The sequence below is a fragment of the Callorhinus ursinus genome, unplaced genomic scaffold, assembly GCF_003265705.2.
Source record: "Callorhinus ursinus isolate GAN/ISIS: 27379988/994484 unplaced genomic scaffold, GSC_fseal_2.0 scaffold34, whole genome shotgun sequence".
NCBI classification, from domain to species: domain Eukaryota; kingdom Metazoa; phylum Chordata; class Mammalia; order Carnivora; family Otariidae; genus Callorhinus; species Callorhinus ursinus.
In genome coordinates, this window is record NW_027397096.1 from 1967916 (window position 1) to 2233839 (window position 265924).

The 265924-nt window shown below is 48.0% G+C and overlaps 8 protein-coding genes, 2 long non-coding RNA genes and 1 other non-coding gene across 24 annotated transcripts in view; 6 read left to right on the forward strand and 5 right to left on the reverse strand.

The window, feature by feature from the left end:
* VPS53 (VPS53 subunit of GARP complex) overlaps positions 1-1611 on the reverse strand; it is a 138398-nt gene extending 136787 nt beyond the window's left edge. For 2 of the 3 annotated variants that reach the window (XM_025851566.2, XM_025851565.2), the window contains exon 1: positions 1388-1611. In XM_025851566.2, coding sequence (XP_025707351.1) covers positions 1388-1474 — 87 coding nt within the window. In that variant the 5' untranslated portion in view covers positions 1475-1611. Of the gene's footprint in view, positions 1-1287; positions 1362-1387 lie in introns of those variants that run through there. The other variant, XM_073879314.1, reaches the window with a different exon arrangement.
* Positions 1612-17663: 16052 nt separating this feature from the next.
* On the forward strand, positions 17664-27325 carry TLCD3A (TLC domain containing 3A). Of its 2 annotated transcripts, XM_073879315.1 has the most exons (6): positions 17675-19524; positions 19951-20034; positions 23726-23930; positions 25086-25181; positions 25687-26439; positions 26901-27325. In XM_073879315.1, the coding sequence occupies exons 1-5, from the start codon at positions 19403-19405 to the stop codon at positions 25954-25956; spliced, it is 777 nt and encodes a 258-aa protein (XP_073735416.1). In that variant the 5' UTR covers positions 17675-19402; the 3' UTR covers positions 25957-26439; positions 26901-27325. The 2 variants fall into 2 exon arrangements, with proteins under 2 accessions (XP_073735418.1, XP_073735416.1); XM_073879317.1 differs by lacking the exon at positions 19951-20034 and having other exon boundaries at positions 17664-19524.
* Positions 27326-28337: 1012 nt separating this feature from the next.
* GEMIN4 (gem nuclear organelle associated protein 4) lies at positions 28338-34604 on the reverse strand. Of its 2 annotated transcripts, XM_073879319.1 has the most exons (3): positions 34521-34580; positions 32239-32449; positions 28338-31690 (listed from the first exon to the last, which is right to left on the reverse strand). In XM_073879319.1, the coding sequence occupies exons 2-3, from the start codon at positions 32246-32248 to the stop codon at positions 28527-28529; spliced, it is 3174 nt and encodes a 1057-aa protein (XP_073735420.1). In that variant the 5' UTR covers positions 32249-32449; positions 34521-34580; the 3' UTR covers positions 28338-28526. The 2 variants fall into 2 exon arrangements, with proteins under 2 accessions (XP_073735420.1, XP_025707348.1); XM_025851563.2 differs by lacking the exon at positions 32239-32449 and having other exon boundaries at positions 34521-34604.
* A 56-nt stretch (positions 34605-34660) lies between these two features.
* Positions 34661-37136, forward strand: LOC112808440 (uncharacterized). Its single transcript, XR_012374398.1, has 3 exons — positions 34661-34801; positions 35405-35889; positions 36856-37136. It is a non-coding gene; the product is annotated as an uncharacterized protein (transcript).
* Positions 37137-40072: 2936 nt separating this feature from the next.
* Positions 40073-58678, reverse strand: GLOD4 (glyoxalase domain containing 4). The gene is made up of 9 exons (XM_025851247.2): positions 58511-58678; positions 56465-56514; positions 55575-55695; positions 51104-51248; positions 46595-46731; positions 45724-45810; positions 45355-45468; positions 45179-45265; positions 40073-40599 (listed from the first exon to the last, which is right to left on the reverse strand). Exons 1-9 carry the CDS (start codon positions 58598-58600, stop codon positions 40534-40536), a joined length of 897 nt encoding a protein of 298 aa, XP_025707032.1. The 5' UTR covers positions 58601-58678; the 3' UTR covers positions 40073-40533.
* On the forward strand, positions 44250-56518 carry LOC141370393 (uncharacterized). The gene is made up of 3 exons (XR_012374399.1): positions 44250-44356; positions 48455-48603; positions 56419-56518. It is a non-coding gene; the product is annotated as an uncharacterized lncRNA (long non-coding RNA).
* A 28-nt stretch (positions 58679-58706) lies between the features above and the next one.
* MRM3 (mitochondrial rRNA methyltransferase 3) lies at positions 58707-65481 on the forward strand. Of its 4 annotated transcripts, none has more exons than XM_025851244.2 (4): positions 58707-59035; positions 59288-59532; positions 61489-61656; positions 64169-65481. In XM_025851244.2, exons 1-4 carry the CDS (start codon positions 58722-58724, stop codon positions 64705-64707), a joined length of 1266 nt encoding a protein of 421 aa, XP_025707029.1. In that variant the 5' UTR covers positions 58707-58721; the 3' UTR covers positions 64708-65481. The 4 variants fall into 4 exon arrangements, with proteins under 4 accessions (XP_025707029.1, XP_073735423.1, XP_025707031.1 ...); XM_073879322.1 differs by having other exon boundaries at positions 59291-59532; XM_025851246.2 differs by lacking the exon at positions 59288-59532 and having other exon boundaries at positions 58897-59035.
* A 2433-nt stretch (positions 65482-67914) lies between these two features.
* On the reverse strand, positions 67915-217455 carry NXN (nucleoredoxin). Of its 3 annotated transcripts, XM_073879320.1 has the most exons (9): positions 216973-217455; positions 98360-98477; positions 96605-96738; positions 96021-96121; positions 94778-94884; positions 76276-76455; positions 74445-74569; positions 73886-73927; positions 71493-73235 (listed from the first exon to the last, which is right to left on the reverse strand). In XM_073879320.1, the coding sequence occupies exons 1-9, from the start codon at positions 217342-217344 to the stop codon at positions 73008-73010; spliced, it is 1407 nt and encodes a 468-aa protein (XP_073735421.1). In that variant the 5' UTR covers positions 217345-217455; the 3' UTR covers positions 71493-73007. The 3 variants fall into 3 exon arrangements, with proteins under 3 accessions (XP_025707239.1, XP_073735421.1, XP_073735422.1); XM_025851454.2 differs by lacking the exons at positions 71493-73235; positions 73886-73927 and adding an exon at positions 67915-71409; XM_073879321.1 differs by lacking the exon at positions 73886-73927.
* On the forward strand, positions 205684-208141 carry LOC141370381 (uncharacterized). Its single transcript, XR_012374375.1, has 2 exons — positions 205684-206027; positions 207780-208141. It is a non-coding gene; the product is annotated as an uncharacterized lncRNA (long non-coding RNA).
* A 16689-nt stretch (positions 217456-234144) lies between the features above and the next one.
* TIMM22 (translocase of inner mitochondrial membrane 22) lies at positions 234145-241412 on the forward strand. The gene is made up of 4 exons (XM_025851263.2): positions 234145-234645; positions 236696-236892; positions 238765-238837; positions 240693-241412. The coding sequence occupies exons 1-4, from the start codon at positions 234408-234410 to the stop codon at positions 240767-240769; spliced, it is 585 nt and encodes a 194-aa protein (XP_025707048.1). The 5' UTR covers positions 234145-234407; the 3' UTR covers positions 240770-241412.
* Positions 241413-245977: 4565 nt separating this feature from the next.
* Positions 245978-265924, reverse strand: part of ABR (ABR activator of RhoGEF and GTPase) — a 172003-nt gene continuing 152056 nt past the window's right edge. For 4 of the 5 annotated variants that reach the window (XM_025851259.2, XM_025851261.2, XM_025851262.2 and 1 more), the window contains 7 exons: positions 252668-252727; positions 252276-252385; positions 251559-251698; positions 250415-250549; positions 249327-249432; positions 246886-247033; positions 245978-246207 (listed from right to left, as the gene is read on the reverse strand). In XM_025851259.2, the coding sequence (XP_025707044.1) occupies positions 246118-246207; positions 246886-247033; positions 249327-249432; positions 250415-250549; positions 251559-251698; positions 252276-252385; positions 252668-252727 (789 nt within the window). In that variant the 3' untranslated portion in view covers positions 245978-246117. Of the gene's footprint in view, positions 246208-246885; positions 247034-249326; positions 249433-250414; positions 250550-251558; positions 251699-252275; positions 252386-252667; positions 252728-261002; positions 261366-265924 lie in introns of those variants that run through there. The other variant, XM_025851260.2, reaches the window with a different exon arrangement.

A 265924-nucleotide genomic window follows, 5' to 3' on the forward strand; every position in this document is an offset into this window, starting at 1 on the left:
GGTGGCTCAGGCAGTTAAGCGTCTGCCTTTGGCTCAGGTCATGATCCCAAGGTCCTGGGAGCCTGCTTCTCCCTCTGCCTGCCGCTCCCCCTGCTTGTGCTTGCTCTCTCTCTCTCTCTCTCTCTCTCTCGGACAAATAAATAAAAGGTAAAAAATTAAAAAAAAAAAGCAGTCACGTGATCCCGAGCACTGACTTTCACCAGCTCAAAATAGTCATTCTGAAAGCCAATTCTTTTCTGATGTCTGCTTATTAGATAAACTTATGCTAGAACTGTCTTATTAAGAATAGAGCAAAAATGTGCTCTTCTAAAATCCTTGCCAAACGGTAATTGACTGCATTGTTTGTTTCTTCTATTACAGCGCACTAGATCCAAAGAGAAAATGAAATACATGTCTTCTTTTGTCCGATGCAGGTGGGTGGGGAGCTGTGGCCTGAACAACTAAACCTTTGCCCAACAGTCTGGCATCTCAGGATGTACCAAATGTGCTTTGTATGGGTAATCCAACCACTGGTAGAAAAACACACATCCAAAAATCTATAAATGGCACAACACAAATAAATTAGTACAATGACAGACCTAGAGTGTTAATGCTCAATAAATATTAACGATTAGCAATGACAGTAGCAATGCTTTACTTCAAAAAACTTCCCGGTGGTCCCTAAATGTGGCATAACCCTCCTTTTCTTCAATCTTATTCCCTACACCAATTCCTTTAAGGGAAATCCTCTCCCTTTATCAAGAGCAATACCCTGCACAAGGGTCTAAATGACTCTTTCTAATATCATTACTCTTAAAAACTCAATAAACTTGAAAAGAGAATTTAGTCAACCAAAGAGTCCTTGAAGGGACGAAGGCCTCCGGGGAATATTCTTCAATCTAATCCCAACTAATCAATAGCAGGAATTCTCAACCATTTAAGTACAGTAAAGGGGTCCTTTTTCAACCTTGTCCCCTCTGCTCAGCGATCCGCTTCAGGTATTAAAGTTGCTCCTCCTCTCAATTCCGAGTCCCTCACAAAGGACTAGATTGAGAATCGGGAGCAGCGGCACACCAGCCTGGTAAATAACCCCCCAAATCTGAGGTTGGTGTCCATGAACTCCCTTCTTCCAGGTTCATGCTTTCCAGGGGCTTTCACGGTTCCTTTGCCCAAACCCACCAGGACGCCTTACCCTCCAAAGACAATCAAGGCCTAAAAAGGGCTCTCTCCCTCCCTTAGATTCAGAAACTCCTTCCCACCACCACCTCCCCCCAAACCTTTCCTTTCCCTTCAGCGCCTAGTTCCCACCTCTCCGTCCAAAGAGCGCTTCCTCCGGGTCCCACCCCGGGTCCCACCCCCAGACTTCCCCAGCCTCCGCTCTCCTCCCCTCAGGGGGCGGAACGCTCACCTGCTCGATGGCGAGCTGCACGTCAGGCGTGAGCTGCAGCACGGCTTCCAGCTCCTCTACGAACTCCAGTTCCTCCTCTTCCATCATCCCGCCGCCCGGCTCTCTCCTGAAGCCCACCTCAACCCCGAGTCGCTCCTGCAGCCGTCACCCAAAGCTCCAGAACCACAACCCTCTCCTTGCCGCGTTCTGGCAAAGCCCTTCTCTGTCAGCGAGCGGGCACTTCCGGAAAGCCGGGCACTTCCGGGATCCGGGGCACTCTGGGATAGCGGAGGACTGACCTCTGGTCGCCCCCAGGAGGCATTCCCGTCACGTTCCGGGAGTCTCCCGGGGCAGCCCTGTGGTCCGGCGGCTCCTGCCTGCCCTCAGCTCTCCTTAACATGATGGGGTCCCGCTTCGCCTCGCCGAGGGCGCGCCCCCCACTGAAGGCGCCGGTGTTGGGGCGGGCCTGACCGCCCTGGCAGGACCCCCAAGTGAGGGTAAGCCCCGACAGCGCCGCGACCGACTGACAGCAACCCTCACAGGCCGCGAAGCCGGCGATCCTACGGCTCCCAGGGCCCCCTTGGTCAGTGGCAGTAGGTGTCCCCCCTGCCACCGGTGGGAGGAATGACCCCAGCTGGTAAGTGGCGATGTTGCCAAGGACAGTTGGTCGGAGGGACAGCGTTCACTTGACAGTTAAGTGCCCCATGTGCCAAGCCTCTAGGCAGAGTTTTCTGGGGGTGTCTGCAGCTTCTCCTTGGGGCGGGGGGGGGGATTGGTGGGCGTGAAGAGCCAGATTAGACAGTGCTCCGCCGCTGGGGAATGTTTACTTTCTGAGACTCAATATCTGGAGTCTAAGTCCCATTCCAAGACTGATAGATAGGCTGTGGGTTCTTGAGCAAATCACTCCATCTGCCCTGCGTAAGCTGCAAGGATAAAAAGCGCTATGCAAATTTAAGCTAGTAATACAGGCAATATTAGGGTGCCTAGCTCTCATGCACCGCAAAGGAAAGAGAGGCCAGATCACCCTGTGGAACCACTTTTCCTCCAGACACTTAAAGCAATGAGGCGAAGGCAGCCAAGGAAGGGTTGTTTTACTTGTTAAACATTGTGAAATTGCGAAATGGAAGAGTCCCTGGCCCCACTCAGCTTTTCTTTTTTTAATTTTATCGAAGTTGTTTGTAGTAAAAACGTGGAAGCAATTTCTAACAATAAGGGAAGCCTTAAAAATATAAGTGGGCTATACAATAAAATGGTACTGACTATAAAATCATGGTTTTGAAAGTTACTTAATGACATGGAAAAATGTGCTTAATATATACCAGAAAGTAAAATGTACATTTGAGAAAGCAAAAATGTACAGCGTGGTCCCAGTTTATGTGTATTTTGCACGGATGAAAATGATAGAAAAGAAATAGTACTGTTCTGTGGGTGATGGAATGTACCCTTTTTGTACAATTTCCAAAAATGTCTACAAATAGCCTGTAGTACTTTTATAATAGTTTTTTTTAAAGGAAAAGGTAATTTTATCCACCTGTTTTGGATCTTTATCTTTTATATCAGGGCATATAAAATTGACCTTTCAGCTTATAATGCCATGAGTTTTTATAAATGCATATAGTCATGTCACTACCATCCAGTCAAGTCCTAGGACAGTTCTGTTCATTCCTCCAAATTCCCTCGTGCTCCACCCCATTGCCTGGCAACCACTGACCTGATTTCTGTCCCTACAGTTTGGCTTTTTTAGAACATCATATAAATGGAATGATAGAACATGTCGCCTTTTGAGTCTGGCTTCTTTCACCTAGCATGAAGCTGTTGCGTTTCAACCATGTTGTGCATGTATCAGTAGTTCATTCCTTCTTCCTGAGTGGCATTGTATGTGGCTATACCACAATTTATTTATCCATTCCTTGTTTGAAGAACATTTGGGTTGTTTCCAGTTTTTGACAGTGGTGAATAAAGCTGATATAAACATTCGTGAGCAGGTTTTGTGTGAACAAAAGTTTTCATTTTATTTGGGTAAATACCCAGAAGTGGGATTGCTGGATTGTATGGAAAATCCGTGTTAAACTCTGTAAGAAACTGGTAAACTGTTTTTCCAAAGTGGCTGTATAATTTTTGCATTCCTACCGGTGCTGTATGAGAGTTCTGGTTGCTCATAGAGCTTATTGTTTTTTAAAAGATTTTATTTATTTATTCATGAAAGACAGAGAGAGAGAGAGAGAGAAGCAGAGGGAGAAGCAGGCTCCCAAGGAGCAGGGAGCCCAGTGCGGGACTCGATCCCAGGACCCTGGGATCATGACCTGAGCCGAAAGCAGACGCTTAACCATCTGAGCCACCCAGGCACCCCATAGAGCTTATTTTTAATGATGATAAGAACTAACATTTCCTAGCCCCCACTATAATGCCAGAAACCATGGTAGGCAGGCATTGTCTCTTTTAATCCACACGGCAATCCTGAGGTTAAAAATTAGTATCATTGCCCCATTTAGCAGATGAGAAAATGGAGGTGTAATTACAATAAAAAACTTTTCTAAAGTCCCATAGCTAACTTCCGAACATTCATTCACTCATTCAGTAAACTCAATAAATGTATTGAATGAGTGAACGAATAGTTCTGCTGTTCCTGTTGGTGATAGGCACTAGGCTAGATGCTGGGAATTTAGCAGTCAACAAAGTAGACCAAGTGCTTGCCTCCACAGAGCTATTTCCATGCCTGAAAAGGTATTCATACAAATGAACATAAGGTCTAATGAAAGACAAATAAAGCATATGTCGAAAGACTATTTTGATAGAGTGCCCTGATTGGATTTGGGGGTCAGGAAAGGCTTCTCTGAGGAAGTGATTTTTAAGCTGAAGCAATGGGTGGGGGATGGGAAGAATTGGAGGTGACAGATGAAAGGAATGGTATGTGCAAAAAGCCTTTAGGATGGAAGAAATTGGCCTGGGGGGGGTCCGGGGGGGGGGGGCTTTGAAAGCCAAAGGGGGAATGGTACAAGAAGACGCTAGAGAAATATGTCCTTCTGTCAGACTGATTTCTCATGATCGTATTGTTATTAAAGGGGAGCTTTTGAAGGATTGTAAGCCGAGAAGTGATATGATCAAGTTTAGCATGCCTGCCATCAGCCCTAGTCCTCTCATTTTTTTTTTTCTCTGCTTCTGAGCAGCTCGATTTATTGTGGCCAGTCAAGAAACAAGGGTGACCATCTCCAGTCCAAATTCATGCTGTCCAATTTTCACTGATTGTCCTTTTATGCATCCATTGTCAACTCTCAATTGCATTCTCCCTGCTTCCCTATTCCAAAGCTCCCAACTCAGTGATTTCCTTTCTCCCTCTTTGCAGATACGATACTAGTAATGAATATAAGCTTGAGTTTAAGAGAGTTGCACAGTAGAAAAAGTATAGGAAGATAAAAGAGCAGAGATACAGGTGGACACTAGGTTTTAAAGGCATTAAGAGGGCGCCTGGTGGTTCAGTCGATTAAGCGTCCGACTCTTGATTTTAGCACGGATCATGATCTCAGGGTCGTGGGATCAAGTCCCGCTCTGAGCTCCAGGCTGGGCAAGGAGTCTACTTAGGATTCTCTCTCTCCTGGGCGCCTCGGTGGCCCAATCAGTTAAACGTCTGCCTTTGGCGCAGGTCATGGTCCCAGGGTCCTGGGATCGAGCCCCACATCGGGCTCCCTGCTCCACGGGAAGCCTGCTTCTCCCTCCCCCACTTCCCCTGCTTGTGTTCCTGCTCTCGCTGTGTCTCTCTCTGTCAAATAAATAAATAAAATCTTTAAAAAAAAATTTAAAAAAAAGGATTCTTTCTCTTCCTCTCCCCCTCCCCCTCTAAGAAAATGGGCATTAAGTAATAACAGGCTAGACTGATTTATTAATGATAAGCAGAACAGGGAAATGGAAGAAGTCTGGAAAGACAGATTATACGGTCTTAAGATAAAATATGGAAGTTTATATATATATGAGAAGTTTGGATATGAAAATAAGGAGCTTGTGATATTCTCACAAATGAGCTGAGCTTTAAAAACATTTTTTTTCTTGTTATACAGTGGGGTGGGGTATAGCTGATGACAGAGTATTACAGAAAACATATTTTCACACTTGAGATTTTACTTTTACATAAATTTATTTATTTATTTATTTTTTTAATTTTTTTTTAAAGATTTATTTATTTATTTTGAGAGAGTGAGAATGAGAGAGAGAGAGAGTACATGAGAGGGGGGAGGGTTAGAGGGAGAAGCAGGCTCCTCGCCAAGCAGGGAGCCCGATGTGGGACTCGATCCTGGGACTCCAGGATCATGACCTGAGCCGAAGGCAGTCGCTTAACCAACTGAGCCACCCAGGCGCCCTATTTATTTATTTTAAAGATTTTATTTATTTGAGAGAGAATGAGATAGAGAGCATGAGAGGGGAGAGGGTCAGAGGGAGAAGCAGACTCCCCGCTGAGCGGGGAGCGCGATGTGGGACTCAATCCCTGGACTCCAGGATCATGACCTGAGCCGAAGGCAGTCGCTTAACCAACTGAGCCACCCAGGAGCCCACCTTTACATAGATTTAGTCTCTAATACTTAAAACACACTTGGAGACCCTATCTTTTAATGGGCAATGGAAAAAGGGTGGATTGGCAAAGGAGGATAGGCTGCAGGGGATTTGTGGGGTGCATGTCTGAGGACAGCATGAAAATAAAATGGAAAAAACCAGTAATCCCCTTATGCCAAAAAAAAAATTTAAGTCTGTAGGATGGAAGTATTAGTTTTAGTTTTAAAATAGCCTTTGTTAATGAAATCCAGTGAGATCTCTAAATTTCATGTGCCTGTCAATTTAGCATTTCTTTCTAACTAGGTTAAAAGGCGTCTCCAATATCCTGTTGTATTTGCAGCTGGTTTCATTGTTTTTGAAGTAGTTGTACTACATTAACTAGACATCGTGCAGAGTATGTTATTTTATAAGATCAAGACAGTATCAGTCTTCATTTAAGCTTCCCCTCCATAATGACCTTCCCCTAAACACCTGAGCTTTTTGTGAAATTCCTTGTAAAAAAAAACCCTGCAAGATGTCTGAATTACCTGATCCTTACCCACTAAGCCAGTAGCATAGCCCCTTCCCAACATTGTGCTAACCAAAATACTCCCTACAAATTTCCAAAATGCCCCCTAGGACTCTCAAACCCGATCACACACAGATCCTATTATCACTATGGGTGGCAAAGTTCCCACGGCAACTTGTAATGGAAGAATCTAGTTTGATTTCTGCAAGAAATCTTGTTCAAAAAATGTTTTCTTGGCACTCCTTTAAGGACTATTTTTAGTACATGGCTTTACATGATACAGTCTTTTGCCAACCAATCCTCAAATTTTTGAATATCCTGGACACCACCACTTGTTCTTGATTGGCGTTCAGGTGTTCTGCTCATTCCCATAGGCTGGACACCCAGTTTTGTTTTGATTGGTACTCTGGTTCTCTGTGCATGCCCATTCTTGCTAAGCAGATCATAATCTCCAGCTAGCTTCAGCAGCTCCCCTGTTCCCACGATCATAGCTCAGGCATTCAGTCATGCATACAAGCTAGCTCCCAGATGTTTTTAGAACCCTTCCACACTGGCTACATTGGGTTCACATTCAGTAATTCCTTCACCTTCTCAACAAGGTGATAATTATATAGGCCAAAATGACAAACCCCTTTGTGTAAGTCTTACACTTTACAACAAAAATAACACTTGTTTTATAAAATTGACATTAACTAACTAGTACAGTCATTATAATGTAGCTACCATTAATTCCCTGTTATCTAATACCCTTAAGTGTCCAGTATCTTTTCATCTTTCTTGAGTCTGGATCCGTTGGAGGACATGAAAAACTCTATGTAGATCCTTTCCCCCAGAAAAATATACACTTGCACATTTTGCATGCAATTTTAAGGGAAGGGGGATTCCACTGAATATTTATTAAACTTAAAAAAAATAAAAAATACTTCTTTTTTAAACCCATGCCTCCTTCTGCTAAACAAAAAATCTTTTGAACAACCCTCCCACACATAAGATTCTCCAGTTTCACAATCACTGATAACACGGTTGATATCGCTTCTCCACCAGCCAAGAATATTTTGCCCAGCTATATTTTAGGTCTGCATCAGAAAACCAGTTAAAAGTTTTATTTCCTAAAAAAAATTTTTTTATTTCCTAAATATAATATTGTTCAAGATCCTGATGGCTTCCTCCACCACAGTCCCCCATTGAGAGTCACTCTGTGAGACCACTCCTGCGGCCATCATTAGTCTGCAAATCTTTTATATCCACACTCAGCTTTCTCTCCTTAATGTCAGTCACATAGTTAGCAACTGCCTGTGAAAACCTTCACTTTGCTTATTCTCAGTTGCTCTTTTTCTTTGCCCTCACGGCCCTTGCCTAAACACAGTTCTCTGTTGGGTGTAGAGTTTAGCATTTTATGGGCAGATATAATTCACTACACTAAATAATAGTGAATGGTTTTAGGGACTAATACAATAAAGTGCATTTGTATAGTATTTTATACACAGCTTAAATATCTTCTCATATATATGTGTATACATATGTGTGTGTGTGTGTATATATGAGAAGATATATATATGTGTATATACATATACAGTGGGGGAAAATCTTTGAAAAATCAAAGCCATTGTCTTCCAAGAGCTTACATGACACTTCAACACTTTAAAAAATGATGACCCTGGGGCACCTGGGTTGCTCAGTCCGTTAAGTGTCTGCCTTCAGTTCAGGTCATGATCCTGGGGACCTGGGATCAAACCCACATCGGGCTCCTTGCTCAACAGTGAGCCTGCTTCTCCCTTTCCTGCTCCCCCCACTTGTGCTCTCTCTTTCTCTGTCAAAATAAATAAAATCTTAAAAAAAAATAAAAAAATGATGCCCCTAAAAGCATGTTATACATAGGTCATATTTTTAAAAATATTACCTTTCATGTATTTTGGGGGGCACAATTTTTTTCATCAAATTTCTGACTGTATTTCAAGATACTCGCATGTACTGAATGATGTTCCATGGAAAGCCAAGCATGTTTAATAATTAGAGCCATTACTTTCTAGGTGCTTATTATGACTTTCCTTTTTTTGATATTTGTGTAATAAATAACCATTTTTATTAGAGAAACTCATACAACACAGGAAAATGTAAAAGTCACTCTTAATTCGCCTTACTGCATATACACACAAAACCAACACATGCACATACACACTTCTCTCTCCAGAGGTTAGCAAACTGTTTGCAGTTTGGTGTTTTTTCCTTCCAAACCTTTCTTTGCATGATTATATAGCAGTATATGTACCAATCATACTTACAGTTTTTTTTTAAATTATAAGTTATATCTCACTGTACTTATTGTTCAGTGATTTGTTTTCTTCCCTTTAACAGTATGTTCTGGAAATCTCTGTATTTTGGTCTGTCTCCTTTTAATGGCTATATAGTATTCTATAGCTTGACCATACCATAAAATACTTTATTATTTTTTTACTATTTTGATTTTTGCTATTGCTATTGCAAAAAATATTGTATCCTTGTAATACATATTTATACTTCTGGTTTTTTTAAATATTTGTTTATTGATTTGACAGAGAGAGAGAGAGAGAACACAAGCAGGGGGAGCAGGAGAGGGAGAAACAGGCTCCCTACTGAGCAGGGAGCCTGATGTGGGGTTTGATCCCAGGACTCCGAGATCATGACCTGAGCTGAAGGCAGATGCGTAACTGACTGAGGCCCCCAGGCGCCCCACATATTTATACCTCTACCAGCATTGAGAAAAGTGCCAAATAGCCTTGTATCTTTATGTACACTAGATATTATCAGCTTTTAAAATATTTACTTATAAAGCTTTTATTGGCCTTTTTGTATTTCTTCTGTTTATTTCCAGTTTCTATTATTTGAATAATTCTCTTGGGTCATTTGTGTTTCTTCATGATTTGTAGGATTTCTTTGCCTATTCTGGATATTAACTCTTAGTTTTCTAATATACTACAAATAATTTTTTCTAAACTATTACTTGTCTTTAACTTGTTAATAGTGCCCTTTGATGTACAATTTTGTTTTTAGCATACACAAATCTGTCTTTTCTATATGACATCTGGGTTTTATGCCTTGTTTGGGAAGGCTTTCTCTAGCCTGTGAATTATAAAAATATTTTTCAAATTTTTCTTCTAATACATCTATAATGTTGCTTTTCTTTTTTTGTATTTATTTTTTTTTTTAAGATTTTATTTTATTTATTTGACAGAGAGAGACAGCGAGAGAGGGAACACAAGCAGGGGGAGTGGGAGAGGGAGAAGCAGGCTTCCCGCGGAGCGGGGAGCCCGATGCGGGGCTCAATCCCAGGACCCTGGGATCATGACTTGAGCCAAGGGCAGACGCTTAACGACTGAGCCACCCAGGCGCCCCTATAATGTTGCTTTTCATGTAAAATCTTTTATATATCTGGAATTTATGTTTGTGTTTGGTGTGTGACATTGTATTAGTTTTTTAGGACTGCCGTAACAAATTACCAAAGGCTGAGTGCATTATGACAACAGAAATTAATTTTCTCAGTTCCGGAGGCAAGAAGTCTGAAATCAAGGTGTTGGTAGGACTGATTCCTTTTGGGGGGCTCTGAGAGAGGAACTGTTCCAAGGCTGTCTCCCCTAGCTTCCGGTGGGTGCCAGCAGTCCTTGGCATCCCTTGGCTTATAGATCCATCGTTCCAATCTCTTACTCCATCTTCACATCACTTTCTTTTCTGTGTCTGTGTCCTTTTCTCTCTCTTTTTTTAAATTTTTTATTGTTATGTTAATCACCATATATTACATCATTAGTTTTTGATGCAGTGTTCCATGATTCATTGTTTGTTCATAACACCCAGTGCTCCATGCAGAACGTGCCCTCCTCAATACCCATCACCAGGCTAACCCATCCCCCTCCCCCCTTCCCCTCTAGAACCCTCAGTTTGTTTTTCAGAGTCCATCATCTCTCATGGTTCGTCTCCCCCTCTGACATACTCCCCTTTTCTTCCTCTCCTGTTATCTTCTTCTTTTTTTTTCTTAAAATATGTTGCGTTATTTGTTTCAGAAGTACAGATCTGTGATTCAGCAGTCTTGCACAATTTACAGCGCTCACCGTAGCACATACCCTCCCCAATGTCTATCACCCAGCCACCCCATCCCTCCCACCCCCAACCACTCCAGTAACACTCAGTGTGTCCTTTTCTCTTATAAGGATATTCTCATTGGATTCAGGGCCTACCCTAATCCAGTATAGTCTCATTTCAGTCCTTACTGTAATTAGATCTGCAAGGACCCCATTTCCAAATAAGGTCACGAGGTTCTGGGAGGACATGAATTCTGCAGGGACAGTATTCAACTAATTTTATTTTTTCCAAAGGAAGGCTAATGGTTTCTGTGGTTTTCTTAGTCCTTCCTTTCCTCACAAGTATGATGTGTTTGCCACAGATTAAATTTAGTGGGTCTGGTTCAGGACTGTGTTTTATTCCATTGATCTGTTTGTTTCTTCTACACTGTTTCAATTATAATTTTTTTAAAAGATTTTTATTTTTTTTTTTAATAGAGATAGAGAGCACAAGTAGGCAGAGCGGCTGGCAGACGGAGAGGGAGAAGCAAGCTCTCCACCGAGCAGGGAGCCCGATGTAGGGCTCGATCCCAGGACCCTGGGGTCATGACCTGAGCTGAAGGCAGCTGCTTAATCGACTGAGCCACCTAGGTGCCCCTCAATTATGATAATTTGAGGGTGTTTTGATATATTGTAAATTCCTCCCTTCCCCCAGTGTTCTTTATTTAAATATTTCTTGGCCATTCTTGCACATTTCCTCTAATTCAAATAAGCTTTAGAAAGGGCTTATTGAGTCTATGAAAATCATGTTAGGAATTTGATTGGAATTGTATGGAATTTATTAGAGTAATTTGAGGAAAATTGACATGTTTACAGTATTGAATCTTCCCTTTAGGACCATGCTCTCCCTTTGTTTAGGCTTTTATACCTTTCAGTAAAGGTTTGTAGCTTTCTCTATATAGGTCTTACATATTTCTTGTTAGGTCTAAAACTAACAGATTTTATTTATTTATTTATTTATTTATTTTAAGATTTTATTTATTTACTTGACAGCGAGAGAGAGCACCAAGCAGGAGGAGCAGCAGAGGGAAAAGGAGAAGCAGGCTCCCCGCTGAGCAGGAGCCCGATGCGGGGCTCAGTCCCAGGATCCTGGGACCATGACCCAAGCCGAAAGCAGATGCTTAACCAACTGAGCCATTCAGGTGCCTCACTAACAGATTTTATAAATTAAAAAAATATATCATACCTGAAACTAATATAACACTGTATATTACCTGTACTGGAATTAAAAGTTAAAAAATACTGTGAATGGTCCTCCTTTTCTATTACATTTTCTAATTGATATTTGCTGGCTTATAGAAAAGCCATTCAATTTTGTATATTGATCCTGTATCCAGCCACTTTACCTCGGTTCTTTTATTCTATATTTCAGTTGATTTTATTAGTTTTTCTTGATAAATTACTATATTCTCTTTCTTTTCAATGTTAAATTCTTTTTTTGAAGGTTTATGTGTGCACTTCTATATTGGCCAGGATCCCAGTAGTAGAGTGTTCAACAGCGGCAGATTGAATGAACATGGTACTTAAAATTGAAATAGAGGGGCGCCTGGGTGGCTCAGTCGTTAAGCGTCTGCCTTCGGCTCAGGTCACAATCCCAGGGTCCTGGGATCGAGCCCCGCATCGGGCTCCCTGCTCGGTGGGGAGCCTGCTTCTCCCTCTCCCAGTCCCCCTGCTTGTGTTCCCTCTCTTGCTGTGTCTCTCTCTGTCAGATAAATAAAATCTTTAAAAATAAATAAATAAATAAAATTGAAATAGAAGAAAACATATAAACAGGAGGGGCACCTGGGTGGCTCAGTCAGTTAAGCGGCCGCCTTTGGCTCAGGTCATGGTCCCAGGCTCCTGGGATCAAGCCCCGCATCGGGCTTCCTGCTCGGCGGGAAGCCTGCTTCTGCCTCTCCCACTCCACCTGCTTTTGTTCCCTCTCTCGCTGTGTCTCTGTCAAATAAATAAATAAAATCTTAAAAAAAAAATAAAGATGAACTAATCAAGCCACAGATGCTGCATAAGGAAACAATGGACTTAAAACACGTAAAAAAAGCAAAGTGGCAGAATCTTGACTAGCAAGTGCTTCCTGTCCTTCACATTGCGGTAGTATTTAAAACTTTCCAAATCCTTCTCAGACCTCTGCTGGGCAGCTCCATCATGTTACCTGACAACATGGGAATTTGCTCTGCCTCCAGGGCAAATGTATTTCAGTCTGGCTCATAACTCAACAGTTTATTCAGCCTTTCGACTCACAACTAATAGTTTGCAAGGTCGGTCACAGACAGGTGGTGACCCTCAGTTGCTACATAAGCATGTGCTAGTGTGCTTGAGGCCGAGGTTCTTGTTGCTGTGTATAAGGAAGATCCCTTCCCAAATAAGAACTTTAAGTCCTTGTAACTAATTAACTTTCTCTGCGTTGTTTTTAGTTTTCAGCCATAATCTTGTCGAGAAGTAATTAACTCTCGAGGTGGAAATTGCCTGTGTATGGTAAAAGACACTACAAACTTAGCTTCACAAAGAATGGTTTTCCTTCATTGCTTAAACAGGCACCAAGGGCCTACGTAATTACAGTTTACTAAATAGGTTAATAGAGCTCAGCCTATAAAAAGCAAAAACTAGATACTTAAGTAGCAGCTTGAGTTTCTATAGATATTATGATGCCCACTTTAAAGACAGAAACTGAATGCTAATAAGGATGGGACTCTTACTGTCTTTAAGTTTAAAGTTACCACAACAGGGGCGCCTGGGTGGCTCAGCCTTTAAGCGGCTGCCTTTGACTCAGGTCATGATCCCAGGGTCCTGGGAACGAGCCCCACATCGGGCTCCCTGCTCCGCGGGAAGCCTGCTTCTCCCTCTCCCACTCCCCCTGCTTGTGTTCCCTCTCTTACTGTCTCTCTCTGTCAAATAAATAAATAAAATCTTAATGAATAAATAAATAAATAAAAATAAAGTTACCAGAACAGACGAGGACCTTGTCTATGTTTTTGTGCCAAAGTGTGCATCTATAGACAAACCCAGTCTCCCCCAGTTAAGAATTCCTTTCAAGGGATGCCTGGGTGGCTCAGTCAGTTAAGCGTCTGCCTTCAGCTCAGGTCATGATCCCAGGGTCCTGGGATCGAGTTCCGCATCGGGCTCCTTGCTCAGCAGGGAGCCTGCTTCTCCCTCTGCTGCTCTTCCTGCTTGTGCTGTCTCTCACTATGTCAAATAAATAAATAAAATCTAAAAAAAAAAAAAGAATTCCTTTCAAAACAAGTCATAACCCACTTTTTTTTTTTTTTTAAAGATTTTATGTATTTGAGAGAGAGAGCACATGAGAGGGGGGAGGGTCAGAGGGAGAAGCAGGGTCCCTGCCGAGCAGGGAGCCCGATGTGGAACTCGATCCCGGGACTCCAGGATCATGACCTGAGCCGAAGGCAGTCGCCCAACCAACTGAGCCACCCAGGCGCCCAAGTCATAACCCACCTTGAAAGATAATCTATAATAATGAAAAATCAAATTACTTCTAATGTATTAAAAAATAGGTTTGCAAAGGTTTTAGTAACATTGAAAATACTTATAAGTGAAATACTATTAAAGATTAATTTAAAGCATGACCTCAACCAAAAATATAATAATGCATTTAAAGAGGACTGGGAAGAATTTTACCAAAACGTTAACACCTGAGAGTAATATCTCTCAGTGATGGCATTATTTGTGATTATTTTCCATAGTGGGTATGTTTTACTTTCTAACATATCTTTTAAAAGAACTTATTTAGAGTGTACGAGAGCAGGGAGGGGGATAGAGGGGGAGAGAGAATCTCAAGCAGACTCTGTACTGAGTGCGGAGCCTGATGCTGGGGCTCGATCTCATGACCCGAGATCATGACTTGAGCCGCAATCAAGAGTCGGTTGTTTAACCGACTGAGCCACCCAGGCGCCCCTAACATATTTTTTCATCAAAAACCTAATAGTACCATCAGAGTTTAGTTGAGCAAGCCAAACAAACCTGTGACGGGATTATTTATGAGACATGAAGACACTAAAAATTATTAATCTGATGATTTAGGAAGGCAGCTGAATTTGTTCACAGCAATTTGCTGGTTCTAACTCATTTCAGTGGTTCAGTGCCCTTGAATATTTTTTTTAAACTTGAATTTAGAACTCCCACTACTTTTAGTTAGGTGTGACTCTCTGCAAACAAGCCCATTTTTGCACTTACAGCAAAAGAAATATGTGAGAGTGTCTTAAAAATATAAAGCAATACACAGAGGCAAGTACTATATAATCAGTTCTTTGTATAAATTATGGTCTTTATTGACAGGGATCATTATCACTGTGTACAGAGCAAAGACTTCCCTGTGGTGCACAGCTGTGGTCACTGTTTGTAGAAACCATGTGCTTGGGGTGTGACTCTGCCTCTTAGACTGAGAGTTTGCTTTTGCAAATAGTCCAGGATAAAACGGAGGAAGCTGCATCCTGGAAGCTGGCTAAGGCCAGGCCTAGATCATCGTCAATCCAGTCGCTGTTTACCGAGAAGTTTCACAGCAAGTAACGTGCTGCGGGATACCAAGATGGAGAAGAGTCCCTTCCCCCTGCCCGGCACATAGTTTACGTGTATTTCTGAAAAATCTCTCATCTAATTCTCACAACCACACTGTGAGGTAGGTAGAGGAAGCCATATTTTACAGAGAGGTTAAGTCGTTTTCCCCATGTCACACAGCTTACGGGTAGCTGAGCCATCACTGGAACTCAGGCCCTCTAACGCTAACCCTTGCGCTCTGTGTCATGGCTGCCTTCTGGACTGACAGGCCCTGCCTGCCCATCAGAGGCCTTCAGTCTAAAGGGGAAATAAATATACAAGTATCAGTGCAAGGCCGTATTGACTAGGTATTCTTGTGGAGTGCAAACAGAGTACGAGAGAAAGAGGAGGAAGGCAATTGATTAACCTCCTTCTGGCCTGAGAACAAGGCGCCTCCTCACTTGTGCCATAGATCTTCAAATGCAATATAGCCAGCCTAAAGGGAATGCTATTCCATAAAAGGCTGTCAACTTTCTTTCTCTTTGTATACCTTCTTTTACATTTCCCTGTGTCTCACAGCTCCTTCGTCTTGTTCACTTGTGAATTCCAGTCTCTGGATCTGGATCTCTGTTTCTTTTCCTGAGTCAAAGGAAATGTATCTTGGCATTTTTATTCCCCTTAACTGTACCGATCTCAGCCTTCTGATAGATCTTCCTGTGCTGTATCTTTCTCTCCATGTCTCCCGTCATTTTATTTCTTCCCTTGTTCTTCTTGCTCTGTCTCTGCTTCCAAAGCCCATAATACAGAAATGAAGTGCAGTTCTAAGCAAAATAACTCATTTCAGAGTAGAGTTTCATTTTCTCTGTTACGATTTTTTTTTAAGTAGATGGGTGGATAGAGACCTCCAAGGTCTCTCAGTTCTGGAGCTTGAAATGAAGATGTTTCATGTGTGAATCTCAGTTGTTTTTCCTTGATGCATTTTTCTGGATAGGAAGAAAATGCCCTTGATCAAGGGTAGCGGCCCGCACATGGCACATCTTCATGACATTCACCTGAGTGTTCTCAGAGTCTCTTACTAGTAAATACTGTATTTTCAGTTTAAGGCTAGCGAAACCAGGGAGCAGAATGGGGAGAGTTCTGCTATTCTATCCCTTAATGGTATCCAGACTGGGGTTTAAAGGAATGGGAGAGAGAGGGTAGAAACCAGAGAAATCCCACCATGGCCCTCCCTAACTGGGAGCTTTAGCAATTCCCATTCAAGGGAATTTTGTAAATGAGTTCTCATTTTGTAAACAAGTCTTCTCTTGACATCTGGTAACCCAAACCTCACTCTCAAAACCCACCTAAGAGGCATAACTAAAAACTCCTTAAATCCCAACTCTACAAGATGAAATCACCCTGAACACGAATCAGGAGCCCTGGGTTCTAACTTGAGCCTTGCCACGTCATAGAGTAGCCTGTCAGTTTACCATTCTGCACCTCAGTTTCTTCATCTATAAAATGAAGTAATATGATCACCGACCTCACCAGGTCATTTTGAGAACCAAGTGAGATTAATATATGTGAGAGTGATTTGAAAAATTGTAAAGGCATATACAAATATGAAATAATATATAGCAGCATCAGAGCTCATAAACTACACTCCACACATTTAAATTTGTGAGGAAACAATTAGGAACAGTGGTTATTAATCAGAAACTATATTGTGAAAAACAACTACTCTTCCCTTGTTTATCAAGTTTGAAGGCAGCGCAGTCGTTAGGCACACTGACCTTGAAGGCAGAAGGTAATGAGTTCAAATCCCAACTCTGCCACCAGCCGTGTGAACTTGGGCCAGTTTGCTTTCTTTGCTCTGGGTCTTATTTTGCACACACACACACACACACACACACACACACACACACATAGAGGATGATAGATTCTTTGTGAGGAATCCAATGAGATAAGCTTGTAAAACATTTGATACAGTGCCTGGCACATAGTAAATATTCAATAAATATTAGCTTTAAAAAGTATCAAATGTTAAGCGCTGGCAATGTGCCAGGCCCACCTTGGGAAACAAAATGAAAAGACACAGTCCCGTTTCAAAGAGCTAACAGTTTGTGGGGAAACATACGGACAAATAAAAACCAACATGTTCACTACTCAAATGCAAAAGTGATCTAGAAGGAGATTTATAAATGTGCCTAGAAGAAACAGATAGATAGAAACCTTCCTGGAGAAGGAAACAAAACTCAAAACCTTTGAAGGGTGAGTAGAAGTTTGTGTTAAAAAGGCTTTATTATTTGCCTAAGGGGTTGAAAAGCCAAGGCTCATGTTTATGCTTGTTGGCTTTCTGGTGATTCAAGCTTAACATTCTGGTGACTTCGTGAGCCTGGTGTTGGAAACTGATTTCACTTGCTATCTTCTGTATGTGAAACATGTTTTGTTTTTGTTTCATAGACTCCAAGAGCTGTACAGACAACTTCTTGCATAGGGACTAGATTGGTTCCCACCACTTAAAAGTGTTAGCATCCTTGGTGCATGCTGCTAATTCCTTTAAGGAGAGAAGGCAGGGAAGACTGGTAACCACTTGTCCCTCTCTGGAAAAGAGGTGGAGGTGACTGGGATAAACAGGTAGGGAATAGAAAGTGGAATGCAGAAGCATTTGTTCTGGAGACAGTGAAGAGTTTACACATAGCTGTCCTTTGTCTGCATGCAAATGTGAAAATACAGAAAGCTTTGTATATGCCAGATACCTTGCTACCAACTTGAAGTGTGTTTTTCAGTTCACCAAGTATGTTAGCAGTGAATTTGGGAGTTAGAGATGTTACTCTCATTGGAAGAAATTTCAGACTTTCCTTTGGGTATTCTGTTTCCTTGATGTTGGTTAAATCCCTCAACTTGACAATATATGTTAAAAGCTGTGTTGATATCTGCTTCTACATCAGTAACTGCCATGTTAGAGAAATTTAATTGGCATCTGAGATCATCTGTTATCTTATAAAAGTCATAGAATCATAAGAATTTAGAACTGGAAGAACCTTAAAGAGCTTGGAGTTCAGCATCTTCATTTCACAAATTTCGAGGAAACAGTGGCCCAGAGGGGCTGAGCCCCACTGTTTCAGACAGCGTCAGTCCTGTTACGGGGCCTTCCTTGCATGGTGATGATGGGAAGAGACCCACAGAGCCTTTCAATCGCAATAGGCATAAATGAATTGTCTTTCCCCCCACGTTAGCTGTGGAAGAGAGAGACCAAAGCAAAGGAAAACGTTGGGAAGTCCCAAGAGGGAGAGAAGCCAGTAATGTTGAAGCTACTGTATTGGCCCACGTGACTGGTGCTGAGTGAAAAAGAATCGTTTCCAACCCATTCAAATTTAGGGCACCTGGATGGAGAACTTTAAAAGAAAACGTTGTCAACAGTCCCCGAGACTGCCTAGTATCTTGCCCCGGCGGCGAGAGGCAGTACCGCGGGTGCCGCAGAGAGTCTGCGTACCTGGTGTTTCACCTCGCTAGACAGACTGAGAGAGGGACTTGCTGGATTCTGTAGCAGGATTTAATGCTTTTAGGAGTGACCCCCGACCCCTCTGGAGGAACTGCAGCAGTTGGCTGGACGTGGAAAAGCCATCTTTGGCCTACAGAGGGATCGTTTCCTTGAGACTCCTACTTAGACGCAAGAGTGCTTGGTAGATCAGCCAGGCGGGCAGATGGCCACAAGCCCACCCGTCCTCTCTTTCCTTCTGCCGAAGAGAGATGCCCGGGCCCAGCCCGGAGGGCTCGCCCAGCCTCGTGGTGGGGGGGTCTTGACCGAAGGCATCTTTCTACGGGGCTTTCTCGGGGCCTCCAACACCCCGCCCCCTTCGCCTGGGGCTGCGGAGCGGAGGAGGGCAGTGGGCAGGTGCGGGGCCTTTCGTCGGTCGCGCCGGTCCGGCAGGGGGGGGGACGCGTCCGCGGTGACGGAACAGAAGCCCCGAGAGCCTCGGCCCTTCCCACCAATGCCTCGGCCCCGCGGCCGCTCGGAAGGCGGCGGCGACCGCTCCACGCCGCTCGTGCTGGGCGCAGTGCGCGCCCTCGGAACCTCCCGGGCCGCAGCTCGCCGCCGCCGCCCACTCGCCGGCCGGCCGGGGGAACCCGGGGAAGCCTCGGGGCCTAGGGGCGGCGGCGGCGGCGGCGGCGAGACCCCGCCCCGCCCGGCCGGCCCGCGCCTATCGCGGCCGCCGGCCTAGTCACGCGGGGAGTGGCGCTGCGGGCTCGGGGCCAGCGCCCGGCGGCTGCCGGAGTCGCGGCGAGGCCGGGGCCGGGGCGAGGGCGGAGGGCGGAGGGTAGAAATAGGGGCGGGCGGGCCGCGCCAGTCGGGAATCGCGCGGAGCCGATCGGAGCCACGCCGCGGGCGCCGAGCGCGGTGACCGACCCTCCCCCCCCCGAGCACCCATGCTGCTAACGCTGGCCTTGGGCTCGCTCTTCTTCCCGGGGCTCTTCGCACTCTGCACCTGGGGGCTGCGGCGCGCGCGGCCCGCATGGAGCGACTCCGACTGCGTGATGATCAGCACCAGGTACGCGCGAGGCCGGGCGCCGTCCGCCCCGCCCGGCCGCGCGCCGGCTGCCCCGCGACCGGACCCGCCTGCGCCCGGCCCTGCGGCGCGCCGAGGGCGGAAAAGGGGGGCGACAGGAAGCGAGGGGGCTGCCTCCCTGGTGCCTTGCCCCTCCGGGGCGCCGGCCGGAGCTCTCCGCAGACCCCGGCGTCCCCCCGGGGAGGGAGAGGGAGAGGGAGGAGGATGGAGGGCGCCCGCGCGGGGCACGACCGGGCGGGAAGCTGCTGGTCGGTCTGCCGGCTGCCTTGGGGTCGGGAGCGCGGCGGCCGCGTACCCTCTCCCTCCCCGCACTGGCAGCCCAGGGGAGAGGCAGGTTGAAGGCTCTGGGCTTCACGCTGTCCACTGGACTGGATTTTTTTTTTTTTTTTCTTTTCTGCCGCACGTTAGGCTGGTTTCTTCAGTGCAGGCTGTGTTGGCCACCGGGTCAGGGATCGTCATCATCCGCTCCTGTAGCGACGTGATCACCGACAGGTAACATCCAGTGCCAGGTGAAAGCAGCACCGACGATGGCGCTGAGCTTTGTTGGAGTTTCCACATTTGAGCGGCTCCCAAGCGCTAGTTCTTTTACCAGCACATGCGGTTAGGTAGCTGATGGGAGAACTTGGGCACCATAATTAGTCCCTCCTCCTCTCCTTACCGCTTTCAGCGTCGCCCACTTAGGAGACTGAAGTAAACTGAAGACATACTAGAGAATGACAGGGTCTAAGTCTGATTTAAGGTGGCCCATTGATTCAAGTTCTTTATGAGATATGTAAGTGGGAGAATTATTTGGAAGTGGGAGTCTGTCTGGCTTTTAGGTCTTTTAAATGATTTCACTGGAGTCCTGCCCTGGAGCATTCTTTGGCCGACATATGTCCGGTGTGGTTAGCAGAGACCCTCTGTGGAAAGGAACAAATCCGCCATCCTTTCTTTACAAGTGCTGCTCCCCTGTTTCCTCTGGATTTGCTAAAGGCAATGAAAAGGTTTCTAGTGCTTTCAGGAAACTGACCTGTACGGGAGTTAAGAGCTCAGTCCAGAGGCAGGTCAAGAAATGTGCATCTAGTGAAACAAATCATAAAGACCAGGGCGATCTACTTGGTATAGTGTTTAGACCTGGGCAGTTGTGGACTCCCCCCCCTTTTTTAAAAAGCCATTATTTTCACCCGTCTTCCTAGAACCACTTTTAACTTTCTTCTTGTTAAAGAGTGATAGTCCAATGTTCAGAGAAAGTCTCACAGCCTTTCCTAGTCCCTTTCGCATGTTGACTCTGCAAAGTGTCCTGCTTTTTGCGAGTTGAGACTGGAATGGGATGGGAGCAGGAGTTGGGGTATCCATTTCCCTGTGGCCTGCAAATTTAGTGTCTGGATCTTACTTGGGATTAGTCCTGCCATTGTGACTTTTGTGCTTTTCTTCCTATGCCTCTTTTTAGACAAAACCAGCTATCAGCAATGAATTACAGATGCTGAGACAAGATAGGTCAAGTGACCTTGACTGCATACACCAAAGGCTAACAGCATTTGCTTGGCTGGGTTCAGTTTTTTATTTTCATTGAGCATTTTCTGATCAGGCAACAAGTTCCCTCACTGCCCCGTTTGTCACATCAAACTTGAAACCAGCCTCCTTTGCAAAGATTAAAGTGACAAATGTGACTTCGCAGCATTTTTTTGAGCTGATACGAGGGCAAGCAGCAGGCAACCACTATACATTTCAGAAGATATTTGCACACCATTAGTTCTGTAGCACCACTGTTGTGTTTTTTCCCCTTAGAAGCTCTGTGTTTTTAGTGGCTGGATCATGGTAGCACACCTGAGTTTGGTTTTCAGGTTCCTCCTTTTGTGTATCTTTATGCCTTAGATTCTCTGGGCACAGAATGGAGATAGACACATTTCTGTGCCCTCTGCCTTTGCATGTATGCATAAGGATGTTCTAAAGGCACCTAGGGCATCTTAAAAAAAAAAAAAAGGCCTTTTGGGGCTCATATGCTATACATTCAAATATTTTTCTATCATATGCTTTTTCTTTTTTTTTTAAGATTTTATTTATTTGAGAGAGAAGTGTGACTGCGCTTAAGTGGGGGAAGGGCAGAGGGCGAAGCAGGCTCTCCACTGAGCAGGGAGCCGGACACGGGGCTCGACCCCAGGACCCTGGGATCATGACCTGAGCTGAAGGCAGATGCTTAACCGACTGAGCCACCCAGGCGCCCCTATTATATGCCTTTTCATCTTATGCCTTCATAGAGAATATGTATCTATAAATCCCCCTGAATTATATGCATAATGTGGTGGTGGACCAAAGATTTCAGGAGTCCACATCCCTAAACGGGCTAAGAGTCATAGTCCTAGGCAATTTTACCAGTTTAAGCACTTATATTTGGATAGTACTTTTTAATTTAAAAGGACTTTAACACTTCTACTAGTTTTTTTAATCCACACAAGAACTTTGTCAGGGAAGGAAAACAAGAATTATCCTGATACTATAAAGAAAGTTAAGTCCCAGGCTGGTGGTAGTCAAGATTATAATCCAAACCTCTTGGGGCGCCTGGGTGGCTCAGTCGTTAAGCGTCTGCCTTCGGCTCAGGTCATGATCCCAGGGTCCTGGGATCGAGCCCCGCATTGGGGTTCCTGGTCGGCCGGGAGGCCTGCTTCTCCCTCTCCCACTCCCCCTGCTTGTGTTCCCTCTCTCGCTGTGTCTCTCTCTCTCAAATAAATAAATAAAATCTTAAGAAAAAAAAGATTATAATCCAAACCTCTTGTTAATAAGTCTTCAGAGAATTCTACACAATTTCAGATCTCACAGAATTGGTACAGTGTGCAAAATATTAAAATCCTAGGCCCCACTCAAGGGGAGGGGCCGGTTATATTTCAGTTAAGCTTTTAGTAGTTCTTCATAGTTATTTTACTTGGAATTGCTTCAAGAAAGCAATTGGAGACCATAGATGGGCAGTAGAATAAATATCACACCTTTTTACCTAAATGGAACCTGGCTAATGAATTCACATACACATCTAGTATATTTGCCATTACTTACTTGTTTGCCTGTTTCGTTGCTTCTGAATGATCCAGTCATGCCATGATAAGTGTGGACTCGTTCAGGAACAGAAATTTGAATGGCACCCTCGCTAGAGTATATTGCCAGTGTTGCAGTTCAGTGGACTGGCTTCTTAGGGAATCACCTGAGACAAAGTTAAAAATACAGCTTTAGGCTCCCGAGGCCTAGCATGTAGAGTCTCTGGAGAGTAGAGTCCTTACCAAGCACCGCAGGTGATGCTGGGGCTCAGGTAGTTTGGGAACACCAAACCATGAAACTAAACGGTTTCTTCTATCTGACACATGAGTGCTCAGTAAAAATGTGCTGAGTGAAGCTAATCCTCCTCAGTGGAGTATATGATTTCTATTTTGATTTTTCCCACATTTTCTGTAGAATGATTATTTCTCAATTGGGAACAAAACTGTAGAAATTAGAGACTTTCCTTCTAACCTGCTCTGGGACCGTGATAAGCAGTCATTTAGACTCAGCAAATATGGATCTAACCCCTTTGGGCAAGTAAATGGGAAAACTGTCTTTGGTCCCAGCTTCTCTTCTGGTATCTGATTGCTGTAAGGTAGTCCTTGAACTCCGGGTTCCTTTCCAGATGTATTTTTCTTAATGAGTGGAATTGGGATTAGCCATAGAGTTGTAAAGAGCTTCTCAGAAACTCCCTAAAGTGGGGTTGCAAGCAGATACGTGAGGAAACTCCCAACTCTTGAGCAACTAAGTGGAGCTAAACTGGAAATATTGGATTGGGCATTTGGGACACCTTCAAACAAGTTTCTTGGTGGGGCTAATGAATCATTTATAGAGATATCTATATCAAAGTTAGCTTATATCACAAAATGCCAGAAAAATCCATTAGAAAGGAGTAGCTACATCAGGGAAATGGTGAAGCTAGTTACTGAAACACATGGTGCTGAGTGAGTCCCCTGCTTTCTGCCCCTGACACTTACTAACTGGCCTCGCAATTGAGAGAAAACTCTTCACTCACCTTATTTATTACTGTCAGCATCTTCCTCGTAAAGCGTTTGGAGTAAGAATAGCTGATTAGGGTACAAAGCTGAAGGGGATGTGTTTGAGAAGCGGTTGACGTTGAGCCTTCATAGTTGACGTCCATCATCCTCTCAGGGACTGTTCATATGCTTTCTTTTAGGCACTGGCTTGCCCGAGAGTATGTCTGGTTCTTGATTCCATACATGATCTACGACTCCTACGCCATGTACCTCTGTGAGTGGTACCGAACCAGAGACCAGAACCACAGACACTCCCTCACCACTTTTCGGAACTTCCTAAGTAAAAACCGCCTCATGATCGCGCACCACGCGGTCATTCTGTTTGCCCTTGTGCCAGTTGCCCAGGTATGGCCTTCCAGAACAGCCACCAGCAGACTTGGTCCCTCGTTTCCTCCTGTTAAACTGGGCATCTTGACCATTACTTACGAGCCTGGACTGTCCCTCTTTCCTTTCCGCTTCCTCCGGTGCCAGTTGCTTCCACAGTAAAACCTCCCCGGCACATCCCCCAGGACAGAAGTGCAGTCTGCAGTGTTGCTGGTCCTCCTTGCCAGCATCATCCTCTGTGCAGTCCCCCAGCCCTCTGTGATTCCCTAGGCTCTGTCAGAGGCTCTGTCTTCCGTTTACACGATATAAAAACAGTATCCAGTACAACACAAAACAACATAAAAATTGTTAAAAAAATGAGAGTGGCTCAGTCACCTGGTGATGTGCTCCAGCAGTGCCAGAGAGTAATGTCTGTGCTATACGGATGTCACAAAAGCTCGCTCTCAAAGCAGACAGCCGTATAATTTCTCCTCAGGTCCATTTCCCCATAAGCCCCCTCCCCCGCCCCCAACGAGGAGGAGAGACGGGAAGGCAGAAAGGAATTCCTGAGTGACAGGTGCTGGGCTGCAAAGCTCATTGCTTTCTACTAATAATTAGACGTTATTAGAAGTGACAATTAGATATTATTCACCCTGTACCAGAGATGAAGAAACGGGGGGCTCTAAGAGTTTACTTACTGTACTCAGTGGTAGTCAGTGACAGAGCTGCTCTTCTGTGCTAGTCTCTTTTTTTGACAAGATAAAAGGAGTGGGGAGGACATTACATTCTTAAAGAAGTCTCTCCTGATTGCTTTGGGACCCTGACATCTAGCACGGGGCCTGGCACATATTTTGTTGAATTAAACTGGCCAAGTGCCCTCGGCATGACTAAGTTAGGTATCCAAGAGTAGGCTACAGGGTTCCTTCGGGCTGACATTGAAATTCAGAAAAAGCCTGGGGTGTGATGCGATCAGCTGATCTCTGCAGTTGTCTCTGGATCCTAGGGGATTTGCCCCTCCAAGTGCTATTGCTGTGGAAGCAGCAGAGTATTAACCAGGTCTGTACTCACTTAGCATTTCCCTTTCCCTTCACGGTCTCTCATGGTTACCCTTTCCAGTAGCCCTCCAGTAGAATTTTCCTTCCAGTGGTTCTTTAACCTCTAGTTCTTATTTCCCATTTCTTCCCTTTTCCTCTGCAGAGGCTCCGGGGAGACCTCGGGGACTTCTTTGTCGGCTGCATCTTCATGGCAGAACTGAGCACTCCGTTCGTGTCCCTGGGCCGAGTTCTGATTCAGGTACAGATGCCATGGCCGTATGGCAGGAGGAAGCAGGCGCCGCTCTCCCTGGTGGACTGGGGGGGCTTGTGGAAACCCCTTAGTGCTAGGAATGGTGGGGCAGGAGACCCTTTAACAGATGCCAAGGTCAGTTGGTCTTCTGAGCCTGTGTGTGTGTGTTTGTGGGGGGGTGAAATTGTACTTTTGATTCAAATTTGATAGTTTTTTAGGTATTTTTTCCTGGCTGCAGATTTTTTTTTTTTTTTGGTGTTTTTGTTTTGTTTTGTTGTTGTTGTTAAACGCGCTTGTCCTGTGTGCCTGTCGGCTGCGGGGCTTAGGCCAAACTCAGTATCACTGTTGGAGACACCGCGCGCCTGCGTGCACCCATAAAGCGGGCGGCACTCGGCCAGCTCTGCCACGCGTGTCAGGCGACCCGACGCTTGGCTTTCCGGCTGCGGGCCCCCGGCGGGTGGTTCCCGGCAGGCGCAGCCTCGCCGACGGCCTTCCCCTCCCCGTTCTCCTGCAGCTGAAGCAGCAGCACACCCTCCTGTACAAAGTGAACGGAATCCTCACGCTGACCACCTTCCTTTCCTGCCGGATCCTTCTTTTCCCGTTCATGTACTGGTCGTACGGCCAGCAGCGGGGACTAAGCCTGCTCCAAGTGCCGTCCCGTATCCCCTTCTACTGCAACGTGGCCAATGCCGTCCTCGTCGCCCCCCAGATCTACTGGTTCTCTCTGCTCTGCAAGAAGGCAGCCCGGCTCTTTGACCCCCCCCCGGACAACAAGGACGGCTAAGCGCTCCCGGGAGTCGGGCAGTGCAGGTGCCTCCTCCACTCGGTAGTCCCACGGACCAGACTGTGCCCTGGGTGGCTCCAGCCCTTTGGGTGTATTGATAAGCAGATGGGTTTGAGTTTTTCTAAAGAATCTTCACATGACCTCCCTCTTCTAACCTGCCCCTTTTGCAAAAGCACTTTTTTCCTAAGGAACAGCGATTGGATCCTGTCAGACCCCCCGCTGGCAGCAAGGTGGTTTTAACGCAAGCCCCAGGATCCTTCCTTGAGTCTCACCTCAAGGGTTCTGGGAGGCAGAAGCATGGGGTGTGGAGACGGGTGGACTAGGGTGAAGCGTCTGGGCACCCGCCTGGCCCGAATATGGGCGGCTACCCGCCTTTCCGACCACTCAGGGCAGTATCTACACTTACTGGGCCAGTGGCAGCAAGTGGTGAGCCTGGTTCTCGAAATACGTTCTCGTGATGTTGGCCTGGGCAAACTGTCGTGGGTACTGGTCCCATGCCTCATCCCGTCATCCACGTGCCAACACGGAATTCCCATGTCCCCTGACTTCATTCAGAAGTGTCCCCGGCAGGGGGGTGAGAGGCAGGGAGGGGAACCTGAAGCACTTGAGTAGTTAGGGAGGCCCACAGGTCAGCGCCATTGCAGGCCGACTTGGGAAGACCAGTGTCGAACTTCTGAGCTCGTTGTAAAGTCACAAATACTATTCCTTTCTTAGCATGTCCCCTCAAACCCAGCTTTCCCCATGTCCACACGCACAGGATGCTGTTGTTAAAACTGTAGGGGTAAAGCAACATGGTGCCTGTTGAGCTCTTTCCTGGGGAACCCCCCTCTTCGACATTGTCCTTTCCATAGGACGTGGAAACGGGCTTCTGTATTTCAAACCGTGAGAGGTCTCATCCGGGCTCCCCCCCCCCCCCCCCGTAAGCCAGGGCTTGTGTTCCAAAGCCTGTTCCCACAGGAGCGGACTGCCACTTTGCTCCCGAAGGCTGGAGAACGAAGAGTGCAAGACAGCCCTGGCCGAACTCCGTCCTGGGGACTGACCCAACTACCGTTTGCAGATAGGACCCTCTGGTGCCGACACTAATTCTTCCTTACCCACTAGGATGGGTTTTAGAAACTGCTACCATGAAGTTTTTTTTCAAATGGTAGTAAAAATCTAGAAGTTTTAAAGTGCCTTTTAATTCATTGTTGTCCATGAACTTGTAAAGTACTCAATATGTAACAGTGTCTCAAATTCTATTTGTCTTTAATGGGTGCCATTTAAAAAATGTCAAATGCTGTAATTTTTTTTTTTTTTACCATTTTTGTTTACTGTCAGTATATCTTTATAAATCACCCCTGTGGTGATTAAAGTGCACTAATATTTCCCAGCTTCTTCTCATTTGTGAAATACATCAATACCCACTTCTTTCCAGACCCATCCTGTGACCGGAGTGGCCTCCCCGCTGTGTGCTGCTGTTCTGGGTCTGTGCTCGCATCCACCACGCAACTGGCAGGAGCGGGGTGTGGAGGGGTGTGGTCACGCTTTCAGCCTTCAGGGGGGCCCGGCTCAGACCTTACTCCCACATGTGTCTGGGGGTTCCGCGAGTCCGAGCCCCGTGGGCGGGCAACTTCGGGCGCAATCTTACCTTCCTACGTGAACCCCAATTAGGAGCTGGGAGCGGACCAGAGTAACACCTCATTTTGAGTGAGGGTAAGCATATGAAGGTGATGGGGCATATCCTTTTTCCCTCCTTGCCTCTCAAATTAAACACCTCCCCAACCAGTTCTCCTCGTCCTGTGACAGACACTGGACGTGGGAAGGTCACATTTTTAAGCTTCTGTGTACGCCACTGCTCCCACTCACCCCTGAAAACCAGGCCAGCCCACCCAGGCAGAAGATAATGGTACCCACCCTTTAAACCCACCTCTGGTGTCCACCAGACTGTTTCACACAGCCCCTCCTGGATCCACTAAATGGGGTTCAGCCTATATGGCTGAAGTCCTCCATTCAGAACACACCCATTTTCTTGGGGTTATTAGTCCACTCCCTGACATTTAATTTTCTTGGGCCAGTGTTCTCCTTTTACAGTGGGGCAGGCCGCTTGGGTTCACAAATACATGGCCAATTGGTGGCAGAAGAGAGTTTTTCCCCCTGGCTGCCCTTTCCAAGACACCACGAAATGACTCTTGAAGAGGGCTGCAGTGCAGAAGAACAGAATACCTGTAATTTTTCCACTTGGGTGGTTTCACCTTTGGACTTCTTTGCCAGATTCTAGGGTGGATAAATCCAGTTGTGAACATGTTCCTCCCAGCTTGCTTTGTTCTTTAAGGCTAGCTGAGCCCAATTGCAGAGCATATCTAAGCCTATTCTATTGACGAGAAAGACTCAAAGAGAGACGATGAAACTCAAACGAGAATTTTATAATTTGTATGTTACAAACACCTAAGAAACTATTTTCTTTACAGTTATTGCCATATACTTTTTTAGCTTGTGTACAATTTCACATAACCGAAAAGCTCGTGTTTCTCAGCTTAAGCCCCTGTAGACCCCACCGAGTCGGGGCCCAGCCGTTCTCCGAAGTACAAAGATCAGAAGTTGCTGATCTTCTGCAGCAGGGTTTGGCGCCGTTCCTCAGGGCTAATGTTCTCAGCGATGGACTTCAGGAAGCGCTGCTCATTTACCTTCTGGAGCAAGGAGCTACCAGAAGGGTTGGCCTTGCTCAGGGTTTCGTAGCAAGTGAGGATTTCCAAGGCCAAAACGTAGAGCGGTTCACACACCTCTTGGTGGAGCATGGCCATGATGTGCAGAACATGGCAGAATACCTGGGTATAAAAAAACAGGGTCTCCTGGGTCAGGTCCTGTTCTTGAGCCCAAGGGCCAACTGACTGTATCGACCTAACGGAGTCCAGAAGATTGGTCAGACTGTTACAGAGAAGTCTGACTACATGGCTCCAGCCTTCCATAGGAAGCCAATTACAACAACTCTGGCTGCAGAGAAACTGGAAAGCTCTCAGGAACAGTACGGAGAGCTGGAGCTCCTGGGCAAAGGGCTTCAGGTTGAGCAGAGGAACAAACTGAATATATTCCAGGCTATATGGGACGTGCAGGAGTTGTTTCTCCAACAGTCTCCTGGTCAACTGGTAAAGGTACTGCCACTCTTGGGGGCTGCACCAAGGCATGACTTGTACCAGGACCACCAGAAAGCCCTTGCTGAACAATCTGACCTCCTCAGGGTTGCCCACATCTACCACCAAGAGGGACAGCATCTGCTCAGAGATGCTGCTGGAGATGTAGCAGCACTCCATCCAGGCAAGAAGCCCTGTGCCCGGACCGTACCCAGGGTGGGCTTGGGAGGTCCACTCGTCCTCAGAAAGCTTACAGATCTCAAAAAGCGTGGCGGGCACCTCACACTTGAAGTGGCCCTCAAAGAGGTTCTTCATTCTCAGGCGCACTGTCCAGTCAAGCTGCTCCAGCTTCCGATGGAGCCAAGACAGGGACTTGATCCAGGTGTCTGGGGAGAAGGTCTCAGCATTAGCCAATATAATCTCACAGAGTATCTCCAGGACACGGGTCACCAGATCCTTCCCATCCAAAGAGAGGCACCGTTTCTCCTTGGGGAGCTGCCAGTATTTGCTGAAGCAATCCAGCAGCTGGCACAAGCTGAAGATGAGGGGGAACGGAGAGCAGGCCTGGAGCCAGTACTCCTCCAAACACGCATTTGCTTCAAGAGTCTGGATGAAGATCTTCAAACTGAGATCCACCTCTTTGACGTCTAGCATCAAGAAAGGCAGGACGAACTCCTTTAGCACCTCATCTGGCTCAAGAAGAGCAGCAACCGGGATACCCTGGGGCTTCACAGGATTCATTAGGCAGCCCAGGAGCTCCAAAAATTGCTTTTCTTCCTTGGGTGTAGAGAACTTTGTCCAGACGGTTTCTTTGAGGCATGACACCACAAAAGTAGCGGATGGATCGGGACCCTGCTCTTCCGTGAACCTAAGGGCGGGGAAGGCAGTGAGAATCTGGGCCAGGAACTTGTGGGTGCCAAGATTGACCACAGCCATGCTGCACATTTTCTTCACGGTGATCTCCGGGTGCAGTATTACCAGGCGGGCCACAGACGCTACAGCTTTAGCTAAGCCCTGTTCAGAGGCACTCTGTGCGAGCTGGTTAAAAGTTGTATTGAGGTCCTCCTGAAACCTGTCCAAGTAAGCCAACAACTTCTCAGAGAGACCCTTCCGCCCCCAGGAGAGCAGGGTGCCCGAGAGGACTTTGTTTTTATCTGGCAGAGAGAGGTCTGCATAGCATTCTAGAATCAAGCTGATCACTTGTCTGATCTGAGATTCAGGGACGGCTCTGTCTGTCATGGTAACTTCCATCACTGTTTCCAGCAGCTTTAACACCAAGTCTGGCTCTCGGAAGAGGGCCCGGTTATTAACCAGGCAGGCTAGCCATTCGTCTGAGAAGGCCCACTTCTTCTCAGAAGCAAAAATGTAGCACATTTCCATGTGTCGGTCCATCTTCTGCTCAATAATGGCCATGGCAATCGAGGCGGTGATGTCCTTCTCAAAGCCCTTGTTCTTCAGCACCCTGGTGGTCTTCCTCAGGAAGTCCCCAACACACTCTGCCAGCTCTGAGACCACCTGCCTTTCCTCCTTGGACAAGCTGGTAGAATCCAGGTAGAGCTTCAAGTTCTGGCTGAAGGACATCAGGCTGTCACACAGCCGGAAGCTGTCGTAATTTGTCCCCTGGCTGCTGGTGAGCATGGCCTGCAGCTCCTCCCCCCACTCCCGCAGCAGGGTGCACATGAACTCAAACCCGATGAAAATCGTCTCGCTTGGAAGCTTGGCCACGGAGGTCAGGCTGATGTCCCGTTCGGCCTCCTTTACCTTCTCTGCCAGTGCCTGTTGGTGATACGGGTTCTGGGTGTCCGAATTCCACACAGAGATCACCGTGGCCAGTTTGTCCAGATACACGGTTGCAGATACTTCCTGGGGGTCGTCCTCCATCAGGGCAAACACCGTCAGCATGTCTGCCAAGTTGGCTAACGCACAGCACTTCATCCCTGGGCATAGGATTCTATTTTGGATTTGCTTCAGCCCAGTGAGCAGCATGGCCAACAGGGGCATAGTGGGACACACATCTGGGTCTGACTTAAACCTCTTTGGAGGGTGGCAGAACTCATCTGAAGAGGACAAATACTTATGGGCCATGGTTCTAAACTGGGAGAGCAGGGGGTCCTGCTGATTGCCTTTGTGCTTCATCATTTCCCACCAGACACTGAGGAAAAAGGCCACATCCTTTGAAGACGTGTCAACAGACATGTGCTCCAAAAAGCGCTCTAGTTCTGCACGGCAGATAGTGGTGGGCAGGGCCATCAGGAGCTGGATAAAGAGTCCAGAAGCTTCCAGCGACTTGAGCAGCTCAAAAAGGACCGTGTGGTTGATGGTAGGGATCATGTTGCCTACTGAGAAGAACACATCTTCCTGCCACCGAGTGTCAGCATCTGAAGGGGTGACAGGGCAGGGCTGAAGAACCTTGGCCCAGATAATGATCAGAGCTTTCTTCTTCCAGGCAAAGGGCTGGGAGCATGCTGTGGCGGAGGAGATCTCCCTTAGGGCCTCCACAATAGGCTGCCCAACGCGTTCCCAGTCAGACTTTTTCAATTCCGTCAGCGCTTTGGGGTGGAACAACTGTTCAGCGAGCAAAAAGCCCCCATGCAGAATAGTCATTTCCTCACAGATATTCACGGGTCCTGCACAGAGAGAAGCCGCACAAGACAGAGTGTGGTGAAAAATCTTGAGAATCATTAGCAGAGGTTAGACGGAGAGACAGGAGCTGGTGGGCCGGCGGTCATCATCGGGGTTAGAGATGATAAGGGCTCGAACGGGGAAGGAGGGTTGGTTCTAAGAGCCGCTGTAGAGCTGGAATCAAAAGCACTTAGCTAAGGGATAAAGAAAGACTCCCAGACTCTAGCCTGGATTGGGAAGACAACGGGCATCACTGGAAGAACAGAGAATCAGAACAGCTCTGGAGGGAACACTGTTCAGTTTTGGTTATTTGGAGTTTGAGATAGAACATTAAGCTAGAGACGTCCTCCAGCAATGGAAATGTGGCTCAGGGAGGTGTCTGCTCAGAGGGGATCAATGGAATGAAAAAGTGAATGAGATCCTGCAGGAAAAGCATGTGTAAAGGAAAGGGCTAGGCCCTCCGACAAAGGATGGGCTGGCAGAGGATGTGGGGAGGAAGGGCTGAGAGAGAGAGCAGGGCAGTACCAAGCAACAGGGGCGACCAAGTACATACCGTGGAACATGACAGTTGAGCTTCTGAGTAATGATACAGCCTAAGGGGGGCAGGGGCCAGGGCTGTGGGCACAGAAGCAATCAGACAAGCCCTGCCTTCCCTCTTTTCTCTTACAGCCTTGTCTTGCAAACAAATTTCCGGTGTTCTTGCAAGGAAACAGTTTACCCCACAGCTCTGTCAAACAAAAGAAGCTACCAAAGGCTCTGCTTCTCTAGTAAAAACCAAGAGGTAGATACAAAAAAGTACTTCAGTAGATTAGGAATGAAAAGTCCTCTGTCCAGGGAGCCATGAATCAACAGACTTATCAAGGAAGGCATTTGGGGATGTTTAATTAGACACTGCTTTAAATCCTAGCTCAACCATCTAGAACAAGCTAAAGCTTCTCTGAGCTTCCCTTCTGTGTATGTGGGAAAAATACAGACTTTGTGTTAGACTGGGAGGATCGAATGACATATACTAGTCAAGCCCTCAACACTGAGCTGGTAGTTCGGCTCCCAATTCCATCTCCCAGAGCTGCTGAGCATTACGCAAGATACAGCTACTGTAAGCCTCTGGCTACAAAGAGCCTGATAAGCGCTCAGAAGTGTTGATTCCCCGCAGATCTTTCCATTGTTGGCTGGACTGGAACCTTGTCGCTATTCTTTGCCTTCCCTAGCTCAGTAATAGGAAAGGACATAGGTCTTCCTCAGGTAAGCTGCTTCTGGCCCAGAAACAAAATCGGAGTACAAACGCTACTCACTGTTCAGTATCCCAACTTCTCCCCCCTTTCCCAGGGCCCGGAGATGCTACCCCTTCCTCATTCCCTCATGCCCCCAAAGAACACATCTTTCCCAATTTCACAGGCCAGGAGCCAGCAAGAGAATCTTGATTCAGGAGACTAAAAACGATCCTGCCTCTCGACTTTTAAGGGAGCAGCAAAAGGCCAAAGGATCAACACTCCTATGCAACCAACTGGTGAAGGCAGTCCACCTTGGCTCCCAGTGGCCGAGGCTGACTGCCAGGAGGATTAGGGTGCTGAGAGGTCTCACTGGGGATTTTGCCCGCCCCCTTTTTGGCTCAGGCTGCTCTCCTAGGCTCCCCAACTATGTCCCCTTATGACTCTGTAAATTTAAATTTATTGCACAGTCAGCTGAGATGTTTGTCCCCCAATACCAATATTCCAGAGACATTATGTTCATTGTGCAACCTGAAGGAGTAAGTCCCAGGACCTACTGGTTAATAGCTGGGCAAATCCCAAGTGTTTTTATCACTACTGGTTAACTGGTGTTTGTAAGTGCCCACTCTGTATGTTTATTAAGTGCTTACTCCGTGCCAGGCACTGTGCAAGATCTCTTTTAATCTTCAAATCAACCATTCTTGTTTTAGAGAGAGAAACACTGAGATTCAGAAACAATTTGCTCAGGATGTCCCAACTACAGGGTGGTGGGGCTGCGAGAGAAATCACCACAGCTGCAGGGCTCCAAGCTTAGAGCTCTACTGTTCCACCACTGAAGACCTGGCTGGCGACAGGACTACACCGTTTCTCCACAGCCTGTTCCTGGCACATCTTGGGGTGCCTTACCCCAGCTCTCTCACAACAGCCTCCTGGTCTCATCTCTTTAAGAGCATGTCCAGCAGGGTGGGAGGCTGGACAAGGAGCCACCGATTTATACTAGCTCCCCCTCCCCTCTCCCAGACCCCGCCTGTGAGTACTCTGATTCAAAAGTGCACAAAGGTTCCAAAGTGGCACCTCGGCTGCCGGCTGCCGCGGCGCTCCCCACAGCTGCTGCTCGGATGAACTAGCTGTGCTCAAGGCGCCGTACCAGACACCGTATACACGTGCTCTCAATCACAACGCCCCAAAACTCTGTGTGGTGGATACGTTATCATCCCCGTTTTATCGAGGAGGGCCTCATGGGCGTAAGACGCTTGCTCAAGAACTCAGCAGCCGTCCAACAAATGAAACCGTCCGGGTATCCGGATTCCCCGAGGGCGTCTTCCGAGCCCGGCATTTTCCAAAAAGCACGTGCACGAACCCTGTCCACTTTCAGGAAATCTAACTTCACATCCGCTCGGCCCTTCACGTGGAAAGGCGCCCCGAGGGGACAAGATGCAGGCTTAGGAGCCGCGGGGCCGGGGCTGGAGCCAGGCCTCCCGACCCCCGGCCCCGAGGACACGCCCGCCCTCCCAAGCCCTCCCCGACCCCGAGGTCTCCCTTAGCCCGGGCCCATTCAGCACTGCCCTGGTCGCGGGTTTCGGGACGCAGACCACGAGGGCCGAGAACGGGTAGTCGGGACACCCACCTAGGTCCATGGCGGCGACGCTGGCGGCCGCAGCGGCCGCCCCTCCCCCGCGACGCCCCGAGTGCCGCGCAGGCGCCACGGCACAATGGGTGGTTGGGGGGGCGGGACAATGGCCGCACCTCAGCCCCGCCCACCACCTCAGCTCGGGCTCCGCGCCGCCGGCCGCAGTCCTCCCGCCGCTCCCCGCGCACGCGCAGTCCTCACCAACAGCTCCGCGGCGCCCAAGCAGCCCGGCCCACAGCGCCCCCCCTACCAGCCCGAGGCCTCCAACCAGCCAACAGGCAAGTACCGGCACTTCCCTACCGCCGAGCGTGCTCCGCCCCGCCCGTTCCCTTCGCTCGGGCCGCTCGGCCACGCCTCTGCCCAGCCCCTGCCCAGCCCCTGCCCAGCCTAGCTTTCTGAGTCCCAGTGGAGCCCACCCACCAGCTCCGTCCCAGGCTCCGGTTCGCTCCCATCCAGCCACCCCCGGGATCCCCCGCTTACAGTTCACCCGCACTGAACGCCTTCCCCAGGCTGCCCACTCACCAGCACAGATGTGCCATTCTGAGAGGCTTCCTCCCCTGAAGCGGGTCGGCCCCACAGACGCACAATTCCTCCCACCCCACCGCCCCCCAGCGCACTTCCTTCTCCCTGCAGCACGGTATCCTTAATTCTCTGGCATCATAGGCGCCTTTGAAGTGTTACTGGTTGTCCTCCCCAGAAAATGCACTTTGCTAGCCAGAGCATCGGTGGGGGAGATCTAATCCAATGGGCCCCAGGTCTGAGAAACACACACACGAATATCCTATCTTCTTCTCACACATTACCCTGTCTCCTTTGCTCCCTTTCCCCTCTTCCCTGACCTAATCACCAGCCTCCAGGGTTTCTAACTCTCCATCCTCCAGCCTGCAGCACCAGCTATCACCTAGAGAGGACACAGGGGCCACGCCTCAGCTCCCCCAATGTGCCAAGTGGAGTTTGAGATGGCCTGTGCTGCTGTCAAGCAGCTGAAGGGACCTGTGAGTGATCAGGAGAAACTGTTGGTGTACAGCTTCTACAAACAGGCCACCCAGGGTGATTGCAACATCCCCGCCCCACCTGCTACAGATGTGAAAGCCAAGGCCAAGTGGGAGGCATGGAACGAGAACAAAGGGATGTCCAAGATGGATGCCATGAGGATCTATGTTGCCAAAGTGGAAGAACTGAAGAAAAATGATACTGGTTAAGGAGGACTGAGTGTCAAACAGAATGAAGTAGCAGGGCTCCTCCGGTAGGGAAAAGGGCTTCTTAAAAGACATGGTTGAAACATCCTGAAACCATAACCACCATAGCTGAGAGACATCAATAAATCACTTAAACTGCATGAGAGTGAGTGACTGTTGTTGGAAAGGTGATTAAACTCAAAGTGACTGTCCGAGTCCTGGGGAGGTGTCCAAAATATATAAAAAGCAGCTCTCCTCAAGGGAAAGTTCCATCACACCTGGCTTTATGATTTTGAGTAAGAGTTCCCAGCCTTCCTACTCCCAGAGTATATGCAGTTGCTTGGCAGGAGTAGAGGGGTCGGGGGAAAAATCATGCTATGAAAATGCCTCCAGATTTGAGGTGAATAGACCATTCTCCAGAGGCTCGGCCTCTTGGGAAAGGGGAAAGAAGGGGAGGCTAAGGTCCCCTATCTCTTTAGGGGTTGTCCGTTCAGTACTAACCCAACATTACTGAGAGGAAAGGGGCTTTGTCTTCCAAAAAGCTAAAGTCAAGTGCTACTCCAAAAGCCCCTACTAGAACACAGGCCTGATGAAGTTAATATTTTGAGGGAAGTCGACTTTTAGTGAAGTAATGGATGCCTGACAACACAGCAGAGAAACACTGGAGAAGATGGTTTCAAAATCCCAGTCTCTGAAAGCCTCATTAGAGGCCATGCAACCAAAGTTTTCTTGGGATTAGTTCATAGTTAACCCTGGTTTCTGCTTGGGGATGTCTGTAGGACAATGTGTATGTACATATGAGTTTGTTTTACAAGCACAACACACCCTTTGACCCATGCAAGGCCCAAAGTGCCTGTGCTCAGCTTCCACTCCTTAGTGCCGATTATCATGAAGGCATCAATACACAGTAAGTGCCCTGGGATATGGAGTGCTAAATGCTACTATTAAAGAAATTTCAGAGAAAAAGCTCTGCTATGGCATGGGTCTTCCCAATACTTTTCCTCAAGAACTATTTTCATAGATCATAACATCGGGTCAGCTCCAGTTCATGCAGGGCCTTTAAACAATAGAAGCAACAACATGAAGACTTCAGAAGACAAAGGAAACCAAATCTCACCAGGTATCTTCAGTATCTTCTGTTCATGTCTTTGCAGGAAGTTGCTATAGACTAAATACAGGACTTGAGAATATCCGCAGGATGCCACAGTGACTAAAGAACTATTGTAAGTTGGACAAGAGCCACACTGTAGGGGCACCTAGGTGGCTCAGTCAGTTGGGCATCTGCTTTCGGCCCAGGTTGTGGTCCCAGGTGCTGGGATCGAGCCCCACATCAGGCTCCCTGCTCTGAGGAGGGCCTGCTTCTCCCTCTCCCTCTGCCTGCCCCTCGCCCTGCTTGTGCTCGCTCTGTGTCAGATAAATAAAGTCTTAAGAAAAAAAAAAAGCCACATTGTACAATAGTTGTGTTGTCCTCTCTTCTTTGGAGGATATTACAAGCACATTTTGATGCTTTTAGGGCCCTGACTCACATTAAATGTGAATTACTAGTAAAAATAATAACGGAACATCTTGCTCCAAAATATAATGTCAACTTCGGCACTGTAGGTATAGTCATTTCTGTAAATCATTATAAAACCTGATAAAGTAAAAATGCACCATAGTTAGGACTGCAGAAGGCAACTATAGGATACATTATTAAAAAAATATATAGTGTATACAGTATGTTGAATTTTGTGGGGCAGGGGGAAGAATAATAAGTAGGAGGCAAGGGGAATGGGATTGGTAGGAGCAAGACTTTTCAGAGTGTACCTTTTTAATATTGTTCTGATTTTTGTATCATTGACTCTGTTACCTTATAGAAATCTGAGGCAAGAGTATTTCTTGGGGCGCCTGGATGGCTCAGTAGGTTAAGCAACTGACTCTTGGTTTTGGCTCAGGTCATGATCTCAGGGTTGTGAGATCGAGCCCCATGTTGGGCTCCATGATCAGCGTGGAGTCTGCTTAAGTTTCTCTCTCCCTCTGTCTCTGCCCTGCCCCTGCTCACATGCACTCTCTTTTTAAAATAAATAAAATCTAAAAAAACAAAAAACAAAAAAACCAAGAGCATTTGTTGATCATTAAGGCCAGAGTAAAGTTCCTATGATAGACTTCCCAAGGGAAAGGTAAGAAGTCTTAGACCAAACTGAAACTTACCATTAACTCTCACCATAAATTTCAGTGGACAAATTGGAGCCCTCCTAAAAACTCTGCTAAACACAATGGCAACTGACAGGCGAGATAGGCAGAAAGTCACACAAAGGAGCTGTGAATGTCCACAGCTTTGCTAATTCTACCAAGATGTCAAGCAAATATGGATTTCATACTAACTCCCCGGGCTAAGCTAGGGGAGCTCTTGCAACATAGTCATTCTAAATCTCTCTGGATTTAAACCCAAGGGAAGTTTGAATTTAAACTTAATATGCTATAACTCCTCAACCCTTCAATGCAAAAAACCAAATGACTGCTCTGAAAACACAACTCTGGAGAAGCCAAAGGACGTTCCAACTTCATCTGTTTTAAAACACCAGCTTGGGCAAAACCATCTTATAACCTTGTTTTCTAACGGATCATATCATCCTCAGAGGTGGGAAAGTAATCGATTGTACCTGTGGTTTAAAATCATTAGCTACACCAGGGGGCGCCTGAGTGGCTCCGTCGGTTAAGCGTCCGACTCCTGGTTTCAGCTCAGGTCATGATCTCAGGGTTGTGAGATCTAGCCCCGTGTCGAGCCCCATGTTGCTGAGCATGGAGCCTGTTTAAGATTCTCTCTCCCCCTCTGCCCTTCCCCTCCCCTTAAAAAAATAAATAAAATCACTAGCTACACCGTGCAGAGGTAGATTTTTGGATTCCTTGATAAAAGGCCAAAATTGTACACTAAATGGTTTTAGGGTGAATACAATGTTAAGGAATGAAACAAAAGAAAAATGGTTGGCAGTGAGACAAAAGGGGGCTTATATCATAAAGTCAAAATGTCCCAGGGAGATAAATAGCATTAACTTCTGTCATGCATAGCTGTAATTTAAGAAAGAAAAATTTTGGTAATGTTAATATGTAAGCAGATAAAATGAAATCTAGTATGTGTTTGGTCATTAAGTACTTACATAAACCATTTATTTTACTATGACAAACTTAGAAGGCCTAAGCCTAATACACTGGGAAAAGCATAATTTCTTTGCACAAGAACAGTGTTACTGGAAATAAACATCAAGAATTACTTAATAATAGGAAATCTGAAAATTAACAAATCATAGTCTAAAGAAACACAGAGAAGTTATTCAAAATCCATACAATAATTTCCCCGTATATAGGAAAAAAGTGAACCAATGGTCTAGAGAAGGAACATATAACTTGGTTTTCTTTGAAACTCATGATTGCTTCCCTAAGACAGAGAATTTAAGTTGAATGAAAAGTGCCGTGGAGCTGGAAAAGGATTTTTTTCTCTTGGTGAAGGTAAGATTATTCTAATTTCATATATATTAATCTGGAACTGGTAACCTCTGAGTCAATCCTTTTCAATCTCCTCGGTTTCTTCCCTAAAATTTGAACCTGGCCACTGCCATTTTATTTTTTATTTTATTTTTTTTAGATTTTATTTATTTGACAGAGAGAGACACAGCAAGAGAGGAACACAAGCAGGGGGAGTGGGAGAGGGAGAAGCAGGCCTCCTGCCAAGCAGGGAGCCCGATGTGGGGCTTGATCCCAGGACCCTGGGATCATGACCTGAGCTGAAGGCAGACGCCTAACGACTAAGCCACCCAGGCACCCCAGGCCACCGCCATTTTAAATAGAGTCTTAGAGGCTTGCATAACAACTTGATTTCAGAAGTATACTTTCAAAAACCATTTATAATAAATATGGCCAAATTTTGCTTCCAGTGATTAAAATTTATTTGTTCTGTGGAACCAAAGAGAAAACTACAAGAAATCATTAAAAAAATTTTTTTTAGGCTGAAGAAATAATCTAATCCATATTTAAGAAATCTAACCCATATTTAAGAAATTGAAATTCTTGTGAAGATTTTATTTTTTTAAAGATTTTATTTATTTATTCGTGAGAGACAGAGAGAGAGAGGCAGAGGGAGAAGCAGGCTCCCAAGGAGCAGGGAGCCCGATGCAGGACCCAATCCCAGGACCCTGGGATCATGACCCGAGCTGAAGGCAGACACCTAGCCATCTGAGCCACCCAGGCACCCTCTTGTGAAGATTTTTAAAAATTATATAAAGAAAATAGCATGAAGCCAGGCATGTAGCAACATAGCACATTAGATCCTTTCATCTGTTTACTCTGGCTGCTCAAAATTTCAAAGCAAGGAATGTGGGGGCTGTTAGTCAAATCTTTTGATTCAAGGAAAAAATTTATTTAACATTTTTCAATGTCAAGCCCTGCCAGAGGAAGGCATTTAGAACAGCATACTATCATGGTGCTGGAAGTAGTCCTGCTATAAGCTTATCAAAATTCCCTCCATCTTCAACCAAAGGTAATGTCCCACATAGTTGCCCAAGCTAAAAACAATTTATGACTAATCTAATAGAGTTACACATAGAATCTGCCATTCCAGTGACAGTGCAGATTACAGCAAGAGTTCTCCTCTAATTGGACTGATAATCATAGAATTTTATTTCTAAAATATATCTTAGAGCTTTCAAAGATTAAAACACACAGATCTTCACCACCCCAGCCTCCTTGCCTGTACAGGAAACAACCAAGTTGTGAGAGCATTTATCATGCATGGACACATCAGGCCTTGCAGGTGCTAGACAGGAATCACAAATGCTTGTTCCACATCATGTCTTCTGTTACCCCGAAGCCTTTGATTTATTTTGTCTAGCAAACCACTCATCACTTTTATCTGCCGCCATTGCCTACAGAAAGAGAATTGGAATATATATTTAAGTCTATAAAACAAAACATACAGCCCACTTTGTACCTCACTGCACTGTCTGCAGTCATTAACAATTAAAAAGTGTTCATTCAGGGGGCACCTGGGTGGCCCAGTCAGTTTAGCGTCTGACTCTTGGTTTCGGCTCAGGTCATGATCTTCCAGTTATGGGATCGAGCCCCACATCAGGCTCTGCACTCAGCACAGAGTCTGCTTTAGTTCTTTCTCCTTCTCCCTTCCAGCTCACATTCTCGTGCTCTCTCTCTCAGGTAAATAAATAAAATCTTTAAAAAAGTATTCATTCGGCATAGAGTATTGTTTAACTTGACAGGATGCTGATAAGTATTGAGCAACCGTTTGCAGATTTTTTTTTAAGATTTTATTTTTTTTCACGAGAGAGCACACGAGTGGGAGGGAGGGGCAGAGGGAGAAGCAGACTCCCCGCTGAGCAGGGAGCCCGATGGGGGACTCCTTCCCAGGACCCTGGGATCATGACCTGAGCCAAAGGCAGACACTTAGCTGACTGAGCCACCCAGGTGTCCCCAAAAGACTCTGTTAAGAAAATAAACTGGCAAGCCATAGACTGGGAAAAGTACTTGCATTTGTAGATATTTAAAAAATGACTCACATCCAGAACTCCAACCAATCAACAAGATAAATAACCAATTTTTTTTAAGTGGATTTAAATGGGCCTTAATAAATAAGCAAATATTTAAATAAGGGACATTCCAGGAGAATAAAATCATGTGAGCAAAGTCATGTAGTGTGAAAATACATTCGTAGAGAATATAGACTAGAATGGCTAAAATGTAAAACACATCAGAGCTGTGTCTTCCAACTAGTTTGTCAGGAATCTCAATGGATCATATAAATTGTTCTGTACTGATACAGTCCAATTATATTAAAGCTACTTAAAAAATACATAGAAAAAACCAACTATATAAGGTCATTTTTAATTAATCAGGGAAATTTTAATAAAACTGGATTTTAAGTGACATTAAAGATATATTGGTGATTTTTTTAAGTGTGCTAATATCAATATGGTACATAAGAAAATTCCTTGATTTTTCTTTTAAATAATTTTAAAATGTATAAAATAACTGGAGTGCCTGGGTGGCTCAGTCAGTTAAGCGTCTGCCTTCGTCTGCCGTCCCTCCTGCCAGCATCAGCATAAATCCAGTCATTTCAAAAACTGTTTAATCTTCTCAGAGTCCTGGGATTGAGCCCCACATCAGGCTCCCTGCTTGGTGGGGAGTCTCCTTCTCCCTCTCCCTCTACCCCTCCCCGAGCTTGTGTGTGCACGCAAGCGTGCACTCTCTAATAAATTAATAAAATCTTAAAAAAAAACTAAAATGTATAAAATACTTAAGTATTTAAGGTTGAAATAACACAGTGTCTAAGATTTGCCTTAGAATTCCCTAGCAAAAAAGGGGCCCCTGGGTGGCTCAGTTGGTTAAGCATCGCTTTCAACTCAGGTCATGATCCCAAAGTCTTGAGATTGAGCCCCCACATGGCTCAGCAGGGAGTCTGCTTCTCCCTCTTCCTCTGCCTCTGCCCATTGCTCATGCTCTTGCTCTCTCAAATGAATAAATTAAAAAACTTAAAAAAAAAAGAAATCCCCAGCCAAAAAAAAAAAAAGGCGGGGTGGGAATGATGAAAAATTATGGAGGCGTTGATTAGTGACAGTCACATAGAGATTTGTTGTACTCACCTGTGTATTTTTGGAATATTTAATCACCAAATGTTAAAAATAAAATCTATTATGGAAAGAAATGGACAAAAGACTTGAACATACAATTCACAAAGGAAGGTATGCAGATAACCAATAAGCATACACAAAGGTACTAAACATCAGTAGTTATCAGGGAAATGCAAATGAAAACCACAATGAGAAACCATGTCCCATGTTCTAGCATAGCTAAAACAAAAACCTGGCAAAACACAAAAGCTGACGAGGATATGGAACAGCTGGGACTCTCAGACACATCCATGGCCGACAGGAGAGTAAAGTGGTTCAATCACTTTGGACAACTTTTTAGCAGTTTTTCATAAAGTAAAAGCAATTCCACTCCTAGTTATTACCCGAGAGAAATGAAACATGTCTGTAAGATTTACGCAACAATGTTCATAGCAGTCTTCCTTCTTGTGGATAAAAATCTGGAAACAACTCAAGTATCTACCATTGGAAGAACGGATAAGCAAACAGTTTTATTTATAAAATTGAATACCACTCAGCAATAAAAAAGGAAAAAAAGAACAAACTCCGATATGTACAATTACGTGGAAGAATCTCAAAAATATTATGTTGGGTGACAGAAGCCAGGCACAAAAGAATACCTACAGAATGATCTCATTTATATGAAGTCCAAGGGCAAACAAAAATAATGTGACAAATCAGTACAATACTTGCCTCTGGGAGGCAGGGGTGGGAATTAGCTGGAAATGGGCATGAGAGAACTTTCTACAATGATGAAAATGCTCTATATTTTGAACAGTGGTTGTATGAGAATATTTAACTGTCAAAACTCATCAAATGGAACACTAAATTTCTGTTCATTTATATATACATATAAATTTTTTTAAGGTTTTATTTATTTCACAGAGACACCGTGAGAGACGGAACACAAGCAGGGGGAGTGGGAGAGGGTGAAGAAGGCCTCCCGCGGAGCAGGGAGCCCGATGTGGGGCTCGATCCCATGACCTGGGCCAAAGGCAGACGCTTAACGACTGAGTCACCCAGGCACGCTGTTCATTTATATTTCACATACACTTTACCTCAGTAACAACAAAAAATACTTGTTTGGAGCTTAGGGAGGAGTAAGAACTAGAAATTAGGAAGTCAGACTATGGTTGCAGCTCAGAGGAGAAGTAACCAGAGTAGTAGGTAACCTCTACTCAGAGAAGAGGAAAAATGTGGAATGAGAATAAAAGACAGCTGGAGTGGGACTGTGGGTAAATCGTTTTGGAATGAGACAGAAAAAGGTTCTCGTGTCTGACGAGAAGCTGTCAGAGAGAGATGAAGATGGCAGGATCTCTAAGACCAAAGGAGAAGAGAGCTTGAAAGAGGAGGAAGTTGGTGATATGAAAAAGCAAGGAGGAAAAAGTCTAACAAATGTGCCAACTGGGAGGTTGTCTGAGATTCTATTTTCCTTTATGATAAAAGTTATTAATGCTCTATTTTCTGTTTCCTGCTTTAATTAAACTGAATGTCTGTTGTTATGTCAGCAGTTTGCCACACTCTGTAAACCCTACAACCATCCTATGAGGTGGATAATCTTACTTTCTCAATTTTTCTGGTAAGAAAACTAAAGCTTAAGGGCCCCTGGCTGGCTCAGTTGGTAGAGTATGTGACTCTTGATCTTGGGGTCATGAGTTCAAGCCCCATCTTGGGCAAAGAGATTACTTAAAACAAAACAAAACAAACAAAACTGAAATTCAGAGAATTTAAGGAAATTACTTACAGTCAGTAAGTTCACTTACAGATAGTAAGTGAAGAACCAGGACAGATTGATTCATTCCTTTAATCATCAACAGAGCATTCACTAAGTTCCTACTACACACCAGGTATGTGCTAGAAGCTGGAGGACAATGGTGGCTTTGGATGCTGATGAAAGACTGAATTTGATGAGGATAGAAAAGTAGTTGCTGGACTTGGCAAGAGAAGTCACTGATGATATCAACAGGAGCATTTCCCTGAGTGAAAGGAGCCAGTGCAGAACAGACTCAAGTGTGAATGGGAGGTAAGAAGTAGAAACAGGGTGTAGGCAGATTTTTTTAAAAAGAACTATGGAGAAGGGATATGGGGCAAAAGATTTTTAAAAGATGGGAGACATGAAACCTTGTTTGCATGCTGATGAGAACGATTCATTAGAAAGGAAGGGAATGCCACTGTAGAGTGGAAATGAAAGGACCAAAAGAGCTGAAGAAGCCAGGGGGTGTATCCGGGCCTTTCCCCTCACTGAGCAGAATCACGATACACAGAGCAGGAGTGGTTCCCCAGTCAGCGTGAGCAAGTGCGAAGGCATAAATGCTGCACCCAGTTAAGAGTCATACGGCCACTGGGCTGCCTGGCTGGCTCAGTTGGCAGAGTGTGCAACTCCTGATCTCAGGGTTGTGGGTTCGACCCCCATGTTGAGGGTAGAAGTAACTGATAAATAAAATCTTTTTTTTGAAGATTTTATTTATTTGACACAGAGAGAGCGCACAAGCAGGGCGAGAGGGAGAAGCAGGCTCCCCACTGAGCAGGGAGCCCCACGCCGGGCTCCATCCCAGTACCCTGGGATCATGACCTGAGCTGAAGGCAGACGCTTAACCGACTGAGCCACTCAGGTACCCCACTTATAAATAAAATCTTTAAAAATAAATAAATAAATAAATAAAATCTTGACTAGGGAAAAAAAAAAAGTCATATGGGTGGCAATGAAGACACATGTTCCTGGCTCAAAAGTCACCCTATGAGCAAAAGGACACAGCACTGGATCCTCTTGCTTTAGCCCTTCCCCACACACTTAACATCATCCCCTGTGGGCCTATGGGGATACAAAGTCAGAAATGAGACTCACGTCATCCAACAATTTGTTTCCCTCAGGATCCATCTTAGAAAGTTCTCGAAATGCTTCATCCCCCACAAAGCAAATTTCATGTCCATCCTACACCAATAAAGAGAAAAGAAATTTGGCAAAAAGACACCTTGAAGAAACCTCTCGTGCAGCCCATTCCTTTCCTGAGTAATACTTACAGGGTCAGCCAGAATGACCACCTGTACTGTTGCTTTCCCTGGAGTATCCAGACTCACCAGGGGAGTCAGAATCTTCTGGTTCTCCCTTTTCATTAAGTCTTCTAAGTCCAGTAACTTGAGGAAAACAAAGAGGCAAAGTGAGCAAGGGGTCACGTACCACTCCCACACTGTGGTCCACATCAGCCCTAGGGGAGTATCACCTAGGCACCACTTGTTTGATTTTATTATCTCAGCCGTTCTTGAGACAACTGTTGAACTTGATACCAAGCCACAATCGGAACGAACCAAAAGAAGGGAGGGCTGAGGTTCTTAGCTGGTTCAACTAGCTAGTCCCAGAGCTTACACAAAAGATCCAAGAACAAACATTACCTCTTTTTGGGGACAAGAAAAGGCAATTCTTCCAAAAGCTGCTGCATGATCAACTGTACCCTTGATACCCTGTAGCTCCAGCTTACACTGAAAAGAAATAAGAAAGTGGGTCTATTTTTTTGGAACAGGTTATGTGGTTAAAAAAAAAAATCAAACAGTACTAAAGGAATAAAGTAAAAACTATTTCTCCCTTCTATTCTCTCCCAGAGGCTTCCTGTGTGTCCTGCTAGACACATGGCATGCACAGATTTTTTTTTTTATATAAACAGTAGCATAATCTACACATTATTCTGTCCCTTGTTTTTATCCAATGTTACTCTACTGGCACATAACGATTCACCCCATTCTTTCTGATAGTTACACAGTAATCCATTCTATGGATAAACCATAAATTACTGAACTATTCCTCTAACGCACAGGACATTGAGGTTATTTCTTATCTTTTGCTATCACAATGCTGCAACAGATAACCTTGAACACATTTCCTTGCGCACACGAAGAGTGAGTACATCTGTGAAATAAAATTCCTAGGAGTAGACCTGCTGGGTCAGAGTGCAAGGACTAAATCATGTTCAAATGCTAGGTTATTTAAAAAAAAAAAAAAGATGAAAATAGATTATCATTATAGTACTAGCTCTTATCTCCATCTCTTCTGACTCAGCAATTCCACTTCTGAAAGGATATCCTTTCAGGATATAAACAAAGGTAATACTGGGTGATGAGGTTATCAGCAATTTTTATTTTCTTATTTCTGTTTATCTGTGTAAATACTGAATCACAGTGAAAAAAAACTCTGAGAATAACCTTCATGTTAACCTCATTTATAAGCCAAATTCAAAGTAACAGATTACTTCTCTCCAAGATCACTCACCTGGTTATCAGCATAGCCCAGCAAAGCCCTTTGCTTCTCTTCATCTTTTTCATAAATTTTCATTCCCAGTAGATTAGACCAGTAGTTCAAGGACTTCTGAAGATCAGACACTGCTAGAGTTACTTTTAATACAGGATCTGAAGAGTAATAAAACAGTAGGAATGGACAGATCAGGGCAATGGAATAGAACAGAAAGACTAAATCAGGCTTGAGTATGTATAAGAACTTAGTTTATTTTTTTTAAGATTTTATTTATTTAACAGAGAGAGAGAGAGAGAGCACAAGCAGGGGGGGCGGCAGGCAGAGTCAGAGGGAGAAGCAGGCTCCCCACAGAGCACGGAGCCTGACGTGGGGCTCGATCCCAGGACCCTGGGATCGTGGCCTGAGCCGAAGGCAGACGCTTAACTGAGTGAGCCACCCAGGTGCCCCAAGAACTTAGTTTATGATAAGAAAGGGATTTTAGGTAGTATGAAAGGGCATATTATTCAATAAATGGCACAAAGATAACTGGCTTGTCATTTGGTGGGAAAAATTACACCTTTAAACTAAATGGCAAAATACATTCAATCTGATGGGTTAAAGGATTAAGTTTAAAGAATGAAACCATGAAAATACTAAAAACAGGTCATCACTGCTGCAATTTTGGGGTGGAAAAAGATTTTTTTAAAAACCTGACACCAGTGGGGCGCCTGGGTGGCTCAGTTGGTTAGGCGACTGCCTCCGGCTCGGGTCATGATCCTGGAGTCCCGGGATTGAGTCCCGCGTCGGGCTCCCGGCTCAGCAGGGAGTCTGCTTCTCCCTCTGACCCTCCCCCTCTCATGCTCTCTCTCTATCTCATTCTCTCTCTCAAATAAATAAATAAAATCTAAAAAAAAACAACAAAAAAAAAACCTGACACCAGAGATAGAAAAACCATGAAGGAAAAAATTTACTAGGTTAATTACATGAAATGGAAAATTCCTAGACAACAACCAAAAGAAAGAAAAAGAAAAAAAATTACAATCAAAGACTAAATGACAAAGTAGGAAACATTTTTGCAACATAGATGACAAAAATTCCTTAATATTTAAATCACTTTTAAACATTAGTAGGAAAAAGATGAACATCCTAGAAAAATTAGGTAAAAAGTGGTATTCCACAAAGAATGAACTGGAATGGTCAACGAACATACAAAAAAAACATTCAACCTCACAAATAATCAAAGAAATTAGAATTAAAACAAAACATTTTATTTCATTGGCAAATAATTTTAAAAGTCACTGTGTTAACTGTGATAGGGCAGGGGAAAAAATTCACAATCATATAATACTGACAGAGTGCAAATTAGTATACTTCTGGGCAACAATTTGACAGATGTACCCAAAGCCTAAAAAAATGTAAACTGCTTTTCAAAGAGCAATCCTATTATCACCAATTAAAGAAGTAACTGTAGATGTATGAAGGGCTTTCAGCACAAAGACATTCTTTACAGTGTTGCTCGTAACAATGAAACACTAGGGACAACATAAATATCCAACAACAGACAACTGTTTAATCTTCCCACGATGTAATACAATGGAATTGTTACAATGGAACATATGATATATAGATAGATAGTTGTTTTTGGTTTTTTTTTGATAAATGATTGGAAAGATACACTCTAAAATGTTAACAGTGATTATCTGGCTAGGTGGGTACTGTTTTCTTCTTTCTGCTTCTATGCTTATCTGTCTAGGAAAAAAAAATCTATTTTTTTTGCAAAAAGGATAAAAGTTATACTAAAACATGTAACATTATTGGAAATTTTTATACTCTAAGGTGACCTTCTGAAGCGCTGCTCTACTGTGATAAGTTCAGTACATTTTTCTTTGGTTTTCACAGCCTCAGCCCCATTTGCTAGAACTGAAATACCATGATGAAGGCAAAGTGTTTCTCACAGGTGCCTCTGCCTGGCAGACTGTTTTCCCCGTTCATTGAGAAATCAACAAATTCCAGCCAACTGGATCCCTGAAGGATGCAGGACAGGAATGGTAACAAATCGGTGAGACTACCCAGGACCCAGTGATTCAAAGGAAGGCTGGACACCAGCCAGACTGATAGATTTGACTCTATTACCAATTGGAAATTAATGCCCCAAAGGTATTATCATTCCAAAGGACAAAAACATCTTAGGATTGTAGGGCTCTCCATTTTTTATATATCTTTTTAATAAAGATTTTTATTTATTTATTTGACAGAGATAGACACAGTGAGAGCAGGAACACAAGCAGGGGGAGTGGGAGAGGGAGAAGCAACCTTCCTGCGGAGCAGGGAGCCCGATGCGGGGCTTGATGCCAGGACCCTGGGATCAAGACCTGAGCCGAAGGCAGACACTTTATATAATCTTTTTTAAAAGAGACTCTTTTTAATATTTTAATTTTTTTAAAGATTTTCTTTATTTGACAGAGAGAGACACAGCGAGAGAAGGAACACAAGCAGAGGGAGTGGGAGAGGGAGAAGCAGGCTTCCCGCGGAGCAGGGAGCCCGATGCGGGGCTCAGTCCGGGACCCTGAGATCATGACCTGAGCTGACACTGAGTCAGACGCTTAACCAACTCAGCTACCCAGGCGCCCCTCCATTTTTTATGTATTGAAACATCATTAGAACTAGGAAAGAAAAAATGCATAGCAGAATTAGTGGCAGGAGTTAAGCTTTAAAGTTTTAAATTCTTGCTTTATATGCAAGAATCACCCATCAATAAAAATAAAAATCCCTTAAATCACCAGTGAAGTACAGAAATACCATCTGGCAGTAAGTTCTACAGCACCAGTCTAACCTCCCACACTGGAATACATCATTCTTTCCTTTGCTGAGCTCCAGATGAAAAGCAAGTAGCATTATACACACAATCAGACTCAGTACAAGAGGCATTTGGGCACTGAGGCAGACCAGGGGAAGAAAGAGAATCCATGTCTCCCATCTCAGGTCCGCTTAAGGAAGTGTGCACACAGACTGAAATGGCAGGTAGAACGGCCTTTGCTATTCACTAGTGTTTTTTTCTGCTATTGTTCTTCTTTCGGCTGAGCAGATAGCACAACATGCAGGGATTACACATACGATGAGGATGCTTCTGCAGTAAATGAAACAGGTCGTGCAAGGTTTCTATCTGCAGTCACTGTGTTGGGCTCCTCACTTCTCTTCCACCCTCACTCACCTAGTACCAGCACTATAGTTTGTGAAACTGACCTCAGCTGGAGAGGTAAGATCAACTAGTCTAAGGATAATCCTACTTCCCTTAGCGGTGATTCATGGTGATTCATTCAGGAGTGTGAATCAAGTCTGACCAAGAAGAAGTCTGCAGGAAGCTTCCAGAAGAGTTTTGCTCTGCTCTTAATAAAAAGCACCAGAAGTCAGTCTTTCCTTCCCCTGCCAGATGGGAATGTGGAAGCAGGTAGCCCCAGTGCTACTGGTAGCCACCCAACAACCACAAGGGAACCGGCTCCGGAAATAGACCCCTGTGGACAAGACGATGGAGAGCGAGAGAAAAGCTGGATTCTTGATGCCACTGCTGAGCTGCTCAATCAACTAACCTACAGACTACCTACTCTGTGAGCTAAAACATTTTCTTATCGTTCATGCTAGTTTGAGATTGGTTTTCTATTACAGCTGAAAGTAACCGAAACAGATATATTAACAGCAGGATAGAACCAGAACCAGTGACATCCCTTAGAATTATGCACTAAAGTTCAAATATGAAAATATGATTTCTCCAGGTCCCTGGGTGGCTCAGTCGTTTAAGTGTCAGATTTTTTATCTCAGCTTAGGTCATGATCTCAGGGTTGTAAGATCGAGCCCCACATTGGGCTCCACAATGGGTGTGGAGCCTGCTTAAGATTCTCTCTCCAGGGAAACCTGGGTGGCTCAGTCGGTTAAGCGTCTGCCTTCAGCTCAGGTCATGATCCCGGGGTCCTGGGGTCGAGCCCCGCATCGGGCTCCCTGCTCAGTGGGGAGTCTGCTTCTCCCTCTCCTGCTCCCCCTGCTTGTGTTCCCTCTCTCGCTGTCTCTCTCTCTCTGCCAAATAAATAAAATCTTTAAAAAAAAACAACAAAAAAACCCCAGATCTATATGAAATATGGAAAGATGGCTAAGAGACATTAATAACTGCAAAGAGCACAAGATAGTATGAACAGTATATATAGAAATATTTAGGGGCGCCTGGGTGGCTCAGTCGTTAAGCGTCTGCCTTCGGCTCAGGTCATGATCCCGGGGTCCTGGGGTCGAGCCCCGCATCGGGGCTCCCTGCTCCACAGGAAGCCTAAAAAATGATTTCTCACCCCCCCTCTTCCTCCTCTCTGTTTTTCTAAGAAAAAAAAAAAAAAAAAAAAAAAAAGGAAAAAGAAAAAATATGATTTCTCAAAGAATAAGAAACACTGGCTTGGGAAAGATATGTCAATATAGAAAGACTCTACGGGAGAAAGAAATCCACTTCCTCTCTCCTTTCATCAAAGATGCTGTTAGACAGAGGGCTTTTGTTAGTACCAGTATAATTACCTGACTGAGGTGGACTGCGATTCTGCAAATAGAACTTATACCCTCCTGGGGCCTCGGTTTCAAAAACACCTTCTGTAACTTCACTGAGTGGCCACTCCAGCTTCCTGGCATTGCTGACAGCCTGGTTAGAAGCGAGTGTGATACCCTATGACAAAAAACAATATCACCAAGTGTATAACCACAGATCTTTTCTAGAGCAAGATAATGAGGCAAAATCCCACTGCCTTTACATCATGCTACCTAAGATTTAATTGGCATTCAAAATTTTCTCGTGATTTTTTTAAAATATTTTATTTATTTGAGAGAGATCGAGCAGAGGGAGAGATAAAGCAAGGAAGCACAAGCAGGGGGAGCAGCAGAGGGAGAGGAAGAAGCGGGCTTCCTGACCTGGGGCTCGATCCCAGGACCCTAGGATCATGACCTGAGGTGAAGGCAGATGCTTAACCGACTGAGCCACCCAGGTGCCCCTCTTCTAGTGATTTTAAAGTAGGTTTTGGACATACCTCTCCCACAAAGATCCCAAATGTGAACTGTAGGACAGAAGTTCAAAGGCTAGAGAAATTTGATCATTTTATTTTTTAAAAGATTTTATTTATTTCACAGAGAGAGAGGGCAAGAGCGCGGGCACAAGCAGGGGTAGCGGCAGAGGGAGAGGGAGAAGCAGACTCCCTGCTCAGCAGGCAGCCCGGATGTGGGGCTTGATCCCAGGACCCTGAGATTGTGACCTGAGCCGAAGGCAGCCAGTTAACCAACTGAGCCACCCTGAGAAGTTTGATCATTTTTATACCAAAGATAATCTCTTTTAATTTTAAAGATCTAATCAGAGAAATCTTGATCTTACCTTGGCTTGCCAGCTACCTACTTAGGATGTTTTATTTTTATTTTTGCTTTTTAAACAAAAAAATGTGGGCTTCTTGGTGGCTCAGTCAGTTGTGTCTGCCTTCGGCTCAGGTCATGATCCCAGGGTCCTGGGATCAAGTCCCACGTCGGGCTCCCTGCTCCTCTGCAGGGAGTCTGCTTCTCCCTCTGCCCCTGCCCCACTCATTCTCTCAATCTCTTTCTAATAAATAAAATCTTTAAAAAGAAATAAAAAAATTTAAACCAACTATCAAGGTATTACTTAAATTTAATCAAAATACCTAAAAATGTAAACTATGTCTTCTGATAAGACCAGCTGCAGTTCTAATTGGGATTATCATAACACCCCCTCTTTCCGAGTCTTGTCAATCCATCACCCACTCTGTAGCCAAAGTAAATTTTTCTGAAACATATTCTACCCTCAAGACAGCAACCCTATGTTGTTTCTCCCCTGCTTAAAACCCTTGATAGCTCATCGTTTCACTCAGGGATGGCATCTAATGGCCTGAAAGGCCCAACACAACCTTATCCCATGTCGTTTCTGACCCCATCTTCTCCCACTTTCCCCCTTGTTCCATCTATTTCAGCCAGACTGGCCTCCCTGCATTTTCTGGAACATGCCAGGTGCTGTTTGAGGGCTTTTGTACAGGCTCTTCTAACTGGTTTGCTCTTCCCTGTGATATTCACATGGCTAATTCTCTTCTCTCCTGTGAGACTTTACGCAAATGTCCCCTCCTCCCTGATACCTACCCTCAACACCCTCCTTAAAATTAAAACCAGTCATCTGTCCCATACTCCCCATCCCCCTTCCTCTGCTCTGTTCTTTTCCAATAACAACGATCACCTTTAAAACAACATATTATATGATTTATTTATTCTATTTATTATATGTTGTCTGTCAGGCCCTGATTCCCTCCCCTGCCAGGCACAGATTTTTGCCCGTTTTGTTCACTGGTTATCCAAAGTTCCTGGAGCCATGCCTGGCACATAGCAGGCACTCAATAAATATTTGTTGTATGAATAAATACCACAATAAATACTTTAATACATAGTTCATTTCACATATTCGTTAACATACATGTAAACTAAATTCCTAGGTGTGAAACTGCAAGGTCCAAGGCCAAATGCATTATTTTGATACTGCCAAACTGAAGTTGTAGTAATTTACACTCTTATAAAAGTGATGTATTAGAGTGGCAGTTGTCTAACACCCTTTGTAACACAGTGTGTTCTGACACTTCTTGATTTTTGTCAGTCTGATAGGTGACAAATGGCAGCTTGGCAGTTGAACATCTTTTTCAATGTTTGAGAGACATTTCTGATTTATTTTCTATGGCTGTCTGTTCACAGTTTTTGCCCCTTAAAAAAAAATTGAGTTGTTGATCCTCTTTTTTTTTTAAGATTTATTTATTTGAGAGAGAGACAGAGAGACAGAGAGGGAGGAAGGGCAGAAGGAGAGGGAGAGAATCTCAAGCAGCCTCCTGGCTGAGTGTGGAGCTGGATGTAGGGCTCGATCTCACGACCCCAAGATCACGACCTGAGCCAAAATCAGGAGTTGGACACTAACCGACTGGGCTACCCAGGAGCCCCTGGATCCTCTTCTTTTTAATGTATGGGAACTCTTTATATAAACTGGAGGTCTACGTAACCTGTCTTTCTTTTTGTTCCATGAACTGAGGAGCCCAGAAGGTTCCTTTCATTAGGGATATTTTACTACCAGAGTCTCTCAGGAAGACCCACAGTGGAGCAGCCCCGGGGTTCTCCACCTACATGACCTCTAACCCCTGCAGCACCATCAATCAACATCTGACTTGAGCCGGTGAAATGTTGATGGTGCCAAGATGGTTTTGTTCTTTTTTCTCTCCCTGATTTAAATTTGGAGAGTAAGGAAAAGATAAGGAGAAACACAAAGAAATTTTCATTTACATTCAATCACCAAATCCTATTAACTCTACCTCCTAAACATCTCTCACATCCACCCACTTCTCTCCATCTCCCACTACTACCACATGAGTTAAGGAGCTTCCAGTCACTTGCTCTACTACCCTCTGAGCTAGTTTCCTCGCGTCCAGTTTTGCTTCCTTCCAACCCAATCTCCATGCTCCAGCCAGGTGGATTCTTGCACACCACATATACTGTGTCATTTAAAATTGGCTTCATTCCGTTTTTAGAATAAAGTGTAAACACCCCAGTATGATGTGGCCCCAGCTTATTTCTCCAGCCTCCTCTCTGCTCACTTCCTCTTCACACACTTAGCTCAAGGCAGACTGTGCTAGTCCCAGCTCCCTGACAGCCAAGCTCCCTCTCACCTCCAGGCCTGTGCACATGTTGAGGACACTCACCTCACCGTCCCACCTCCACCCCACTCACCTGGCTCAGGTGTCACTTCTGGGAAGCTTTTTCTGAACTCTCACCTCTTGGGGAATTCCTCCTAGGTGTTCCCACATCCGCCTATTCTTATTCCAATCTTAGCACTAATCACACTGTATTCTTCCATCTCTTTACTTGATTCCCTCACCAGACAGGAAGCTCCTTAGGCCAGGGAACATGCTTCACTATACTGTATCTCCAGGACCTAACCAGGTACATGGAGGATAGGAAGTCACAATAAATATCTGTCAAATGAATAAATTAGGGCTACCTGGGTGGCTCAGTCAGTTAAGCATCTGACTCTTGATTTCGACTCAGGTCAGGATCTCACAGTTGTGAGATCAAGCCCCTCATGAGGCTCTGAGCTGGGCGTGGAGCCTGCTTAAGATTCTCTCTCTCCCTCTCTAATAAAAATAAATAAATGAATGAATGAATGAATAAATTAGTGAGAGACATGAAGAATGAGAAAAACAGACACTAATACGTTAAATTTGAACCATCCTTTTCATTTACAAAATACTTTGATAGATATTTGATTCTCATAAAAATTCCATTTAAATGTCATTATTATTTTAACATGCGTTAAGAGTAATAGCAGGATTAAATGACCAAAATAACATCTAGCATGAGGTAGATCTGCTCAGTAGATCCTGAGAGAAAACTAGTTACTCCTATCTTGCTGTGTATTTGGGCCCAGTGACATTCTATCTAGCACATAGTAGCTGCTCAATAAGAGGCAGATACCGTAACTATCAGATGCACACTGACTTGAACTCTTGCATGAATGAAGGAATGAATGCAGTATATGCAATGCTTCCTTCGCTTTCTCCTTAAAAGCTTCTTATGTTTTTCAATGACTAGCACTGGCCATAATAGCACAGCCTGATTCTAACGCGTCATTAGAGAGAAAATATTTCTCTGGTTGGTGATTAGGACCTGCCTGACCAATGACTCTGGCCCTTCTATCTCTCAAGGTTCAGTCATTTTGTCTCTGTCAAAGCTGTCTCTAAGTCTCGAGTTTGACTTCTATACACTGGAAGAACACATTTCATCCCGAAGCCAGCTCTGAGACAGGTGCACAAGCAATTACCTTCTTAATAGAAAATATAACACTAATCACCAACCAATAAAAAACATAAAACTAACCAAAAGCCACCAACTGGGCCATCATCATACCTAAGGTTGTATCAGGGACCTCAATAAAAGGCACAGCCAAAATCTGCTCAAACAAAATGACACTTACCATGAAGTCATTGCCAAGCTTGTAGTGTCCGATGCCATAATTGTAAGTCAGTTCTGCGACAAAATGATCATCCTCAGGTCCAAATCCCACCATTGTCTTACTCCATTTCCCATCATAAGGCCTAGAAAATGAAAGTAAATGAACCCAGTGAATACAGACAAAATCTGCCTGAGGCCTCCCCTGGGGAACTCTTGGGACAGAACAGTGGGCAGTCTCCTCTGGTCCTCTGAGTATCTGTAAGGATGAGATGATCTCTCAGCTGGTGCTAAAAGCAGCTATGGACAGTGCTCGTGGGCCTCACCACCAGGGACTCCAAAGATCACCTGTCTCACACTTACTTGAGGGAAAGATTTGTTTACCTTTTCTTTAAAGTAGGGGACATACTCCTCTAAAGATACTTCTCCAGTCTTTATTTTTTTGCACATCTCTCAACAAGCATGCAATTCTCTTTAGGCCTTGGAATTTTCCAGCTTGCTATGGCTACTAGGCTAAGACGCTCAATAAGACATTGCTTCATTTAGGGCCACCTGGGTGGCTCAGTCGATTAAGTGTCTGCCTTTGGCTCAGGTCATGATCCCAGGGTGCTGGGCTTCAGCCCCAAGTTGGGCTCTCTGCTCAGTGGGAGCCTGCTTCTCCCTCTCCCTGCCGCTCCCCCTGCTTGTATCGGTATCTGCCTCTCTCTGTGTCAAATAAGTAAATAAATATCCTAAAAAAAAAAAAAGACATTGGTTCATTTAGAGTATATACTTATTTGTGTTTTTGAAGCTGCCACCCTAATTTATTGATTCCTGAATTTATTCCACCGCCTTATACTCACTTCGAGAAACTGTCTTCTGTTCTCCAGGGGTATTCAGAGCCTAAAGGAGATTTTAAAAAACAAGGTGTCATACCCATTACAGGAAGCTTTGCAGCCTTCTTCAAATTCCTCATGCCGCAGAATCTGGTAAGGGAATTAGAATACGTTTTAAAGTGTTACCAGTACTGTACACAGCATATTTAGCACAAGCTAAAATGTTAAAACACAGACATTTATAATTTGTAAGCTTTACTTCTAAAACAAACAAAAGACAATGAGCTTTGTATCTTTCCCAGACTGGAAGTAGTAGAAGTGAGGAAGAACAGTTTGACACCAAGGGTCAGGCAACCAAGGCTGTGAAATCTACTTGGATTGGGAAGCAGCGCTGTGGAATTAAAATCACCCCACCACCCAGAAAACCAAAGTATGGCCTTCAGCATTAAAGAATTCCGATTTGGAATCCTGGCTGTCACTCAATAGTTGTCTGAGATTGAAAACGTTGTCTGAGAATGTTGCTTAGGGCCTGAGTCTCCCAATGTGTTCTGAAAATAGATAATTTATTAAACTATTTGACACAGAACCCCACACACAGTAGCCTCTCAACGTCTTAAGTTTCTATTCTCCTTTTTGATTCCCATTGCTACTGCTCCAGCTCAAGTTCCCATCAGTTCTCTCCCAGACTATTAAAAATCATCCTTATTGATCTTTCCTTAATACCACCATAAAATTATGTCCCTCACGCACAGCTCTGATCACATCATTACCCTGTTCTAAAATGTAAGAGCGCTCCCTACTTACTGAGCCTTAACATCCAAATTCCACAGTATTCAAGATACTATCAGAAGTAATCCCAGTCTATTTGTCCTGATACCCCATCTCAACTTCAACTACGTCATCTAAGCTAAAGACACAGAAAACTAGTGGTGTTTCCCAAACATACCTTATCTTTGCATTGGCTCTTTCGGTTTTTCCAGTAGACTCCTCCCTCTAATCTTTGTTTGTGGAAATCCTGCCTGTCTTTATAGATCAACTCAAATGCAAGATCTCCGTGAATTATTTCCTGATGATCCAGGCTGAAGTTAAATCTTTCCTATAGTATTTTTTCATAATAGTGGTAGCTACCACCTATATAATACATATGATGTATCAAATACTACACATATAACAGTGTTTAATCTTCAAAACAACGCTTCAATCATCGACGAAACACATTAAGGGAGAGTTTTGTGGGTTTTCATCACTTATCAAGTTTTGACTTCCATTACCATTAGCTATGTACAAATCAAATTCTCATCTCCACCCACATCCTAGGCTGGCCAGAAGCTTTAGTTGAGGACAGACACCAAGGTCATTTTCATCTTTGTCACCAAAGCTGTCACCAACACAGGACCGTGAAGCACAAACGATATATTTTAAATGATGAATTCAGGTAACTCGCTTGCACGCCACATCTTCTGCACTCTCTACATTAAATTGCACTCTTGCACCTCTAAAGCCCTTGCTTATCGGGAGCTCCCCAATAGCTTCCACCTGCATTTGCCACCCAGGTGATCCCTGCAGAATCGCAACTGCTCAGGGCTGGAGAGGCGGCTTCCGGGTGTTGGAGACAATGGGTTCCGACTTCACACTTAGATCTGGACTGTTGAGAGGAAGTCCGGAGCATTCACCCGGAGATTGAATATACATAAGATACCATTCAAAGCAGGCCTGAGAGAAGCAGAGGTCTAAATAGGCTGATTATCTAAACCGAAAGGCCCCAAACCGGAAGAGATTGGGTTATTGTTCATGGGGAGAGTATTATATTACTTTTTGTTTACGGTCTTTCCCACTAGACTGGAAGCTCCGCAAGGGCTCAGGCTCAGTGTTTGTGAAGGAACTTAAGTGAAAGAAACGTGTGTGGGCACACAGTCGGCGACTAATAAAGACCCCTTTCAAAGGCCACCAACCCAACCAGCGACATGCAACGCTTCCTGAAGCTGAAAACCCGACAGGGCTAATGGGGAGTCCAGGGCTAAGGTCGGACACCGGGGCACGGGCGGAGATTCACGACACACCCAGCTGTCCCCTTCTTGGGCCAGTGGGGTTGAACGGCCCCGGCCACCCACCCTCGCACGCCAGCCCCTCTCGGCCCCGTCTGCACCTTCATTCCCAGGACATCGCGGAAGAAACACGCCGTCCGGAAGCGGTTTCCCACTTTGAATACGAAGTGCAAAGCTCGACGAGGAGCCATAGCCACCGGCTCCACACAGTCAGGGGTGTGAGCCTGTCAGCCCGCAGATGCGCAGACAGGTCGTGACGTCACTGGCCGCCGCCGGCGCGCTTCCGTGACGCAACCCACGGCGCGGGGGAAGATGGCGGCGCGGGTAAATGGCTTGGGCTGGGCCACGCGGCCGCTGCTGCGGGTGGTCCAAACTTGGTGCCTTGACGGGCGGCGCTGGGTCCGGGCGCTGCGGCGGAACCCCGTGAGGGTGGTGTTTCCATCCGGACAGGTAGTGGAACGGAAGCCCGGTCCTGGAAAGCAGCCCCGGAGGGCTGCGGCTGAGGCCAGTCCCTCCGAGCAGCGACCAAAGCAGCCGCTTCAGGTGTCACCATCCCAGACGCCCTGCACCTGGGAAGAGTCGGGGCTTCGCTATGATAAGGCTTTACCCGGGGACAGAAGGCTGAGGTGATGTGTTCCTGAGACTTGTCTTGTATTTCCGTTTCTCTTCCCACCTGTCAGCGGGAGCTTAACCTCTTTCCTCCTATTGGAGGACTTCTCCCGGTACAACCCTCTGGTTTTTATTACGCATGGAGGGCAGAATAAGTGTTTTCTTTGGGATTAGTTTATGTCTGTGAAGCTCTTTATATCTGTTAGAACTAGGTGTGACTCCGTAACAAGGATGTTGGTAATTACCCGTCTTTTTGTTTCCACCCACAGCAGTGTAATGACGATAGTTAAGTCCAGGCCATTTCGGGAAAAGCAAGGAAAGATCCTGCTGGAAGGTCGCAGGCTGATTGCAGATGCTCTCAAGGCTGGTGCTGTGCCCAAAGTTTTCTTCTTTAGCCGTCTGGAATACATAAAGGAGCTACCCATTGATAAGCTGAAAGGTGTCAGCCTCATTAAGGTGAAATTTGAGGATATCAAGGATTGGTCCGACCTAGTAACACCACAAGGAATAATGGGTCAGTGGTTATACTATGTGTCACTAGAAGTAGAGATCTAGGATTACTTATTCATAATTGTGTTAGGGCAACGAATTTTATTTGAACCAAATTCAAAATGTTTTCTTAAGACCCCCAGAAAAATACCGTTCTCAAGTCTGTGCATCTTACAGTATTTTCAGTGGAAACTGTATTATGGCTCTTCATAGTCTTTAGGAATAACCACTGTTGTTTGAACATTATATTTTTTAGGTCACTTCTTCAAACTTTAATGTCCAACTAAAGTTTAAGAAAATGTTTACTAAAATATTTCGCCCTCCATTTGCACAAGACTTCTGCCAGTGTGGTGATACCCCTCTGGCGTTGACCCCCTTATTCTAGAAGCATGTCTGAGCAGTAAGTTGCCCATTGAACAGGAAACCGTGTCTTTATTTGGTTGAATCTAACAAGATTTTAATAGACTGTGATGTCTGTTAGCACTTAGGTATTCTTTTCTAAATACGGAAAGACTAAATTCTTTCTACTTTTTGACACTGGAATTATATCTTAGATCTGAGAATTGAATGGCAGTAAGTGTAGAAGTTTCTCTTGGATAGTAAGGGACAGTTAGGGCAGGGGGAGTTATCTTCAAGATTTAAATGTTTGAGCCAGGATCTCTCATACCAATTGTGCATGTGTTTCCTTGTGGTAAAGTTCAGTGATTAGTTGGGAGAGGATATTCTGGGGACCATCTCTTGTTCTGTAACCTAGCAAGTCAGGGATCTGTGACCCTGTGCTTAGAACTCTTCCCCTAGGATGGGGATTTGGGACTGCTAGAGTCCTTCCCTTACTCTAAGTATTTGTGCTCTTATTAGCTACACCTCTTAATTCCCTACTTAATGCTACAGTGCAAGTATCACTCATTTTCACCACTTTGGGCATGTGTGCTAACAGTAGCCAGCCCACCCAGGACTTGTGTAGCCCTCCTTATTGTTGTGATGGCTTTCATCATTTCATGCCTCTGAAAAATACATATTATTTAGCTTATCTTTATGTTTTATTTAATATTGGAGGGGTGGTATAAAGGGAGAAAGAGGTAAGACCTCCTGTCAGACTTGCAGCATATCTTTAAAATCCAGTAATGTAAGTAGGGCTTGTAGTAGAGAGCTTTCATCACTACAGCTGATCAGGTAGAAGTTAAAGGAAAGGCCCCTGCCCTGCTGATTGGTCTTACGGCTATCTGTGGCTCCTAAGTGCAGGACATTTTTACAGCACGCAGATGCCTAATATTCTAGTGCCTTCATTGATGGATTAGGTATAGGTATTTATGTGTTCTTGGTGTGAATAAATTGGCCTAGCCTGTGGGGAGGGCAGTTTAGAAGTACCTATTAACATTAGGGGTGCACACACAGCATATAGCGATTTCACTTGCAGGTGTTTTTCACAGGAAATGTTTGGACACGTGCATAGAGATACAGGGATGTTCATAGAGATACAGGGATGTTCATTGCAGGGTTGTTTATAATAGGGAAAAATGGAAAATAAGCTAAACGTCAGTCAGTTGGGGAAGAGCTAAATAAACCTGGTATGTTCATGTTACAAAATAACGTGAAGCAGTTAAAATAAGGTAGCTCCGAATGGATTGATGTGGGAAGTTCTCTAAGACATCTCATGTTAGAGAATTGAATAAGGTTACAGAATAACACATAAGGGTGTGACTCTTTCACGGAAAAGAAGATAGTACCTCTATGTGGGTAGATGTATATATACGTAGGCAGATGGATGGAACAGGTTCTGAGGGGATACACCCTCACATCGAAATCAGTTATGGGGGCTGGGTATCACTGGTAGGACTTTATGTATGAATTTTTTCAATCAGAATGCATTCCTGCATTACTTATGTAACTAAGAATATAGAAAGATGGGTAAATAAATGAAAAGCCAAATTATTCCCCGTGGTTACATCAGACAAGTGAACTGCCTGTTTTGTTTCCTCAGGGATTTTTGCCAAACCTGACCATGTTAAGATGACATACCCAGAGACTCAACTTCGCCATTTGCTGCCCTTATTGTTGATTTGTGACAATCTCCGTGACCCCGGGAACCTGGGGACGATTCTGAGATCTGCCACTGGGGCTGGCTGCAGCAAAGTATTACTCACCAAAGGTCAGAGCACTGGATACTGGGTGGATCGGGTGGCCATTTGTAAGTGAGCTGGCTCTGAGGGTAGACACACGTGGTTTTGAGTCTTGGATCTGCCCCTTATTAGCTGTATGTCCGTGAGCAATATTGTGAGTGTTGGTTTCCTCATCTGTAATGTGGGCATAACAGAACCTACCTGGTAATGCTGTTTTGGCGATTGCAGTGCACGTGAAGTACTCAAGGCTCTCCTTGGCTCACATTAAGTACTTCAGGAAATGTGGATTATCTTTTAAAATTATTTTGACACCTGCTAGGTTATTAAAGAACTTAAAATCAGTTGGGAAGAAACAGATGCCAGTTTTAACACTTCGTTTCAAGTCTTTTGTGTAATGATCTTGAGTTCCCAAAATGTTGGGCATATGACACCTTTCTAACTCTTGACATTCTGAATCTTGTGGAAGGAATGATACCGACAGAGTGTGATTATGAAATTGGGATGCATTTGTCTGAGCCTTGGGATGGGTCAAACACCCCCACACAAGCTAGCCTCATGACATTTCTCTCCTGTCATCAGAAATAGGATGAGTAGGGAGTGCCTGGGTGGCTCAGTCGGTTAGCATCTGCCTTCGGCTCAGGTCATGATCCCAGGGTCCTGGGATCCAGCCCTGTGTCAGGGCTCCCTGCTCCGCGGGGAGCCTGCGTCTTCCTCTCCCTCTGCCCCGTCATGCTCTTTCACTCTCTCTCAAATAAATAAAATCTTAAAAAAAAGAAGTAATGGGATGAGTAGGCTTGGTTCTAAAGAGACTTGCCTAACATCTGGGACATACCTAAAAAAATGCCTCTTACAACTTGTGGGGACGGTGGGAGGGAGAGGATCATTCACTGTAAACTAGTAATGGCTCCCACTGCTGAGACTTGCCTCGGTTGCTCCTTTCAACCCTTCGCCCCCGTCCCACCTTGTTGGAATAGATGGAGTAGATGGAGAGATACCAGCATGAGACCGAGGTGCTGGGGTTCCATCATCAGGACCCCACTTAGCCACCCCGTCATTGAGCGCTCTGAGAGCCGGTGTGGTTTTGGAAGCACACCTATATATTGCAGGTGGTATGGTTTCCACGTTGATGGTGGTGGCGTTGGTGGTAGCGGCTATAGAGGAGGTGGGGAGGGAGTAGGGAACACTTGTCGTGGTGCCCAGGATGGAGGGCATGAGGGTGAGGGGGGACATCTTTTGTCCCTTACTCTCCACCAGGGAGAGGGGTCAGACTGGATGGCTCCCTCCATGAGTCTTGGCCTCTCCTCTGTCCCTCCTTTGCCCCCAGCTTCTGGGTCCCTGCGGTGATTGGGAAAGCCCACCGTTGGCCCAATGTGTGGGCAGCGTTCCATTCTCTGTGTCTTATTTTCCATTTCAAATCTGGTTCGCCTCCTTACTGTCCTGAAGTTAGGTTAATTTTTGCAGTAACTTAGAATGCAGAGAGTTGTGCTAACGAGTTAGGGGCGGGTAGCAGGTAGGTGGTGGCCTGGCCCTGCTGCCTCCCCGTCCTGAGGTCCTGGGAAAGAGCGCGTGCGAGTGGCTGGGCTGAGCAGTCCTAAGAAGAGTTCTTTTAGGCTTCTTACTGTGCTGGGGGGGGGGGGGGGGGGGGGTGGGGGGGGGTGTGTGTGTGTGTGTGGGAGAGAGGGGGGGAGGGGGGGGGGGAGGGAAGGCTGTTGCCTTGGCTCTCCCTGGATTACTGTTAATTGCCCCATCTACTTCCCCCTCTCTAGCAGCTTCCCTGCTCCAGTGCAGATTCAACATTGAAGCCAAATGGGCCTTTCCAAAGCATAAACCAAATTCTGTCACCACTTGGCTTAAAATCCTTCGACTAATGGATATCCTGTTGTCTAACGGATAAAGTCCCAAACTTCCTCAGCTTGGCTACCCACCCTCCTTTAAATTGGTCCTTGCCTGCCTCCTGTCTCATCTCCCACCGCGCCCCATCCATTGTCGGCCAGATCACTTTCCTTACAGGGTTTGGGCTGTGGTGTTCTTCCCCACTTTGTAACTCCCCTGGCCTTTCTTTGACAGCTTCCTCCTGTCCTCCCAGATCCAGCTCAGGGTCATGTTCTGTGGGGTGTTTTTCCTGGGAGGTCCGCTTTGTTACAAGCGTTTTCTGTCACCCTGTTCATGCTGCTTTTACGTCAGTTACTGTAGTCATGTGTTTGGATATTGTCCCAACACCATCACCCACTCTGCCATGAGCCCCTCGAGACTGGGGACTTTAATGCTCTTTGCATCTCCTGTACAGTGTCTGGCCCAGATGGATGGTCATGTTGAAGGGATGAAAAAAGTCTGTGTCAGCACTAGCAGGAATTCATCCTGCGGTCCCTTGGCGGGCTGGACACTGCGGTAATTGGGGAGGCAGAGGTCCCAGCTCTCAAGAAGGCTACAGTAGGACATTTTTTGCTTTCTTTCCTGATCCAGAATTAATCTGATTTACTCCACAGCCGCCTTGTCTGGGAAGGTTTATAATCCTAATTGGATCCTGTCTCTATTTTCTAGGCTGTGTGGATGCCTGGGAGCCCAAAGTGCTACGGGCAGCAATGGGTGCACATTTCCAGGTGCCCATCGTCAATAATCTGGACTGGGAAACCTTGCCCAACTACCTGCCCACCGACACGCGGGTCTACGTGGCTGACAACTGCGGCCTTTATGCCCAGGCCCAGAGGTCTGATAAAGCCAGTGACCACGGTTGGGTATGTGAGCGACGACTCTCGAAGTTACACAAGTATGAGGAAGAAGATGATGATCTAGAACCTGGAGCCAGTAGAGCCTGGCTCCCTGAACTTGAGGTCCAGAGTTATGACTTGGACTGGACAGAGGCACCAGCAGCTGTGGTGATAGGTGGAGAGACCCACGGCGTGAGCCTCGAGTCCCTGCAGTTGGCCGAGAGCACTGGGGGCAAGAGGCTGCTGATCCCCGTCGTGCCTGGTGTGGACAGCCTAAACTCGGCCATGGCTGCGAGCATCCTGCTTTTTGAAGGGAAAAGACAACTGCGTGTGAGGGCAGAACACTCGAGCAGGGACAGGAGTTACCACTGAGACGGAACATGGAAGTCAGTCCTTGGTTTGAGGGGGTCCCCGCCCCTCCTGCATTGTTAGGAGATAGGCAGAGTGGGTAACTGTGGCTTCCTAGGCCATATCCAGGGGGCAAGAGGTGGGCAAGACGCTATTACATGGTTATTGGAAAAATAAGAATTTCCATGAATCTCTGCTTATCCTCAAAAATAACAAGGGTGAGAATGCTTTTGAGATTTCCCCCTGCTCCCAAAACTTCTTCTTGAGAGAACCCAAAGATCAAGCATGACTTGTGCCCCAAGTGGTGGCAGAGTGGGATTGCTTTGATATGTTAGAGGGGAGAGGTTTTGGCAGGAACAGTCCCTTGGGTTGGCTGTGTTCTCCCTGGCGGACAGCCTGGAATCGCCACTCTGGTGCCCCACTGTAGTCTGGGCCTGCCCGGGGCTTCACACAAATGTCTGATGCAAGTGGCCCACACTTTGTTCTTGATACCCTCCAGGCCCTGTCAGCTTTTAGAAGGTAGGAGAGCCCACGAAGGCCGGGGCCTGGCCCTCTTGCTTCACAGAGCTGTAATGCCTGTCCCACCAGCGGGCTAAGTCTGGGAGGCAGCTCAGGGACCTGTACCACTGAAGTCTGTTGGCATTTGTCCTCAACACCTTGGAAAAGTACTAAGAAAGCAGAGGTCACTAACGGGAAGTTCATGCCTTTCCAGCATGAAACGAGTCTCCTGCAGCTTTGTCCTGGATTATCGTTCCTGCTGATCCTCGTTACAAAATAAAGATCAATGAAAGCAACAAACCCTGTGCCTTGTTCCTGTTAAAACTGTAAAAAAATGTATATCTGGGCACGTAATTCAGAGCCTATTTTATCATACTGGGTGAAAGAAATTTACATCCCATTCACTTTCTAGTCAGTGGCTTATGTACGGTGTCTCAGGAGTTCTTTCTGTATATTTGTGATGATAATTTAGCAAGAGAGGAGAGCAAGCTTTCCTTTCTTTAAAAAGACTAGAGGGGAAGCAGGTGGTGGCGAAGTTCTTATTGAGTGATAATGGAAAATTGCTCTCTTGAATTCTTTTCCATCTTAAGGCCAACATTTGTTTTTTCACCACAGCCCCAGGAAATCAGAATAATAAAATGAGCAGTACATGACCAGCAATGGGCTCAGGGAAGCTGTGGGATTGTTGGCCCAGGGGCGCCTCACCTTCATGTGGCGCAAGCGCTGGGGGTGATTTCTGCCACGAGGTGGCAGCCGTGCTTCAAAACCACTCCCAGCCCCGAAGGGAGGGGTCGGGTTTTCCCGGACTCAAGTTGTTGGAAAGGAGTCCAGTGTCTCTCCACAGAGGGCATTCTGCAGGCCACTCATGTTCGGAGGGGCTGAGGGTAAAAGAGACCCATCCAGCTTCTCATTCTCAGCAGGATCTGAAGCCTAGATAGACGTCGGACCAAAAAACTAAGGAGGAATTGGACAGAGGGGAATTGGCTTGCAGCAAGAAAAAGTGGCCCACCTTCTTCCCGTGAGTGGAACGTCTGGGAAAGCGCTGGGCAAATGCTGCTGTCCCTGGACACCTGCAACTCCGCCTGGGGACCCTCACCCCGGTTTGGAGCTTCGGGGCAGGGAGAGCTGCAGAGTCCTTTCCTGGCCCCCGGCCCCAGCGGTCAGCTCGCCAGGAGAATCCTGTCGTTAAGATCCAGAGGGTGAGCCAGACCACACCTCCAGGGACGGGTCTCGTTTCACCTGGGACCTCCTACCCCTCGCCCCATGGTTGATAGGAACACCCGATGTCCCCTTCCAAGCTGAGTTGCCTTTCGCTCCACTTTTGTCATCTTGCCCCACGAAGACCCCAGCAGCAGCACCTCACCCAGGGTCCTGTGACCAGTGCTGAAAGCCACCAGCTGGGCTGCAGGGCCAGGGTGCCCCCCCACCTGGGGCCCAGCCCCTCAGCCCACCCCTCACCGGGAGCAGATCTGGCTGGCTCACTTAAACAATTTTAGGAAACACTCACGTAGACATCTTTAAAGTCCAAGAACTTACATTCTGTCTTCATCAGTGAACACACAAAGCTAACAAGCTAGAAGCCAAATGAACGGATGAGCTCTTCATTGCTGTGGGCGACTGAAAGTCTAAACTAGGTTGCCACGTTACATCGGTGCAGCTAAGACGGAGCCCACAAGCCGGGCCGCCCTGGCTGGACTCGAGAAGCCGCAGCCAAGGCCAATGCTCAGAGGCCAAGCGTGACCGAGTCTGAATCCGTTAGAGATGGCATCAGTTCTCTTCCTCCGTTTGTATTGTAGGGAAGCTACCTTCTTCAGTCGAAGCTGCCTGTTTGGAGGGCCCTCCTCAAAGCTGTTGCTACTTCAGAACACAAGAAAGGAACAAGGGTTGGGGGCGCAGGGTGGACAGGGCCACAGCAGGCTCTGGCCTCCCAGCCTCCCTCACCTCTGCAATGGCGGGGCGGCGGGGGGGGGGGTGCATACTGACTGCAGACCGGCAGAGTGGCTCCTGATTGGTTGGGGACTTCCTTCCACATCCTGTGATGTCCAAAGGAGATCTCGTTTTTTAGCCCTGGGTCCCAAGATCATGCCTCCTACTGTATCCTAGTTCTAGCCCCTGTGGCTGACTGGCTTGAGTGAGGCATGAGCACCCAGGAATCCAGACTTGGGGCTGCCTGCCTCCTTTGGGCTGCACACTGGCCAACAGGCTTGGGGACAGGCTTCCATGAGTTGGTGGTACATTATTTAATAGAAATTCAACAGTCCTTCAGAACAAGTCCTACCCAACTGCCAGTAACAGACTTCGTGGCTTGGGAAGTATTCCAAACCCCCAAGGGGCTGGGACACATGCCTTAAACAAAGATTTTTTTCATGCTTTCATGTTTGAGGCATGCCTAGGACATCCTAATGTCCTATTTCCCCCACTAGAAGGAGAAATCCCAGCCATAAGTAGATGCAATATGAAATTTACCTACAAAGCGCCTCCCGTTTCCTGGAAAATATTTCCCGTGCACCATTTACTAACACTGAATAATCAAAAATGACGCTAACAGGGAACAGCCATTTGTCAACAAAGAATTTTCCCTTGGGCGGCCTGCTTTGGATGTAAGTCGTGGGGTGGGCAAAGAGGGATGCAGGTGAAGTGCTTACTTCTACACAGCTGCTTCAGGGAACTTGAAAGACCCCAAGCTCTGGGCCTCCGGGTCAGTCCTCTGTTTACATAGCACCACCCAAAAGAGCCACAGAGGGCCAGTGCGGAAGCTTCCCATGGTCCACATGAGGCCGAGTTCCAGTCCTATGGGGCAAGCATGGGCCTCCCCAGCTTGGCCTGGGGAAATGACTTACGATTAGGCTGTGCCTGCACCTGTGTACCCGGAGGGGGCTGGGCCAGGTGCCTGCTCAGATCTCTCCCAGAGCTACAATCCAAGTGTACAGGCGCATGTGCACACACACACACACACACACACACACACACACGGTATTCTCCCTAAGCTGACACACACACACACACAAACACACAGAGAAACACACACACGGTGTTCTCCCTAAGCTGATACCTGATTGGGTCCTGCTGATCTGATCTTGGACCATGGTTCTGTCTCTAGATCACTGCAGAACTCCACTGGCTACCCTGGAACGAGGCTACCCTGGAAAAAGGCGGCAGGAGGACAGAACAGCTTTTTTGTGTCTTTAATTAGGCAAGAGGCAAAAACAAAGTCTGGCTGAAAACTACCACTTGAAGCTTGGCTGATGCCAAAACAGTACTGGCTCCCTGTGCTTGGAGAAGTGAGAGCCACTGAATTTGAGGACACACTTAGAGATGGTGGGTGGGTGGGTGGGTGGAGGCAGGCAGCCACCTCACTCCTGGAAAGGAAGCTTTGGTTGCGCCCTGGCATTCAGCACTGCCCACTGTACATACCAATTCCAAACACATACCCTTTTTTTCTTAACCAGATCTTTATTGTTAGGGACAGGTAAAAAAAAATCTCATCTCTGTTGTGAAAATGGGTAGAATCAGATCTGGAGGTCATTGTGGCAAGCACAAGATCTGGAACCCCAGGATGGCATTTTTACAGCCCACCTTCCTGCCTCAACCTGCTGGGGCGCGGGTTTCCCTTGTTGCTGACGGAAGCCCTTGAAGAGATCACAGCCGGGGTTTTAACCTGCTTCCAATTAGTGACAAGAATTAAGGTATTTTGTAGCTGCTTAGTGGGAATTAGGAAGCCACCCACTTCGTCTGCATCAAGAACTTTTAGGATCTCTGGCACCATTGAGACAGGATTTTGCTGGCATTGGTAAAGTGGTCCTCCCCCAGCGTTTCCCCTCAAAGCCGCCATATAAACCTACAGCTTTTTTGTAGTAAACCTTCCCCTGATCCTAACCTACACACTCACTCTAAGAGGGGAATTCTGGTGGCAGGGAGCCGTAGTTCAGTCAGCGCCGTAAGGCCAGAGGACAATCACAGATGACCTAATTTTTCTGCTGCAGGGACTTACAGGGACCCCTCACTGGACTCTGTTCCTTATGCACCAAAAGAGAAGTAGTTGCTGAGAGAGACCACTTTTCCTCCAAGGCTGTCATGATATGGGACACAGGCAGAAATCCAAAGAAACCCATCTTCCAAGTGAGGTGGAGCTCACCTTGTCCCTGCATCCACCGCACACCCAGAGGAGACACAGGCAGGGTTTCCAGAGAAACCCCTAGCCCAGGCTAGAGCTAGGGCTGAGGGTCTCCAGCTATTGCCCGTTCTTCACAGGGAGACCTGCGTGGGATTCCTCGTTTCTGCAACTGGCCTCCTTGGGCTTCAGAGCACTTGCTCCCCCTATGGGGAGAGAATGAGCGCCAGTGTCCACAAGGAGGCCTGTGACCGGAGAATCCACCCTCCGCCAGCACAAGTGGAACCAGGAGAGATGGCAGCCAGAGCTCCGGCAGGGATCTGCCTCTGGTGCTCTAAGCCAAAGGAACTCCTCAGCTTCAGGCGACCAGTTCTCGGTAATTCTGGAACACAGCTACTAAGGTAGCCAAAGAAAGTCAAGAGGATCTTGTATGCTCCCCCCCAACCCCCTCCCCAGAGCCCAGCACTACAAGCAAAAAGATCTATCATTAAGCACAGGAAAGGCCAAGTCGTTGATAATGTCCAGAGATGCCTGCTTTATTTCTTACTAGGTAGTTGCATTTCAGGCTTACGCCATCAAGTAACTAATTACCAACTTAACTTTGTGCCTCTGAACTACTCATCAACAATCCAATTCAGCAAGGAGCAGTGGTGTCAACAGCTGGTGGGGGGCCGGGTTTTCCAAATCGGTGGTCTTGGCTGACAAGTGGAGCCAAGGGTAAGGCCTGTGATTGTATGAAAGACCCTAACACCTGGTTGAGAGAGGCCCAAACCCTGTGAACCCCAGGCAAAGCCCTCCACCCCAAGTGCCAAGGACACAACTGTTATTTTCCTTCTGTGGGAGCCAAGCTACTGGAGCCTAGCCGAGTGGATCCAAGGCCTACTTTTAGTGGACACGTCCTCTGCTCCCACTGCCACCCTACGACACAGCTCCTTGTGCTGGTTCTTAGGGAAAAGCTAGGCTTCTGGCAATTTCTTGTCTCTTTTTAGTTCTGCTTTGAAAAGAAAAGAGGGATGACGGGTAACCAAAGGCGGACACAGGCACCTGGGCAAAGCCGCAGTGGCCCCAGGCCCCGAGCCAGAGGTCTGCGCTCTCCTCTAAGGACACAGGGCTGGGTGCCTCTCGGGAAGCTGTCCAAGGGGGAAGAATTCATCAACAAAATTCCAAGACAGTAGAGGCTGTTCGTACGAGAAGGCAGAAACTTGGAGAAGGTAAGATCCAGGAAGAAAGACGTAAGGAAAACACGAGAAGCTCTTTCTTATCACGTGGTAGGAGCTCAGAGGAAGCAGTTACTACATGAATCATTACCAGAGCTACTCTGTTTCTCCCAAGAAGGAACACGAGCTTCCTTTGCGATCTTGCGATCCCCTGGCCCGAGAACTGACTGCCAAGCTGGTATTTTTCCCTCACACCGGGATAGACGGACTCACTTAGGAGGAAGGCCGTTCCCGCCAGCAGCTCCGAGCCGAGGCCCCGCGAGCCCGAGGCCCTTTCCCTGCTCCACCCGCACGTACCGACGTGCGTCACTGCGCCGGGCCGGGCCCTGCGTGCCGTGCGGACGTCGGGGGCGGGGCCAGAGCGCCGGGGCGCTGTCCCTTCACGCTCGCTCGGCACAGGACCAGCGGGTACGTACTGCACCGAGAGCCAGCGACCGGGAGCGCGCTGCAGTCCTGGTTCTGGCCGGGTTCTGCCAGCCCCGTGGGTCCCAAGCAGAGCCTCCAGACACGGTGGGTTCTTGTGCTGCGGAGAGGCTGTGCACCTTAGGGTGCTGGCTGAGGAGTTAATGCAGAAAACAAGGCACCACAGAGAGGTTGGACACTTGGGTTGTGTGATTCGGGACACGCTGGAAAAGTCCAAGGGTGGAGGGAAGGAAGGGGAGGAGGAAGAGGAGAAGACCGAGTTTTAAATAACGTCTCCTGAGGCTGGAGCCCCCCCTAGATGGGCTCTGGTTTGAGCTTTTCTGCTAGGAAGTCATTCACAAAGGCCTCCACAATGGCGGGGGTGATCTCCTCCACGTCCATCACGTACTTGGCCCGGGCCGACATGTCCAGAATGGTGAGCAAAGGGGCAGCCTCGGGCAGGTTGGTGTAATCGCGCAGGGAGTCAGTCATGTCATCCTGGAAGTCACCAGAGGGAGAGAAAACGAGTAAGTCTTCCAGAAAGAGGGTAGAGAGTCCCCCCACCCCCACCCCCGTCCCCTCCGACGGCATGGAAAGCCGCCACTCCAGTGCCCCGAAGAGTGGGTGGCCCTCCGGGAAAGATGGACTCTCAGAACAGGGAGCAGTGGACTCGACCCTGCCTTGGAGAATTCTCTCTGCATCTCCCCAGACCACCAGACAAGTCCTCTTTCTTCATTAGCACAAAAGCAACTTCAACGTGTCCTCTGCTTGCTAACAGTGTGTTGTCCTTTAATGACTTCCTTTTGCCATTACCTCTCAATTATTTGCAGCCCCACTGTGGATGTCTGAGGCCAGTCTGGACTTCCAGCTCTGGAATGATGTGAACAGAAACGGCTCACTGTCCCCACCCCACCCCTGAGGTTCAGGGCGGCAGGAGGTGCACAGTCAGTTCAGAAGACAGGGCTCCTGAAGCTGCCACAGGTGCCTGTACTGATCATACATTCCCACGGACTGTCCAGTGAATTTCCTTTATTAAGGATAAAAGCAAACCCAGAAATCCAAAGACTAGTGGAAGAGTTTGTAAGGGAGCAACGATCTGAGATTACCTCTCAGGCTACCGTCCCCCCCATTTGGTAGAGAGCAGGTGACGGACTCCATACACCCACCCAGAGGCTAGGTCACTATAAAACACACGCAGCCTTCTGAACTGGATGAAGACCCAAGTGCCTCTGCACAGGAAGGGCTTGGGGCATCCTGGCCTTAAATGCTGGCGAGCAAGAGGCACGAAATCTACCACTCACTGGTTTCTCAGACAAAAAAAAAACAAACCAAAAACCATTCCTTTCTCAAAGGGCAGATCTTTAGGCAGATGATTAGAAACGGCATACACTTCCGGCAATGATGGGTGATTCAGCATCTCTGGCACTGCTGACCCCACCCAGGCCCTCCGTGTGGGTTAATAAAAGATCTTCATGATAAATCAGAGGGGAGGCACCTGGACGACGACGGCTGTACATCGAATTCCCATTAGGAGGCCTGGGCCAAGCTGAGCACAGTGCTGGGCCCCTCCCCTCTCCCTCGGAGCAAACCACAGGGAGATGAATTTTAACGGCTACTAAGGCTTCAGATGGGATGACTTCTGCCTGTCTGAGCAGGGGGGATCACGACAAACACCCATAGCCCTGGGAGGAGTGGGAGAGGGCCAGAGTCCTGGCTCAGAGGTGCCCCGTCGGTGCTCGATGACCCAGCACCCCATGCCCATCCCCTTCCATGCCACCTGGCTTCTGAGCCTGAGGCCAGAGAATTGGACCAAGATAGCTGCCGAGGTCAGGAGCCCAGGTGAAGTGCACAGGAAGGACACGACAGCCAGGCGAGGAGCTGGACAGTGGATGACTCTGTCAGACCCTCCTCTGTCCTGGTGCAGGCATCCTGCCCCCCGGGGCCTGGCCACCTGCCAGACCACGTGGACAGAGGAGTGAGAACACTACTTATGGAGTCCTACTGACCTCACGTTCAGTCTTCTGCACCCCCTACTAAACGTGTGGCTTTGATAAGTCACTTCTGTGAGCCCAGGCCTTGTCCCCTGTAAAATGGATTCAAGAACGGCTCACATGGGGCAGGTGCAAGCCAGCAGGTGAGTCGGCAAGGATGCACAGCCCGGCCGGCCGACCAGACCTGGGAGCAGACCTGAGAGCTGTCTGGCTCTCTCCAAGCCTCTCTTTCCTCATCTGTGAAACAGAATGACGCCATTCCCAGTCCGAGAGGTGAGGAGCAAATGGGAGGGTGCCGGTGATGCTCGGCTTGCTGCCTGGTGCATAGAAGACCTGCAAATGCGCCTTTTCAGCCATGTTCCTAATGCACTTACTGGAGCTCCCCAGCCCCACCCCTGCCCCTGGCTTGGCCCCTTCTGTTCCACACCCATCTTTTCTCTCACAGCCATTTGAAAGGGGTTAGAGTTTAATATATTCAGAGCGGCTTCCATTTGTGCTTTGTGTGGAACGGGCTTGTATAGCCCCAAGGCAGGGCCCTGTGAACCTGCTTTGTTCCCTCCACCCCACAGCAGAGCAGGGTAACTTCAGCTGCCTGCGAGGGGGCCCGAGGGGCCCGGCAGGGCTTAGCAGGGGTGGCTATTGAAGAGGTGATGAATGGGTGGTCATTCAGGGTGTCTGGCTGCGCTGCCTCTCGGGGGAACCAAATAGCACAGCATGAAATGAGTGCAGGACTCTGACCAACTGGGGATGCAGATGGGTGGAAACAGGGCAGGGGGCTTCCAAAAGCGTGTCTGTCAATAACCAGCTTCTGGCCAGCACCCGGCGGTGGGGGGGGGGGTGGCGGAGCATGCGTGGACGGGCTTCCTGGGGGTGGGGACTGAGTCAGAGCGGCAACAGCCATCTTGCAGGGATCCCCGCGTCAGCAGAATAGAGGCTCCTGCACCTGTGGGAGGTGGCCCCAGCTGAGCGCCCGGCCTTCTCACCCTGTGAGAATTCCTCTGTGCATGTCCATCCCAGCTGGAGGCCTGCAAGGGACAGGCCTGGGGTGAAAAGAGATTGGGACAGCAGCAGTGTCCAACCTCAGCACCCTCTCCCGGGCTGGCTGGAGACATGCTGGTCTGAGCTGTGGATGCCTGCCATGGGAAGAGCCCACTTTGCAGGCCAGGGCCAAAGGACTAGCCAAGCAGACGCTTTGTAAAGCGTCCAGGGCCTGGTCCGGACCCAGCCAGGAGGGAGGGAGTGCTGATGACCATCTCTGTGGCTGCCACTCTTCCTAGCAGCCTGGGCGGGTAGAGGTGCAAGAGGCAGCCCCTCCCTGAGAGGGCACCCTGCGGCTCTGAGTGGCAAACAAGGGAGGAATGTACAGCAGCGACACGAAATGGTTTTCTGTGCGGGATGACACACCTTTTCATGCCACACCTGTCTGTGGGTTCTCCACCCCAGATCCCGGGGCTCCTTCAAACATCCCCTAGAGCCGCATCACTCCTGTCCCAAAAGTTGGCCCGCTGAGCAGCCAGCGGGCCAGGTCCCAGCGGCACTCACCTCCCCCGCCACAAAGAACAGAAGTGGCGCCTCCTCCTCTTTGGCTTTGTACTTGGCAATGATCTTCTCGGCTATTGGCTGGATCAGCTGCTTGGCTGCCTCAGACTCCCCATCATCCTCAGAATCTGTAATGGAGAGAGAGAGACACAAGAGGCACTGGTCTGTGGAGCAGATGGAGTGGCGCCCCCTGAGGGAGCTGGGTCCTGGGCCTGAAATGCCCATCTGGGCAGCCCCTGAATGGAAACCAGATTTCCCCTGGGACACAGGCCTCGCCTCCGGGGTACGGGAGGGTGTGTCTGTGGCGCATGGGCACCACCGCACTGGGCTCCTCCCCGAGTGTCACTAATACTCCAGGCGCCACGATTCTTTCCACCGAATTCTGCACAAACTGGCCTTGGAAGCTGAGCTTCCCCAAGGCCAGGACCTGAGGCCCTTGTAGTTTTTCTCTCAATCACAGAGCCAAAGAACGACCTCGGATCTGACTTCCTGCTGAAAATGGCAGAAGGGGTGGTGGCGGGGGGTCAGGACTGCAGTCCTGTCAGCAGCTTTGTGGCAGTGGGGTGACACTGGGACCCCTGGAAAGCCAACTTCACGGCTGGCCGGACTCGCCTGGGAGGGGATGGACTGCCTGCCCAGGTGCCCCAGAGCCCCCTTTAGTCATTTCTTGCCTCCAGTGAAAGAGCAGCGTGGGGGCAGTCACACTCCGGGGCCCTGGGGCTCACTCCTGCAGGACCCTGTAACCCAGAACGAGAGCAACTGCCCGGGCGGCAAAGCGGGGAAGGGGAGGCAGGCAGCAGGATTTTCGCCCAGCAATGCCCCACTGCCCCCCGCAGCGTGCAGACGCAGCAGGACGTATTCCTGATCCACATCTAACCCACTCTGCGATGCTGGGAACTCGCTTTGCCTCTCTGGGACCTCCTTACCAACATCTACAGAGGCCCAGTGAGATGCAACTGTCCCCCAGTTCGGGACTGTTTCCCAGAGGCCCCAGGGTGTGGGTGTGTGAGCCAGGGGCCAGCAGCAAAGCCCCGAGGACAAGGACTCCCCAAGGCCATCTTTCCCCAGGAGACCTCTGTTCTCCGAGTACAGGGGCCAGTCTGCAAGTCAGTTTGTGTAAGAATTCCCGTGAGTCTGCATATTGGCGCCCCTTGTGGGGGCCCCCACACCAGACTTCCAGAGCACCTCCCTTACCAACCCCATCAGTCTAAGTGGGTATGGCAGCATCTCAGCCTTGGTCCTAGGACCCCAAACTATTCTGAGCTGGAGCTGAGTAACACGTCCCAAGGCAGAAGGTGAGGTGGCCCTTGGCCAGCAGTCGCTCCGTTTGCAAAAGGAACAGGGGTCATCCCACAGGGCTGCAGAGAGCCTGAAGTGGACGTTCTGGAGTCTTCTACCCCGCAGAGCAGTCACCCACTGAGCAGAGAGCGAGCCGACTGAGAGGGGCACCCGGCCACAGAGATGCTGCCCTGAGGCTGGGGGCGGGGGGCCTTCGCCCAAGGGGGCCTGGCCCCTGCAGCTGCTGTGCTCGCTGCCCGCCTCCTTCCAACAATGGGTCTGGTCGTGGGGGCCGGGCTCCCGCCTGACCTATTCTTCTCAGCTGGCAGTCCAGGAAGGCAAGCACAGCGGCAGCTCCCAGAACCCCTCCCGCAGGGGCAGAGCCATGAATAAATCATTGGGGTCAGAAGCAAGACTGCTGGGGGAGACAAAGGCCCAGGCTTGGCATTGTTGGTGACAGAAAGAAGCTGCAGGGACGGACATCCCCCCCCCCCCACACACACACAAGAGGTCCGTGGTGTCCAGCCCACCCTGGGGCTCCTGCCGGGCTTCCTACCTACAAACAGGACGAGGCAGGGGCCCTCGTTGAGCTGCACGGCGTTGGAGTCGGAGAGCTCCAGCACGGGCTTGGGGTGCCACGGGAACTCCCTGCAGTCCTCATCGTTCAGCACCTCCACACGCCCCTGCCGCGTGATCACCTCGCCCTGGGGGTCCAGCACGATGAGGGTGGGGATGCCTGCAAGGGAAAGAGAGCTCACTTGAGAGTCCGGAAGTGCCGGGGGTGCTGGGCGGGATTCCAGGCTCAGCCACTGAACAGCCACAGGACTCCCTTGCGACTTCTGACTTCTACGGGGAAGCCGGCAACTCACTTCCCCTCTCCAGGCCTCAGCATCCTGCAATGTGGTGAATGTGCGACAGTTCCCTCCTCCCACTTTGTAAAGATCAACGAGGGGGTGCATTTAAAGAACTTGGCATGGGGTCTTGGCACACAGAAGCACTCAATAAATCCTCAAGAGATCTCAAGCAGAAGACACCCCTGCCACCTGCAGGGGACCTAAAACCTAACCGATGTGGTGTGAAAACACCCTCCCAAGCCAGCACAGATCAACCTGGGCAGTGGGTGTCCGCACACAGGCAGGCCACCCCGCCAGTGGGAGCAAAGGGGCCAGAGGAGGGGAGGAGGCTGGGGCAGGGGCTGCACACAACAGGGGACAGCTGGCTGCCGGTGAGCCCACGACCCCACCCCCATCTCCAGCCCTGCTGCCTGGGGAGGTTCTAGTACCCGCTCTCAGGGGGACAGTCCCTGGAGGGAGCGTGCTGACTTTATAGAGTCTGGGGCTGGAGTAAGAAGTGCGACACACAACTCTGGGCAACCCACACACATCCCCAACCATAAAGCCCCAAGTGAAAAAACAGAGAACACCCCATCCTGGGTTACAGTGGCATTTGGGATTTCTACCTCCTTGCTCTTTGTACCCCATTGCCCACTGTCTCTCCCCCAGCCAGGGTCCCCCCTACCAACCACAGCCCTCAGCCACGGCTCTGCCCTTTTGGAGACACTTATCTCTCCACTGGCAGCAGCTCCCCTCCCCCAACCCCCCCACCCCACCCCCAACCAGCCACCTCTCCTCTGGAGCTGACCAGAGCTTTAATTTTATATGGGCCAGTGAAAGCCACAGCAATTTAATATTTATAGATTCCAAAGTATTCAGTGATAATTTGCTCCACTGACATTTCACTTCTCTGTGGGGGGGTGGGGGAGGGGACAGGTATTGAGGGACCAGGAAAATGGCCCTAGTGTTTTGTAACCTGGTGCGGCTGCTGGCGCAGCAGGCATGCAGTGGTGGGCCTGTCTTCAGAAGGATTTAAACAAGTCCATTATGTTCACACCTATTAGAAGGAAGTGGCTTGGCGTGTCGGAGAACAGGTCCAGAGAGAAAAGGGCTCTGGAGAACTGTCATTCCCACCGCATCATGTACAGACGCGGGCAGCCGGGGCTCCTGGGGGCTTTTAGGACATTCTCAGGGCCGGCCAGGCCTCCTGAGTTGTGTGTCACACAGAGCACAAGAGACTTGGGGCCTTTCCAGCCTCATCCTTAGAGCTGCATGCCAGCCTCCAGAGTCTGCGCTCCCCATCCCCGAGGATGCAGCTGGGCGCCGCAACAGGCCAGCCGGCTGTGGGCCAGTGCCTCCCATCGCCGCGCCCCATCTCAAATTTGCTTTGGCGAAGTCCTTTCATCAGAGGTGCTGTGCTTCCGACTGGGCAAATCCAAGCGTGGGGTTAAAGCGGGGCCTGCCCACGGCTACGGTTAGAGCAGTGGGCCTGTTTGTAGCCCAGACATGGGATGCTGAGTTGGTCTGTGGAAGACAAGCAGGCCGAGGACAGAGAAGGGAAGAAAAGTAAAACCTGCAGGCAAAGAAACCCACTTGGTTTCTGGCTTGGTGCCTCAGTTTCTCCAAGGGACTCCTTTCTAAGGGGCCTTCTCGCTTACCATGGCTGCGGCCTCTCTGAAGTCCTTGCTGGTGGGGACCGGCAGGACATGAAGCGCCCAGCTGGCTGCTGAGGGGGCCTCGGGGCCTCAGCTGATTCCACCAAGGAACAGCATCCCTGGGCCTTGGCTTTCCCCAGCCCTTCCCCGCAGCTGTACAAAAGCAAAGTCCCCACCCGTATCTGTGCTCTGAGCACCAAAGGCCACGTCGAAGAGCCCAAGAGAACAAGGTGTGTGTGCCTGTGGTACAGGAACAGAAAGCAAGTGGGTACAATAAGCCCAGTCAGGTATCAGCCCGGAGAGGCCCCTCTCAGGCACGTGCCCTGGGCCAGGCCCCCTTGCCAGCACCCAATCTTGGCTTGGCTTGGCCCTAGAGCCCTAAGTGTGTGTGCTTTCGTCCAGGGATGAGCCGCAGGAAGAACAGGAGCGCCGTGTCTCCGCACATCTGCCCGGTGCTGGCACGGCCACGCTACTTCCTTACTCCCCATAACAGACGGCCCCGGATGGCCAAGTCACCCACCTAAGGTCATCGGGCCGCAAGTGGCCATGCTGAGACAGGAGCCCTGGTCTGCCTGTTGTTTTTTGACCCGGCCAATGCGGATGGGGGCTCTCGCAAGTAGGGCAAGTAGGCGAGGGAAGGCCCCCCGCATCCACAGCTTTCTGCACTTCCTCCTCTTCCTCCTCAAGGCCACGTGGAGGGAGGCTAGGGCTGCCACCCCTCTTCCCTCTCCTCCCCGCAGCAAGCATTCCCCGCTCCCCTCCCTTGAAGCAGGTTCCCCAAAGCAGAGCCTTCTGAGGAGAAAATAGGGCAAAGCCTCTAATGGGAAACTGAAAGGGAATGGAAAATTTCTAATCGATGCCATTGTACAAAATAACTTCCACGCTGGCGAGGGGCTTCTCTGAAGGGAATGCAAAGGGAGGATCTCATCTCTGCCTGAGCTTGTTGGCTCCCAGCTGGGATGGCCGGGATGGCTGAGGCAAAGTACAGGGAGAATTCTAAGGAAGACCCAGGCCCCCCCCCCGCCCCCACTTAACTTCTTAGAGCCTCATTTCCACAGCTGTCACAGGGGGGTGGAGACAGTCTCCTTCTCTTACTGAGTGTTGTGAGGAATGAACAAGATGACAAGTACAAAATGCTGAAAGCAGAGTATCTGGTGTACGATGAGTACTCCATCAATACTAGCTCTTCTTTTAAAGAAGTTCATTATTATTAGCTTTGGTCATCCCTGGGTTATTTGGCTCATGGGAAGGCAGAGGTATAGAAGACTGGTGCCTTGGTCTAGTGAGATAAACAGCAACCTCCGTGCTGGCTGGAGGAAGTTAGCTAAGGAAACAGAACGCAGAGACAATGTCCACGCTGCAGCGAGCGTTCCAGGAACGGCGTGATGTCTACCACGCGTGGGGTTGGCGTTCTTTCACTCACACCATCCCAAGCTTAACGCTCGGGGGAAGAACATAACACGCCCCCGCTCCTCGAGGGAGCTTCTACCTCAAGCCCCCTGCCCTGGGGAGCTGGGCTGGACCACAAGCAGTGCCTAAGAGTCCCCTTCATGGTCTCCCTCGAAACCTGCAGAAGAAAGAGCAAGGCCGAAAAGCCTGCTCCCAACGGTTTCCTCCTGGGAGGAGCCTGGGAGTCTTTAAAAGAGTCTCAAAGCCATGTGTCCTGAGCCCGTCCTACAGGCAGTGTGGGGCTTTTCAGCTGCCGGGAAGGAGGTTTCGAAGGAGGTGGCAGTGGTGGGGCCTGCGGCCGGGAAGCGCCGTCATACAGCACTCTGGGCCGCCGGACAGCAGCTGGGCAGGGCTGTCACCCCAAGGGCTTTCTTCCTCTGCTTCTAGACAGCCACAGGATCTGAGGGGGCTGGCAGTTGTCATGCAAAGACTGCTGGGAGCTGGAAGAGAAATGGAGGAAAAGCAGCCCCTCATCAGGAAGAGCAGGTGAGGGTGCACGGCAGGGCAACATGCGTGATCCCAGCATGGAGACTAGAGCAAGGTGGAAACGGTTTGTAATATATCGTTAGGTAGGAAGTAGAGAATACCCAGCACTGTGTGTACGATTACAGCTCTGGGTAAGTATGTATGCTTGTGGACAGAGACCAAAAGGGACTCAGAACAGGAAAAACAAGAGTGGAGTAAGGCAGGAATGTGGGTGAAGAGACACAGATTTGAGTTGTCTTAGGCAGTGTTACGATAAATGTGTACTAGCTTAAACAGAAGTGGAGGGCAGTCGGGCGGGGACGCATACACAGGCCACGCCTTGGCCACACCGCTTGCCACTTTCCCTCTGCACTGCCTGCTGACTGCCCCAAACCAGCCCTTGCCTGGAGAGCTCAGGGAGGGAGAGGGCGGCTGGTCTGGGTGGCAAAACTCGGGAGAATCGCAAGGCAAGGTGCAGGGATGGCTCTGGCCTACTTGAACTTGGCCCACAAGCCCGCAAGCTGCTTGGACATGTGTCTGCGTCGGGAGGCACAAAGACATTTATGGCACTGTTCTTGTGATACAGAGAAACCAGACACAACCGAGTGTCCATCGACAGGGTAACAGCTACGTAAACTATGGTCCAGTCGCGCAGTGAAATTCTTTTCGGCACTGAAGAGAAATGAACCAGAGATCAGTATCAACAAGGAGAAACCTTGAATGTACAATGTTTAGTGAGAAAAGCAAGCTATAGAATGATATTACAGCATGTCAGCACTTAAGTATGCTTCTAAAAAACACACCCGGCACAACTATATATTATTCATGGATTCATACATATGCAGCAAAAATTTGAAAACCAATTATGAAGATACACATGAAACGGATGGTAGCATCTCCCCTGGGGCAAGGAGCAAAGCACTGTGGATGGGAAGCTCACCTTTGTCTGTGTTCACGCTCCCATCTGTTTAGATTTTAAACACCTGAGGCAAAATGGTCACTTCTAGGTGGTGGCCACAAGGGAGCTTGTTCTTATCCTTTGTCTTTTCTTATTTTTTCTTTTTTATGTTCTCCCAGTTAAACGAGACACCCAGAATGGGACACGGAGACAGTGCCCAGCCTGCCATCCCCAGGCCCACGGGGCCAGCCCTTCAAACACTGAGCTCAATCTATGAAACACACCATCACTGGCCCCTCACCCTCCACAGATGGAAAAACACGATCTCCAGATGCTTTGTTTCTGTGGAAAATCAATAGGTTCTGCCTCAAATTCATTTTGTGACGGAGGCGGGAAAGAGGGTCAAGTTTGGGAAAGACAGAAGAGGATGGCCGGAGTCGGAAAAGGAAGGAGGGAAAGGGAAGAAGAGAAGGAGAAAGATAAGGAGCAGGGAAAGAGGGCGACAGAGAAGCCGGAGAAGGAGATCCTGCAGCCCAGGGCCCTCATGCTGCCGCCCCCCCGGGGCAGCCAGGCTGGAGGCACCCTCCTGTTCCAGGGCTGTTCTCCTGGAGGTGGGGCCTGCATCTGTCCCCTACACAGCCCTTAGGCTGTCTGCCTTCCCCAAAGGTCGGGGTCAGCAGAGGGGAGGGGATGAACAAAACACTAGGGTCCCCAACCCAGGAGAGAAGGGGTGCTAAGCCTCCCTGCAAAGAATACGGTGTTCTCTGACAGCCAGGATTAGACAATTGCTAATGGGATTTGCCTTTTGCCAAGTGTGTCTAAACCCTTTTCTTAGAAAGGCATTTTTAAACAGCTTATAGGACTGCAAACTCCCCAGTCTGCGTAAAGCTATGGGAGTAGGGAGGCCAGGGGCTCTGAGTAAAAGGGCCGCTCCCGTGGGACGAAGTAAGGTCAGGGCCTCGGTGAGCCCAGGTGGCCGGGCGAAGCTGCTGGATGGGCACCTCAACAAAGCATCTTATGCAGGGCGTCCTTCAGGATGCTGGGTGGTGCTCGGAATCCAGCGATGCTCTGGGTCCAGCTTCCAGGATGCTCAGAGGATCCCGGGTCCCTTCCGCATTACCCATTTTCATTGGAGTTTGTCGGGATAACACAGGGAAGCTCTGTCCTCAGGTGCCTCAGTACACAAAGTGACCACGAGGTCAGGTTACTTGCTCGCTGTAAGGCACGGGCCAGGTGGAGGTGGCTCAGCTCGGGTGTGGGCAGGGGAATGTACCTAGTGTGGCTTTGTGAAAGCACCTTCATCAGAAGACTTCAGGAGGAATCACGGAGCCTGGGGCACACAGGGAGCCAACCAGGGAGCGTGAGCTCTCCCAGACACAGCCCAGCAGGATTTGCTGAAGACTGGATCCTCAAAACAGCAAGAACCCTCTACTGACCCTGCATACGTGTGGAGTGTGTATACACTGTGATATTGTAATATAATAAATACACAACTGGTCTTCATCCCCAGTTCCTGGCTCCAAGCTCCCAAAACCCTTGTAATTTCCTGAGAGGGAGGGGTGAGAGGTACCTCCTGTTACAATATTTGATCTTTCAACATTTGATCTCAGATCCTGACACAAGAGCTTCTAAGACCCTTGGAATCTGGGAGTGATAGGTGTCTTTGTATGTTAGTGAGATGACCGGTGGCTGGGGGGCCCCTAAATAGCTTCAGAAGGTGGGGGCTGGTGGCCAGAAAGGCCTGATTAGAAGGTTGGAACTTCCAGCCGGCCCCCCTGACCTCTGCCCTCTGGGGAAGGGAGAGAAGGACTGGAGGTTGAACTAATCCACAATGGCCAGTGATTTAATCAATTCTATCTTTGTAATGGAATCTCCAGAAAGACCCCTAACTGGTGGGGGCAGAGAGCTTCAGGGTGGTGAACATGTGGAGATGCTGGGAGGGTGGCGTGCCCAGAGGACATGGGGGCTCTGTGCCCCTTCCCACACACCTCGGCATCAGCTCCATCTGGCTCTTCCTGGCTTGTAGCCTTTACGATAAACTGATAATAGTAAATAAACTGCTTTCCTGAGTTCTGTGGGCCATTCCAGCAAAGTACTGAACCCAAGGAGGGGGTCATGGGAACCCCTGATTTATGGCCAGTTGGTCAGAAGCATGTGAGGCCTGGACTTATGATTAATGTCTAAAGTATGGGGGTTCTGGTGGGACTGAGTGCTAGATCTGTGGGATCCAACACTCACTCCATGTAGATGGTATCAGAATTCAGTTGACCTGTAGGACACCCAGGTGGTGTCAGAGAACCCGGGAGGTGAGTGTCGGGGGGAGAAACCCTCACACACATTTGGTATCAGAAGTGTTGTGAGTAGGGGCACCTGGCTGGCTCGGTTGGTGGAGGGTGCAACTCTTTTTATTTCAATATAGATTTTTTAAAAATTTTATTTATTAGAGGGAGTGAGAATGAGAGAGAGTGAACGAGTGGGGGGAGCGACAGAGGGAGAGGGAGAGACTCCCAAGCAGACTCTGCGCTGAGCACGGAGCCCGATGCAGGGCTCAATCTCATGACCCTGAGATCAAGACCTGAGCCATAATCAAGAGTTAGATTGCTTAACTAACTGAGCCACCCAGGTGCTCTGTGTGCAACTCTTGATCTCAGGGTTGTAAGTTTGAGTCCCACATCTCCCCCATGGAGATTACTTAAAAATAAAATCTTAAAAAAAAAAAAAAAAGAAGTGCTGTGAATAAAAAACAGCCCAGAATATCCAGACATACATATAAACACATCTGCTGAATGACTTCGGAAGTTGTAACCACAGAGTCACACAGAACTCAGAAATACTCTGAATTCAATCAAAAATAATTTTCAGAGTTCCATGATGCTATGATGAGTGTAGAAGAATAGACAATTCCATCAAGGTCAAAGGTATCAGAGCTGGACTGGAGGCATTTAAATATCCTCAGATGCAAACAAAAGCAAAATCCAACCAAGGGAAGGTACAGCCTGGCAAGGAGTGACCTGCTTCCAAGACTTGAGAGAAGCATTCAGAAATGATACCACACCAGGGACGTGAACTACAAGGGCTCCAAAGGCGAAGATTGTCCTAGGTGGAGGGCGAGGAGCCCGGATGCTGGACCCATGCAACCTCAGTGAGCCAGGAAGAGACTTCCAAAAACAAAAGCAAATGAAGCAAGAGGAGGCTACGGAGGTCACTGACTGCCAGTATCCCTACTCATTCCCATGAGACCTCATCCACTTTTAGACTTGATCTACGGGATGACTGGAGAATGCCAGATTTGTATCTCAAGGCCCATCTCCCTCCCAGTTCCAGACCACTAAATCCACACCACCACTTGAGTGTCTAATGGGCATCTCAGACACAACGTGGTCAGAATTAAGCTACCGTTCAACTGAATTCCGTACGGCTCCTGCCCACATGCCCCCCATCCAGTGCACACAGCTCTCCCAGCTCTGCTGATGGGGACTGCCTCCTTCCAGCTGCTTGGGCAGGAAGCCGTGGAGCCGTCTCTGACTCTTCCTTTACTCTACATCCCACATCGGATCTGTCAAACTCTAAGACTTGACCCCCAATTCTGTCAAGAACCAGCCACATCGGGCGCCTGGGTGGCTCAGTTGGTTCAGCGACTGCCTTCGGCTCAGGTCATGATCCTGGAGTCCCGGGATCGAGTCCCGCATCGGGCTCCCTGCTCGGCAGGGAGTCTGCTTCTCCCTCTGACCCTCTTCCCTCTGGTGCTCTCTATCTCCCATTCTCTCTCTCAAATAAATAAATAAATAAAATCTTAAAAAAAAAAACAAAAAACAAAACCCAGCCACATCTTGCCACCCCCACTGCCGCTCTCCCTCCCCGAGCACCGCCATCTTGTCCCCTGGATGCCTACAACCACGTCCCAATGCCTCTCCCTGCTTCTCAGCATGGCAACCAGTGGGACCCTGCCATTCGCTTACGGGACTCCTCTGCCCAAAGCCCCCAGTGCTGGCCCACTTCACTCAGTGGGCAAGCTGAAGTTTTATTAACAAAGGCCCTTAGGGGGACCTTCTCTGGTCTTAACCCCCCCAAACTCCCCCCTTGCTCATTCTGCTCCAGGTACACGGTTCCATACACATGTCAGGCATATTTCCGCCCCAGAGCCTTCTCGCTGGCTGTTTGCTCTGCCTGGTACACTCTTCTCTCCCAGAGAACCACCAGGTGCAATCTCTCATCTTCTCCATGGAGCCGGCCCTGGCCACCCTATTTAAAACTGTGATCCATACCTTGTCCTCCCAATGCCTTTACCTTGCTCTGTTTTTTAACCCACAGCACTCATAACTCAATACACCATGCACTTCATTTTTAAAAATTGTCTTTACTGCCTGTCTCTGCAAGAATGTAAGCTCCATGAGGTCAGGAGCCTTTGCTTTTTTCACGAGTTCACGAATGGATAAGCATCTGGCATCTTATATGCACATCACCACATTTTGTTAAGTTAAACACGAACAGGAGGTGCCAGCTGATGTTTGGGAAAAAGAGAGAGGAATGGTAGCTGTTAGGGATGGAATGTGGTACCCCCAAATTCACATTTGAAGCCCTAACTCCCAATGTATTTGGGGATGGACCTGTGAGGAGGTGGTAAAGGTTAAGGAGGTCATAAGGATGGGGCCCCTAACTGGACAGGGCTAGTGTCCTTATAACAAGAGGAAGAGACACCAGAGCGCTCTCTCCACCATGTGAGGACACAGCAAGCAGGTGGCCATCTCCGAACCAGAAAGCGAGCCCTCACTAGGAATTGAATCAGTCAGCACCTTGATTTTGGACGTCCCATCCTTATTTCTCTATGAGAAATCAGTTTCAACTATTTAAAAGCCATGGTGTCTGTTATGGCGGCCCAAGCAAACTGAGACAGTAGCTTTTATGGCTAAGAGAGTCCTGAGCATTCCACGGAGGACACGGAACTAAGAGAGAAAGAGAGACAGGGAGGCAAAAATGGGAAGGAAAAATGGAAGAGGCAAAAGCAAGACTCTAGAAGAACAAAGGCAGGATCTCAGAAAGCCTGGATATTTCTTCTAACAAGAAAGAAGAAAGGGGATGGGGGAGGGGCGCCTGGGTGGCTCAGTCAGTTAAGAGTCTGCCTTCAGCTCAGGTCATGATCCCAGGGTTCTGGGATCGAGCCCCGCAGTGGGCTCCCTGCTCATGGGAGAGCCTGCTTCTCCCTCTCCCTCCCACTCTGCCTACTTGTGCTTTCTATCTCTCTGTCAAATAAATAAGTAAAATCTTAAAAAAACAAAAAAGAAAGAAAAAAGAAAAGGGATGGGGGAGTCATCCAGACATTCGGAGTTATGAACTTGACGGTGCTGCAGAGATGCTCCCTGGCAGAAAGGAGGGAAATGGGGAATTCAAGAGAGACTGCACCATGGGAGACACCAGCAGGGAGGAGGGGGACTGCCACGGAGCTCAGCCTGGGGTCCCTGGGTGAGCCCCGGCCGGCCCCTGCTCCACACCCTCATTGCTCTGCTCCGGCCCCGTCCGTGCAAGGCTGCAAAGGCACGTCCTCAGCACCACCACCCCTGCAACAGGCTGTGCATCTTCTCTACCTGCTGTTTGGGTAGTCGGAGGCAGCGGGATGTTTTATCGCACACCTTGTTTTATGGCACTTCGCTTTACTGCGCTTCAGAGATAATGCGTTTTTTACAAAGTGAAGGTTAGTGGCAATCCTGCTCAAGCACGTCTGTCGGCGCCATTTTTCTAACAGTGTTCGCCCGTTTCACGTCTCTCTGTCAACACTTCAGTAATTCTTGTGATATTTTAAGCTTTCTCATCAGCATTATATTTGTCACGGTGATCTGTGATTGGTGATCAGTAACTTGCTGAAAGCTCGCCTGACAGGTTAGTATTTTCTGGCAATAAACTATTTTTTAATTAAAGCATGTACGTTGTTTTTTAGACATAATGCTGTTGCACACTTACTAGACTACAGGATAGAACAACGATTTTATCGCATGGTGTTGATCACATGGGGAGGATTAACTGACTTAAGACATATGAAAACGGAACCGCATTTGGCACATAATAAACACTCAATAAAAAAAAGAAGAACCACACTATAGTGTAAACATAACTTTTATATGCACTGAAAAACCCCCAAATTAATCTGACTGGCTTTACTGAGGTATCGCTTTACTACGGGGGTGTAGACGCGAACCTGCGCCATCTCCGAGGAGAGTCTGTGCTTGTAAGAACTTGGACTTGCAGCTGGCTGGTAAGATCAGTATACACTGCTGCACGGGAGCTTACCAACAACATGCACTTACAATAGAAACCAGACCCCCCCCCCCCGCCACCTCGGGACGCCTGGGTGGCTCAGTTGGTTAAGCGACTGCCTTCGGCTCAGGTCATGATCCTGGAGTCCTGGGATCGAGTCCCGCATCGGGCTCTCTGCTCAGCAGGGAGTCTGCTTCTCCCTCTGACCCTCCCCCCTCTCATGTGCGCGCTCTCTCTCTCTCATTCTCTCTCTCAAATAAATAAATAAAAAATCTTAAAAAAAAAAAAGAAAGAAACCAGACCCCTGATGCACATGGACCCCGCAGGATGCCATGAAGCAGAAGATCGTAAGTGACCCTATGAGGCTGGAGGGAGGCAGAGGCAGGGAGATGGGCCCCGGGCTGCAGAAGCCACATGGGCCAGTTGTCCCTCTCCCCACAGGTAGGCCCGTCACGAACCCCGGTGTGAGGCCTGGTCACAGTGGGTGCTCAGTGTCCATCCGAAGTATCAGCAGACAGTCTGCCTCTGGGATTTCTCTTCCAGTCTAGATTAAGTGTCACTATGGCACTGGTCACAACTTTAATCAAAAATTTCAAAAGGCTGCAAAGTGCAAAGGGTCAAGTTCGAGGAGACATGGGGCATGGTGCTAGAGGCTCGCTAAGAGGTGGCATCATTGACCTCACTGCCCACTCTGCCCTACGCTACACCACAGGCGTCCTCTTCTGACCTTTGCCCTAGACCCTCCCTATCTAAATCCCATCCACTTGGTAAGGCTCTGCTCCAGAGCCACCTCTTCTAGGAAGCCTTCCTGGTTCTACAGCTCCAAGCCAGAGTCTCATCAGAACTCAGATTATTCCACTGCACCGCCCTTCATTAGGTGCTGCCTTGAGAAGGATCCCGTGCTTCTCTCTACACTCTCACTTCACTGTGCTTAGTGCATCTCTGGCTTGATGGGGCCAGAGGCAGGCAGATCAAGGTCAGCATGCAATGCCTGCCAAGCTGCCTGCAGGAATGAGTCCTAAGGCTTAGCTCAAGAGGTCAGCGATCAAGGAAGCGGTCAGCACAAACACTGTGCCAGGGAGACTAAACCTGAGAGCCAGGCAGCGGGAGCTGGGGGCTAGGAGAGCGGACAGGCCCGCCCTGATGAGGGACTAGCGCAGATGGCAGGGGCTGTGTGCCATGAAGCCAGCAAACCAGCCGCAGCGGGGCTGGCCTGAGGCAGAGGATGCTCGCTGGTGGGAGCTGGGTTCGCCCGAACCGCACGTTCTTTCACTGCGCCCGGCTGGTTGCTGCTTGCCTGCACACAGGGCCTCTCCAGGGCAGCTTGCTGATCCTCAACTGAGGGCCCCTTGCAGTCGCGACCACACGCGTCCTTCTCATCCCCACACCGCCAGGGCCTTGAGGGATGGTGCCAAGTCAACGTGTCTCTGAGAACTCCCCATTCTCCTCCTCCTCAGGGGTGGTCAGCCACTTTCCGGCTGCCTGGGCCACACTTAACAACCGTGGCGACTCCGTCCAGAATGTTTTATAGGCTGGCAGCTGGGGAATCTGAGAGTTCCCTTCTCTGCTGGCTGAAGGCAGGCAGAATATGATCCATTTAATTTTTCTGTGCCCTGCCCAACAGTTTACAGGGCACCCTCCAGGCCTAGCAGTGTATCCACAACTTGTGCTGAATCTTACAGAGCTTGTGATCCCTCTTTCTGAGACTGCTTTTCTGTGTCATACCTGCATCACGCTGGTATCGTGCCATCCAGGAAAGGGCTCTACCTCGGGGAGGAAAGATTCTGCTCATTGATGGCACGGGCTCAGAAAGAATGTGCCTCTGCCTGGAGTGGCCTTGTGGTGGGGCAGGGTGGCCGCGTAAGGCCCAGCACTTGCTCCGCCCTCTGGGACAAGTGGCAGTCTTCTAAGCCCTCATACAAAATGGCACCTGTTGGACCAACGCTTTCTAGATCCTCAAGACATTGTCATACTCTGTTCTTGAGATATCTGCCAATGTAAATCTCCTCCTGTCCACTCAAGGGCTGCACCGGGCTACTCTTCTGGTTTCTTATTTCCCACAGAGCTCAGTGCATGCGCTTGGTGGTTAGTGGGAGCTCAAGAAATAAGATTCCTATGCATTTAAATCTACTCTACTTTTTTCCAAAAAGGGCTGGAGGCTGCTTAAAAAGTGTGTGATATAATCCAATAAAAACAGATGAAAATATCCTCCTGAAGGGAAAACAGAGAAGAGTAAATGAAGCTAAGTTCAAGGGCATGCAACAGAAAAGGTGAGTTTTGCAAAGTCCTAAACATGGTTACAAATTCAGCTCTGGGTTTTCTAGGGGCTAAAGGGGGAAAAAAAATGTGGTCCATAACGGAAGTCAACACATACAAAAGATGAAAGAAAAAAACCAAAAACAAAACTCTACCACTGGCTTAAGAGAAGTTCAGCTTCTGCTGGGCACTATAGGATAATGTCCGGAGCATAAATTCCAGTAAGTGGGATTTCTAAAAGGTTCTGTAGATTTTTAAAGGCCTTTGATGTATATTGCCAATTGCTCTACTGACAGGTTGTCCTGATTTACATTTTTACTAGTAGTCTGCTCTCTTCCCTACACTGGGGATTATCTTTTAGGGGGGATGTTGGGGGTGGTGGGCATTCTTTGCAAATAAGATAGATACAAATTCAGTGTTTTCATCTGTAAATCATGGAAGTAAATTATGCTGAATATTTTTCACATCATATCAATGCACTGGATGAATTGCCTACCTCATATCCTATACATACTTTTTACTAAATTATCTCTCTCTCTCTTTTTTTAAAGATTTTATTTTTTATTCAACAGAGAGAGACACAGCAAGAGAGGGAACACAAGCAGGGGGAATGGAAGAGGGAGAAGCAGGTTTCCCGCCGAGCAGAGAGCCCGATGCGGGGCTCGATCCCAGCACCCTGGGATCATGACCTGAACCGAAGGCAGACGCTTAACGACTGAGCCACCCACGCGCCCCTAAATTATCTTTTTTTTAAAGATTTTATTTATTCATTTGACACAGAGAGAGAGAGCACAAGCAGGGGGAGTGGCAAAGGGAGAGGGGAAAAGCAGACTCCCTGCTGAGCAGGGAGCCTGATGCAGGGCTCAATCCCAGGACTCTGGGATCACGACCTGAGCCAAAGGCAGATACTTAACCAACTGAGCCACCCAGGTGCCCAATTCTCTCTCTCTCTCTTTTTAAAGATTTTATTTATTTATTTTGACAGAGAGAGAGAGACACAAAGCGAGAGAGGGAACACAAGCAAGGGAGGTGGGAGAGGGAAAAGCAGGCTTCCCACCGAGCAGGGAGCCCAGACGTGGGGCTTGATCCCAGGACCCTGGGATCATGACCTGAGCTGAAGGCAGACACTTAACAACTGAGCCCCCCAGGCGCCCCTCTTTTTTTTTCCCCCCCAGGGAGATCTCTTTCTCTATGAAAGATATTGATTATTAGCCATACATGTTATTAATATTGTTGGTTGCCTTTGTTTAAGCTTTTTGACATCCAAGTTATTTTTATTGTAAAATGAAATTTCCTCCCTTTTCCCCCCAAGTTAATCAGTTAAATATTTATTAAGGCCCAACACTGAAGCCTCTCAATTTTACTGAGAAAAGAGAGGATAAGTTCAAGGTCACTCAGCCGGAGGTAGGGACAGAACTGAGTTGTTGGTAGCCTGGACTAGAGAGGTGGTATCAATGAGGGTGGAGAAAAACAAGAAACAGGCAACAATGTCCCAGGCTTGGTAGAGGTAGGACAGTTGACGTTCTTCTTGGATCGTACCTCTAAGATGCCTCCCCAGTCATCTGTGAGGGTATGCTCCAAGGCCCAAGCATGTCTCAGAGTCACATTTTGTGCACATTTGTGTGTGAATATGCGCATGCCCACAGACATGTACAGAAGCTGGTAGAGGGGGGCAGGAGAAGCCAGAACATAATTGAAGGGCCTTTGTTAGGGGTGTCAGAGGAAGACACACATCAAAGACACCTACTGGTGTGTATGGTGAAAATAGGGAATAGAGAAAACTCAGGAATGTCTCTGTATTGCTGCAAGGACCAAGATGAGAAATCTATGGTCCTCAGAAGAAGCAGGGCACAGCCGTGTGTAAACATGGACACTGTTGGGCGCAAAATCTAGGTAATGCTAAGGCAAGATCTGGAACTAGCCAGCCTACCAGTGGGTCTCACCTCGAGCCCCTCCAAGAACTTCTAGTCACAACCCAGGGACTGAGGCTGAGGGACATTCACACTGGCTGGCTGCACCCCTTTTCCACTATGCAGTTACAATAAGCTTGTCACGGGGCACCTTGGTGGCTGAGTCAGTTAAGCGTCTGCCTTCGGCTAAGGTCATGATCCCAGGGTCCTGGGATCGAATCCCACACTGGGCTCCCTGCTCAGTGGGAGCCTGCTTCTCCCTCTGCCTGCCACTCCCCCTGCTTGTGCTCACTCGCTCTCTCTCTGACAAACAGATAAATAAAATCTTAGGAAAAAAACAAGACTGTCACATCTCCTTTAAGTGACACACAGAGTTACCTCTGGGGTGAAGATTTGAATCCTAGGAGGAAGAAGGTGTGTTTTTTAAATGAACAAAGAGGACCGAGGAGAACATTTAAAACCCTCGAGCCCTGTCCTTTCCCTGTCACACTCTTTGATAGCAGAGGACCCTTGCTAGGGCCAAAGCCAGTCTCTTCTGTCACATCCCAGCCCTCATTCCCAGCAGCCCTACACTGGCAGGGCTTTTGTTTCTTCTGCCGATAACATTCTTTCCTCTCCATTTTACTAAAGCAACTCCTACGGTTTCCAGATCTCAGTTTGAGCATAACATTCTTATCTTCCCAACCAATCCGGATTCCCTGTTACAGGCCCTGCTAGCACTGGGGACACCTTCCTTCAGAGCACTCACAATTGCAACTTACACTTATTTGTACAATTGACTGATGGGATGTGAGCCTCCCTTCTAGGGCTGTAAGCTCCCTGAGGGTAGGGATTGGGTCTGTTTTTACTCAAGACTATATCTCCCCTGCCTGGAAGAACAGACATCCTCTAGTCAGCTCTCAGTAAATACTTGTTGAATGAAGGAATAAATGAATTCAGAAACCTTAAGTTTAACTTATCCTCACAAAGGGGCAATTTAACCCTCTGTTCAGTACCACTGGCCAAAGGTCACTCTTGATACTCATCTCAACAGATGCTGCTCCTATGTCAAGGCACGCATGTTTTAAGTCTCTGTAAAAACAGAGTGCTAGAAGGAAATAAGCCTGTGACATCTTCTTTAAGTTATTCAACCCGGTACCCTTCCTTCTGGACCAGTAAACAATTCTTATCTATCACTCAGCTTTTGTTTGGGAAGGGAACTGATTTCATCTGTTTCCTTAATAGGAGGCATGAGCCTCCACAATTCTTGAAGGGTTAACAGACCTAGCTTATCAATACCCAAAGAGTGGTCCCTGGGCCACCAGCATCAGTGTCACTTGGGGGCTTGCTAGAGAGGGAGGATCTCAGCCCCACTCCTAGCCAGACCCCGGGAATCTGAATCTGCATTTTCACAAGATCCCTAGAGGACTCTTATGTGCATTTGAAATGGAAAAGCAATGATATAAAATTAACTGTTCATTGTTTTGAAACCTTAGCTCCAAACAAAGCCATATGCTTTCTCTAAATGATGAAGAAAAAGCTTAAAGAACCTGATGAGTCCCTCCTAAGCTGTGGAATTTGGACAAAATTTTGATTTGTCTTTTTTTTTCCCTCCTACTCCCTATAAGAAGCACTGAGAACTCAAATATTAGCTGTTTCTGCCTAGGGCTAATCAGGATCTGGTACTACTGCTACAAAGGAAATGAGTTTAATCCTTTTTTAAAAATTGAGACATAATCGACATAGAAGAATGCATTTAATTCTTAATAGGTCAGTTAAGTGCTTTACCAAGAGAAAACCTGGCTGGATGAAGGCTGGGAAGAAGGTATTCACATAATAGAGAATAAAAACAGTTTGTCAACAGATGTTGGCGAGGATGCGGAGAAAGGGGAACCCTCCTACGCTGCTGGGGGGAATGCAAGCTGGTGCAGCCACTCTGGAAAACAGTATGGAGGTTCCTCAAAAAGTTGAAAATAGAGCTACCGTACGATCCAGCAATTGCACTACTGGGTATTTACCCCAAAGATACAAATGTAGGGATCCGAAGGGGCATCTGCACCCCAATGTTTATAGCAGCAATGTCCACAATAGCCAAACTATGGAAAGAGCCAAGATGTCCATCAACAGATGAATGGATAAAGAAGATGTGGTATATATATACAATGGAACATTATGCAGCCATCAAAAAAACGAAATCTTGCCATTTGCAACGACGTGAATAGAACTAGAGGGTATTATGCTAGGTGAAATAAGTCAACCAGAGCAAGACAAGTATCATATGATCTCACTGATATGAGGAATTCTTAATCTCAAGAAACAAACTGAGGATTGCTGGAGTGGTGGGGGGTGGGAGGGATGGGGTGGCTGGGTGATAGACATTGGGGAGGGTATGTGCTATGGTCAGCGCTGTGAATTGTGTAAGACTGTTGAATCACAGACCTGTACCTCTGAAACAAATAATATATGTTAAAAAAAAAAAAGAGAGAGTAGGAAGGGAAAAATGAAGGGGGGCAAATCAGAGGGGGAGACGAACCATGAGAGACTATGGACTCTGAGAAACAAACCGAGGGTTTTGGTGGGGGGGATGGGTTAGCCCAGTGATGGGTATTAAGGAGGGCACGTCCTGCATGGAGCACTGGGTGTTATTCGCAAACAATTAATCATGGAACACTGCATCAAAAACTAATGATGTAGTGAATGGTGACTAACATAATATAAAACAAAATTTTAAAAAAATGGTAAAAAAAAAAAAACACAGTTTGTCTCACTTAATAATCATTATTTCCAGAAAACACCATGATTAGTACTTTTAAGTCCAAGTTTTCAACACTCTCAGGAAATGAGTTTTCTCACCTACAGGTTCTAGCCACTCAGCCCTCACTATTGTGCTTCAGGAACCAGGAAATGCTTTATATACCTTATCCTATGAATGCTCCCAGAGACTCTTTGTGGCAGGGATTTATCATGCCCACTTTGCGGATGAAGAAACTGAGGCTCACAATCTGACTGATGGAACCAAAGACCATTCCCAGGTCTGTGTGACAGGTGAACCCTCAGGATAGGGTTTTGGCCAAGTCATCTGGGAGCGTGTGCTCGCTCCATGGCCCAAGTGCATCAGAGCACACGAGGTCAGGTGGTGAGAAGCGGCTGTTTCACCTGCACGAGTACTTTTTTTTTTTTAATGGCTTTAATGAGATATAATTTACATACCATAGAATTCACTGCACGTCATTTTTAAGATGGTAAGGAACACGAACATTTATGGAAATAAAGATGTCGTTTTCCCTCTAAAAGAAAAGCCAAAGATGCAGTGAGCCCAGACGGGCAGGTCTCCGGGGAGCCCCATGGAGTCAGGAAGGCCTACCTTGGATTCCATACAGCCGGTTGAGGCGTGACCGCCGGGCCTCATCGGTATAGGGGACAGCAAGCCAGGGCATCTCACTGAAGTACTGTTTGAATGAGTCCTCGGACCTACAGAGTCACACATGGAAGCAAGGCTCTGTTATCCTTGAAAGCACCACCGCGGGGTCCTCCCCGCCTTCTACCAAGCTATGGCCAGCACCCCGAATCATCGTGCTCCGCAGACACCAGGCTATGGGAGGGAACTATTCTACCCCCTCTGGTGTACACCAAGAAGCAACAGCCTCCCCACGACAGGCGGATGTGAACTAGACCGACAGGCCATTCCAAGTAGCCTGCTCCTCTGGGTCCTACCAGTTTAACTCAGGCCCAACTTCTCATTTTTCAAGAGAGACAGGTGGTACTTTTGCAAGCAGCCTACATGTACTCGACACTGTTCCCCATGATACTGCTATTCCGTGAGGGTAACAGTGCCGTGCACAGGGGCACACTCTTAACCAAGCAGAAGCCTATGGTTCCCTGTATTAAAAAAACTCTCAGAATGACAGATCTAACCACAGTGATAAGAAGCAGATCAGGGGCTCCCTGGGGCTGGGGTTTGCGGGTGACGACTGAGAAGGCACTTTGTGATGACAGAAATGTTCTATACTTAACGGTGCTGATTACGGGGGTACATACGTTGGTCAACAGTCGTTGAACTGTACGTAATTGTGATGAAGGAGGGTCGCTGACGAGTAAAACCAGCAAGAGGGCCCGCAGCAGAGGAAGTTGTGGTGAAAAGGACCTGAGGTACTCCAGGAGGAGACTTTGCCCTTCTTGTTTTTAGGACAGCCCCCAGGCAAAGGACGTGGCCAGAGCGAAGGGAAATTATGGCACAGCCGTCCCAGACAAGTGTCACATTCCATCAGCCTCTGGCTCTTTTCTTTCCATCCTTCCCCTCCAAGCCCTTTCATCGTGACCCACAACGCTGAACAAATCAGAAAATCGCATCCTAATCTCTAATGACCCAGGCTGGAAGGGGACATGCCACAATTATTTACAGCAAGAACAGGTTTTTCTCGGCTCCCCTTCAGACAGGAAATCTGAAATGTATCTGGCCGTTCGCCAATCATCCCAGATAAGCCTTGCCCAACCCCCATCTCCATGCTCTACCCTTAGGGAGTGAGACGTGTAAGGTAAGAGAAATGTGTGTTAACCTCTGGAAAAGGGAACAGAACGGCACGGCCACTTTCCCGAGCTCACGTTACCTGTCCGCACTAACAAAGATGATCTCAAATTTCTGGCCTGCCTCCTTGATCTTCCGGTAGGATTCCACCAGGACCCGGGTGAGGCTTCGGCAGGGTGGGCACTGCAAGAGGAGAGGGGGATCCTGCAGCCTGACGCTGGACCTGGCCTTCCCATTTCCCAGCCACTTGCCAAAAGAGACCGGGTAAGCGAGACCCAAGTAGGACTGGGAGAGCGAAGCCCGGCTTAATAAAGAGGCAGAAACAAACACGCCTCTTGTAATGGTGAGTGTCCAACACGGGTTGCCCCCCATCCACACGTCATGCCAGCGGGTGGCAGGGAAAACAAACCCCCTTAGAGACTACTGAAAGCCTCATCAGAATGGGTTAGGAAGACTCTCCTTTCAGACCAGTCAAAAGAAGAAATTTTCTTGCTGCCATCATCATTCATAATAATAAGCACTCGTGGCATGCCAACAATGCATCAGGTGCAGGAGGGAGTAAGAACACGGAGAGTCACGCCCGAGCAGTTAACACCTCCAAGAGCCAACCACGACTGGTCTTGGTCGCAACATCACTGCTTCCTTCCATCTGGACTGAACACTCACCCAGTGTGCGGAGAAATAGACTCCCACGTGAGACCCCTCCAAGCTGCTGCTCTCCAGGGACTGTCCATTATTTCTCAGCAAGGGCCCTGCAATGACTTCCCTGAAGGGTTTAGGTCCCCAAGGGAATTCCAAACCTGAAACAAGCAACAGAGGGTGAGAACATTGTTAAGACTCTTCCTTACGGTCTCTGACCCAAGAGGCGTCAGAGAGGCAGGGCCCGACAGCATTATCATCAAATAGTATTTGTTAACACACACAGAGGATCTGGAGCTAAAGCACAGGAAGGAAGGCAGAACCCATTCATGGCAGAGCCCCACATAGCTCGCAGATGATGGTTCCCGAACCTGGGTGATCACAGGGCCCATCTCCCGGGGGGGCTTTTGGAAAGTTACAGAAGCCCTGGTCACACTCTTGAGTCTTGGGATCTGGTGCCAAGGCTGAAGATGTATGTCCAAAACAAAGCAAAACAGACTCCCCCCAGGTAAGTCTGATGCTGCGCCAGGCTGGGAAATCCTCATGGAGGAACCATGAGTTGCTTCAAGTCCAACCCTGGAAGCTCAGTGGCTCCCAACTCTGATGGCATTTTAGAATCAGCGGGGGAGTTTTAAAATAGGATGCTCCTGGGGCCCACCCCCAGGGATTCTGATGCAGTTGGTCTGGGTTGGGGCCCAGGAAACCAAGTGAGAATTAAATCCAGTTAAAGGAAAGAGTAAAAACTCACTCAACCCAGATGTTCTACATTCTGATGACACTTAAGCCCCAGGCAGGAAGAGCAACACAACAGTGTTTTCTCACAGGGTGGTCCATGGACCACGGCCTCAAAAATCGCCTGGGGTGGGTGGGGGATGGGAGAAGCACAGACTGGTTAAAAATGCAAGTGGCCAAGCCCACCCTGAATCAAAGAGACCCAAACATCTCTGGAGGTGGGGCTGGGAAATCTGCATTTTTAACAAGCTCAGAGGAGGGAGAGAGGGAGGGAGAGAGAGAGAGAGAGAGAGAGAGTGTGTGTGTGTGTGTGATTTGAGAGGGTAAAGACTGGGTTCTACCACGCCTTGCCTTTTACTGAGGGCAATTCTTTGAAGCAGGTGAAATTTTTCCTGGGAAAATCTGTGACCAGGGTGAATCCCCTAATCAGTAAGTGAGGAAGGGAAGGCCTCACGACACTTTAGGACAGCAGTGCAGTGGGGAGAGAACCAGAGCTCGGGCAGCCAGCGAGCGGGACACTGATAACAGCAGCCCAGCGCACGACCACCCACCCGGCCAGTCAGCAAGGCCAAGGCCAAGGCACTTGGGCAGCACCAAGAAAGGAGGTCAGTCACCCCCTGGGCCAGGAGAGCAACACAGAGGCTGTGACTTGGCGACGGTAAGATTTTAAAGAGACAAAAACCTCACAACCGCTGAACCTGCCTCTAATTGGTGAGGTGACAGCTGCTATGGACATAGCACCCAAGTCCGTTTCCGGGCTCTCACTGCTTCTCGACGGCCTCCTCAGCCCTCAGAACCGAACTTCCTTTCTCCGATTCCGTCTCCTTTGGCCCATGAATTAAAGCCCCCAGTAGGGACATTCTGATCTCTTTAAAAATCTTAACCATGACCCGGAGGATACTCTAATTTCATCATGACAATATCCTCTAGCCAAGTGAACCCACTCATATCTATTTCATTTGTATGTTCTCTGCCAATGGGGATGAAGTCAGGGTAGGAGGATGGAGCCGGGAGTACGGGACGGACATGCCAAGGTCCTACAGGTCCTACCTTCTGGGTCATCGCGGATCACCAGCAGCCCATTCCTGCACACGACCTTCCCGGTGGTGGCGTCTAGGAATATTAGTGATGGAATGTTGGAAATGCGGTATTTGTTCCAAAGTTTCAGCTGTAAGAAGAAAAGGGAAATAGGTGGTTAAGTCCCAACCGCATTAACTGCAGCATCCTTTTGAGCCCCTTGGGCCCAAGGGGTGAATGAACTGTAACACACTGAAGTACAGATCAATGAAGAAGTGAAGCTACGAGCCCACTGGCCTCTGTGGTCTGGGGTAGGGCAGGGGAGTCTGAGTCCCACCCGGGCTCAGGCTGTGACTGAGGCCAACGGAGGGATCACACCTGTTCCAAGAGAGCTCTTCGATGCCCCTTCTCCCGCGGGCATTTCCTCAAAAAAGCATAAAGATGGAAAATGGATTATGAAATGAACCACACGTACACCCCCAACGCCAGGTGCTTAAGGCAGGAAGGAAGGCTTTTTATCGGTGCCTGTCAACCCTATCAGCAGGCAGGTGCTCCCCTGCTTCCCGGCTCTGCTGTGCCCCCTGAGCCCTGAGGGAGAGGGGACAAGGGTATTAAACAGAAGACCAAGTAGCTAGAGTCTGGCCCTCTCCCACTCCACCGGGTTCTTGCACTTGGAATATTGGCAGCGGTGGTGTGTGCCACTCACCCACAAACACGAGGGAAGCAACATCCTGAGCCAGCCCCAAGCCTCAGTTCTCAGTGCCACTTAAAATAACCCACAGTCTACTGGCAGGCTCTTGAGGTTGGCTGTGCCAACTGTCAGAGGAGCAGGGTCTAGGAGGGACGGGGCTGAGGAAGCATGAATGCAACAGCCCAGGACAGGGAGCTGAGTAGGGGGCGGCTCCCCTTATTTGCTCCCAGCCATCGGGGTGAACATCATTCAGGTGGGTCCCTGGGCGCTGAGCTTAACTGCTGAGCCCAGAAAGCGACATAATTAGATAAAATGTCCAACTACCAAGGCAGCTCCAGAGAAGAAAGAAACCAGGGGAAAGGGAAGAATGGCCCACTGGTGATTCAGCTGCAGCCTCCCTTCCGGGGCCTGGGGCCCACGCAGGGGGGCCGGCCGCCTGGGCATTGGCAGAACGGGGCATGGGTGTGTCAAAGGGAAGCAGGCACCAGAAGTCCAGCTGCACAGAGCAGATTATTATTGTTTTTAATTCAATCCCGAGCAGCGAGGGAGTCGGGTGGGGTATCTACCAAGAAATGTTAGGCTTCCCCTGTCTGTGGAGATCTGGGTCTTGGCAGGAAAGGCTATGGTACCCCACCTCCAAATGGGTGGGCCCTGCCTTTGCAGTGGGCTCCCAAACCAGCCCTTCGAGCAAGAGCAACTCTGCACAGTTTGCACTGCCCAGCATTGCATCATTCCAGAGAAACCTGATATAGGCCGCGGATTCAACATTTTTAGAAGAAGAGGTTCAATGACAGGCCAAGACCATCCTGCTGCTGGGCTTGGCTCTGAAAGTTTGCTAGTGCAAGGACCCGGCCAGGTGAATAAGTTTCAAAGGGCGCAGGGAGGAAGATGAAGGGACTTCTCTGGTTTAAAAAGTAATTACTGGAGGGAGAAAAGTAATTATTGGAAAAAATGAGAAACATAGCAAACCACAAAAGTTGAGATAAAAATCACCCATGACTCACCACTTATGAAAGCTTGGACAACTTTATATTTCCACTAGCGGTAAATGAGAGAGCCCATTCCCCAGTATTCTTACCAATACTCATTTTTTTTTTAATTTGACAGGAAAAAATAAAGCCTTGTTTTTGTTGCTTATCTTCTACTTATTGATGTTGAGGCATTTCGTATCTCACTATTATAAGTACACTGTTCCTTCCCAGTATGTTTTGTGACTGCTAAGTGCTAAAATTCATTCAACAGTATTAACTGAGCGCTTACTATGTGCCAGCCCTATGCCCAGCACAAAAGATGCAAGAAAGAACAAGGCAAATGAAGTCGCTGCCTTCACAGGGCTTCAATTCTAGTGCGAGAAACAGGCAAAAATAAGAACAGAATAATTTCAGAAACTTTAATAAAAGAAAAAAGAGCAAGGTAAGAGCAAAGGCGTGCTGAGGGGGGAGTGGTACATATTTCAGAGAGGGATCAGGGAAGACATCTTTGAAGAAATGCCATTTGAGCACAGACCCCTGATAGGAGACGGAGTGAGTCACGCGCGCATGGAAGGAGGCCACCTGAGGCCCCGGGCACCTGTTAGAGGCTGGGAGGCACAGGAAGAGGGCTGGGGTGGAGCAGCCAGACAGTCAGGGAGGGGCCGCGATGACGTCAGAAGGGCACTCCTGGCAGATCTTTAAGGCCCTGCAGTCCAGTAAAACGGATGGAATTTTATTCCCAGTGTAACAGGAAACTACGGAAGGTTAGCAGGGGAGTGGTATGATCTGACTTACATTTTAAAAGGTCACTCCAGCAGCCCTGAAGGAATAGGCTGCAGGGAAAGAAAGGGTCTGGAGCAGCCAGTGCAAACAGCCCAGGCAGGAGGTGACAGCAGCGGCGAGGACCTGGGCTATAGCAGCAAAGAGCGAGCACATTTTTTTTTTTTTTAAAGATTTTATTTATTTGACAGAGAGAGACACAGCGAGAGAGGGAACACAAGCAGGGGGAGTGGGGGAGGGAGAAGCAGGCTTCCCACGGAGCAGGGAGGTCCATGCGGGGCTCGATCCCAGGACCCTGGGATTATGACCCGAGCCAAAGGCAGACGCTTAATGACTGAGCCACCCAGGTGTCCCCCACATGATAATATTTTGAAGACAGTCACTAGAGAGGGTTGACAAATTGAATGTGGCGAAGCGACGAGGGAAAGAAAAAGATCAACAATGTACTGTGGTTTGGGGGTTTGAGCAAAAGTGTGCCAAGGGTTCCCACTGACCAAGATGAGGAGAAACTTTGGGAGGGAAAAATCAAGATCGTACAGGTCAGTCTGAGGTACCAGTGGAGATTTCAAGGAGGCACCTGGATTGACCAATCTCTGGGGAGCCGGGGGGAGGGGGGGAGTCATGGGATATAAATCGGGAATCCTCACTGCCTGGATGCTGTTAGGGGTCATGGGCCTGCAGTGAGGTTACCCAAGGAGAGGGCATGGCTACAGAGGGAAGGGCACCCCCGGGCAGATCCAGGGGCCACCCACAAAAGACTGAGAGCGCATGACAAGTGACAGAGGAGGAAAACGGGGAGACTCTGGTGTCCCAAAAGGCAGGTGACAGAAGTGTTTTGGGGAGGAGAGATTAGACTCCCGTGTCAAATGCCGCTGAGATGCTGAGTACGATGCGGACAGAGAACTGACCAGCGGATATGGCAACTAAGGTCATTCATGACCTTGAAAGGTCAAGGAGTCAGCAACGCGAGGATGAAAGAGCCAGTGGAAGAGGGAGGGACTGGGGCGCAGCTCTGTCCAGCACACACACCTCGAGTTGGGGGGGGCGGACCAGACAAACTCGAGTCCGCTTGCCAACACAAAACACCTAGCAGAGGACAGTAAAAAGAAGACAGGCTGTACGGGGAAAAAGAAAATGGCAGATAAGGGGCTAAGGTGGTGAGTATTGAGGACTTCCCTTAAGAGTTTTACTGTAAAGGGAGCAGAGCATAGGACTGTAGCTGGAAAAACAGGATGAGCTCAGAGAGAGGATATTTTAAAGATGAGGTCAAGGGGTGGATATTTTATAGATGGGAGGTAGGTTAACATATGCTGTTGGGGATAATCCAGACAAAGAAAAAATTGATGAGAAGGAAAAATGCAAGAACAAAGTCAGTGAGTAGGCCAGAGGGTGGGATCAGGGTCACAAATAGGAAGGTGGAGCTGGAGAAACAGCTAACTCTGGTAATACACTCTTGCTTCAAAGCACGTTGGAGCCTATATAGAAAGCCATGCTATTTGCAAATAAAGAGAACTTTATCTTCTTTTTTCAACTTTTATTTCCTTTTCTTATAGAACTAGATTGGCTGGAATTTCCAGAACAAAAGAGTAAGTGGCAAGCATCTCTAACTTCTACCTGATCATAACGGATGGATCTTTTACTATCAAATGTAGTATCAGCCATTGGTGTGAGACAGATATTCTTTACACGTTAAATAAAATAGTCTTGAATATTATTCAGCCGTAAAAGGAAGGGAATTCTGACACACGCTACAACGTGGATGAACCTTCAGGACACCATGCTAAGTGAAAGAAGCCAGTCACAAAAAGACAAACACTGTGTGATTCCATTTCTATGAGGTACCTAGAGTAGTCCAAGTCGTAAAGACAGAAAATTGTAATGGTGGTTGACGGGAGCTGGTGGACTGTGGAGATGGAGGAAATGTGGCATTAATGGGTGTATAGTTTCAGCATTTCTCTTTTAAAAATTAATTCATTTATCTGAGAGAGAGAGAAAGAGAGAGAGAGAGTGCATGTGCACGAGGGAGCGCAGGCAGGGGGAACGGCAGAAGGAGAGAGACAGTCTCAAGCAGATACCCTGCTGAGTACAGAGCCTGACAAGGGGCTCGATCTCAGGACCTTGAGATCATGACCTGAGCCGAAATCAAGAGTCAGAGCCTAACTGACTGAGCCACCCAGGTGCCCCTACAATTTCAGTTTTACAAAATTAAAAGAGTTACAGGGATGGTGCTGGCTACCCGATGATGTGAATATGTTTAATACCATTGAACTGTACACTTCAAAATGGCTAAGATGGGCACGCCTGGGTGGCTCAGTTGGTTAGGCGTCTGCCTTTGGCTTGGGTCATGATCCCGGGGTCCTGGGATCGAGCCTCACATCAGGCTCCCTGATAGGTGGGGAGCCTCCTTCTCCCTCTCCCCCTTGCTCGTGCGCTCTCTCTCTCTCTCTCTCGCTATCTCTTCCTCTGTCTCAAATAAATAAAATCTTCTAAAAAATGGCGAAGATGGTAAGTTTCATGTTACGTGTATTTTACCACAATTAAAAAAAAATAGCCTTCCATAACTTTTTGACCAAAAGTTTTATCAGGAATGGATCTGTTTATCAGGAATGGATACATTTCATTAGTAGTAGCCTTTAACTCCAAGGTTAAACCATCCTTGCCTTCCAAGAAGAAATCCTTCCTGGTCACACGTATTGTAAAGGGATCACAACTATCATCTTCCCTGGGGCTTGGGGCTCCCACAAACAAATGGCATCTGGAAACAGACTTTCTTTAGGGGCAGCTAGACTGTTCCCTAAAGTAAGTTGCAGTCTGTGAGCCTTAAATATAAAAATGGAAGATTTATTGTGTTTGTAATACAATGCTTTTGTGTAGGCACCCACATTGTACTTGAAATGTAAGCATGTATTGCCTCCCGGCTGGATATTTTTAAAGGAAAGCGGGGTTTTGGTACCTGGGCAACCTAGCACCTAGAAGCTTATTAGCCACCCAGTGTGAGTCAGGGCCATCCCCCAGCTGACATAATAGAAGGGGCACATGCGGGCTGGCTGGCCCGCTGGGGGTACCCTAGGGACATTAGTACAATACTTTTTAAGACTCTAAAAACAGAGATGCTGTCTCTCCACCCCGCACAGATAAAAAAGAACAATTTGTTCTGGGTCCCTCATGTGGGCAGAAGGATTATAACACCCTCCCTCTGCCCCACCCCTAATCATCAGAAATACTTCTTTTCTCTCAGTGTCCTTCTTGGAGAGGTAAGAAACTGTAACCCCCATAACCCTTTCCTTCCCTCCCTCCCTAGCAATTTCCCCCCTTTCCTTCCCACTGGGGCTCAAGGAAGACAGGAGGTCTTGGCTTGTGTTTTAACCACAGTTGTTAGATCTTGTGTTTCCAAATAAAGGCCCACTGGTTCAGTGGAAAATAATTATGCTTTTAGACTCACATCTGACACTAAAAGTCCATCCTTCTGTAGACTAATACATCATGGTATAATTTTATAGAACGGCGATTTACTGAGGAACTTCCGGCATTCATCGGTGACGAGCAGACCACACGGGACTGTCTTTTTCAGGTGCAGTATCACAGCTGCTCTGCTCTGAGTCAGTGCAGAAGGCACGGGAATGACCCTTCTAACCATGTCCATTTGGATACCTGAATCAGAAAGTGAACCTTATGTTAGAAAGGTCATAGAGGTCCGCTTTGATGATTCTCTTATGCTGACTGGGAAGGTGAAATGCTGCAGCTTGAAGAAATGATCCCACGACTCACCGCTTTGCCTTTTCAAGTGTGTGTCACAGCTCAAGTCCACTAAAGGTTTGCAAAAAGGCCTCTTAAAACAGTGGTTTCATAACCATTTTGGGGGTCACGGGCACTTTTGAGGATAAAAGCTACAGATCCTTTCCCCGGCAAAAAATGCACATACACAAAAAAGTCTGTGGGTCATTTCACAGAGTCTCTGAATTCCTTGAAGGCTGTCAGTGAACCTGTCTGATCCCAGGGGGCCTATGGACCCCAGATGATGACCCCCTTGTCCTAGGAGTTCATCGCAGGCCTTGGCTCGACCTTGATTCAACCGAGAGAGCTATGATATTGCCCCAACCATAAAACTCCCTCTAATAAAAATCAGCATTTGCCTAAACTCTGAGATGACGCAACAGTGAGGAGTGGGAGGTTATGCCCTGGCCGCACCCTGCCCTATGCTCCTGAACTCTGTCGGGACTGACTACTGCCTGCCCTGCCCATTAATCCTCTGCCTTCAGGATGCTGAAGATCAGAACCACCCAGGACTGAGCGCTGACTGCACTTAGTTCTAAGGATCCCCAAGGAAGGAGTTCTTCTTCCTCCTTGGTGTGATGTTAGAGCATTTCATCAGAGTCAGGAGCTCGAGTCGGGGCTTCCTCACTCTCTTAGAGCTCCTTCGTGGGAGGAAATCTGGGAGTGCAGAATGAAAACAGGCTCTAGGGGGCCCGGTTCACCTCCTGGCCCTGACCTCTCAGTGGACGTCAGTCGGTGACACGGTTCCAGAGCTCGGGCGGGTCATGCCGGCTTGCCTGGCGCAGTAATGCCCACGTCTCGGGATGAATTTGGAACTTAAGTGAGGTGATGTGTGTGGAGATGCTGTGAAAACCAAAGCACTGTACGCATGGGACACTTCGCTAATATCTGCGTCAAATTTATGCTTATTCCCCCCCCCCTTGTCTTGTCAGCATCCTCTTCAAAAAACATTTTCCTGTCAACTCTGTTGTAAAGTTGATCAATCAACTGCACAGTTAGTAGGGTGGATATAGAACTCCTCGGAAAACAGGGATTTCCGTCTGTAGCGAGCAGTATTTTTGCCATAAGCACCTTCTGCAAAACATATACCTGTTTTGGGGCCAGTTTTAGGAGGTCTGTTTGCTTCCCCCCTCCCTTTCTTTTCTGCCTTCCAGGGCCCATTTCGGACTTCCAGATTTTAAAGGGGCATCTGGAAATTGTTTTGAACACACTCTGTGGACGCTGCTCTTCTCGCTACTGAGAACTCTGACACGTGTGACACGTGTGACTCTGAGCTTGGTCCCTCACCTTCTGGCAGGTGGCCGCGGGGAGAAGGAGCCCAGGCCGGCGGCGCCCCGCCCCAAAGCCTTGGAACCAGACGCTGGAGGCCGAGCCGGAGCCTGCATCCCGCGGGGCCATCGGAGAGAAAAGGCTCCCGGCGACCTCAGCACTTGGAAAGGGCCTCCCTGGCTGGTACTGCTGTAGCTAGAGACAAGTGAGTGACTTCCACACCCAGTGCCTGCCCCTCTCGGGCGACCATGTGGCCAAACGTCCACCCAGGGTTCACCTCGACCATAGTCGGACTGGCTGCACCACCTCCTTTCAGACCTGCCCCGAGACCAGCAAACCCGCCAAGCTTAGAGATCTAAGGGCTTATAACTAGTTCGCCAGATCCAGAAGCAAGGCAACAAAGACGAAATGGGAAAAAAAGGGAGAGGAGACGATATTCGCTGAACTTGGCAGAAATCAATAAGAATGACAAAACGGGCTATTGAGTTACTTCAAAGTTCCCACTCCTCGGCCTGGCGGCTGGTTCTGGTTAGCGATTCTGAGGCTGTGGTCGGAGCTATCATCCTAGGAATGCCGGCCAGGAACGCTTCTCCAGTGACCCATGAAACAATGAAGCAAATATCAAAAGGGACAGGGCTGGGAACTGGGAAACTGTAAAACTGCACACTCGAAAGCCGAGCTCCTCGGACACACTGGGGGGATTCGTCAGCACCCACAGATGCCACAGGGAAATGCAACCTGGCGATTTCCGAGAAGCCCCAACTCCGGAGGGTGACTCAGAATCTGCCTCTCATTCCAAGGACTGGGCCCTGCACTTGACTGGGGGTCCAAGTTTTTATTTCTCAACAGCTGCTGCAAATCTATGGGATCAAGCCAAAGCTAACCCAGATGTAAGATTCATCAGCAAGCTCCTCCGCAAGGTCAGTGAAGCCTTCTCAGGCTAGGCTCCCCCTGCCCTTCCACCAAATGCTGACCACAGAGCCTTAAAAGTGTCCCCACCCTTCCTAACCGAACACTACTAAAGCTCAGCTCATTATCTATACAGTCTGAGAGAAAAGAACCCCTGTCCCCTGGTCCCACCCTCCAATGTGGAGGCAGTCTATAAGGTTAGAGGTTACTTAGCATAGGCTCTGGAGCCAGGCTGGCCCAGATCTAATTCTGCTCTGGCCACCTGCTGGTTGGTGACCTCAGACAAGCTACCCAACTTCTCTCTTGGTTTTCTCATCTGCAAAATGGGGATAACAGTACCTACACTTCACTGGATGTTGTGAAGATTTAGATCATGTTCCATAAAGTGCTTAGAATAGAGCCTGGCATGGATCAGGTACTATATGATTATAGTTAGCTCCTGTGATTACTATCAATTATTATTGTTGTTGTTGCTACCGTCATCTCAGGATCACTCTCAACGCTCCAGCAGGTCTTGTCCCAGAGGTAAGATGAAACCTTGCTTCTGAGGCATGATTCCAGTGTGATTTGTCCTGTGACTGAAATTTTAGCCTGGTACAGCTGCTGGTTGGCCAAGTACAGGGCCAGGCACATGTGATGTGTTCAGTGAATGATGGGTGGACGAATGGGGGAATGAAGGACTGGAAGGAAGGGAGGGGGGGAACACTGTCGGGGGGCCAGCCAGACAGGATGCCTCACTAAGCAATCAAGTGCAACTGCTTGTAGGCCCCCTGATGACCAGGACTCTTCCCAGGGCCCTGGGATAGCTGGGGGCCCAGAAGGCTTTTTAAATTGAAGAATAAATTTTTAGCTCAAAACAAGAGCTGGAAGAATTAGAGCTTTTCTCCCTTTCTCTGGCGGGGCATTTGACCTCTGCACCCACCTCATGTTCCCGCCTCTCCCTTGCCTGAAGCCAACACAGAGAACCAACCAGCAGGCGAGACCAAGGGAAAGAGGCGGGTGGACGGGCCAGGCTGATGATGAGAAATCAAAGCCCTCCTCGGGGATCTGCACTTACGAAGCTGGAGCGATGATCAATGCTCCCTTCACCATAGCTCCTTCAGAAAGAGGGCCTGTGCCCCAGGGTCACAGAGTGTGAGGTTCAGAAAAGAACACGTCCACCCTGCTCCCTGCGGGCAAAGGTATCAGGCATTACATGCACCACATGCCCTCCTTCTGGGGTCATCTCCACCACTCCAGGCTGTACTAAACGCAAAAGACAAGACTGGGGGACATTTTTAATATCAGAGGAATACTAAAAATTTATTCTTCATTACTCTAAATGTCAGAACACTTAAGTTTTCTAACCAACGGATCGCTGACCTAGCTGGGCTCTGCAGTCTGATATTAGGTGCCATTGCCTACATGAATCCAACATGAATCCACATGAATCCAACATGAATCCAACATGAATCCAACACGAATCCAACATGAATCAACATGAATCAAAGTGTTGCAGGAGAAATGACAGGGGTGGAATATTGGGTCTGCCTTCAGGAATCTTACAGTTTACAAGTGGAAAAGGATTAAAAGGACAGATGTAACGTTTTATCTATTTTACCACAATTTAAAAAAAAAAAAAAAGATGGAACCATGGGGCGTCTGGGTGGCTCAGCCCGTTAAGCGTCTGCCTTCAGCTCAGGTCATGATCCCAGGGTCCTGGGATCGAGTCCCGCATCGGGCTCCCTGCTCAGCGGGGAACCTGCTTTTCCCTCTCCCACTCCCCCTGCTTGTGCTCTCTCTGTCTCCGACAAATAAATAAATAATCTTAAAAAAAAAAAAAAAAAGCTGGAATCATGACTACTTTTGTCCAGGCCCAGGGCAGATCATGGCCACTGCCAGGAGGAAGGAACACACAGTGCAGGAGGAAGGTTGGCTCCATCTCGGTTAGGGAATGTGGCTGGAGAAAAATGTGGTGACCCTTCTAACTCCTGTTAATCAGTGCCCACGTCAGCTGCCGGCTCCCATTCTGGTAGAGGGGGTGGAGGAAACAACTTCTCGGGCCTTGTATCATTTGGGGCACTCACAGGTAGAAGAACCGGGCCAGGACACAACCCGGTGGAGTGAGGAAATGCCAGGCACTCACTGATGCTGTGCGGACTTAAGTTCTTGCGAGCCTCACTTTGCTTTGCATGAATTCTTTTACAGCAGGAATCACTCTGCACTGGTCGGAGAGGTGCCGAATCGGATAAGGTGCTTCTTCCTTGCATCTCTATCCAAGAGCTGTCTCTCCTCAACAGCGGCCAGCCCTCCAGCACACACCTCACCCGTCAACAGCAAGCCATGCTTCCGACTTAACCTGTAACTCCAGGGTGCTGTCAAATACACGGCTGGTTCCCAGGATAAAGGGCCGTACATGCTCTTCTACTAGGTCGGGCACAAACCAACCACTACCCCTTAGTCCTTTCTCCCAGGGGATCGCTGCATTCTGGGAGCACCCAGTCTGTGGATCCTTCTTTCTGTGGAGTGACAGAAATTGCCTAAGAAATGCTTACAAGCACCGGAGACACAAGGGGCTGATGGTGGCCATGCAGGTGGGCATGAGAAATTAAAAAAATAAAAAAGTAGTGTCCCCCACGGCTTGGAGACCCGGGTCTAGCGGCAGTGGGCTGCCGTCTTGCGATTCTGGTGACAAAGAGCATGGGAAGGAGGCTGCATCCCACATGTGACCAGCAGTCGAAGAAGCCAACAGGGAACTAAAGCACATTCTAAAACACCAGTGGCTGCCTCCTCCTCCCTCCTTCTCAGAAGTCGCTCACCAACCAACTTTGCCACCAAACTTCCTTTCAGAAAGCTGCACCTTCGGATCGGCCTCAATCAACAACAACAACAACAACAACAACAAATTATTAAGATTAGAAACGATGCCACAAACATAAAGACAAAAACGTAAATATTTTCTTCTCTCCCTTTCAAAATCGCTGAAATGCAAAATATTTCCTTCTTCCTCCCTCCCCTCCCCAAATATTTTTTTTTTTTAAAGATTTTATTCATTTATTCGAGAGAGAGAGAATGAGAGATAGAGAGCACGAGAGGGAAGAGTGTCAGAGGGAGAAGCAGACTCCCTGCCGAGCAGGAAGCCCGATGCGGGACTCGATCCCGGGACTCCAGGATCATGACCTGAGCTGAAGGCAGTCTCTCAACCAACTGAGCCACCCAGGCGCCCCTCCCCAAATATTTCTTCATCACTCTAGTTCCCTGTAGCCTTGGAGAATCTCGTTCCTCAACACCTGGAACCTGGTATCATTTGTATCACTAATTAAAGAGACTATGCTGCACAGCTTCCTGCCCTAATGACTCAACAAGCCGGGAGATGAGCAGTTTGTTGGGAGTACAAAGCGACATATGGCTGCCAAGTTCTTTCTGGCTGACACCACAGACGGAGGGAAAGGCTGTTCTGTTTCCCCGTGTTGCAGCTCTCACAAGCTGACAGAGGGATTTCCTAAAGCCCCATCTGGTGCAAAAACCTCTAACTGGGCAGAGTGGTTTGGAATAGTAAGAGGGTGGCTAGTAATAACAGACCAGGGCCAAATGCTGTACAGGGAAGAGGATTAAAGTGGCTGGGAGTTTGCCGGTGAAACAGGACAAGGAGCCAGAGTCGGTCTGGAATCTGAGAGACCATGTCCCAGCTCCAAAGGCAATGGCTCAGGAGGCCTGGGGGATGGGGGGGGGGGGGGCAGAGCTAGGGTTTCTGTGGCTTGTGTCACTGAGGATCCTCTGCTGATATAATCCGGAAAGAGTTCAAGTTGGCCCACATTGGCTCTGAGCAGTGTATTTTTACTTGAACACTGGGATCCCTGATCTGCCACCTCCTTTGAGAGACGTGTCACCATACAAGTTCAACCCAGAATGTTGAGTTCATACCACAGAAAAATAAACTCTGAGCGTCTGCACACCAGATTTTTATAGGACCCAGAAGGTTGCAAGAAAACACAAAAGGAAGAAAGGAACTCTAGAAATGAGGACCGTGTGGAAGGAAGAGTGCCATTCCTTGTAGATGTGCGATTCTGCTGGGGGAAGTCGCTTGTCAGGACAGGAATCTCTCTCTTTATTCCCTGCCCTTAGTTGTAAGGTGGCAGAGGCCATCAATTCACCCCAACTAATCCATCCAAAGGACTTCGCAAAAAAATAAGCTAGCAAGGTTTGTTTCATTTTGTTAAACCAAACAAAAAAATCCACGCTAATAAGCCTTTTCTCATCTGAAAACAGAATACCCTCCCCCCGCCCAACCACCACTGAGATGGTGTTAGTGCAGGGTCCCGGACAGGACAAAAGGGCTCCCCAGCCTCCTCCGTCCTGGGGGCGCCAACAAGCCATGACCTTGGAGCTCCAGACTCTGATTTTCTACTAACTCTCACACTCAGCACTAGAATGACACATCCAACACGAATACTGCGCACGACACAGCCCCTGGACCGAGTACCACAGTGGAAAGTTCCGATGAGGAAAAGGCAGATTTCGTACACTGTGGAAATAAGGGAGTGCCAGGTTGTGAAGTGATGTGCCAAGTCAACAGCAAGAGGGGATTCCATCCTTCTAGAATCCTACTGCCGTCATCTTCACAGGGCTCAAAACCAAAAGACTGGCTCGCGTGTTCTTCACTAGACGCATCCCTCCGGGGAAATAAAATCTCCTGCTGCTTTTGCATATGGTAGTTGCTCAATAAATGATCATGATGACGACGATGACGTGCGGGCCGAGAAAGAGGCCACTTCTCAGCTTCTCGCATGTGACTCCATAGATGCAGCATGAAAAACAAGCAAGCTGGTGTTTCATTTTTACGCATTCATCATGGATCCGAAACAGCTACTAAATAGGTTGCTTTCCAAAAAGAAATCAGGCCAATAGGCTGAAAACTTCCCGCAGCTTCCAGTCGATCGGGACTGCAACTGCGTCACCCCTCCTAACCCCAATGCTATAACGCACAGCCCAGCAGGGCGGGCTGAGTGTTCCCACGTCCACTCCTGAAACGAAAACAGGAGCAGGAAGTGTGGTTTGTGCGAATTACGGAGATGTTTAGCCATTTCAGCGCCATCCATACCTGATCCACGGCGGGGCCGTTAGCACTCAGCAGAACACTCCTTTCAATTTCCTACCTGATTGTTATTTCACTGGGGTGTTTTTGCTGTGTTTTTCCCCCCTCCACTGGCTGCAGGGAAGCTCTGTTTCTTGGCAGAACTTTCCAAGCGCCCAGTTAAACCCGTTGTTACCACTTTCCTGCCTCAGGAAGGCCCATGGAGCCCAGGCCAAACGACAAGGGAAGGGAAGGAAACATTTACAATGATGTGAGAAATTCCCAGTCTGGGGGAAAAAAAAAAAAAAGATGAAAGAGGACAGTCATTAGGGCCCATTCTGCACAGAGCCTGGCACATGAAGGTGCTCCATAAATTGGACTGGATCGGGCCGTGACAGGAACGCCCAATCTCTGTGTTACGGCATTCTGTCACCGGGAACCCGGCATTCTCTGCTGCAGCTCCGACAGCGGCGTGAGCCACACTGCTACGGACCAGCTGTGTCCCGAGGGAAAGGAGCCGTGTCCTATCCTAAGAAGCTGTGCTCACCATGCTCCGCAAGGCCTTTATATAGAAATGGATTGTGGCTTGCATTGGTCCCCTCTGCCAGCTCTTGAAATGAAAGGGTCCACAGTGAAATAAATAACAGCAGGGAGAGAGAAAGAGGGAGGTAAATTGTTTGGAAAGTAGAAGACAGGGTGGAAAAGATGAAATTCAAGACAGATGTATGAGAGCCACAAACAAATGTCCTTGAATTTATGCATCCAAGTGATTCATGTAGAATAAGGAAAACAAAACAAAACAAAAGAGTTACACACCCAATATAGAAATAAATATGGGAGTAAATACAGAACAAAGAATTACATTCCCCAATTCTTACAAAGAAACATCATCAATCCACATCTCTCTGCTAAATAAAGCTGTTATAAAACAGGGTGAGTGAAGGGTCCGAGATGAAACTATCAATTAAGCAGAGGGTCTCTGCAGTCTCTTTCACTCTCAACAGGATGTCAACCACCAACAATTTATGTCCAAATACTGAACGCTGATTTCTTAATCTCCAAAAGGTACCGCTGCCGCTTGCTTAACATCAGCAGAATTTTTAAAAAAATAGTACTATTTGCCAGGTTAATGCCTGGCCATTAAGAAAAAAAAAAAAACCAAGCAGGAAATTTAGATGGGCGTTTCCACAAAAACACAAAAGTTCAAGATATTGGCCGGAAAGACATTTTTACAATGAAGTATTAGTGTGTGTTGTTTGACTTCTAAACAGCTAACTCAAAGGGGCCACCACACAATTGGTTCCAAATGCTTCATACTGAGAAGAAACATAGGCGGCCTGCTTCGCTGGTTAACTACTCTCAGTTTGAGACTTCAGATGGTAACCAGAAAGAAGAAAACTGCAAGAATGTCCCCAGTCACTAGAAGTGCTAGAGAAATGGGGTGAAGCCGCGTCCAAGGACAGGACACGGGGTGCGGGGCAGATGAGGGAGTCTTCTAGAGAGATCAAGCATCACACTTTAAGGTACTGCTTAGCGTAACTTCAGATCTACACCATGCATACGCCTAGTCGCTTATTCATCAACAGATATTTACTGAGCATCTAAAACCTACCAACTATTTGTGCCAGATGGTGTGGGGATAGAGAGATTAAGGACAAAGGTCCCTGCCTTCAAGGAAGAAAAGGAGCCTGCTACGTACCTGAACCTGCTTGTTATCTGGACACTCCACCTGGGATGCTGGTCCTTACCCCACACACCCCAGAGCCCCGTGGTGGGACACGTGTGTCCCATGGGCACCGATCTCGGGCCACAGGAGCCTGCAGCGGTGTGGACACCTGATCTGAGGCCAATCATACTCTCTCCTGGTAACTCAGAAATTGGATACAAAGACAGATTCAGGGGGCACCAGGGTGGCTCAGTCAGTTGGGCGTCTGCCTTCGGCGCAGGTCGTGGTCCCAGGGGCCTGGGATCGAGCCCCGCATCGGGCTCCCTGCTCGGCGGGGAGCCTGCTTCTCCCTCTCCCTCTGCTGCTCCCCCTGCTTGTGCTCTCTCCCTCTCTGTGTCAAATAAATAAATAAAATCTTTAAAAAGAAATCAAAGACAGATTCAGTAAGGTCAGAGCTTCCCAACCAACGTGCAACACATAGGTTAGAGGAAGGCGCCGTATTGATCCTCTCGGCCCTTGAGGCAGCTGGAGCCCAGAGGCCCCCTCCCCCTCCATTAGTCCTTGGGCTCTGGTGGCAAGCTGCCTTGTCCCTTTATCCCAGAAGACAAACAGTGATTGTTTTCTAACGTGGCAGGGAGGTGGAAAAGGTGGAGCAGTGCTGATGAGACAGACGGTGGTGGAGGTGAAGTGGAGGCAAGAGTAGACTTGCTGGGCCAGCGACAAACAGAGAAAAATTAAGGTGACAGAGAAGGGGCAGTCAGAAAAACAGACGGCAGAGAACGGAGACACAAATGAGAAACTGCAGCCCCCAAGGAGGAGGGCAGGAGGGGCCCCATTTCTGAATCCCTCTCTGGTCCTCTGTGTCCCAGCTGAACTCGATTTCCTGAATCTGGATGCCCATGTGACTAACAACTGTATTCTGAGAGCCTAACCCAATCTCCTCGTGCCGGCTTGAGTGCATTTCTGTTCCTTGTAAACAAGTCCTAACTAAGCCAGATGTGTGCACATGTGTGCATGGGGGCCCGTGTGCACCATGAAATCCTCACTGCTTAAAACACCAGTGAAAGAAAGAGCAAAATTGCATTATACCCTGAACCCTTTCAAATCCCTCTCTCATCTGTCCTTCCTATATTGTCCCCACGGGATTCCGGGACCCTGGGGAGGAAACTCCTCCCGTGTGCTATGGATGCAGAGACAGGAGCAAGATGACTCGCCTAACGTGACAGAGCCAATCAGTGCCAGCCAGCAGCCTGGAAAATACAGTACTTCTTAACCAGGAGCCTAAAATACTACATGTGGACGTGAGAAAAACCAGCCTGCTTCTCTGCCTCGCGGGTCAAAGGGAAGGTGGCCGTGAACAAACTGTCACAAACTTGCAGAGAGAAGCGCCGCTCCTGTGAGCTCCCCAGTAGAGGGCTGGTTCTCCCTCCAGAAAGGCTCTGCCTTCTCTTTGGCTCCAGAAGACGCTGCCCTGAGCTGAGTCAGGAGGGAAGAAAGCCTGAGGTTTCCTTCCACAGACAAGATGAATGGCCACTTTAAAAAACCCCAGCGTCCTTTGCAGCACATTCCCAAGGTCTCACAGCATTCGTGACGCAGCCAGTCGCCACCGATGAGTTTCCAAGATAGCTCGGTGAGGCGCTGCGCTTTGCGGACGCTCCCCAGCGAGGCGCACCAGCACCTCCCTACGGGCTGATTCTAGAAGCCACTGGTGCCACAGAACCAAAGGGGGCCGAGAGTGTAAAGTTTCTGAGGCTGCAGCCAGACTGGCTTTCTCCTCCAGAACAGAACTGTCCCAGTGAATCAGACCTCGGAATAGGCCACTAATCCCTTGCTTAGGGAACTCAAGCTGCGGGGCCTTCTGAGCAGAAACCACACACGAAGTGCTTCTCCCGAAGCAGCTCGGACTTTCTGGGACACGCGGACCGTTTTCAAGAGCTCAGTAATCTTGTCAACCTTTACCAGAACTGAACTGCTAAATGCCAACAAGCTTCAAACTGGGCTCCAGACCACCCGTAGAATAATCTGTGTCCAAAAGCAAGAAACTGAATTCCAGGGCCCCTGAGCTCTATTCTTGGTGACATAACAAAATTGAAGACCCCAAGTTCTCCAGGCTGAAATGAAAAAGGCCAGGACCCAGCGTAGGGTCAGCCCTGCCCACTCCTCTGAGAGCAGCTCCAGGCTGCAGACAGAAAGGGAAAATGCCCAGGAAGCACGAAGGCAGAGCAAGCAGGGGAGGGGACGGCTCACAGAGGCGTATGTGGTCACCGTGTCCCTTAGTCATGGTGAGGAGCAGGCTGAGAGAGCAGAGTGGGGCCGTGACTTTCCAAGTCACTTCACTTCTTGGAGAAAGTGATCTCTGCTGTAAACTGGGGGAAATGGCCGTTCTTGCCTCGGAGGGTTGTGATGAGGATGGAATGACACAGAAAATCCAGATGGCTCCTTCCAGTGTGCAGATTTCCCACACACAGTTGTTCACGTCTATCACTGACAGTCTGTGCCCCCTAACTCTACTTGTTTTAAATACTCTTTTTAAAAAATCAGTCTCACTTCTGTCATTGGGGGCATCACAATGATTCCTCCCCACAAGTCCCCTCAGTGAGAACCCACAGTTCTCGGTTTGGCCACAGTAGTGGTGTCTCCATCAAGGAAACTTAGAAAACACGCCATGACCAGGAAACTGGCAAGGTCCCCTGAGCAATCGGGTTACATTTATGCCAAACCTAACTGTATCCACCTTTACAAAGGAGGCCTGGAGTTGTTTCCAACAAAAAAATGCAAACTGAAAAGAAAATTTCTCCAACAATGTTTAAGGCAGCATTCTCCCCAGGAAGACCTGCATCAGAATCCCCTGGGGTGCTAGAGATTTCTGGGCCCCACTTTTGACCCACTGAATCTGACTCTCTGAGGGTGAGATGCAAAAAGATAAATTTTAAGAAAGCTGCCAGGCAATTCTTACACCCATTGAAGTTTGGGGCCTATGTGCCCTTTCCTACATAGGTCCCTCTGGAATCCAGCTTCATTTTCCCCTCCCCCAGGTATTTCTTACCCATCCCGCAGATCTCGGATCAAATGTCACTTCCTCGGGGGAGCCATCTCTGCCCACTGCCCCCTCTGAGTCTTAGACCAGGTCCCCCATTATACATCCAAGTTCTGATGCTCTTCCTAAATAGCCCTACTCATGATTTTCATGGTATGTGTGACTTGTCGGTCCTCCTTGATGGCCTGCAGAGCTCCGAGAGGACAGGGCTGATACTACGCTCACCACTGTAGACCCAGCATCTGGCACAGTGCCTGGCGTCAAGTCGGCACATAATCAAAATCTGTCGATTAAGTGAACAAGTCTGGAATCACTGTTTCTAATTCTCATTTCTCACCCTACCTCACTATTCTTCACCCAAGTTTTCCCGCACCTTAAAAGTCTTTGTCTTAGCAGGTACTGGGAAGGGGGAACCCTGTTGTTGAGATATTTTTTAGTTAAGTGGATTTTTAAATGATTCCATCTGCTCACCTGAGGGAAGTTTTAAAAGTTTAGAATTATTTATACACAATGAGAGGTTTAAAAGCCTCACAGTCCCCCCTGCTCGTTTCAGCCCTTGAATCTCCTGGGTCCTACTGTGCTCTAAGGAAATCCAGAAGAGTTATGCCCAGGGTTGCAAGCAGAGGGAAGGGAGGGCTTTCTATCCAGTCCAAAACAGCTTTCCTAAGGCTAGCAAGAACTTGACTGCTACCCTAGGATCAATTTATCCCATAAGTTCTCTTCATGAGTAAGTTTGTTGAAAAGTTTTGTTTGAATTAGTCCAACGCTCTCTGAAAATATGCCCCAGAAGGAAGCAATCCTCCCATCCTTCAACGAGTATAGACAGCCCATCTGATTTACCACCAGCTCTGGCAGGCCAAACACCCACAAATGTTTAGTTCTGCCACGGGATATGTAGAATAAATTAAGTTGAGGGGGACAAATCATAAAACAAGCCTCTAAGTCTAAAGACTCTGTGTACCTTGGCAGAGGGAATGTATGTGCTACAACAAATCAAATCCAGTGTGCCAGAGAACTCAATCGAAACCAGCAGAGAATGATTCTTGTCATAGGAGACAGGCAACTCGACAGCAGTCCCCGAAGGGAGATGGAGATAAGGAAGTCTAATCTAGCGCTGCATCTGCCAAAATTCTTTTCAATAATGGCTGAAGAAAGAAATGGCCTAAAACCCTAAGTAAGAGGAGATGGACATTCTAAAGTCAAGGCTTTTGCAAGCACAAAACAAACATTAAAACCCCTCAGGTTGGCTTTCTCACGATGGCCCTTATTTCTAGGATTCTGACTGGAAGCACTCGGCAGGAGGAGAATCTTAAACCATTGTAAGGCATGCTCTACGCTGGGGACCTACCAGGTCTTACAATAGGGCTCCCTTGGTCTTGCTAAGTACTTGCCTTTCACTAGAAACCACACAATTTCCATGGCGGAGCCTGCCCTGCACCTGCATGGCTAAATTCACTCTAGCTAATTAGCCTGCAAGGCGCAGCCACATCATCCACAATAAACTGGGGCTTACTAGTAAGACTGACCCATCCCTGGCCAACGAGGCCACCGAGAGTATTGACTTGCTACCCGCTTCGTAAGTCAGGGTTTCTCAGGCCAATGTTTTATCGGAAGGGCAGGCCACCTCATACCCCAGTCACTTTTCTCCACTTGGTGGAGAAATCGTCAGAAACATGAGATTACCTGTGGCTCTGATAGGCCTCTCCTTCTTCGGATAGGAGCTGGTCATAGGCCGAGGGCATGAACTCAACCCTGGGCTACTGAGGCTCATTCAGATCCTGTACTGTAACCATTCATGAGTCATGATCAGAAATGTTCTCCTAAGGGAGTGGTTTCAAACAGATCAGAACAGATTTCCACTCTAGCCTCTCTTCTTTGTACCTTGTTTCTAATGATGCCACTTTTGGATGAGCTGGGCACATGCCTCTCTAGTACAATAAATACAGACAGGCCTTCTTTACCACCTGTGATACAACTTTATCGCCTCAGATGGACAACTAATTTTGCTGATTAAGTGTTGCCGGAAGGGCTCAACACCAGCTATTCTAAAGCCAAATTAGGGGCACCTGGGTGGCTCAGTCGGTTAAGTGTCTGCCTTCGGCTCAGGTCATGATCTCAGGGTCCTCTCTCACTCTCTCTCAAATAAATAAAATCTTTAAAAAAAAATAAAGCCAAAGTTACTGTTTTTGGTAGACCTTTTCCAGCTTCTAGTTGACTTGTAAATGAAGCAGCAGTCCCCCCATGACAAGCTGCTTCCTTCAGTTGCCACACACACAGTTCACCAGGAACCAGGATCACAGCTAGGTAGTCCGTGAGGGATTTGCTAGGGTTTTCTTTCTTGAGCAAGGTGACACGAGCCGTCAGGACATGCAAAACCTTACATCCCCGTGCACAGGTCACCATGATACACGTTTTTAACCTTGCTAATTCTCCTTTGTCCTCCCCTTCCTTATTTTTATTTTATTTCTTATGTATCTTATCCCTTGTTTATCTTATTTTGTCTCGCCTTTATTTTATCCTGCCACATCTTCTCGTTCCTTTTTTGAACATGGATTGCAATATGTATGCCTGTGATCTGTTTCTAGAGGAAACACTAGTGCCTTGATCTGAAATAAGGGGGTTTTTCAGACCCATGTCTACTACTATGAAACCTCTAGTTCTCAAGGACAGTCTAAAAACTTGAGCATAAAAGCTATCTGTATCGGTGGTTACCACCATCCCAAACACCATCAGGGCAGTCAAAAATCTGTCACTGGACAGTGTTTCCCTAAGAGGAATTCCTTATCTATACCCAATGGAGGTCATCTTTAGATGCCACTCTTGTGGCGCCTGGGTGGCTCAGTCAGTTAAGCGTCTGACTCGTGATTTCAGCTCAGGTCATGTTCTCAGGGTTGTGAGATTGAGCCTCGCGTCGGGCTCTGCGCTCAGCAACGAGTCTGCTTAAGATTCTCTCTCTCCCTCTGCCTCTGCCCCTCCTGCCACTCTCTCAATAATACTGAATCAAATCGGGATCAAATGTTACTCCATTTTCAATTTTCTTCTGGTCCTTCCAATTACTTTAGGGGAAAAGTCTTAGTTTGATGCTAATAAATGATGAATATTTCTCCAACACCTGCTCATCTCCCTTTTCAACATTTGATTTGATACAAATCAAAACTTTAAAAATGAGTCGAGGTAAAGAAAAATAATAAGTAAATGGTAATACAGCTGGTATTCTACGTGACAAAACCACAAAGGTGGTACTGGAATGACTGAGATGTGGAAAATAGGGAAAACCTCACATCTCCCTTTTTAACCCATCTCTAGCCAAGAGCAGTGCTCAATTTTCAGAGTTTATTTACTCCCTTCCGAGCGTCCCGACATGGTCAAATTAGGCTTCATCCTCCAAGGAAAGACTGATGAAATGATTTAAGACTGGAAGGATCCGGTTCAGAAGCCATGCCATCTCCCACTGTCCAGGAGTTTCTTTACCAAGAACACTCACCACTCAAGAAACAGACCAAGTCATTCCAGGAAATACTTTCAGATCCAACTTCCTGTTCAGCTAGAGTTTTATGGCTAACTCTGCTCAATCTGACCCCAAAACCATGTTTAATGGAATCTATTAGACGTGTTTATCCACATTTACCAATAGTAGAAAGTTGTCACTTGGAAGTGAGACCAAGAGTCACTCCCTAAACTCACCAAAGGAGTTAAGACCAGAAATACTGGAAGAGATCCCTACTGAGGTCATTTGCAGTTTAGGGGAATTTTTGGTTTGGGTTTTCTCTTCGTTTTAATTGCTTATAAAAGCTCCTTAATGTCAAGGAAAGAACAACAACAAACGTGAGAAGTTAACTTCCCCAAGATGTTTATTCTAAAGAAAAACTGTGTTCCCAGCAGTTCTGATGAAGGAGGGGATTAAAGCTAGATACTATGGTATGAAAAGGAAAGGGAAACCCAAATCACTCCAGTACAAAACAACAGCTGCATTAAAAGGCCCGCCAGAGAAGCAACTTATCTGGTTAATCAAAATCTGTTTCACAGATCCCAGATCTGCTCCGGGGATAGCAGCATCAGCTCCACTCCTGTCAAAGGCCATTACATTGACTGGCGAAACCAAACTCGGACATCTTCATTCTCTCTGAAAGGCCTGCACCTCAGGTCCTCGTAGTGACCCGTTAACCATCCTCCCACAGAGTGCTGTGCCTTTCGCACAGATGACTGAAGCAACAGACAAAACTAAGCAAATTAACAGAGTGGGGGGAAGATAAGGAACACCACATTTCCCTGTTCCAAATCTGCTTCCTCGGGTCATGGCTGACCCTGAGAAGCAGCACCTTAGACCATTCCTGGGTGCGCATGAAGAACAGGTCTTAGACAGGTGGGTATTGGTTAGTTTCACAATAAGCAGAACAGAAAGGATAGATCAGGAACTAATGAAAATGGTTACTTCTGGGGAGGCTGGGTGGCTCAGTTAAGCGTCTGACTCGTGATTTCGGCTCAGGTCATGTTCTCAGGGTTGTGAGATCGAGCCTGGCATTGCGCTCTGCGCTCAGTAAGGAGTCTGCTTAAGATTCTCTCTCTCCCTCTGCTTCTGTCCCTCCTGCCTCTCTCTCAAATAAATAAAATCTTTAAAAAAGGATTACTTCTGGAAGTAGAAGTGAGACTTCTCTTAGTTTATTGTTTTATACAGTTTTGACGGTGGGACCATGTAAATATTTTGTGTCAAAAGAATAAAAACAAATAAAAAGCATGAGAGAAAAAGCAAATGTTAAAGTTGAATAGGAACAGAAACATGCGAACATAACGGTATATGGTAATTATTACATTATCTGTACAAAAGAGCGAAATCATTCAAGTGACTTTTGGATACAGTTCTCTGACTATTCACTCTTACCTGTCTGTAGTCAGAAAGGAAGGAAGGCAGGCAGGAAGGCAGGAAGGCAGGCAGGCAGGCAGGCAGGCAGGCAGGCAGGAATCTTGAGCTTTATTTAGTAGGCTTATTGCTGGCCATGTCAGTATTATAAATTTGTAAACAAGGGTCTCACTTTGGGACAAGAAGGATGCAAATATGCAATGAGAAAGTAAGGAAGTGCCCTCTGATGCTGGTTCTGAATCAAACAGATCACCCTGAGTTTGAGATTTTAAAAAACATTTGCGTTTCTTCACTATGTCTACTGAAAGTGTCTGGAAGCAGTGACACTCCTAGCAGTGGGCACACCTGACATCCACACCTTGGTTTCTAAATACCATTTCTCCACCAGAGGGAAGCACGGTTTTAGCTGATTCTAAGATAGGGTCAAGGAAAGCATAAGCTGAGCGTGAACATCTTCCTGTGTGCCAGAACAGCAAGGAAATACTTATAAAGAATGTTGGGGACAGGGACACCTGGGTGGCTCAGTTGATTAAGCATCTGCCTTCAGCTCATGATCCCAGAGGCCTGGGATCGAGCCCTACATCGGACTCCCTGCTCAGCGGGGAGTCTGCTTCTCCCTCTGCCTGCAGCTCCCCCTGATTGTGCGCGCTCTTTCTGACAAATAAATAAATCTTAAAAAAAAAAAAAAGAATGTTGAGGACATGTTAAAAGGACCCGAGAGATACCCCGAAAAGGTTCCCATTTATCAGGCTTGGGATAATGAGAGCACTAAAAAGAATAATAAAGTTAATAGATTTCAATGAACTCTTTAAAAATCCATGAGTCTGAAGTGATACTGGGCGGGGGGGGGGGGGTGATGGCACAAGGGTCTCCTCTTTATAAAAGAATGCAAGCTAATAAATATGGGGATGACAGAATGTAAAGGTCAACATTCTTCACTGATCCATGTAAAAACAGATTTAGGCAAGGATCATCAGTGTATCAGTGAATGCGAAGCCACGGGGCCAGGCAGACAGCCTCTCCTCTGCTGTCCTGCCCACTGCTCCCTTGTGGTGTATTCAAGAAACTTCTATCTTAAAAAAAAATAAAATAAAGCCACTGCGTGACAAGTTACTGGGGACAGAATGTTCTTATGGTCCTAAAGTATCATACCATTTATTGCTCATTAATTAGGAATGAGAAAATGTCTTTACAAGAAACAGATCTGGAGGACCTTACTTTAACCAAGTGTTCAGGCTCAGCCTTGCCAATTGCTACAGACTGAATGTTTGTATCTCCTCAAGTTTGTATGTTGAAATCCTAAACCCCAACATAACGGTATTAGGAAGTGGGGCTTTTGTGGGGTGATTCGGTCACCAGGGTGGAGCCTCCATGAATGGATCAATGCCCTTATAAAAGATGCTCCAGAGAGTTCATCTGCTTCTTCTGGCCCACACAAGGACGAAGCAAGAGGAAGGCCATCTATGGGGCAGGACACAAGTCTCACCAGATACTGGACCTGCCGGGGCTTTGCTCTAGGACTTCTTAGCCTCCAGAACTGTGAGGAAAAAAGGTCTGTTACTTAAACCATCCAGTCTATGGTATTTTGTTAGAGCAGCCCAACAACAGATAAAAGATACCAACAACAGGACAAAATCATTACATGCCTCCTGACGAATTACGATAGGAAGTATGCATCAACTGTGAAGTGTTGACAAAAATGTTTGACTTGAATCTTATCCTGAGATAACAATTACACAAATTCAGACTGGAAACTTCTAGAAGACAACTGGCCTACATCTTTCATGTATCACCGTTAAATTTCTCGGATATGATAATGATACTGTTGTTGTGAAGAGAACATCCTTGTTCTTCCGAGATACATACTGAAACGTTTAGGAGTGAACTATCACGGTGTACACAATCTACTTCCAAATAGTTCAGGGGAAAAAAAATACCCACCACTCACACATTTGTATAGACCTGTATCACAGGTTCTTCAGTAAGCTCTGCGGCCAATGTGGGCCTTGAACTCACGACCCTGAGATCGAGAGTCGTATGCTCTACCAACTGAGCCGGTCAGGTGCCCCACGGGTTTATGCCACAGGTTCTTCAAACTAAGCTTCCCAGACCAGCAGCAGTAACAGCCCAGCGGCACCTGGGACTCAATGCAGCAAAACGTTTACCATAGGTAAATTTAGGTGTGGGGTGCACGATGGACATCCATCATACTATTCTTTAACTTTTCTGTAGGTTTGAAATTTCCCAAAGTGAAAGTTTGGGAGTATAGAGAGGGAAGTCCTAATCCATTTCTTTCTCAGGGAATCTAAAGATGGGTCTTCCTCAAACTGTTGGTCCTTGAATGTGCAACTGCTCCACATATAATATTCGACTGAGACACCAATCTCAAAGGGGGCCGGTCAGGGGAGCAGACTCTCTGAAAGAAGTAGAACAGAGGAACAAATGGGTCCCTGTGAACTGCTACCTTTGGTGTTCAGGCTGTTTTTCTCTAATAAACATCAGTTTGACTAGGACGGATGAAGCTTTGGAAGAACTCACCTTGCATTTCTTCCCTCTCTAGACAATTCTCTGGTCCAGCATCTCAGAAATTTTTTTCACCAGACTTCTACCGGGAGAGAATTTCTAAGCTAATTGCAACGGAAACCATAATTACCCCATCCCTCACTCTGAGGTTCTTCTAATTAAAGGGCCTCCTTAAGGAATGTATTTGGCATTAAAGGAGCAAAGAGGATGATGCACAGTTAAGTAAACTGTTATGAAATCTCCTGAAAACACAGATGACCCAGGAGTTGCTCAGCCTGTCTGCTGCCCAGGGAAGGGACAGACAGCCTGAAGCCTTCTCGCTTCGTTAAATGATGGTGAGAAGTAAAGGAGCTAAAAATTGAAAGTCTGATCGCTTTTTATCTCCCGCTTAAGCCCTTCCCAGAGGCCAGGCTTCCGAGTCTCAGAACTAGAACTGTACCCGGATTTATATAAAATCATGGCATGGGACTAAGCAGATCATCTTGCCCACACTGAGCAGACAAGAAAACCGAGGAGCCCAGAGGTCATCTGTCTTGCCAAATGTCATTCATGCTCCTTGCCAGTGCTGCCTTACAGTTTGTAACGCAGGGGCTTATAGCCTCTGTATTAGGGAGCAACGACATTTTCTGGGAGGAGGAAACTGCCAGCATTTTGCGCTAGCTGTAAGCAGCTAGAGTGAGACATTTTCTGTAAAGCAGCTCCTGCTCTGTCCCTGACATGAAGGACTCTGGCAATGTCATCAAACAAAGTTAACAACGTACGTATCTTTGGTCCCAGCAATTCTAATGCTAGAAAGTTATTCCACAGATATCCAAGCATAAGTGTGTAAGAATGTTAATCATAGCATTATTTGAAATAGCAAAAGACTGGGGGAGGGGTATAATGTCTATTTCCAGGGAACTGGGTATGTAAATTATGCTATACCCATTCAAATGGAATATAACACTGGTATTTCAAAGATTCAGCCAGGTCAGCAAATGCTGATAGGGAAAGACTGTCAAGATACATAATTACAACTTTTTAATCAGGTTTTTTTTTTGGGGGGGGGTAAACGAGACAGATATCACCCATACATATATGTATGTTTATAAATACATGGAGAAAGATAGGTGTATTTATTCTTACTCCAGCAGGACGTGCGCTTATTGAGTGATACCTGTGTTTACCCTCCAGTACTGCTTATGTTTTTTAACCATGTGCACGTAGCTCCGCTTTTATACTTAAAGAAAAAAGGGGAAGACCTCTTCTTTTAGGAAAAGTTCTGGCAGCCTTAGAGGCTGCTCAGTCTCGGCCCAGACCCTATCAAATGAAGACTTTTTAACCAAATTAGCAATTAAACTGCTGGATGTGAGCTAATCTAGTTTGCTCTCTCCAAATATATACTCCTAGTGAAACAAATGATTTGAACACGGGTCAGGGCAAGGCCAGCGTTCAGATACTACTTTGCTGCAAACCCTCAGCCAGTACCAGCCTCAGGCTGGAGTCAGAACATTTGAGTGGAAACATTTTACAGGAAAGAAAGCCGATACCAGCTTGGTCAGCAAGTTCTCTGGCTCCTCTGGGGAATTCTTTCCAGTCCTTCAAGTTAGGTTCAGGGTAGGGCTTGCACTGCTACGAAAGTATAGTCTCCCTTTGTTGAAGGCATAGTCCAGCCAAACTACATAGCTGCAAGACACCGATGACTTTTTTTTTTTTTTTCTCAGAGGCTGGGAGAACAGTTTGGCCTTCTGGATAATCCCAAACTTGTGATTAATAAGAGAAAGATAACGGCCTAATTTGGGAGATTCCAAAGTTTAAACAAACATATGAGCAATCAGCTAACTTGCAACGGATATGCCGAATATGGCAAAATGTAAGTGAAGGTCCTGGTTGGGGACTAGGCCTTGTCATTAGAGACGCTCAGAGTTACAGGAACTTGACCTAGTTGGAGGGGCTCAGGGGTAGGGAGACTTAGGTTGTGGGCAGGGCTCGTGGGGCTTCCTGTGTATCATCTCCTAGTCGGACCCCTGCAAAAGCTCCAGTGGTCTCCCTGTGTCCACTCTTGGGGCCACTTCCCTCCATCTCCTACCCACTGGCCGGCTGTAAGCTTATCGTAAAACACTGGTTTAAAACCATTTCATGTTTCTTGCAAGACCTACTTGAGGAAAGCTTTAAAGAAAAAACTACAGAAAAACACAAAAATGACCTTGTAAAAAGGAAAGGAATACTGTTACTGCATCAGAATGTGGAACATCACAGAGATATGTGCTCTTTCTAAGTTAATATGTAGATCAATTAAAGTGATCCCAAAAGAATAACATCAAGTTTGCTTTAAAGTTCCCAGGAACAAAACAGTCAAGAACAGCCGGTAAACCCCTGAAAAATATAATAAAAATGCAGGACTTGGGGCGCCTGGGTGGTTCAGTCAGTTAAATGTCCGACTTCGGCTCAGGTCATGATCTCAGGGTCCTGGGATCGAGCCCCACGTGGGGTTCTCAGCTCAGCAGGGAATCTGCTTGTCCCTCTCCCTCCGCCCCTCCCCCCACCTGCCTGTGCTCTCTGTCTTTCTCTCTCAAATAAATAAAATCTTTTAAAAAATGCAGGATTTGTACTACTTGTTATTAGAAGTTATCATAAAGTCTCCATACAGTGTGTTTTGGTACATTATAGGAAGCCAATGGAATAAAATAGAAAACCCACAAATGCATCCAAGTGAATATTTTTTTAAAGCTATTTCATGTTAAAGCCCTTCTGACTCCTTCAAAATGAAGTCTCAGCTCCTTCCCATATAAGATTTTTTGCTCCTTTCATTCTTTCCAACTGCCAGCCTTGTACTTCAACATTCACAACTGTATGTACCTCAGAGTCCCCTGCCCTCTGTCCTCTGCACATGCTCTTCCCTGTATCTGAATTGCCCTTCCCTGTCCTATTTATCTGAGTCTTACTCTTTCTTCAAGACTTGAGAAGATTTCTGGGAAATCTCCCTGATCTCTCTCTCAACTCTTATCCAGCCAGCAGAGTACCCAGATCCCCTGGGTATGCGGCATACCCAACGCCGTCCCAACACACATATACCAATTCTCTCCTGCTCAGTCGTTAAGTGTCTGCCTTCGGCTCAGGTCATGATCCCGGGGTCCTGGGATCGAGCCCCGCATCAGGCTCCCCGCTCAGCGGGAAGCCTGCTTCTCCCTCCTCCACTCCCCCTGCTTGTGTTCCCTCCCTTGCTCTCTCTCTCTCTCTCTCTAATAAATAAAAATAAAATCTTAAAAAGAAAGAAAGAAATCACTGCACGGGGCGCCTGGGGGCTCAGTCGGTCAAGCATCTGCCTTCAGCTCAGGTCACGATCTCAGGGTCCTGGGATCCAGCCCTGCATCGGGCTCCCTGCTCAGCGGGGAGCCTGCTTCTCCTCCCTCCGCCATTCCCTCCGCTTGTGCGCTCTGGCTCTATCTCTCTATCAAATAAATAAAATAAATAAAATCTTTTTAAGAAAGAAGAAAGAAATCACTGCACAAGTGACAGGTGCAGAGCACACAGAAGCCCATTCCAGTAGCAAGGCAATGGCCATGCATAGGGTGCACTATCCCCAGCCACAGGCCTTTATCAAGTTTGGCCATCTCACACACGAACCTTGAGACCTGGCAAACCCCATCCACCAAAGAGTTCCTTTTCTCGCATCTTTTTCTATTTCATTATTTGTTAGCTTCCCAGCACAAATCTGTTTCTCTTCAAAGGGCAGGCAGTCGTTACGCACACCAGGTTCCATCAAGGGCCAGGCTGCCTCGAGGAGGCCATCCAGAACAGACACAGAGAGCCGCTCCTGCAGCTCCTGACGCTGCCCCAGGAGCATCCCAGCTTCTGACTCACCAGGCACCAGCTCATGCTCTCTGATCGGGAAGCTCTGGACAGCCAACTCTAACGTCCAGGGGGCTGCCTGACACATCTCTGCTCTGATCCAACAAGGGCTTCGAACCTTCACAGTTACAAAGTGGAGGGAGGTCTCTAAAGTACTCGAAATGGCCCTGAGCTGCGGATGGAACCATCTTCTTGAGGCATTTTGGCAGAAGTTTCTGTCCCAGTTCACTTTCATGTATTTAATACCGAGAGTTATTTCTGCAGCACCTAAACTTAATACTGTAGAAAGATGCTGTAAGAATGGTTAGTGTAGATAGGTTTCAATGGAAACAATTAGCTCCCTAGCACTACCCACTAGACTCCTCATTTCAAATACTCAGTTCTGTAAATTACCTGGAGAGATGAGTACAAAGGAAAGGAGAAAGTGTTAAATAGGTAGATCTTGACATCGTTTTTTTATTCCCTCTACTCTTTTGTATTCCATGGACAATTAACTGCTAAGTCCTGTCAACTCTCCCTCCCGTTGTCTCTGGGAACAAGTTCCTCACCTTTTCTTTGCTCTCAGTCAACAGGCCACCCTGCTACCCCATGGCATTGCAGGATGCCCCGGGGAAGGTCAGCTGCTCAGGAAGAAAGGAATGGTGCTGGGCATTGAGCGCTTGCTCCAAACCAGTGGTTCTCAACCAGGGGTGATTTTGCTTCCCAGGGGACATTTGGCAATGTCTGGAGACATTTTTGGTTGTCACACCTCGGGACAGCAGGTGTTACTGGCATGTCTTGGGTAGAAGGCAGGGATACTATTAAATATTCTACAATGCACAGGAGAGCACACCACCCTCCAACAAAAAATGATCTGGCTCAAAATGTCAATAAGGCCAAGGTTGAGAAGCCTTGCTCTAAGCCTCTGCTGCAATTCCTTTGGTTTCCATTCAATCCTGAATCACTTCCTAGTTCTAATTCCCCAACACAGGAACGGAGGTAACAGATTAGAGAAACCAAGGGAAAGTTAACTTAGCAAGGCACTGGTTCTGCCAAGTATTAGTAATAGGGAAATCACCTTGAATTTATTGTGTGATATGGAAGACTCACAGGCAAGCTTTAAGAGTCTCATTTTTATAATCTGATAAGAGTGAGGAGGCCTAGGGCGCCTGGGTGGCTCAGTTGGTTAAGCGGCTGCCTTTGGCCCGGGTCATGATTCCAGGGCCCTGGGATCGAGCCCCACGTTGGGCTCCCTGCCGAGCAGGGAGCCTGCTTCTCCCTCTCCCTCTACCTGCCACTCCCCCTGCTTGTACTCTCTCTCTCTCTCTAATAAAAAAAAAAAAAGAGGAGGCCTAAAGGAACATCATGGGACAGGAAGGACCAGGTTGGATGAGGAATCAGATCATCTTTCCAAAGCAAAAACTTTGGAATCACCCACACTTTCAGAACCTTGACATATGCTTTGATTTTAAACACGATGATCTTGGCTGCTGTAATTCTTTTTTCAAATGTTTTGAAAATTTTAAAAAAGATTTTATTTATTTATTTGACAGAGAGACAGCGAGAGAGGGAACACAAGCAGGGGGAGTGGGAGAGGGAGAAGCAGGCTTCCCGCTGAGCAGGGAGCCCGATGCGGGGGGGCTGGATCTCAGGACCCTGGGATCACGACCTGCGGTGAAGGCAGACGCATAACAACTGAGCCACCCAGGCGCCGCTCACTGCTGTAATTCTGAAGACACATTCACAACTTCCATTAACCAAAGAGTATTCAATCCTCAGGAATCCAGGAGCTCCAATATTAAAGACTAGGCCAGTACAATCACCTCCATGATGAAATAGACAAGTCATCTATTATTAGTATCACCTAAAGGGAAGTTTGTAAATCATCTGTTTTTCACATATAAACTGCAGCCCATGCATTTGTTTCTCATAAGTTTCCTTGAGTGGAAAAAGTTGAAGACCACTAGCTAACCAGGAAGTATGTGTTCTGCCCAATCCCAATCCAGCTACGTTGCATTACTGATGAATACCCAAGAGTTTCTCTCAAGCTTGTAAAGTGCTTTCATTAACAAGTCATAGAGCATCTATGGTGCTATTTGCTTTATTTCCTGGGAAACTGGGGGGTGGGATATGGGGAAGGAATTGTCAAAATCTGGACACAGCCACAGAAGTATGCTATACATAGAATTTTATACACCATGTGTGCTGTGGCAAAAAAAAAAAAAAAAAGGGAAAAAGAAGAAAAATGTTGAGGATTGTGGTTCTAATACAGAACAAAGAAGGCCTGAAGTAATACCAGCTGTATATGGAATAACCGGGGACAAAATGGTAAGCTCCAGGATCAAGTCCTGGTCTCTCAGCTAAGCTGCTGTACACTCCCAGTCCTGTACACCGAACCACATCATTTAAAGACAGACAGAGTGTGCAAGCACCTGTGATATTTTATGTGTCAACCTGAATGGGGGAACAGTACGTCCAGATATTGCTTAAACATTATTCTGTGTGGGTCTGTGAGGGTGGTTCCAGGTGAGATTTGCACGTAAATCGCTAGATTGAATAAAGCTAAGTGCCCGTCCCAGCGTAAGCTGTGTCCAAGTCAGCTGAAAGCCTGCAAAGAACAAAAGGCTCAATAAGGGAGAATTCCCCTCTTCCTGTCTTTGAGCTGGGACACTGGTCTTCTGCTTTTGGTCTCTAACTGGAACTTACACCATCAGCTCTCCTGGGTCTCCAGCCTGCCAACTGCAGACCTTGGAACTTCTCAGCCTCTAAAACTCCATGAGTCAATTCCTCATAATAAATCTCTTCATTTATAAATACACACACATCTGTTGGTTCTGTTTCTCTGGAGAACCCAGACGAATACAGAGCCCAAATCAATGACTTTTGCAGGTCACTGAGAGAGCCTTTCACCTTTGAAATTACGCACTGGGGAATATCAGGCTCTTACTGGAAACTTTCAGCTTCTGCTTACCCGAGACCTCCATAGCCCCTGTGGTAGAAGGACTGGAAGTGAAGTTCTAGAAGCTTTGTTCATAATAATAATAACATCCAATGAGTCTGTAGGAAATTTCCTCCCTCCACAAAGAAAATACAAAACCCCAATCTTCTCACAGTTGATCAAGGAAAAGTGTTCAAGCCTTCATTTAAACCATTTCCCTGGAAAAACAGGGCAGCTCACTTATTACATAGGACAACAGAAGAGGGAAGGTGGGAAAAAGAAACAGACCGGAGTCTAGTGAGAATGAACACTTCTCAGCTTCTTTTCATTCTCCAACACTCGCTCCTAAAATAGAATCATATTCTTCTCCTGCCTGAGTTCCCCACTCAAGCACAATCCTTTTGCCACACAGGCAACTGTCTTCACCGCAGAGTCCTGCATGAGAGAACCAGAATCTGCTCTAGATGAATAAAGAAATTAGCTGGAACAAAAGACAAAAATGACAAGAGAAAAGAATAATTTTGAAGAAAAACATCAACACTACAATTAATATAATGCAACTTATGATTAAAAATCAAAATAATATTAGCTATCATTGGTTGACTACTTACTTTGTGTCAAGCATCATATGCTTAGAACAGTGTCTAGAGCTGATAGTGCCACATAAAGTATTAGCATTTTGATTATTTAATCTTGTTACAAGCTGGAGCAAGTGAAGGAGAAAGAAGAGATGTCTGAGCTGCTTTTTAAAGAATGAAGTGGATTGTATCAGGCAGGTCATGAGTAGGATGGGAGAAGGCATCCTAAGAGTGAGAGGCAGGGTAAAGCCCAGGACACTTGGGGAACTGCAAGTTTTTCATCCTGTGGAATATAAAGCCTTGGAGGCTGTTAAGGAGGGTAGTGGAGCAGTGGGAGATGATGAGCCTGGTGCCACATGGGCTGACAAGTAGGACTCTCATTCATGTCATCATAGAAACAAACTGTTGGAAATGAGGCCAGCAGTGAAAACCCGGGCTGCACACTGGGGACACAGTCTGGAGGGGGAAACAGACAAGTAAAGAACTAACTATATGACAAGTGATGAATGCCATGACATCTGCAGAGCAAAGAGGTAACTGCAGAGTGGAGGACAGGTTTTTTAAGAGTACGCAACACCTGAAGAGACCATGCGTATGGCTAATTTTTGAGCACTGCTTCACCAAATATAGAAGGGAAGGGTAGCCCTGGTGGAGGAATCAGCAGGCACAAAGGCTCAAGGGTGAGACAGCGAGTGGTGGTCTGACGATCTCTGGGGCAGGTCGACATGGTAGAGTGCAGAGCAATGGGTGAGCGTGCTTGGTGGTGAGAGGCCTTGAAGTCCACGCCAAGGAGTTTTGGATTCAATCCATCTACAATGAAGGTTTGTATGTATGAACAACTGGTGTTGTAGAAAGGTCTGCTGGGAGCCATGTAGTGGAGGTCTACAGACTAGTCAAGGCACTACTAGAACAATCCTGCAGGACCTAATCAGATCCTGAGAATGGGGGGAAATGAGTTGAGAAATGCTAAGGAATGTAGCTTGGGTCAATGAATCAGTAGGAGTTAACCAGAGCCTTAAAAAGCAGGTTGAACCTGTTAAGAGGTCAAATATTTGTTGTATGAACTAATTAATGAAAGACTGGGTGGAGAGCGAGGGATGGAGAAGCAGTGTCTAACACAAAGTGGAAGCAGAACAGGTGGAAGTCAGGAAATGAGTTTGGTTTTGGACCCATGGAAACTGAGGTCTCTCAGGCAACCAGGTAAAGACACCACCGGCTGACTGATGAGTAGAAGACATCCAACATGAATACTGCATGTGAAGCCACTGGCAATTTGTTGGACTCGCCCTTTCCCCCACCTGGGGGCGGGGGTTTACAGTGGGGAGGAGCTTTCAGCAATTGCCTCTTTGTTGCCTCCAGCAGGGGGCAGCAAAAAGGATGGTTCAGAAAAAACTCAGCTAAGTATGTGTGGTTCAAGCCAAAGGTCTCTAGAAGCTTCTCTCACAGGTATGGAATTCAACCACAATGCCCACTGTGGTAAAGCACTGTTTTGATCCAAGCAAAGAGTGACGAACAAAATGACATTGAGACCAATTCATCTTTCATGCAGAATCTCTGAGCTATATTTTGTTTGGTTAAGAATGGAAATTCCAAAAAAAAAAAAAAGAATGGAAATTCCACTTGTATTCCAACCTGATTGTCTGATGCACCAAATTCAAGGATAAGGTTTCATTCAAGAAATTTAAAAACAACAACAACCAACAAAACCAATAGCGAGATCAGAATGATTTTTTTTTTTAAAGCATTGTTTCGGGGACAAAAAGGGGGTCTTATCCTCAGTCATGGCATAATTCCTAATCCTGGTCTCTGAAAACAACTCATGGCCTTGAGCAGATCATTCTTTTTGGGGGGAGGGGTTATTTCCTCATATGTAAAATGAAATAATTTAATTAAATAACTCTGGATTAACTACCAGGGCTGAGGTTTATGATAAGATTGTGATTAGGGGCACATAAAAGAAGAAAATGTCTTAATAAAAGCACTTCTTTGTTGCCTGTTTGAGCCTTTCTTAGTAAACTAATAAGTTACACTTTTCCTGGAGAGAAAAATCTTGGAAATGACCCATTTCCCCAATAGGAGAGCATTTCCTGTAATTCACATGTGGTAGAGTTAAAAAAGATCATTTGAACCTAGCTCAGAGAGGTCAGGGAGAAAATTCAAAATAAGTGTTTACTTTTCTGATCAAATCCAAACAATTGGTCTCAAAAGAGAGCGCCCCAGAAAAGCCACAGACTCTTCCAAGTGGCCGGGAGCTAGCACACCCGAAGACCACTACTCACAGGCGTAAGCAGCAGAGAAAAGAGGAAAAGGCGCTCCCCTGATCCACAGGGGGTAGAGCTGGGGATCCCTCCATCAAATTCCTTACACATATTTAGGAGCAGAGCATCCTTTAGGCCAAAAGAATAAGTTGACTGTGAAGGGCAGATACTTCCAACCAGAAACCAAGTGGGACATCTGGTCAGACAACAGGGTAAGGCTGTCTTAAATGAGGCCCTCCCCCCAAATCCCAGTCTGGGCCAGAGCTCCTAGAGGTGATCAGACCAGGGTCGGGGGGCTCAAGTGTCTGAAACTGTCTCCCTCCCTTTTTGCTGGGTAGTGTGAGCCCTGCCCTCTGCTCAGTGAGTGCACACTGTCAACAGTCAGGGAGCGTTGTGAATGGGAGTGGGAAGCTAGAACAAAGAGCAATCGGCTCGAGTCGGCATGGCTGTGGAATGACTTCCTGGGAAAAGTGAGATGGAAAATTGGTGGGAAAAGTGAAAAGGAGTCCTAAACACGAAAGGCAGAATAAAGCTTACAAAAGATAAGAAGGTAAAAGAAAAAATTTAGGATGAAAGCACCCCAGGGTACTGAAGGATTTCTTCTCCTGACACAAGAGCACAACCTTAAATGAAAAGTCTGACAAATTTGACTTCATTTTAAGATTAATAAATAATTCTATTTATATGAAGTTCCAAACAGGTATAACTAAACCATAATGTTTAGGGAAGCACACTTCAGCTGAAAATTCTCGAAAGAGGCAAGGAAGTGATTGCCATAAAAGTCAGGGTGATGGTTTCTTTGGAAGGTAAGGAGGGGGCTGTGCCAGGGAAGGCGCGCACACTTTTGGAGTCCGACAAAGGTCTATTTCTTGATTTAGATGTGGTTATATGGAAGTTATAATGCAGTAACTCATATATTTATGTCGTATCCACTTTTCTGCATGTATGTGTGCTGGACATAAAGTTTTAAGATTTTATTTCTTTATTTGAGAGAGAGACGGCACAAGCAGGGGAGGGGCAGAGGGAGAAGGAGAAGCGGGCTCCCTGCTTGACACAGGGCTTGAATCCCAGAACCCTGGGATTGTGACCTGAGCCCAAGGCAGACGCTTAACTGACTGAGCCACCCAGGCGCCCCTTTTGTTCTTTTTGTTTTGTTAAGATTTATTTATTTATGAGAGAGAGCGCGTGCAAGAATGCAAGCAGGGGGGAGGGGTAGAGGGAGAGGTTGAGAGAGAATCCCGAGCAGACTCCCCGCTGAGTGTGGAGCCTGATGTGGCCTGATCCCACAACCCCAAGATCATGACCTGAGCTGAAACCACGAGTCAGATGCTCAACCAACTGAGCCACCCAGGCGCCCCTGGACATAAAGATTTTAAGAAGAAAAAGTGAAGGGGCAGCAGACAGCTAGACTGAGAACACATGACCCCAGAAAGCCCACATACAAGAGAGCCAGGACGGATGAATGGGGTGCAAGCTTGTCTTCTGTCAGTGACGATCAAAATTCAGACAAAGGCCATTCAAATAAACTGTTAAAAAACAAAAGTATTAATAAGGAATTACTCATTTTTAAGGTGTGATAATTTGGTTGTGTGTGTATATTTAAAGATTCTTTATCTCTTAGAAATACATTCTAACACGTTTATGACAGAAACGACATGACATCTGGGATTTGCTTTGAAATTAACGGGGGAGGAGTAGTGTACGGAGATCAGATGAAATACCACCGGTTGTGAGCCGCTGAGGCTGGGTAGTAGATGGGGTTCATTATATTTTCTTTACTGTGAAATCAAGTTTGGAAGTTACCATTATTTACCATTGTTTTTAAAAAATAACACAAAGGGGTGCCTGGGTGGCTCAGATGGTTGGGCGTCTGCCTTCGGCTCAGGTCATGGTCCCAGAGTCCTGGGATCGAGCCCCGCATCGGGCTCCCCGCTCGATGGGGAGCCTGCTTCTCTCTCTCCTTCTCCTGCTCCCCCTGCTTGTGTTCTCTCGTTCTTTCTGTCAAATAAATAAATAAAAATCTTAAAAAAAACACACACACAAAGGAATACATTCTTGGAAAGGCTCTAACACTGGTTCTTCAACGGCTGGGAAGGGCTCTCCGTGGCACCACAAATGAACATATTTTTTTTTTTTTAAGATTTTATTTATTTATTTGACAGAGAGAGAGCGAGAGAAGGAACACAAGCAGGGGGAGTGGGAGAGGAAGAAGCAGGCTTCCCGCTGAGCAAGGAGCCCGATGCGGGGCTCGATCCCAGGACCCTGGGATCATGACCTGAGCCGAAGGCAGACGCTTAAGGACTGAGCCACCCAGGCTCCCATGAACATATTTCTTAACATACAGAGCCTCTCCTAGGCCTATATGGGCCCTGCTCAGCTCCGATCCCCCACCTAAACCCACGGCCAGCAACAGTGCCCCATACCCTCTCTCGACAACTGACATAAATGATTAAAATTACTAAAGTACCTTTCATCTTATAATTTCTTGGCAAGAATCTGAAAATGTCTCAATGCTTTTAGATGGGTAGAACCAAGTGGTAATAAATCCAAAAACTTGTGCAAATGTACATTTGACAAAGGATTCATACCCCAGCTATATAAAGAACTCTTACAAATCAACAATGAGAAGATGAGTGATCCAATTAAAAAACAAAACAAAACAAAACAGGCAAAAGAATTGAAGACACTTCAAAAAAGTAGATACGTGGATAGCCAATAAGCAAATGGAAAATGTTCAACGTCATAAATCATCAGGGAAGTGCTTATTAAACCACTTCACAGACACTAGAACAGCAGAAATAAAGAGGAGACACCACCAGATGCTGGTGAGGAGTCCGAACAACTGCAATTCTCATACACTGCTGGGGTGGGGGGTGGGGCGTATAACATGGTACAACCACTTTGAAGAATTATTATGAAGGTAAATACACATGTACCCTATAACCCTACGATCCTACTCGTAGGTATGTCCCCAAGGGAAATTTAAAAATATGTTCATGCAACAAACTGTCCGAGTTTATAGCAGCCTTCTCCCACCCCAAACTGGAAACACCTCTGACAACAGAAGAATGGAGAAGTTGTGCCACGTTCATTCAATGGAATAGTTCTCAGCACTATCCAAGAACTACTGACACATGCCACAATACAGACGAACTCGACAGATGTTAAAGGCATATGTATGATTCTGTTTCTATGAAGTTCTAGAATGTGCAAAAGCAAATGACAGTGACAAAAGACCAAAAGTGATGGGGGGGTGACTAGAAAAGAGCAAGAGGAAACTTTCTAGGGAGATGGAAATGTTCTACATCTTGTTTCTTTTTCCTACATCTTGTTTTGAATGATATTGACCTAACAGTTGTCCAGACACATTGAACTGAACGCTTAAGATCTGTGCCTTTTTTTTTTTTTTTTTTTTTTTGGTATTAAAAAGTTTGTTCTTTCCATCTAGGGGTAGGTAATGGAGAACTCCAGGGTGAACACGTGGTGTCTGCCTACTGGGCATGGTCACCTTTCCACAAGTGATCACCTCCCCTTCCCTTCTTTCTCTGCTATTACTCCTTGTCCTGGTGAATGGCAAAAACCACCCTCTACCCAATTTGCCAAGCTAGAACACTGGAAGTCGTCCACGATCTTCCTTCTTCCTTCTACTCAGTCACTCCATGGATCGCTCCTGAACCCACCTCTCCTCTCCATCCCAACTGCCTTAGCTGGAGTTCAGATCTGGGTTACTACACCTGCCTCCTGACCATTTCCAGTCTGGTCCCCCGAGTCTAACCTCATCCAACACAAAAGTCTCTGCTTAACTTCCTTCTGTTGCTCTCAATCACCCTGAGCATAAAGATCACACTCCTTAGCAAGAAAAGCACAAGCACTCAGGTCCTTTCATGCATCAAGCAACTCTTTGCTTTAGCTGTTACAGTTGCCTAGAGCACCCTCCTACCACCTTCCGCCTTCATACTTCCCGCCCACCCATATCTTCACACCTGTCCAACCTGGTAAGTCCCCACTCTTCCTTAAGGCTTAGATCAAGCATTACCTATTCTCACAAGCCTAGGTCTCCTTCCTTTCCACTCTGCCTCCGGACATCTTTTTACACTGGTGTGGGGCTAATATGCTTATAAGATGGTTCTGACTGAGTGCAAAGCACTGTACATATGTTAGCTCATTTGATGGTAATTATCACTCTGCATAATGATGATTGGGTTTCCGTCTTGTCTAAACTGACTAAGCTGTAAATAGGGGCTATTTTGTTCAAATTTTTCCCTAGTACCTCTTCAAGCACTAGGAGGATACAGGTACTAGCTTACCGGTTTGTTGAATGAATGAATGTCAACACAAGGGAAGGCACAGGATGGTTGCTATTTCATTTTACTCCGGCAAGCGAAGTGAGCACGTAGGGCAGGCTAGCTGCCGAGGCTTCTCTCTGGCCCGCTGCAGCAAAGCCCAACCATATCCAGAGCAGTTCCCGGGGTAAGTCACGCGCCATGCCCGCTCCCCAGGCATCTCAGCTGTCTTACTCTCTTCTCTAACTACGAGCAGCTCCTTACAGCCACCTCTTATAAAGGTATACCTACTGTATACCTTGCATTGTCCTGGCCCTTCACACACCTAGATTCATTTCATCCCAGCAACAGTCCTGAAAGTGGGCATCATCATCATTAGCCCCGTGTTTACATATGAGAAGACAGAGGTTCGGAGAGAGTGAAGGAACCTGGATGAAAGAACCAGAGCCACTAGACGGTAAGGGCAGAACAGACAGCAGCTCTAATGCTAAAAACCTATGTTCTTCCCACTCACCACGCTGCGTCCCCAAGAAAGACAAACTGAATAACCGTGTTACTGCTTTGAGACAATGGTTTTTGAGTCATGGTCATACAGATGTGTATATACTTTTTATAGAACGGGAAACCAAAACTCACTGCAACTCTGTGCCTTGCTGAGGCCAAGGAGTAAGGACAAGAGGAGGCAGGGGTGGGAGCTGCATGGCCAGCCCCTCCTGACGGGTCACGCTGCATGTCACACTTCTACCTACCCAAACCCATCTTATGGCTGAGAAGAACTGGGTTTCATGTTCAGAATTTCTAGAGAACGAGAGAAATGATCATAATATTTTTACAGTCTCTAACAGCTCTGGCTTAAAAAAGCAAAAATCTTTAAAGCCAAACCTCTAGTAGGTAGAGACAGCAGAACTGAGAAGAGACTGTTTTACCCGAATACTGCCTTGAGGGATAGGTGAAGTGTTGCAGGCAACTCGAGAAGGGAAGCTGCAAGATACCTGTGGGAAACTGGGGGTTTAAGGTGAGGTTGATTCTATCAACTGGGGATTTGAGGAGGTGATTGACTCGCAATCTCCCAAGAAGTGATAAAAAGCAGAGAACCATGCTGATAGAAACTGTAATCTCGTGGAGAAGAGAGCCTGCAGAACCCCAGAGAACATGGAGGAAATCGAGACGGACTCTGCCTGGCTATGTGGAACCACAAGGCAGAAGCCACCGGGGTCCCCAAAGCCAGGCCATGGAGCACGAGCAGAAAACTGGTGGGCGGATGGTCCCGTCTTTCCTGAGGAAGGGTAGGGTGAGGGAAAGATTTGTGAGCAACGGACCCAGCCTCTTCCCCCTCCATGTATCTGAGACATCAGTTCACAGAATCTGAAACTCTTCATTTTTAAGTGGAAGAAAAAAGAGGAGTTTTCTATCTTTTCCTCCCATTTCTTTCTTCACACTGTGTGCAATAATTGTGCCGCTCTGGCTGAAGGTAGCAGCTGGAGGAAGAAGCAAGCTCATTTGGATGAGGGACCTGGCTCGCTCTTGCTAAATCTTGGTTTCTTAGCCGGGCTACCACCCTGTTTGCAACCGAGCCCTCTCCTCTTCTCTCCCTGAGCTCGGCAGGCAGGAGCTGCTTGCTGGCTATTGTAAAAGTAGTCTTTGTTCTTGGAGTTCAACCAGCATGGGCCTCAAATTTCCATGACCCCACAGCGGGCAATCCCTCCCACGCCACCTTCATGACCTGAGGCTAAAGAAAGAAAAAAGCTGGCCATATGCATCCTAGGCTAAGAAACTAAAATCTCCTCCCAAGAGAGATCACCCATGAGAAGACTCCTCGGGATCTTCCCCAAAAAGCAGGCACAGCACCAGGAGAACCAGAAATTCCCATAAAGCTCGCTTGGTGGAGATTTTAGAGATAATTGTCCCAAACAGTGCAAAGTACAGAGACGGGGCAGCAAGACCACAGGACCTTGGCCTAGTCAGTGGGATAAGCACGTCTAAAGAAAGACGGGGGCGGGGGGGGGTACCAGGGGCATAATGTGGGGTGTGGTGAGCAAAGAACAGAGAAAATCAGGATGCACAAAAGCAAGTTCTGGAAGTGTGCCCCGCACTGTTGGGGGTAAGAAAGTCAAGGGTCACAGGAGAAGGGCTGAGCTGGGAACAGGTGGAAGGAAATATCTTGCCATCCACCTACCTTTCTAAAAAAATTCTAGTTCCTAATTTGGTTTTCTAGCCACCAGAGAACAGGGAAATGCAGCGTCCTGGATGGAATACAAATGACCAGATACCAGAACAGATATGGATGCCCCCTGTGAATTAATAAACTAGCCTGAGCCGCGGTCTGATCCCAAGCGTCTCACCACCCGTGGATGTCCTGGCAAAACTGATTTCTAGAATGTGAACAAACGGTTCTTTAGCAGCTATATCCCAATAACCAGTCTAGCACCCAGGGAACCAAAGATCAAAAACATGGTATCCATACACTCACATCTGATGAATCCACTGCACAAAGTTACTTGGTAAATTGAAGCTCCCGGAGGAGATCTGGCCCACCTTACCTTAGTAACAGTCAAACACTGCTGGTCAGGGTGGCCCACCTACTTATACTCATAATTTCTAGATCAAATAAAAATGAAGTATTAGAACCTGTTATTTATTATTCTAATTAACTTGTTTTTTTTCCCCAGATACATAGCTGAGGAAGAATGACCGAGGTATGCACGAAAGAGGAGTGTGGCTGAGCACATCATCTGGCACGAGCCATCGGAGGGGGAAGAGGGCGATCTAAGACAAAGCAGTTCTAGGCCAGGTCTCCCGGATGGGATGGACTGGTACGAGGGAGAGAGAGCCAGGAAAGGGATGGCAGGATGACAGGTCCCATAACAATCAGGCAAGCCTTGGATGGTGAATATCCTAACAGACGTGTGCGTCTGAGCAGGAGACTGGCTATAAGAAGGGTGAAGGATCCCGTAGTGTGGCTCCTACTTCCGGTCTTCCATGTTTCTCCTGTTGAGTTTCTCAGCCAGGAATGGTCTCTGTAATTAAATGGCCTTTCCCCATTCTTTTTACACATGCCCCATTCTGAAGACAGGCTCTGTGCCACCTGGGGACTGAGATGCTTGCTTTTGATGTCTCTTGGGGAAATTTGAACAAAGTCTCCAAATACGACTCAAAACCCTTGCACAGAGCCACGCGGAAAAGGCAGAAGAGGCTGGCACGAGGTGGAGCCCATCAGAACTGAAAGGCTCTGCATTCAGGACCCATCCCATTCTGATGGTGGTGCAGGATTTCTCCAACCAAAGCTCCCGGGTCCCAAGTGAAAGGCTGACTGGATTCCCATCAGGAAACTATGCAAGGATATGTATGTTCTTGTACAGAATCTCTCCAACATTATTCTTGGCTCTGCTAACGTTGCTTTGGCTTTAAAAAATCAATAAATAAAGCAAGCAGAAGGTCCCTTCACATCCGGGCTGGACTAAACGGGCTTTGCCCTTACCAAGCCAAAGGAATACTTCGTCCAAGGAGATCTCTTCTGCTGGATACCTGACACTTTCTCAGGATTTTTCCTTGGGAGGGCCAGCAGTTCACAGGAGACTTAGCTACATGAGAATCGATGTTGCTAAGCTACCAAGAGTCACTGTGGTGAGAGAAGAGCCAGAGATTTGGGGGGGGGGGGGGGGGGGGCGCAGAAGGGGGGATGGGACATCAGCAGGAGAAAGGGAAGAAGGGACAGGAAATAAGTCCCAATTACACAATGACTTTTAAGGCTCTGAAGGGAAACTGCTGAATCCTTAAAGTTTCAGTTCTAAAAAGTGGATCCAAATCCTTTCCAGCGATCCTGAAACGACATGACATAAAGAAGGTATCTAGAAAGAACAGCTCTCACTCCCCTGGGTACTTTGATCCTGATCTAAATCAAAAGGAAAAATGCCTTGATCTTGTTCTATTATTTACTCTAACATTTCTGCCTGACAATCTGGGTACAACACACTTTTATCTAGTAGGAGCTCAATAAACACTTGTTGGTGGACTGGCCAGTATTCTCCCAGGGAAGAGACCACCGTGATGAAGGACCGGCGGGGTAGGGGAGAAGAGGGTGTGTACAAAGTTCTGCAGTAACAGGGCTGTGTGTGATTCGAGGGGTGTGATGCAGGAAGTTGTCATTCATATGCTCTTTTTTTAAAAATTTTATTTATTTAAGAGAGGGAGAGAGCACAAGCAGGGGTAGGGGCAGATGGAGAAGCAGGCTCCCCGCTGAGCAGGGAGCCCGATGCGGGGCTCGATCCCAGGACCCCGGGATCATGACCTGAGCTGAAGGCAGATGCTTAACCAACTGAGCCACCCAGGCACCCCTGTTCATACGCTCTTGTCATCAATGTCAACAAGTGTACTTCTTTTTTTGCGTGGAGTTTTTCCTAATCCCAGGTGTTTTTCAGTCCTTTTCTCCTCCCGCTAAAATCCTACAGCTTATTTCTCCCAAGAGGCCAAGAAAAGAATCCGTATTGTCAGAACTAGCCACAAGGTAAACAAATACAAAGAATGTGTGTGCTAGCCAATTAAACAGAAATGCAGGCTCCTGGCAGCGACATGACCCAGTTTTTCCATTCACTTGATGTAAGTAAACCCCCTTTACTGAGATGGCCCCTTTGGCTTCAGTGCGGAAAAAAAGAAAGGTTTTCCATGTGTTTCTACAAGACTTCTCTACCTCCTTTTCCCTAAGAAAAAGTAAAATTCCATTAAACCCAATTCCCATTCAATGGAAAGGAAGTATGTAGGGTGAAAGCACGGGGGCTGCGGTGGCACGCGGGCCTGGGTCCAAATCCTTCTTCTGTTCCTACCGAGGAGCCATGAGGTCCAGAGCAAGTCTGCCGAGCCTCCCCCAAGCATCAGTTCCCTCACTCACAGAACAGAGATGTCAGTAACTATTGCGTAGGTTGCTGAGCTAATTAGAAAAGACAATCCATGTTCAGAAAGCACCTGGCACATAGTGTGTACTTGGTAAGTGTTCCTTTCCCTTCTACTTGGATTCACACCACACCTAAGGGATGTAGCACAGGGACCTCAGTAAGCACAGAAAAGGACAGAACACTAGGCTTAAGGAGATGTTAATGGAAAAAAAAAAAAAAAAAGCAAGGGGGATACTCCACATCTCAAAACAGGGGAATGTTCAGCAAGATTTTAAAAACTTTAAAAAGTAGTGTGCTCTAAGGTCTCCAGACAACCGTTGATTATCAGTCAGAGAAAAAAGACAGCTGAGACGTCAGAGAACCTTCTAGATACCTGGGAACTTACACAAATACTGATTGATCCACTCCAAATGCCAGACTCAAAAAACAAGACCCAGAAAGTTGGGGAGTTTTTCTGATCCTCAGAGCACAAAGAGAAAGCGCCACAGCCTTGTGGTTAAGGGCTTGCGCCGGTCAGGAAAGAGGTGCAGATCTCAGCTCCTCAACCCACCAGTGATGCGACCCTTGCTTCCTTGGAGAAGTCAGGGCATTAAACCCAGCGGCTCTGACACCCCCACCCCACCCCCGCCACCGCACAAGTCAAATGCTTACTAAGTGAAGTTGCTGTTGTTGCAACACACTGAAAAGCTCTGAGCCTTGATAGCTGGAGTGATTGTGCCATTCAAGTCAAAAACAAGATGGTAGAAAGGTGGAGATAAATAAGAAAGGCAGCCAGGTTAATCGCGGGCGGCTGCAGGATGCAAAATGAGTGTGGTGCCTGTAGTTTCAAGTTTAAGGCCACAGATACGTCAGAGTCCATGGATACTTCTGGTACTTCAGAGTGAGGAACAAAGCAGCGGAATGCCTGGTCTTTGCTCCCCCTGGATTTGCCACACAAAATGTAGACTCACTCACAAAGAGCATGCAGGAGCACGGCCGGTTCATGATCCCTACACCATTAGTCTAAGGAAAAATGCCTTAAACCTGAGGTCCAAACTTACCAGGACATTAAATTTGAAACAACTGAAGCCGACACTTCATATGTAAAGGATCTTAATTAAACAGTGTCAAAAATGCAAATGTGAACGCAGCGTCTGGACCTACTTATTATGAAATAAACTTGATTAAGAACAAATCCCTTTTAAGAAGAGGAAGGAACCCAGCAACTCTCATGAACATCAAATGCTGTTCTCAATTAGCCCTTTTCCTCTGAACTTCACAAAGTACCAGCAGGTGGGAGATAATTAACGTTTTAATAAAACTTGTTTTACATGCCTCAGTTGGAACCTTTTTGTTCTGCAAAGCTTTTCCCTCTCCAGCCCCAAGATGCACCCACAAAGGAAAATTTTTTCCGCAGCATCATTTTTCTGGTTACATTTGAGGTTTTAGGACTTCAGGAAGACAAAGGTGGAGGAGGTAATTTATGAAAAGGAATATCTCTCTTTATCCATATTTACATTCTGTCGGGGGGTGAGTATGGTTTTTGGATTCTCCTCCCATGCCTATCAGGGGAATAAAGTCCTTGCTCCCACCTGACAAGATCTATGGAGCAATGAGCGGTCTGCAGGCTGATGCAAGCTACACCACCCACTTCATGCGTGGCCCCCACCACCACCACTTTCAAAAACTGCTGACTTTGACAGCTTGGATTTTTCCCTTACAAACCTCTTGTCTTTAAAAGCAGTCCTCTTGTAGCTTGCCACCCTCACCCGCAAACCTCCAGCATCCACATAAGCCTGTTCCAGTATAAAAATGCTACAGCTTGGCAGTTTTTAATTGATTAGGTCTTCAACAGTATGCCCTGCTGCCCATAACACAACGCTGGCATCACAAAAGCTAAGCACGTATGCTGCAGAGACCAACTCAACAAGGCACTCTGAGTTGAGACAAGGGAGACAACGGTCTTCCTTTTCAGAAAAGGAAACTGAGGCAGTTGAGAAAAGTAACCATGTTGCTTAAACACAGGGGATCTGAACCCAAGACCTGGGCTTTTAGCCCTGGGTGGATCAGAGACTGCATTCCATTTGAGAGTAACCTAAGCTAACCCCACCGTGCACAACCCAATAATTTTAATTTTTGGCATTTTAATTGGACTCAGACCTCAGGGTTTGAATTTAAGAGGGTGAGAGTTAAAGGAATGTGTGTAGGGATTATGGCTGGAATGCTGCCTGCAAGTTACAGTTCATTTTCTCCTTGGGCCTTTCCAAACCCTCCCGGCTCTCTCCTTTCTGCCACTGCACGGCCAGGCCTCCCACCGTCCAAACACCAGGTTCCTCTGCAGCCCCGGAGCCTCTCCACCCCGTCCCCACACACAACCACACCTGCACAAGGCTCTGTACAGCGGGGTTTCCCAATCGTGGCACTACTGACATTTTGGGGGGGCACTGCCTTGTGCATTAGAGAGTATCTGGCAGCATCCCTGGCCTCTGCTCATTAGATGCCAGTAATATCCAGCTCGCCGTGGCAATCAAAAATGTCTCCAGAAGGCACAGGAGATTTTTAGGGCAGAGAAACTATTCTGTGTGATACTGTAACAGTGGATACACGTCATTATGCATTTGTCAAAACCCACAGGATGTACAACACAAAGAATGAACCCTGATGTAAACTATGGACTTTAGTAATAATGGAACAATATTGGCTCATCATTTGTAACAAATGCACCACACTAATGTAAGAGGTTAATAATAGGGGAAATGGGGGAGGAGGGAAGGGGGGTTATATGGGGACTCTGTACTTTCTGCTCAATTTTTCTGTAAACCTAAAACTGCCCTACAAACCCATAAATACAGAGAACAAAATGATGGTTGCCAGAAAGGGGAGGGGGGTGGAGGGATGGGCAAAATGGGTTTAAAAAAATAGAATGAATCCTAAACAAATTTTAATTAAAAAATTAAGTTTATGAATTTAAAAAAAAAGTCTCCAGACACTGCCATTCGTCCTTATGGGGCAAATCTGTTCCAGGTGAGAACCACTGCTGGGGGGGCAGGGGGCAGGCTGAGTGCCTAGAGTGAGCTGACCAGTCTAGTTGATTTCGGTTACACTTCGGGATGGAGGACAGAAAAGGTGAGTTTTCTGAGTGTACATGGGTTGCAGAGACGCCTCTAGAGGATCATCTTATTGGGGGAGAAAGTAAGTAAATCTCTTATGAAAGTCCAGGCAGAGCCAAGAAAGGGGGACCCAATCCTCCTGTCCTGGCCTCAAAGCCAGCACCTCGGCCACTATGTGCGGTCTTCCATAAGAACACCCTCCTTGGTTTTCCTTTTGTCAAGACTGATCTCGACAGCTTGAGGTAAGGAATGGAGAGCATCAGGCTTCCAAAAGCTCAAAGGTGGTATCTAAGTGGTGCCCTCCTCCGACCTGGGCTCCTCCTGGTGGCAGCTGCTACAGTTCTGTCTAGGTCTTTCTTTTTTTTTTTTTTTTTTAAGGTTTTATTTATTTATCTGACGGAGAGAGAGCACAGCAGGGGGAACAGCAGAAGCAGAGGCAGAGGGAGAAGCAGACTCCCCACCGAGCAGGGAGCCCAATGCGGGGCTCGATCCCAGGACCCCAGGATCATGACCTGAGCCGAAGGCAGACGCTTAACGACTGAGCCACCCAGGCGCCCCTGCCTAGGGGTTTCTGAGGCCTCTGGCAGGGTTACAAGGGGAGAGGGACCCATGTATCCCGCCCTCTGCTTTGTACGTCCCCCAAAATGCATAATGAGATGGGTCAGTATGCAGTCTACACCCATTTGGCAGACAGCAGCACACACACCTGAAACGTGAACAACGCCGGTCCCCCCGCCTTGCGGCCTTGAGTTCTGACTCCCCCTTTCACCTGTGGCCCCATTTCCTTCCTCTTTCCTCTTGTCCTGTCACCCCTTCCCTTGGCAGTTCATCTTCTCTAAAAGAAAGAGGAAGAAAAGAGGCTCCTCGGAGAGCCGGAGAAACAGGAGAGGGTAATACGCACATCGCACGTCGGGGGAAACAATCAGGGTGCACTCCACGGGAAAGGGGACAAGCGGCACTCGTTGGTGTTCTTATGCTGCTAAGGGGACACCGCCTGGCCCGGCTCGGAAAGACCGGAGCTTTCCCCACACCATCCATTTTCCTCTACCCCGTCCACTTCTTCCAAGGTTGAACCTTTTGGTAAAATGGGCCTTAAGAATGACTCCTCTCCCTCCCAGGGCCGTTGGGAGGATCAAACAGGATCGTGTGCATCCAGCCCTTAACCTGGTGCCTGGCGCACACGGTAAAAGTGACCGCTGAACACCACAGGTTTGAACAGCGCACGTCCACTCACACGCGGATTGTTACAGTCCGGTTCTGAAAACGTCGTTTCTCCTCCTTAAATGATTTCCTTAAGAACATTCTCTCTTCTCTCTCGCTTACTTTATCGTAAGAACACGGTATTTAATACGTATAACATACAAACTATGTGTCAGTCAACTACTGGCGTTATTGGTTAGGCTTCCAGGCAACAGTAGCCTATGGGTAGTGAAGTGTTTTGGGGAGTCAAAAGTTACACGTGGGTCAACCGGATGTGCTTACTAGATGGTTTCTGCTATTATCTAGATTTGTGCCTCAACTTCACTTTTAACTAAATCTGAACACTTATTAAGCCACCTCATCTCACCAAGCCTAGCCCAGGGAAGTTTCTATGGAGTTGGAACTTGCTTTTATGGAGAGAGCTGTTCCTGGTAACAGGAGCTTCTCACCCAGTTCAAGACTCCCTCATACCCTTACCAACAGACACCTGAGCCTCTCCAGACTTCCGAGACAATAAAAAGGACCAAGTGGCCCTGGGCTACGACAGCCCACTAAGGGAGGTTCTTCCGCAGTGTGTGCCCATCAGCAGCACACCCCATTTCTCCATTGCCCTCATGTCACAGACAATATTCTTTCCCCCCGCCCAAACCAGTGGTGACTTTCGCATGCCTCACTGTTTAAGTCATGCCTCTCAGAAAAATCCCTGCAGCAGATAAACAGGATCTGTAATGAGAACTCCAGCACTCCCAACAATAGTGCCACTGTCACACATGTGTGAGCTTTCATGAAAGCAAGGGATTGGCAACCCAGGGATGCCGTGCCCAGGAAAATTATTTCCTGTGGGAGAAAGAAAACAACCTTCAGCTCCTGGCAGGTCCCGGGCAAGCCCAAGCCAGGCTCACTGGAGACCTGGAACGCTCCATCTTTGGGAAAGGAGACAGAGGTAGGTAAGGGCTGTTTCCACCCTCCACTGCCCAGCTGGGTGAAAATCAAGGTTGCAGCATCAGGGCCTGGCTTTTTCGTAGCATGGCAGGAACAAAACCATGGGCTGTCCAACACTGCTTAGGGGACAATCAATTAGCACAATGAGTCATGTGGCCGAGAGAAGAAAAACAAACAAACTCCATTTCTTTATGAAAGCACCTTCTAGGGTCTGATGCATTTGTATCCCATTAGTCAGATGTAGAAAGGCAATCGCTTAAATTTAATAAGAGAAAGAAAATGCTGGGCAGCCTCACTGACATCCTGCATGTTCTGCTATTATGAAAGGAAATAGAGAAATGACAGACAGCATGATCTATTGGCTTCATGATGCCCAGTCCCATCGTGATCAGCAAACACTTCTTCATACTGTATGCTCTTCAACTCGGTGTGAAATGACTTCTTGGTTCAGGATTATTTAAGGGCACCCTGATATTATGTACCTAGAAGTTTCCATGTATGGAGTCGGCCCAACAACATTTAATTCTCAAATAACTACCTACCTTACCGACCACCCCTTTCTTCCCTCCTATTCACCCTTGTTCCTACCTCAGCCCTCCCCCCAGGCCTCCCCAGGCAGTTCTCTTCCCCTAGCTCAGAGTTTCTCCACCTCGGCTCTTTGTGGTGAGGGACTGCCCAGTCATCACAGCACCTTTAGTTGTACAAACTAAAGGTTTGTACTCCCCTCCAGTTGTGACAAACATCCCCACAGGTACAAAATGACCCCTGGTTTGTGAACCCCTTCCCTAGTCCTGTGCACTATGATCCTCTGGGAACAAATTCCCTTTTACTTCCCGCTGCCTGGAATAGTTTTTGGTCCCAATTTTATCTCCTATAACTCCTGTTCCGCTGTCAGGAATCAGTTTGGACGGCACCTCCTCTGGAAAACTACTATGACGCTCCCACATTGCCAACCCCCCCCCCCAAAAAAAGGGAAAGGGGCTGGGATTCCTCCCCTGTGTGCCCACCCTGCCTTGTGCATACTTTTCTGGTAGCATCTCTTACAGTTCCATAACTGTCTCCTTACTTCATTTAATAATTCATCCCTCCACTCACTCATGCAACAAATATTGAGGAGCTTGGTATAGGAAATATGACCATAAATAAGACTTGGGTTCCTGCTCTCATGCACTCACGTTCTAGCGATGGAGGACAAGCAATAAATAACTACAAATAAGAAAATGGCAGACATTAATATGAGCTATAAAGTAATATAGCAGGCCTAGGAGACTTAGCTCCTTAAGGGCAAAGACTGCTTTATTCATTACTGTATCTGTAGGAATTAGCACTGAGCCTTAAAAAAAAAAAAAACAAAACTAGCACTTTCTGCTTTCTCTCCAGGCTTATGCCATCTTCTGCTCTCTGTCATGAGATTTAGGTACAGGGGTTCTCTCCTGGGATACAGTAAGCTTCTTGAAGGAAGAATCCTACCCAATTTATAAATTTTATAGAGAGAAGCCAGAGGGTTTTGTTAAATGATTTTCCTCAAACTACAGTTTTTAACACTAAACTAAAGATAGAGCTAAATTGCTTATATGAGGAGACACAAGCATTTTATAGATAGAGAAACTGAGGCTCAGAAATGGTGACTTGCCCAAGGTCAGAAAAGCCTGGAAACCAGACTGAACGTCTGGCTCCCAAACCCAAGCTCTTCCCACCACATACCACTGCCTCTTGCAGAAACCAGACAGACACAAATCAGGTAGAAATGTCAGGAGAAAATCTCTGTCCTCACAGAAGACTGCTAGCAAGCTGTGGCTAGCATGTAGGGTCCTCCCTGGGTGGGAAGGGGGAGGTGGTGAGTTTATTTATAGGCCAAAGGGATCTGCTAGTTCAAAGGAAGAAAAATGAATGACATTAATTTTTCACTCTTACCACTGGGACTGGGCCTAAACTTTAGCACTTTATTAGAAGGCCAAAAACCACTCAAAAGCCAACGCCTACAAAGACGACGGCCAAAAATGTCTGCCTTTTTCTTTTCAAGAAATAAGGGTTTGCAATATTTAAAGGCTCCTCTGTACAGATATTTAAAAATGACCCCATCTGTTGGGCTAGAAGCATCTTCTAAGAGGCAGAGTGGTTCCAAGAACAAGCATGGCCCTCAAGAATGCAGACATGCGGGTGCCTGGGTGGCTCAGTTGGTTAAGCGACTGCCTTCGGCTCAGGTCATGATCCTGGAGTCCCGGAATCGAGTCCCGCATCGGGCTCCCTGCTCGGCAGGGAGTCTGCTTCTCCCTCTGACCCAACCCCCTCTCATGCGCGCTCGCTCGCTCGCTCTCTCTCTCTCTCTCATTCTTTCTCTCAAATAAATAAATAAAATCTTTAAAAAAAAATGCAGACATGCATTCAAATTTGCACTCACTTAGCCTCTCCAAGTTCGGGGATTTGGAAAGAGGGGCTATGATATATCTAAGTGAAGTGGGACAACAGGACCCAGCATGGAAGTGGACACTTACTGAATGTTAGCTCCTTCCTTTTCTGCAGTTGATGCCAGGGAAGAACCTGGGCCTGAGAAACAGGAGAGCTGGTTGCCCCGGCCAGCTCTGCTCGACTCCACTGTGGCTCAGGTACTGCAACTGCCCTGACCTGCAGCTTCCTCACAGGTACCCACCTCAGGCAACAGTTCAAGGAGGCCTTGTCATTTAAAACCAGCACAACGCCTGACAAGTTGCAGGCACTTCATAAACTAGCTCAATCTGAATCAACTGGATTTTGTCCTGGAAACACTCGTCATGAAAGCTCCCCCCCCCGCGCCCAACTTGGAGTTTGAACATGGCCTGATGCAGTCCCGTCGTTCGGCTGAACAGTGACACTGGTAGGAGGTTCCAGCCCTCCACGGTCACGTCCCCAAAATACCCCTGGCTGTTTACGCCAGCTGATGAGTCAAGACTGAACCTGAAACCGAGGGAAAGTATTACCACTCACCTCCTACCTCTCGCCAATCTTACCATTGTTCACACACACCAAGAAAAAATATCTGTGATCCAACCCAGGCATAAATCAACGTTAGCTCTATCATTCTTAAAAACTACAGCGGTAATAGGAGAAAAAATTATCTTCGAAGAGCAACCTCTGATATCCACAACTCTCAAGCTGAGGGCATCAGACTGTCTTTCTGAAGCCGCCCCCCCATCACAGTGAAGGTCCCAAGCACACCTACAGAGAGGCAGGCAGGGACTAAGGAGGGAGACTGCAAGGATGACAAAGATGCCACCAGAAAGCATGCGGCCTCCCGGGGCTGACTCACCCTCTGCCCCGTGCCCCAGAAGTCAACCCTCACAGGCTTTCCATGACTTGTTTTCTTTCCCCCAAACATGTCGACCAGGCCGTGAGGGAGGGGAGAGAAGAGAAGCACTGTTATATGCTTGTTTCTCCTGCCATTTCAACACAGTGTGCTGCTGACCAAAACCATTCCCCCAAGGAACGGTTACCGTAAGAGCAGTTAACACAAGCAGCTGAGGCTGATCGTTAGGTGCTTGCTTGCCTCTTCCATTCTGCTACAAGCATCATATGCAACAGTGCAACTCTTTGAGGCATTATTATCCCCATTTTCCTGACAGAGAATTAAGGTTCAGAATGGCCGAGGAACCTGCCCAGAGTCCTACGATCCGTAAGTGGCTTAGCAGGATTCAAACCTAAGATGTCGAACTCCACAGCCAGAGGGCCTGACAACTGCCTTAACTGAAAGATCAGAATAACTCCCTTCTGGAGTGACCCCTCAGAAGCAGCCCCTACCCTGCCCCAACAAACACTGGTTCCTAATAAAATTCGTGTGCCTTTGTTAGAGGGGAAAAGTCACTGGTCTGTGGACAAGGAGGAGTTAAGGCCACATTCCCAGGCTTTGTTTTCTGTTTTGTGGGCTCAAGTCAGACTTCGTCGCATTCACTTTAATGCAAATTTTTTTTGGAGGTGATTCATGAAGAATTCCTGCCAAGAATTTTAATAATTAGGCTGAATGAGACCAAATTCTGTCGGTACATGCCTGACAACATCTGCTGATGTACCAGTTATCTTGGAAGGTCCGAGAAGCCTGGGGAAGGGCTGGCTGTGGAGAAAGACACCTAGGGGCTGCCCACGACTTCGGCCTTCCAACCGATTAACAACCCGCTCCACTTTTATAATATCCCATAGCCAACGGGGACGAGAGGAAGGGAGACAACAAATCAGAAAAGGCTCACAAAGAAAAATGTTTCCCCATGGTCTCTTTTCTACTGCGAGTCAAGGGCTATAAAGTGTTTCTCTCTAATGTGATTTTCAGCCTTTTGCCCGGCCCTAACTCAGTACATTCCCAACAGGAACAGGGACACAGCCACAGGGCTGGAATTCTTTAAGGGGAAGGGGAGGAAGGTGGAGAATCCAAATCTTTACTCCCCACCCTTCAAGAATCAGATTCTTGAAGGGTGGAGAGTTGCACAGTTTGGCAAAGGCCCCTGGAGGATCTGTTTCCCATCTTCCTCTCCCCCTCTCTCCTGGTCGTACACAAGCACAAGCATACATGTGTGTGCGCGCGCGCGTGTGTGTGTGCATGTATGCGCTCACACACAAACTCACCCACCCTCAGAGCACCATGGACCCCAAACAAGTACAGGGCCAATGGATCAAACCTTTCCTGTAAGGTGCTATCATTAAAAACACGGAAATTATAATGAGATTATAAAATAACTGATAAGCTTCTTAAAGTAGTCCTCTAAACAGAGAAATTTAGGTCACCCTGCCCCTTCCCAAAAAAGTGAAGGTCACTGTTATATGCCTGAATGGTAGTGAGATATAAAGGGATATTATTGGGGCGCCTGGGTGGCTCAGTTGTTAAGCGTCTGCCTTCCGCTCAGGTCATGATCCCAGGGTCCTGGGATCAAGCCCCGCATCGGGCTCCTTGCTCCACGGGAAGCCTGCTTCTCCCTCTCCCATTCCCCCTGCTTGTGTTCCCTCTCTCGCTGTGTCTCTCTGTCAGATAAATAAATAAAATCTTAAAAAAAAATAAAGGTGTATTATTTGTGTGAGACACATTATACTTTTTGCAAACCATGGAAAATGGTTCTAGCCATTGCTGTCCAATAGAAATGTGAGGTGAGCCACCTACATAATTTTAAATTTCCTACCAGTCCTATTAATTAATCTTAATATATGTATTTTTTAAGATTTTATTTATTTATTTGAGAGAGAGAGAGCATGAGGGGGGAAGGGTCAGAGAGAGAAGCCGACTTCCTGCTGAGCAGGGAGCCAGATGCCAGACTCGATCCTGGGAATCGGGACCTGAGCTGAAGGCCGTCGCTTAACCAACTGAGCCACCCAGGTGCCCTAATCTTAATATATTTTAACTCAATATATTTGTAATATTATCATTTCAACATATAATCAATGTAAATAATTATTAATGGGATATTTTACATTCTTTTTTTCCATATTTAGTCACTGAAATTCAGCCCATTTCAATCTCAGGTGCTCAGCAGCCACGTGAGACTCGTGGCCACCGTATGGACTACGTGGCTCTAGGAATCAGTATGCCCAGAGTTCCGGCTACTAAATTGTGTATTTCTGAATGACTGGCTTGTAAATAACAAATATACACTGTTTTTAAAAGATTTCTTAAAAAGAAAAAGCCATTTTTAAAATAACTCTGGGCAAGTAATTGTAACCTTCTTGAGCTTCAGCTTCATCAAATGTAAATGGAGGGGCTCCTGGGTGGCTCAGTTGGTTAACCATCTGCCTTCAGCTTAGGTTATGATTTCAGGATCCTGGGATCGAGTCCCGCATCAGGCTCCTCACTCAGTGGGGAGCCTGCTTCTCCCTCTGCCTGCCATTCCCCCTGCTTGTGCTCTCTCTCGCTCTCTCTGACAAATAAATAAATAAAATCTTAAATTAAAAAAAAGTATTTTTAAAAAAATGTAAATGGAGATGAAAATGCCATGCAACTTCCCTTACATGGCTGTTAAAAGGATCATATGCTATAATATTTACAAAGCCTATAAAAAGGGCTTTGTACAGTGCTATGCAAATGCTAATTATTGTTATTACAGCTCCTGGAAGAGAAGAGATCATCCTTACAGATCAATAGCATTCTTGTCTTCAGTCTATAAACAGTTTGCACACAGCTGTCCTTCCTTCCTGGAGGCATATATAAACAGTAAGAAATGCATATCAGTAATCCCCTAGCCCTGGTACCATAGCACAAGCCATAAACCTACTTTATGAGAAAAATCCCATCATAATTTCCAAGGCATATTTAAAAAGTTTTTTAGTTAAAACAAAGACCTTGCTTTAAAAACGGAATACATCACTGGTCAGCAAATTCTAGAGGGAATGAGCCTTGCCTCCAAGAGAATTAGACAATTCAGAAAACATGTCCTGAACTGGTGAACAAAGATGGAGAACATGCACCCTCCACACCATCCACCCATTCACTCCACCTTGTTCCCTTTCCTCCAGCCTCCTGACTCTTGTGTTCTTCTCACAAATTATCTGTGAATTGGGGTAGTTAGAAATAATCAATATTTTAAGATTCAGAAGAGAACTGTTGTCTAAATATTTCTTGATAGTCGAACAAAGACTTGCCAGGTGCTCCTCCTTGCACCCACTGTTATGAAAATGCAGACAATAATACAAGCCTTGAGTAGCACTTAAGTGAGAAGTGAGTAGTAATTATGTTTTGAAGAATGACTGATATGAAGAGAAACCAGAAAAAGCTTCTGTCTTTTGAGAATGAATTGCAGGCAGAGAACAAATCCGTGTTTGCAAAGGCCATCTGCAGTACCTGGCATGAGCACTCCTCCCTGGACACAGAATGCCAACCCCAGCAGTGGTCATGAGTGCCGTCAATGACAGCATCCCCACTTTACAGCTAAGCCATAAACGTGCCAGGTTTCTCAAGTCCAGATTGTATCTAGGAGCAGCCTTTCTCCAAGTGTGTTCTGCATGATGTGTCCAGTCATTTCATTAAGGACAAGGGGGAACAGGCGGGGGTTGCATGGCCCAAAGTGAGTGTTGGGAAATCCTGGGTCCACACAAAGTTCACCAGGTTCTTTCACTGCTCATAGTAGTGTTCTGCGGGGTCGGGGGAGGGATTTTTTTCAGGTATCAGATCTGGAGTATTCTCAAGTTGATATGAGTATGTCTTCAGACACTTTAACTACAAAATATACTGGGAGGCAAAAAAAAAAAAAAAAAAAAAAGAAGAAGAAGGTAGATTCTCCCCTGAAAGTAGTAGAGTATCTGTTTGGTCGTTTTCATACTTGTTGAACTGTGTATCAAAGCTGACCCTCAACAGCACTCAACTCAGCGTGGACTGATGCCACAGGGTCAGTAGTTTGGCCCACCAACCTGTGATTTCTCTGTTCTACCACCCAGGCCACCCTTATAGATAACCAGTGGCCCGAAATCAAAGGCATCTCTGCTTTTGTACCTAAAGGTACCAACAGAAAAGGTGTTAACATCTGGAAACAAAATGAATCATAATAACTTTTATGGTCTTAACTGAGTGTTCCACAGAGCTTGTTCATGGTGAGAATGCGCTAAAAAGGAAGAACCATTCCAGTTCTGACCCCTGATTTTTCTCCTCTAGAGCCCAATTTGGCTGTTTCAAAAACCCATGTTCTAACTCTCTGGACTGAAGTCATTGTGGTTAAATCTGAATAGTGCATGGCAGTGGTGCCCAAACACAGGCCTCAGGGTCATTATGAAGTTCCTTCCAACCACGTGAGCACAAAAAATTGTCTACAAACCCAAAACTCAAAAGTACAACTGCTACTGTATGAGGAAATCCATGTAAGCTTTGATGTTAAAAAGAATGCCTCGTGTTTAAAAAAAACAAAAAAACAAAAACTGGAGACCAAGATTAGGGCTTTTAAAGAATACATGCCCTGCAGGTAATCTGTCTTGATATCTTTTTTTAAATTAATATTAATGAAAGGATTAAAAAGACTTTGGTCTTCTCAGTTTTAATCTCAAAACATGGCAGAATTTTGAAATTACAAAAGCTCATAAACCCAAACATTACATGTAAGTGTCCTCCCTGACATTCTGCGATTTTTCTATTCTTTGGCAAGGGACAGATGATTTTGTATTTGTTTTTCAATGATACCAAACAGAGGTAGATATTGATGTGCCTTTAGAATAAAGCCTCAGTATAGCATTTTGACTGACCTGCACTGATTAGAAAAACGTAAAGCCACCAAAACCATGACAACCTTTGACTATTTACATTTCTTTTTTTTTTTTTAAAGATTTTATTTATTTATTTATTTGAGAAAGAGAGAATGAGAGAGAGAGAGCATGGGGGCAGGGAGGGTCAGAGGGAGAAGCAGACTCCCTGCTGAGCAGGGAGCCCAACTCAGACTTGATCCCAGGACTCCAGGATCATGACCTGAGCCGGAAGTCACCCAACCAACTGAGCCACCCAGAGGCCCTGCATTTCTTTATTTCTACTGGAGCTTTGCAAGGGATGAAAAATGGAGGCTTCATAAACTTGCGTTTCAAAGGAAATGAATTTTAACTACTGTAAGTGACATTGATAAGCCAGCTAATGGGAAATGGCATGCAACAGATAACGTATCTTAAGAAATGTTATCAAGTGAGGGGCCCCTGGGTGGCTCAGCCAGTTGGGCGTCTGACTTCGACTGAGGTCATCATGATCCCATGGGATCGAGCCCTACCATCGGGTTCCCTGCTTGGCGGGGAGCCTGTTTCTCCCTCTCCCTCTGCCGCTCCCCTTGCTTGTGCTTTCTTGCTCACTCTCTCTCTCTCTCAAATAAATAAATGAAAATCTTAAAAAAAATGTTATCAAGTGAGATCTCCTTTAATATCTATTTCTATTTTCCATCAATATTACAAAAGAATCACCACGAGGGGAGCCCTGGCTGGCTCAGTCAGTGGAGTGTGTGACTCTTGATCCCAGGGTTGTAAGTTTGAGCCCCATGCTCGGTGTAGAGATTACTTAAAAACAAAATCTTTAAAACAAACAAACAAAAACCCCAAAAGAATCATTATGAAATCCTCCAAACATAAAAGCAATTTATTTGTCAGGGGAAAAATCTTAAAAATCATTTCACCCATTCACTGTGAAAATTTCACAAAGACTTACAAAAGCAACTGTTTTTTCTATAAAGTTCTATCCAGTTCTGGGTTGGAGCAATTTGTCATACCTTCTAAATCAAACAATCTATGACTTAAATTCTAATTTTTATAACTGACACAGAGATGATAAAATGTTTTCCAAATGCTGTGGGAATGCTTTTTAAAGCTCCCAATGCATAATACTGTCCGTTGTTTGTTTTTGTTTTTTTTTTTTAAAGAATTTATCATCAGTTCCAAGTTAGAGTTCAACTGCAAAAATACTCAGAACTGATGACTTTTTTTCTTAAACAACACACTTTCTATATACAGCAGTATTGCTTCGATGAATTAATGCCAACAAATGTGGTCAGTATTGTTTCCAGATTCTTCAAGCAATTGTACTCCTTGTACAGTCCCCCTAATCCCGTCTGTCCTTGATTACTTAATTTTCAGTCATTTGCAAACTCAAAAGTGAAAATGCAGAGGCATTTGGGCCACTTTATTCAGCGGCACAACAAGGAATATGGGCAGTTCATAGACTTTCTCACATAGGTCTTTGCAATACAAAACACACTGTGGAGGGGCGCTTGGGTGGCTCAGTTGTTAAGCGTCTGCCTTCGGCTCAGGTCATGATCCCAGGGTCCTGGGATTGAGTCCCACAGCGGGCTCCGCATTGGGCTCCCTGCTCGGCGGGAAGCCTGCTTCTCCCTCTCACACTCCCCCCTGCTTGTGTTCCCTCTCTCGCTGTCTCTCTATCAAATAAATAAATAAAATCTAAAAAAAAAAAAGACTGTTTAAAAAAATACACTGTCAAAAGAATTCCCTCCCTAGATGAAGAAGACTTTGGGAGAGAGGGAGTTTTCCACTTTGGGGGGTGTGGGGAGAATATGGACTTTAGGAAAGATTCCTTCTTGTTACAGCTTATCTTTTGTAAGCTTTTTTTTTTTTTTTTAACTATCCTTTGCTGATTAACTCCATTCTGTCTATTCTCTCGAAGGACTCCAAGTTCCCACAATACATATGTATTCAATTTTATTGCTTTGCACTTGATATACTGCTTTGTAACTGTTCAAGGCATTTTCTGTGAACATTATGTTTCTGTCTTCCAAACTATACTCTAAGCTTCTTAATGATAAAAACCATGCCCTGCCTCCACCTTGGGAGTTTTTTTCTTTACCATGACTGCATTAATGTCTATAAATTAATTTTGATTAAATGGCATCTTTACAATATTTCACATTTCCAGCTAGGAACAGTTTGTTTCTCCACTGATGCGAGTCTGGTTTTTTTCTTTAACGTCTAACCAAAGTTTTGTAGTTTTCTCTAACTAGAAAAACAAACATGCAGATGGTAAGAAACTCCAATGAGTCTGTCTCCCCAGGTTTCAGTCTTACCCTTAGAGGTAATGCCTCTCAACATCTTTTTTTTTTTTTTTAAGATTTATTTATTTATTTGACAGACAGACAGATCACAAGCAGATAGGCAGGCAGGAGAGGGAGAAGCAAGCCCCCCGCTGAGCAGGGAGCCTGATGTGGGGCTCGATCCCAGGACCCTGGGGTCATGACCTGAGCCGAAGGCAGACGCTTAACTGACTGAGCCACCCAGGCGCCCCTTTCAACATCTTTTTATGTAGCTTCCAGAAGATGTTCGTGCATGTGCATATTTATATAAGAATAAATATCATCTCTCCCCGTCCCCTTGCTTTAAAAAAGTGTTATCCATTTCTTACCTCTCAGCTGGCAACAGAGAAATATTCAAAGGGAATGGATACACTTTCATAGATCAGGCAATGAAGGATGATTTTGGAAATGAGAGACTATACACTGATACTGGACACATAGGGCTAAATATAAGCACACTCTACACAGCACTGATGAGAAATCTTTTCATAATTTACTTAATCAGTCTTCTCCTCATAGGCATTTATACTGTTTCACATCTTAACTGCAAATATTGCTATAATATAGCAATCTTTGTATAGACATCTTTGTTTACATTTGTAAATTCTGGTGGATCAATTCCTAGAAATTCAATTGGTAGGTCAAAGATGAGGTACATTTTATCTATCTATCTATCTATCCCCTATCAACGTGGGGCTTGAACTCACGACCCTGAGATCAAGACCTGAACTGATATCAAGAGTCAAATGCTTAACCAACTGAGCCACCCAGGCGCCCCAATGATAGGTGTTTTAATTCTGAGTGACACTGCCAAGGAAACTGCATCAGTTTATACTCCCTCAAACCACATGAGGACCTGCCTCTCCACACCCCTGCCAGTGCTATATATTATCCAGTGTTCTTTCTGCCAATCTCAATTGTGACATATATTTTATCAGTTGTACTTTGTTCATTATAAGTGGAACCAGGTATCTTTTCATGTTCACAAACATGTTTATGTTTCTCTCTCTGTTTAAATTCTTTACTCAAATTTAAGAGCTGTTTATGCATTTCAAAAAAATGGACCTTTTCTCTGTTGTGTGTGTTGGAAAGATTTTTTTCCCCCAGTCCGTGGCTTGTCATTTGATCTGCTTTCTGGTATTTTGAATCACACAGAAGTTTTGTATTAGAGTCTCTCTGTTATAGTCACCAACAAAATCTAGTTTAATTTTCTGAACACGAATATATGTTAATTTCTTTCCAGAGAGGTGAGTCAGACAGCAAAATTAACAACCAGTCACCAAAAACCCTTCCCCTAAATCTGTGAGAACTTGGAAGAACAAATAGCTGTTAGCCAAGCCATTGCCAGCACCCAGTGATGTAACTCATCGAAATGGCACGTGCCCTGGAAAGGCACATTTTCTCCTTTTGTTTGAAAAGTCCATTATGCTTGTCAGTTTCCCAGAGTCCAGCAACCCACTTTGCCTCTAGTAAAAGATGCCTTGGCTTAGCCATTTCAAAACAGAAGTGATTACAGATGAAGATTTTGGCCATTGCCCTGCCACAGCAGAGACTCTTCAGCACAACACCCAGTTCAATAGGCAAAGAAAGATCTGGTCAATTTCCCAGAGAAACTATGGCTCAACATAAGACCAAAAGGAAAAATGATAATGAGGCAGGTTCTCCAACTACCTACTAGGTCCCCAGGCAATGAACAGATGACAGATGTTCTCAGATAACTATTTCTCTTCTGGCACTTTCTTCTTATCCTTTCCAGTCAAAGAACAGAGAAAAATGAAATAGGGGAAAAAAAAAATAGAAAAAAAAAACATTAAAAAGATTTCTCTTTTCCCCTCCACTGGCATAAAGTCACTTATGTTACAGCAAGGACATTAACTCTAATTAGAATGGTGTGTCCTCCCAAATTCAGGGAAGATTTTAACTGCATTCTAATTTGTTCTTGGTAGTTGAACATGATGGTACCAAATTAATGCCCATGCGAAAGTGGGAGAGCTAAAAAATAATAATCAATATGCCACTGCCATGATAAGCAAAGGTTCTCTGTAGGGGGTTTATTTAACAAATCCCCTACAAATGTTTGTTTACTTAACAAACATTTCTGGAGTACCTACCACATGTCTGGATCTGTGGATGCGGAGTCCGTGCCTTTCAGAAGTATACTGTCTAATGAGAGACTGAAGCCCATGCAACAATGACTGCAGTCACCTGAAGTCTTTTCACACAAGAATGCATCAAAGTGCTAAGAAAAACTACAGGGGGCACATACAATCAGACTGGAAGTTGGGGGGGGGGTCAGACAATGGATACGGTGAGTGTGGATTACTGCAAAGAAAAGCCTGGAAATAAAAAGGACAGTAATGGAGAAAGAGCTTAATTAAGGGTTATTTAAGGGAGAAGGGAGATTTTTCACGGAGGAGGAAGTAGACAGATCATAGAGGAAAGATGGAAAACAACTACTGAGTTTGCAATTGATAGAGCAAGCAAGATTCCCAGAGGAGCCAGGATATACACACAATTCAACAAGTATTTACTAAATGTCACCTTGTGCCAGGATTGGAATGGATGGAGACAGAGATGATTAACAAAGACTTGCTTCTAAGCTTCCAGAAGCTCACAGTCCACTGAGTGAGGTATCTAACAAAATACGCAATTTAATAGAGAGAGAGTATTACGACATGGGAAGTACCAGGTATTGTGAGGTACGCACGAGGCACACCCAAGCCCTATTTGGGGCAACGGAGCTTCCTGGAAGAAGTGGTAAGTTCGTGGAATCAACAGCAGAAGTAGAAGAAGGAAAACAGATAAATAAAAATATGAAAGGTGGGGGCTGGTAGAAAGGAAGTTGAATTAGAAAAATGGGATTTTACAGTGTGGACCATAAGTGGGATTAGGATTAGGACCTTTGGCGTATTACAAAGTAAAATTCTGAATTCTAAGAACTGTTTCTAAGAAAGGACTAAAAGTGAGAATGAATTAATACATAGTATAATGCTCACCAGCTTTGGTGCAGAACAAAGAAAGACTATATATAACAAGGATACCCTGGAGTTGAAACTGTGATGGCAGCTGACCCAGCAAAGCAAGGGTGTGCGTTCTCAGAAACCAGAGGGCACAACACTAAAATGGGTGCCCACATACAGGGTGCAGATCTGGAACATCCAGGGTCCCCCCCCCACCCCCAACCCCCTGCCAGGTCTTCTCCCCTTTTCCCTCGAGTTTCGCTCTCCAAGCAATCAGGTCTGTGTTTTTATCTCTATTCTCTGTTTTAAACCACATTTTGAAAAGGCACTTCTTGCAAGGCAAAGATTGGGAAAAAAGTACTGAGGCTCGCCCCTGTCTAGCTGCCAGAGCACACTGTTTTAGTCAAATGTCAAATGAACAGGGAGAAACGGAATGATGATTTTATTTGAATTGCTTCCAAGGAAAAGTAACCTCCAGTGAAACACTGGGCCCACTTCTGGAAATCCTGGCATGTCGACAACAGAAATGGAAGCAGAAAATTGCATCTTCCAGAAAGCACAGTATCAAATAGGAAAAACCACAAGGAGTGATGTGCTTTTGGGTTCCTGTGGCCCAGGATCCGTTTTATTCTTTTCTACTTCTTCCTGCTGAAAATGAAATTATTTCAAACATAATTTCCTCTTACAGGGGGCTTTTGGAAATGATTCAAGGTCAAATCCCTTGTTTTAAGTAAAATTAATATATTAAATTCCAAATTTACTGAACGAAAAATGGAGGCAAAGAAAATAAATAAAAATATATTCCCAAACTTTAAAATCAAGGAGCTTTTAGGATGTAGTTAAGTGATGGTTCCTCCTGGTGAAATGTGAAATTGCACCCCAGCTAGATTAGCTAGTTTAAATATTCAAGGAATCAAAGTTCTAAGTGTTTGGAGATTCCAGGGATCCCTGTAGCCCAGAGGTAAATGTTATGGGCAAACCGGGGAAAGGAAAGAAGAAAAGATGGGGCAGTGACCTTGGAGTTGTGAAGATATCCCAAAGTACGGAGAGCCTTACCAGCGTGCTCAAAAGTTACAACAGCCAACAGGCCTCCCTCTGACTTAATCACCATCTTAACCTCTTCCTTGGAAACTAAGTTACTTTCCCTCCTTTCCTTCCCTTCCTTCCCTCTTCCCTTCTTGCCCTTTCCTCCTTCCCTCCCTCCCTTCCTTGTGTTCTGCTATTTATTCTTTCTTTTTCTCCGTCTTTCTTAACATATAACTGAAAAAAATCTGTGTATGTTTCAGGCGTACAATGTGATGATTCAATACACACATATATTGTTAAATGATCACCACAATTAGGCCAAGTAACACGTCTGTCACCTCACACAGTAACCATGTTTTGTGTGTATGTGGTGAGAACACGTAAAGATCTAACCTCTTCGTGGATTTCAAGTACACAGGGCAGTATTATTAACTACAGTCAGCATGCTGTACATTACATCCCTTTCTTAAAAATTAACAAAAAAAATTTCTAACCAAGTTGAAGGCAGATCTTTTCAGTGGGTCTTTATCTTCATTCACTAATCACATTTATATTATACTCGCTCTTCCTCCTGTTCCATTACCCATGCTGGAGTTCCAAATCAAATAGACTTTGCCTCCGAGAGATTGCTTATTCTTATGCGAACAAAGGGATGAAGTCTTCCATCTGTGATTCTTAGACTCATGAACCAAAAGTGAAGCCCCAAGTGCTACCCTGTCACCTCCTTGTGACAGATCCTCCTCGTTTCTTCTCAAGCCGATCCCACTCTCTTGATCATGCTGCTGCCTCTTTCCTGACCTTGTTCTTCTCATCCCATCTTTTTTTTCATGCCTACTCCTTGAACTCAGCCCTGGCACCTATGGGCAGTTTGGCCTGGCAAGTGGGCACTCTGTCATGTTTTGGCTCAGACCGACTTCACGTCCCACCCAAATCAGACCACCCCCCCTAGGCGGACGCTCCTACCCACTTCAACCTCCTGGAGGTAAATCCCAGCTTCCAGCACTACAAGAGGTATATAGCAAGCACCCCACAGGAGTAACAGGAAGGAGAGCTAACCCTACCTCGCTCTGCAGAGGTGATGGCCAAGCTGAGTCCTAGAGGGTGAGCAGAGAGAGCAAGGGTGAGGAGGGCATTCCAAACAAAGGGGAGGGCACGTCAGGGAAGAAAAAGAATGTGTTTTGTAGTCTGTTTTGTAGACAAGCACCCCTAATTGATTCTAATAAAATGTTTACTGAGCTCTGGCCACATGATCCCGTGCAGGACCTGGCACGTAACAGAAACTCATTAAGTATTTGTGGAATAAATGAAACAGCAGTTTTATTTAAAAAGTAAAGCTGTATGTCTAACTCAGAAAATAACCTAGAACATTATCCTACCAGAAGTATCAAAACAAAAACGAAAGCAAAAGCCCCCAGAAAATTCAGAATCACGTGCCCCACGACAACAGAGCTTTTCCCTTCTGTAATCACAGGATGACTGCACGAGGCCTGGCCCTTTGTGCCAAAAACAGAGCCACAGAACCCCGGGCCCAAAGGGGTCTGGTCCTGATTAAGGTTATTTTCCTTTGTGACGTTCAGATTGGAGGGAGAAGGAAGGAGGATCTAAAAGGAAACCGGAGGAGCCCAAGATGCATTGGTGAGGCTCATCACGGCATCCTCCTTTGTGAACTGGACTAGGGGGCCCCTAATTCCCAACTTCACTTGCCTGCTGAGTCAACAATTCACTTCTAACCAACTTCTGTCTTCCTGACTTAAAAAGGGTTTGGTTGAAACCTTGGCGAATTTAAGGACTCAGATAACAAAGTAAGGTTAAATCAAATTTGCACAGCTCTTCCTTATTAAAATGGTTCTGGAAGGGTTGTTCCAATTGAACAGCCTTTGTTACAGGCTCTGTCAATGTCGTGGGATAATCCCTGAATATTGAAATGCTATTAAATGTGAGTGACAACAAGGAAAAAGCTCTCAAATCTAAGCACGATTGGAAGTTAAATTAATGCAGCCAATTCTGTGAAGACTGGGTCAAATCCCTCTCTATATACCTACTTTCATCGTGGGTGACAGAGTCTGTCCCCCCCCCCCCCCCCCCCACCACCGCTGTCCTGCTTCTTCGCTCACTGAAATCCCTGCATTCATCTCATTTGGCCTTCAGATGGAAGACAGAATGACATTGATCAACATTCATTAGGTAGTGCAATAGCTCTGGAGGCAAACAACTGGGAAGATAATGTTGGAAAAGAATCCAGAAAATCCAACTAGACACAACGCAATCCTGGTAGAAAACACCTGGGAACACACCCTGTTCAATCTTGGTAGACCTACTGTTGTGTGAGCTCATCCTACTGGACCTCCCTCTGCCTACAAACGAACGTTCACGAACCTCCAGGCCACAGAACAAAACGTTATCTCCTTCTGTCTCCGCCTCAACTCCTGCCAGCACCCTAAAGGTGTTCATCACTTGGCTAGACTGCCCACCCAGTTCCATAATGCCCTCCATGCTGAGGACCTCTACCTCCAGTTCACCTTAGCATGGCAACATCCTGAACTTTTAACACCCAACTGCCTCAAATCCCAAACTGCAAACTTAGAAATCCTGCTTCCTACTTCTCCCAGACAGCTACCTCTTTGGCCCTGGGGAATCTGACAGCATCTTACAACTGTTTAAGGTCAGCCCGACAAGTCAACATGCCCCCATGGCTCTCCTCTCAGTAAGGGGCACCTGGGGCACACCTGGGCCCCACTGGAATCTGACTTCACAACCCAGCAGGGCCTGTGCAAACCCCTTGGCCTTGGTGCTCACATAGTCTCTTAGCTCAGTTCCTCCCACATCCCCCAGCCCAGCGTCCAGCTCCATTCCCTCCAGATGTACAGTGCTCGCTCAGGCTCTCTGCCCTGATCCAGAGTCACTTAGTGTCCGGCCTAGACCACAGGGTCTGGCTCATCAGTTAGAACCTCACTGCAGCAAGGAGCACATTCTCAGCCAGCTCTTGATTGATGCTGCCCTGCTAACCGGTCTCTAGTCCTCCACCCGCCCACCAAGGCACCTGAGGATTCCGCCACTGGCTCGGGAATCAGTTTCCTTCCTCATCCCCACCACATCTCAGAAGTTGGCACCCCACCTCCCATAGCCAGCTCTTCCACCTGTGCTCTTGTTACCCCAAACCTGCCATGTAAATGCTGTGACCTTCAGAAGTCGCTTACCGTCCTTGTGACTCGGTCTTCTCATCTGTGTAATACAGAGCAGAGCACCCATCTCACAGATCCATCCATCTCTACTAACCACTCAGTTCCCTGAAGACCAGGCGGGACCACAGAGATAAAGCACTTAGAACAGGGCCTACGACATACATTAGAGGAGGATTTTCCTTTACTGGCCCCTCTCCTTCTCCGCAACCTACAAACAGAGCCAGATCTTTACCGCCCCCCAAAAGAGCTGCTTAACCTCAAGCAACTGCTTGCTTTCTCTTCCTCAGCATCAAGCTTCTTGACTCCCCACCCCCTCCTCCTTACCCCTGCTCACTCCCTGGCTCCCTGCAGGCAGGCGGGCTTGGCCTGGCAACTCTACAGAAGCTGCTCTCAGTGAAGTCATCACTGATTTCGTTTTCAGTCCCCTCTGCCCATGTGACACCACTGCCCTCCGTCTCTTCCTCAGAACTCTGCTTGCCTCTCTTGGCTCTTTAGCTTGCATGATTCGTCCTTGCTGGTCTCCGACCCCAGCCCCTCTGCCTGCCCCCTAAATGCAAGGGCTGCTTCCACCCTTGGCTTTCCTGTCCTCCCTCAAAGATGAGCTCATCTGTTCCCCCAACTTAGACAACGTCTGGTAGCTAATAGTTCCTCGTTCATTCCTTACCCAGCCTCTTTTCTGGGCTCTATCGGCCTGATGTCGCCACCTGCTTATCCCAAGGGGATGTCAAACATGTCCAAAACTTTGGGAAAGGTTACTGCTTTCCCAAACCTGCTTCTTCCCCTGGATTTCTTATATCGGTTGATGATGTCATTATCAACCCAGCTCCCTGCTTCAAACCTTTAGCAGCATGCTAAGCAAAGGTCACAGTTCTAGTACACCCATTTTAGTCGGTACCTGGGGCCATTCTGGTAAAGAGAAATGCGTAACCCTTGTATTCACAGGCATGGATTCCAAGTGTAAGGATCATGAGTCAGAAATGGGATAGGGCCACAAATAAAATCTAAGGGGTACATTCTCAAAGCAAGAGCTTAATAAAAGACCAGTTAGCTCAAGTTTGGGGGTCAAGTTTGGGGCTCAGAGCCAGAGAGACAAGAGAAAGTGAGGAAGGGCCCGGATGAAATCCATCCCAATTCTTCTAAGGTGCTATGCGTGACTCCCAGTGGCCTGAGGTCGCTCAACTCCTTCTACTTCTCACTGCAACTCTACTAACCACTCAGTTCACAAACTCCTCTAGGCTCCTTCTGGTCTGCTTTCCCTGCCACCACCGTCCACCAAACCAGGGCTTCTCTGTGTCTCACCTCACCAACCACAACCACCATAAGCTGTTCTCAGCCTTGAGTCTCTCGCTTCGCCCATCTCGCTAAACCATAATTATGATTATACCATTGCTTGGCTTTAAAACCTTCAGTGGCTCCTGACTGCTATTAGGAACAGGCACCAGCTCTTTTGGTCTTCACAATCTAGCCCCAACCTGCCTTTCCAGCTTCCATGTGGCATCACTACAGCTGCGACAGATGACTGGAGCTCTTTGTTACCCCAGAACATGCCACGCTCTGACCCCTTCAACCACCACATGGGTTATTTCTCCTGTCTGGGGCACCCCTCCTTGCCTTACCCCTCCTACAGCCAATGCCAACGCTTCTCTTTTATGTCTCATGGGCATGAGGCTTCCTCCTCAGGCAGAGAGTTTGTCCTTTCTCCATCCCTGAGTTTTCTTATGTTTGTTTATGCTCTGTCTTCCCTACACATACATGATGATGGGCCCCTCAAGGGCAGGGCCCTTATCTTCTCCATCCAGTTTCTATCCCCAGGGGGTACTATTAGGGTGTCTAGCACAGAAGACTAATGAAAATAGCCATTTAGCAAGTGCTAAACTTTTTACATGTACCATCTCATTAATCCTCACAAGAACATAGAACATTTTGAAATACTCGGGCAACTCCAAGAGATTCTCAGATTCCAAAATACATCTCCACCCTTTGCTGCCCATCTCCCAGAAACCAGGTTTCTTCATCATTGGAAACCTTTGATTTACCCGCTGACTGCAATGCGAGTTATTCCCTCATAGACTGGTTAAGGGTGAGAACTTTCCTCAGAATTCCACCAATTAAAAGCTCATTTGGGGGCGCCTGGGTGGCTCAGTCGTTAAGCGTCTGCCTTCGGCTCAGGTCATGATCCCAGGGTCCTGGGATCGAGCCCCACATCAGGCTCTCCACTCAGTGGGAAGCCTGCTTCTCCCTCTCCCACTCCCCCTGCTTGTGATCCCTCTCTCGCTGTCTCTCTGTCGGTCAAAAATAAATAAATAAAATCTTTAAAAAAAAAAAAGCTCATTTGGATGAAACAGATACTCTCAAGGGAAAATATAAAAGACCAAAACTAATTAAGAAGTAAAAAACTTGAATATAACAATAATCACAGAATATCTAGACATTATTGTCAAATCACCACTTGCCCAAAAAGGCACTGGGCTCAGACACGTTCACAGGCAATTTCTTTCAAAGCTCTAAGAACAGATATTATCATGCTATTTAAACTATTCCAGACCCCAGAAAAAGGACTGAGTGATCTTTCCTTTTTTTTTTGTTTTCTGAAACTCCAAACAGAGCATTATTACCTTAATAATTATAAAGACATATTAAACGTATTGGATTTAAAGGAATTTTTAACAAGGAAATTATTATGAATTTGTACAAAGTTTTATCTATAAAAATGAGCTTTTAGGGGTGCCTGGGTGGCTCAGCCGGTTATGCATCTGCCTCTGGCTCAGGTCATGATCTGGGGGTCCTGGGATCGAGCCCCAAGTCGGGCTCCCTGCTCAGCAGGAAGTCTTCTCCCTCTCCCTCTGCCCCTCCCCCCCAGCTAGTGTGCTCGCTCTCTCTCTCAAATAAATAAAAAAAATCTTTTTAAAAATGAACTTTTATGTATACTTTATGAGCAAAAATCAGAAAAGGAAATGTCCAACAATGTATAAATCTATTCACTTTTTGTTTACAAACCTACAACATGCCAGGCAGGTACTGGGGATAAAATGGTAAGCTAAACACACACCAATACCTATCCCTATGGAGTTTACACTCTTGGTTTTTCTTTTTTTTTTTAAGATATTTATTTATTTGACAGAGAGAGACACAGCGAGAGAGGGAACACAAGCAGGGGAAGCGGGAGAGGGAGAAGCAGGCCTCCCTGCTGAGCAGGGAGCCCAATGCGGAGCTCGATCCCAGGACCCTGGGATCATGACCTGAGCCAAAGGCAGACGCCTAACGACTGAGCCACCCAGGCGCCCCAGAGTTTACACTCTTGTAAGGAAACAGACATCAAATACCCCCAAAACATATATATTATAAACTCTGAGAAACGGTATGAAATAAATATAGAGGTCACAATGAAAGTGCATATGATACTGGGAAGGGGGCCTTATCTAGGGGTCAGGAATGATGGAGTATCAAACAACTGTGAAAACTAATGATGCCTTGATGAATAGTAAATCCATAGGAGAGTATTCACAACACAGTGAGTGGAAACTACAAACCGTACATATAGTTTAGTCCCACTTTTCTCTAAAAATTATATTTACACAGAAAAAAGGCTGGAAGGAAATACAAAGACAGTGAAATGCAAAATGTTAGCAGTAGGGAGATTTAGGATCCCTACTTTCTTGTGCTTCTCCGTATTTGCCAAGTTTTCTAAAAGATCTTGTATTCTTGTATGGTTTGTGCCATCTTCTTCATGAAAGCCTCATTTGACTAATTCTTTTTTAAATTGTGGTAAAATATACATACCCTAAAATTTTAACCATCTTTATGAATACAGTTCTGTAGCATTACGTACACTCACCTGATTCTGCAACCATCACCACCATCCACGTCCAGAACTTTTTCATCTTCCCGCACTGAAACTCTTTACCTATTAATCACTAACACACCAATCCCCACGTTTCCCCCAGCCTCTGGCAACCAGGAGGCCTCATTTGCTTTTAAAATGCCAAGATTCAAAGACCAAGCTTCATTCACACGTTAAGTGTCAATTACAGACATCTGCCAAACTCTGGGCCCTAGTAAGGCAGGCAGGCGCTAGGGTTTTACAGCGACGGGAGACAGGTCTAGGTGGCAATTTTGGACAACCAGAGGACGGGAGGTCAGGGTGCAGCAGGGGGAGGAGGTTCTAAAACAGAAATGGGAAGGCGAAGTAACTGCTGGCTTTGAAGTCTGGCCCAGGGCCCTGGGGGCAGTCGGTGTTTTCAGGTGGCAGGGACGAGCGGACCATAAAGACCATAAACGTCTGCTTCCTTCAGTTCAATGCTCACAGCCTCTGGCTAAGAGACACACACTCACAAAAGAAGGCAGAAGGAAGGAAGGATGGTAAGGAAGACATGGAGAAACTTAAACACCAGCGAATCAGGTCACCCAGAAACCAAACACAGGAATTTCTTTCACAATACTCTTGACAGCTGGCTATGTGGCACCTGCCCCAACACATCCAACGACAGGGGTACAATGGAGCCTTGACATTCCGGAGAAGAACATCCAGACAGCTCCATAAATCCCCAAACTCATAAATACAGAAAGGGTGATAGAGGCTTCTGGCTTTTTCCTGATTTTTTTTTCTTTTTTTTAATGTCTCACCTCTCACTGAAAGTTAACCCCCTTTTCAACCTCCTCCACAACTCTACCTCACTGGAAAAAAATGCCGTCCTGGCTCAAGCAACCACTAAAACTTTCATGAACTTCCTTGTTTCCCTATGAAGTATCCGGTGGACTTATTCCCAGCACAGCAAAATTCATCATCCTAGTCTTTAATTTAGCCAAAACTCCTTTTTTTTCTGGCTAAGACCTATCTCTTCTTCGGACATCTTTGCTTTTTCTTCCCTAACATCATTAATACTAGCAGCTGATTTTCTTTTCAAAAGAGCTGTTTTGTTTCTTTTTTTTCCCCTCACAAAGAAAGCTTTAATTAGTTAAGATTTACCACCAAGCTGCAATTCAGATCCAGGTCTCAGTAAAATTACGAATTACTACCTGTCGGGAACCTGGGGGACTGCTTGAAGCACTCAAAAAATCAGGACAGTGTTAAATCTGCAAACGCTAAGTAGATTACGTTTATGTGGCTTTGTCCCCCCCCTTCCTTCCTTTTTTTTTTTTAAAGATTTTATTTATTTATTTGACAGAGAGAGACACAGCGAGAGGGAACACAAGCAGGGGGAGTGGGAGAGGGAGAAGCAGGCTTCCCGCGGAGCAGGGAGCCCGATGCGGGGCTCGATCCCAGGACTCTGGGATCATGACCTGAGCCGAAGGCAGACACTCAATGACTGAGCCACCCAGGTGCCCCCCTTCCCTCTCTTTTTTAACAGCAGCCTTCCCCATGTTCTTGGGAACATGGTTCTAGATAATGGAAAGTTCTGCTCTTAAATACGACTGCCCAGCTTCCCACCTGATGCAGCCAGAAACCTGTTCAAGTACCCTGGAAGGCGAATGGGTGATCTGATGGAGGGCTAGGAGGAGTATTGGAACAAGAGATAGAACAAGCAAAAGCTGGCAGGGGGTGTTGGGCTGATCTGGCTGAAGGGCAGGGGTGCTTCAATCAGAAGGCCCTGGGCTCTCGGAGGCAGAGAAGAGAGAGAGGTAAAAAGCAGCCTAAATGGGAGACAGGTGAAACGAATTTCAAAGCAGCGCCTGGAGATGGGCCTGGCGAAGGCGAAGGCGAAGGCCAGGCAGGTGAAGAACTGCCTCTCCTCACCCCTCACCAGCTGTCCTTTGGTTCTTGAAGTCTGCACGTAATGTTCCTGTGACCCCTAGAATGTCAGTAGCCGGAGAAGCTCGTACTAACAAAGCCATCTCCTCTGAGGAGCTGGGCTGCTGGTAATTAAAACAGAGAGGCGAGGATAAACATCATAGATAAAGGAAAACCACAGCTTGGAAGCTTGAAGCAGACCTTGGCCAGAACTGCAGGAGTTACTGATGCTGCGGGACGGTGGCAGGGAAGTAAGGAGGGTGCCGATGAAGGTGTGCTGCCGTTCAAGCATTGGATCAACGTGCTGTTCACTTGCCGATGAGCAGAGGGTGTGGGGGAGTGGGGTCATGAAGGCTCGGCAGCACTTCTTTAAAATGTGTTATCTAACTTCATATTTTACTTCCAAACAATGGCGGTTTGGGGAAAGGTGATATACCTGGCATATCTGACTTCGTGAGGAAAGCATTCAGGGAGCTTTTCTCCATGGAATCCTTGTGGGGGGACAAGCTGGAGACCTGAAGGTTGGATGAGGCAGACTGGTAAGGGGCCAAGCCAACATGCCTTCCAAGTGCGGATTATTGGATGAACGTTAACCCAGAGGAAAGTTTCTCGTGTTCAGCTCAACGTTATTCTTAGTTCCCTTGGCAAAAAGTATCAGGGAATAAATATCGCAAACACACACAGATATCAGAAAACTAGAAGACAAATAGTATAATTAGCTGTGTACATGTAATACTAGATTAATTTTCATGAACTGCTTCCAATTTACACTTAATCCCCATATGGTAAAGCAGAGGCCTTAAACTGGTAAACTGCGTATGTGCTTTGTTTGGCTTGCTCAATGTTAATAAAAAATTTAACCTGGCTAACAGCATGTAAAAATTCATTGGTTTCACTTTAAAATCCGTATTTTAAACTTGAAGAAGAAGACCTCCTTCTTGCAAGGCAGCATCAGCTGGAGGTGAGTGTGGCCTTCCCCCGTGGACGGGCCTCCATTTGGGGCCCCCACATGACTCAATTCACTCTTCTTCACCTGCCTGGCCCCCATTGGCCTCTGAGTTGGTGACTGCCAACAGCAGTAAAATGTTAGTTTATATTATTAAATATGACCACATACATTCTTTCTGATTGTGCATTAAACTCCAATTCCGTCTCCTCTCACTTTCAGCCTTTGCCGATTTTGCTCCTGCAGCAAGAGCCGACACCTGATCACAACTTCATAATGATAACCTGTATATACAGAACATGCCAGTTTTTCAGTGTGCCTTCTTTTCCTTTGGTTCATCTAATCTTCCCAATATTCCAGGAAGTCTGGCTTTATTGTCTGTCTTATAAGGGAGATCAACTACCCAACAGGGGGCCAAAGGCAAGATTTCAACTCAGGGCCTGGGTTAAATCTTAATCTACCATTTCCCAGCATACCATGCACCACCCCTCAACCCCTGGAGACAGCCCTGATTGGGGCTGACCCAACCAGAGGAGACATAAGGCCAGATTGCAAAGCCCCTGGGCTGCTCTGGAGAGAGAACAGCACTTGGAATCCTTGCTTTACTTCCGTTTTTAATCTTCTAAAAAAAACTCTATAGTAGTGTTTAATCCAAAGACAGCTGACTCTCATTTACACTTAACCTGTGTTGAACTCATATACTAAATTTTAAATCTCTGCTCTCAAAAATGCATTTCGCTCTTTAAGATCTCCTTGGTAACATTAATAATTGGTATCTGGGCTACAAAAACAAACAAACAAACAAAAAACCCAAAAAACAAAAAACTTGGACCCAATCAGTGACTGGAGTTAGAGTAAAATCCCATTGGAAATCCAACTCAGGAAAGTTCCAGGATGACAGCTGTGTGTGGCAGACTCCGAGAACAACCTAGCCAGAATGGAGGAAGACTGAAGAATCCCAGGGAAGGGGGGCTCTCCAAGGCTAAGGGGGCACTCAATAGAATGCCTGACTGAACTGAGTTTTGGAGGGAAAAACTGAGGACATAAATAAGGGGGACAACTAGAAAATTAGAAAGTTAAAAACAAAAACAAAAATCTATACAAAATATATAATAATACACTCTGAACAATATTTACAGATTCTCAACTACACACCAAGTAGGAATCACAGTTATACAACAGAATGTAAGTAGCAACGACTTTGACAGAGTAAAAGTTAAGGTCCAGAAAACAGGACAGGGAAGGGGAAAAGAACTGAAACTAGAAAGACACCAACAGTCTCAAACCAGAAAGTCTTTACTGAAGGACAAGGATCAAAGGCATAAGCATGTTATATAAAGCTAAAAGTGTAATCGAGAGAGCTATAAATGGTGACATAATCATACCAAGAGAACCAGGAAGGCAAGGTTTAGTTTAAGGGAGCTAAATTGTCATCCTTCCGAACAGAAAAGCAACTGATAATGTTGAAAAAGGATTGACAGAGAAATAGCAGCAGGAACATGTATTATTTAGAGAAATTGACATAACTACCAGAATTAAACAACAACAACAAAAAGCCATAAGAGTTAACAGTGGTAGCTTTTGGGAATAAAAAGAAACAAAGAAAGATCCCTTTTTATTATAAGCCTATGTATACTGTTTATTTTTAGCCATAAGCATATGTTGTTGAATTTTTTTACAGATAGGAGACTGCAGTGGTAACTTTACATGTAAAGTGCCTAATAGGACGGCGGCGTTGTTTTTACTGCCATCAGCGTTACCTCCCCGGGGGCCAGAAAGGCCCCACAAGAGGCTGCCTTCTCTGACACGTTTGCACGAGGGACACCCGCTCTGGTCCTGCAGTGACATGTCACACCTGACAAGGGCAGTTCGCACACCCTCAACCCTCTGTCCTCACCACTGCATTCAGGGACTTAGATCCAGTCCTCTCTGAAAGCCCTTATCTATGTGTCATTCATGACCAGAGCCTTAAATGCAGCATGTTGTCTCCCAGCTACTCCACAGATTAGCTGAGTGAATTAAATAATAAATCCTTGATCTAGCTGAACAGAGGTAGTAGGGGAGCATCAGAGGTCGGAAGAGCCAATTACCAGGACACATCTGGACCCTCCAGTGAGGAGCTGAAGAGTGGGCTGACCTGCTCTGGCACAGCAGAGGGGAGGAGATGGCCCTCAACATCCAGATCCAGGTGAGTCTGTTACACTCCAGGTGTTCTCTGGGCCCTTCTTCTGAACAGAGAGATGTGAAGGGTCCACCCTGGCTTCGGGGGCTATGCAGACCTGGATAGAGACCGGCAGACATCATTGCTCACAAAGAAGGAAATGCAGTAGGTGTGCATATGGTTATGTGGCTGCAGGTGGCTTGCTAGGGGCTGCTCATCCCCAGGAAAGAAAGAAATAGACATGGGAATCTGTGACACTGTGGACATTATTAATGACAACCGTGGCTGGACGCTAGGTCATTTTACAAGGCTAACAGGAGAACCCAACAGAAAAACAAGTATATATAAATACAAAGAGGAAGGAAAACAGTTAACTGAGATGCTACCAGGAAGCAACACACCAAGAGGAACCAACCATCATGACCAAAGGAGAGTGAAAGACACAGGTGGGTTTCATGTCGGGGTGATGCGGAAGTTCCAGCTGATGGCTTATCTCCCTCTGTAGAGAACTCCGAGGATAAACTAAGAACAGTGCGAACTCAGAGCGATGGAGGCGCCCATGTTGGAGGACAATGGACAGTCTGTGCTGGAATAGATTAATTTTTTTAAACATTTTTTAAAATGTATTTGAGAGAGCGGGTATGCATGAACAGTGGGGAAGGGCAGAGGGAGAGGCAGACTCCCAGCTGAGCAGGGAGCCTGATGTGGGGCTCGATCCCGGGACCCTGGCATCGTGACCTGAGCCAAAGGCAGATGCTTAACCGACTGAGCCACCCAGGCGCCCCAATTTTTAAAATATATTTTTTAATGAGTTAATTTATTTATTTGAGAGAGAGAGCACAAGCGGTGGGGAGGGGGAGGCAGAGGAGGGGAGGCAGAGGGGGAGAAGCAGAGGCACAGGGAGAAGCAGACTCCCCACTGAGAAGGGAGCCTGCCATGGGGCTCCATCCCAGGACCCTGGGATCATGACCTGAGCCGAAGGCAGTCGCTTAACCAACTGAGCCACCCAGGCGCCCCGACAATAAGCATTTTAAAGCCATCTCTAGAGCTAGTTTCCCCATGGTCAGGGCCAGAGGGAGGCGACCCTGCCCTGAGTTCTGGTGGGAGCCAGCAGAAAGGACTTATCATAGGAAGAAGCTTCTGAGAGGTACCCGTTTGCCACAGCCATCGGTGGGCAGTAAGTGGGCTGGGTGGCCCCTCGGCTGAGCAGCTGAGGGGGGCGGGAGTGCCATGTGGCCGGCTTTGCACAAGTCATCTGCTATTAAAGGATGCAAGAGGCACTTCACTTCTGTTCTGGCTCCTGGCATTCTGAACAGAGCTCTCAGATATCCTTTGGCTATTTCTGACTTAAAATAGACCAAAGTGGGAGTGGGAAAGCAATATCTTGCATCCTATATACACTGTGAGGATGGGCTCCAGGGTATAGGCTTTGCCAGCTCCTCACTTCTGCTCCCATTAGGAGGTAGTCAGCGTTGCAGGAAGGCAGAGAACGTTTCCTGACTGACACCATTTCTCTCCACAGAGCCCCGGACAGGCATGGCCATCAGACAAAGCCTCGGGATCACTAATATTCACCTCACAAAGCTACTCCCCCATCAATCAGTGTTTGACAGGCAAGATGAATTTATCATACCCAGTTCAGGACACCCAAGGATTTTGTCATCGCAAAGCCCCAAAGAATGATGACATAGCTACCCTCGAGTCTCTTGGTGGGAAGAGGTGACCGTCATTAATGACTGAGTTTTCTCTACATTTTCCTGCTTGGGGTAATGAATTTCCTACATTTATTACCAGCTACATGAAACAGAACTCATTTTCATTTCTCCTAAACAGTCTTGCTAGAATTTATGTCCCGAGGTTGGCAGGCCAATCTGTGGGCCTAACCATCCTTAATAAGGGAAATTAAAGTTGAAAGTGCCAAACAGCATTTAGAACTGGTCTCAGTCCCACCTGAACATAAACAGGGTGATCTAAATGTTCAGTCCTGTTCCCTTCCGTCAAAGTGCTTATCACACAGTTTGGAAAGCAAAATGAAAAATACAAATCAACATGAGTGAGTGCCAAATTGCTGAGGAGAATTAAACACCAGACGTTCCCGAAAGGCGCTCAGAGAGTTGGACGTCCCCAGAAAGCCGGGGAAGGCTTTCTGGAGGTCACAGCTGGATTTGGGCAGGCAGAGCGCAGGAGGGCAGACACTCCAGGCAGGAGGAGCGACCAGCACCGAGAGGAAAATGGGCCAGAGCCTGTGGCGCTGGGCGGGGGGTCTGGGGAGGAGCCGAGCCAGCCTGCAAGAGATGCCTCAAGGCCGGAGAGCAGGGAAAATGGAAACTGGACTTGACTGGGTGGGAGAACTGAGAAGACGGGCTCAGGAGAGGCTGAGTCAGACTGGTGTTCACCAAAGGTGAGTGCCACCGCATGAGGGGTGAACTGAAGCTCGGGGAGGGACAACCGGACCTATGGGGCCATGTTCTTTCCTAGGTCTCTTCTGGGAACAAGGACACTGAGCGGTCTGTTGTCTCTCCCTGGCCGGCTGTCCACGAGACAAGGAATGCAGACCCACCGCTCCCCCTTCCTTCTGCCTCATCAATCCTCCCAACCCCTGTCTTGCCACTGCACCCAGCACCATAAAATGCCCTGAAGCTCTTCTGGTTCCCTGAGGGCTGGGAAGTCACTGAGGGGATCTAATGTGACGCGTTCATAATTAGTTAATTACAGAGGCAGTGGGCTATACTGGTGGAAAGCTTGGGCTTGCGCAAGCCGTCCTGCCTGGATCTGAATCCAGATGCATCACTTAACCCATCTATGACCTTACGAAAGTTACCTTAACCTCCCTGTGTCTCAGTTTCTGCATCTATAAAATGGGGCTAATATCAGCACTTCCCTCATAGGGTTGTTTTGTAGATTAAACTAATACATGTAAAAAATAAACAATGTCTTACATATAGTAAATGTTCATAAATATACCTATTATCAGTAGTATTATTATCCCATATATGAACTATACTAGTTCCAAGATTATTTTCGTGGATTAGTATTTCAAGTCAGCCAGTTCACAGGTTTTTCTTTTTTTTTTTTTAAGATTTATTTATTTTGAGAGAGTGACAACGAGAGAGAGGAGAGAGAGAGAGAGAGTACATGAGAGGGGGGAGGGTTAGAGGGAGAAGCAGGCTCCTCACTGAGCAGGGAGCCCGACGTGGGACTTGATCCCAGGACCCTGGGATCATGACCTGAGCCGACGGCAGTTGCTTAACCAACTGAGCCACCCAGGCGCCCAGTTCACAGGTTTTTCTTACAAAGTCTAAACATCTCTCAACTGCATCTGAATCCGTGTGACCACCTGAGGTTCACATAAAATTTTGGAGCTGGAGAGAACTTAGGAAGGACCCAGTCCAACTAACTGGATAAAGACGAGGAAACAAACTCAGAAGGGCTATTTGCCGGGGCTCAGTAAAGATCTCCTTTCAACTGATTTGAATTGTCCAAATCACAAAGGAAATCAGAGATCGGTAGTCAAGCCCCACTTTTTTTTTTTTTTTTAGATTTTACTCACATATTTGAAAGAGAGAGCAAGCATGAGCAATGGGGAAGGGCAGAGGGAAAGGGAGAAGCAGACTCCCCACTGAGCAGCGAGCCTGGCGTGAGGCTTGATCCCAGGACCCCAGGATCATGCCCTGAGCCAAAGGCAGATGCTTAACCGACTAGGTCACCCAGCGCCCCTTCAGCCCCCCTCTTTAACCCTGCTCCTTTTCAATCTTTATGACCACTCGGAATAGTCCCTTCCCACCAACTTTAATATCTGCGGCCTGAATCCCCTAAGAGGACTAAAAATTCGTCCGTTTCCAAATCCTCAAAAGTTCCAAAATGCAAGATAATTTAGTGTCTCATTCCTGATGCCACTGGGACCAAGACACAACGTAACCAATCACAGAGAAGGTACTTCAGTGTTTCTGGTAAGATTTCCTCCTTCAGGATGCAGGATGCAGAAGCCAACATCTGCATCTAAAACACAGAACCATTCTAACTGGCGAGTGTGCTTCATAAGACCGAGGCAAGGCCTTCGGGAGAAGAGCTTGGCCAAGGGAGAAAAATCTGATTAATAAGAAGATAAGCAGCCAGGAAATAAATTAAAAGACTGCTCACAGAGAGAGCACGAGAGGAAGGAGGGGGAGAGGCTTGGTACACACACTGTGAGAGGGACAGGGAGCTTTAAGGATAAGGAAGGGGGGAGGGTAAGAACTGATTTTCTAATATTAGACTCACCACATGCTCAATTCCCAAATCCCAGCCAAAATGAGGGCCCTGTCCTGCCGCGAGTCCCAGGCAGCATTCTGCTCCGGGACACTGTTCGCATCAGGACTACACATGAACGCCAAAGCAAATCCTCTCCACCTCAACTCCTCACTCCAACAAAAATTACTCACAGGGCTTATCTTGAAATGTCCTTTCATCTTTGCCTCCCACTAACTTAAAACAATGCATTTTAAAAAAATATTCAAGACCCCTACAGTAAATCCACATCCCTATTATTCACAAAGCACTTATGAGAAAGCTGTTTATCCTGAACACTACGTGGTCAGTTTGAGAAATATGCCTTCATTTAAGCTGCTTTGATAAAATAAAATTAAAGCCTTCGCGAAGAGCAGAACATTATCAATTTGGACTAAATTCACAAAGTCCAATGCAAGCAGCTAAGAGCCTCAAGCCCTGAGCACAAACATCCCTTGCCCTTTATTAATTGAAAAATAAACAGATGCGAAAAGGCATAGGTACATGCCTCGCTATGCAATTTAACAAATGAGGTGATGTTTTCAGACTTCAATTTATTTTTTAAGTAGGCAGTTTATTTTTAACGTTATGATAAAAGTAATAAATGCTGGGGCGCCTGGGTGGCTCAGTCATGAAGCGTCTGCCTTCGGCTCGGGTCACGTATGCTAAGGGAAACTTAGGAAGTACAAAAAGAAAACCAAGGGGTCACTTCTGAAAAAGTTCTTAAACTAATGACTGAGGGTCAATAAAATCCCAAGTCTGGCCAAATTCCAACCCAAGTAAGTACATTCTCCTAACCTGTTTCCAAGCGGACTTTCTAGTTGGACAGAGCATTCACTTGCTGCCACTCACCGTTGCATCATTTTGAAGAGCTCTTCAGCCGCAGGACTCCACGCCCACTCCTAGGTTTCTGGGGATTCTCAGGCAAGAAGTCACCACTTCTCTGATATTATGTGGTCTATGTGACATCCAAAAATCCCCCCAGCTTAACAACACCGAGACGTCGGGGGGGGGTGACCACCGGATGGCTGTGACGACAGGGCAGGGACACACACCAGAGGCTATTCTGTGGGTAGCCACTCAGGCAACAAGGTTTGGGAAGGGCAATTCTTGGAAACTGAGAGCCATGAAATCGGGTCGGGGTGTGACCAGAGGAAAGCTCGGAAAGCCCTTGAACCTTCCGGCCAAGGCAGAATCAAGAGGAATCTAGAAAATGAGAGGTGATAAAAGTTTAGAGAAGACCTAGCTAGGTCTTGTGAAAATGAGAAGACACCAGCTTTGGAAGTCGTTGAGGGCTACAGTAAAGGAGTGTTCTGATCAATGAGCTGTGTGCTTGTTCATTCAATATGTGCATATATATATATGGAGTACCTACTGTGTCTAAGACTGGGACCTGTGCGGAACGGGACAGGAGCCACAGAAGGAGCTTACTCTGATAGAACTCTGGAGAAGATGCTATTAATGTGGGTATGGACTGCTGGAGTCCTCTAGAGATCAAAGCCACATTTCATACCATGCTGCCCAGATGAGAGTCGCTTAGCACCCTTCAAACATACCCCAAATAAGACCTGCAGTCCTGCAGCCATGAGACTACGCTCCTCCTGTCCCCCTCCTGCCTACATCTGCTGTCCCCCAAAGCATGGCTGGGTCTCTCCATATCACTAGCGTGCCGCTCATTCAACCCATGGAGTAAAGCTGCACAATCAGGCCTCAACCCAGTGTAAACACGAGTCACTGGAACACCTGGCGAAAGCTGCCTTCTCTCATTAGATGAAAAATGTTCTCCGTGACAAAGCCTTCAGTTTTACCTTTCCCTCCCCTTAGAGCAGAAGAGCTGCCCTTTGTCTCAGCACCACAGCCGTGTGAGCCCTGGTGAGTGGCCGCCTGGCAGGTGCAAGTTCAGGGCCCGCACGCACCCCAGCTAAAGCCCTCCTGTGAACGGACACATGCTGTGGCTCAGCCACGGAGTCTTTCCCTCCACACCTTCCAGTCCCCCAAAGTGACCTAAAGACTGGACGCTGCTGTGACAAGCGGACCTGGGTGAGAAACACAAAGCTAGAGGGAAGCCGGGGAGGAACGACAAGGTGTGCCAGCCTGCCTCTGTGCTCCAATGCCAAACCCTGGCCACGCAAACAGGGAGGAAAGAAGGTTGTTCCGGCACCAGCCTTAACAGGCATATGGAACATCCGTCAGGAGTCAGAGCGGTCAGCTGAACCCCTAGAGCTCTTCTGCTCCAAGGGGAGGGAAAGGTAAAACTTTCAGATTACATGGTCACATAATAGAATTTTTCCCTAACTTGCAAGCACAAAGACATTACAGTTCACATTTATACATAGAAACTCACCTTTACCGAAAAAGTAAAAATAAAACTGGGAGTGGCCCAGAAAATGCAGGACATGTGTTCACCATCACAATACCTACTGATATAAAAGAGGCAGAAAATAATCCTTTCCCTCTGGTAAACACAAGCTAATCTTCAGGGTTGTTATGAGAACAAAGAGCTAATATGTACGTATAGGCACAAAGGGAGTGCTATGCAAGTTTGTTAAGCAAGAAAAAGGAATAACGTTATTTTTATTTTAAAAAAAAAATTTACTTATTTATCTGACAGAGACGGGGAGCAGCAGACAGAAGCAGAGGGAGAAGCAGGCTCCCCACCGAGCAGGGAGCCCCACGCGGCGCTCGATCCCAGGACCCTGGGATCATGACCTGAGCCGAAGGCAGACGCTTAACCCACTGAATGAATAGGCGCCCCAGGAATAACATTTTTTAAAATGCTACAGTTTGGAACAACATATTTAACAAAAGTTTGCTGTGACCCCAGGAAGACTCAAAGTTTATGAGGAAACTGTCCACAGCCTCCAGGGGCTCCAAGCCCATAGAGGAGAAGGAGCCTAGGGCTCCAGCTACGGGGGGCTGTCCGGCTAGAAGGGTCTGCAGCATGGGGCCAGACACCTTCTGGGTGAGAGCCTGGCATCCTAGACCGGCTGCCTTTCACTGAATTCCCCTTGCTAGTCTTGGGGGATGTTTAATTAAAGCTGGCTAGGCCTTGGTTGGGTAAACACTTAAGGAAAAGAAAACTTGCAATTAACTAAGATACGGATGTAATTTTAAAAGCTGACTCTTAAATACACATATAAGACAAAACATGGAATATCTGAACACTGAATATTTGATGTTATTAAGTAATTATTAATTTGGGGGTGTGATAACAGTTATTTTTCAAATGCTCACCTTTTAAAGATCATAGTCAAATATTTAGGGCCGAAATGATATGATGTCTGAGATTTGCTTCAGAATAACAGCAGGGGTCAGGGGAAGTAGGGTGGCAAAGGGAGCAGAGGAAACAAAAGACGCTACGAACTGATCGTTGTTGCAGCTGGACGATCGGCGTATGGGGGTTCACGATGTGGTTCCGTCCACTAGTGTATATATTTGATATTCTCTGTAATAAGAAAAAATTTTTTTGTTGTGTGTGTGTGTGTGTTTTTAAGGAAAAAAAGGAGGGGGTGTGTGTGTAGCATGACTGAAAGAGGCCATGCATTCCAGAGAGGCAAACGGCCAGAGGAAGAACTCGGGCAAGCAACAACTACCACCAGGCGAAGATCAATCCTACACAATGAATACCGAAGTCACGGCTTAGGGGAAAGCTTGGGGGGAGGGGAGGGTGGTAAAAAGGAAAGAAAACCTGAAATGTTCATCATAATCAAGGATAATATATGTTTGTCCAGGATTATTGCCAGTTAAACCTCATCTCCTTCCGAACACGTCCACAAAGTTCCCGGGGTCTCTCCCTACCGACCCCCCTCCCACACACTCACACCAGACAATTTCACTCTTCTCTGTGCAGATTCCAGGGAGGTATCCTGGAGACAGACATCAAAGGAATGAGAGTTGGCAGCCCAGAACAGGTCATGCTGTCAGAGGGAGGCTAGGAACCACATGAAAAGCAGGGAATTCACAGGGTGTTTTATTATTATTATTATTATTATTATTATTATTATTATTTAAAGAGCTCAGAATGTCTTTCGTTTCAGTTTTAGTTTAAGGACAGCTACCTCTGGAGGAATGGCTTTGAAGTCATATAGCCCAGAGCAGCACTCAGCAGCAGACCAGCAAGGCAAGAAAAATGCTGCACCCAGTGGAAAAAACCAGAGGGATCCACGTCGGCTTACGGGTTAGCCTCTCTTCACTAAGTAATAACCCAGAAGATTTATGCTCGATATAAGGACACGAAGGAAGGAAAAGGAATAGCTGTCAGATATAAATAGTGAGGCTGGGGCCGGGTTTGAAAAGGCTACCAAGGCTAGAATGGCAAGTGCCCTGTGAGTAGCAGCAGTCTACAGAGATGAAGTGAATGAGACCCTGATAGGACCCCACTAATGACCTCTTCTTTGGAGGGGCAAGGGCTGGAGGATACGAGTGGCCCGAGGCACAGAGTAAGCATATCGCTTGGACTGTTTATTGCTCTGGAAAGCGCTATGTGGAAAGCACAGGATGGGAGGTCCGAGGGCGGAGGTGTGGTGTCTACAGCAGAGATGTGACAAACAGGTGGGCAGGCCATGGTCACGGCTGACAGCCAGCAGGAAGGAAAAAAAGAAAAAAGTCCGAGCATAAAGTTGACCCCATCTCAGGGGCTCCAACCAACACAGAAGAAAGAGAACAGAGACGTTCCCTGCTAGAATTGCCTGTGTGTCCAGCATCTTCCTGGCTCCCATGGGGATACTGAAGAGCTGAACCAGCACATAACAATCCCAAGATCTGAAAGGAGACTCTGTCGGCAACAAGGCAGACAAAGGGGAACCAAGTTGAAATTACAAGCCCCATCTGTGGGCAAATACAGGACCTGACCAAACTTTATTCAAGGGCAAATAAACAATACAAACTATGAAGCTTCCAGAAAGATTCTACAACACAATAGCAAAGTTGCATTTAAGATACAAAGAGGAGACCACTGGAAACAGAAGAAAAATGTGGAAAATGCATGCTTGTTTTTAGGCCAAAATGTTTAAAAAAAGAGGGGGGGGGCTGAACAAAATGAGGAAATACTGTAAGAAAACTAAAAATGCTGTTGCATTTTTTACAAGATCCATTTAAAGGCAATAAAAAACAACAGAGCCAATACTATAGAACTGAAAGGAACAATAAAAAGAGAACAGGGAAAGTCAAAAGAAATTAAAAGAAGGAAAAAGGAGATGAAACTGAGGATGGGGGGGCGCCTGGGTGGCTCAGTTGGTTAAGTGTCGACTCTTGATTTCAGCTCAGGTCGTGATCTCAGGGTCATGAGATCGAGCCCTGCCATCGGGCTCCACGCTGGCATGGAATCTGCTTAAGACTCTCTCTCTCCCTCTGCTCCTCTCCCCTGGCCCCCCTCCAGTGCTCGCTCTCTCTCTCTCTCTCTCTCTCTGAAAGAGAGAGGAAGGAAAGCAGGCAGGCACACTGAGGATAGAACAAATGAAAGAATATCTAAAGATATAATAGAATCTTTGACCCAGCAGTTCTTAGGGATTTATTCTTTGAAAACAACCAAAGACACACACAAAGATGTACATAAAACCAAGTTTACATCCACACTGATTATTAGAGCAGAATATGAAGCTAAGTTTCCCATAATAGGAAATGGTTAAATAAAGCATGGCATATTTATATAGTAAGAATACCATGCAGCTATTGGAGATCATCTGTTCGAAGAATATATTCTTACATGGAAATATGAATACACAGGAAAAGGGGCTGATAGGTGATCACCCCCCCCCATATACTTGTTTGTATTTTCCAATGTTCTACAATGATCCTGTATTACTTTTGAAAGAGAAAAATATCCCGATAGATGTTTTGGTAAAATGAAGAAAAAAGAGCCTCGGGCAACCTTAAAATACAACAGTAGAGCTGCCAAAAATCAATTCTGCTAAGGTCAAAGGCAGCTCCCCTCACGAAGCTGTCACCCGGACAAGTCTCCTTACTACTCAGGATGGGCACCTTACCGCTTGCCTTATTTTACAACAACCCAGCAGGCTTTCCAGAACCCTTAAAAATAGGATTCCACTGCACAGTCATAAATTCATAGTCTGTGTTTGCCTCCTCGGATTTTCTACAGGATAGGCAGGCTCGAGATTCTACCCTCCCTTCCCCATGCCAACATATTTCACTACTTTTAAATAACCTGTCAGTTTCTAAAGGTAAATATTAGGGTTAGCTCCTTCTCAGGCATCATAATTCTTTCTCGACTAAAATGTTTGTGAATTTTAAATCTCTCAACTGAGATACGTGTCCTGCATGAAGTGACCCTGTGGACAATGGACTCCCAGCTCCATATGAACGATCCCAGTTCAGGGACCTCCAGAGAAAAGTCACAGGCAGGGACATGGAGGCTCCAAGGAGATCTACTGACCAGAGGGTTCTGAGATCACAAAGGAAAAGCAGAAAGGATTCCCTGGCAAGGTCCTGAGCATTCACCCCCGGGGTGGGTCTGCTCTCCAGAGCTTACATACTTCTTCCAGCCTTCAGGCATTAAAAAGAAGTAACACCTTGTCATCAAATCATGTATCTTTCTTCAAGAGAACATTACTAACACATTTTAAAATAATCCTCCTCCCCAAAAAATCCCTAATTGGCAGTCCTATTTTATGGACAGAAAACAAAATGAAGTTGCGAGAGGAAAATCAGAGATTCATAAAACGAAAGAGCTGGAAGAGAGCTTAAAATCTATCTCCGTTGTCTACAGACAGATGAATAGATAAGCAAAATGTGGTACACACATACAGTGGTGTTAGCCTGACGAAGGAAAATCTGACACGTGCTACAGCATGGATGGACCCTGAAGACATTACATGAAGTGAAAGAAGCCAGACACAAAAAGACCAGTACTGCATGGCTCCACTTCAATGAGGTTGCTAGGGGAGTGAAATTTCTAGAAACAAAAAAGTAGAATGGTTGATGCCAAGGACAGGGAGTGAGGAGTTATTGCTTAATAGGTCAAGAGTTTCAGGTGGGGAAGACGAGAAAGTTCTGGAGATGGATGGTGGTGACAGTTGCACAATAATGTGAAGGTACATAATACAACTGCACTGTACACTTAAAAATAGCTAAAATGGTAAATTATGTATACTCTACCACAATTAAAAAAAAAACTTTTTTTTAAAGTCATCTCAGGGGGCGCCTGGGTGGCTCAGTCAGCTAAGCGTCTGCCGTCGGCTTAGATCATGATCCCAGGGTCCTGGGATCGAGCCCCGCATCGGGCTCCCTGCTCGGGGGAATCTGCTTCTCCCTCTCCTCCCTCTGCTTGCTCCCCCCTACACCCGTGCTCATGCATGTGCTCTCTCTCTAAAATAAATAAATAATATCTTTAAAAAAAGTTATTTCACTCAATAACTCTTCCACTTAAAAAAATATATATCACCTGCTATACAACTTGCTCAAACTTCTATAAGGTGAGCTTGGAATCTAGGCGACTTGTGTTCCAATCCTGTCTGTATTAGCCCCAAACTCCAAATACACTGCTGACTTTAAAGTCTAAAGTTTATACAGACCCTTCCCTGTATGAGGACCGCCTCCAAAAGGAGTTATTTTCCCGTCCGGGGCAAAGGCCTTGCTTTGTGTTCATGTCAACACCGTGGCTCCTCTCTGTTCCCTCTGCATCATCCAGTGGTTCCGCTTTGAGCAACAGGAGGGCTCTTTGGTTGAAGAGATGGCAAAGGGCCAAAAGTATGGTAAATTTTTGTTGTTTATTTGTTTCAAGTATCTAAAAGTGACCAGATCCAGGGCACCTGGCTGGCTTATATGGTACAGCATGAGGCTCTTGATCCTGGGGTAGTGAGTGCAAGCCCCACATTGGGCACAGAGCTTACCATCAATCAGTGAGTAAGATAAAAATGACTGGATCCTTTTTCTTTCATCTCTGACAAATTATCTGGAGCTGGAAAAGTCCCTCTGCAAGCAAGCCAGTCAGCGGGGTGAAGGTGGGGAGAGAGGTAGGAAGGGAAGGAAGCCCCTTTCCTCATTCTCACTTCAAAAACACCAAGCTTTGTTTGGGGATTCCCACCGAGTTCATATTCCTCAATCTTAGAAACGGAATAGAAAAATCCAGAAATGCTTGGGTCAAATTTTTTAAATTGTGGCCAAAAGGGTCAGTGTTTTCTTTCAGGCAAGGGCCGCACTGGGGGATATTTCAAAACCAACAATAACAAACCACCTACCAACTGTGAAACACATGGAGAAGAGAAAATTGGGTGCAAAATGGAAATGGATTTTTCTAAAATGGAGTCAGATGCCCAAAGGGCTCACCAGAGAACTCTAGGAATGGCTGCCTCAGTAATGAACAACATACCAGTGATTTGTAACAGCGAGCATTTCTCTTTAAAGTACTTGTGGAAAGCGCCAAAAGGGGCTGAAAACCCTTTTCTCAAGCCTTTAGTACTGTGACAAGTCCCTGTGACAAGCCATGCCCTCTGTCACCACCCTGGCCCGTGCCCTCTCATTAGCTTCCCAGGCTGCTCTGCCCTGCTCTAATTCTCCAACAAAATCGTACCAGAATAATTTTCCTTAAATACCACAATCATCATCTCAGGCCTCTGCTCAAAACCCTTTAATGGCTGCTTAAATCATCATACATCCAGGGTAAACTTTCTAGCCTGCTTCTCCAGCCCCACCCTCAGTGCAGACTTCTAGTCCTCTACTCCCAGAAAGCACCTCCAACCCGGGCCCTCTCGGGACCCGGGTTCGAGTCCCTGGTCTGACTTTTACAGCCGTGTGGACCAGAACACTTTTGTGACAGGAGGAGGCCTGAGCTTGAATGCCACAACGGTCACCTGTTAATCTGCATGGCTTGGGTAAATCCCTTTGCTTCTCTGAGCCTGTCTCCTCCCTTGAAAAAAGTGGATTAACACCACCCACCTCCCAGGGGTGTTTTGTGGGTAACATGGAGAAGAGTCTGCACAGCACTGGCCCGGTGCTCAGTCCCCGGCAGGCCCATTCTCCCTCCGTGAGATCACTCATCCTGCAGCCCTGCTGGACGCGCTCTGAGGACCGCCAAGTGCTATGCGGACAGCATGTGTTATGACCACTTTAGCGCTCACACTGGGACCTCTGCCTGAAATGTTCCTTCTCCCCTCTCCTCCCAGGCCACAGCACGTCCTAATTTCTCGGACCACTCCAGGGGGCTTGCCTTCCGACTCATTCCACAAGGTTCCACATGGCTCAATGCCATCTCTGTTTTTCATTGCTTCTCTGACCCAGGGAGGGCTTTTCCTCCAGAAGAAGACCACAAACTCCCTGGAAACCATGTGCTTCAGACTCCCGAGTGCTCCTAGGGCCTCCCTGTGCAAACCCCCCACCCACAGACGCCCTATAGGCTACCAGGTACAAACAGCACAGCGTTAGGAGTTGCTACTCCGCTGGCAGCCCTTAAGGCCAAAATCACCAAGAGGCCACCCTTAGATGTATCGCTTGACAAACACAGTTTAAATGTTAATTAGCCAACAACACTTAGAAATCGGAAGATACCACATTTTCTGAACATTTTGGAAGATCTGACCTCCTGGCTCTGCATTCCAGAGTGGCTACCCCTTTGAGATGAGGGATGCTCTCACCAGTTCGGCCCCGACTCCCTATCACCTCCACACGGGATGGAGCTGAAGCAAAACCGAATTACTTTTTACTCCTAAATCTCTACGAAAAGCTAGGAAATAGAAGATACATGAGAAAGGATGTACGATTCTAGACAAATGGGCAAGGACCATGTTTCTTTGCAGAAGTCCCCCATTACAAAGAATCGAGGGGTCCAGCACAAGTGCCTCAAAGTGGACCACAGGCCCATAGCTCACACAGCTGCCCCAACACCTCTACCTACCCTCAGCTGTCAGGGGCAGCCCCCTCCCATTGCTCCCACTACTTAGCTCTCGGATGACTTTGGTTTTTTTTTAACCTTTTTTCTCTAGAATCTTGTCAATTCTGCCCTTTCACAGAAATGCTAACCTTTCAGAGATGATCAGCCAATCAGGAGTTCCTCTGGGTTGAGTCTGCAAACCACAGCCTGGAAATGTCCCTGGGGTCCTGGGACCTTGGCTGTTTTCACCCTGTTTGGCTGCTCAAAGGGCTCTTTCTTTGCTGCCATAGACATTCTTTCCTGGGGTATGGAGAGACTGTGTGTGTGTGTGTGCGCGCGCGCGCGTGTGTCTGTGTGTGCGTGTGTGTGTGTGCGCGCACGTGTGTGTCTGTGTGTGCGCGCGCGTGTGTGTGTGTGTGTGTGTGTGTGTGTGTGTGTGTTGGGGAGCTGGGTTAACTAAAAGAAGACAAGGGGTTGATGGGTTGTATGTGCTTGAAAATTCAGAAGGCCATCTTCGGAGGACTGAAAGTTTGAACCATTCTCCTGAATTCTCTCTTTTCTAAGAGTGTTGGTGTGCTCAAGACCCTAGCCTGCCCTATCTCCAGTAATACCCCAGCTGAGAAATTCCTGCCAAAGACAGGCCATATTTGCTTCCAAATGTGCCTTAAAAATGTGATTAACCAAAAAAAAAAAGTGATTAACCAGGTGATTCTGCCACTTACTAGCTCTGTGGACACATCTTTTCATCTCTCTGGGCCTCAGTTTCCTCATCTGTGAAATGTGGGTGATAGTGCCTACCTCACAGGTTCGTGTGAAAATTAAACGAGGCAGCACATGGAAGTACTTCCCATGATGGTCCCCCTCGCTTGGAAGAAGCCTCCGTGTGACAGCCTGGGTCAGTCACTAGGCCGTTCAGCACAGCCGCGGGGGCAGGTTCTGGAAGCAGAGGGCCAAGCTTAAATACTGGCTCAACCACTGATCAGCGTGACTGGCAAAACTACTTAGTCCAACAGTGCCTCCCTCAAAGATTATGTTGAGACGGGGAAACCGAAGGGACCCCCTGAAAGGAAAAGCTGTTTTTCTCCTTTGCCTCTTTTCCTGCTTCTTTTCTGGCTAGGACTGGCACCCCCGCCTTCCACCTGCCTTAATGAACGTCTACCTTGTAAAGGCCAGGGAATTAATGATTTCTTTGGAGTCTTCCAGCACAGGAGAGAACATCTAAGGAGAGTCCAGTAAGGGCCCCATGAACGTTTTTCTTTTTTTTTTTTTTGTTTTTTTTTTATTTTTTTTTTTTATGTTAATCACCATATATTACATCATTAGTTTTTGATGCAGTGTTCCATGATTCATTGTTTGTTCATAACACCCAGTGCTCCATGCAGAACGTGCCCTCCTCAATACCCATCACCAGGCTAACCCATCCCCCCACCCCCCCATGAACGTTTTTCAAGACCACGGACTCCAAATACCTTGAAGCAAGACCCCTGGCCCCAGGGCATAAATGACTTATGGAGGACCTCTGAGCTCTCGTCTTTGTTCAACCAGTTCCTAGATGCCTGAGAGGACATGGACACCAGACCACTGTCCTCAGTAACAACTCCAGACCCAAAGCAAAGATAAGACTCACGCTCCTTTTTCTTTCCAAGTCTCCCAGATGCTCTGTATTTGCTCTCCCTAGATCTTCAATAAACTCTGCTCTTACTGCCTCTCAGCTCACATTTGATTTCCATCCTATAGGAAGCCAAGGGCCATTTTGGCTGGTCCTGTGGGACCCCACTCAGGGTCCTCAGACCCGGCCTCCTGCATCAGTGTGAGAATTAATTAATTAATTAATTTATTTATTTATTTATTTGACAGAGAGAGAGAGACAGCGAGAGAGGGAACACAAGCAGAGGGAGTGGGAGAGGGAGAAGCAGGCTTCCCACCGAGCAGGGAGCCCGATGTGGGGCTCGATCCCAGGACCCTGGGATCATAACCTGAGCAAAGGCAGACGCTTAACGACTGAGCCACCCAAGCGCCCCTAATGTGAGAATTTAAATAAATACATACAAAACACTTTAGGGCCTGGCAGACTGCACACCCCATAAATGGAAGCTATAATTCTTACCCTTATTATGATTCTTTATTTTCAGCATCCCCTTCATTTATGGGTCTCATTCTAGATCACAAAGCACTAGATACCTGAGTATAGTGGTGACCTAAAAGCGAATTAACACCAATAACCATCAGGGCCTGTCTGAGACGGACCAGAGCTGCACGACTACTGGGTCTCATATGGAAAGGAAGGATACATCTCACAGATACTCTGGACCCTACATGTATGAAGGATGGACCACGAAACTGTACCCACTCACTTTCTTAAACATTATGGGCAGGCAGAATGGGGTTCCCATACACTCAACTAAATTTTATATATGCGTGTCCTATGTCCCAGGCACTGTGGTATATGCTGGGAACATAACAGTGACAAGCATGGGGAATATGCATTTTTAAAAAGCTCCCCAGTTGACTCTGAATATCAGCCAAGGTTGAAAACTTACCACTTGATGTTGCACTTGGAATAAGCTCTTCAGGCAAATCTAACAGAACTAGGTTCTGACACCATTCCCTGTCTCTCCCCACTGCCCTCTGAGGTTGCGAAGTGTATTCCCTACAAGAATATGGGATCCACACTTAAGAACAGAAAGAATAGAGACTAATTCTCCTCTCCACTGGCCTCCTTTGCTAGCACTACCCCCTTCCTCAATTTGGAAAAGGGCAGCAAAGTGAAGCCCCTTCAGCCCCCTGAGAGGCTGGGGACTCAGCCTGAGATCCAGCCTGGGAGCAGCAGCTGCGGCTGGTGTAGGCAGACATTACCCATCCTGAGGCCCCAGCGTGCAGGCCCAACACCTTGTGACAACAGCCATTTGGCCAGCAGCTTCTGGGAGAGGATCAAGCTGAAACCAAACAGCTCAACAGCCAGGAGTAATTTGCCCCAAGTATCGGTCCTGCTTGGAGGCAAAACCATTAGTAGGTTGATGACAGCCTGATACGTGAGAAATCATTTTTTTTTTTTAAAGAAGCATTGCTTAAAAGAAGCCCTTTAACTCAGAAGGCAGTTCCATCCACCTTACAAATTCAGTGCCCTCTGAATACACATCCATCTGTCACAGCAGGGAATCTTTTAACTAGCAAAAGAGCAAGAGAAGGAATTCAGATCAACATCGCGGGCTCTAGCAATAAAGCTTGGTGCCGATTCACTCCTTTCCCTCAAGGCAGGAAAGAATCAAGGAAGAATTTCAAAATCTTTTTATACAATTAAAGAAAGGGATTCGGTGGGGGAAGGGAGCAAGGACAGAGATCAAGAAACTTAAGGTTTGCTATTTTCAGCTCAAAATAAATCATAAGAAAGGACTAGAAGGTGTGATTTTATTCTTAAGATCTAATCTAAGGCAGGAACAGTATCGAGTGTTTGGGGGGGGGGCTGAATAAACGGTCAGGCCAGTCCCAATCTTCTCTCCCCTCCTTCCGCCCCCAAAACAAAACCAGAGCTTGTCACATGCTGCTTCCAGAATTTTATAATCTTAAATTACAGCTTTCAAATAATTCAGATTCCACTTTTTTTTAAACAGTCTTCCCGAGTTTCTTTTTTTTTTTTTTAAGATTTTATTTATTTATTTGAGAGAGAGAATGAGAGAGAGAGAGAGCATGAGAGGGGGGAGGGTCAGAGGGAGAAGCAGACTCCCCGCCGAGCAGGGAGCCCGATGCGGGACTCGATCCCGGGACTCCAGGATCATGACCTGAGCCGAAGGCAGTCGCTTAACCAACTGAGCCACCCAGGCGCCCCAGATTCCACTCTTAACAAACTTCAGAGATGTGAGGCAGATGACAAAGAAAATCCAGCAAAACATATCCAAAGAACTGTACACAACCTGGTAACAGAGAAAAGAACAAGACCATACGGTAATTTTGGCACAAGAGGAGGCGCAAATCACACGCCAAACCAGTAAAAAGGGCTCCATAAGAAATATACGTACATGGGGCGCCTGGGTGGCTCAGTCGGTTGGGCGTCTGCCTTCAGCTCGGGTCATGACCCCAGGGGGTCCTGGGATCGAGGCCCGCGTCGGGCTCCCAGCTCAGCGGGAAGTCTGCCTGAAATCCTCTCCCTACCCCACTTGTGTTCACTCTCTCTCTAAAATAAATAAATCTTAATACACACACACACACACACACACACACACACACACACACACTCATGATTTCCCCAAATGACTTTAGCATCCACTGTTGTAATGATTGTTTTCTAAAAATCTAACTTACATGGTCCAATCACTGTTTATGAAGCAAACGCAAAGTAAAATGGGTAGAACCCTAGTCCTGTGCATTATTAAAAAGCATTTCCTTGGCAGAGCCAATTAAGTTCTTTGAAAACACACACCCATGGCCTGCTGGGCAATTTCAAGGTCTACAGGTACTAGGACCGGCGGCCCAGGGCTGGGATGTGTTTGGTGCTTCCTTTCAGCAGAGCACAACTACATTTTCGTTTGTCCTTCTCAGAGAGTCCTTCCTTAAATCAGTGACAAAAATGTACGTATGCTAATCTACGTTCATACACACATAAATCAACCTGCGCGCACGCGGTTTAAGATGCATCTCCTCCCCCCAGAAAGCTTTTTTCCTTATTTTAAGATGTACTAGCTCAGCAGTCCCAAGATTAGAACTTCCTAACGATTGCAAAGTTGGAGATGAAGTGGTGTAGCCACAGTACTCAGGAACCAGACTGCAGTTTCTGCTGCCTCTTCTCTCCGCGGAGATGGCCAAGTTCTCTTTCCGCAGACATGGGTGGTTAAATCCAGAGTCTTTTTCAATAAATACATTTTAAAAATGTGAGCCAGGAGGTGTCTGTCAGCTGTGGGGAAACAAACCTCCTGCTTACAGGCACTCTCCTGGCAGAGGGTGGCAACCCCGCTTCCATGTATGGAAGTGAACGAAAGCAGTAAAACCTCAGGCATGAGTCTGGGCAGGGCTGGGGGGTGGGGGCAGCATTCCTCACGGTAAAGCCAGCCCTGCCACCCTGCCCTTGGCCGGGGGTCCCACGGATTCTCTAGTGGAATGGCCATAAGGGCAGGAAGGATGGGGAGGCAGCAAAACAACGGACCCAGCCCAGTCAATAGCCAGGAGGCACCCAGGAAGGGGAGGCTGGCTCGACGGAAGGAGCCAGGCGGGCCCAGGAGCAAAGGCTGAGCCCGGAAAACCAGTGCGCTACTCGGCTCCCACATGTGCACTGACCTCAGCGCACTGGAATGCAGAATTCTCCACAATTTGCCATCCATCACCATTGCTCTCACAGGGCCGGCACTAAAGGAAGGGCAGATTTTTGTGTGTGGTCTGACTAAGGCTGAAAGGACAGTGCCCCACTTCTTGCCAGGGAAAGTGTGGAAGTTGCAAAAAAGTTCAGGTCACAGTGGGCGGGGGAGGGGCTGAAGCTGCCCTGCAGGTGCCACTTACTATACGACTCTGGGTCAGTACCTTCAGGGCTCTGTGCCTCAGTATCCTCGTCTGTGCAATGGGGATAAGAACAGCAGGTGCCCCATGGGGCTGCTGTATGAAACCTGTTGTGCTGTGCCCGGCACAAAATAAATGGTATAGAATGTGAAGTACTGCTACTCACAATAATAGAGTGTAAAGATTGCTTACTGAAGACTGAGAGCACCCTGCCTAGATGTATAAATCCAAGTGTTACTTTGCAAACTTGCCTTATATTTCACGTTCAGTTAGTTGCTCACCCCCTCTGTGATACACCTTCCCTTGGCTCTGTGATGCCCCACTGTGCCCCTTCCTTTGTGCCTTTGCTGTCCTGTCCCCAGTTCCCTGCCAGTGCTCCACAGGACCTGCCCTCAGGCCACCTTCTCTTTCCACACACTCTCTGGAAATCTCAGTCCCTCTCCCGGCTCTATTTGCTGGTGACTCACAGGCCTTTCTGAGGCACAGACCCACCTCTCTGTAGACAACTGAACATCTCTACCAGCTTTTGCTCTCCCTAGCCTCCCCTCCAAACCAACACCCTCCTATTTCCGGTCTCAGCTGGTGACATACCTCGATGCCATTAACTCCATCCTGTCTCACTCTGTCTTCGCTCAGGCTGCCATTAACAAGACACCAGACACTGGGGGACTTTAACAGCAGACATTGATTTCTCACAGTTCTGGAGGCTGGGAAGTCCAAAATCAAAGTGCTGGTAGATTCAGTGTCTGGTGAGAGCTCTCTTCCTGGTCTACAAGACCTGCTGCCTCACATGCGGGTGTGGGGAGAGCAAGCTCTCATCTCCTCATAAGGGCACTGATTCCATGATGAGGGCCCCATCTCGTGACCTCATGGAAACCTAATTACCTCCTGAAGGCCCCATCTCCAAACGCCATCACACTGGGGGCTAAGGCTTCCACACATACATTTGGGAGGACATAAATACAGGCATGCCTTGTTTTATTGTGCTTCACCTGACTGTGCTTTACAGATGGTGCGTTTTTTAATAATGAAGGTTTGTGGCAAGCCTGTGCTGAACAAGTCTACAGCGCCATTTTTCCAAAAGCATCTGCTCACTTTGTATCTCTGTGTCAGATTTTGGCAATTCTTGCAGTATTTCAAACTTTTCCAATATCAGTATATTTGAATTGCTGCAATCTCATGATAAAGCGTTAAGTTTTTATCAACTGGATGAAGAGCTGCTTCTTATGGATGAGCAAAGAAAGTGGTTTCTTGAGATGGAATCTACTCCTGGTGAAGATACTGTGAAGACTGTTGAAATGACACCAAAGGATTTAGAATATTACAGAAGGTTGGTTACTAAAGCAGTGGCAGTGTTTGAGAGGATGGACTCCAGTTTTGAAAGAAGCTCTACTGTGGATCAAATGCTATCAAACAGCATCACGGGCTACAGAGAGATCGTTCTTGAAAGGAAGGGTCAATCGATGCAGCAAACTTCATGGTGGTCTTATTTTAAGAAATGGCCACAGTTGCCCCAGCCTTCAGCAACCAGCACCCTGATCAGTCCACAGCTATCAACAAGACCTTCCACCAGCAAAAAGATTATAACTCACCGAAAGCTCAGATAGGGTTTGCATTTTTTAGTAATAAAGTATTTTTAATTAAGGTATGTACATTTTTTAGACATGCTATCGCACACTTAACAGACTACAGTATAGTACAGACATAACTTTTATATGCATTGGGAAATGAAAGAATTCATTTGACTCGCTTTATGGCAGTGGTCTGGAACAGAGCCTGCAGTGCCTCCACGGTCTGTCTTCGGTCCACAGCAGCCTCCAAAGCCAGGACACGGCCAAGGGTTGTATCTCCAAATGCTTCTCAGACCCACTCCCTCCCTCCCGTCCCTTCCCCACTGTCCTGTGTAGCTCCCTCACCATCTTTCCCCCTCGGTCCAATGTTGTCCATGAGAAATGCGGACGGTTCCGCCTTAACCGTGGTTTGATTTCTCAACTTTACAACGGTGCGAAAGCGATACACATTCAGCGGAAATCGTACTTCAGATTTTGAATTTGGGTCTTTTCCTGGGCTGCCGATATGGGGTGCATCCTCTCTCATGAGGCGGGACAGAGGCAACGAGCCTCAACTCCCAGCTGGCCATGCGATCACCGGGATGAACAAACCAATACACTTAAAACTATTCTGCACTCATACAACCATTGGTTTTTACTTTCAGTAGAGTATTTAATCGATTACAAGAGATAGTCAACACTTTATTACAAAACAGGCTTGGGGCGCCTGGGTGGCTCAGTTGTTAAGCATCTGCCTTCGGCTCAGGTCATGATCCCAGGGTCCTGGGATCGAGCCCCGCACTGGGCTCCCTGCTCAGCGGGGAGCCTGCTTCTCCCTCTCCCACTCCCCCTGCTTGTGTTCCCGCTCTCGCTGTCTCTCTCTCTGTCAAATAAATAAATAAAATCTTTAAAAAAATAAAACAGGCTTGGTGTTCGATGATTTTGCCCAACTGTAGCCTAATGTAGTGTTCTGAGCATGTTTAAGGTAGGCTCGGCTCGGCTATGACGTTTGGCAGATTAAGTGTATTAAAAGCATTTTCAACTTACGATATTTTCAACTTATGATGGGGTTTATCACAGCAATCTACCTGCAATTTAAAGCTTTTTAGTAGCCACTAAAAAGTGGAAAGAGCCTGGTGAAATTAGTTTTGATAATATATCTTACTTAACCCAACACAGCCAAAAGATTATCATTCCAATATGCATTGATTAAAAAAAAAAGTATTAATGAGATAGCTTACATTCTTTTCTTGGTACCATTCTGACATCTGGTATATATTTAACACGGCACATCTCAGTCAGGACTAGCCGCATTTCAAGGTCCTCGATGTCACACATGGCTAGAAGCTATTGGACAGCGTGGCTGTGGTCTCTTTCTTTCCCTCAAGTCCATTGTCTACATGGTCACGATGGTTATCTAATCTGATTATGGAAGGTCCCTTCTTAGAACGCAACAGTGGCTCCCATCAGGACACAGTCCTGCACCCTAAAGCCCCTTCACCTTCTGCTCCCTACTTGTCCATCCAGCCTCATCCCTCACCCTTTACTCCCCCTCCCCCCTCTCATGCTAGGCTCCAGCAATGAGGAACCAACTGCAAAATGCAGATTGTGTAATAGCGAGTATGGTATGATATTAATTTTTTTAAGATTTTATTTTATTTTTATTTTTAAGGTGCTCAGTTGGTTGGGCGTATGCCTTTGGCCCGGGTCGTGGTCTTGAGGTCCAGGGTTCAAGCCCTGTGTGGGGCTCCCTGCTCGGCAGGGAGTCTGCTTTTCCCTCTCTCTCTGCCCCTCTCCCCCTCTCGTGCTCTCTCTCTCAAATAAATAAGATTTTATTTTTAAGTAATCTCTACACCCAATGTGGGGCTCGAACTCACAACCTCAAGATCAAGAGTTGCACGCTTCACCAACTAAGCCAGCCAGGCGCCCCCTAATTTTGTTTTAAACATATTTATGCACAGATATCTATAAAACGTGAGAGTACAGATGACAGGTATACATTTGCATAGAAAAAACTCCAGAAAGACAGGCACCAAAATGTCAGAAATCATGACCTCTGGTTGGCGGAATCTGGATGATCCTGAGCATGTTTCCTTTTTGCAAATTTGTATTTTCTCATTTTTTTTTATAACCCCACAATTAAAAAAGGTAGTGGGAATAAAGGAACCTGCTGAAGGCGTGGGCCCTAAAGCCAAGCACAATTAAATTACAAAGGCTGCTTTGTGTGTTTAGCATCATATACTGGAAAAATGGGTTCGGTCAATCATTATTCATGAATTCCGTATTTGTAAATTTGCCTACTTGCTCAAATTTATCTGTAACCCTCAAATTGATCTAGTGGTGCCTTTGTGGTCATTCACAGACATGCACTGGTGAAAAATCTGAGTCACCTGCCTGCCACACGTGTCCCAGCAGAGGTCAAACTAGGCAGCATGCGGCCTTCTTGCTTCAGCTCATCCTATAAACAAGTGTCCCTTGCATGGTCTGTTTAGTGCCACATTTTTCGCATTTCTGTGCTTTCTGTGGGTGATCTCACTGTTTAAAATGGCCCCCAAGCATCATGCTGAAGTGCTGTCCAGTGTTCCTGAGTGCAAGAAGCCTGTGTCGTATCCTAAGGAGAAAGATAAGCTTCGCTCAGATACGGGTTATACTGCTGTGGTCGTAAGTTCAATGTTACTGAATCGACAGTCTGTGTTGAATGCGATGTCATAAAGCAGAAACACGAATACAACAAGCTCTGTGCGTGGTCCCCGGGGAGGGAGGTGACCGCGAGCACACACACGGTCACCACGGCTCCGTGCCACATCACCTCTTTGGAGAGCAAACTGCAAAGCACCGCTTCCAGAAGACTGTGCTGGGTTCCTGAAAGTATTTTAAAGCACACCAAGATGATGCATTAATAAGAACTGGCTTGAGGAATGATTCCCACCCCGAAGGTTCAGGACATCTAAATTCTCCCTCTAGTGCAATAGCTGGTCTGGCCCAGCAGCCCCCTTTCCAAACTCGAGGCTGCAGCCAAGTGTGTGTCCAGGGGAGGGCTGCTCTGTGCTGACTGGGCTCTTCTCTACTCCAGCTTCCATCCTCCTGCTCAGGTCGGAATGACCTCCTGGAGACACAGGGCAGGTTCCCGCGACCCCAGGCCCCGTGGCAAGGTACCCGGGGTTCAGGTCCCAGTGATCCCTCAACACGGGAAGGGCGCTAGCTGCCTGGACAGGCCCCAAGATAACATGCCCCCTCTCCCTTCCCCGCTGGCCCAACAGGAAAAAATACTGTGGCCGCCGAGTCACCCGAATGGAATTTCTCTTTCACACTTAGGAACCTCATCAGCCTGGACTCACAAATCGAAACACCTGGCTCCTTTTAAATTCCTTTCTTTACATCTCCCATATTTCAGCCTTGCTAATCCCCTTCTTAAGTGCTCAGTGCTGTTGTTCGGTGAAGTAACGTGTTTGTTTTTTCAGCGATGAGTTACAGCCACTTGAGGCTTTCCTCAGGGGAGGTCTGACCGGCACCCCGGGCCTGACCCCAGCCCTTCCACAGGAAAGTGGCTCAGCTCTCAGGCACAGGCTCCTAGGACCGGGAAAATCGCAGTCCGTCTGTCTAGAGGCCAAGATCCACAAAATCACTCGAGAAAAATAGGACTGTGGCATTTCCCTCTTTTCAGGATGCTTATCTCTCTGGGCTACAAGCAAAATTTGGCAATGTCCTGCGGACGCTGCTGACCATTTTTTAAAGTGCTACCAGGAAGAATATCAAGGAATATCACAGACCCAGCAGTAGGAGACCTGGAACCTAGAGGCTGGTCAGCAATGTGGCTGCGTTCGCGCCAGGCCTCAGCTTCCTCAGCTGTAAAGGAAGGGAGCTGCTACATAATCCCCAACATCCTTTCCAGTTTCACATCCAAAGACCCCACTGCCCAATGTTATATAATAAGAACATTTGTTTAATTATGATTCAAGCACAAATATATACAGAAGAATGTACGTCTCTGTTTAACTTTGCGACTTGCCTTTATGCTTGGAAATCCATTCTTTCTACCCGACTCCTGCCAACTCTTCGATTCTTAGTCCCAACCTCTTCATTCTTTCTTCCAATAAATATTTGTGCCTAATATTCACTAATAAGTTATACCAAATGGATAAAGGATGAATAACATAATGATGAAGGGCAGAGAGGCCCTGTCCTCAGCAACATTCTGGTCTGGTCGGACAGAACACTCAACAGTCACCACCTCCGGACCAGCTGCCATGGGCCATCTACCATGCTGAGGGCTTTTTAAATTCTTCGTCATCTCAAACCTCCACAGTGGCCCTACAAGGTAGGTACTACTATCCTTCCCGTGTTACAGATGGGGAAACGGACTTGGAAAGATCAGAGTACCTTGCCCTATCCTCCTAGAGGATAAGAGAGAAAGGTCTGAGCCAGGTCATCCACAAGAGGGGTCAGCCTCTCTGGCTGCTGTCTGACTAGGTCACAGCTGTCTGACTCAGTTCTTGAAGCTTCTGTTGGCAAGCCCATCCCTATTAGAATCAACTCACCAAACAGCATCCAATAGAGACTCTAAGTTCATATATAAATGTGTGTTTATATGCATAATATATATACCCATATACATATGCACACATACATATATATACATATGCATGTACACACACACATACAAATCAAAATTAAAAATGCCTTTGAGAGCAGGGACTTAGTCACTAATTTCTCTGCATCCCAACACTGCCTGAGGCAAACAAGACTGACCAAGGCTGGCCAGTGTCAACACAAAGCGACGAAAAGCGCAGGCTTGATTTTGTAATATGAGCGCATACTAAGTGAGAAATCCAGCTTGGGAGCCTCTTAGTCCCTGTCATTGCTCCCCCTCTTCCCAACACTATACAGTAGTGGAAAATTCCCAGAGACATTTCTTTTCCTTTATTTCACAAACAGAAGCCATTAACCCAGGGTTTCTTCTACATGATCTAATGAAGCACGTTAGAAAATGCATTTCTGCAACCTGGCTCACAATGAGGTTCTTGGGTTCGAGTTTGGCCTCTTTGGTATGAAGGCATCTGTTTCTTACTACCTGGCACGTCCGGAATCCAGACCTTCTTTTCTCATTCCAAGCCCAAACCCTGAGAGAGGCCACCATTACTGTGTAAGCAGCCAGCTTCCCAGAGTCTTCACGCATGAAATCGCCCCTCCAAATCCAAATCACCTGAAATGTATTCTCCTGACCACCTGCCAAAGGAACTTTTGTTTTCCTTATAAAAGGTAACAATGTTCTCCCTGAGCATGGGGAGCCTCCCTCACTCATCAGTTTCCAAACAGAGGTCTCTCTACCACCTTTCTCTCTCTACCCTCTCCACCGAGTACTTGGTCCTTGTTGGTCCTTATTCTTTCTGGAGCTGGATCAAATGAACTTGCTCCTTCTCAACTTTCCCCTTCATTCCCACATGGTTATTTATATCCAGAATCTTTCTCTCTTAATCCACTGGACTACCCTCCCCCTCATTTGAAAAGGTCACTTTCAAGGAAAGCTTTCTTGAAGTAGGTTGCCACAAGCTCATTCTTTTCCTCCATGTTACTTTGCTCAGTAAGATGCGATGGTGAGCAAGGTCACTTGCTCAACTTCTGAAAATGCCACTAAACTGCCAACAAGATAAAAGGGGGTAAAAAACCCTATGCTAAAACAAAGCATTCACAAACTAGATGCACACTTTTTCAGGCAAGAGCACCATTCTTTTCTTCACATATGTTTTCATTACAAAAGTGATTACATTGAGAGCATTTGTAAATCAGAGACCCACCACCATAGACACCACTACCCTAACATAATGATAAGCAATTTGGGGTATTTACTTCAAGCTTTCTTCTTATACATCTGTTTAAACAGTGTTATACTCTAATCATGGTATCTGTATAATTTGGCATCTTTTTTTGAATACAATATCTGAAGTATAGTTCTATGTTCCAGCAAAGGTCATTAACTCCATTTTTAATAGCAGTTCAACATGATTCTGAGACTGTAATTACTTAACCATTCCATAATGAACATTTAGTGTTTCCAATGTCTTAGTATTATTACACAGCTTAAAAGGATACCTTCATGAAGATAAGGTGAGGCAACAATCATTCCAGTTTTGCTCTAACCTATAGGATGTACATTTATTTAATCCTCATTTAGGACGAAGTGCTCAGAAAATATTCTCACTTCTAAACTAACACTCATTCCCTTTCCCTTCTTAAATCAAATTCCCTTTTAAAGGTCACTAGATCTTTGCAAAGTTTGCCTTTCGTAATTTCTATTAACTATTTATCTATATAATAAACCTATATAATTCCCATGGCAACCTTTTGATTTTTTGTAAGCAACTTGCATCCACGAACCTACAACTGAATGAGTTATAAGTTTTCTCAGCTGCCTCTTCTAGAAATGAGTAAGGAATGTTCAAGGGAAGGGGAAAAGCTGTGTGTGACATTTGATATGATGACTTTTGATGCAATATTTGTACATTTTTCTCAAACAACAGATGTATCCCAAAGATGTTGTAAAGGAGTTTTTTTCCCCAAGTGGAAGAAATCACTTTTTGAACATCTCTTAGGAGGTCACAATCTAAAACAGTTCAGCCTAATAAAATGAAGATCCTTCCGTAATAAAAATAACAGACATAATCCCTTACTTTATCTATTTCATAACTGTGGATTCTGGGGGTGATGGATTTTCTAAAAGTGCAGCACACTCAGCAAATAAAAACTGATATTAAATACAAGTTGCCTAGTACTAGTCACCACAAAAGACACAGCATAATACCAGTGCCCGGCATGGGGAAGTCTTTTGTCCCTGTATAAATCCGAATACTTGGAAGGGAAGAATGACAGCTCAGAGAATAAACCTCTTAATTTAACCAAATGGCAGGGCACACAGTGGAAATTCCACACACATTGTCTTCTCAGGGCTTTATGTCCATTCTAGAAGGGGCCCCTCTCCGAGGACAGAGAAAGCTGCTTTCAAAGCCCACCATATTCCGTGAACATGTCAGGCTAAGCCATTTCCCTTCTAGGGACAGTGGTGTTTGGGAGGATTCTGTTCCTTGTCTCTGTGTTGGGTTCAGTACCAAGGGAGGCAGTCTGCTTCTCCCTCTCCCACTCCCCCTGCTTGTGTTCCCTCTCTCACTGTGTCTCTCTCTGTCAAATAAATAAAATCTTAAAAAAAAAAAAAAAAAAGGCTTGGCTTAGGGGCACCTGAGTGGCTCATGGTCCCCAGGGTCCTGGGATCAAGGGGAATATGCTTCTCCCTCTCCATCTGCCCCTCCCCCCGTTCGTGTGCTCGCTCTTTCTCTCTCTCAAAATGAACGGATACCATCTTTAAAAACAAAAAAATAAAAAAGGCCTGGCTTAAAAAAAAGTATGTGTGTATCAGGGACACACACATATGTACATGCGTGTATATGCACAAAACACCCCTGAAAAGAAATACAAGACTGATCACGGTGGCCACCCTAAGGGAGGCAAGCTACCGTCAGCAGCGGTAGGGAGACTTCCTTACCCCTGCACGTCCTTCGTTTTATTTGAAATTTTATTTAACATGTGAAGACACTGTCCTTTCACAAAACAAAAATTAATTTCAAATGCTAAATCTACCTGTGTAAAAAATATGTAAGCATATACGTTCATATATGCAGGATATGTCTCTTTTTCTGGAAGAATATGTAAGACACTGTTAGTGATTATCTCTAGAAAGAGGATTATTTTTATAACTAAAAAATGAAATGCTGGCTTTCTCTTGCAAATGGGAAAAAGTTAGTAAGTGGAAAAATGGTGTTTAAGTCTACACCGAGTAAAGGAATATAAATGGCTTTGTAATGTGAACAGCAGTGAAACCATAATTTGTGCGATAGATGCACACCAACAAACCCCAGGCTCCTGGTGAAGGCACACCATGTTTTGTTCCAGGAATCCGGACTCGCATGGTAACTATTTTCTCCGCGGTTTTATCAACCAAAAACTAGGCTCCGATGACCTCAGAAAAAGTCACTAAGCCTTCACAGGAAGGCCTTGCTTCGAAAAGCGCTTCAAAACTAGAGCGTCCCACCACAGTCGCTGCAAATTAATACTCCCCACAGCTCCAAATGAAAGAGAATATGTTCAAGTGGTATTAAGTGGTATTTTACTATTAAGCACATTTGTAAAAGTAAAAACAATGCATCCGAGGGCTGAAGCCAGCAACCTTCTCTGCACATTTGGGAAAGTGATTTCCCCCAGGAAAAGTGTTTTAAGGCATTTAATTTCAACTCATCCTTGTGCCTAATGTGAAATTTCCAAATTCTTAGGTGCCACACTGCAAAGAGTAGAACAGGTTTATGCGTCACCTTAAGTAGGCAAATATACCTGGGTAAGAAAACAAGTCCATTTTAAAATAGGGTAAAATTTTCAAAATAAACGGAGTAATTCATCCTAAAAAGTCAAATATTAAAAATCTATCTGCACAAGGAAACTAGGTTGCTTTGTAGCTAGTTTCCTGTCTCTTGCTAATTTTGAAACAAAATGCCACACTTAATGAGCCAGCCAGATTCTCATCCTGCCTGAGCCCAATGGCATTAAGGAAAAGACTCCCTCAGGCTCTATTAGTGCCCTAATGAGACAGTGCAGGGAGGGAGGTATTGGGCTGGGGACGAAGCAGCCAGTGCTGCCACACAACCTTCAGAAAGGGCAGAATCTGGACATCCTGAACAAACAGGGTGCTCCCAACTACATACTAATGGGGTGTCTGGCCACAGCTCTTCCTATAGTGTCCTCTGCAGGAAACAAATATAGGCCCAGCCGACCTGGAAACTCTCCACCGGTAAGGTATGAATTACATCCTCAAGGGAGAAAATGTGCCCCCAAGATTACCCAACCCCAGCAATGATTTCTTCACCAGCAGCTACCAGATGGAAGGAGCACTGACGTTCAAATGGGCAAAAAGGGGGAGATTCTGCAAAACAACAGATCGGTGAAGTCGACATCAACCCTTCAACAGACCCTACAGCTTATTACAGTTATTAAACACACACTTCGGAAAAGAAATGATCAATTTAGAAGCAAGCATGGGTTCACTAAACAGAAATCACTTCAGACTATCTTTCCTTGAAAGGGAAACGGCAAATATCTAAGTTATAGCAAGCAATCTGATATAGCAAAAAGATCTTGACAGACTGCAGAAAATGATCAAATCTAAGTAAACTTATTCTTTCTTTAAAAATTTATTTATGGGGCGCCTGGGTGGCTCAGTCATTAAGTGTCTGCCTTCGGCTCAGGTCATTGTCCCAGGGTCCTGGGATCAAGCTCTACACCGGGCTCCCAGCTCAGCGAGAAGCCTGCTTCTCCCTCTCCCCCTGCTTGTGTTCTCTCTCACTGTGTCTCTGTCAAATAAATGAATAAAATCTTTAAAAAAAATAAAAATTTATTTATTTATTTGAGAGAGAAAGAGAGAGAACACAAGCAGGGAGGAGGGGCAGAGGGAGAGGGAGAAGCAGACCCCCCGCTGAGCAGGGAGCTCACCTTGGGGCTCGATCCCGGGAGCCCGGAATCATGACCTGAGCCAAAGGCAGATGCTTAACCAACTGAGCCACCCAGGCGCACCTAAGTAAACTTATTCTTGAGGATAACTGTTAGATTTGGGACTGTGTTCTCATTTGTTCAGGTATAAAACTGATGAAAAAAACTTTGGAGTTTTGGTTGACAAAAAGGTCAGTGAGTCAACCCAGTGTAATGTGATAGTCAGAAAAGCTAATGCAATCTCAAACTATGATGATGTAAGTTTAGATAATATCTACAACAAAGGAGGTAATAAGCTGACCCTTTGTGCTTAGGGCAGACCACCCTGGTGTCTGTGTTCAGGTTTGGGGACTCTTTAAGAGAGGTCCCAGACAATCTCGGACAGGGCTCAGATACAAATGGCCAGGATCGGAATGAAACCTGAACCCATTTCATATGAGAAATGGCCAAAGGACCAAAAGAATCTTCCATTTCAGAGAGAGAAGAGTTGTCTACAGTCCTTTATGGGCTGGCCAATCCCCTAGGAGAGAATGGCTGATGTCAGAATGGCCTTCTAAGGAGATGGTACTTCATGGTCACTAGAAATGCTCCAACAGAGGCTGACCACTTGCCAGGCACACTGCCATGGGGTTAGCACAGATGACTCGAGTGGGCATCTACAGTTCATTCTTGTCCCCTCCCCCTGGTAACACACTCTCATTTTCCTTGGTAAGCCCCTCCCACCACTTTCCTGATGCTCAGTCCACTTGGTTTGTGACCTCACCCTCCCGCTATACAGGTGTGGATATGACTTAGGCTTGGCCAATCAGAATATTACATACCCTGGCTATAGTGACTGGTCCTGGGACGGGAGGGTGACCAAGCTGGCCTCCTTCTGCTGGGGTTCTGAGAGGACAGGAAGCAAACCCAGAGCTGTGGTGGCCCTCACGTCAGTATGAGAGCAGCCTGCTGGAGGTCTAGGGCCCCCACAGAGAGAAGCAGAGTGGACAGATGGAGAAGGGCAGCCCGTCTAGAAAACTGCATTTGAGCCACCCGGACCTACAAGGTGATCAATACCTGGACTTCTCAGCGACAACAGCCTAGGATACTTGTGAACCCAAGAGTCAATATTCTATAGACCTTTATAGATTAAGGGGGGAAATATGGATAAAAAGGGGTTGGGAATGTGGCAAGAGGGCAGACCCAGAGAAAATTTAAGTGGAAGGAGAAACTTAAGGTTTAAGGAGACTTTAGAGACATAGCTACCAAATGCAATGTGTAGAACTTACCTGGATTCAAACAAATAACTGTAAAAAAAAATTATGAGATGATCAGAGAAATTTGAATACTGACTTGTATTTGCCGATATTAAGGGATTACTAGATTTTTTTTAAGGTATGATATGATATTGTGATTTTTTTTTTTAAAGATTTTATTTATTTGACAGAGAGAGACACAGCGAGAGAGGGAACACAAGCAGGGGGAGTGGGAGAGGGAGAAGCAGGCTTCCCGCGGAGCTGGGAGCCCGATGCGGGGCTTGATCCCAGGACCCTGGGACCATGACCTGAGCCGAAGGCAGACGCTTAACGACTGAGCCACCCAGGTACCCCAATACTGTGATTTTTTTAAAAGAGGTACTTAGTGAAATGTTTATGAAGGAAATGCTACATTGCCTGGGAGCCGCTTCAAAGTAATCCAATGAAGGGGACAGAGAGAGGGTGTACCTGAGTTGGTGATACTGCCATCTGGGTGCTGGGTACATAGGGGCTCACTGTGCTATTTTCCCTACCAGTGTGATGTTTGAAGTTTTCCATAAAAGTCAAAAAATAAATAAATGGCAGGAGAAATCGACAGAGATCAGACTCCGCTACCCCCTCCCGGCTCAAAAGTGAAATTGGCATCTGCTCAGGAAAACTGAGCAAGCAGTCAAAGAGATGGTCTAGAATCCTACCCATAACCAAAGACATTAATGTGTCATCAAATCAACAACTGACCAGTAATTATCGCTGTCTTAGTAAGAAACAGAGGAGAAGCAAGATTACATGACGGGCCACTAGATGCAAAGAGTCTAGGTGCTAAGCGTAAGAGAATGCTGAGGGTAGGAGTGATACAAAGAAATAAACGCTGAGAATTTTCCTCTCCTGCAATCTGAATAGCCATAACATAGGGACTGAAAGGGCGCCTGGGTGGCTCAGTTGGTTCAGCGACTGCCTTCGGCTCAGGTCAGGATCCTGGAGTCCTGGGATCGAGTCCCGCATCGGGCTCCCTGCTCAGCGGGGAGTCTGCTTCTCCCTCTGACCCTCTTCCCTCTCGTGCTCTCTATCTCTCATTCTCTCTCTCTCTCAAATAAATAAATAAAATCTTAAAAAAAAAAAAAAACATAGGGACTGAAATATCCAAGCGCCTGGGGTAAACATTTAAAAGGCATTTACTATGCACTTGGCACTGTTTTAAATACTTTTCGGATATTAACTCATTTAACTCTTAACGACAACCCTATAAGGTGGATACTACTATCTCCATTTTAATGACCAGGACCTAGAGACACACAAGTCAGGTAGCTTGCACCAAAATCACATTGCTCAAGAGTGACATAGGTGTGATTCAAACCGGGAAACCCAGACCCAGAGCCCATACTCTTACCCACTGTGCAAAAGATTCTAAACGTTCGCTCCTAATAAGGGAGAATTTGTGAAGATCCGTGGGTATAAACGCTTTTTTAAGCTGCAGCCAAGCCCGGGGCCCAAAGCGGAGAAAATGCTACATTCAAGATCATTCCGAGCTCAGAGGGTAACACTGTGATTTTTCCCCATCACAGGTTGTTCTGCCCAATCTGTATATTTCACATCAAACCCTGAAAAATGACTAACAGATGAGGCAGCTGTGCTGTGAGCCACCAGGATCAAAAGAAAACTGTCTTGACCTGATCACATTTAAAGGGGATAAAAGGCAACATCTTCTGATTTTAAGCAGACTACATCCATTCAGATTTTTATCCCTGGCATACTGACCAAAAAAAGACAAAAACTATACAACCGATTCATCTGGATAAAATTCTCGTAGGAAAACAAAGAGGGAAACCCTATCCCTAGAAGAGCAAAACGCACCACACCCTGTTTTACGATTATTCAACAAGGATCTGAGATAAAAGCATTCTTAACTGTAGAAATATTACTTGAATTTACCTGTGACTGGTGTCTGCATTGAAATAATACAATGGGGAGTAGGTGATAGATGTAACAGAAAGGAACGCTGGATTTTAAGCATAAATGGTTTTTTCAAAAAGGATCTTCTTAAGTATAGTTCATACAAAAATACACTGTATATCTGGTCCAAGAGTTATGACCAGCAAGCGGCAGAAAATTTATGTTTGCTTTTAATCATGGATGCCACAGAACAAAAGTTTCCATTACAGGGTTTCACTCGAGAATAACAGCACTCAAGCAACTTTCAATTACTATACTTCTTACTTGTCATAAAGCAGAAAGCACATGTTTGAGATTTTACTGGAAGTTAGAACAGCAGTTTCTGAAAACCTCATAAAAGGGAGGACTGATTTAGTCCTAGGATCTCGGCAGGATACCTGAAGTTCAATTCTGTCTCTGAACAAAAGCACTGTAGCAGCCCGCAGGCTTTGCAGAGGATGAAGGGGAGCTGGGGGCACTTCACTGGCTGATCTAAAAAAAGCCAAATCATTAAAAGGTCCTTAGAAACCACCACCACCGAAAGGCAGCAGCAGAAAACTTCTGGCTTTCCCGTCTTCTAGGCAAATGCTTTCAGCAGTTCAAACTACTTCTATCTTATTACAGGGTCTTCTATGCATATCGAGAGTGAATCCACACCAAAAGCCATTTGTTGGAAAGAAAACTTTCAGCTCCCTCCTCTTCCATGGAGAATGTTTGATGTGAACGTTTTGTAAGTCACAATTTCACGAACAGAAAGGGCCGAGGTGAATTTAAGGGAGTTCAGCCGAGCCCTTTCATCCGACACTGTGACCCTAATCTAATAATCGGTTCTCTTTGCTTCAATTCTCCAACTCGAACATACTTTGAAAAGTTAAAACGTTTAATATCTACTGATTACTAGTTGCTGGAAGATAAAATAGGCATGCATTTTGAGTTCCTTGGAAGAAAGATTCTTGAGAAACACAAACTATGAAATATAAAAGCATTGGATGTAAGTTTGCAGATAGAAGACTATTTTAATGGCCTAAGATTTTTGACATTTCAAAAGCACAGTGTAGAGTCTTTTCCTATTTTTGAGCACAGAATTACAGGGCAATAGAGTTACACGTCTATTTGCTTGTTAAGTGCTCTTTAAAGCACTCATTAAGAAACAAAAACAAACAAAAACACCATATACTGTGGATATATACAATTATACAATTCAATTAAGGCCCAACTCTAATATTAAATGTTAAAATCAAGCTCTGTAATAGTGAAAGCGTACATTTCAACTTACACGATGTGGAAACTACCATGTTTTCACGTTCCCAATCTAAAGTCAAATGCCTGTTTTCTGTGATCACATTGCCCGTGTCTCAGCACCTAAGAACTGATTATCTTCCCCTCCCTTTGGTGGGTTTCTGTCCTCAAGGAGCTTACGGTCTAAACGGAAAAACAAAACAAAACAAAACAGGGGTGACTGGGTGGCTCAGTCAGTTAGGCTCTGGTCGTGGTCGTGGTCGTGGTCGTGGTCATGGTCATGGTCATGGTCATGGTCAGCAGGAAGCCCCTTCTCCCTCTCTCTCTGCCCCTTCCCCCGCCCCTGTTCATGCTCTCTCTTGCTCTCTCCCTCTCTCTCAAATAAAATCTTAAAAATAAAAAAAAACAAGCGAAACAAACAAAAAACAACCTAAGTGCTAGGACATTTGTGCACAAGATCTATGGAAGCCCACAGAATCATCTCACCTAGAGGGAAAAGAGACAGGAAAGCTTGTTACGGAGACAGGGAAACCAGGACTGAGTTTAAAAGTTCCAAACTCAGCCAACTGGGAGGAGGGAGAACACTGAGCAGGTGAGAGAGGAGACAGAACAATCAAGACCCATGCTCTAGAATTTGGACTTGACCCCGAAAGCTATGAAGAACTACTAAAGAATTCTTAAGCAGGAGAATAACATGATCAGAGTCGTGATTCTGGACTTGCCCATTCTGGAAACAGTCTAGGGCAGTGCTGCTCAAGGTGGGTCGGCAACCCAGTGCCTGCCCATAAGCTGTTTGTTACTGGTCCACAACAAGGTAAGTACAAAAACTGAGTGGGCGCCTGGGTGGCTCAGTTGGTTAAGCGACTGCCTTCGGCTCAGGTCATGATCCTGGAGTCCCGGGATCGAGTCCCGCATCCGGCTCCCTGCTCAGCGGGGAGTCTGCTTCTCCCTCTGACCCTCTTCCCTCTCGTGCTCTCTATCTCTCATTCTCTCTCTCTCAAATAAATAAAATCTTTAAAAAAAAAAACAAAAACTGAGGAGTACTCAAGAAACGTTTATAGCAGCTCAACACTGCAGCAACATCCAGGTTTGTGATCAATGGGCTCATCATGTTGAAGAGCACAGAGACCAGCTTGTGTGAGGTCAACTTAGTGGGGCGCTGCATGTGCTTCAACCCAGATAGGAGTCATGCCTTAATAAGGCCACTTGCATTGGTGTGACTGATTGGAAATTAACAAAATAAAATCGACCACTGACTACAGACAGCCTGAGGAGCTGGTCTGAGAACCATTTCAGGGGTCAAGATTGGAAGCAAGGAGAAGCGCCTGGGTGGCTCAGTGGGTTAGGTGTCCGACTCTTGGTTTTAGCTTGGAGCATAATCTCAGGGTTGTGGGACTGAGCCCCATGTCGGGCTCCATGCTCAGCGCAGAGTCTGCTCCCTCTCCCTCTGCCCCTCCCCTCGTGCCACCTCTCTCTCTCTCTCTCTAATAAATAAATCTTTAAAAAAAAAAAAAAGGTTGGAAGTAAGGAGCCCCAGGAGAAGATGCCGGTACACAGTGGTCCAGATGAAACCTGAAGTCAAGCAGTGATGGTAGGGATGGTGAGAAGAAGTGAGAGTTGGGAGGTACTAAAGTGAGCAAATCATGGGGCGCCTGCATGGCTCAGTCATTAAGCGCCTGACCTCGGCTCCGGTCATGATCCCAGGGTCCTGGGATTAAGTCCTACACCGGGCTCCCTGCTCAGCGGGAAGTCTGTTTCTCCCTCTCCCACTCCCCCTGCTTGTGTTCCCTCTCTTGCTGTCTCTCTCCATCAAATAAATAAATCAAATCTTTAAAAAGATCAAATCAACACCAAGACTCAGTGCCATTTGGATGTGAGGGGTGCAGGAGAAGCAAGGATGGCTCCTGAGATTCCAGGACTCTTCTTTCCTTTTAAAATAATGGCCAGAGGGCGCCTGGGTGGCTCAGTTGGTTAGGCGACTGCCTTCGGCTCAGGTCATGATCCTGGAGTCCCAGGATCGAGTCCCGCATCCGGCTCCCTGCTCAGCGGGGAGTCTGCTTCTCCCTCTGACCCTCCCCCCTCTCATGCTCTCTCTCTCTCTCATTCTCTCTCTCAAATAAATAAGTAAATAAAATCTTTAAAAAAATAAAAATAAAATAAAATAATGGCCAGGTATAAAGCAACAGAATGCAAGAGCCTCAGGAGAGTCAGGACCAGCAAAAAAAGATTCTGAACTCATAGCCATTTTCGTTGAGTGTCTCTGAATAAGCAGAATGGTAAATTATTGAAATACAGAAAACTAAGCACCCTGGTGGTTAGCACTGAGCGCCGCTGGGAATTCAGTTTGTGAAGAAAGAAAACATCCTATGCCAAGCTTATACTCTCCCCCTTGAAAGGAAATCATGCCTTGAGGAGCCCAGTCTATTCAGAATGGGGCTAGCTGGAGCTCTGGAGTCCCAAGTACTATAAAAAAAAAAAAATAAAAAAAAAAAAGACACCCCCCCCCCCCGCACCATACACCAAGGGACTTGTCCATCCCCCACCCCAGCTATGTATGACACAAAGCCTTCTTTCTCAAATTGGTGCAGATATTAAAACAAGGCCTCAAACCAAAAGGAACAGTGATAAAAGGGGGAGTGGGGCTAGAGAGTGTAAATGAAATCAATGACCCTAACCTCAAAACCCACAGCTTTCCTCTTGTGCTCTGGTTCACATCCCAACCCATATCAATCAGCAAGGGCTGTGGACAGCTAGCCAGGCAGGACTAAATCGCTACCTTGAGGTCTGAAGAGTAATCCACAATGGCTACACGTCTGAGCAAACCTATCCGACAACATTCCAGAGCTAGGAAGGGAGGTGGCTGCGTTAGGGGGTGAGGTCTTCACTGCTCCGGACAGCGGGCACCATCCCTTTCCCAGGCTGAAAGAGCAGCAATCCGGCAACCTTCACGCTGCCCAGATTTAAGCAGGCAGGCTCAGCGGCAGACGTGCCTAATAGCTCTGGCAAACCACAAAACGATCACCAAGTACATAATTAATCTCTCTCAAGAAGGGTGCCTCATCATCTTAAAGTTGTTACCCTCTATCATGTCAGGGCTTCATTGATCTGATGTCTCAAGTTTCACTGGCAAGTGTGAGTATGGTGCTCAGTAAATCTCAGAACTCTCAGTTCTTTAAGAAGCAGTGTTTTTTAAATACTCATTTGCTTTCATTGTTTCACTCTTCTAGGTCTTTCTCCTCAATTAGAATGTCTTCTAGGGCAATTCTTTCAACCCCTTCACCATAGCCTCCTGTATGCTGATAAAACTCATTTGTTAGAAAAATCATGACAGTTTTGCAATTCTGTAATGTGATACATTCCAGAGGCTCAAGCTATGAAAGGAATTCCCGAATTTCATGATAATTTATGAACAACAGCTAGCACTTACTGAGCACATGCTACATGCCAAGGCAGACGCTATTAACATCTCCACTTTACAGATAAGGAACCTGTGGCACAGACAAGTAGGGAACTTGCTCAAGGTCCCCACAGCTAACAAGTGACAGAGGCAGGATCCGAGCTCAGGTGGACAGACAAGAGTCCCTATTTTTAACTACTACTACTACACTAGATGTCTTCGTTACGCAGAGAAGAAAAATTAAAGATTAAAAAAATACATTAGAAATAACGGAAGAAGGAAAAAGCCTCTCAAGGAAAATTGCTCTTATTACTTTAATTGAACCGTGCGTGGTCTTTTATTCGACAGATCCAAGTCCTGGAAACGCAACGAATGGGGGGAGCCTGTCCTGGATGGTCCAGGCTCCTTTCGCAGAAGATGGAAAACCCCAATTGTCAAAGCTGTGCTTTTCTGCTTTTAGCGCCTTCAAAATGGTCTGTCAGGGTCATAGAGATCATTCTTAGTGGCTGGGGTATCTGGATTTGAGGGAGGATGAGCTGGGAGAGATGGAGCTATAAGACTGTTTGGGTTGGTACCAAATCTTGCCCCGTTCCAAAGAGCCAAGGGGATCCTGGTGAATTCTAGGCCAAGTCGGTGATTGAGTCTGACCCAAAAGCATCACCCAGAGCAAGCAACCCACACAGGGAAGCAGGAAGATTCCACTTCCGCTGACTGAAGCAGGTAGACCAGGGATCCTCAGGGATACCTCCTGAGTGCCGCTCTCCCGCCCCAACTTTCTCTTTTCCTTTCTGTCTGGCAGGAAGTTCTGGGGCCAAGTCAGATCCCAGCAAACCTGTGCAGTCCAAGACCAGTGGTCCTGCACCATTTGATGTCAGTGTACCCACACTGACCAAATGCAGTCCATCGGACACCAAGCCCAGGCAAAACGGAGTCTGGTGGGCTTTAAAATCAAAATCTGTGCTGAAATAGATCCTGGGGATCGACTCTCCTAGTCTGACACCTAAGTAACTTAGCCTCATCTGAAGGAATAGATCAAATCCCTAAACTTTCCAACTATTCATCCCATTCTCTCTCTCCAGAAATCTGAAAAATGTCTACTGACAAAACAAAAAGCAAACCTACTTATTAAAACAAGTCTAACTACCTTAACTTCAAGATTATATGTTTTCTGACAAAACTGCTCTTATAAAGGCACTCAAAGTTCTATTATCATCTAATTACAATTTCTATACAGCTATTTATATGGGTGTGCTTGGAAGCGGAAAAACTATGAAGCTTCAATTATTTTTGCACCTACCACAAAAGCAAGTAGAAACAGGACAACCTTTCATTGGGATTTTTTTTTTTTTAAAGATGCTGGACTCCTTTTATTCGCTGTTTTCTCACAGCTCCAATCAAGGTGAGCAGGGCCAGGCAAAACCCAAGCATAACATATATGGTCATCCCCAGACTTTCTTACTACATAAAGGGGAAATTAATAAAAAAAAAAAATACCACACAGCATTTTCTTTCCCCACCATAATTTTTCAATTTTCTTTAGAGTAATGCCAGCCAATAACTAATTAGAACCATATCCTTTGTCATCCCAATGGGAAGAAGTATATGAATGGTTGTAAAGAACAAATGTTAATGAGAACTTTAAAAAAATTAGTAATCTGGAACTCTGGTTGCCCCTCAGTGTAAAACAAATTCTATTCTTTGAAACTATTTTTATAGTTGGTGAGACAACATGGTCCATCAAGCAAGAAGGTAAGTGTTCACCCACTCAGCACCCTGAACTGGGGATGCCCTGGCCTTTTTCACTGTTCTTATCATGAAGTTGCCATCACAAGCTCACAGACTTCCTTCTATGCATATCGATTTCAAACAGGACAGACAAAAACTCAAAATTACAAAAAAAGGAATTGTTTATTCTCTTTGGTTTCAAGGAATAAAATACTTCCTGTCAAAGTGAGTACCTAGCTTTTGTAATTTCTAAGAGTATATTTTCCACAAGAAACACAGCTGAAGTCTTTTTACCTCGTATATCATGATGAATGTTTCTGGGATCAGATCCTGAATTGCCTATTCGTGGGCATCCAGGAGCAGAAACTACATCCTCAAAAACTGGACTTATTTTACAGAACAAAGTGAACCACTGGATGCGAGACAGAAAAACTCTGAGCAAAAAAATACATTTTTAACATGCTAGGCACCATGATTTGGGCATGTTGAGCATTCGGAACTGTATTTTCAGATGAGGGTCTGCCCCGTGTCATCCAGACTCTCATCCTGGTGGAATGAGCAGGTCCAGACTAGGGCCACAGACCACTTTTTTGTGTGTGTGCAAAGGGACCAGCCAGGGCAGAGAGAACCAAGCACGGCGTATATCACATGAAGTATTCTCCTTTTCCAAGAAAAAGCTTTAAGCATTTGCAAAACATCTCAATTTGCTCCACGTTTTTACCATCCAGCAAATTTCTTTCGTCCACTGTGAAAAACACAATAGGCCTTAGGTCTGTAACATTTTACCAACATTATACCTTTGCAAAAGCTAGAAATCCTTTGTATTGCCCAATAAGGGCATTATTTTAAACACACTGGTCTACAATAGAAATTTGCCACCACAATGAAGATGTTTTTTGGTAAATCACTTTCTGAACATTATTCCTCCCTAAAAGAATCATAAAACACCACCAAGGAAAACAAAGAATTCCCATATTTTTGAAGCAAAAAAGGACTGGCCATTCACATCCACGCACTATCAAGTATATAAATCAAATATGAGCAAAATCACCTAAAAAGTGGTTAAAATGCCAAGTTTGGCCTCCGTGTGGTTAGTGAGCCCATGTTTTTCCAATGTTAAATTTACAAACTGTATTTGTTAAACTGTATTTCATACTTTAAATCCCAAGTCTGTAGCTTATACTGCTTGGGGATGGATGATTTACTGGAGACATCTGGGGTCACAGTATAAGCCTTTTGCTCTTACTAAATCTAAATCATGCTTCTCAACAAGACTCCCTACACATAAAAGAAACACATGCCCTTACCATCCTCCCTAGAGGCACCTAAAAGCCCCCAGAACAGCCCTTCTGCTATTCACTCCATAAACTAAGATTCTCTCCTGAAAGGGAAGGGGCTAGATTCATACGTTTCATCAGGCATACCAATTAAGCAAGAGCGCTCCAAAACTTGTCCTGTTTGGATTTATGACAAAATTTCCCGAATTCGTTTTCTTAAAACAGACATCTTCATCCAACAGACACACTCGAAAACCCAAACTAATTTCAGCAGCAAACTCGTAGGAAGGAGAAGTTGACAGCGAAGTATAGATTTCCCCAAATCCTCGTTTCTCCACTTAATCTGCACCTAAGTTCAGCATTTAATTCCAAGTGTGCCAAGACAACCCCGACCCAGCAACTAAGAGCTGCAAGGACGGGTCTCTTCCTGTGCCTGGGAGGCATCTGGGGAGGACTGCTGGACAGGCAGACAATGAAAAGCTCCCCGGTGGCCACTAGTCGAGCCCGTGGGGGCGGAGGGACGGAGAAGGGGAGAGGAGTGAGCGAGCGCCCTTCTCACCCAAAGCCACGGTCAGAGGCTGCCTCTCCAGGGCGCGGGGCGGCCTGGCCTCCGAGTCCCGGGTCACAGGATGGGAGGAGGGAAGGGGTCCCCTGAAAAGCAGATTTCTCTCGGAGAGAGGAAACTTCCTGGTCTGGGCATTATGGGTAGGGGGCGAGCGCCTCCCCCACCCACTACAGGTATCCGCCGGGAGTCTGGCGGCTGAGGGAAGGAAGCAGCTCCTCCGCGCGCCTCTGGCCCGGAGCGGGGGTCACGGGGTCGGGACCCCCCCATCGCGGCCGCTCCCTGTGCGAGGCTCCCAGCGCGTGGGGACCTGGCTGTCGACTCCTCGGGACGAAAGCTGGGGTCGGGGGCCGGAGCGTGTCAAACTTCCCCCACGGGCGCGGCCTGGCGCCCGCACCGACAAGTTGCCGCGGGAGCCCCAACACGGCGGGTCCTCCGACCGGGGCGGGCATAACACAGAGGAAGGAGACACTGAGGGACACGAGGGGAAGTGCCTGCAAAGATACAGGAGCCGCCGGGCCGAGGGGCTGCGAGGGGTGCGGGCGGGGCCGGCGAGGACCCCGCTCCCCCCAACTCGCGGGCTGCGCACCCAGGCGGGGGGCGCCGACGAGGCCCGCGCCGCTCACCTTCCTGTGCTTCTCCTTGTAGGGCAGCGCCAGCCACGGCATGTCCCGCACGAAGTCCTGCCACTGCCGCTGGTCCTGGTCCGAGGACACGAAGACGATCTCCAGGCGGCGCCGCGGCTCGGGCTCCGCGGCCGCCCCGGCCCCCGGCCCCGGCCCGGCCCCGGCCCCCGGCCCGGCCGCCGCGTCCCCCCGCAGGCGGCCGTAGAAGGCGGCCAGGCTGCCGCTGAGCTGCGCGCAGGGGGCGCTCAGGCTGCAGCCGAAGTAGAGCCCGAGCAGCGAGATGCCGCGGGCGCCCAGCGAATGCACGTCCACCTCCTCGCCGCCGCCAGTTACCAGCTTCTCGCCGAGCAGCTCCTCCAGGAAGCCCGACATCCTGGCCACCGCAGCCCCGGGCACGCGGGCGGGCAGGCGGCGGCGACCCCGCTCCCTCGGTCCGCGAGGCGGGCGGAGGCGGCAGCGGCGGTAGCGGCGGCGGCAGCTGCGGCGGCGGCAGCGGCGGGCGCGGGGCAGGGGAGAGGCCCGCCCACCCGGGCCCGCCCACGCCACGCCCCCTCCGGGCTGCCCTCGCCACGCCCCCTCCGTGGCTGTCCCGGGCCGCGCCGCTGGGCCTGAATCTGCGGCTGCTGGCGAGCAGGGAAGGGCTTCCACGGCGCCGCGGGATTGCTCGGGAAAGAGCCCTGGCGAGAAAGCTGGCCGGAAACGCCCCACTCGGAGGGCTTTCCCCCAGCTAAGTGCAGCCAGAAGAGGGGTCCTCCGAGCTGGCGTCTTTGAGCTGCAGTCCTCGCGGAGCTGGACTTGGCCTCCACCCTTCCGAACTTTCAATTCTCTCCGGACTTCCCCAAACATTCCCACAGTCCCCCCACCCGAGTGCTCGCTCGCTTGTGCTCTTTCTCTCTCTCTCCAAAGCCTAATCGGCCATTTCGTACCCCACTGGCCTCTTGGAATGCTTGCAGGACTTAGCATCTTCATACACAATTACCACTTCATCAGGCTGGGTCTTGCTTGCACTAATTTCTCTACCGTGTGTTTTGTGTATGTTTCTGTGTACTATAAGAGAACCGGAGGACGCCCCCGCTTTTATTTCTCGGGTAGCTTCTGATCTGGGGCTAGGCACACGTGAGAGAGTCCACAATCCTTGGAAGTGGATCACAGGTCGCACTGTGGGGGGTTCAGGCAACAGGTCGCGGAGGCCATTCCCCTCCAGCGAGTGGCTCCGTTCCATCTCCAGAAGTGTAGACAACAGATGCCGCAGTATCTTTCAATCAATGCTGGTTGCACTTCTGAATCGGTTCCATAGCTTCTATCAAGTCGGATGATAGTTAAGAAAAATTCTAGGAATTTTTTTTTTTTTTTTGCCAGCTGGCAAGATGCTCCCCCGTGCTTAGCTTGAACAGGTGGCCTGTGGCAAGCCTTCCCGACTCTCTCTCACACACACACAAACACACACACACACACACACACACGAAAAAATAAAATGCATACCCTGCCAACCCTCAGTAGAGGACCTTCAGTGTGTGTGCTCAGCTAACAACCTGGTGAAAGGAAAAAACGCCCCTCTCACCGCCCTCCACCGTGCCTTTGGAAGTCATTTCTTGGGCATCTACCGCCATCTAATGGAGAGAGTGAAAAAAAAAACGAGATCTGCCAGAGCCCAATATGTTGAGTTACTGGCAGGCAGAGTATTTCTGTTATTTTATAGCGGCTTTCCACACACACAAATCATGGCACGCTTTACAAGAGTTCATTTAAACTTCAATATAATCTCGGGGCGCCTGGGTGGCTCAGTCGTTAAGCGTCTGCCTTCGGCTCAGGTCATGATCCCAGGGTCCTGGGATCAAACCCCGCATTGGGTTCCCTGCTCAGTGGGAAGACTGCTTCTCCCTCTCCCACTCCCCCCTGCTTGTGTTCCCTCTCTCGCTGTGTCTTTCTCTGTCAAATAAATAAATAAAATCTTTAAAAAATAAACTTCAATGAATCGCAAGATTTTGGCACAAACATAAATTTTCATGCCTAACGTTCTCATTTTGTCTAGGATAGAACAAGAAAAACAGGTGGAGGTGGAAACCAAGAGCGGATTGGCAATCTCTAAAAATTATATCCACTTTCTTAGTTTCCACCTAATATTCCTGTTCATTTCACAAGGAGGATCTCTGAATTGAGGCCTGCCTTTAAACAAGCAAGAACCCAGTCACCTGGTGGCTCAGTTGGTTAAGCAACTGCATTCAGCTCAGGTCGTGATCCCGGGGTCCTGGGATCAAATCCCACATCGGGCTCCCCCTGCTCTGTGGGGAGCCTACTTCTCCCGCTCCCTCTGCCTGCCACTCCCCCTGCTTGTGCGTGCACTCTCTCTATCTGTCAAATAAATAAATGATCTTAAAAAAAAATGCAAGAACCCTATGACAAAAGGCAAATTCTGAGTTAAGTCTTAGAGTGTTGTGCCAAAATTCTATGCCACTGCAGGGACAAACTTAGTATAAAACACACAGAAAGCATCACTTAAAAAAAAAGATTTATTTATTCATTCGAGAGAGAGAGAGCTTGCACACACAGGGAGAGGGAGAAGCAGACTCCCCACTGAGCAGGGTGCCGGATGCGGGACTCAATCCCAGGACCCAAGGATCATGACCTGAGCTGAAGGCAGACATTCAACCGACTGAGCCACCCAGGTGCCCCAGAAAGCACCACTTTTTAGTGAAAATATATTAAGCTATGAACATAACAGACATTAACTTATTAGATATCTTTTAAAATCCTGAAAGTAGAGGCACCTGGCAGGCTCAGTTGGTAGAACCTGCAAATTTTGATCCCAGGGTCATGAGTTCAAGCCCCACATTGGACATAGAGATTACTTATAAAAAAAAAAAAAGGAAAAAAATCCTGAAAGTAAGTTAAAATCCTTGTTTTCTCATCCATATCATATTTGAAATACCCATTGGTGGGTTACATTAGGCACCACTGAAATCATGTGAGACAGATCCTACATTCTGACATTTTCAAATGAGCACTGAAGAGGTATAAAAGGACTAGAAGCATTTACATCCTATGGAAGCCAAAGGACAAAGTATTTGGTGTGGAGCTAGGTGAAGTGGAAATTTGGGGGATTGCAAATTTGGGGAAATAGTGAAGTCACTATTAGAATACTTAACTTTGGTACACTAGGTGCAAGTCTGATATAAAGAGGCAGTTTGTTCAGTATTTTACTTTTATTATTTTACAGGAAAGCACTTTCCACTGGAGTACATCCAAACCAGCATCTGGCACCTGGGGAAGTGAGAGTTTGAACATACTGCACATGAAATATAAATAAAATTTAGAGAATTGTTGGTGCAGCAGGCCTTGGTTAGAAGCCAAATAGCACAGCTGCCTTTTAAAGGGGTGTGGAAAGAGGAGATTTGCAATGGAAATGATTCCAAAATCATAATTCTAGTGGGTGTTTTTTACAAGAAGCCCAAAGAGACTCATTTGGCTTCCTGTAAAGAATAGCCAACATCCTTTGGCTTGTGAAAAGCACTCTCTCTGCTTATGCACTTCAAGAGACCCACTTATAGATAATGTCCCTACTGGTATTTAGCTAGTTATATGAGTTGACTGGCTATTCTTTTCTTTTTTTTTTTTTTAAGATTTTATTTATTTGTCAGAGAGAGAGAATGAGTACAAACAGTGGGAGCAGCAGAGGGAGAGGGAGAAGCAGGCTCCCCGCCAAGCAGGGAGCCTCAATCCCAGGACTCTGGGATCATGACCTGAGCAGAAGGCAAACGTTTAACCAACTGAGCCACCTAGGCATCCCGCTATTCTTTTTTTTTTTAAGGTTTTATTTATTTATTTGAGAGAGAGAGAGAGAGAAAAAGCATGAGTGGGGGGAGGGGCAGAGGGAGAAGGAGAAGCAGACTCCCCACTGAATGGGGAACACCACTCTGGGCTCGACAATGGGCTCGATCCCAGGACCCTGAGATCATGACCTGAGCCAACAAAGTCAGACGCTTAACTGACTGAGGCACCCAGGCACCCAGGCACCCCTGGCTATCCATATACACATATATATGTCACTTTTAAGACTTTTAAATCACATTCCTTGGCCTTCAGGTATAGTAGCATATGTGCACGAAGATGTGTGTATACAGATATTTCCTGATACACTGGTGAAATCAGAAAAAGACTGGAAAATTGGAAAGAGCCAAACTGTGTATCAACAAAGATGATTATATCATACCACATTCATCATTTGAAATACAATCTATTCATTAAAAAGAACGAAAATTCAATGTACACTGTATTAGTCTATGTTCTTCAAAAAACAGAACCAGTATCTATAGGGATTTATTATAAGGAAATGGCTCATATGGTTAGGGAGGCTGAGAAGACCCAAACTCTGCAGTCAGCGAGCTGGACCTAGGAGAGCTGATAGCAGAGTTCCAGGCTAATTCCAAAGGCCTGAGAACCAGGAGAGCTGAAGGTGTGAGTTCTGTCTGAATCCAAAGGCAGGAGAAGACTTCTGTCCCAGCTTGAAGACAGGCAGAAGAGAACAAAATCTCCCTTGCCTCACTTTTTTGTTCTGTTCAGACCTTCCTCCAATTAAATGAGGCCCACATGGGAGAGGGCAATCTCCTGATTCACATGTTAATCTCATCCAGAAAGGCCCTCACAGACACACCCACCATAATGTTTAACCAACTATCTGGGCACCCCATGTTCCAGTCAAGCTGATACATAAAATTAAACATCACAAGTCAACCCCTTGTCAACTTGGCACCCATATGCCTCCCCTTAAATCATGCTTACTCTCCAAGTAAAGACAATAACAAGATCATAATTCCACTTAACATGATACAAATATCCTGTGTAGAACCAAAAATGGACTAACCCTTTCCCCATAAGAAGAGATAAAGTCCTTCAGTGATATTTACTCTTCTCCTTCTCCTGTAACTTGAATACAATAACGTTAAATTAACAATCCTTAAATACATCTTATATTACAAGTGAATAAAAGAGGGAAGGAACAAAGACGTTTGCCAAATATATGTATATACACATATTCATAACAATATAAGAAGGAAATACTCATGACAATTATAGCTCTCATGTCTATAACTGGGCATGTGATCACAGGTAGTATTATTACTACCTTTTTCTACTACCCTTCTTGTATTTCCTTTGTCTTCAGCAAGCACCTCAGCTGGTCTTGTTTTTTTACCTGGCGGAATGACTCTAACCTTCATTCCTGAAGGGTCTGGGCCATTAGTAGTCCCACCTGGATTAGGTTGTTGTAGTTTTCCATTGACCTTAATCACCAGGTATGCCCTCAGGGATCTCCTATATTCCAAACATAATCTTCCTTGCCTCCATTGTGGAGTAGGAGTCCAATTTCTCCTTGATAGTCAGGATCAATCACCCAGCCAGCACAGTAGCACCCTTGCCTGCTGGTTCAGAGGCATGAAGAACCCCAAGTGGCTAGACAACAGTCTTAACTTTCAGGGCAGTGGAATCATTGTTGTGTTTCCTCATGTAAGCAACCCTCCCTTTGGAACGATGACCCCCAGGCCAGGAGAGCAGAAAGTTGTGCAAACAACAAGCAAAATTTTTGCTAGTGGATAACTAGGGGTAATAATCAGTGGTACCCCATCCAATGTCTTTCCCTTGATTCCTGGACCCATGAATATAGTGGACACTAGTTCAGAGCATACACAGCCTTCTAGAGAATCTTCCCCCACTCTGCAAGGTAGTACCAATTAATGAGCACTATAAACTGAATCTTCAGCGTTGGTGAGGATGGTAAGAAACACGGTAAGACCAGTGAATTCCACGAGCTTGGGCCCACTGCCATGGTTGTTTTGCCGTGAACTGAGTTCCGTGATCAAAAGCAATGCTGTATGGAATACCATGATGATGCATAAGGTATTCTGTAAGTCCACGGATGGTAGTTTTGGCAGAAGCGTTGTGTGCAGGGAAAGCAAATCCATGTCCAGAGTAAGTATCTATTCTAGTAAGGACAAAACACTACCCTTTCCTTGATGGAAACAATCCAAAGTAACCAACCTGCCACCAGGTAGCTGATTGATCGCCCCGGTGCCATGCTAGACTCTTGGTGTTGGTCTCTGCTGCAGGAAGATCTGGCACCCGGCAGTGGCTACAGCCAATTTAGCTTTGGTGAGTGGAAGTTCATGTTGCTGAGCACATGCATGACCTCAATCCATGTCCCCATAGCCACTTTGTCCATGAACCCATTGGACAATGACAGGAGTAATTGTGGAAAGACGCCCATTAATAGCCACAGAATGGGTCGTCGTACCTACTTGATTATTAAAATCTTCCTCGGCTGAGGTCACCCTTTGGTGAGCATTCACACGAGACACAAATATCTTCATGTATTTTGCCTGTTCAGAGAGGTCTACCCTCATAACTTTTCCCCAAAGTTTCTTGTCACCAATTTTCTAATTGCACCCCTTCCAAGTCCCTGACCATTCAGTCAAACCATTAGCCACATGCCATGAATCAGTATATAATCTCACATCTGGCCTTACTCCTTCCAAGCAAAATGAATAACCAGGTGCACTACTCAGAGTCCTGCCCACTGCTTAGAAGGCATTATAGCAGGAGTGGGGACCACGGACATTTGGGCCACTTCTTGATGTATCTTACTTGTGCCTTTAGAGCCTGCTTGGGCCCAGTCATTAGATACCACTTCCATTTGATGATGGAGGGTTCCTGTGCATGCCCAACGTTATGGCTTTGTGGGTCAGATCATACCCACTTCATGATGGACGCTCAGGTTGCATGGTAACCTGGTGGCCCATGGTCAAGCGTTCAGCCTCTATTAAGACTCAGGTCGGGGCACCTGGGTGGCTCAGTTGGTTAAACGACTGCCTTCGGCTCAGGTCATGATCCTGGAGTCCCGGGATCGAGTCCCACATCGGGCTTCCTGCTCAGCAGGGAGTCTGCTTCTCCCTCTGACCCTCTTCCCTCTCGTGCTTTCTATCTCTCATTCTCTCTCTCTCTCAAATAAATAAAATCTTAAAAAAAAAAAAAAGACTCAGGCCAAGTGTTGTTTCTCAAATGGAGAGAGTACTGTTTGTCAAATACCATTAATTAGGGCACCAGGGTGCCTCCGTGGGTTAAGTGTCCGACTCAGTTTCAGCTCAGGTCATGATCTCATGGATTGTGGTGTGAGATCGAGCCCCGCGTCAGGCTCCCTTCTCAGTGGGGAGTCTGCTTAAAGGTTCTCTCCCTCTGCCCCTTAACCCACACTCTCTCTCTTTCTACAAAAATAAAGAAAGGAATCTTTTTTAAAAATACCATTATTCACAGAGAATGGCAGGGCTTTGCTCAAAAATCTTAAGGGCCTCGGGGCGCCTGGGTGGCTCAGTCATTGGACGTCTGCCTTCGGCTCGGGTCGTGATCCCGGAGTCCTGGGATCGGGCCCCGCGTGGGGCTCCCTGCTCGGCGGGAGGCCTGCTTCTCCCTCTCCCACTCCCTCTGCTTGTGTTCCCTCTCTCGCTGTGTCTCTCTCTGTCAAATAAATAAATAAAATCTTTAAAAAAAAAAATCTTAAGGGCCTCACCCACAGGCGTCTGCCAGAGGTTCCCCACAGCATCCCTGTCTGCCACTGACCCTTAAGCCCCGTTGGATCTGCTGGCAAATATGGCCCAAGTGGCAGAGCAGCTTGCCAGGCAGCCTGGACCTACTGCAGAGCCTTCTCTTGTTCTGGGCACCCCTCAAAGTTAGCAGCTTTTGGGGTCACTCCGTAAATGAGTCAGAGTAACACACCCAAATGAGGAATACATTGTCTCCAAATAAATGGGCACATCGTGGCCCAGTCAAATGGACCCCTAAAATTAACCATCGCATACACTGATGTGGAATACCTCTAAGATGTAGCATGAGAGGAAGTAAGGTGCAGAATAGGCAGGAAATACAAGCTATCATTTGTAAATTTTTAAGTGGAGAAAAATACATATATGCATGCACAAATACGCTTACATATGGATGCAATATATCTGGAAAGACATTTAAGAAATAGTAACAGGTTGCTTGGGGAAAGAAATTGAAGGACTGGAAATAGAGCTGAGAAAAATAGGGAAGGTATTATTTTAACCCAAGAAAAAAATACCTTTTGAATTTTCAGACAAGAACTTATTCAAAAGATAAGATACTATAAATGGGGTAAAAAATATTAAATACACGGAGCATCTCCAAATGAAAGAGAGAAAAAAGGTCTCATGCAAAAAAACCCCTCAAATTCCATTATTAAAAAAAACTGTTAGTGGGGCGCCTGGGTGGCTCGGTCGTTAAGCGTCTGCCTTCGGCTCAGGTCATGGTCCCAGTGTCCTGGGATCGAGCCCCGCGTTGGGTTCCCTGCTCAGTGGGGAGTCTGCTTCTCCCTCTCCCACTCCCCCTGCTTGTGTCCCCTCTCTTGCTCTCTCTCTCTGTGTCAAATAAAGAAATAAAATATTTTAAAAAATTAAAAAAACTGTTAGTACAAAATGAACATTTTGATTACAAAAGTCTTCCAAGTCCACTTAGTTCAAAAAATAATTGATTCAACAAATTTTGAATCAAGATGTATTCAAACAAAAAATGTGTTCCATATAATTGAGAGTTTCCTGTAAAAGATTTTACCTGTAGATTAATGTTGTATTACAGATTTTACATGTGTTTTATCTGTTCCTTTTTTTAAAAAGATGTATTTGTTTATTTTTTAGAGAGATAGAGTATGGGCGCTAGTGGGGTGGGAGGGGCAGAGGGAGAGAATCTCAAGCAGACTTCCTGCTCAGCTCAGAGCTGGATGTGGGGCTCCCCACAGCGCTCGATCCCACGACCCATGAGATCACGACCTGAGCTGGAACAGAGTCGGTCACTTAACCAGCTGAGCCACCCAGGCACCCCATTATCTGTTCCTTTTTTAAAAGTTGGTCTTTTTGGCAGATCCACTGATAAGGGAAATTCCTGGACAGAGAGTTGAGCAGAGATGTGACAAGGGCCACAATGAGGGACGGGAAAGTAGGGCATCATCCTCATTGGCTTCAACAAGAAGTGTGGTGCTTATCATGCTGGCGCCAACTTCATAAGTAATTTTGGGAAGTCACCATTACTGTTCTTTTTATTGTTCATGTCATCCCTCAGCAAAGCAGGAGAAGTCTCTAGTTCCTGAAGCCTCCTAACACTTTCCTGTGTTGGAAGTGTGAAGTGCGAGAAAAACATTATGCATATTTCCACCGCCTCCAGTGCTTCTCAGATCAAACGAGGATCCCAACTGTGACCCTACTACAGACTCAGCCAAAGTGGATGATTCATTAACCGAGTCTGAGGTGGGTCCTAACAATCCACCGGGCTGCCAGACTGTTTGCCAAGTCTCCAATCGCTCTTTGTAAGCAAAGCCAAAACAACAGCCCAAGAGACAGTAAGCAAATCTGGATTGTTGGGTATGGGTGAGGAAGTAAAACCTCCAAACAATTATGCTGGGGGAGAAGTCTGTTCCAGAACATTAAGACCACCCACCAGAATCAGGCTACAGGCTCAGGATCTGTCACTGGAAACAGCACAGGATACCTTTGCTCTCACCATGGCTATCTTAGGTAAGAGGCAAAAAAGAATTAAGAGATAGGGCACCTGGGTGGCTCAGTCAGTTAAGTGCCTGCCTTCAGCTCAGGTCATGTCATGATCCCAAGGTCCCGGGCTCCCTGCTCAGCGGAGAACCTGCTTCTCCCTCTCCCTCTGCCCCTCCCCTGCTTGTACTTGCGTGCTCGCTCTCTTTCAAATAAATAAATAAATAAAATATATTTTTTAAAGATTTTATTTATTTATTTGACAGGGAGAGACACAGCCGGAGAGGGAACACAAGCAGGGGGAGTGGGAGAGGGAGAAACAGGCCTCCTGCTGAGCGGGGCTCAATCCCAGGACCCTGGGATCATGACCTGAGCAGAAGGCAGATGCTTAATGACTGAGCCACTGAGGCACCCCAAATAAAATCTTTTTTAAAAAGAATTAAGAAATAGTAATAATAAATATTTTCAGCAACTGTTCTTGACTGAGGACAAGGCACAAGTCACAAGTCCGAACTCATCTCTCAAACACTATAGATCACCAATTATTAAGAATGATTCTGAGCCGGGCGCCTGCGTGGCTCAGATGGTTAAGCATCTGCCTTCGGCTTGGGTCATGATCCCGGGGTCCTGGGATCGAGTCCCGCATCAGGCTCCCTGCTCCTTGGGAGCCTGCTTCTCCCTCTGCTTCTCTCTCTCTCCCTCTGTCTTTCATGAATAAATAAATAAATAAATAAAATCTTTAAAAAAAAAAAAAAAAGAATGATTCTGAGCCATCACTTCTAGATCCAAAAGAGGTATGGAAAGCAGACAATTGGGAATGGAAATGTTCAAATGAGAACTGAATGTGGCCTGAAGCCTATATCCCTTCTTGGGCACAAGCTGTAAAAAGAACATATGGAGATGAGATTTTCTCCTGGCATGGAGAAGAATTCTGAGCAGGGAACTAATCACGTTTCTGTGCTGAAAGATCGCTCTGGATGGTTTGGAGAAGAGCAAGGTAGTAGGTATGAACAACAATTAAAATTCTATGAAATGAAAACTAACTAGAGCCCAGACCATGGGAGTGGCAATGAATTATAAAATGAAGGGATGGGTTTGAAAGCTATCTACATGGTACACAGGGGATGCAGGAAGCAAGGAGTCTAAGACTAATTGAGTTCACAGAAGCACTGTTCACCTAGATGGGAAACTCAGAAAGAGCAGGTTTGTGGGGGAGAATAAGTTCTCATTTAGATCCACCCGAACCTGGTAGCCCCCTAGCAGCTTCCACCTGTGGGTGCTCAATAAAAGTCACACATCCTTAGGCGAGCTCTCTGGTCTGCCTCTCAGATTTGCTCCCCTGGCCTCAGGGAGCCTGATTTGGGATCCAATTTATTTTTTCCTAACTGCTCCCCTGTAGGTTCAGGCTCTTCTCTGCTTTCTGAGGCCTCCTATGGGGCTTCTGCTCCCAGTTCACAGGAAAGAGTGTTTCCTGCCAACCCCCACGCTAGTGTTGCCTCTTGAGACCTCAGAGAGCCCACCTTGGGCCAAGTCCCTTCTCCGGGGTAGGGATGGAGGGATGGAAGTTTTTCTCTAAAACCCAGGTTGGCCTCAGCATTCTGAGTCCTGGACCTGCTTCCAATCCGACCAACTCTTGTCTATAGGAGGTTCCCATGTCTGAACAACCCATTCAATGCCTGGCTCTTATTCTGCTTTCTGATCAGAAGCCTACCTGCTGGTGTCCCTTGCAGACGATAGTACTCCTGAGTGACAGGTGATGAGCTGTGAAGAAGTTCTAACAAAAAATATAGAACTCCACTTGCCCTGCCTGGGCTGTGGCCCCAGCAAAGTTGGGCACGTGCTGTACCCCTCTGAGAAAAGCTCATCCTCAACCCAGAGGACCTCCAGGCTTTCTCACTCAGCCGTGGATGTAGCATCAGGACATGGGACTGTGCAGCAGTGCCCCAGCCCCCTAAGCCCTGGAGGAAAATCATCTTGTGCAACCTTCTCAACTGAATGGCCACTGCTGACTTAGAGGCGCGTTTCATCTTTTTGACCAGCATCCTCTGAGAGTCCCTGGTACATGTAGCCACGTGCCGGGTACAGCACTGCCTCCAGGCCAACAGCCAGAAGTGCACTTGAAAGCCCCAGAAGAGGGGTGCCTGGGTGGCGCAGTCGTTAAGCGTCTGCCCTTGGCTCAGGTCATGATCCCAGGGTCCTGGGATCGAGCCCTGTGTCCGGGCTCCCTGCTCAGTGGGGAGCCTGCTTCTCCTTCTGTCCATCCCCCTGCTCGTGCTCTTACTTATTATCTCTCTCTCTTGCTCTCAAATAAATAAAATCTTTAAAAAACAAAACAAAACAAAACAAAAAACCCAGAAGAGCTCCTGGGCCACATTTTGTCCACACAAGGAATCCAAAATGATACCAAACATGGTGTTACATTCATGGAAGTGAGAACCCCCCCTTTCTCTTTTTTATAATTATTAGTAATCTCTATGCCCAACATGGGGCTCAAACTCACGACCCTGAGATCAAGAGTCACATGCTCTACGGACTGAGCCAGCCGGGCGCCCCAGAACCCTTCTCTTTCTAATTATGAGTCAGCAACATTCACCATTTCCTGGGACTTTCCTACATACTTGAGCAGTTCATGTCTTACTTCTCTGCCCTCTTATCCCCAGTTACTGGTTTCCTCAGAGAGGGGAAGATGTTCTCACTTTACAAAGCTTGCTTGTAGTGAGTGCTATGCTGGTAGATACTGAACAGCAATAACAACACAAAAGCTCTGACTTACAGCATGTACTCATTTCCAAGAGGTGAATGCTCCATCGTGGCCGACTTCAGGCTACCAACACGATGTCACTGACCGCAGAGCTGAGAAAAAATGCCAGAAGCACACCATTCCATAGCCTTTCTCTTTTTCTTTCTTCTTTCTTTCTTTTTTTCTTTCTTTCTTTCTTTCTTTCTTTCTTTCTTTCTTTCTTTCTTTCTTTCTTTCTTTCTTTCTTTCTTTCTTTTTTCTTTCTTTCTTTCTTTCTCTTTTCTTTTTTTTTCCTTCCTTCCTTCCTTCCTTCCTTCCTTCCTTCCTTCCTTCCTTTCTTAGATTTTATTATTTATTTGACAGGGAGAAAGCACAAGCAGGGGGAGAAGCAGGCAGAGGCAGAGGGAAAGGGACAAGCAGACTCCCCAGTGAGCAGGGAGCCTGACGTGAGACTCGATCCCAGGACCCCGGGATCATGACCTGAACCGAAGGCAGATTTTAACTGACTGAACCACCCAGGCGCTCCTTATTTTATTTTTTTAAAACAAATAATTTGTCCTTAAAATTTTTTTTTTTATGTAATCTCTACCCTCAATGTGGGGCTCGAACTCACAATCCCAAGATCAAGAGTCACATGCTCTACTGACTGAGCCAGCCAGGTGCCCCTACCTCGTTATACTTCTAATAAATCCCTCTCTGTGTGGGAGCTGACCAGGGTTGGTTTCTGTTGCTTACAACGAAGGTAATATTTACTCTGTGGCTTAGACAATTCTGGTCTGAGATCAGAGGAGGCTCCTTCCTATTTGCTAGTCCAGAAGTTAATTAGTTGGCTCATTTTTGCTACTTATCTTTTTTTTTTTAAAGATTTTATTTATTTATTTGACACACAGAGAGAGACAGCGAGAGAGGGAACACAAGCAGGGGGAGTGGGAGAGGGAGAAGTGGCTTCCTGTGGAGCAGGGAGCCCGATGTGGGGCTCAGATCCCAGGACCCTGAGATCATGACCTGAGCCGAAGGCAGACGCTTAACGACTGAGCCACCCAGGCGTCCTTTTTGCTTGTTATCTTGAAGTTTTAGAACCGCAAGAGATAAGGATCAGAAAAGGAAATTTTTCAGACGTCTCAATTTTCTGCCCTCAGTAATAAAGCAGTGACTCTTTATTAACAATCAAATTAGATACACTGCTTCTTCAGCCCTCCTCTAGAAAGGTTTATTTTGTTCTTTTTGCTTCAAAAGTTCAAACAATAGACAACTTATCCTGCCTGTCTTAGAGGGGTGGACAGAGGAAGGTTCTTCATGGGACACGACTTAACCATTGCTTCCCAGAAGTGGGGTGACTTAACTTCCTTTTGAAAATCCAAATGATTAGATAGAAACCATTTCCAGTATAAATGATTTTCAATCACAACTTTATTTGAGACACCGCAAGGTATTATTATATACATTAAATATCAAGGAACAAGCTAGCAAAATACCTTAGGATTTGGAGAAAAATGTATGAAATTTGCAAAAACACGTGCTTTTTTGATCCCTTGCTTTCTTTTAATCTGAATGGATATTCCCTTTAGAAAGAAAAGGCCAAGCCATGTGGAACAATTGCTTGTGGGACACTGGTGACAATTTTCCAAGCCCATCCCTTCAAAGATGAAGGAAGGACTGCATACGGCAAATGACTGAGACTCTTGGCTTTGCAATTACACGTTTGTTCCAATGGGCTGTGGGCATACCCGTGGTGCCTCTCAAATTTTGAGCAGTTACCTTGCATCCCAGGGTTTACAATGATCAGAGGGGTGCACTCCCAACGCCAGACACTTCCAAGTTTACCAGCCAAAGCTTCTGAACAGAAATCTAGAGGACCAACAAAAGTGGGCAACTTTAACCTTAGATCCTCAGCCCAGAGAAATTGGTTGTTACTTGCCTCTCTTGTTGTTGCCCTAAGAGATGCTGGATAGGCATCTTGGAATGAGCTAGGGCTGTCCAGGAGGCACCTTTGGGGCGATGCAAGTGGTATGGCTGTCTACCCAGGTAGGGTCAGCCTCTGCCCAGGTGTGATGCCTGACCCACCATTCCTCCCTAACCAGCAACTCTAGCCAAACAGGTGTGCAGGGCTTCAGGTGGCCCTATGCTAAAACGAACACCTTGCCTCATGCAACCAGATGTGACCGGCAGTGCAAGGATTGTACTCCTGATTCCTGAACATCCTTGGATTTCCCTTCTGACCTACTCTTCTCACATGAAGACAAAGCTATCCTGGTGATGCTGGTGGATACTGTCACCTTCTCAGGCTGCCTCAGCTCCTGCTCCAGCCCAGCTCCAGCCACTTCTTAGTATCTTCTCCTTCTCAGACGCCATATTTCCATCCTCAGCTCCCAGAAATCCTCTGGTTTTGGAGGACATGGACCATGGCCCTTTATTTTTTTTAAGATTTAAGATTTTTAAAGATTTATTTATGTTACAGGGAGAGAGAAGGAGAGTATGCATGCAGGGCGGGTAGGGACAGAAGGCGAGGGAGAGAGGATCTCAAGCAGACTCTGTGCTGAGCGTGGAGCCAGACTTGGGGGCTCAGCCTCACGACCCTGAGATCATGACCCAAGCCGAAACCAAGAGTTGGGTACTTAACTGATTGTTCCCCCCAGGCGCCCCAAAGGCCCCTTAAATACAAAGTCACTTGTCCAGCACCACTATCCACAGTGGATCACTTGGTTACTCAGAATATCTATGTGGCCATACCTCCTGCTGGCGACAGGGCTATTCAGACTACTTACTCCCTGTTGCCAAGTTCACATACACTTCAAACCCACATAGGACACAATGCACTTCTCCACTTGGACCTCCTGATTCTATCCCACTGGTGTTGTTTCTTTTACTCCTGGGCTCCAGTGACATGCTGAGCAATCTATAGGCCAGCTGGGGGCTCCTGGGCACCTGGGATGAGATACGGTCAGACGCCCCTCCCGTCCAGTACCTACTATCTGGCATCCTTGAAATGACAAATCTTTCCCTCAGAGTGTTCTGACTTCTTCCTATAACCCACCCCGTGCATCAAATTCATCTTTAACTGTCCCCTGTTCTCCCGGACCCACTGAGATGCTCCCCCATAGCCTTGTGGCCAGCACAGACAACCTGGGGTGGGGAAACAAACTGTAACGTGAGACTGCTGGACTCCAGGGCCAGAGAGAGTCCCTAGACTACCGGCAGAGGTTCAGCCCAGGGAAATGGACATGGGAAACCACTTCCTACTTTCAGAATATGCTTGAAGAGGTTCAAGTTTTCCATCAGGTGAAACCCATTCCACCTATGGAAGGAGATGGGTAGGTGGAGAGAGATACCAGAGCAGTGTCTGTAACTGTTCTTTATCTGTGATCCAGGCCAAGGATCCAAGGATGTTCCATAAAAGGCTCCTTCCTTCATGTACCTGGGTCACGTGGAATTTCTTCACGTGCTGACCTGGATCTCACCTGAACTCTAAAGCAGAACCTTCATTTGGGGATTGATGATTGCTCTCTAAGTAGGGTTAATTACTTAGACCATTCCTTGCTTTCCAAGGCCACCTTACCTGGGACTTGTCTGGGAGGAGGGCGCGTCCCAATTTCTCTCAGATACAACTGGGGTTCTTAAGACCTCGGCATAAATCAGAGCCCTGGGTCCCTCATTCGTCCGGAAGGAAAGGGTGGTTGGGAGGGCATGTTGAGTTAGAGGTGCTTATGGGAAATGTCTGGTTCTTGTGTTTATGAGAAAGGCCTAAGCTGGAGATAAAGATTTCAGATCACTACTGCATTAGAGGTGGAGTAGAAGCCACGAGGATGAGCTGCTCAGGTAGAACGAGCTGCGTGAGAAGAGAGTAAAAGATGAAGCCCTGAGAGGACCAACAAGAGAAGGCCAGGCAGAGGTGCCTGCAAAGGAGACGGGGCAACTGGAGAGGCTGTAGCAAAAGTAGGAGAGAGACGCTCCACCAAAACTATGAAGAAACTTCAGGCAAGGAGGAAGGAGTCAACAGTGTCAAATGCAGTGGAGAAGTCTAGTAAAATGAGGTCTGAATTAGATTCAGCAACTGGGAAGCCTCGGGGGGACCTTCGGACCAGCTCAGTGTCAGTGGCTTGGTGCCAACCGAAGCAGGGTGAAGCATCCGCCATGCTCGCGGGCACAGAGAACTCTGGGTACCAGTGAAGTATCTCTGCCTACGTTGACTGGCTAGCTCACCACCTGTTTCCATTTATGTTTCTCTTAGCTGAAACACCCAAATACATTGCTAGTCTGGAGCAAGGCAATAGCTTGGGATCTATTTTAGTACCGTAAAAACTGCAAAAGTTTGGGTTCATACACAGTACTCTACTATCTTACAATGTACTTGTAGGTTCTGAGTCTGCAAGCCGGTGAACACTTTAATTTCACATACTACAAACGTGACTTTCCAGGGCAATGCTAGTCCCCCATCACCAATTCCACTGACAGCAACAACTGGCTGGAGTAGCAGGCCCAGCCTTGCGCTCTCCATCTGGCCAGTCGTCTCCACCTCCTACCACCGTCCCTGATTTTTCTTACACTTGGCTAGCTTCGCTCATTTGTTCACTCATTTGTTGGGTCCCTTCTCTCTCCGCAAAGGTTTAACTGTCAAACAGAACATATACTGCATACATTTATACCACGCTTTCACGTTTATTTACAAAGCACTTCCACCATTGACCTCCGTAAGAAATGCTTAGGCTGGAAGGGCAGTGGCGAGGCGCGTGCGCCCCCTGCCGTGGCCCCGGAGCGCTGCAGCCTCGCGGGCGCGCTGCCGCTCCCCCTCCACCGGCTGTCGGGAGCTCCGGAGGAAGCGGCGGAGGCGAGTGCCCGCGCAAAGCCTCCTGGGAAATGCCTGGCCTACAAATCCCTCTACGCACCGCGCTGCAGCCCCGAGGAAGAGGGCGCTTCCTGGTGACTCTAAATCTTGATGCTGCACGAGCCTGATTCAGTATTCACAAGAGGCTTTTGGGAGACCATCTCTCTTTCGCTGGATGCACGAACGGACTTTGCTGTCCCAGTTTACTGGACTTGTTCGTTGTGGCGAATCTGCCGTTGCCGTGACGGTGGCTAGGCGCGCAGGGCCCTGACGTGAAGCTTGCGGAATCTGCTGCGGGAAGAAGAACGCCAGGGTTTCTCGGGCAACTACAGTCATGGCGGCGACTGCCCCCAGTGCGGGGGCCTCCGCGCCTGAGGCGGCGGGTTCCGCCGAAGCCCCGCTGCAGTACAGCCTTCTCCTGCAATACCTGGTGGGCGACAAGCGTCGGCCCCGGCTCCTGGAGCCCGGCAGCCTGGGCGGGATCCCGAGCCCGACCAAGAGTGAGGAACAGAAGATGATCGAGAAGGCGATGGAAAGCTGTGCCTTCAAGGCAGCGCTGGCCTGCGTGGGAGGTGAGGCGCGACTAGGGGGGCCGTTGGGAGGCTGAGGGCTTGGACGGCAGCGGGGTCCTCTGCCAAGAAGACCACGCGCCTGGGAGGCGAGGAGCCTGTGGACCTCGATCTTGACCTCACCCCTGCCTCGATCCGTGAACCCGAGTAACCCTTCTCTAGGCCCTGAGGTTAGTTTTCGCCTCTGGAAATTGGATCAGAGAATCGGCACTATATGGGTCGGGGCCTGGAGGTTGGTTATAAAATGGTTGACTTCATTCATTCGTTGATTCGCTTTTAAATAAGCATTCTTTCAACAAATTGTTACAAGTAGCTATCACGTGCTCGGCAGTGGAGGGGCGGGGTAAGAGACCAGAGCCTGGTTCTCGTGAAACTAACATAGAAGCAACAGTGTTGGGAAGGAGCCTGGCAGCAAAGTGGAACATAGGGGAACGGCAAGTGCGAAGGTCTGCCAGGAACCGGCTTCAGGTTTGAAAAACAAGGGCCCGTGTGGCCAGTGTGACCAGATGGCAGTGAACAAGGGGGAAAGAAGTCTGGAGCCCCCTCCCCCACCTTTTTAAAACATTTTGAAGGTTTAAATGTATGAATGTATGGTGTCCCTCCTGTAAAGAGATTGGCCGAATTTGCAGATGAGTTGAAATCTCAATGAGAATGAAAGACAGTCAAGAAACAAATATATTGAGTGCAGATGTGAAGTAGAGTAGGAAGGAAAGAGAGGTTTTTTTTTTTTTTTTTTTTTGGTTTGGGGAAGGCTACAAGAGGTAAGACTGCGGCTGTATCTTGAAGGATTGAGAGAACGGGGTAGACAAAGGAAGGGAAATGCCCTTTCAAGTTGGGGGTGGAGTTGCGGATATGGGCCTTTTGCCGTTAGGCATTAGGGCGGTGATTGGTGCACGTGATGAACCGGCATGGAGTGTGGTGAAGGAAAGAAAAGTCTGTGGATAGGGAGACCGTGTAGGGATTTTGCTAAACCGAACCTCGGTGAGGCCTGGCCTGGGTCTTTGTTCATCATTGTGCCTGACCCTAATAAATCACTTACATATTTGATGAAATGATGAATAAGTCTTGTAATGCTTCAGAGTGGAAGTGATAAAGGTCCTAGACTAGGACAATTGTGAACATAGGGTTGGGGGCGGGGGGAGCAAAGCCGCAGTGAAATGCCCTTGAGGTTTGGAGCTGGAGTGACTGGAAAGCAGGAGCCATAAGTAAGACAGTCTGGAGGGGAGATGTCCACGATTTCATTAAACATATATTGACCTTGAGGTGATGAGAGGACATCTATATGGAAATGTCCAGCAGGCTCAGGAAGTTGGGGACAGCAGTGTGTGGTTTGCCATTTGGTAGCTTTGTGACCTTAGGGAAGTTACTTAACCTCCCTGAGCCTCAGCTGCTTCAGCTACAGAATGGAGACGATAATAGTATCAACCTCACAGGACTATTATGAAGAATAAAAGAAGCTGTGCCTATAAAGCGTCAGAGTAATTGGCACATGGTACTCACTAAATGACAATTAATGAACGTCACCATCGTCAAGGGAGTGATTTGCAAAATTGATGGCTGAATATATGAGTATAGACAGAGAGCAGAAGGTTAAAGATTGAATCCTGAGGAATGTTAGAAAATAAAAGGAGGCGAGGCACCTGGGTGGCTCAGTCGGTGAAGTGTCTGCCTTCTGCTGAGGTCATGACCCCAGGGTCCTGGGATGGAGCCCGCATCGGGCTCCCTGCTCAGTGGGGAGCCTGCGTCTCCCTCTCCTCCCCTGCTCACACTCTCTATCGCTATCTTTGTCTCTCTCTTAAATAAATACATAAAATCTTAAAAAAAAAAAAAAAAGAAAAAATGAAATCCAAAGGAAGACAGAGAGACTGTCAACAAGGTCTGGCTTGTGGGATGTGGAAACCAGGTAACTGGAGGGTCTGAGTGGCAAGGTGGAGTGGCGGGGGTAGGTAGGGAGTGTCCTCTTTGCTGGTGGCCATCCAAAATGTGTATTCGAGTATGATGACCTCATTAGAAAACATGCCAAAGAAATCTTTATTTCTGTGTTTGTTTTTAGGATTTGTCTTGGGAGGTGCATTTGGGGTGTTCACTGCCGGCATTGATACCAATGTGGGCTTTGACCCTAAGGATCCTTACCGTACGCCGACAGCAAAGGAAGTTCTTAAAGACATGGGACAGAGAGGAATGTCCTACGCCAAAAATTTTGCCATTGTGGGCGCCATGTTTTCTTGCACTGAGTGTTTGGTGGAATCTGTAAGTGTCTCTGCCTTCTGAAAAAGCCTTGCCTGTACCATCTTATGACTTCCTTTTTTTGTGAAGATTTTATTTATTTATTTGACATAGAGAAAGAGAACAAGCAGGGGAATGGCAGAGGGAGAGGAAGAAGAAGAAGGCTCCCTGCTGAGCAGAGAGCCTGACCTGGGGCTTGATCCGAGGATCCCGGCATCAGGACCTGAGCCCAAGGCAGTCGCTTCACTGACTGAGCTACCCAGCCCCCTCCCCCTCCATCTTATGACTTCTAAAGAGAAATGTTGATTAGAAAGCAGATCAGAAATGTCTGATACTTGGTAGATTGAATTTTCATTAAGTAGTCCCTAATGTAGGGGCGCCTGGGTGGCTCAGTCATTAAACATCTGCCTTCTGCTCAGGTCATGATCCCGGGGTCCTGGGATCGAGCCCCACATCGGGCTCCCTGCTCAGCGGGAAGCCTGCTTCTCCCTCTCCCACTCCCCCTGCTTGTGTTCCCTCTCTGTCTCTCTCGCTGTCAAATAAATAAATAAAATCTTAAAAAATAAAAATAGTTCCTAATGTAAACTTTTTGGGCATTTATTGCATTTATTTAGGCTTGCATTAGTTTTTAGTTCTCCTTGTAGGCTAGAAGTTGGTTAATGATTTTATTAAATTTTTAAAAAACCTAGTTAGCATACTGTGTTATATTAGTTTCAGGTGTACAATATAGTGATTCCACACTTCCCTACGACACTTGGTTCTCATCACAGGTGCACCCCTTAATCCCCAGCACCTATTTCCCCCATCCCCCTACCCACCTCCCCTCTGGTCACCATCAGTGTGTTCTCTAGAGTTAAGGGTCTGTTTCTTGGTTTTCCCTTCTCTCTCTCTCTTTTTTCCCTTTGCCTGTTTGTTTTATTTCTTAAATTCCACATGAATGAAATAATATGGTATTTGTTTTTCTGTGACTGACTTAACTTTGCTTAGCATAATACTCCCTAGCTCCATCCATGATGTTTCAAGTGGCAATATTTCATTCTTTTTTGTGGCTGAGTAACATTCCATTGTGTGTATATATCTTTATCACATCTTCATCTGTTCGTCAATAGATGGACACGGGCTGTTTTCATAATTTGGCTATTGTAGATAATGCTGCTATAAACATCAGGATGCATGTATCCCTTTGAATTGGTATTTTTGTATTCTTTGGATAGATACCTAGCAGTGTGATTGCTGAATTGTATGGTAGAGTTCTTTTTTTTTTTTTTTTTAAGATTTTATTTTTAAGTAATCTCTACACCAAACGTGGGGCTTGAACTCATAACCCTGAGCTCAAGAGAGACACACGCTCCAATGACTGAGCCAGCTAGGCACCCCAAGAGTTCTATTTTTAACTTGCTGAGGAACCTCCATACTGTTTTCCAGGGTGATTGCACTAGTTCACATTCCCACCAGCAGTGCAAGGGGGTTCCCCTTTCTCCATGTCCTTGCCAAACACCTGTTGTTTATTGTGTTTTTAGCCATTCTGACGGGTGTGAGGTGATATCTCATTTAGTTTTGATTTGCATTTCCCTGGTGATGAGAGATGTTGAGCCTGTTTTCATGTGTCTGTTAGAAGTTGGTTAATGATTTTAACCGTGAGACTTCTTGGGGAACGAGAGAAGAGATTTTGATTACTCCTCAAATGGCGCACTTGGTTTCAGCGCTCCGGTACCACCTGCAGGAAGCATCCATGAACACATTCAAATTTTAGGAACTATATTTTGGAAAGCGAAAAGGATTAGGTTTCCTTTGGGGAGGGACTAAATTAGCCAGCTAGAAACCCTGTGTTTTTTTCCCTTAAACATCTTGTCTGGCTTGTTTCTTTGGCTCTAAACTGCTTTTCTCCACCCACAGCACCGGGGGAGATCAGATGGCAGGAACAGTGTCATTAGTGGCTGCATCACGGGGGGAGCCATTGGTTTCAGAGGTTAGTAAACAACCCCTGCTTGGTTTGTTTTGTGGCCTTGGACAACGTGCTGTAGTTGACATTCCCAAACATGAGTGTTCCAGGGACAGCCCAAGGCATATGTGGACACTTGATACTCTTCTCTTATGACAAGTAAATCACGTTTACTTTTGCATTAACTTACTTTTGGAAACTTCTAGTATCTAGACCAGGGTTTTTCATCTTTGGCACCGTTGGCATTTTGAACCACATAAATCTTTGCTGGATGGAGAGTGGGGCTGTCCTGTGCATTGTAGGATGTTTAGCAGTATCCCTGGCCTCTCCCCACTAGAAGCTAGTAGCAGCCCTTAGTTGTGACAACTGGAAGTGGCTCTAGACATTGCCAAATTCCCCCAGGGGACGAAATCACCCATGGCATAGAACCACAAAAAGATCTAGATTTTATTTATTTTTTATTTTTTTAAAAGATTTTATTTATTTGACAGAGAGAGACACAGCGAGAGAGGGAACACAAGCAGGGGGAGTGGGAGAGGGAGAAGCAGGCTTCCCGCTGAGCAGGGAGCCCGACGCGGGGCTCGATCCCAGGACCCTGGGATCATGACCCGAGCCGAAGGCAGACCCTCAACTGACTGAGGCACCCAGGTGTTCCCCTTCTTTCCTTTATTAAAAGATTTATCTGTTTTTTTAAAGTTTTTATTTATTTATTGGAGAGGGAGGGAGAGAGAGTGAGAGCGCAAGAATAGGGGAAGGGAGAAGCAGGCTTCCTGCTGAGCAGGGAGCCCGATGCGGGGCTCGATCCCAGGACCCCGGGATCATGACCTGAGCTGAAGGCAGACGCTTAACGATTGAGCCACCCAGGCGCCCCAGATCTAGATTTTAGAAAAAAGAACTGCCCTCACATTGAAAAGATGGGAAGAACTTCGTCCCAGTAAGGAACTCCTGAAGTGTATTGATCCGTAGGGTAGGACAGAAGCACGACTAGGGCTCGTTCAGCGCTGGAGAGCCCATTGATCCAAAGGGCAGGCGCTGCTGAACTTTCAGGTCCGTGCATTTCAAGTGGTTCAGACATTTTTCTTAATACCGTACAAATTGTCAGTTTTAATATTGTGTGTAAGTTATATGGTAATGTCTTTCTGCAGTTGAGGATTCTTAGACTTCTACCCATTGAAAGCCACACGGGTATTCTGGAAATGTGGGTTATCAGCAAGAAACCACAAAGAAAACAGTTTTCTGCACTTCTCCTGTCAGTGTGCCCATCAGGAGTGCGGTTTGGGGGGGGTCAGTCACCCGACTCCTCTGGGGGGCCATTGCTGGGCCACTTGCCCTCTTCCGTGCCTGATTTACCCAAAACAAAAAGCCTGTTTTCTCCTTCTCGGAGAGGCAGGATGATTTGCTATCATTAAAAGCTGCTTCTGCTCCTCAGACAGCCATTTGTAATTTATAGAGTAACTTTTCCTTTGGTCTTCCCATCGCTCAGCTCTGTCAGGGACGTTGAGAAGCTCAGCTCCCTCCAGGATTGCTTTGATCACCTTCCCAGGAATTTAGTTCATAAACAAATCAGGGTAACAGGCCATATGCTTTCACTTGCTTCCAAGGGCTGGTTCTCTTAACCAGTTTCCTGCCTGTGAGGGGCTATTTCATGAAACTGGAAATCATAATTTTTTGGAATGAGAAAAGTTGAATGTACAGCTAGATAAAGCACACTGGAAGTCGACTGTGGACGCAGCTTCCTGGAAGTCTTACAGATCCGATGGGTCGGTTGAACGACAGAATGTTGACACCGGTTTCTTCGCCGCCATGGCTAGGCAAGACTTCTGAATGCGGCCTGACTCGGTGTCTGTCACCACAGGTAATGTCATTTCTCCTTGCTTTACAGCTGGCTTAAAGGCCGGGGTCATTGGGTGTGGAGGTTTTGCTGCTTTCTCTGCTGCCATTGATTATTACCTACGGTGAGAGTTCCTGCCTCCAGGGAAGGACACTGCCAGCCCAGGATCAGAGCTGCTCTGTGGAGGCCAGTTCTGTCCCACTGCAGGGCCCTTGCTTCAGAGACCGCAGACCTTTGTTTTCCCTCCTACCGGTGGTGTCATGAGGGAGCCACCTGGCTGCCGCCTGCCTCCACCTCGGAGGAGCGACATCGTCCGCTCCCGGGTTCCCGCCACGCTGTGTTGGGAATGTGCCATGCCTGCCTCTCTCGGGCAGATCAGGAGTGTGTTGACTGGTAGGAGTGAAGTTCCCTAAAGGTTCCATCCCAACCACAGCTGGCCCTCTGGTGCTTCCGTGCGGTGGGACCAGAGGTGACTGGACACGTACCTGGAAGCTCGTGTACTTTGGAACCCCACGGAGTCGTCCGTCCCACATGGCAGGGCAGAGTAAATGTAGACTGGCCAACCCATCGTGTCATTTTGTTTAGTGTTCTGCCATCTTTGTTAAAAAAGTTAGGTTACAGTTTAAAAGGTTGGTTGGTTTTTCGGGGGGAGGGAACAGCAACAGCGTGGTCCCATCCGCTCCTCCTCCACTTCCCATTACGAACAATAAAGGCTTTTCATACCGTAAAATAAATGAATAAATAAAAGTTTGGTTTATTTTTATCTTCAAATTCCATGAGTCCCAAAAATGGTGCCAGGTGGCCCAGAGATTGGACATCCAGAGGGGGAGTGAGAAGGTTCCTGAGAAGTGTGGGAATGTTCTATTCTCAGGGTTTGCAGAAGAGCGTTCTTCTGAGATTGTTACTTTAGCCAGGGCCTGCCCTCCAAGACGCCCAGCCCAGCCATATCCTAGGATACACTGAAATTCCATGCATTAGCCCTAGCCTCTTCTAAAAACCCTCCTGTGGGCTGGCTGATGGGAATGCCTGCGGTCCGGGCCACATTGGTTTTAGGCTCTGACCGCTGGACCAGGCCCAGCTCAAGGACACGCTGTGTGGAGTCCCGCTGTGGTCCTCCTGATGAGTCCGTGAGCAGCGGCTAGTGAAGATCAGACGGTGTTGAGGGGCCATTCTCCACTACCCTTGTTCTCTGGTACCAGGTTTGTTTTTTTTTAAGATTTTATTTATTTATTTGACAGAGAGAGACACAGCGAGAGAGGGAACACAAGCAGGGGGAGTGGGAGAGGGAGAAGCAGGCTTCCCGCCGAGCAGGGAGCCCGATGCGGGGCTCGATCCCAGGACCCTGAGATCATGACCTGAGCCGAAGGCACACGCTTAACAACTGAGACACCCAGGCGTCCCTGTTTGTTTGTTTTGACACATTAGTGTTTTTTTATTTGACCTAATGGTCTTTTTCTGACTTTAAAAGAAACTCAGCCTAATTGTGTATCCCGGAGCAAAAAATAGGCTTTTATGGTTGGGATCTGCCGTGAGTGCTTCTTCACTCCGGTCCTTTGGTGAGGACATGAAGGGAATGAGCTCAGGCTTTCCCACGTGGGGGCCGGAGGGTGGGCTTGGTGGGGCCGTGTAATTCCAGCCACCTTCAGCCAGCGGTAATGTCTCCTGTTCTGTACACTGACTCCTTTACCTTGTTTTGCTTTCTCCCCTTTTTTCTGCTGTCTTCTAGCTTATGCTCCACCCCCCCCAACCAGAATTCAGGCTTGGCTGGGACATCCAGATGTCCAGGTTTGTGTGTGTGAGTGAGAACGTCAAACTCAGCCGGTAACCCCTTCCTCTGGCCGCGCCTGCCGCTTCCTGGGCAATGAATGTGAGCTGACGCACAGGGCTTATGTCCTTCTGTGGTGGAGTCTAAGTAATATCCAGCCCAGTCTCACAGGTATGAAGCTTCACTGCTCCTCAGCTAGCTGGAGTATCCTCAGAGGCCTGGGGACAAAGTCAGGAGTGTTTCCTATACTGTCCCTAAGTAAGTCACCTCTAAGCACCTGGAGGGCAGGAACAGACGCTCCTGGCTGGCAGCTGTCAAAGTGCCTGGATGCCTGGCGTCTTCCACCAGCCGGCCTAGCAGGGAGGGTCCAGTGTGCTGAACGAGGCCCGGAAATGCTGCCTTTCGGACTGCCTTGGAGCAGATGAGCCCTCGGGCTGTCAGTAGCCATCATTTCAATAAGCCAAGCGTCGTCCACATGGACTATTCAATCAAGAAAGGAGATGAATAGTTTCCTGTTTTAGATGGCTAAGGAGTCAGTATGAGCTCATAAACCAAACACCAATTTTCAGAGACATCTGTTCCTGATCTCCAGAATAAACACAGTGTCCAATGGCTTAGGCTCAGAACCTATATTAACCCCACTGGCTCTCCTAAAGGGAGGCCAGGCCCCCTAGGGGATCCAGCCTCTCCAACAATCAGACTAGGCCAAAAGGCTGCCCCAAAGACGCCCACTTCCAAGGAAAATGTAGAGAAAAGTTTGCATAAAATAAGAAGCCTCCACTTGGATCGACAACTTTCTGCCATGTCTCGGGGGGATACTGATGGCCAGGTCTTCGGTGGGGTGTTTGTCCTTCATGAAAGGAATCTCGCTGGTGACTGACTGGGAGGCCTCTGTGAAGCACAAGGAGGGGGCTCGGGCTCACCTCCCCCGTCCCCCCAAACTGCCACAGTCCCCACAGGCCGAAGGGAAGCTCAGGGGAAGTTAACTAGGTGCATAGATTCCTGGAAACTCACATCTGGAGACAGCTGGAAGAGTTACTTAGATTGGTGGTCTTCCTTGGACTACTGAGGATACAAATGTCCACACCAGAGGGCTGAGTTGTGTGCAAATGTTGGGGCTTTGCATTTTTTTTTATTAACATTTTCCTCTCATGTGGTTTACATCAATTTATAATAATCTCTACATAAGTTGAAACAGAACATAGACCAAAAAAAAAAAATATATCCTTACCAACTTATTAAAGTCAGATATTAATGAAGGTTCCCACCCTACCTGTATCGGCAAAAACTGGCAGCCCACAGCCGTTGCCAGCAGGGACAGGTGTCCCTGTGCCCCCATGGCCTGTCTGCTGGGCTCCCATCGGCATAGCCTGCCCTGCTGGGCACAGTGGTCGGGGGTTCTGGGCTGCATGGTCCCTGACTCTCGGGACAACCCATGGGCTCCTTCCTTGGTGCAGCGTAGTCCATGTCTGGTACCTGCCCCTCCCCACCCTGGGGGTGGAATTCATAAATATTCTGAGCCTTTTGCATTCCCTCAGCCCCTTCAGCCTTCCTAAGTCAGCTTGGGGGCTGTGGTAGCTACCTGATGCCGAGAAGCAAACCTCTTGTTTCGGGGAGGTGGGAGACACCCATTTGGGGCTGTAATTAGCTCTAGCTGGGCCTCCAGTTCACTACCATCAATGGCTTTGGAAGCGAGAACCTTCCATGCCACACACCAACTCCTGAGTGCTGAGCAGAGACTTCAGGGATGATCACAGGCTGGGCTCTTTAGACTCAAGTGGTGGTCTTTCTCCACCTCCTGTCCCAGGCCGCAGGGCTCCTTGCTAAGCTGCTAGCAGACAGCTACGTGGGCAGAATCGTTTCCCTCCTCTTAGGCATTTCTTTCCTCTGGTGTGCACCGAACGTGCACCGTTCTGCCCAAGACTGGGCCACGGGTGTAAACACCCTGGGAAAGCGCCCCGCCTCTCACCGAGCCGGTGCTATGGCTTTAGGGCCAGCAAACTCTTCTTTAGAACTTAGCCCGGAGCACAAGCTGAAGGAGGTGTTCTCTCCAACCCGGAGGGCCTAGAATCTGCTCTCTGCCACCGAGGAGAGCCAGAAAGCTGTGTGCTCAAGCCCCCGCCACCCGGAAGCGTTTGCCCTCCCAGGCCAGCGGCTCAGATGGGAGAAAACTGCGCTTGGAGGATATGCCTCATTCCTTTCTGGCATGGAGAGGTGGGCCTCAGAGTTGGGACTAGAACCTGCTGATCCTCTTCTCTGGAGCAGGGTATCGTCAAGGAATGTCCCCAGCAAAACCCAGTCCCAAAAGAGGCAGGTGCTCGTGACTCCCCAATACCTGGGGTTTCCTAGAGTTCACCCTACAGGCCACATCTGGAAGCTGTGGGCGGGGAGGCAGCACCATGGTGGCTGGTTACTGGGGCCCGCGCCGGTCTTGGCCAGGCCCCGGAGCACACGTGGCCGTGGGGGTCGCCCCATGGCAGTTGCGTGGCTGTGGAGGATTGTACAGTCTAAGGCAAAGGCACCGCAGGGTACGCGTGGTGCCTCAAAGGGCTGCCTCCTGGGCGGAGCCTGCCTGTTTCCGGACACCTGCTTCAGCCATATTCGTTGCCCTCCTACAGACCTGGCTCCCCTAGAAAAGCCACTATAATGCCTTGCTGCCGAGAGCTGCTTTCCCACAACTTCGGGCCCCCAGTGCTCTGCGGCACTCCTCTGAATGTTCCACCTGTCTTGTTCGCTCGGTGGCCCGACTCCCCCGCCTTCCCCCATTCGTGACCCTCTGGCTCTCTTGATATCAGGTCACTTGTGAGTCTTGACACTCAAAGGAAATAGAACACCAGGGGAAAAGGAACTGAAAAGCAGAAGAAACAGTCAAAGATGCCTCACTAGGAGGCAGGAAATAGAACAGATAAACCCCAGAAATGGAGATTGTCAGGTGGAAATTCCAGAGATCGGCTCTGTAGCTCTGTGCTAAGCTGAGGATTAGTGTGAGGCTGTCTCCCTGTCCAACATTTGCACAGGCAGCAAGGCCAAGCAGGTGTGCTTCCGCAGGTGGCGGATGGGGTGGGGGGGACCGGGGGGGCCGGGGGGGGGCAGCAGGCGCAGCCTCAGATGGGCCCCTGCTGCTGCCGCCCAGGGCCTCCTCGGCTCCCAGAGTGATGGAGCGAAAACCAAGGCTGCACATGCATGTGGCAGGCTGGGAGGAAGGGGAGGGTGGAGGCAAACCGAGGGGACACTGCCCGGAGACTGCAATCTGGAAGCAGGGCCAAGAGAGGATAAGCTGGCCGCAGTGACAGAGCGCAAAATAAAAGCCCTTGGACTGGACCGGGGGCAGGGGGCGGGGAGGCAAGTGTCGGAGGAACTGAAAGAACAAAGCAGGCTGTCCGTATGCCCATACTGGGCCGGTCACTACCATTTCTGCAGGACAAACAGACAGGAAACCGTTCCCCAACGGCACGGGGCATGAGACACAACTAGAGGGAGAGAGTGCAGGGCCCAGGGCGCGGCGCTGAGGCTGGGGGCGGCTGCTTTGTACAGGGCGGCATGGAAGATGCACGGATTCCAGTTCGGGGAAATCGGTGTCCCTTGGAGGCTGGAGCACTGGGTCTGGGAGTTTTCGATGGGAGTCTTTCAAGTCCGTGTTGGGCCCCCTGGCTGGAGAGGCCGGCCCGGGTCGCCCCTCCCCCCCCCGCCCCCAGCGGCTCCCGCCTTGGGCTACACGTCGGTGGAGAAGTACAGTGTGTTCCGCTTCAGTTCTGCGAAGGAAATGGGGGGGTGCTGCAGGTAGTAGAGGAGGACCTGGACCTGTGGGGGGGGGACAGGGGAGACTCAGGCTGGGCTCCTTGGCCTCCTGGCCCTCCTCCCACCTGCCAAGAAGAAGCGGTCGCCCGGGGTCCCCTCTGTGCCACCCCATCCCTGCCCCCAGGCCATCTCAGGCCACTGGCCCCCCCGCCCCCCAGCAGTCCGGGGGGGTGTGCCCATTGGCAGCGGTAGAGGGCACCTCGGGGCAGAGGGCTGGGAAGCCTGCGGCCACCTCCCCAACCTCAGTCGGAAGCTTCCGACTTGCTCCAGAGGTTGGCTTTGGCTGGGCAGCCCTGCCTCCAGCCCGGACTCTGACCTGAAATCTTGTAGGGACTCCAGAGACGCTTCCTCATCCTGGAAGCAATCCTAGAGCTTCCACACGGGAGGACAAGGCCCCCAGAGGTCTCCTCGGCCCTGAGCTTGCCGTCCGAGACTGCGGCACTCCCACCCAGGACTGCAGTCAGCACCGGGGCTCCCCCGGTCCGGGCTCACGCTTCTTTTTGTTTTGTTTTGGTCTCGGAGGCGGGACTGTCCAGAGCCTTGCCTCCCCGGTGACATCCTACAGACCATCCACCCAGCAGCTCAGCAGGGACGGGCCGTGGGACTCGGAGCTGCTCTCTCTCCGCCCCCGCGGGGAAGCCCGCTGTGCAGCCCGAGCAGCCCAGGCCGTGCCGGTGGTACCTGGGCCATGACATCATGGGACCAGATGTCTGCAGCCGACGTGAGGTGTGCTTTGCTCTCCACTTCCGAGGGTCTCAGTAACGTGGGGCCAAACACAGTAGCCAGGTTGTGAAGGGACATTTTGTTGATGGGTTCCTTCTCAGCAACCCTGAAAGGGGTGGCGGGGGGAGAGAGAGAAAAAAAAAAGACATTTCTCAGCAGCCACTCGGAGCTCCAGACGCTTGGCCTGAGCTACAAGAACTGCTGGGACAAATCCCAGAAGGTGAGTACTAAGCCAATGGACCCCGTCTCCAGCTCTGTCCCAGGACGCTGGATTCCTAGCTCCTGGGGCCACCCCTTGATGGTGAACTGCCAAAGCCAGAAGGACCTGCTCCAACTCCTTCCCCTCGAAGAGGATGACGTTCCTGACTCAAGAACCTTCCTTGTCCCCGCTCATCACAGCCCCGTACAGACCAATACCTTGAAGTACAGAGGTGGGATGTGACTTGCCCGAGGTCACACGGCTCACCAGTGGCAGAGCTGGGGTCTGACCCCATGCCATCTGCCTCCAGAGCCCGTGCTCTCCCCAGGGTCAACCGAGCTGCCACGAGTGGCCTCGGGGGGTGGGGGTTCAGCTGTGGGGCGCGGGGGGGGTGCGTGGCAGGGGCCAGAGGAGGGGGCCGCGGCTCTAGCAGCAGTGGCGAACTAGACCCCGGGCTCTGCTGAGGCTGTGCTGAGGCAAGACAGCCCTGATCCCAGATGGAGCCCGGGGGCTGTTCTCCCGTGCCTTTCCAGAAGGGTCTTCCCAACGGGGACCCCAGAGTTCCCTCCCTTTCTATCTTTCTCTGCTTCTCTTGTTCAGTAGATATTTCCCCTGAGTGACAGCAGGGGCTGCCATCTATGGCTGGCGTCCAGGCACACCCAGTACCACCCAACACATCACAGAGGCCCTGGGCCTTCGTGAGGCCCAGGAAATGTTTCTGGGGCTGAGACCACTCACCCCGAGCAGCAACCCCCCCACTCCCAACTATACGGGTGCGCATGCTTACTGCTTTGGAAACGGACACTTATATGCCAGGAGGTAGCTGTGCAGCTGGCCAGCCCCTCTCCACACACACGCACGCACACCAGCGCACACACGCACACGAGCACACACACCCACGTGCGTGCATGCACACCAGCACACACCCACACGTGTGCACGCACACACCCACACCAACACACCCACACGCGTGCACACCAGCACACGCATACCAGCACGCACACGAGCACACACCCACACGCGTGCACGCACACCAGCATGCACATGCACGTGCGCGCGCACGCACACGCGCGCGCACACACACACACACACCAGCCTGGGGCCCAGATGTGGGAACAGACTGTGCCCGGTTCCCAGGGTGAAAAACCTAATGAACTTGCCCTTCCCACGCCTCCTCTGCCTGTCCTCCCCACAGTGCTCACCAAACTATGGGAACTGGTTGGGGCTCAGTTCCAGCCAAACCAGAGGGAAAATGTCTCATGATGGGTGAAATAGGACCGCGGCCGCAGGCATTTCCAGGTCTCCACTGGCCTTCACGAGCTGGCCTGGCTGAGCCACAGCCCGCAGCATGGGCCTGAGGCCTGGAACTGAGCTCAGGGAGGACCGGACCCACTGTGTGGTCCCAGCTCAGGGGGCTCCCTGGTCCCACGTGGCAAGCGGATTGAAGGGACACCAGGAAGCTTTCCCTCCCCACTTACACCCGGACCAGTGCTGGGCTCAAAAGTGAGTGGCGAGGACACCGTGGGGGCCGGCTTCAGTTCTGGGCTTTGCTGCAGGTGGCAGCTTGAGCAGCTCTCAGTCGGACCCCACAACAGAAGGGGTGGGGGAGAAGGCGGGAGGGGACTTAGCTTAGAACTTGGGACATGTGCCTTCCAAGGACAGAGACGTTGCCAACCCCAAGCAAAGCCCTGCTGGGCTGGGGCTCAGTTTCCCTGTCTGTTAGATGAGGTGCAGGTCAAGACCAGCGGGCTGCAAACTTTGGACTGTGACCCACAGCAAACACACTTTACGTTATAACCCAGGACACGCAAGTGTGTGTAACCGAACCGAATGACACGCACGCTACGGCTTGCAGCGTCCCCTAGGCTGTCCGTTCCCTTCCGTTTAAAACTGTGAAGTGGACCGAAGGACCACGAACTGCAAGATCCATCCACAGTCCGTGGCTCTGGCACTGCCTTCTAGGCAGCGTATGGCCGATGTGTGAGGCTGCTATTAGGACCCAGATATTTCTCAAAACAGAAGAATTTGAAGGCAAGAGTTTGAAAAGCAAACTCTTACCCTGTGATGGATGACCCAGCAGAGGCCAGCACCCATGAGGAAGAGCCGAGGGGCTGGGACACCAGGCAGATGTGTCCTCCCCCGCAGGGGCCTGAGCTGGGCTCCCTGGCCCCTCCCCCCGGCCAGGCCCCAGCTCATTTACCTTTTCAAGTGTTCCAGCAGGAAGAGGAAGGTGATGAGGTTGGGGTCGGGCAGGGTGCGGAGCAGGTGCATCATGCAGTTTTCCTTGGCAGCAGGGTCTGACAGGGCTGTGGGGAGAGCGGGGCTAGGGTGGGGCTCGGCTCCCAGGCAGGGAGGCCCGAGCCAGCGCCCCCATGGTCAGGAGGCTGTGGGGCACTGAGGGAGAGCCCAGGCTGCAGGGGTGAAGGGAGCAGACCCTGCAGGGAAGGAAGGGCCTGGTATCTTCCCAAGGGTGGGCTATGAACAGCTGGTTCCTGTAGAAGCCTCCACCCGTGGCCTGCAGCTCAGTCAGGAGGCAGGATGGCAGAGAGTGGGCACCCTCCCGCCCCTCCCGCCATGCCCCGCCCTGCCAGGGTCTAGGAGGCAAAGTTTAGGGCAATGAGGACACCACTTTGAACGTTTCCTCTCTTTCAACTGCCTCTGATGCTAGAGTAGGCAGTGAACAGCCTTCCAAGGGGTTCCTCACTCCCTGTGGTAGCTGAAGCCCTGATCTGCCCCGGGAGGCAGGGGGGGGGGGAGGCAGGGGGGAGGAGGCGGGGGGTGTGTGTGAGGAGGCAGAGGGGAGGCAGGAGGGAGGCGGCCAGGCCAGGGGGGTGGCGGCTGGAACCCCGCCTCTCCAGCGGAGGCCCTCAGCTTCGGCCCCCCCCTCCCCAGGGCATCCATGAGAGTGGGAGGGTGCTCCTCTGGAAGGCTGGGCGCTGGCCACCTCCAGTGCACTCCTGCCGGGCTCGTCTGGCTCTGGGATGCTGGCCCTGACCACCCACCTCAGGGCACATTTCCCTGGATGCTCAGCTTTCCAAGCAAGGAGGTCAGTATTCGAGGAAGAAGCACAGAGAGGGGCCATAGGGCCAAGGGGGGAGCGAGGCAGGTGACAGAGGGTCCAGCCTCTGGCTCAGGCCCCAGCGGGTCACACCCCACCGTCTGGGCCACTCAGCCACACCGCCCCAGAGCACTGGGCAGCTCCACAAGCAAGGGAAGCCACGGGTCTTCTGCTCTTCGCTGTCAGGGAGGCCCGGCTCGGCCCAGCCCTCAGTCCCCCCAGAGCCTCACCGATGCCCTCCATGAAGGCTGGGTAGAGTCGGTCTGTGAGGAGGGGCTCGGGCAACTCCCGGAAGTAGAGCTTCAGGGTGCCGGCAATGGCGTTGATGTCCATGTCACTCAGCATCAGCAGGATGTCCTTGTTATCTGCAGGGGCGGTGCACGATCAGGACTGGGCCCGCCTGAGCCCCGCCCCCTTCCATGCAGTCCTCAGCCAGGCGGGTGGGCCCTGCTCCATCCCACACAACACAGCCGGGGAAGGCCCCTCCCACTCCCTCTCGGCTCAGGATGGAGGCAGCGGCTCAGGTGGTCTGTGACTCAGCCCCGTGGGGGAGGGGAGCCCTGTGCGCCAGTCCAGAGTTCTGCAGCCACACTCACACCACACGTCAGACACCCTCTCTGGAATCTCCCCGTCGCTAAGCCTCTCTCTGGAAGGCCCTGCACATTTTTTTTCCACGTAAAATCCTGTTCTGACCAAGCCTCGGCTTCCAGGTTGCACAGAGGCGCCGTCCCCAGCCCCTCACCCCAGGCTCCCGAACCCGGGCCCCGCCTCGGCTCCCATGGAATCAGCCCTGCCCGGCCAGTTCAGGCTTCCTGGCTACCGCAGCCTGACCCAGCCAGATGGGGGAGAGAAGCACCAGAAAGGGCAGGCCCCACCACGGAGGGGTTTACAGAGCTAGACAGCAATGCCCCTCCCAAAGGGCGCTCAGGGCTCTGGAGGCAGCGGAGGGGAGCCCGAGCCAGCCCAGGCTCGAAGCCCTTCAGTGTCCTCACCGCCCCCCCAGGCACCAGGGAGCTGGCGAGAAAGCCAGGAACACTGGAGTAAGAAAGATCTGAGTTGAGAGAAGGCGCAAAACCTACAAGCTGGGCAATCCTGAGCAAGTGACGCGGCCTCTCTGGGCTTCAGTTCCTTATCTGGACCGGTGCGTAAGGGATCGGAGGGGCGGGGGCTCCACGAGAGAACAAGGCAGATTCCTTGCATCAGAGACTCAGAGATGGCCCAGCGCATGCCACACTGGACCGCCATTCACAGAACAAGGCCCCTCTGCCACCGGCGACTTGGGGCCTCTCCGGAGAAGGCGTCTGGTGCTCCCGGGCTCCCAGGAGGGGGGCGCCCTCTCCCCACCGCTACCCCAGTGGGGCCTCCCGCACTCACTGGCATCGAAGACGGCCTTCAGCGCCTGGATGTCCGTGGCTACCCCCGATATCCGGTAGATGCCGACCTCCTCGATGCCTCTCTTCTCCACCTCCTCCACACACTGCCGCACGATATAGGGCACCTTGGAGCGCTCCCGCCTGGGGGGGAGGGGCTGTGAGGGGGGGGGCGGAGGGCCTCCCCTCCCCGCCATGGCCGGCCACCGGCGGCAGGACAGAGGGGACAAAGGCAGGAGAAGGTTTGGGAGACAAGCCCAAAGACTCTGAGACAAGAATGTTCCTGAGAACACAGAGCTCAGCTTCAAATGCTTATGTGGGACCTACACGTGGTCCCCTGAGGCAGGTGGCCGAGGTCCTGGAGAAAAGGGCAGTGGAGGGGGCGGTGGGGAGCGGAAGGGGGCAGCCCCCCCCCGGATTCCCACCTGCTGTGGCCGAGCCTCGACGTGGGCCTACGTCCTCAGAGCTTTGCATTGACTACAAGAAGCTGCCGCTGGTCCGATGCTCATGGGCCATCTCCCGGTGTTTAAGTGCTGGCTTGTTTACTTCTAAAGCATGTGTGAGCCGGAACCCTACCTCTGCGGGCCACTTCTGGCCTCTGACTTGGCCGCCCCTGACTACTGAGCTGGCGGGGGGTGACTGCCGAGGGGCCCGGCGGGCAGGGAGGGCTGGATGGCAGGGGGCTGCCCCCCCCTCTGGCCCGGGGGGGGGGGGCACCTACTTGGTCACCACGCTGATCTTCACACCAAAGACGCCAGTCTGCTTTTTGGACGGGGTCCTCTTCAGGCTCATATCCCGGCTGGTGAACTTCATGGAGAACTCCACTTTGATCTGGTTGGGGGTGAGGCAGGCACAGGTCCCCCAGGGTCTGAGTGCCTGAGGAGAGCCTCCAAAACACGGGTCCCCTCCCCCAGGACGGCCGCCGAGGGCTGCCTCTACCACCCAGGGCTCCCTGAAACACCTATACGGGGAGGCGGGGGGGAGTGGGAAGGGCATGGGCACAGGGGAGGGGAGAGGGACTGGGCCGAGGGGACAGGGGGCAAGACAGTGGCCCGAGGACAGCAGCCCGGGGCCCACCCACTGTGCGGACGTTTCCTGTCTCTCCCGGCTCACCCCGTTCATCTCAATCACATCCGTGTGCCAGTTCTTGGTTTCTACGGTCTGTGGATCCAACTGCACAGAAAGGAAGGAAAAGGATGTGAGCAGGAGGGATGGGGATGGCAGCTCGGGGTGGGGGCGCCTAGAGCCGGCGGCTGCTCATAGCGGGCTCAGGGGTCAGGAAGGCAGAACTGGGGCCCGAGGCTTCTCTGGAAATCAGCCCTTCAGGGTGGCGCCAGCCCCCAACCCCTCCCGTCCTGGCTGGTAAAGGACGCCCCGACTCCGTGAAGGAGCTGAGGCACACCGGTAGGCACTCTGGCCCATCCCCCTCTGAGATGGGTATTGTCACCCACTTCACAGATGCATACACTGAGGCTCACAAATAGGAGGCCACCGGCTCAACCGCCAGGATTAGAGTCGCCAGGGGGCGCTGTGGCCAGTGCATTTGGAGGTGCTGAATGGGGGCCAACAGAGGTCAGGGGCCCGTCTCAGGAGTCAGGCTGCCTGGGTCCAAATCCCAGCACTGCCGCTGCCAGGTGTGACCTTGGGAAGTTGTGACCCTGGCTCAGCCTCCTCTGTGTCTTCTGCTCCCTGCAGCCAGTAGCAGAAGCCACCAGGCCGGAAGCCTCCCCGAGATAACTGGGGGTGAGCAGCTGGCCTCCAAGGAGGAAAACACTCTGGGGGGGAAAGCCCCCGGATCGGGCGGGAGCCCCAGGAAGTGGGGAGAGCAGGGGAGGCTCAGAGGCATCCCTCACAGGGGACTGGACGGGACTCGGCTCCTCTGACTCAGGGGCCTTCAGACTGTTTTTCCTTGTGCACCCACATAATGATTTTGAAAAATTATGCACTCCCCAGCACATTTGCAACTCGACATCTGAGTATTTCCAAAGCAAGTTTAAAGAGTTGCAAGGAATATAACTTCCAGGATAATGTAAATATTTACATCTTAAAATAAAACTGTGACATCATTCTTTTCAATGTATTCTGTGGGATCCAATTACCGCAGCGATCTGCTACCCGCCATCGTTCATGAGGAAAATACAAGCTCTCCTTTCCCTTGTAGACACCTTGCATTGTTTCTTTTTTCTCCCAGAGAATTTTGTCCTAGTTTGTACTTCTGTCTTAAAGTCTTTTATTCATCACCGTATTATATTTTGCTTCAACAAAAATATCTGTAAGGGGCGTCTGGGTGGCTCGGCCGTTAAGCGTCTGCCATCTGCCTTCGGCTCAGGTCATGATCCCAGGGTCCTGGGATCGAGCCCCGCATCGGGCTCCCTGCTCGGCGGGAAGCCTGCTTCTCCCTCTCCCACTCGCCCTGCTTGTGTTCCCTCTCTCGCTGTGTCTCTCAACCAAATAAATAAAATCTCTAAAAAAAATAAAATCTTTAAAAAAAAGAAGAATCTGCCTATCCTCCCAAGGAGATTGAAAAAAACGCCTTAAAAAAATACCTGTACAAATGGCAATAAAGTACTTCCTGAGACCACAAGGCTCCAAATATCCAAGACATGTTCAAGATTAGTTACTAGAGTGATTGGCAGCATACAAAAACACTAACCAGCATGTTACAAATAAGTATTAATAAATATTCAGTAGCAAGGTACCATCTTGGTGGACCTGTGTCTCTTCACGAGGTGGGTAGAACACTTTTTCTGTTTTAATTCTTGTATTTTTTTTTGCTAGGGTGGAACTGGGTGCAGCCTCAATATGCTTGAGTGTTGTTGTTTTTTAAGTTGGTTATTTTTTTAGTAATATCCACACCTGATGTGGGGCTTGAACGCACAACCCTGAGTTGCAGGCTCCACTGACTTGAGCCAGCTGGGCGCCCTTGGTTTTGCTTTTAAACACGTATAAGATGAAACATCTTGTTCACCTAAGTAACTAGGTGGGGCTGAAAATAGTTTTATTAGAGCAATGTTATATGATTCTTCAAACTCCTCGTTTGCCTTAAGTTGCATACATACCTATTAGCAAAATTTATATTATTTTTATTATTTTTAAAAAAGATTTTATTTATTTATTTGACAGAGAGCACAAGCAGGGGGAGTGGCAGGCGGAGGGAGAGGGAGAAGCAGGCCCCCTGCTGAGCAAGGAGCCTGATGCGGGGCTCGATCCCAGGACCCCGGGACCATGACCTGAGCAGAAGGCAGACGCTGAACCGACTGAGCCACCCAGGCGCGCCTATTAAAATTTATTTTAAATGATCTCTCAGCTGACAATGTCCATCAGTTCTGTGGCGAGCAAAGAACTGGAAAGCACCTGACTTGTGAACGGATTTGGAACTCGGCCATTGGTGTCTTCAACTTTCTGCACACCTACACCCGCCTTTCATGAGGCCCCGCTGTCGGCCACCTGGGAAGCCTAGGCGCCCCGGGCCTTGCGCCGCAGCGAGCCCTGGGCTCCCCAGCAGGGGCACGGGGCTGAAGGCGGAAAGCCCTTCTCAGGCACATGGCTTTTTGTCAGCGGCACCTATGGGGGCTGAGAGTCCGCAGAGACTGATTCGCTGAAAACTCTCCCTGCCCACGTACCCCCTGGAAAGCCTCTGTGCCCCCTGCCCCCAAGAGCGTGTGCACCCCAGTGTGAAGAGCACTGTCCCAGCAGGCCCACAGTGTGAAGGAAAATGGTCGGGTCAGCCCAGGGTGGCTGGGCCCTGGGGCTTCCTACAGCTTGGGCTAAGTCCTTCTGCACCTTCTATCATCCGCACACCAGCTGGGCGCGGGTGGCAGGGGCCCTGGGGTTTGCATGTGGCCCAGCCTCCCGCAGTCGGTTCCCTGCCCAGATGAGGGGTGGAACTGAGAAGGGGACCGAGGGAGGGCAGTGTGGACAGACCCCAGCACCTCCTCCAACACCCAAGGGAAGCACGTGGGACTCACCAGCCTGGCTGTGGCCCAGGCTCAATACTCCAGAAGCCTTGGGGCCAAGCATCCCACTGGGTCCCAAAGGAAGCCCCTGAAATGTCCCTCTCCTGAAATTTTTCTGTCCCAAGCCCTCACCAGGTCTGTGGCACAGGCTGCCCCTTAGGTGCCCCTGCACCTAACGCCCGTCCCGGGACCTGGCACCTCCTGGCAGCCACCACAGACTGAGCCAGGGGGTCCCTCCCTGGGTCCTGGAGTGGTGTCTGGGCACAGCCAAGTGGGGAAGAGCAAGGACTGACAGTCAGGCCTGTCTAGGTCCAAATGTCCGCTCTTCCACTCAACTGTGTGAATTCGGGCAAGTCACTTAAACTTCCCTCAACCTCAACTTCCTCACCGGGGCATCCATACCACCTCAGAGGATGGTTCTGGAAAATCATCACAGAACTAACGTATTCTGAGCATTTCCCAGGAGTCTAGCATGAAGACAAACCTTCACATACAGAATCTCAATTGGCGTAACAAGGTTGTGGGGGGGCGGCGGTTAGCTTTTTATGCTCCCATTTTATGGACGAGAATACTGAGGCTTGACGAGACTAGGGAACTTGCCCAATGCCACACATCTAGGAAGTGAGAGCTGGGGTCCAAGACCGAGTCTCCCTGACTCGCCCACTCTGCTAACCCAGCAAGAGAAGGTGTAATGCACCTTGCCTGGTGTCTGCGCCTCTTGGTGACAAGGCATCTGCTCTTTCTGGTATTTATTTAGAAAGGAGACATCAGGGCCTCCTCCAGTATAATTCTGCCACTCCTTCCCTCCCCACTGCTTCCGTCCTAGCTGCCGAGCAGCAACCTTACATTTTCCTGGGGGCGCGTGACATACAGGAAAGGCAACTGCTGGTGCTAAGGCCCGGCTCCTGGCCTGCTTCTCTTCCAGGAAGCCTTCCTTGGAGAACTCCAGGCCTCAGGCCTTCGGTTCTCCTCGGCCTTCCTGCCGCAAGGACGCTGTCCCTCTGCAGCTGGCTGGCATCCTCCCACCTGTCTGGGGCCAGGGCTGAGTCAGGTGGCACTTCTGTGTTTTACTGTGAGTCCCCACCACTGCCATCTCCCGGATCTCCTCGGCAGGTGCGGCCCTGGTGCGCTCGGGGGAGGCCGGCCTAGCCTCTCAGTGCCCCGACCATGAAGTTCTGTCTCCCAGCAGGCCAGCAGCCTCCAGAAACCAAGGCTATTTTCAGGATGTCACTTAAATACAGAGAAGGGAGGGTGAGGAGTGGACAGAGACATGGCACATTTTCCAGAGAAATGATGCTGCCTGAGCTGCTGTGGCTATTTATAACCCCTGGGAAATGTGGACTCTGCTATTTCCTGATTAGATTAGTGCCGGCGGCGGAAGAGCCAGCCCCCAGGATGTCCGTGGACAGAACACCTGACCGCTGACCCTCCAGTCCCAGCAGATAGGTGCCACCCCCCGGCCTTGGGCAGCGGGTATCGGGGTGATGCCAGATCGCCCGAGGGAGGGAGGGAGATGGGGCTGCGGAGGGCCAGGCTGGGGGAGACCCCCAGGGGGCCCCTCCTTCACCCCACAGGTAAGACACACACGGTTGGGGCTCCCCCAAGGTGGGGCACAGGCAAGAGACAGAAAGGAGCCATAGGACATCCTAGAGAAAGTTCCGGGTGGGCCACACACCGCCGCGGGGAGCGGCTCAGTTATGTTCTGTTTGCTTGTGTCTTTAGACTCGGTCAGGTCATGGCTGCCAAGGAGACACGGCTGACCTTGGGGACTGATGTCCGCAAGAGAACTGCCAGGTCATTTGCCACAAAATCCTGAGCCCACGTAAGGAGACGGAGACACATGTTCTCAGAGAGAATCTGGCAGGTGGTTGGGGAGCTGCTTCCCCAGCCTTGAACCTAGGACAGGAAAGCCCAGCGGCCTCGAGGAGGGCACTGGGAGGATCTGAGGACAGGAGGGCAGGGGAGGATGCTCTGTGCTCCCCCCGGGCATCCTCTGGTTGGTGGGTGCACCTCGCTCCTGCAGGAACATCCTTACGGGCCTTTAGGCCTAAGCCCTTCCTCCCAGCCCGTTGGTCGCCAGCACATCTCCTTCCCTCTGGCTCAAGGGCTGTTCGTGACCACCTCCCAGTGCCTGGGGTTTCAGAGGCACCAGCCAGTTTGGGGTCCCTGTTCTCACTCCCCTGAGTAGATGACACGGTCCACGGTCAAACCTGGGTCCTTCTGATGGTGGGGCCACAGCCTTCCCACTATACTGCACTCCTGCAGCCACACAGCTTGCCCCACAGTCTTCTGGTGATTTGCGCCATGGCCCCTTCCCACACGCCCTCACGTGGGGCCCGTGGTGGCACCGCACCGTCTGGGCTGCGAGGCACAGAGCAGTCCTCAGAGTGTTACTTCGAGCCCTCCGCTTCCCCTCCCTCCCCAGAAGCCTCTTGGCGCTGGGCCCCTGCCCTCAGAACCGCACTCTGTCATTTCCCCAGCGCAGGCCTGAGGCCCCGAGGAGCCCACTGATCCCTGACCTGTCCCCGCAGGCCTGGCTTCCTGCTTTCTGTCGCTCCTCCGAGGCCCTTCCCTTGGCTTTCTAAGTCCGGGGCCTGGCGTCCTGGGCCTGACCGGGGAGGTGGCATGGACTTCTCTCGAAGCCAGAGCTGTTTCTAGGGCTAATAAAAACGAAGTGCTTCTTTAACAATAAGGGCAATAAATCCAGTCTGCTGGAGCCGAGGCCCTCAGAGGTGAGCAGGGCACCGAAGGGAAGGCAGGGATGGCTGGCCGTGTTCCTGGGGGTGCCTGCCAGAGGCTGAGTGCCGGGCAGTGGAGAGCAGGCCCCGAGCCAGGCGTTCTGTGGTTCCCAGGCCAGTGGCCACGGTGGCGGTCCTGGGCCAGCCTTTTCCTGCCCTCCCCCAAGTGTGTCCACATACTCTGGGCTGGGTCCCCTTGGGACACCAAAGCCAGTCTGTCATTGGGACAGACCGCAGGCGTGAGAGGCACGGCAGGGCTGGCAACAGGGGGACTGGGGAGCGGCCGAGGCCTGCCTCTCCTCCTTCTTGGGAAGGGTACGGGGAGGATTCCGTCGACGTGGCTGCTCTGAAGCTCCCAGAGAGGCAGGGGTGGAGTGGGGGGGGGGTGCCAGGGCCTGCAGCCTGGCTTCCGGTGGCAGCAGCTGGGCCAGGGGAGCGCACGGTCAGGCTCGGTGAACTCCTGCCAGCCCAGAGGCTGGCTCCCCCACCATTAGGCCAAGCAAGCTGGGCTCCCCCAGCCCTCACCCTGCAAGGCCAGGTACCCTCTCCCAGGGCAGCCACACGACAGGCTTGTGCTGACTCTGCAGGCAAAGCACTGGGACCTTGCCTCCCCTCCCCCTGCCCCCCTGGACTTTGAAGTTCTCAGAGGCCCACATATGGAAAGGGTTTAGCAGCTCTGAATGAGGCTTTTATTGAAGCCAGGTTAGCCTCATAGCACCCACTGTGACCTGCCTTCCCCAGCACTCAGCATTCCAGAGTCCCAGTCTGCCCTGTGCCTGCCCCACTTTTAGTCCCTGGGCTGGGCACGGCTGCAGGGAGCACTCAAACCTGGGCTGCTTCGGGAGAAGCCCCCCCCCCAGTGCTGGGCACATCTCTCCCCGAGCCCAGGGGCCCTGTCCTCCTCGGGGCCGGCCTACGCCCCCACTGCCTTCCCTGTTCTTCAGAGCCTGGACACTTCACCCCAGAACCAGGCCTCAGACAAACAGCCCGGAAGCTGCCTCGCCTCAGCTCAGGGCCATGCTGGGGGCACCAGGGTAACGAAGGGAGGGTCACTCTGGCTGCAGCCCGGGGCAGCCCCATCTCCCAAGTTGGGAGTGACAGGCTGAGGTCCTGAGCAGGAAGCTTCCTGCTAATTGCCACGGGAAGCCTAAGGGCTGGCCTGCGGGACCACAGTGGGCTCAGCGGCCTCCCTCTGGACTTGGGAGTGCTTTGGTGAGCCTTGTGCAAGTCCTCCTCTGAAGCTGACCTCACCCTCCCTGCCCAGGCCAGGAACGCGGTCTGGGCACAGAGCCTGTTCCTGAGAATGAGCGGCCCCCGCGAGTCCACTGTCCGTGCCCGCTCTGAGGGGCTTCTCGGTGGGCTCCTGCCCGGCCCCACACTCACTAGATAGCACCAGAAGGAACTGCTCATGTCTCTGAACAGCGTGCTGGGCTGGGTACTCCAGACAGGAAGGCACCCCAGGCAGGGCACCCCGCCCCGCCAGCAGGCTCCATGAGCACCCAGACAACCATGAGCATCCAGCTGAGGAGCCGCCCCGGGCCCTCACGGGGCTCTGGCTCCCCACCCCAGCGGGGCGGCCTGCTGGCTGTCACTCTGGTCACTCTCGGAGCCTCAGTTTCTGCATGTGAAAGGGAGTAGATAATAATAGCCCCTCAGAGCTTATTGCACAGCACGGGCTGAATGACGTCTGGTCCTCAGCCAGGGCTCAAAACGCGACAGCATCGCTCAAACTGGGCTTATGCTCCCCGTGGCTTCCTGCTGCACTTAAATTAAAAGCTGAACTCTTTGCTGGGGCCTGCAACGCCCTATCCCAGCTGGCCACGGTCTGCTCCGTCCAGGGTGCACCCCTGTCCTGAGGCCTCTGCTTCTGAAGATGCCACGGCCACCCCACCAGCCGCAGGGTTTTCACCTTGCCGGTTCCTTTGCCTGGAATGCACTGTCTTGGATCTTTCCAGAATCTTTTTTTTTTTTTAATTATTAATTTATTTGAGAGAAAGAGAGCGTGCAGGGGCGGGGAGAGGGGCAGAGGAGTGGAGAAAGAGAGTCTAAAGCAGACTCTGCACCAAGCACGGAGCCCAACACAGGGCTCGATCTCACCACCCTGAGATCCGACCCAAGGTGAAACCAAGAATCGGACGCCCAACCAACAGGCGCCCCCAGAATCCTTCTTGTCACTTAAATCTTAGTTCAAAATTACCTCTTCCAGCATGGCCTCTCCCTCCCCATTACTCTCTAGTCCATTACCCAATTTTATGTTCCCCCCAGCACTTGTCCAGCCTGAAACGATCTTATTTATTGCCTGACCCCTTCTGTAGACAAAGTTCCATGAGATTAAGGGTTCTCTGCCTCCCGCCTCTGGAGTGCCCGGTACATGGAAGGTGCCCATCAATATTCAGGGACCAAACGAATGAAACGGGATGTGGGGGATAGAGCAAAGCCTTCCCACCGAGGCTCCTCTGGGACAGGGGTCAAGAAGCCCCACATTCCTGCTCACCTCTCTTCTCGTGTGTCCAGTGACTGGCTGGCCTTGGCCCAGAGGCAGCCCTGTGACCTCTCCCCCCCAGACTTTCCCAGCGTGTTGGGAGTTTAAGGCTTAGGAACAGCAATCTTGAGACATGGCCAACATCATCATATGAGCTGGATCTAGGAGATCATCCTGTTCAGCAACTTCATGATACTGATGCCAGAGAACTAGAAAGGTGAAGAGATTTGCCCAAGGTCACACAGCCAGGAAAGAGAGCAGACTCGGGGTTAGAAAAATAAGGCCTCTTTACTGCTACTAGCCTGGGGGAGTCTCCAGCAGCCTGCGCCGCATGAGCCCGAGGGGCAGGGCGCTCCAAGGAGGAGGCCGGGGCACAGAGAAGGCTTCAGACGCGTGAGGCAAAGGTGGGCTGTGGCTGTCACTGCTCGGGCGGGGCCCATCCGAGGCACCAACCTTGGCAGGGATCACTGTCCAGGACAGAGACGGTTCTAGCTCCTGGCTGAGGGATCAGTTCCACAGACTCTCAGCCAAAGCAGAGCTGAGATCACCGCGGGGTTCCGGTGCCCTCCCAGCCTCTCTGCAGAAGAATCCCAAGGGCAGCTCTCATGGTGGCCTCCCATCTCTCTCGGCTCACCCTGGGGACAAAGGACAATGAGGCCTTGATCTAAGGCTTGCTGGGATTCTGGACTGACTCTGGTTCCTCCCGGGGATCGGGCATGCAGGTTCCAGACGTGGGGGCATGTGTGTTCCTCTAGGGGCTCGGGAGCACGCAGAACACACACACCCTTCCCGTCCCCAGCATGCCAGGGAAAAGGAAGCCAAAACAGTACCTGCCGACCAGCTCCTGACAGTCTGGGCAGCTAGCAAGGCCACTCGGCAGAGGGCTGGGCATTTCCAGACTGGTGCTCCCTCATCAATGCCTGGGAACTGCCCCAAACCAGCACCTGCAGAAGTTGCTGGGCTCTTTCCAAAATGTCTGCCCTCCTGGGGCCTCACTGCCTCTGGAAACTACTGCAACGCTGGGCTTCCCCAGCGCTAGCCTTTCAGAAACCACCTTGGTTGGCAGGCTTAGCTCCCCCTGGTCTGGGGCCATCTAAAAGCTGGGGCACCAAGCCCAGCATGGCTGCCTGGCCAAGCCGCCTGTGGGCCACAGAGATGTCAGAGAGGGCCAAGGCCTTTTCTAACCTCCCCAGGAGCAAAGAAATAGCACCCTGCCAAGTGCACTGAGAGTAGGGGTTCCTACCTTGGGATCTGTGACCCCATCTAAAACGGCACACCATTTGTGCATATGGGTGGCCCTGCATCTGCATGGGGGCTCTGTGACCTCCATCAGGTTCTCAAAGTTGAGGTTTCCTGCTTTGTGGAATCAAATGGGCCTCTTGGGAGTCAGCTTGGTAGAGAAATAGGGGCACTGGCAGTCCGAAGACCACCCATGTGGCACCAGGAGTAAGGTCCTCTCCCTCTAGGGAGTGAGCTAGTGCTGGGAGAAGCTTCGTGGCTGTGGGAATGCAGGGAGGTCGCTCTGCTCCCCCTCCCAACTCTCCAGCCAGCCTCGTCACAGTCCTGGCTCTCACAGAGGCCCAGGGGGAAATGGGCCGGCTGCAGGGGTCTCCGACCCAAGAGAGAGGTGCTACTGTCCCTTTCCTGGAGCTGAGGGATCACTATAGGGGCACAAGTGGGCATGTGGATGGTTAAGACACGGACAAGGGTCCCTTCCCTCCAGCAGATAAAGCAGACAGGGGCGGGGCAGGGGGGAAAGGGGCACGGCAGAGTGCGGGCAGCCAGGGCAGGACAGATGTCTACTTCAAGATCTTTCCTGATGCCCAGAGCCAGATTATGAAATAAAGTTAATGAGCCCAAGACATATCCACGTCTGGTAGGCCAGCACCTTTGTACCCTCAACGCCTAGAACAGCCAGTGAATGGCTGTGTGAGCCTGGCGGAGGGGGCGGAGGGGGTACACATGGTTTGTGTACCTGGTCCTACCTGTTAGGAAGAACGGTCAAGTTCAATGACAGACTCTGGGAGGGGCTAGGAGCCATCCTGTGGTTGCAATCAAGATGGCAAAGAAAGGGACCCTCCCGAGCCCTAAGGTTCCCCAGACAAGTGGCCCCAAAGGGGCTTCCCACCCTCTCCTTCCTCAGGAAACTCCTCTGACTGTCCCCAGAGCCAGAGGAAAGCAAACCCCATCACTGCGGTTCAGCAGCGAACACTTGCATTCACCTTTCTGGCCTCTAGCTCCCGGACAGAAGTTCTTTTGAGGCAGGGAATTCTCAGCCCCATGTGGCAACCCCTCAAGCAGAGACAAGGTCATCAAGAGCTGTCCTCCACAGTCCTCCGGGCCCTGCCAGTCCAGCCTGAGTCCCCAGCTCCGGGCACCTCCCACCCCAAATGCTGCTGGCTTGGCCTCTGCCTCACGGCAGTCCCTCTAGCCCCTCCATGGCTCCCCAAGTGACCCCATTACAACCTTGGGATACTTCAGGGAGTGGGGGATGGGACTCCTCCTTGAGCCTCTCAAGTGCAACCTCAGGATCTAGAAGCAGGTGGGAAGGCCGGAAGAGCAGGCACCGAGCCTAGCCTCTGTGAGTGTGATCTGAAGCAAACAGTTAAAACATAAAAACTAAAGGAAAAGGAAAGTAGAAATGTGTAGTGCCAAGAGCACTGGCAGAACCCGCAAACCCCAGTGCCACGTGTCTCCTCTGCTAAATGCTTGCACAACAAACGAACTGCCAAGTCGGAGGCCGGAAGGAGGCTTCAGCCCCAGAACTCTCCTTGGGGACAAGAACCACCCCAAGCACAGCTCCCTGAGACCCGAAGGAGAGCCTCTTCAAGCAACTGCAGACCACTGGGGCCAGGGACCTCCCAGGTTAATACGAGGACTCTTCCATCGGAACAGCTTCTCCCGCCCCAGCATCGGGTCCCCAGATGAGTCACACACGCCCCCCCCCCCCGGCAGCCTTCAGTGAATCTTTAGTGAAATGGGAGGAGGGCCACAGGTGTCTTGGCATCCACAGCATCAAATCCTCGGGGCAAAGCTGGGGAGGAGCTCACGGGCAACCCCTCCTGCCAGGCTGGGCGGTACCTGGCACCCTTCCCCCACGCCACCTAAGCTGCTGCCTGGTCCCAGCCCCCTGGCTGGCAGGGAGCCTGCAGCACTGACAAAAAATAGGTTACTGCAGTTGGGGAAAGAAGGGAAGTGGGCAGCGGGCCTGGGCCCGCAAGTCCGCCCGCTCACCCGCTAGCAGGGCGCATGAATGTGCCAGCATGCAAACCCTTGTAATCTGTGACGCGGACATACTGTGTCACACAGCAGGAGCTAGGGGACCCCGCTGCCAGAGCCACCCTGCAGCTGCACTGATGCCAGGCGCCCCACCACCCTTGCCCAGAGGGCACCATCAGACCCGGAGAAGCAAGAGACCAGTGGAGGTACGGCTGGCTCAAGAATTCCTGAAGTGGGGCGCCTGGGTGGCTCAGTCGGTTAAGCGTCTGCCTTCGGCTCAGGTCATGATCCCAGGGTCCTGGGATCGAGCCCCGCATCGGGCTCCCTGCTCCTCGGGGAGCCTGCTTCTCCCTCTCCCTCTGCCTGTAGCTCCCCCAGCTTGTGCTCTCTCTCTCTCTGTCAAATAAATAAATAATCTTAAAAAAAAAAAAAAAAAAAAAAGAATTCCTGAAGTGGATTCTTGGATGTGCCAGCCACAAATGCACGGGGAAAGACCACAAAGTCTGGGATGTGGGGGTTTAAAAATTGTCACCTACTTGCCAGGCCCCTCCCCAAAGGGACAGGTAAATTGGAAAGCTCTGCTTGGCTGGTACCTGGCCGGGAACCTGTGGGGTCAGTTTCTTGGCAGCCTTGAGGTTTGGGAATGGACAATGAGCCTGGGGCTGGCGTCTGCTGGCCTCAGCAGGGGCTGGCGGGGAGGGGGGTGCGGGGAAGGGCCGGCTCCGTGCCACTGGGCACGGACAGCTGCATCAGCACAGAGTGGTTCCAGTAGCAGCTGAGGCCAGCAGGGTCCTGCGAGCCAGGTCCCCGGAGATGCCGAAGGTGACAGGACTGATGTCACCTCTGGGAGGACAAGTATGCCCCACTGGCAGGGGGTGAAATGAGACAAGCAGCCAACGGGCCCGAGATCGCTTCCTCCTGGCAGGTGCTGGCTGGCACCGAGGACTTGCACAGAGGGATCCCCCCTCCTCTGAGCTGCAGGACAGCTTGCAAATCTCCATCAGCCCCATGGAGTAGCCAAAGCCTCCCTTGAGGGATGGACACGGCCCCCTGCCAGTCAGGACAGGCCCCCTGCGACATCTTGCTCGGGTGGCGAATTCAGGCTGCAGTTATCAAGCGCTTACTGTGTTCTAGGTGCCAGGCCTGGTTCTTCCTCAGACACCCGATGCCAGGGCCCGAAGCCAGCCCCAAGGCAGCCTGCCCAGCTGCAGGACAGTCAGCTTCTATCTCAGATTTTCATCCCCATCAAGGTCTGGGGCTGCAGGCAGGACAGGCAGTCTGCCCTGGCACGGCTTGGGGGCTGAGCTGCCTGCTGGGTCAGGAAACCCCTGGCACACTGGTGCCTCACTGGCACGGGGCCAGCCGTCGCCTGGGTGGTCCCCGACGAGGCAGCCCCCTGGAGGTTGCAGCCCCCAGCCTCAGCAGCACCACCATCTCCACACGATCCCCCCCCTTCCTCCCTGGTGGGGCAGGAGGCCCGCAACCCTGCACAAAGAAGTCTTCCATGGCCAGTGGTGTTGGGGTGCTTCTGCCAGTGTCCCCCCCCCCCACTTCGTACAGGGACAGCCAGCAATGTCCACTGGGTTCAGGAAGGGGGCTCGGTCGGGGCTGGGCACCCTGGGTGGGGGTGACTGAGACCCAGGAGACCCTTGCTTAAACTACTCGCATTCCTGCCTGTATAGACTCAGAAAGGAGCCGGGCAGTCCTCTCCCACAGGAGACAGTCCCCTTTTTCCTGAGACGGGGACAGATGCAGAGAAAGCCGCTGGGGTCAGGGGTGGGGGTGGCAACAGCATTAATCATCAAATTAAGGCCACTTAGAGCAGACCCACACACATACCCCAGCCTCCGTCCTAGGACTCCATGATCAGGCAGGATCTGGAATGGATCTCCAAGGGAGGGTGGGGGAAACAGAGCTGCCGGCAGTCCCCAGCCCTCCCACCCACTCGGGTCCCCCCGCCCCCGGCCCCCCCCCC

Excerpts from the sequence above, each read along its gene's own strand:
- TIMM22 (XM_025851263.2), top strand. The coding sequence starts at position 234,408 with ATGGCGGCGACTGCCCCCAGTGCGGGGGCCTCCGCGCCTGAGGCGGCG. Across the intron at positions 234,646-236,695 it reads AGCGCTGGCCTGCGTGGGAG|GATTTGTCTTGGGAGGTGCA; the intron begins GTGAGGCGCGAC and ends GTTTGTTTTTAG. Across the intron at positions 236,893-238,764 it reads CTGAGTGTTTGGTGGAATCT|CACCGGGGGAGATCAGATGG; the intron begins GTAAGTGTCTCT and ends CTCCACCCACAG.
- NXN (XM_073879320.1), bottom strand. The coding sequence starts at position 217,344 with ATGTCGGGCTTCCTGGAGGAGCTGCTCGGCGAGAAGCTGGTAACTGGC. Across the intron at positions 96,739-98,359 it reads GATCCGCGATGACCCAGAAG|GTTTGGAATTCCCTTGGGGA; the intron begins GTAGGACCTGTA and ends TGCTTGTTTCAG. Across the intron at positions 73,928-74,444 it reads TGTTCTTTGTGGCGGGGGAG|GCCTCCAGCTGGGATGGACA; the intron begins GTGAGTGCCGCT and ends TGTCCCTTGCAG.
- TLCD3A (XM_073879315.1), top strand. The coding sequence starts at position 19,403 with ATGCTGCTAACGCTGGCCTTGGGCTCGCTCTTCTTCCCGGGGCTCTTC. Across the intron at positions 19,525-19,950 it reads TGCGTGATGATCAGCACCAG|GCTGGTTTCTTCAGTGCAGG; the intron begins GTACGCGCGAGG and ends GCCGCACGTTAG. Across the intron at positions 25,182-25,686 it reads TGGGCCGAGTTCTGATTCAG|CTGAAGCAGCAGCACACCCT; the intron begins GTACAGATGCCA and ends GTTCTCCTGCAG.
- GLOD4 (XM_025851247.2), bottom strand. The coding sequence starts at position 58,600 with ATGGCTCCTCGTCGAGCTTTGCACTTCGTATTCAAAGTGGGAAACCGC. Across the intron at positions 51,249-55,574 it reads AGCTTGGCAATGACTTCATG|GGTATCACACTCGCTTCTAA; the intron begins GTAAGTGTCATT and ends TTTTTGTCATAG. Across the intron at positions 45,811-46,594 it reads TGGGCTATGCTGATAACCAG|TGTAAGCTGGAGCTACAGGG; the intron begins GTGAGTGATCTT and ends ATTTCTTTTCAG.
- MRM3 (XM_025851244.2), top strand. The coding sequence starts at position 58,722 with ATGGCGGCGCGGGTAAATGGCTTGGGCTGGGCCACGCGGCCGCTGCTG. Across the intron at positions 59,533-61,488 it reads AACACCACAAGGAATAATGG|GGATTTTTGCCAAACCTGAC; the intron begins GTCAGTGGTTAT and ends TTGTTTCCTCAG. Across the intron at positions 61,657-64,168 it reads CAAAGTATTACTCACCAAAG|GCTGTGTGGATGCCTGGGAG; the intron begins GTCAGAGCACTG and ends TCTATTTTCTAG.